The 288,358-nt window shown below is 38.3% G+C and overlaps 3 protein-coding genes and 1 pseudogene across 5 annotated transcripts; all 4 read left to right on the top strand.

Moving 5' to 3' along the window:
• The first annotated feature begins 6,174 nt into the window (after positions 1–6,174).
• On the top strand, positions 6,175–7,457 carry LOC130854871 (protein SPT2 homolog). Its single transcript, XM_057737747.1, has 3 exons — positions 6,175–6,303; positions 6,398–6,789; positions 6,851–7,457. The coding sequence occupies exons 1-3, from the start codon at positions 6,175–6,177 to the stop codon at positions 7,455–7,457; spliced, it is 1,128 nt and encodes a 375-aa protein (XP_057593730.1).
• Positions 7,458–42,479: 35,022 nt separating this feature from the next.
• On the top strand, positions 42,480–44,112 carry LOC130855637 (transcription elongation factor A N-terminal and central domain-containing protein 2-like). Its single transcript, XM_057739503.1, has one exon. The coding sequence runs from the start codon at positions 42,648–42,650 to the stop codon at positions 43,272–43,274; it is 627 nt and encodes a 208-aa protein (XP_057595486.1). The 5' UTR covers positions 42,480–42,647; the 3' UTR covers positions 43,275–44,112.
• Positions 44,113–111,637: 67,525 nt separating this feature from the next.
• HS3ST5 (heparan sulfate-glucosamine 3-sulfotransferase 5) lies at positions 111,638–275,164 on the top strand. 3 transcript variants are annotated; one of them, XM_057739481.1, is made up of 4 exons: positions 111,638–111,832; positions 172,275–172,387; positions 269,782–269,920; positions 273,443–275,164. In XM_057739481.1, exons 3-4 carry the CDS (start codon positions 269,814–269,816, stop codon positions 274,371–274,373), a joined length of 1,038 nt encoding a protein of 345 aa, XP_057595464.1. In that variant the 5' UTR covers positions 111,638–111,832; positions 172,275–172,387; positions 269,782–269,813; the 3' UTR covers positions 274,374–275,164. The 3 variants fall into 3 exon arrangements, with proteins under 3 accessions (XP_057595464.1, XP_057595462.1, XP_057595463.1); XM_057739479.1 differs by lacking the exon at positions 111,638–111,832 and adding an exon at positions 113,624–113,667; XM_057739480.1 differs by lacking the exons at positions 111,638–111,832; positions 172,275–172,387 and adding an exon at positions 210,741–210,795.
• LOC130855616 (dnaJ homolog subfamily C member 28-like) lies at positions 150,011–151,165 on the top strand (annotated as a pseudogene).
• Positions 275,165–288,358: the final 13,194 nt, after the last annotated feature.

Genomic DNA, 288,358 nt, shown 5'->3' with positions numbered 1-288,358 from the left:
TCTTATAATCTGAGAATCCCTGGATCAGGTCTTTCTTATATATCAGTTCTTCCAGGAAGATTTACTAACTAGCCCATCCAAGACTAACTCTTCCTTTTCTGGAATCCTATAACCCTTAATATCTATACCAGTCATGCTGAACCTATGCTGTGCTGCTTTGTCATTATTTAAGTAGGTATCTTATCTCTGTAACTAGCTTCTAAGCTTCTAGAAGGCAGGATATAAGTCACCATGACATAGTAATTTAATGAATAAATGAATATTTGCTAGTGACAAATTAATTGTACTTGATTTATAAACTCCACTTTCTATAAAGTAAAGTTTAAATATTTAAAAACATTTAATATTTTAAAAGTTTGCAATATTTTAAAATCGCCTCCTAGAGAGCTATAACAAATCCTTATCCTCAGGTCACAACTTCAGAGATTCCTCTTTAATGAATTTGGAGTGCAGCTATCTGGTCATTGTGATTTTTTAAATTCCTAAATGGTTCTATATTGCAGGTGACGTTGTAAATCATCATTGTGATATGCAAAGTGTGGGCCAAGGACCAGTGGCAGTGGTTTACCTGGGAGTTTCTAAATGTGCATTTTAACATGATTCCCTGGTGATTCATATGTACATTAAAATAGGAGAAGCACTTAGTCTAGGGCAGTGATGGCCAGTGGAAGTATAATGCAAGCTACATGTGTAATTTAAAATCTTCTAGTAGCTCTATTTAAGAAGCTTTTAAAAAGGTAAAAAAATTTAATAACATAATTTATGTAACCCAATGTATCCAAAAGGTTATCATTTCAACAGTTAATACAAAATTATTAAAAAATGTTTAACAAGTTTTTTTTTTCACTGAGACTTTGAAAGCCAGTATGTATTTTATACTCACAGATGAGTCACGTTTCCAGAGCGTTGTGGCCACTTGTGGTTAGCGGCCACCATATTGAACAGAGTGCCGAGACCAGCTGGGCGACTCGAGGTGAGTGACGGGTGCCGCAAGCTTGAAGAAGACACAGACACAGACTGAAGAGAAAAGTGGGACCGGGGGGCTCAAGACCTCTCTGATCAAGAGCCCTGCTGACTCATCCCAGGTTGCTTTTATTGAGTTCCTCCGCTAACATTCTCAGGTTACACCCATAAACAATCAAAGGCCTCACATGACTGAGGCAATTATCTTTGTTTGCTTCCTGGGTCCGAGTGGAGCAGGTGTGGATTTGAGCTGGGCCTGGAGAGCAAAACAGCCCTGGGGGCAGGAGACCTCTCTCAGATATTGGGGGTCTGTGCCCCACCCCTGCTGGCCCCTCTGCGACTGTGCCTGTCTTAGGTTGTTCCTCCCTTGAGGAATCTTACCCGTCTCTGGCTAACCAGTCATCCTCCAGGGCTAAACAGGGTGATATAAGGAAGGCTCTATGCACCACCCCTGTTGGCCCCTCTGCGGCTGTGCCTGTCTTAGGTTGTTCCTCCTCTGAGGAATCTTACCCGTCTTTGGCTAACCAGCCATCCTTCAGGACCAAACAGGGTGATATTAGTCTCCATGCCCCGCACCCTCAGTTCCTCCACTGCTCAAGCAGGACATTCTGAATCCCATCGCTCAGCCCACATACTTCAACATTTTCAAGGTTTCAGAAAGGCTCCTGAATGTCTTCCCACAACAGAGAAGATCTGGAGCTAATTAACCTTTCCCTCTTGAACATCAGCTACAGCTTTCCTTACAAAATCTTTTTGCTGTAGTCAAAGGACCTTTTCATCAGCCAATCAACCCTCCATTCACTTTTCAGTCTTTACCTTGTTACCTCCACTGCTCCTTGCAGACTTGAAAGCCCTCCTTCTATGCTCTCATGGTCTAGGTTCCATTTTTTTTCTTTAAACCCAGTTCGGGGCTACAGCTCTTTGGCAAAACCTTCTTAAAATGGTCTGAGATTACAGTGGTTAGTTCCTGCTCTAGATTTTATAGGGTAAGAGTTTATATTCCTACCTATTAAGGAAGATGGTAAAAGATGATTTTACAAAGCTAAACACAGAAGGCAATTAGAATTGTAAAACATGCTGCCTTTCTTAATAAAAATAAAAGGTAGACCTCAGAAGACTGATACTGAAAACAACTTTTCTGGTAAGGAGGAACAGCTTTTCTAGGACTGCTAAATCAATCCACATAATTCCTCTTCTCCTACAGACTTTCACGGCTACTCTTGCCTACTGTCCCCCACCCCATAATACTGGAAATAAATGATGCTCTACATTAAGCATGAAGTCAAGTGGAAGCAACGACTCTTCTCTTGATGGCTCCAAAACCTGAGACGAAAATGGAGTATTCAAAAAGACTTTATTATTAGCTTCAAGGTAATAAAAGCAAAAACATCAGAATTCAGTGAATTTTGACAGTCTCACTTGTAAGATTTAGCCTGTGTTCTATATGAGCAAGAATATCCCATTCACATAGGGCAAGGGTGGGGAATCAGGTGAGATCTTGCCAGTTCCTCCCTTCCTTGCACCTCTTCTCTCTCCACATAGTGACATTATAGTTGGCCTACAGATCTAGCACTTTCTAGACGTCTTACTCCTCTTGGTCTAGAGTTGCACTGTCCAATGTGGCCACCATTAGCCACATGTGCCTACTGAACACTTGAGATGTGGGTAGTCCAAATTGAGATGGGCTATCAGTGTACTATATACACCAGATTTCAAGACTCAGTATGTGTATGAGTTTTGCATTGCTGCTGTAAAAAATTACAATAAATGTAATGACTTAAAACATCCATTTACTATCACACAGTCCTGTAGTCCAGAAGTCCTGGTACAGCTGGCTCAGGCGAGCCCTCCACTTAGTCTTATAAGGACAAAACCAGTGTGTCATTAGCACTGCATTCTTCTCTGGGGTCTCTGCAGATGAATCTGCTTCCAAGATCACTCAGGTTGTTGGCTGAATTCAGCTTCTTGTGGTCAGAGGGCAGGGGTCTCGTTTCCTTCCTGGCTCTCAGTCAGGAGCTCGCTGAGCTCCTAAAGGCCACCTGCATTCCATGTCCCACTGGCTCTTCCATCTTTGAGCATGTTAAATCCTTCTCATGCTTTGAATCTCTCTGTCTTCCCTTTGTGTCACATCTCTTCTCATCCCCCGAGCAAATGTTCTGCTTTTAAGAACTCATGTGATTAGGTTGGGCCCACTCAAGAAAATCCAGGATACTCTTCCCATTTTCAGGTCTGTAAATTTAATTACTGTACATCTGCAAAGTCCATCTTGTCATGTAATGTAACATATTTACAGGTTCCAAGAATTAGGGTATGGGAGCCATTCTGCCCATCACAGTGTGAAAAATAATAATGGAAACTATTTCACTAATAATTATATATTGATCATATGTCAAAGCTATAATATCTTAGATATATGTTAAACAAAATATATTATTAAATTTTACCTGTTTTGTTTTACTTTTTAAGTGAGCTATAGAATATTTTACATTGTACGTGTGGCTCACATTTGTGCCTTGCATGATGCTTCTACCAGCCAGCACTGGTCTGGACCTAGAGAGGGGTTAATCCTCTAGATCATCCTCATTGTTTATGATATCAGATCTGTGGACCCACCTCTTCCATAAGAATTAGTTTCCTTATAATCAGGTGTAGCCTTACACTTTTAAGCTTCTGACTGCTAAACATTTCCTAGCACAATAGAAAACCAGAACTTTCATATGGGGACACTCAAATATAGTGATGGAGCATGGAGATGTGGGCTCGTGTGCTCATTTCTGCAAAAGGGAAGGACTCCTGTTGAACCAGACCTGTACCTGATTACTCTAGTGATTACTGAACTCAGCCTATAAGAGCAGAGGCTTCTTTTATTAATCTTTTGGTTTCCAGTGGTTGGCACAAAAAGAGTTCCTTTCAATAAATGTTAACCAACTGAATCTAAGTGTCAGTGATTGGCTCATTTGAAAAGCAAAAGATATAGTTGGCAAACAAGTCAAATACCCTCTAATAATGACAAGCATTTCTATACTTCACTGAGAGGACCGCCTCTATTTGAAACCATAAGCTGAACAATATTTAAAGGTTGCATCTTTATGAGACAAGAGAGTGTGATGATGCTCAGAAAAAAATATATTCTTTACCAAATGAATACTAATTAACCAAATGTTTTCATTACTGTGCACTTTATTTGGCTTTGGTGACTAAACCAAACCCATGAAATCTGTGACCATTTTCCAAATTGCATTTTAAAAAGATTTTTTGGCAGTGCCTCATCATCCAGTATTTAGTTTTATTTGTTTAATTTTGCACAATACTAAAATGTTTCTACTAAAAATGTTAGACCCCCACCCACCCACCTCTGCACTGTACCTAGCAACAAAGCCACATTATTTGAGGAGCTGAATAACAGCACACAGAGAAAGTGTATATACCCTGATCTAATCCTCCAACCAGAGACTAGGTAGAAACCCTTTCCAGAACTTTACTTCACAGTTTCTGGGGTTGTACCTGCTCCCAGCCCCAGGTGTGATCTTGCATAAGGTAGGCAAAATCACTGTCACTCTTAGTCCATCAGCTACAGAGCTGAGGATTCTCTGAGGCGAAGTTAGGGTTCCTCTCCTGCCAGACATAAACCTGAAGCAAGACAGAATTATGAGGAACCAGATTTACCTTACCCCATCCTCCTCTTCAGTAATCCTCCTGGCACTAAAGAAAGAATAAAAAGATAATATAAATAAACATCTTAAATAGAGTTGACTAATTGAAAAGACCGATAGATGGAGCGATGCATTCTTCAAAACTTATTGTCATGCTTTTGCAGACTTCATTGCTTATCAGCATTTTTCTCCTCAAGAAAAACAGAACAGCAACATTTGTCCAGAAAAAAGCAAATTGTGTTTCTTCCTTTCTTATTACTTTTATTGTTTGAGGTTTCTTTTAGACTATACGGTGGCATTGTGATTTCGAGATGGGGAAAAAACAATCCCTTGTCTTTCAAACATAAGAATGTGATTGTATGCTATTGTTGCCAACAATGAGCTAAAGAGGTTAATGGATCACAGATCTGGCAAACAGCCATCTTTCCTCCTGCTCCATATATTAAACAATATACATTCTGTTGTTGCTGCTGAGCTTATGATTTTGTCTGAGTAGTTGGTAAATAAGTTTACTTACATTTGTTATCTCTTTCTAGAACTCAACAGCTTTGTCCTTCAGGCTGTATCCTGAAATTGAAAAAATGCACTTTGAGATCTGAGCTCACCACCTTTGGAAGTGATGGTGAGAGTGGGTGTGGGGAAAGGGGTGGGGGTGACAGTTGCACGATAATCTAGAAATATTGTGCCTTGTGAATTGCATACAATCTTTCATTTTCAGATTGCCTAAATTAACAAAGTGAAATTACCATAATAAAAAAGAATGGATACTGGAGGAGGCACCACAATTCTTTCTAGTGGTTGTTGCCGCTGATCATTCCAACACCTCTAATGAAATGGACCAGTTCTCTCCAGGACCCCAGGTTGACTCGCCTCTGCATTCTATGACTCATTTGAAAACAGACCAGCCCTCGTAAGCAATAACGCTGTGATTCCTGGTTTAAAGGACTTTTCGGTGTACTGCATTTGTACTAGTAAGAGACCAAATACCTCGAGAGAGAGAGAAAAAAAAAGTTTCTTAAGGAAACTCCAGACGGGAAAACTTTATCAGTGAGAAGGATATTAGTTTTATGGGAAATTTTGGTTGGGTGGGGCAAGAGGATGAGGGAGAGGGCTGGAGTTAGGAAAGAAGAATCAACACATCAGTCTCAGATTAGGTGGCATCTTTTCAATCAGGCAGAGAGCGCAGTAAATAGCACGCAGAGTCCGCTGCCCCACTTCTTTGCTGGGAGCAAGTGGTAGGAGGGACGTTGACTGAACTGGGAAGGCTAGTGTGCCCTCTCGGGTTTGGAATTTAGAACCGGGAAAAAGGCAGAGCCCTGATCTCCACTTCCCAGCTAGGCGGTGATCGCCCCCTGTGACTCCCGAGGCACACAGCAGCCTGAGAACCGCCGCCGCTGCAGCCGCCCGACCCCTCACAGCCTCCAGCTCTTCCGTTGGGCATGCTAGGGCCACACTTGAGCTCCCTGGACACCTGTGTGCCCCAAGCTCCAGGTCTAGGCCCTTCTAATCCTGGAGAGACCGGTCTCAGCTTCTCAGAGATTGGGTCCCTACGACTTCTATGTCCCCGGGTTCTGCTACCCGTGTCACTTCCGCGGGTTCCCTAAGCTGCGACTTCAGTCGGCCAGGGAGCCCCGAGCGTCCACCCAGCCTCCCCACCGCGCTCTTGGCCCTCGACTCCTGTGCCTGGGTGGGACGCGCGGTGGCTTAGCCGCAGGACCTCGGCCTCCGGGTAAATCCTCTCTTCCCCTTTCTCTGCCTAAGGCCCTGCCCTCCCCTTGCAGCAAGCAGCTCCCGTGTGTGCTCCCCGCTCTCGACTGGAGACACCTGCGCTTCCTTCCCCACCCTTCACCGCCCTTTTCGCTGCGGTTTCTCCCCTGCCTTTGGGAGCTCCGGAGCGGCAGCTGGAGGAGGAGCAGGGGAGGAGGGAGAGGACGAGGAGGAGTAGGGGCGGGGTGGGTGGGGAGAGACAGGGAGGGTGTGGACTGGCAGCCGCTCTGCAGCTGGTCGCCGGGGACCCGATCCCTCCCTCGCGCCCGAGTGATGGAGAGGAAGAGATTCGCTTAGACACACACACGCGCACACAGCTGGGCACGTCTCCGGGAGGCAGCCGCCGGGGGCCGGGCGGCGGCCGTGACAGCACCAGCAGCGGGGAGCCGGGCGCCCACACAGCTTGGCCCCGGCGGCTCCAAGACCCCGGAAGGGAAGATCCCAGCCGCACTGACTTGCTCTTTTAGGCAGATCGGGAGGAAGCTGACTGCCCAAGGACCTGTCGCCGAGGACAGGAGGCTCTCCACGCGGCGCTCAGAGTCCGGGGCCGCGCCGGTGCCCGCGTGGGGCGAGGAGGATGCTCACCTCCTCCCGCAGAGCTGCTGCGGGCCCCGGCACTGCGCGGACTCCGGCTCCCGCGGCCGGCCCTGTCGTGCCCGCGCCGCGGGAGCGCGCCCTGCCGTACCTGGCTCCAGCCTCCCGGGGAAGTGCAGGAAACGCGCCCTAAACTCCACTACTTCTCGCCCGCCTCCTCCCCTTCCCGGCTCCCCGCCCCGGACCTGGCCGCCGCCGCCGCCGCCCGCGCGTAGGGCCCGCCCGCCTCTGACTCTCACGCGCGCAAGCACAGCCCGGCTCGCCCGCTCCCATTCAAGCCGACGCGCTCTCCGCAGAGCCGAAGCCCGGGCGTCCGAAACTACTGGACCCACTGCGGCCGGGACTGCAGGAGACGCCCTGTGGGCCGGCGCCACCCGCCGCGGGCCCCCGCGCCCCGGGCTCCCGCCCGCGCCGCCGCCGCCGCCGGGGACGTTGGTGAGCAGGGCGCGCTGCCCGCCTCGCACCGGGGAGGGGCTCTAGCACAGGGGGCCGAAGCTTCGCGGCTTTGGGGGGAAATGACAAGAGGGGAGGTCGCCGAGAGGGACAGCCGTGTGATGCCGGCAGAGCGCTCTGTGGGGCGCGGTTCTCTTGGGCGCTGCGTGGGGGAGACTTTTGAGACGTTCTCTGGGGCTCGAGGTTAAACTAGTGCGAGGTGGGAAACGTCGGGGACGGTCCTCGGGGTAAATTGAGAGTCATCGGGGTCAGTCAGCCTGTCAGGCTCTCTCTCTCGCCCCGAGCTGGGCGCTGCGCTCCGGGCTGTCTCTGCGGGAGGGTGCAAACACGCGTTCACTGCGCGCAGCAGAGTTTGGGGGCCCGCACTCGGCCACTTCCCGGGGCGGTTGTGGGGCTGTGGCTTGGAGCGCGAGCCGGCTTTGGGCGAGTGGGGGCAGCGAGGCCCGAGGAGAGGGCTGGCAAAGGCTGCGTGACCTCGCGGGTGGGGTGCGTTCTCCGCCCCGCCGGCCCCCACCCCTCGAAGTACCAGTCCCCGCCCCGGGGCAGCCCGGGTTCACGCGGTTCACGCAGCCTTTCCCTCCCACCCCCGGCACGCGGACACACACACACACACTCACACACTCACTCACTCACTCACTCACTCAGGAGATAGATGCCGTGGAGTGGGTGGTCATACCGTTGTTGCTGAGAGGTGCGCGAGGTCGCTGTGGCTGCTGACCGGAGCGCAGGGACTTCTGCTTCTGGGACTTGGGCGACCGCCCTGGCTCAGGGAAGCCGGGAAGGAGCGCCCAGCCCGCTGTGGATGCCTCTCCCCAGCGGTTCCAGGTGCACAGCGAGCAAACCTCTGTCGCAACTCCGGAATCACCTCACCTTGGTGGGCTCCGCTCTCTGACTTACCTTTTTGAGTGCTTCAGGGCGCCCACCCAAGGGAGCAGCGGCTCGGATCCCGGTCTCCCCAGCACTCACCCGGTGGGTCGGACTCTCTCTTTCCCTCTCCCTCCCTTCCGCTTTTCTCTCCCCCACCCCGCTCCCCCGCCACCCCATACCAGCTTCTTCATGGAAAACATTGATCCCTTAAGGGGAGGTTTAATATTTGCAAAGTGCTTTATATCATATTACTTCGTGGCTACATTTAATTGCACTGTAACTCTTCTCTGATTTATGTAAACTTGGATAAATAGCATGCAGGGTGGGATTGGGGTGGGCGCGAGAGTGGGTGGGCGTTCTTTCTCTAACGGCGCTCCTTTCTAAACTGATTTGCTAGAAGTAATTTAAAGCTGGTGCTTCTGAAAGCTTTTTTGCTCAGCAGTTTTGACATATTTCAAGGCTTTAGACAAAAGTTTCCACAGTGCAATTTATTTCAAGTATATTCAGCTTCCATTCCAAGAAAAAGTTGAAGATAATAAAAGGGGTTACATACAAAATTGGATATCAAAACTATTTTTAATGTTTTTATTGGTATCAATTATGTTGTAGCAGATTTTTTTTTAAGTTGCCTTAGTGGTTCCTCTTAGCGAAGCTCTTAAAAGGAGAAATGAAAGCCATACTGCTTACCTTCCTCTCTCTGTTTACAAATGGACCTTGCTTAAAGTGACTGAATGAGCGGCAGGGTAGCCTTCTTTAGGGATATGATATCATTCATTATTGAATTGATGGAGACACAGGATGACAGTATAAGAAACATAATGATGGGAAGGAAACTTGCTTAAATTTAACTGCCTCCAGTGCATGGAGATTTAACAGTGAACAAGAAAACTGCTCTGGCCCCTTCCAGATTACTCTGGGCTATTTAAAAATATTCTTTGCTGGATTAATAAAATATACAGAAACATCATCAATAATATAAAGTAATATTTTCAAATAGATGTCTAAAGTAGATTATATGGGAAATTATGAGCAAACTCTTTAGAGTTTTGCAGAAGTACTGGGATCATGGTTTCTAGGTTAAGCCAGCCCTCATGCTTAAATTTTAATGTTGGAAGTTACTCCCTTTGATTTCTTTGTGAGAACGTGCTGTCCACAGTATGTTGACTATGCTTGCATCACTGTACCATTTTGCAGGCACACACAGATGTTTTTGAATGAATAACCTTCCTACTCACTGAATTTTCACTCATTCAGAAAGTATTTACTGTGCACAGGAGTACACACAATATGCAAAACTGAGCTGAGTGTTATTTTAAATAACAAAGGAGGGTTTTCAGTGGAAGCTGGGTGCTTACTCCTACACTGTGTAATGTAAAAAGAACTGCAAAACAGTGACTTACTTAAGGAAGCAGCATTTGCCCAAAGTAGGTGGTCAATCATGAGTTGTTGACTCAAAAATCATACAAGATGTTCACTACCCAACTTTGCTTTCACCATAAATCCCACCATTATTCTTAACACACCGTGTCATTTAGCTATGACTCAACTTCAGAGAATTGATGTTGACTTTAATCTCCTTAGTCTTTGTCTGAATACTTTGGAGAAAGAGAACTATCTGTGCACTGCTGTGGCTTTCTGTGTGTGATATCTATGGAGCACTGCCAGATCTGCATATGTCATTAGTATTCATTTATAAGTAAATGCAAATGTTCCTGTTGCGTTGAGAAAGCAAACTCGAATTCACAGACTGCAACAAATATTATGCTCCTTTTCTCATCTTTTTATTTTTATAGTCTCAGAAACAGTAACATCTATTACAAGTGCAGTTATATATAAAAGAGCAGGTTAACAAAAAAGATTATTTAGGATTCTTTAGGAAAAGGGAAATGTCTTATGGAAATTTTAGATGAGAAGAATTTTCTTTGACTCTCTTGGTAGATCTGGGGGGGTGGTCTTTTACTTTAGGGATGTTCATTCATGAATGAAGTAACTCTCAAGGTAGTGTCCTAGTAAAAGGAGATAGCAATCCCTTAGTAAAGGGGACACTTGCTAAAAATGATGCTAAAAACTGGGAATAGAGTGTAAGCAGTAACACTATTGTGCCATTGAAATTATGTGAATACTTGTATATTTTATTTATGCATGATTCTTAAAATTTCTATTTAATACTTTATTCAGATATTTTGTATTCTGAGATTATTGCAATTAAGCGAGAAGTTATTGATTGGTAATGGAATTATAGTTTGTTTTGTTTTTTTAAAAAGGTGAATAGTTTGTAAAGAGAGAACAAGTCAACTTAAGGAAATGATTGTCAAATCTCAGATTTGTCTTCATTCAAGTTCTGTCCTTTTTTTGGTGGGGAGGGGGACCTCAAAACCAAAGTGACTAGTTAAACTTTCACTATGACCTAAATTGTTACTATTTAGAAAAATCCTACATTGTAATTTTTCTGTGAATTTAATACAAATTCTTTAAAACCGGCAAAATCATACCTTTTTTCCCACTGACATCCAGCTTAATTGTTGACAAATTTTGCTTACTCTAGAATCGATATTTGTTTCTAAGGGTCATAATATTATCCTAACCTTTACAGCAGGAATTCAATTAAAGCAAGATATTAAGAACTACACTTGAAAATCACTGATCTAACTGAAAACCATTTCAGAGCAGCTAAAACTTATCAAAAGTAGAAGTAAAAGATTATATCTGGAGATCCGCATAATGTATAGGCAGGGTAAATGAACCTCTCTAAACCTCATATGCAAGTTCCATTATCACGTCTTAATTAATATTTGGTACAATGGATTATTTTCCCTCTTCTTGAAAAGTTTTACGAAAGAAAGCTCTTTCAGTATTAAGAGATGGTTGCAGAGTTGGTTTGACTTTAGGCCATTTTACTTAGATTTTGTGTGGGAGGCAGGTAAGTTACATATACATACATATGTTCTTGTGTATAAATATATACATATGTGCACATGTATATATAGAGTACATCTTTATATTTATATACTTATTTATGTTTAGGTATATATCTACATTTTGTCTAATAACTTTGAACAATAGGAAGAGAGTCCCCTTTGTGGCATATGTGGTTTGTGAAGTCAGCATTATCTGGACAATAGTACTTATTCAATGCTCAACTAATTTCATGTTAAAAAATTGGGGGTGTACTAAACATTTTTGAACAGTTTATTTAAAAAGCACTTACCATAACCTTTAGTATGTGCCTGACACTGTCCGAAGAACTCTGCTAATATTAACTCACTTAATTCTGGTAGCCACCCTGCTCTCCCCAGAGGGAAAATAAGCAGGTAAAGTGGATGATTCTATTATTATCCCCATTAAGAGATGAAGAAAGTGAGGCTGAGGCAGTCCACTGCGCTGTGCCGCTACTCTTGAACGGATGTGTTTTTTTAAATTTACTTAAGTGGGGAACCAAATACGGACCAAGTTAAGTTGTAAAGCAAATACATTATAGCAACTGAGATTTATGACAGTTTTCAATTAGAGTCAATTCTTAAGGAACTCATAAGGAAGGAGATTGGCATGAAGCACAGAAATAACCTGAACTAGAGCAATGCTGGAGCAGTGCTATAGCTTAATGCAGTTTTTAATGGACTCAACCATTTTCTCAGGTTCAGTTACTTTTAAAAATTAGGTAACTTAAGAACCAATATTTAAGTAGTTTTACTAGCTCAGAGGTTCTGATACGGAATGTTTTATGCTTCCCATAATATCCTTATTATGTAGACTTCCTGCGTAGAGGCAGATGTCATGTGTTCCTGTTATGGTACTTGCCAAAAGGAATCAGAGTTTAATGCGAAGGTGTGAAATGAGACTTATTTTGCTCTGACCCATGTGACATACAGTAGGCATCCAATAAATGTTTAGTGCATGAACAGATGAAGGGTATTCTAGAAGTTGATTGTCCAGAATCTTTATGTGTCATTATAATTGCATATTTTTAAGATTGTGATTTAATTTTGTGCAGACTTTTTCCTTTGTCATGATGACCTCAGGATGTGACCAACTATGAAACCCTGTGGAATAATCTTTATAAGATCGAGTGGCCTGAGATGAAGATGATGCGGAAGGAAAGTAAAATAATAAATTGATTAAAGTGTTTAAATTTAGAATTTGACAGAAGGAAAACTGCTTGTAATTATACCTTTTATTTTAAAAATGCATTTAAGACATAATTAACATTAAGTAACAGAATCTTTACACTGCTAATGGGGTAGCACAATTCTTCTATCACAATATTAACAACCTTACTATCTGACTATAGTTTGGGGAACTCTTTAGGAACATCGTAAAATGTCACTGTAATGCTCTTTGCCATAGCCAAGTCAATTAAAAAAAATCACAATTCTGAATGTGCCTCAACATAAATAAGGTATTTATTATAGTATAAGTACTGGAGTCAGGCAGAGCTGGCTGAATTAGAATCCCTGCTTCACAGCTTGTTAGCTATGGGATCTTGGACGATTTGCTTAACTTTTCTGATTTTTAGTAATCTTCTCTGTTGTATGGTTATGGAAATAGCAGTGCTAGATTTCCCTATATCTAGATTTGATAGTGTATTAAAACGCCTAGCATAGAGTGTCATTCATAGTGAAGATTCCGGAAGTGGTATCGCTAGTATCATCATGGTCTTTAACATCACCGTAGCATCACCAGCAAGAGTTAAACATAATAGGCGAATTATTCGCTCTATATCTATCTACTTACCAATCTGTCTATATGTGTGTGTATCTTGAATTGGTTGTTCTCCATGACAAAGCATAAGTTCTGTGGATTCTCTTACTGTTGAGAGAAGGGTATGAAGGGAAGAAATATGTGTTTCAGACTTAAGCGTGATTAAAATGTTATTGGATGTAAAGGCCTGCATCAAGCACAGATGTTGACAAGAGACTTTTGGGACAGCTACTTCACAGTTTTTTTCTGGCAAGGCCCAGCTATGTATGTTCACTCAATTCTTTGGAAGATATATCCTCTTATACAGATACAATTAATGGGGAAGAACGAAAGGTTTGCTGAAAGCTTTGAACACCATATGAGTTGAAGTATTAGGATGCATGGAAACTTCTTTCACTTTAATGCTTTTATACAGTATAGAGTTCATGGTTTAAAGTAAAAAGCTATTTCCTAACTCTGATGATTAAATCTGAGTAACTTGATTTAAAAATTTAATTTTATTCTTAGACTTTTTTTTTTCTGTAACTCATTTAATTCTGGTAGCCACCAGGCTATCCTCACTTTACAGACTTATAAAGCTTAGAAACTTATGTTCCTCTATTTTATTTTGTCCTAATAGATATACCTATTTACCTCTTTATCTTTGTAAAAATAATAAATGATAATAGCTAACATTTAATTAACATTTACTTTGTACCAAGCATTGTACAGGTCTTAATACATTTCTTTCCCACAATACATTCAATGGGATATGTGCCATGAGTATTTCCATTTCACAGATGAGGAAACTGAGGCCCAGAAATGCCCTCTAGCTATAGGGGCAGAGCCATGATCCAAACCCATGCCATCCGGCCCAGAGCCCACACTTACCCACACCAACAGACTTCTGAGTAGCAATTAGCCGGCAAGCACCATCGCTGTAACTCTGGGCCTTGAAACCCATGCCTTCCTATTTCCTTGTGTCTTTCCTGCAAAAAAAAAGAGGGGTTTATCTTCAATAAAGGTTAATTTCCTGGCTTTGTCATATCACACTATTTTCCTATGTATGTACAACGGCCACAAGAGCAAAGAACCATTAGGAAATGGTTGGATCTGTTTTTCGATAGGTTTATATGGGTTGCCAAGATCCTGCTAAATAGTTGCATACATGCTCTGTGTGCAGTGGTAGGGAACTACCAGTCCATGCTAGTGTAATTTCTTCATCTGGTGAGCCAGCTGCCTGTGACGTGAACTTTCTAACTGCCTTACTTTTTCTGAGCTGAATGAAATAGTATAGGACCAAAGGGCACTAGGAAGGGGATCTTCATCCCAGGGACACAGTGTGTGGATAAACAGAAAGGATCACCACAGGGAGCTCCAGGGTTCCTGCAGGTCTGAAGGGTTCCTTCCTAAGAATAGCTGGAAAAGGCCCAAGGACTGTCCCATGGGCCACCTGACTGAGTGCCTCTCAAGGGCAGGGATTGTGCTGGATTGTGTCCTTGTCACCTTTTTCTCCATGGTACTTGGCACATGGTGTAATGGGGGTAGATTCAGAGAATCTTCCTTCAGGCATCTCAGAACTGGAAAGCAGAGAGCTAAGGGATCCAGGCAGGAAGGATACAAGGAGGGAGGTGGAGGCAGAAAACAGGGCATATAAGGGGGATGTGACGGGCTGACTGGCCAGCAGATAGATTGATAACCAGTGGGAGTACTTATTTTCATTTTATTTTTATTCAGATATGGTTATATTCTTCTGTTCCCAAATATAGCCTTGATGTGCAGTGCCCACTTAACCCTGAGGACTGACTCTTTAAAATGAAGAACATTATTGCCAACTGTCCCGATAGCAGTATCTGGCACACCATATAATTTTAATAAATATTAGCTATAATTATCATTGCTTGATTTTCTGCAGACAGAATTATTTTTTCTAAATCAAGTATTTATCTTATCCTTATACACTGTTTACTCTGAAATGGATGACTAGACAGTCAAAGGTTACTTGGCGGGATTTAGTTTTGGAGTTTCCGAATTCTACAAATACTAGCATCCTTTAAATAAGGGACAGCCAACTCTGTACTTACCAACAATAAGATCAAGAGTTTAATAAGTTTTATACACCATTACTTTCTTAATGTTACCTCTTCTCAAATACTTTGTTAGTTTACTCTTCTGTACTGGCAGCATCATCTGTCCAGATAGCCAAGAAAAGTGAGAAACCAGGAAAAATATTTAAAGGATCATAGTAGGAACACAGGTAATTTGGGGTCATTTTGTACTTTTCCTTCTCTTACTCTAGTTTGTCACCAAGACATGAGAGTCTTGCCTTTTGAACATCTACCTACCTACCAGCCCCAATGCTACTGCTTTAGTTCAGGCCATCACAATTCTCACCTGAATTACTGGCTTCCTTATTAGCTTCAAGTCTCCATCCTTTTCAATGCTTCTGAAATTTTTTCTGAATGCAGACCTGATCATGTAATTCTCCTGCTTAATAACCTGTAGCATCCTTTGCCTTCAGGGTAAAGTTCAAGCTAGCTCAACCTTCAAAACCCTTACTATTTCAATGGCCCAGCCTGGGACTCATCTCCTGTCACTCAACATGAAGTCCCTTTAATTGGGTGAGTCCAAGCAAAGAATAGAAAGTGTTCTTGCACACTTCCAAGCCATTGTACATGCCGGCCCCTCTGCAAGAGGATTCTCTGCTTGTCTATCTTCTTGTCTTCCTCACCACTTCTCTTTGTTTTCTTACTCCTCTCCTTCTTTGCATCCTACTCACCCCCACACAAACCAGGATAGGTTAGCTTTTTGATCCTCTGTTATACATAGTACAGATCATAGTTTATTGAATTATTGGCTTATTTGTTCATGACCCCCCAACATACATATACACATACTCATCCCAACCCCCACCAGTGCCTGGGTCTGCACCTTCATCCCTCATCCTACGCAGGGCTGGGATAGACATTCTGGTAGCTGTATGTATTACAGTCTTTGTGTCAGGACTCCTCTGGTACTTAAAGTAGGCTTGAGAAGAAGGACATTTTTTTGTTGTTCCAGAAGAGAGCCAAGTGCGTCTTAAAACTCAAGTTGGCAAAAGTGTTGCCCTGTAGATACTCATATGAGGAAACAAAGTCTATGTTCTCCCCACCCCGTTCATCACCAGACCGCAGGTGGGAAGTATATCTCTGTCCCTGCTGTCTAAACACTTGCCACCGAGTATCGCTTGCCAGCTTCAACCAGCTAGTGTGAGCAGCGAGAAACAATATCATGACAATAGCTCAAAATCATCACTCCTACATTCGGCTGCTATTCACTGAGCACCTACTACAATCCAGGAATACCATTTAGCTGATTCAAAAGACTGAGTTTGGCACATGACAAGCAGTGAAATAGCAGTCGTAGAAACCCATAAAAGTCAGAAACTTTCAGAGGTCCCACCACTATCCATGTTTGTCTTCATGGTTTTTTTCCTTTGCATACTTTTTAAGGAGCTCAGTGGCTATTCAGTGTATTCGCTCTTTGAGGTGCTGATCACTTGGAATTTTTAACATTTCAGTTTTTTAGAACTATCTGGAATAACTCACATTTTCTCAGTAAAGGAAGTTAACATTTATGCCATGCAAAGGACCTTACATCTCTTACCCAAGGGGAGAGTACTGGGAAAAAGAATACAAGTTAGTATCTTTTGCCTACTATATTTCAAAAATACATATAAGTTGTTCTTACTTTTTTTCATTATTTTTCCACCTGGAAAATTTGTTTGTTTCTTTGTGTGTTTGTTTCTCACCTGGGATGAATAACCAAATTATTAATTCTATTTAAATAATGTGCTGTATTCAGAAGAGTAGCTGCCAAATTTGTTGGGACCTATAAGAAGATAATTAATTATCCAGCTACACGAGGACTGTGGAGTGTTGGATATAAAACAGATGGTGAGAGAAGAAGGATGAGACAGTCAGGATGCTGTGAGGGGTGTGATAAGTCTTTCAGGCTGTGTGGGGTAAAACCACTTGTGTGCCAAGCCTCCCTCACACTCCCTGCTGCGCATATTTTTCCCCATTGATCCTTCCACCACTCCATCACTTCACTCCTTGAGACTCCAGCTTCCCTGCCCCACTGCCACGACATTCATTTTCAATATCAGGGGAAGTAAGGGAAGGTGAGGGCAAAAGGTCTGCTCCCCTTAGACCCTAGACACAATACCAGCACCTGTGGCAGCCCCAGCACGTATCCCATGGAGCGAATCAGGCTGCCATTACCCTTGTCCTGACTTTGCTTTTAGTCCCGCAGATCTAGAGCTTTACAGTTTGAGGTTCATTTCAGAATCAGTTAAGATAAATTAATATTACAAGCAAACACCATGCATTTTTTCCATTTGCAGATTTCAAAGACCTAACCTGAAGTCTAAACATTTCCTCAGAGAAAACCTGGTTGAATATCAGTGAAAAGTGCTTACAAGAAACAGTTCCTACCCATACCTCCCCCTGCCCACCTTTCACAGTGATCCACCTCTGTGTCTAATTCAGTTTGTGCATATGTGCAGGTACATTTATACTAAGCTCAATATTTGATGGTAGAGATTAGAGTGACTTCACTGTTCATGCTTTGCTTGTAGATTACCATCATGATGCATTTTTTAAGTCTGTGAAAGTCATAGTACTTTTTGGTGTGACAAAGGTGGTGACATTCAGATATTTTTAAAATGTAACTGATGTAATTGCAGACTTTGTCACTCATGCACCAGAGAAATACAGAATAACCTAGTTAAGATGTCTTCACAATAAAGTTACTCTTTCATCATAAAAGAGTGAGTTTCTGATCTGAGGAAGTAAGCAGTCACCTTGCCTATCCCACCCTCTCAATATCAGGCCCATCTTTTATCATTTAAAATAGAGCTCCCTAAAATAGATTACACTGACAAGTAGTAATTACTGACAGCTGCATTTAATTAGCAAAGCAATTCCTGCTCATGACAATAAAGTATTATTACGTTTCGCATTAGCACTGGCAGGAAAAGAGGTGACTTTGCTAACAGAACTAGAAGACCTGTTTTCTTTATTTAAAAACACACACACAGAGTTTGGCTGGAATTGAGCTTATGCTACGTGGGAGTGTCTATGGTTACAAAAAGAAAGAAAAATAGTAACTCTAAAAGTGTTTTGTTTTTTTTTTTTAAACAGCAGATTGTACAAGGAATGAGAACTAGTCCAGTGCCAAACACTGGCCCCCAGGCTGGAGCTGTGTGTCATTTTTTTTTGTCTGAGTCTGTGTGTGTGTTTGGGAGTGGGGGCAAGTGGTGGAATTGTTTGGGTGCTGAAGACAGAAACACAATTAACCATGTAAATTAGTCATGTCTAATTGTATTGACGCTCTTGCTCTTCCTCCTCCCTCCCACCATCCCTTTTCTCCATCCCTGCCTCCCGTCCGCCTTCCTTCCATTCCTCCCTCCTCCCTCCCGCTCTTCTTCCCTTCCTTCCTTCCTTCCCTCCTTCCTTTCTTCCTTCCTTCTTTTTTTCGTAGGTTACCCTATGCACAACTCTGACTTGTAGAGTACTTGAAAAGTATATGCAGTCAAACTTAGGGTTTTATATACATTCTAAATTTTAGAGTTAATTGCAATTTCCATCCATTCCTTCTTATAATATAGGCTTGTCCTATCTCCCACTACCCCTGTTATTTTACCCCTCCCCTGCGCTATCTTGCTCTCCTCTGGTAGTTCTTGCTAAGCATGAATATGCAATGGTGGGATTCCAAGCATCACAATAGATGGTCAATACTTTGAGCAACATGTACCACCTTCCTAACATGATCAATCCGCAGTGCATAGAGGGCTGCCACTAACTTTAAGAAGGGCTGTGAAGAACGCTCAAACTAGCAGTCCCTGACTTACATGACATTTGCTATTTTCATCACTTAAGTGTATCACTAGAGATACATAAACAGATCCGTTTATTGTGGCATTATCAGCAGAATGATAGGCTAACAACCTAATATATTTTCTCACACTCATGGAACACAATTCAAAAATATTTACTGGAGGTCTAAAATCTGAAGCAAAAAAATATGATGTTGCACGTCTGGAAGTTGTTTTCACTGAGAAAGCCTAATGTGTTTTCACGATGCTGCTTTAACTTATCTGGACGGCATTTATTCTTTGAATTGTAAAAATAGACTTAGTATAATATACTGCCATCTTGTAACTTGCCACTTATAAATGCTGTATTCATAAAAATCAACTTATGTATCCATGGCAATAAGAGGCAAGATGAATAGGAGTAAAGGAATCCTAAATTGATCCTCCAAAAAATTTCCATCATCAAACTGTTCAGCAGACTTTCTAAACTTCTTTTGTTTTTGTTTTGTTTTTCTTCTCTCCCACTCACCCTCTAGTGGACATAAGCTAAAGAACAAGGGGGCTTCTCAGAACAGCATGAGCAAGGCAAACAGTGGAGATACCACAAAGGATGTGGCCAAGCCGCTAGTTATCCACAAGTACAATATGACCACCAGCCCCAGGCTAGGCAGTGTACCATCTTCATTCTGAAATACTCATCATTTTAACAATGGTATTTAGAAGAAAAAAAAAATTTCAGGAGCTTCTCTATTTCGGGGAGATTTTACAAAAAGTAAATTCTAAGAAACAGCATTTGTATGGATACTAAATATAAATATCTAAGTGATTATTCAGTTAAGACCATTTAAGAGTTATTTTGAATATTAAAGTACAAAGCTTCACTAAAATCCTAAATTTAAAGCCCTACTGAGTCTTATAATATATTGGCATTTAAGTCCTATTAAGAATAGAAGTTTATTTTTATTTTATGCTTTAGAAACCAACCAAGAATAGAAGATTCTGAACTGAAGACAGTTTATAGGATTCAAGGACATTGACTAAAAAGAAGTATTGTGATCATTGAAATTGGGTGTGTTTGACAACTCAGTGTTTCAACTATAAAACTTTCCAAAATTAGATCTATAAAATTGGAAACTCTGCCACGCAACTGCTCTAATTACTGTGCTAGTTCATAAATTAGTACTGAGGAATAAAGGCTCAAATATTCTCTTTTAAGAATGTCTTGACTCTTAATATTGTCATTACTCAGAATTCTGTTTTCCGTCATTAAGCAAATACTTATTGAAGGCCTACTGTGTGCTATAGAAATGAATAAAACGCGGTCCTCTGGCTTCAAAGAGTCAGGTGAAAAAGTAAATTATTACATTACAATTAAATAAGGATTCATTTATTTTCACATCTCCCCTCCCACCAACTAGAATGTAAAATCCACCGAAAGCAAGAATATTTGTTTACCAATACACCCTAAGTATGCTAAAATATTGCCTGGCACGTAGTAAGTACTCAATAAATACTTGTCGAATGAAATCATAGTTATATGAGGTATTAAAGAAGAAGAGTAGAGGAACAGGTAAGAGGCTGGGAGGGAAAGGAGTAAGAAAATATCAATACTTCCAGGAGGAGGTAAACCTTGACCTCAGTCTAGAAGCTCTAAATGGAAAATACTTTGAGCAAAGCTTACAGGGGGCACGTATACCTGCATAAAACTCAGTTTGTTTTTTTCTTTTTCTTTTTGTTTTGTTTTGTTTTCTTCTTGTCTTGAAACATGCCTTAACGTTGAGTCAAAGAAATACTGCTTTGACATCCAAAAATAGTAAATAAGAAATTTGAATCTTGGGATGCAGCAAAACTCCTTGAAACACCTCTATCCATCTCTACGTGTGTTTCACGTTCACAACAGCTATATCTGGAATCTGCTTCCTTCTCTACAGACTCTTAATGAAACTATCCCCCAATTCAACCCACCTTAACAAAGCAACAACACTTTCATCATGTTTCTATCCCACCATATTTTTGAACCAGTTACCTAATTTTTATCAACATTTGTCTATACTACACATTTTTAAACTGGAGCAGCATTTGCCATAAAGCCTAGGCTACTTTGTGGATTAAGTAGATTCTTATTTTAACCCTTGATCAATTATGCCTAGATAACTAACCCATCAAGCTGACCTGTAGAAACCGCTTGGGTCTCTGCCCCGAGCCAAATCTCCTACTACAGAGGAAACATAAATCATCTGTGAATGCTAAACCGAGCAGTCTTTTTATTCAGAAAGTGGGAGATTAGGCTGATGCATTCAAGGTTCATTTCCCACTATAAGGCAATCCAAAGAGTTTTTTTAAATCTCTGTTTAAATGTTTCTTTCTCCAGATTATTTGCCTGGTACCCAGTGTAGACATCTTCTGCATGTATAACTATCATTTCCTAGTTGGACAGTATTTCACTGACTAGCCATACAACTAAAGTTGTCCCAGGCTATAATGTCCTTTAGGTTGGATGAGACGTTATCGGCAATTGGAATCACTAGAAACCATAAGAGTGGTGATCCCACAGACTGGTATAAGTGAAAGGCAGCTATAACGGGGGTTTGCTCAAGTCTAATTCCCATTCCTGGTCCATCTGAATGCACTTGACTATATTGGCTGAAAATCTTATTTCAGAATATCACTGTATGAAGAGACTACTGATAGACTGCGTGCATCCTGACTGGAGAAGGCAAAGGACATAAAAGCAAATCAGTAACTGACAAGTGACATCTGAAGTGCACAAAGATGTAGTTTACCATGAAATACCCTGTTTTTTTTTTTTTTAAGGGAATTTATTTTAATGGCAAATATTTGCAAAAACTCAGGAGAATAAATCCTAGCCTATATAACAATTAAATAATTTGGGGGGAAGGATGTTCATGTTTTAAAACTCGGAGTCAGAGCCATCAAACTAATGTTGCATCAGAATGTTTTAGGTCCAAGGATTTTGTTCCATTGTACGGTGATTGAATGTCAAAAGCCATGTATAAATGATGAATAAAAGTGATGAGCTGAAAGCATAAACCTGCCCATGTCAGAAACTCCTTGTCCCTCCAGGACCAAGTTAGAAATGAGAGTTTTCAGAAAAGATATTCAAGGGAACACAGGTATAACTGTCTTCACATAATCCAGAATCTTAGAAACTTTCTGATTTTTTGGGTGCTCGTGAGACATGGCAGCCCTGTTGTCTAAAAGGGAATGAGAATGGGTAAGCATTTTGAAGCACTCACATTTTATGTGCCATAATGGCTATAGCAATGCACAGTAGCTCTTCTGTTAGATTACGTTTATCTCATACAAAATCCTTCCTTTGTTCTCCTCCCCTTGAATCTCAAACTCTCTGGAGCTAAGACCAGACATGAAGTCAGTACCCCCTGCCCCCGCCCGACCCAGTGCTCCTGCTGGAGTCTCCTCAGGATGTCTTTGTTAACCCTCACTTCCTGACTGAAGTGTCCCTTGAAAACAGCCTTCTAGATTTCTTTGGCCCTAAAGTTAAAAGTTAAGTTGTGTTTTTCTTTTGAAAATATCCTCTGTCCCAAAATTAAGATCCAAAGTCTGAAACCAGTACTCTTTAACTCACCCCAGGCTACCATAGCTTTAGACCTTGGATAACTTTGTATACTTTAGCTTTCCATCCATTGAGAAGGAAAGTGTAAACTAAATATATAGAAATAATGATTTGCATTGACTGAGTAGCCATTGAATACCACATACTATATTAGACCCTTAACATACGCTGTTATTTTCTTCTTTTTTTCCAGCTTTATTGAGGTATAATTGACAGATAAAATCACAAGATAGTTTCAGTGCACAGAGTGATGTTTTGATGTACGTATACATTGTAAAAGGATTCCCCTGTCCAAGTTAACTAACACATCTATCATCTTACATATTTACTTAAAAAAAATTTTTTTTTACAATAGGTCCTTGTTGGTTATCTGTTTTATACTAGGCAGTATGTACATGTCAACCCAATGAGGTAGGTTCTGTAGTCAACTTTTATAGATGACGAGTTGAAGCTTAAGTTAAATCACTCAAAGCTGAAAAGTCCAGAAGAGGTAGTGATGGGAACTGAATTCCTATCTTTTTGATTCCATAAATTCATGACTCCTGCCACAAGTCATATTACCCATGGTAGGTTTTTCTGAGCATAAAATTTAAGTATTACTGTCCTGTTGATACTCACCAACAAATTAGTGATTTTACCTGTATCCCCCTGCACACACTTAAAAGTCATCCAAACATGAGTGCTTAACGCCTTAGTAATTTTACATATCATTAAATTTGTGCCCGGTAATTTACATATGTTATCTTTCTCTAATCCCAGTGACAATCCTGCTTTATTATTATTTTTCCCTTGTGCCTTCTAGGCAAAAGAACTTCCACTCATTCTGTTATATGACTTTTTATCAAGTTTGTTAGGAATGGGCTAGATTGTGCTGTGGTAACAAAAGACCCATCTCAATGGTTTCACACCTCAAAGGCTCATTTCTCCCTCCTACCACATGTCCATTGCAAGTTGGAGGGCTCTGCCCCAAGGTGACCCAGTCCGTCAGGGCAGCATCTTTGGGGAATTGTGCTGATCTTGTGGCATAGGGAAGAGACATCACTGTGGAAGACATGCTAGCTGTAAAAGCTTCCCTCTGGAAGTGATGTAAGTCACTTGTACTTATTTTATTAATCAAACCAGTTCCTGTGGCCAAGTCTGACAAAAACGAGGCTAGAAAATATAGTTCTCTCCTAGGGAGGAGCAGCAAGTCTTTGGGAAGTTTAATACTGTCTGTGACATTACCTATGAATGCTCACCATGTCTCAGACATATGGTATGTCTAGTTTTTTTAGTGGGTAAGTCAGAGAAACCTTCAGAGAGGTTGGGAGGTATGGACAGAAAGAAAGGAGCTACGCTGAAGGAATTTTCTCAAGGGCTACCTTAGCAGCTTCTACAGAAATGACCTCCAGAATTCATGTCCTTTCACAAGTAGGTGTCTTCACATGTATTACCTTTGCTAAAATGGATGTTAGTCATTATTGAAAGGGAATTTATACACTGCACTGTTGCCTTTTTGAATTTAGAGTCTATATTTAGAACTTGGAATCACTTTCTCTGATGTCAGTTCTGCAGCTGATTTTTTTAATGTGTTATGTGAGCAAATGTAGATTGTAACTATAAACACAGTGCAAGGAAAAAGCAGGCCCATCTGTCTCTTTCAAACTTGATTAGGGAAGGTTGTGCGGATAATATTTTTAGTATGGTCTTAAAATTAAGGTTAAGTTGCTTTGAAGCCAGTTGACGACCATAGATTTATTCATTTTCAGGGTTAAGATAAAACAAATTGAAAATATATACACATTCCCAAAGACACATTATGTTGCTCCTTTAAAACTACATTTATTTTTCAGTTGCATGGGAAATAACATTTGCAGGCATAGAAAGCGTTCCTCCTCTGATTTGGTGATAGAAATTTTGAAAAGGCTAACAATTCTATTACTTGTAGTTAATACTACTAACACGAATTGAACATGCTTTCAGGGAAAAGTCTGTATACTACCAAGCACTGTATAAATGAAAAAAATCATATTATACTAATCTAAATGGCATAGGGAAAAGTAAATTCCATAGTGACTATAAGAAAAAAGTGGCTTTTATGTTTGTTCTAAGTCTGATTTTAATAATTAATATGAAAGTCACCACATTACTAAATTATTAAGTAACCAAAAAATACCAGACAAGCCTTATTTTTCTCCACTTCCTATTACCATGAGAAACAGACAAATGCCAAACAATCAAATAAATAGACTGTGGGTTCAGAGAAACTCTGGAAAAAGCCATTAGGGGCTCTGATGAAGGAAAATTTTAAAGCAAGAGAGAACAAGAAATTCCAGGTGGAGGTAGATTTATGAAAGAACAAATAATTTTCAATATAGAGTGAGCAGTAAACCCAAAGATTAGAATGTTTCAGTTATTGTGCTGCGCACTTTACATTTTTAATCTCCACAATGTTCCTGGTTGGGAGTGGTGGGTTCCACATTGGGTGGGGAGAAGAAGAGGCTTACAGCAAGTAGTTGGCTAACTTGCCCATAGTTTCAGTTAGAACATCATTGAAACCAAAATTAATTAAATGCATTCATCTATTTATTTTTTCAACAAATATTTACTGAGTGTTTTCTAGGCACCATTCTAAGTGCTGAGAATACTGCAATGAACAAGAGAGAGAAACCCTCCTGTTCTGTGGGTCTGGTCTTTCTACAATATTCATGGTTTCTGATTTTGTTTTTGGAATGTTACGGGTTTTTTTTTTTTTCAGATAAAATATTATATGCCCTCCCCCAATACATAAAGCAGATAAAAGTAAAGCTGCTCTATTTAAGGTGAGGATAAGGATCTGGGAGCTTTACCCAATCAACACTTCTCTTGCCTCCTTCCTCATTTCACATATTCCTGCTGAGAGAGTCCCTACACCCTGAGATTGCTACCAAAACAGTGGAAATATCAGTGTGGGAAATGCAAATGGGTCCAGATGGTGAGGAAGTATGACTACTAGATTGAAAGAGTAATCTTATGATATAATTGAGTTAGTATTGCAGTGAGGTTATCAGAGAGTGGTGAGCAGGAGAAACTTGAGGGGAATAACAGAAGGCAAGAAGACTTCATAGGAGGCTGTTTCAGTAGTCTACCTGAACTAGTGACTGAGGTAGTGACTGAATCTCAGGTAGCCTGACATGTCAGTCTACCTGAACTAGTAGATTCAGAAGGATTCAGAAGACATAATGAGTCAGAATTACATCTGATGTCATGCATTAGAGAGACATTGTAGATCTGAGGGCAGAATATGGGTTTTGGAATCAGAGAATCCAGGTGCACAGCCTGGCCTCAGTACTTACTTTATAACTTTGGTCAAATTCCTATTTGACCTGAGCCTCAATCTCCTTATGTGAAAAATGGGCATAATAAAACCTAATTGTGAGCATTAAAGATAGTGCATGCAAAATCCCAAGAACAATGCAATCTCCTATAAAGTACAATGCCATTACCAGCAATTTTTACTAGATTTTCTAGGGACTGTCTTATGTGTACTCAAGAACAAGTTCTATTACTTACTATTATTATTATTATCATCATCACTACCACTTCTTCCTCTCTAGTAAAAGATTGGATGCAATAAAGAACTGATTAAATTTGATGTGGCATCTGTTAGTATGAAGAGTGGTGAAAGAGATGGATTCTAAACCTGATTGGGATAATGGTGGAGCCATTGACAAAAACTAAGAATCAGGGACTTATAGATATGCTTATGCACATATACAAAGGAATTGAAGTATATTTATTGCAATATTGTTCATAGTAGCAGAAGAGTGGGACAAACTTAAATGTCCATCAACAAGAACTGACGAAATAAATTGAGATGTGCCTGCACAATGGAATACTAGTCAGCAAAAAGAAATATAACAAAATAAAAATATGAGATGATTTTTAACATAATTTTTAAATATAAAAGCAAGATGTACACTCTCCAGAAAAATAACAGTAAGCTTTCCCACATGATATTTATATTCAGGGTACCAGAAAAGAAAAAAATAGAATTAAAAAATGAGAACATGATTTTTTTTTTAATTCTTTTGAAGTGGCCTTCAAAAACATCAACATGGTCATAACTATGGATAGACTTTGAAATAGCAGTGACAGCTGGTGACCAGAGGCTATACTACATATGAATCAAAGAGAAAACTTGAAGGTACAGATCGTTCTCTTAAGCTATATTTGTCTGTGGAATCACTCTCAGCAGTAACATATTTGAACCCAAAGGAGAAAAATTGATCTAAATCATGTGTTGCATAATGGTGCATGCAAATTAAATAGTCCAAAAGAAATATATTAAGTTTAAGAAAATTACACAGATTGAGTTCTCAGTTTCTCTGTGAGCTTAGAGTATATAACATCTTCAGAGACATACAAGTATCACATTTAAAAGAAGCCACATAAACATATGATTAGATGCATATTTAAAGTATATACTATGGATGGTTTTTGGTTTAGGGTTTTTTTTGCAAACAATTATAGCAAAGCAAAACAAAGCCTGTGAAGTTGATAGGAAATACCTAAATCTTGTTTCTCCTTGGACTGATAGGAGGTGATAAAAGTGATGTTCTAGCCATTCTTGGAAAAAGATTATGGAGTTATAAGAGCTAATAGGTATTGAGCACTTGCTGGGTCTAAACATGAGGCTGAGTGATTTACATAATAATTTCCCCATAACAACTTGATGAGGTAAGTGCTTCTATTTCCCCCAAGTGGTTCATTTACTTGCCCAAGGTCCCACAAGTAATAAAAGGTCAAGTGGGCATTTGAACCCAGGGCTGCTGACGCCAGAGTTCGTGTTTGTAATAAAGATGCTGAATGCTGTAAGCTTAGGGTGTAACCTACAGGAGGGAGATGGAATAGGATTCAGTTAGCTATACAGAGCTACAGGGAAAGCAACTTGAGGATGGATTTAGATATAGAAACAGGACCTAATGAAGGGCAGAGCCTTGGTGAGCAGAATCTATGACCTATATTTTACTGTTATAATTTTGCCCAGGATAGTTCTTTATTATCAGACAGTTATTTTTTTAAAAATCTGCTTAAAGAGTCTGAGAGATCCCTGGGAATAGATGAGAGAGGGAGGAAAAAGTAAAAATTTGACCAATCCAGTGATGAGTAGATAGATAAATTATAAAAATAATCCACATAGATTTTGAAATCAATGAGTAAGAGATTGAAGTTGAGTTAAAGCATTGCTAAGAGTTTTTGGAAAAAAATATATACTCTGCTTTTGGCTAGTATAGACCTTGTAGTTTTCCTAATTGGTCACCTTATATTATGAGCCAACCATGAAGTGGACAGCATGCAGTTCACTCCCCAGGGTGGGGGATGAGGTGTTAAATGGTGGAAATTAATGAGCCTTGGCAGGTCAGGGTAGGGGAGCTTGGGTGGCATCTGCTTGCACGGCAGTGGGCTTAACTCTTGCCAGTTATATGTGTAAGAGCTGATAGTTCAGACTTTCCAGTGGAGGAAACTCGCTTTATCTAATAAAGTATTCTCATTTGAGTATGTGCGTTAACAGTGATGTTAATGAGGACATCCGATTTTTGGTGTGTGTGTGTTTTAATATGTTTTGATGATGTGGAACTCAGATCACTAGCCACTCTGTCTAAAGTCAGCCGCATTTCCCCATGACGTCTCCCCACGTTCCAGCCCACCCACAGCCGCTATCATTACTCTGAGGTTCCTTCATAGCCCTTAGGACAATTCATGAATATTTTACCTGTGTTAGTATCACCTCTCAATTAAAACAAGCTCTCTGAGAACAGGCACCGTGTCACTTTTGTTCCCAGCTAGATATTGTAGTTGCCCAGTCTACCACTATAGGTACTCAATGAATATCTGTTAAATGAACAGATGGATGCATGAAATGTCTTTCCTATTAAACCTGGAATAATCAAAAACATTATCATATACAATTCAAATATCATATCGATAGATATTGCCCAAAACCTAAAGAAAGAATATTTTTCTTATTGAGATTGTAAGACTGTTACAGAATTCCTTTGCATTTCTGTTAGCACCTTCATTCTTAAGAGAGCTCAGTAACTGAGACTACGTGCCTCTGTGTACTCCAGGTGTGTTGAAGGTTGCTCTTGTGAGTAATTCAGGAAGAAAAATTGACTTGGGGAAGAAAGGGGTACTTCTACATGAGAATGTGACAGATCCTAAGGGCGTTTTTCCCCAAAGACTGACCTCTAGAGTTTACAAAAATGAAAATAAAATTATTTACTTTCTCATGATGCCTTAGCTTTTACAGAGATATTGGACATAAGTTCCCCATTTGACATTTTTACTTTTTAAAGAAACCGAGAATCAGGGAAATTACTTGCACAGTCACCTCACTAATAACTGGAAAATCTAAGATGTTAAGTCAGATCTCTGAATTAAACTTCAGTGAGTTTCCTATTAAAACACCTAAAATAATTTGCTTTTATGAGGAGAATCTCATTTTACTTCCCAAACTAGCTAACATAGTGTAACTGCAACAGCTCCATCGCCCTAGAACTTAAAAAAACAAAAACAAAATAACCCAGCAACGCACGGTTCACAGTATCATTTCTTTCTTATAAGCGAATCTAAGCATATATGATCATCTAAAACATTTTTATCTTACCTAAAATATAGAAAAAATTTTCTTACCTTTAAAATCTTAGAAATAAAAACTAGTGCTGATAATTCAATGAACTTGCTCATCTAGGAAACTATTTTTTCTAACAGCCTTAACTACAGAACACTTAAGCAATATTTATGGAAAATATCTGTTAGTCCAATAATATAAATATTTGGCATGTATAATGTGGATTACTCTTCCACTGAGATCACCTGCTTGTATTAGTTTTTGTTTTTTGTTTTTTTTCTTTTTGAATCAGATTGTCACTTGAATACTTTTGGATGTATCTGGAATCATCTCCCTCCTCTGTTCTCCATTTCTTGTCCCCTTGGAATTAAAAAAATCATCAATTTGATTTCAGTGCTCGTCTGATATGTGACAGAATAAACAATACTGGATGTGTTCCAGGCCCACATTGCATTTAATGCCATCCCTCCTCCAACAGATGGCCAATGTGTGTTCATTTTATGAGTGTCCTTAGAATGGGGCTGCTTCCTGCAGCATTGGTTTATTGCAACTGGTAGCGATATGGTTGGAAGAGTTACTTCCAAAAGCAGACGACATTATGGTATAATTTATACAAACAATTTTATATACACAGGCAAACTACTAAAATACAAAAAATAATTTCTATTGCCTTGAAAAAAGGTGATGTTATGAAAGATTCTTGTTCACGGATGGTCTAATTCACTTTATATAACAATAAATTCAATAATTGTTGATAAAAAAGTCACATGCCTGCTTCCATTTCTCTTAATGGCACTGCAGGGTTAGATTGCAGCATGAATGAAAAGATGATATGTTTTCAAAGCCTTGGCAGCCTGCGGTGACCTTCAGGAGAAATGAAATGCTCTGCTGGCTGGAGAAACAATTGAGCTGAAATCAGTGAGGCGCAGAAAACTCAGAGATAGACTTCCCAAATTAAAAGCTGTTAGCAACAGCTCAGACAAGAAGAGGTAGAAAAGAATATTATTCTGCAAAGTGATTTTATGCAAGGATTTATAAATCAAGGAGAAAGCAAAGTTTAGTTAAGAGAAATTTTTTTTTTATCTCCTAAAGAGTTTAGTGTCCACACATTATCTAGACCACGGACATATCTAAGTCTATAACCTGTTGAAAAGCATGCAGAAAAATAAAAGTCAGACCTTTTCATAAAACAGGGCATGAAAGAATTAGTTGTGGTCATAATATTTTACAATCAAATTGTTTTCTGTGTACCTCTAAGTCACAAAACAGTCAGTGGATCACATATTTGTAGAAGCCTTTTGACATATTATTATGAAATAGTAATACTGAATATGTTTACTAAATCTGTTGATAGTTAAGCTCTATGGTTATTTGCAATTTTTTCTATTTTATGAAAATAATTGAATGGAACAAGGTTTCTGGTAGCTTGTTAGGAGACTAAAACGACCCTCTAAATATATGTCTAGGATACAGATCAGATAAAATATAAGGCTTAAAATATACCTTTTTCAAATTTGTAGGCAATAAAGGGAGTTGTAGCAGACGATGACTAGAGATGTGCCAGCGGCAATCCCACTAAAATGCTTATACATGATGGTAGAATAGGTAGGAAATCTAACCATGCCTGCATATTCTATACATAAGAATTTGTATGCACAAATAAAAATTCTTTGTAGCCACAAATGCTCTATTGTTCATATGTTGCCCAAGTCACATAGTATAGTTATTAATTTTACATTAATATTTGTAGTTTTAATTACATTAGAACCAGAAATAGTGGGGAAAGGTAGAGGTATAACATAGCATAAAATTAATACTATCTTAATTTTAATCTTACTTGAAAAAAATTACATTTCTAGAAAGTCTTACAATGCCCAGAAGCTTCATTGTTGAACTCATATGCATTTCTCTTCACAGTTAATGACCTACATAATACCTATGCCAGGTCTTCAATCGAAAACTTTTGAGTGCTCAGCATATATTTTAAAAAATGAATTTGTAAGCATTCATGTTCCCCTACTGTTTATCTGTGAAGAAACCACATGTATATTAAAAATGGAAAGGATACTCGTAGAATTATTTTAGTGCTTCTTAATCACTTTTGATCATATTCACTTGAAAATTTTGCTGAAAATTTGGCCCTTTCTCTAGGGGAAAAAAAAAGAGCATGCATACAAAAATTTATATTAAATTTCAGAGGATTTGCCAACTCTCTCTATGAATTTCCAGGGACTCTTTGGACCCATAAAAGCAAATAGAAAGCTCACTTTATTTTTCCAGGAAATTACTCAAAATACTAAATGTTATTCTCATTAAATTTAAAGGCACATGTATGGACTTAAACTTGTAAAGTTGCTCTGTATCTTATTGTGATAAGGGTAGCTTGCTGAAATTGACCTGTCTAATGTCTCAACTCAGGAATCAGTTCTGTCTACCTCTGAAGGCAGTCGTTCTCAAACTGTGTTCTCTGGACAAGCAACACTGGCATCACCTGAGAACTTGTTAGAAATGCACACTCCTGAAGGGGAAACTGAGATGAAGCGAGAGAGTAACACAGACATATATATACTACCAACTGTAAAATAGTCAGTGGGAAGTTGTTGTATAACAAAGGGAGTCCAACTCGAGGATGGAAGATGCCTTTGAGGACTGGGGCGGGGAGGGTGGGGGGGGCGTCAAGGAAGGGAGGGAAGATGGGGATATGTGTATAAAAACGGATGATTGAACCTGGTGTACCCCCCCAAAAAATAAATAAATAAATAAATAAAAATTAAAAAAAAAATAAAAAAAAAAAAAAAAGAAATGCACACTCCTGAGGCATCACCAGTGACATGCTGAATCAGAAACTTGGCGTAAAATCCAACAAAGTATTTAAAGAAGCTTCCAGGTGATGGGACTTCCCTGGTGACACAGTGGTTAAGAACTTGCCTGTCAATGCAGGGGACATGGGTTCAATCCCTTGTCCAGGAAGATCCCACATGCCACGGAGCAACTAAGCCCCTGCGCCACAACTCCTGAGCCTGCGCTCTAGAGCCTACGAGCCACAACTACTGAGCCTACATGCCACAACTACTGAAGCTCCCATGCCTAGAGCCAGTGCTCCGAAACAAGAGAAGCCACTGCAATGAGAAGCCTGCACACTGCAAGGAAGAGTTACGCCGGCTCTCCACAACTAGAGAAAGGCCACGTGCAGCAATGAAGACCCAATGCAACAAAAAATAAATTAATTAAATAAATAAATAAACCATTAAAAAAAAGAAATATATATACCATAAATTTCACCTTTAAAAAAAAAAGTTTCCAGGTGATTTTAATGCAAGGTAAAGATTGTGAACCATTAGTCTAAGAAATTTTCTTATTTCTAATCCCCATAGCCAGTGTCTATTTTAAATTCCTTGATTGCCGGGATCAACTCGGCGACTCGAGGTGAGTGACGGGTGCCGCAAGCTTGAAGAAGACACAGACACAGACTGAAGAGAAAGATGGGACCGGGGGACTCAAGACCTCTAGGATCAAGAGCCTCGCTGATTGATCCCACGTTGCTTTTATTGAGTTCTTGGCATAGCCTAAGGGTCTGACACTCCCAGGTTAATCCCATAAACAATCAAAGGCCTCACATGACTGGGGGCAATGATCTTTGTTTGCCTCCTGGGTCCTGATTTGAGCAGGGTGTGGATTTGAGCTGGGCGTGGCATGGGTTTGAGCTGGGCGTGGAGAGCAAAGCAGCCCTGGGGGCAGGAGACCTCTCTCAGAAGGATTAAGGGTCTGTGCCCCACCCGTGTTGGCCCCTCTGCGACTGTGCCTGTCTTAGGTTGTTCCTCCCTTGAGGAATCTTACCCGTCTCTGGCTAACCAGTCATCCTCCAGGGCCAAACACGGTGATATAAGGAAGGCTCTATGCACCACCCCTGTTGGCCCCTCTGCGGCTGTGCCTGTCTTAGGTTGTTCCTCCTCTGAGGAATCTTACCCGTCTTTGGCTAACCAGCCATCCCTCAGGACCAAACAGGGTGATATTAGTCTCCACGCCCCGCACCCTCAGCTCCTCCACTGCTCAAGCAGGACATTCTGAATCCCATCGATCGGCCCACATACTTCAACATTTTCAATGTTTCAAAAAGGTTCCAGAATGTCTTCCCACACTTGATTGGTACTTAATTTACATACGATAAGATGCATTCCTTTTTAAGCACACATGTAGTGAGATCTGACAAATCTGTGTACCCATTTAACCACCACCACAATGACGGTATTGGACATTTTTTCCATCTCCCTAGGAAGTTCCCCCATATACCTTTGCAGGTAATCTCTGTCACTTTCTACCTAGTAAACTATTGATTTGATTTTTATCACTATTGATTAGTGTTACCTGTTCTAAAAATCCAAATACGTGAAATCTGTTTGCTCTACATAATTAAAAAAAAATCATCCATGTTGCTGTGAGTATCATTAGTTCATTTCTATTTATTGCTGAGTAATATTCCATTGTATGGATATACAACAGTTGTTTATCCATTCATCTGTTGTTGGGCATTTGGGTTGTTTCCAGTTTAGGATTATTATGAATGAAGATGTTGTGAACATTCTTCTACAAGTCTTTTTGTGGACATGTTTTTATATTTCATGGGTAAATAAATACCTAGGACTGGAATGGCCAGATCCCACGGTGAGTGTTATGTTTAACCTTTTAAGACTGCCAAATGGTTTTCCAGCATGGTTGCAGTCCCATCAGAAACATGTAGGAGTTTCAAGTGGTTCCATCATATCCTTAACAAGAGCTAGTATTGCTAGCTTTTTGTGTATTTTTTATTTAATGTTTGCCCTGCTAATGACTATAAGGTGTTCTCACTGTGATTTTTAAATTTAATCTCCTTAATGATTAATGTTGAACATCTTTTCCTGTGTGTATTGGCTGTGAATATCTCTTCTTTGATGAAGTGGATTCTTTTGACCATTTTTAAGTGGGTTGATTTTCTTATTACTAAGCTTTAAGAATTTTTTTTTCTATTTCTAGATACAGGTATTTGTCTTTACATGTATTAGAAATATATTCTTTCGATTTGTGGCTTGCCCTTTTATTTTCTTAATGATATCTTTCGAAGACCAAAAGTTCTAATTTTGATGAAGTCTAATTTATCAATTTTATATTCTTAATTTTGTACTTATTTTGTCTAGTCTAAGAAATACTTATCTGCCTCAAGGGTCTTTTGTGTTTTATTGTAGAAGTTTCATAATTTTAGCTTTTATGTTTAGAAATATTTTATATTTTAAATTTAGATGTAAATTCTAAATATGTTTTGTGTATGGTGTGAGGTAAAGATCAAGGTTCATTTTTTTTTTCTATTTGGCTCTCCAGTTGTTTCAGCACATTTGTTGAAACTTGAGACAAGCATCTGTTTTAACTAATAGTTTACATTAGTGTTTTTTTTAAAAGTTTGAGACGCTTCTCCATTATTTTTAGATTTTGGCAGAGGTTCCATTAGATAATATTAGTTTGCAAACATATTAACAAGAAATCCAAATATGCTTAAGCATTTAGAATTAGTCTGAATATGAGTTTGGCCCGAATTCAGCTAGAGGGAGGAAAAGACAAGAATGCTCTATGTAGTATCCTATCTCATTGGAAAAGTAAATACAAAAGTAATAGATTATATATTAATGGAGGACATTACTCAGGTTGCAAAACTAAAATACTATAAACTTTCAAAGCAGAATGCTGAATTGAAAGTACAATGACTCAAATAATGAAATACCTAGTAAATCATTTATTGACTTCATTATGGCCATAGGAAAATATTTTGTTCAAGGTTTTCAGTGGTAGCAATTTTAAAAATAGCTTTGTTTAATATTTTAATAGAAACATGTTTATTCCTTAAAAATGAGAAGTTGTAGAAAATCATAAAGAGTAATTTAAATAAATCATAAGTCTTCCACTCAGAAGTAACCACTCTTAACATATTGGTGTATGTTCTTCCAAATACATAATCACAAAGATCAAATGGAAACATAGTCAAGATATCACTGTTTTCCTTAAAACATTGTAGGTCTCTTTATGTCTTAGTAAATAAATATTAGAATTGTATAAGATTTTATTATTTGAAAGTTATACATCTTAGTTAACCACTTCCCTTGAAATAAACATATAAGTGTTTTTGTTGTTTTGTTTTTGATTTTTGTTATTATACAGTGCTGTGATTAACAGCCTGGTATATATAATTTTGCATTCTTGTCTGATTGTTTTAAATGGCAGTGTTTGCTTCAATGAATAGAATTGGGAGTTCTGTTTCTTTGTTTACTTAATGTGTTTATTCTTGAGCCTGAGCATGTATTTTGATGACTTTGGCTTTATCAGAATAATTCAACCTATTGGAACCTTTACTATCTGGAAGTGAACCAGAAAGTTGCCAAACTATAATTATTTTTCCAGGGCATTTTGAGGCCTTAAGTGAGTTTATATATGTGGAAATATATGAAAAACTTATCAAACTTTCCTATCATTGAAAATGGTGAGGAATATAATCATATCATTAAATAAACATATATTTGACAAATATTTATCGTGTACAAGGCCCTACTTAGATGGAAGTGGGCTGGGGAAAAAAAATACATTTCCTAGGTGTCTAGGAGGAGAAAAAACCTCTTTGGTGATTAAATGAAATGGTCTCTTCTATGAAAGGAATTTTAAAAATTGCTGCCTTTTATAATACAACTGAATTTGAAAGTTTAAAATGCCATTTTAGGTGGAGTTCCTCACTCTAGAGTAGTTAAGTAACTTATAGATGAGCTTAATTATTTGATTTCTTATCTCTCAGAAAAAAAACTCTAGGCTCCCCCAAAATTTTTTTATACAACTGCCTCTCTCTGTTCATTGGTATATAGTAAACGCAGATTTCTCATTCATTTATTGAGTAACAATTATATAGTAGATGTTGTACTGAGTACCTCAGAGGAGCTTGCCATCTGTTTGGGAATTTAAAAATGGAGTTATATGTAATGAGCTGGATAGACCTAGAGTCTGTCATACAGAGTGAAGTAAGCCAGAAAGAGAAAAACAAATACTGTATGCTAACTGATATATACGGAATCTTAAAAAAAAAAAAAATGGTATTGATGAACCCAGTGACAGGGCAAGAATAAGGATGCAGATGCAGAAAGATATTTTACATATAAGAATGTTAGTCTGCATTGAAATCTAAGTCTTCTGTAAAGATCATGACTGTAAATTTTTTTCCCCACCATGGATTCACTGCTTTCTTGTCTAATGTAACATATGAGAGGGAACAAATTCGTTGCCATCTTCCATTCACTCATAGGTCTTATTCTCTGCACATTGCCCTTAAGACCTTGATGAAAGGCATGTTCAAGTATAAATAAATAGAGACATTTTTCTTTAGATATATTTTATATTTATGAAATAAAAATTGTAAAAGAGCTCTGGCAGGTAATATTTAGTGCAAACTTAATTTTCTGCTCAAAATGTGAAACAATCTTGGCCCAAAAGTAAATGTATTGTAGTACTATCTTTTTCAGTGTTTTAGTCCTCCTATAAAAAATTAAAATGTTTAACACAAAAGGCTAGTTTAATATTTTCAACCTGAGGTTACTGTTTAATTTATTACACTGGGTGATATTTTAGAAGAGTTGCATAGGTGTGTTTTATTAACAATTCATCCAAATAGTAAGAAGTTTTCACTTACTACTGCTTAAATCTGTGTCTTGGACAACTCTATTTGTACTTTAAGTATATTACAAGTTTCACTTATTTGAAGCATACCACCCTTTTCAGAACTTGATGTCCTCTGGTACTTGTGCATGCTCTGTAAAAGGGTTTATTTAGTGAGATCAAAGAAACCACTTTCAGTGGCATCCCCTAGGTTACTTGTACAAAGCCAGCTTCCTTGGACTTACCTTTTCTAAATCTGAATCTCTAAAGGTGGAACTCTGCATTCCATAGTGTTAACCATATCCTGGGTGAGTGTGACATTTTAAAGACCAGTGCTTTGTGGGACTGGTTCTTATTTTTGCTTCCTGCTTGCCTGTTAATATGATTCCTAGTCTGAAAGGAAGATCACCGCTTTCTTGTTTCACACCTGCTTGACCCTGAGAACAGCTGGTTATCAAGGACAGCTGTGTCCCAGCTCCCAGGGAGCAGGAGCATCTCTATGTACAATTCAGGGTTTTGTTGGTATGCAGGGGACTGTCAGGAGAATCACTTCACCAGCCTTTTTGTTCACTCACTTCTTCCCTGGGTCTTGCCTCCTCCTGGGACCATGTGCTGGGGCAGTTTGGAGCCTCTGAGACGTTGCACAGAGCTGCAGTTCTAGTCAACAGTGAAAGAGCTATAACTTCCTATACTTATATTTAAATGTTCAGTGAGCCATCTAGTTTGTGTGAAACTGGACTGTTTCCTGCTGTGCAAGTCAAACAAGGATAAGAATATTAAGTTGAAGAGACTCTTGCTCCAAAGAGAATTTTTTTTTTAAATTCAGTGTACTCTTGATATGCTTATTAGTATATAAAATTTCAACTTAAAATTTTAATAGGCATTTATATGATAATTTTTTCTACATTATTCTTGAAATAAAGAATATTCTGTTAATTACTTATTTCCTCTCTGTGAGCTATGTCAGTGTATAAAAAGTTTCTTACCAAATTAACATGTTGTTTTCTGCTTTCTAAAGCACATTTCTAAGCAGTCTTTATATGACTCAACTCATTACATTTTTGACTACATCTGTCTTAATATTGCACATTGACTAATAACTGTAAATTAGTAACATTATATGTACTGACATACTTAAAACCCCCAATCATTTTAATCAAAACTAATTTGAAACTGGTCAATAAGAATATTTTTGAAAATAAATATGAATTCACCTCACATTGATATTAATTAAAATAGTAGTATTCCAAATTTTCTTGGATATGTTGCTATCAATATTTTATTATCTATTAAAAGGAAGCAAATTACATCTCACTAGTAAATGCCAGTTCATCTGCTTTTTAAATTTAAATGCAAATTCTTTCCACCCCTTAACTTACAAAGTAGAAATTGCATATGTTATATATTGCTTTACACAGACTTCAATACCAAAATTATTTTTTATCACTATTCTCCAAAAACTTATTTTAGACCAACATCAGTGAATCCTATTTTTATCCTAGTTCCTATATTAAATTTTAATATAATAAAATTCTTAGACATTTATAAAAAGAGTTTCATCACAGTTCATAGCAATCTCTATGTAATTTCAACAGAGTACTATGTGAAAAAAAGTAAGGGTACTTGTGATATACATATTTCACATGCAGCATCCTATGATGGTCTCACAAGAGAGAGAAATGATTTTTATATTATTCAACCACTGGTAGAATGAGTAATGACTCAGAGGATGTCCTAGCAGACCTACCCTAGGTAATCTCATGGATCATAGTATAACAAGGCTTTCAGAAGCAAAGTTTGAAATTTCCTCTCAGGGCCCACAAAGTCAGGAAACTGTAGTTTACCAGCATGAGACTTTGGATCTTTTGTATCAACAATAAACGAAGCCTAATCCATATCTTCTCTACTCATGACTTGGGAGTCCTTGCTTGACAGGAATGTAATGAGATGTTCATGCTGTTCTTACTACTACAGTTATGTGTGTTTTTCCATGAGTCTCCTCTGGTTGCTGCTACCACATATACTATTGTGCTCAGAACAGAGTTTCAAGAGGAATGGGAAATATTGAAATGAAGAATGACCAAAGAAGTGATCTTACGTCCTAATGTGTGTTCTTTAAATTTAGAATTTTTCTTTTCTGGGTGATCAAGATATCTATTAAACTCATTGGATTCCTGGGTTATAAAACATTTAATGCCATTTCACTTAATTCAGGTACACAAAGAGCATTTTTCAAATATCCTTGTTTTTATAGCAACTATATCTGTAACTAAAGGAACACTACATGTGTCTCCTTTTTTTCCTTACCTGTGAAATAAGAATGTTTTTAGTTTATTATCATGTTGATGGATAACAATTTGCAGCTAGAATATAAAAACACAACGTTCTGTTGAAAAATTATTATAAACAATCTCAGGCACTTAAGCACCAACATCTTTCAGTAATCTTGTAATACAAAATTGGCTCTGAGATGTATTCTAGGTTGAAATTATATCTTATTTATAATCTCATGATAAAACTCCTTGCTTTTTAATAATCTATGTACTATTCATGAAAGATTTTTAATGGTCACTAAATAAAACAAAATAAAAATGATAAAATAAAATTTAGACAAAGAGGAGAATTTGTTGAACATTTTTAATAGTCATAGTTGTTTAAAAAATGTATTCAGGCTAAGAATTTCAGAATTTAAAGTACTTTCATGAAGGCAGACTGCAATGGGAATTGCACAGGAACTGTGTGGCCTTGAGTGAGTCACTGGACTTTCTAAGCTTGAATGTTTATTTCTATTATTTTAAGAAGCCAATCAGCTGGTCTCTCCCTTCCAACATTATAGTCCAGCATATCATATAAACTCTGGTTCTATGATGTGATCTGTGGACTCCTGGGATCCTCAAATCACTGTCAGGGAGTCTGTGAAGTCAAAACTATTTTCATAATAATATGAAGGTGTTTTTTGTCCTTTTCTCTGTGTTGACATTTGTATGGATGGTGCAACAGTCAGTGGTGAGAAAAACTTCTAAACTTTAGCACAAATCAAGGCAGCACCACCAAACTGATTACATTCTCCACTGCCACACACTTGCATTTAGAGAAAAAGAGGGGAAAGGAGGAAGATGCAGCTTTCCTTAAGAATGTCCTTGATAAAGCAGTAAAAATTAATTATATTAAATCTCAACCATTGAATGTGATCTTTTAAATTGACTACATGATAAACTGGGAAGTATGTATCAAGCACTTCTGAATATCAAAGTACAAAAGCTGTCTTGAGAAAAACCCTAAGTGGATTGTTTGAGTTGCCAGCTAAACTAGCCACATTTTTCCATGGAACATCACGTTTTCTTGAAAGAGTGGTGAACAAACTGCAGTTATTCATTCCTGGGTATTTCACAGGCATTTTCTCAAAAATGAGCAAGGTAGGTTGTCACTTCAAGTAGAACAACTGACAATATTTGTTGGCAATGACAAAATTCAGGCTTTCAAAATAAAAGTAATGGAAGACATGTATATGCCCCTATTACTATGACAGTTTTGCAACAGGTAAAGACTTTTCTGATGAGATGGGTGCTAATTTTTTTGATAATGAAATGTTTCAACATTTGCAAGATTTGTAGGGTTCAGTGTAATATTTTCCAAATGTTCACTGATATAGTTTTAGATTACACAGTGCAGCAAAACTTTAAGAAACTAATACTTGTGAAGTGTTGGTTTAGTATTAAAGGAAAATAACCACAATTAACTGCAAATGCTTTTAAATTATTCTTTCCTTTTCTGAGTACACATCTATGTGAAGCCTGATAGATATCTTACAACCAAAACAACATATTGCAACAGATTTAATGCAGAGGCATTTATGAGATCCAGCACTTTTAAGCCATGCATTAAAGATATTTGTAAAAATGTAAAACAATATATCTCTTCTTATGATTTTTTTGAAATAAAGTTATTTTCTGTATAAAAATGTGTTAGCATATAATAGATTTATTATTGGTATTTTAAAAACAAATTAACAATTTTTAATCTCAGTTTTGATCCCTAATATGGTAAATAGTGATAGATATAACCTACATGAACAGAAGGATCTGAGACTAAAAAGATTGAGAATTGTTAATAGAAACTATGAGGCTGGTGTGGGGGAAGCTATTCAAATCTAAAATAAAGCTAAAATAGTACTTTTTAGCCACTAGAGGGAGCTTTTATTTTATATAAATGTATAGTGTAGAGGCATTAAGGATTTATATGAAAAATAAATGCAAAAATTCTAGACTCACAGCACTTAATATATAAAACACAAAGCTTTGTGAGAACCCCCCAGCTTTCTATGCTTCCTTTTTGTGGTAGCCCTTTAAGTGAAACGGAAGGATTTTTTTTTTCTATAGCCATAAGTTTGTGTGCCTAGTATGCTTAAGAAAATTATGTTTCTATTAAAGTAGACATTTAAGAAAACATCATGAAGTCTTACTTTATGACACCATATGATAAGAAGTCATTAATTCTTTTGTTCTCTTTCCAATTGCTTCCTTATAAATAACAGGAGTCGATGTAATTCCTTCTCACTGACCTTTGTGTAATTGCTAGTTGAGTGTAGGTCAGTCAGAAATGCTTCTGACATCTTGTATTTCTCCCAGAGACATTTGTATCAGTTACAGGGAAATGACCGTGCATATGGAATCAATGACTGAGTTCTGAATGATTTATTTCTTCTCTAAGGTTCATGTGGAATCACACTGCTACTGCAGCCAGTCATTCCTGTGGTTTTATGAACTCTCCCTCAATGATATCCATTTTTTAACAATAAAATTTATTATCTTTGTCTTCCTGAAGGCTTGGTATGGAGAACCACAATTAATTCTTAAGAGATGGGTGCAGGATCAATAGTTAAAACTGCTAGATGACTTTTGTAGGTATTTTAGAAATAATTGAATACATTATTATTTATATTTTATAAATAATCTTAAGCAATCACTGTTATGGTAAAACTATGGCTAAGTACTTCCAAATTTATAGCTGCTATGTTGTTACAAATTCCTTAGGATGTTTATTCCTTGGTAGAGTATGATGTGCCCTGATAAGAACAAAGGTGAGGAAGTCCCCTGCAAGAGAAATTGTTTTCTCTAAGTACTTTCTTCTCCCTGCAGAACTTCTTGTGCTCTCTCAAACCAGAGCACAAGAATATGGTTTTTAACATATTGAAGTAAAATAGAAAGAAAAGAAAGAAAAACTTTTAAAATCAGATGAAACCATGATTCCTCTGCCCGTCAAAATATACAAGCACAATATGCTAAATTTTGCATATGATTTTGAAGGTTTTCAGAAGTCCATAAGAATTCCAGTTAAGAATTCTTGTTTAAATCAATAGAAAACCAGTAAAGATAGAACGTGGTAGGTTTGTTTGTTTGTTTGGGGTGGGGGAAGGTAAGAATCTGGGATAAGTATGTATTAATCATCTTATTTATGTTGGAGTCACTAAAAATATCTTTGGGTATCCTGAAATCCTTTTAGTAAAGGCTTCATAATCCATTTCTGTTAAAAATTTTCTAAAAGCTACAGCTGAAAGCTTTGGTAGAACTGAGGCCAGAATTGGTGAAACCTGGTAATTCCTCAATGCAGAAAGTCCATTCAGCCTACCAGTTTTTTAAAACAAATTTAAGAAAGTGATGCATTTAAAAAAGCCTTATTGAGTCAGTCTTAGTCTGAACAAATTAAACTTTCCTGAGTGATTTAGAGCACTCAATCTCCAGGAGTCAAACTTGTCTCAAGAATGCATCAGTGGGAGTTATGCGGGCGGGCGGGCGGGCGGAGCCTCGTTGGGGAAACTGCAGCGCTTGAAGGAAGCGTTGGTTTAGTTCTGACCCCCAAAGTCCAGGCTTGGGTCCTCAGAGGGTGCGTTCTGGAAAGGCCCAGCTGCTGGCAGGGCTGCTTTTCCTGAACACGGTGTAACCACGTGAAGGTAGTTGGAGTCCCCTAGCAATGGATAAATTCGTCATTCGAACACCCAGAATCCAGAATAGTCCTCAGAAGAAAGCTCCCGGAGGAAAGATTTACAAGCAAGCCACGATTGAATCTCTGAAGAGAGTTGTGGTTATAGAAGACATAAAAAGATGGAAAACTATGTTGGAGCTTCCTGATCAAACCAAAGAGAATCTAGTTGAAGCTTTACGAGAATTAAAGAAGAAAATACCCTCCAAAGAAGTGTTAAAATCAACAAGGATAGGTCACACTGTGAACAAGATGCGTCAACACTCAGATTCAGAAGTGGCTTGTCTTGCCAGAGAAGTTTACACCGAGTGGAGAAATTTCATTGAAAAACATGTGGATAGACCTTCTATAGAAGTCCGAAGTGATCCTAAATCTGAGACATTTAGGAAAAACGCCCAGAAATTACTCTCGGAAGCCTTGGAATTGGAGATGGATCACCTACTGGTTGAAAATATCGAACGGGAAACGTTTCATCTCTGCTCCCGCCTCATTAATGGGCCATACCGGCGGACGGTGAGAGCCCTGGTCTTCACATTAAAGCATCGAGCTGAAATCCGGGCTCAGGTGAAGAACGGCACGCTGCCAGTCAGCACGTTTGTACAGACCCACAAAAAGTGACTTGAGGATGGTTCCAACCCTGGGCTGGGTAGAAAGGAAAATGGGCCTCTCTCTGGCATTCAAAGATTCTTTTGAGTTTGGGCGATGGCTGATGCTGGCTGTGCTGAATTTTTTTCCCATGGTGCTGTTCCTTCAGACAGAGGATGCAGAGAGCCCTGGGAGACAGGCCTGCAGGAGGCGCTTCATTAGCTGGAATGCACTGGTGCTGCCTGACAGGTCGTGCTCTCACTGTCCCTAGGAAGCGCAGGACGGTTGCCATCACCCAGCGCAGTGAAAGGGTGACAGATTTCACTTGTGAATATGCCAAGGACACCTCTAAACTTCCCCTGTGTCAGGCAGATGAAGTTACTACTTTATTTCGCCACCCTGCAGGTAACTGAAACTCAATTACTGCGGCTGCTCACTCGGTTCCATCCCCCTGAGTTTAGATCGCTCCAGTGCCTCTCAGAACTCCCGTCTGTTCTCTTTGCTCTACCCCAGGGGTGAGCCTGCCGGAGCCCGGCAACTACCCCTTCTTTCCAGAACTCACTTATCTGAACGTTTCAGCTCTCCCTGGAAGACCTTCTGCATTGGTCTCCGGAGCCCCCATGCTGAGGCTTCTAATGAGGAACTGGCCTGAAGCCTCCTCACACCTTGGGGTTTATTTGAATACGTTGGTTCTCTCGGTTTAGGGCTCTGTAGAAGATAGATACATAATGAAATTGCTCCTGAAATGAATTACTGTAGGAGAAAAATTGTATACATATGTATTTTAAAATGAAATACCTGTATATAGATTTGCTTGAGCAATTATGTAAATGATATTTGCTTTTTTAAAAAAGTAATGATAAAGTGGGGCTTTTTTCTCCTAAAAAAAAAAAAAAAAAAGAATGCATCAGTAACGGCTACACAAGTTTAAGTTATAAAAAATAAGCTAAGAGCATTTTAATTATAGACAAGCCTAAATAGTAACATTAAAGTTGTTAATCTATGTTTGGTTTGTAACATTTTCACTCTTAATTGAGAAGGGATTGTACTAATATATTTAAACTGCAAATAATGAAGACATAAGATGATTACACTAAGAGAAAAAGGACTGAAGAACTAAAAATGCCCTCTAAGGATCCTGTAGGAAAAGAAAAGATGAGAGAGAAGGGCGGAAAATTACTTTTGTTCAGTAATTCCTGGTAGGTGTTAATAGTTGAAGCTTACCAGAAAACGGGATTTTTTTTCTTTCAAGATGAGTTCTGTGCCCCAAATCTCTGCCCCCTAGAATTTTTATAAGGAATTTTCATTATTCTGCATTGCTTTTCAGATGCCTTAATGTCTTTTAGCCACACATCTATATATCCGAATTATTGTCATTGGTTTCACTTAAGTAGTAAGTGATTGATAGTTTAATTTTGCTTATGTGCTTGGATATAGCTATAGTGAAGAAATAAAACTTGGTAAATTCTATCATTAATAAACTTAAGTATGACTTTCCCATAGTATTTCACATGTGCTATGTTCCAGTGATCAAGAAATAATAATTTTCTATGACTTTGAGCAAATCTAGATTATTCTTACCTTGATTTTCCTTTTTGACAGTTATAGTGATTGAAATGAGTGACTTTTCTGGCTCTATCATGACCTAATTGAGCCTAAACTATATATATATTTAGGGGCATCAGGGTCATCACACATAAATTAGATGCATACCTCCTGATTGATACCTAAAGTATAGTGCGTAGGCTGCCACTATAGCAAGAATAAATGCCGAGAACACCTTTCTGAGTAACTTCAAATATTTGCACATCTTGGAGAGAAGAGGAGCAGACAGTATGATTTGCAGCTTGAGCAAATGTAGTGAGTCATCAATGATGTACAAAGCCAACAAAGATCTAATGAATACATGCTGTAGTTTTAACACTGGAAATCAACGTTCGATATCCAAAAGACTATTTTTTTTCCTTAAAAAACTTCTTCTAAGCCCTTGGTTGCCCTTCCATTCTTCTAAACTTGGCAGGCATATTTAGGTGGTGATAATGGCACGTAGCAGGGTTGTGTCATGGTCCTGGGAGACCAATCCTGTTATAAAGAGAAACTTGTGAAGCAGCTAAAGGTTCAGCCATATGTCCAGTCCCTCCAGGGGAGGAATGATAAGAGCTAAAGAGAGTGTCAGTGTCCCTGAAATTGAGTTCAGGTCAAGGAACCAGGCTCCAGGTGGAGAAATTAGGAAACCAAAGATTTACCATATTGGGAAAGAGTGTGGGGTGGGGAGCCTGGTGCAATAGGGAGAAAATTATGGCTTATTTTGGAATATAGATGCCTTAAACGTGCACCAGCACCTAAGATACCAAGGTTGCATCTAGACCTTACTTGCTACTGGGAATGGGGGTTCTCATATTATATTAATATAGACCATTGACTCAGGCGAGCTAAGAATACAAGTATTTGACAGTGGCTCCATGACTAAAAACAAAAGGACATCTTTTCCTTCAACTTCCCAAGGCATGCTACTGTGTCCTGCGCATGACCTTCAGAAATAAGTTAACTTTTTATGGAACAATAACAAAGATGTCAGGATGGTTTAAATTTATGTATACCAGGCTAAAAATGAATTTACTAACATAGAGATTTTTTTGCAGAATCAATTTTTGAAGAAACATTTTTTAAAAACAACTTTACTGATATATAATTCCCACATCATAAAATTCACCTAAAGTGTACAGTTCAGTGATTTTTTTGTATATTCACAGAGCTCTGCAATCATTACCACAGTCTAATAGAACACTTTCATTGCTTTCCCCATAAAATTCTGTACCCATTAGAGTCACTCTCCATCCTCCCTCTCCCCAACCCACAGCCCTAGGCAACTACTAATCTAGTTCCTGTCTCTATAGATTTGTGTATTCCGGACATTTCATACAAATGGAAGCATATAATATGTGGTCTTCTGTGATTACCATCTTTAACTCTACATAATGTTTCAAGGTTCATCCATGCTGTAGCATGATTCAGTGTTTCACTTTTCACTGCTAAATAATATTTCATTGTATGACTTTAACACATTTTATTTATCCATTCATCAGAAAAGGGTTCATCCCTTTTCTGGATATTATGAATAATGTTGCTGTGAACTTCCATGTATGTACGTACGTACATATGTTTTCATTTCTTTGGGGTATATACCTAGGAGTAGAATTGTTAGGGCACATGGTAACACTATGCTTAATATATTAAGGAACTGCCAAATTGTTTTCAAAAGCAGCTGTGCCATTTACAATTCCACCAGCAATGTAGGGGGGTACTAATTTCTCTATACACTTATTAGCACTTGTTATATATGTCTTTTGGTTTTAGCCATCTTAATGGCAGCAAAATCATATCTCATAGTTTTGAGTTGCATTTTTCTAATTACTACTGAATTTGAATTGATTGAGCATCTTTTCATATGTGATAATTGGCTATGTGTATGTCTTCTTTGGAGAAATGTCTATTCAAATCCTTAGGCCATTTTTAAATTGAATTGTTTTTAAAATTGTACTTTATATATTTAAAGCACTCTATATTCTTGATGCAAGTTCATTTTCAGATATGTGATTTGCGTGTATTTTTCTCCCATTATGTGTTATCCTTTTACTTTCTTGATGATACTTTTTGAAGCACAATAGTTTTCAATTTTAATTAGGTCCAATTTATGCATTTTTTTCCTTCGGTCACTTATGCTTTCAGTGTGATATGTAAGAAACTACTGCCTAAAGTTGCTGATTACTTTTGTATGTCATTTTACATCTTAACCCTTAGTCTTTTAGACTTATAGTATTTTTCCTTTTGCTGCATGGTTAGGCTATTTTTACCAGCAGTTAAGGACCATTTTTCTGGTGTCAGGCCATGGAAGACCTAATATTTCTGAATGTTATTCAGAAAGCGCCTTTTTTAAATACCAGTTACCTCCTAGTGGTCACTAGCATTGAACTTGGGAAGGAGCAGATAAGAGCATAAAACTTCCATTTTCTTCTTTACCTCATTGAGAGATTTCAGTTAGGTAGAATATATTTGTCATTATTCTTGATAGATTTTAGCTAGTGCCTAAAACCTTGAATACCCACAGAGAGCATCAGTCCTAGAAAATTCAGTCTTATCATCTCCAGATCAAGTTGTTGGTTACTGTTATTTACTAGAGAACAAGAGTGTGTGCTCTTGGGTCACACTCCTAGGTTAAATCCTGATTCTGTCACCTATTAGCTGTGTGAGTTTTGGCAAGTTACGTCATGGTTTGTTTTGTGTTTGAATTCTCATCTAGAAAGTGGGAATAACAATACCATACACCTTGTAAAATTGTGAGGACTAAATGAGGTGTTATAGGTAAACTCCTTAGAATGATGTCTGACACGTAATAAGTGCCTATAAGTGTTAGATGGCAACGATGTTATTATAAAATTGGTGTGTCTGTGGAAAATTGACCAAAAAAAATTCTGATGAATCTTCTTTATTACTGTTTATATTTCAGGCAAAGGGAAACATGACCTAAAAATATGAACAGCACTAGATATGCATATCTGAAACAGAAAGCATCACAATCATTCATGTATTTTCTGGGGCTTTTTAAAGATATTTTTTTCTCTTACAAGAGTAAGTTATATCTTCTAATGGTGAGGAAATTGCTTCCATCAATCTTTGTTGACTAATTTGTTTGAATTCCAAGCCTTAAAATAACTCATTAGTTAATCAAAGTTTTCTCAAAATATTACTTTTTAATATTAAAAATACACTAATATTTTATACCTGGCAATCAAAGGTTTCTTAACTACTTTCAGTTGCTGCAAATATACTAATACTTCATATACGACAATCACCGCAGGGGAAGGAGGACAAGAGATACCACCATCACGGAGAGGAAAGCCTTTTTAAAACAATTGTATTAACTTCTTTTGTAGCAAAGATAATTCATAGAAAATTAATGTTGAGGTTCATAAAAGCATGTTCCAGTTATTTTTCCCAAAATAATGTGTCAGGTCCAATTGTATTTATTATCTCTGTTACTCATTCTGGCAGTTTCAGGTACACTGTCACTATTTCATGAGACTACCATACTATTTTCCAGTAGAAGTCCTGGGATAGATGCTTGTCTCCCCGTCACTCCTTGCAGGAAGGCACTAGCCAGGCTTGTTCTGTGTTCACAGCATCTAACACAGTGCTTTGTCTATAGGAAGTAGTCTGTAGATTCCTACAGAATCATACAGTTTTAAAGCTATAAGAGAAAGGCTTTCGCTAGATATGGATACATTCATAGAGTTTTAATATAATGCCTAAAAAAGAATGTGCTAACTCTACATTGAAAGAACTAGTATAAGTCTTGAAATTTCTACACTTTTCCCTGTAGGCCCTGCTTCCCTTTCTTCCTCTGCAGTTTCTTCTGATTCCTTCTCCTGACACTCATGTTGCTAACGTGAGCTGCCTGAGGACACCCCTGGGTTGGGTGCTGCCCCAGTGTGTCCCCACAATACCTTGAACGTCCTCATCACAGCCCAGGCTCTCTCAGTTTTGTAGTCCTCTCAGCTTGTTTTGTCTGTCTCTCCCTCTAAATCGGAGCCCTAGTGGGATAGAAACCATTTTTGTCCTGTGTTGATTATTGCATTCTTTATGCATGTCCAGCATGTAGTGGTACCTGTTGCAGAGTAGTTCCTTATATATTTGCTGATGATTGACGTTGTACCTAGCTCTGCCACTAGCTAGTTGTGTGGTCTTGGGGAAGTCGGTAGACTTTCTAGGCCTCTGTCCCTCTGTCTGTGAGATGATGTGGTTGGATTTCATCAGGGTTTGAAATTATTTATTTATTTATTTATTTATTATTTTTTTGGGGGTACACCAAGTTCAATCATCTGTTTTTATACACATATCCCCGTATTCCCTCCCTTCCTTGTCTCCCCCACCCTCGAGTCCCCCCCACCCTCCCCGCCCCAATCCTCTAAGGCATCTTCCATCCTTGAGTTGGACTCCCTTTGTTATACAACAACTTCCCAGGGTTTGAAATTAGATGTTTCACTTGATGATTCTGACCCCAAAAAGTGTTTTTATTTTTGCTTTTCTCTGTTTTTTTGTTTGTTTCAGAGAGGCATGCCCTCCTGCCAAGCAACAGACCCATCACCACATTTCAAAGTTGACCCTTGTGTTCATGCTATCTGAGGCTCCTGAGGCAATTGACGTTGCCACCCCGTCCTAGGAATGATTTATATGATCCCTTTCAGTTCTAAAATTTTAATGCTAAAAATTTCATACTGCAACCTGCATTTACTTGTAACAGGGAACATTATTTACATTGGCTTGTCTTCTTGAGTATCTTTCTTTTTGGCTCTTTCCACCTGGTAATGCTTATGGATTCCAAAGCTTACAAATTCTTGCTGTTGGCTCTGCCCTTTACTTCAACAGAGGTGTTTATATGTATTTGTATTTTCTCTATAGATGCTTTTATGAGCAACCTGCAAGGGGATTCTCATTGTGATAAAGATACAATGTTATAATAAGAAAAAAATCTTTAGTAATATATATGTGAATTTTAAAAGTTCCCTATTATTCATTTGACATGAATTTATTTATGTTTCTTTTTATGGATTATACTCATATCTCTGTGTTGTTTAGAGATGTATGAATACATTTTGATTCTGAACTTAACAGCAATAGGGGTAAGTATGTGTACATCTAAACATATAGGCATATTAACAACTTTAGTTAGTTATTACCCAGGTTTTCTTTTTTTCTTTAGGACAAAACCAAATATAAAAACTTTGTATAATTCTCAGTGAGTCTGTTGCAGGATGCCTGACTTCCTCCATGAGGTGTCATTCTATAAATGTTACTACTTAGTAGAATGAAATATATTTGACATGGACCCATATTTACTAACAGTTGAGTGGAACGTAACAGGCTGCTGCTGAGTAAAAATGTTAATGTAGCAGAGTAGTTTATGAACAGTGAGATGAACTACTTTTAGTTTTGCTTTCCAAAAAATATAAGAAATCTAAATTTTGTGAGTACATTTTGTAGACTGAACAGAGCGGCAGCCATTACACTGAGAAGTATGTGACCGTTTGGCTCACTGTTGCTGCCGATTTTCGAACATTCTGCGTGGTTATTTACTTACAGCATAGATTTACAATAGAAGCGACTTTCAAGTCTAATAGAAACCCGTGGGACATGCACTTGGGACTGTTCAAATAATTGAACTCCCTTCCACTTAGGACGATCTTATTCATCACATGGTGCAGGCCTGAAGATTGTGCAAGCTGTGAAGAAGCCGCTTGGATACGGTCTGGCAGTCCCTGAGCAATCCTTTCATTTTCGTCACAGTAGACCTAGTTTACAGAGCACTAAGAGGCACTGTCCTTAAGGATACTAAGGAAGCAATTGCTCATACATGAGTTCTGAGTCATTCCTTCCCTTCTGCGTGTTTCCCATGCCCCGCCCCTGCTATTCTCAGCGTGGTTACCTCAGGTATTCGGATACATGTGGTCACAGGCTAAAGGTGACCTTACTCGGTAACAGTCTGATGTCTGAAGCAGCAGTAGCTTCCTGTATATGGCCTTGAATATGTGTTTCTACTTTGGGAGATGTTCTACCTACCTGATATGTCTGCAAATGCAGCAACATTAAACATTATAGTAGTCAATACAGTTATTCTCCACATGTGGCCAAATTCCTCTTATCTTAAATCAGGCACTCAATCTCTTACTGGAGTAGGGAACTTATGAAGTTTTTGAGGATTTATTCTGAGCCTGACATTGTGCTTGCCATAGATGCACACTCACTTAAGAATTCATTTATTATTCCTTTTAGATAAAATTTTATTGAATAATAAAACCTTATTATCAGATTTAAATAAGGGTCATTAGAAAAGGTGGTTATGGTTCATATCCATTTTTGCATTCCTCTTCTGTTAATACATTTTACCTAGTCCCTTATGAAGTGTGTGTGTGTGTGTGTGTGTGTGTGAAAAGAAGAAAGAGGGAATGAGAGAATGAAGTGTGGGTGGGGACACACTCTCTCAGAATAAAATCTTATTCTTGGGTGTAATTTAGTTTTGATGCCAGGCGGTTGGGTTTGGAAAAAAGAGACTCCAGTGCCTTATTAAGTAGTATGTAAATAATTATCTGTTAAATAATTATCTGTGTCCACCGTTAGAATGTAAATAATTATCTGTGAGATTAAGCTTCTCTAACCAGTAAAGGAACTGTAATCCTCAAATACACAGACATGCTCACCTTCAGGTATTAGTTAAGTTGAGAGAAATAGAAAGATAAATAGAAGAATCAATTGATCTTTGTAAAGATTTCCAAAAGCCTTTTTTACATATTTCAGCCAATATTACTGAAACATAATCAGTGACTTAATATTGTATAATACTAAAATTATTTCAGAGTGATGAAGAATGTGTATCTCTTTAAATAGATTACATGTGATGAAAAGTTTATAACTTCAGACTTAGAGGATTAGTTTTAGGAGTTCAAAGGAACACATCTGAAACCACATAATCAAACATTTTACTGACAGCCAGAATGCCTGCTATTCAGCCTGGTTAAACATGTAGGGAGGCTCTGCCTGAAGATAAGAAGTTTGTAATCTGGTGAATATAAGCATTGCATTGTTGGCCAGCTCTAATTATGCAATTTTTTTCTATGTAGCATTCCGTGTATCAGTTCTCTTCCCCCTAATGCTATCTCCTGGACACAGGCAAAATTTTTCACATCTTTAAATTCCAAACTTCCTGCAGCTGCCTCTACTTCAATTGTTTCTCCATGTCATGCTGTTGAGCTCCTGTAAAAGTGTGGTCCCCTTTCTGGATGAAGATCGCCATCCAGCTCTTTTCCATACCTTAAAATCTGTCTATGATTTTATGTCAAGCCTCTTGAAAGAGATGTCTGCCATTATGGTTCTTGCTTCCCCACTTTTAATTTACTCCAGGAAGTGCCACAGACTAGTTTCTCCTTTGGCCTGAAATCTGCCTCCATGAGGTTATTGATGATCTCCTGGGCACCAAATCCTGAATATAATAGTCCTTCTGCAGCATCTATTGATTCCTTTAGGCTCTTTCCTCTTTTAAGGTCCTAAAACTTCTTTCTCCTTCTTCCTGGTTCTGACTGCTTCACCTCAAGCTCCTTCATGAGTTCACCTTTTAAAGGCTGGAGTTGTTTTCCAAGGTAATATCTTCATCTTTTTATCTATTACACACGCTTACTGAGTGGTTTTATATGTTGTTATGTGTTGTGGTCCATATTCTGATGATTCACAAAAATATATCACCGATCCAGATCTCTTTCCTAACTTTTGCAATTCAATTGCACCATGAACTGCTTTCACTTAGGACCTCCTCATCTCCTGCCTGTTTCACTACACCTGTCTCCTGATTGGTCTTTATGTCCAATGCATGTCTTCACTGTGGTGAGGGTGAGCTTTCTGGAACAAGAATCAATCATTATCCTTGGTAAAAGACTTTAGAGTCCTCTTTGTCCAGCAAATACTTTTCAAACTCCTTAGTTTAATGTATGAGGCTCTTCACAACTTGGGACTTCTCCAACCTCACCTAAAACCATTTTTCATCTTAAACTCTCAGCCATAGCCCTAGAGAGCTCACTTCTGTCTCCTAAGCACTTGGAGCTCTCTCTCATCTCTGAACCTTAAGCAGCTTCTTCTGCCTGAAACCCTCTTCCCTCCCTCTCTACCCTCTCTTCACTGGACTACTTCCGATACAGCTCAGAGATTCCACTCCACCTACCCTATGACTCTTTCTTCCCCAGAAGTCATTGAAGTGCCTCTCCAGGGTGCTCTTGGAGTCCCAGTATAGCTGTTTATCTTAGCACTTAGCACACTGAGATTGTTCACGTACCTGTCTCTCTCCCCATCAGACCATGAGCAACTGGAAGGAGAACTATGTTTTCTCACGTGTGTAACCCCAATACTTTACAAAAATGACTGTTGCACCTCAGTTAGGGCCATATTCATCCAGTCACTCGGTGAACATTTTGTGAATCTACTAAGCTCTGTGATCAATGAGAATATAGTGATAAGCAAGATGAGCTGGCCTTCATGATACTTATAAACAACTAAACAGCTGCTTTATTCCTTTTAAAGGTTGTTTATTCACCCTAGTCCAATATACCAGCATCATTTTAAATCTCGATCTTGCTATAAACCATATTAGCTAGCCTTCCTCAGTATGTCCTGTACAGATTTGTTCTTTGGAACATACCTTGGGTACTAGGTGTGTATTTGGTGCTAACATTTACCTCTTTTCATTCTCAAAGTAATTTTATAATGTCAGTACTGTTATTCTCTTTTTACGTGTGAGGAAACAGAAGCTTGCAGAATTTAAATCCTGAGTTTATAAGTGTCAAAGCAGTTTCAAACCCAGAGCCCAAGGACTTTACAGTAAGCCAATCAAGAGGCTCATAGTGTCTCCACCGAAGGCACTCATAACAAATGGTGAATAAGAAAGAGCTGAACTTTGAGCCTCCAGGGCTAACATTACAGATCTCATTCCTGGTGACACCAGACATTTATCAGATATTTCTACCCATCTCTCTAGTAGGCAGCCCACCTTGCTTCATCCTGTCCTCAAGGACGTTACAAAAGGCAACTAAATGCGTTAGAGAAATCTGTATCCACCTTATCTACATACTGCCTTATCTGCAAATGCAGCGCCCCCATCAGATGGGGAAATGGGCCCAACACCAGGCGTCATAAATATCTGTCTGATGAATGATTGACTTGACTTTCCTCCCTGTTCTTTCCATTCTATCCAATAACTTGCAGCTGCATAAATGCGTAGTGCAATTACCCTTTAAGTCCTTAGATGTGCTACCTCAGTGGCAGTATGACAAGCTCTCTTCAGAGATGGGATGGCTCCCTCCCACGAAATGTACACAGTTGTGTATCTGTTGTGTATCTGCAAGCCTGCTGCTTGCTTCAAAGAAGAGATCTCTGAAGTCGTGCATTTCCCAACCATTATACTGAAGTGCTGAGTGGCAGGGCAAGTGGGACTGCACCCAGCTGTGTTGAGACTTTTTTCATCTCCAGAAAGAAGGGGCATCAGTCAGCCTTGCCTTGGACAGTAGGCAGAAGAGCAGAGCCTGTTTGACAGAGGACAGAAAGAGTTCCACCTAAAAAGAGACTGAATGCAGCTGACTCCTCAGAACTGGGCACTGTTAGGTTCCAATTTCTTTAAAAAAAATTTTCCCCCAGTTTTTCATTTGTTGCTTGATAGTGTAATGAGGAGGAGCAGTGGGAAGACTTTCTTAAATAATAATTTATTTACAACATATTCTTGCCAGTTTTTCTCCATGAGGGTTAACGGCGTCTCATTTAAAAAAAACGAAAATAAAAAATGAGTCACAATACTCTTGTAAAAAAAACTTTTTTTTTTTTAGCTTTTTAGGTAGATGTGACAGTACTAATACAACTGGCACCTAGTAATTGTTAAGTTGTAATTTTAGAAATCAGAGTGCATTCCCAATGAGCCTATGTTTCAAAAGAAAAATTTAGCATCAACTCTGATATACCATCTGGTATTCAAATCACTTTGAAAAAAAATGTGCATAGTATTGTGAATTCTCCTAGGACAAGGCCGGTGAGCAACAGGAGACTGAACAACCTTGAAGAAAATAAAATCCCTTTTGGCATTACCTCTTTCTGTGTGATCTCCTCTGTCAGGAGTCCAGTTTTAGTTTGATCTTGATCAGAGGGGCATAATTTATAGAAGACATTTCAGAATGGGAGTTCTAGTTAGCATTTTTACCATGCTATCGTTAAAGAGGCTCTAGATTCTCCCTTTAAATCTAATTGACTACTGATTGTTCTGAAACTGCAAGAAAGAACAATGGATTGGATCCTTTGTCTTCTTCTGCCTGTGCGATTGAGAGCAATAGCCATTACATTTAGAACAAGGCACTCTTTTAAAAGCTGATTCATACTTGTGTTAGTTGGTCTTTCAGAAGTCTACTTTGGCATGTTAATCAGATTCTAAAAATGTAATTACAGTTGAAATTAAAAAGAAACTTGTATGTATTTTAATCCCTCTATATTTATTTGATTGTTTCAAACAGTCCACAAGTATGAAACTTAGAGAAAAAAATGCCATCTGTAATTGTACTGCATTTCAGTGACTATTGAGGACAGAGAATTCTTATGTAATAAGTTGATATAGACTTTTTGACTCTTCACAGCTTATATAATGGTTATTATAAAAAAATTATTACTTTTGTTTTTCATTTGAGGTACAGAACTCACTACTATGTTACCGGTGGGCCATTCTGTGCTTAATTAAGAACTGTGGTCGAGAAACTTACTTGAATGCAAAATGTTTAACTCTGATTTCAAAGTTCATGTATGTAGTTTGAAAAATTGAAAGTATATCCTGTTACTCTTTCTGATTTCAGTTCTGTTCATCACTTAGGTGATGATACAAAGTATGAAACTTGTATTGGGTTGGCCAAAAAGTTCCTTTCATTTTTTTCTGTAAGATGTATTTCTCTCAGGGTCTTCCTGAGAAGGAGATAACATTACAAGTATTAATGTCCTCAGCTGACAAACTGAAACACAGGTTAGGATTGACTCAAGGTTTTATCATCTGCAGAGTTATGAGGAAACTAACCTCCTGGAGTGGTTTCTTTGCCTCCTACCTAAGGTGGGAACAAGATACCAAGCAAGGGAGAATGTTTGGTGAATTAACTCCATCAGTGCTGGCTTACTGGCCGGGGCGACATAAAAATAATGAGGAAGATAATGGATGGGGTGTCTTTCCATTTTATGTCTTTAATTTTAAAATAAATATCTAGAGTTTCTGTTCTTGTAGAACATATGATATCTTCCTGTTTCTTAGACTTATTGGCTGTACATTTTGCTGATTTGGAAGCAGTTGCAGCATTGCTTTTCCTACCCAAATTTATAAATAGTACTGGTCAGTATCCAATATGTGTTATTTTTTAAGTTGGTGACTGAATTGTCTTTAGGGAGTATATTTTTAGTGTAAAAACTAAAATGTTGTATTATGATAGTTCCTATGAAATAGATTTTAAAATACGTGTATTCCAGACTGAAATATATAAGATAACACTAAACAGAGAAACTCAGTCAGTGGTTAAATATATTCATTCATCCATTTAAATATTCTACCAACCAGCATTTGTTGAGGACCTACTGTGTGTCAGGCACTGTTCCAATAAGGATGTATTGAACGTCTTCTCTGTTCCAGGAACAGTGCCAGGCATTTGGAATTCAAAATTCATAAAGTATAGTCTGTCTTCTTAGAAAACTAAGGATCAGTACTATTATGGGAAGTAGAGGTGATCGATTAGTAGCTGACTAGGTCAAGGAATAGCCCCAAGGTTATGAGGCAATGGTCGCCATCACTATTAGACTGAATTACTTTATTCAAATTTTTGGGCACAGACTACATCTAACATCCAAAACAACATTGTTTTGGAAGATGGCTACAAGAGACACAGGTGAGAGATTCTGGATGAGTTGGGATAGAAATGGTACAAATGCCTTCTCCTCATGACATCTGTAGCAATCTGTCCAGCCAAAGATGACTATTTAGTTGAACTCATAAAGCTCTTGGGTCTTGTGTCATATATCTATGTATCTATATGTCTTTATGTCTGTTTGTCTCTGTATGGCAGCTCAGGGGTCTAAGAGCAAATGTTCCAAGGGTTAGGAGATGAAAGGTACCAGTTTCTTAAGTCCTCTTTCATTAGAGAAAGGAACAATTCCAGAGAAGAATTTTTTTTTAAAGATCTCTTTAAAATGTCCCTGTCTGCCTGGCTACGATGCCAATATACTTAGTGATATTTTTAGCCACATTAAATTCCAAATGTAATATAGTATCAGTGGTTGATAGAACTTTCAGTATATATAAAACAAAATAAAATGTATGATTGCATTAATTTTCTGATTTGCACTGTGTAGAAACACACACAATGAATTTTGCCACTCAATAATTGTCATTTGGTTACCTCCCCTAAAGAGTATATTTTACAATATGTTGTTAATGGAGGAAAGGATTACTTTATCGAATGCTAGTTACCTGTTGCTTTCACTGGTGCTGTACATTACCTAGCAATATTTTCTTATAATTGTAATGGGTTAATTATGTGTACTTTATATATTATGTGTTTATAGAAATAGCTATAATAATTCCTGACTTTCTTAAGCTATCAGGAATAACTCTCATTTCTTCACATTTATAGTGCATATGTGAATGTATATGTGTGTGTTAAAATAACATCTTCACACATTACTAGTTTCAGTAGGATAAAATTTCAAGGACTATTCCCTCTAAAGCTTTTAGGGAGAAGAAGATGAGAAACTGGGCAAAGGGGAAATTTTCATCTTACTGCAGTGTATCACACAATTAGGTACTTTATGGGGGATTTTATGTCTTCTACTAAAGTAGCCAGCATTGGACATTTTCAGAAATAGGATATTGGACTAATCAGATCATTGGTCAGTTCTGCTATGGTAATTTCTGTTTGCCTAAAGAGGGTGATGTTTATTTGATCCGAATACATGTCAGAAAATAGTGTTCTTTGTTTAGATTTCTTGAATCATACCCTGCTAGAAACAGCCATACTACAAGATTTCTTACTTGTTAAAATGCTTCTTTTTCAGGTGTTGTGGTAGGGGATCACTTAACGATGTGAAAAGAGATTCATAGTATGTTACATGGATAAAAACATTATAGAACAGTATATAAATTACAATCCCTTTTTATGTTATACACACAGAGGAGAGCCTTGCATAGTAGGGTTGTGGTAATGGTCACAGTTTCTGGCACAGTTCAGAGGGCCCAATTTCAAATCCCAGCTTCTTACCTTATTAAATATGTGACCTTTGACCCAGAGCAAGTTACTAAACAGCTCTGTGCCTTAACTTCCTCATTTGCAAAAAGGGAGATATGGGTTTGTACATTAAAGATTATATATATTATGTATTCTAAATTATTTATATATAATTGAGAACAGAGAGGTACAGAATAAACACTCAGTGTTGTTAAAATTATATTGTTATTATTAATGCATAATATTAATAGTGCTTATCTTGGATAATTGAGCTTAAAAGTAATTTTTATTTCTTCTTTATAATTGTTTGTATTTTCTAAATTGTCTAAAATTCCCATGAATAAAGGTTAAATTGTTTTTTAAATGAGAGAAAAAAATGCCAATACTCTCATTTATGTTAGAAATCTTTAAGCACAACTCCAGCCATCTTTTAGTCTTCTTAACATTAACTACTATCACTTTAGTTTTTATTTCATTCTTCTTAATGGGTTAAAATTGAAATGTTACTAAGATCTTAACAGTTCCACAGAAGCAAGGTTAGCAGACAAAATGTAAGTAGCTTTTCTTCTCAAAACATTATTTATAATAATAAATGTTAAGACAGACTTTTTATCATTCATTACAACTTTTTAAGTTTCTTGAGTTACTTCTTTTTTCCTAATTGAAAGTGAATCACAAGAAAATGTGAAAAGCAAAATTGCATGCTTGAGGGAAAAAGAGTTTAGTAAGCCACTGCTTGTTAATTCAAGGTCAGTTCATAAAAGGGAAGAATGAAAATTGACAATTATATATCTAATTGGGAAGAAAAAGATTTCCCACATAAATATCCCTATTTTCTTCTCTTTTTACTTTATTAAACAAATTAATCAATATAATATGATATACTTGGCTAACAACCATTCAGATCTTTACTAGACAATCTATCTTACTTTGTAAAACTAACATATGTATGAAATTGGTGTGCAAATAGAATGTTCTAGCACTTTAGAGAATGAGTCATATAATAACGTATATAGATTAACTTGAGCTGCAGACCAATTTGTATTTTAGTCTTACGGATATTTTCTCTTTCTCTTTTCTCCCCCTCATGTAATTTTATCAAATTTAGTATCTTTTTCTCTCACATCTACTGTTCTACTCTGATCTGAATATATAATACTATGTGTGTGTGTGTATACAGGTATACATACACTCCCATATATACATATGCATATATGTGAGTGTTTATGTGCATGTATTGTGAAAAGACAAATTGAGGATTTACTTTTTACCTCTACAAAATACGTTTATTCTGGCTGTAAACTCTTAGTTTTTAGTAATTTTACTTCCCACAAATTATTATGGAAAATGTTCTAAAGATTTGTAACACGGATAGTGAGGAAGTTTTAGCTCTCCCTCCCCCCCCCCCACCCCCCACTGGCTCTTGTAGTCACAGACTCAGGCTTTTAGGAGCTGGGAGATGCAGTGCCCCCAGGGTTGCGGTTAGGAGACCCACTGTAGTAACCATCACAGATTTTTCTGGGGCGAAGTTATGACTAAGACTAGATCTCCTTGCTCAGGCTAGCTTCCCAATTCACAGCACAATTCTTTGGAAATGAATGACTTTGCACCTGGTTTCTCAGTGTAAAAAAGGACATGCTTGGGGCTTCCTAGGTGGTGTAGTGGTTAAGAATCTGCCTGCCAATGCAAGGGACACGGGTTCGATCCCTGCTCCAGGAAGATCCCACATGCTGCGGAGCAACTAAGCCCGTGCGCCACAACTATTGAGCCTGCGCTTTAGAGCCCGTGAGCCACAACTATTGAGCCTCTGTGCTGCAACTACTGAAGCCCACGTGCCTAGAGCCCGTGCTCCGCAACAAGAGAAGCCATGGCAATGAGGAGCCCGCGCACCACAATGAAGAGTAGCCCCCGCAACTAAAGAAAGCCCGCACACAGCAAAAAAGACCCAAAACAGCCAATAAAATATGTAAATTAATTAATTAATTATTTTTAAAAAAAGGACACACTTAAAGAATAAAATGACTTGTGACAACTCTGCAGTTAGCACCAAAAATACTGCCTTGTAAAATAGTGGTTCCACATAGTACAAAGGCTTCAGGTCTGTGCATTGTGAATGGGTTTGTCAATGAAGAATACATTGTTAATGTGAAAAATGGAGCCAATATAGATTTGGTATTTAACTTTAAAATTCTTTAATGACTTTTAAGTTCTTCCTAGACATTGGGTCAAGTGTTCTCCAGTCCATTCTCTGCATCTGCGTCCTTGTTCTTGTCTTGTCACTGAGTTCATCAGTACCATTTTTAGAGTCCGTATATGTGAGTTAGCATACAATATTTGTCTTTCTCTTTCTGACTTACTTCACTCTGTATGACAGACTCTAGGTCTATCCACCTCATGACATATAGCTCCATCTCATCCCTTTTTATAGCTGAGTAATATTCCATTGTATATATATGCCACATCTTCTGTATCCATTCATTTGTTGATGGGCATTTAGGTTGCTTCCATGTCCTGGCTATTGTAAATAGTGCTGCAATAAACATTATGGTACATGTTTCTTTTGGGATTATGGTTTTCTTTGGGTATATGCCCAGGAGTGGGATGACTGGATCATATGGTAGTTCTATTTGTAGTTTTTTAAGGAACCTGCAAATTGTTTTCCATAGTGGCTGTACCAACTTACAGTCCCACCAACAGTGCAGGAGAGTTCCCTTTTCTCCACACCCTCTCCAACATTTGTTGTTTCCAGATTTTGTGATGATGGCCATTCTGATCGGTGTGAGGTGATACCTCATTGTGACTTTGACTTGCATTTCTCTGATGATTAGTGATTTTGAGCATTTTTTCATGTGTTTGTTGGCCATCTGTATGTCTTCTTTAGAGAAATGTCTATTGAGGTCTTCCGCCCATTTGTGGATTGGGTTCTTTGCTTTTTTGGTATGAAGCTTCATGAGCTGCTTGTATATTTTGGAGGTTAATCCTTTGTCCGTTGTTTCATAGGCAACTATTTTTTCCCATTCTGAGGGTTGCCTTCTAGTCTTGTTTATGGTTTCTTTGGCTGTGCAAAAGCTTTTAAGTTTCATGAGGTCCCATTTGTTTATTCTTGATTTTATTTCCATGATTCTAGGAGGTGGGTCAAAAAGGATCTTCTTTGATGGATGTCATAGAGGGTCAAGTGTTGTATTTTCTAAATGGTGCTGTATGAGCACAGAGCCATTTTGTTACCACCTTTAAAGTCATTTGGTTATCACCTTTGTTTTGTTTTGTTTTTCTTGATGTTGGATGTTTAAGACCAGGTTCCTGGTCAATAACAAGGCAAATATATAATTACCATCAAATAATTAGATCTGTACAGAAATAGAAATAACCTCCAACTGATGGGCTTCATTGAGCCCTTCATCAGCTTCTCCAATCCCAGAGATACATGCAGTGTTATGCTGAGTAATTTCTTTCTATCTGTATTTTTTTGCATAAATACTCCACCTGCTACTGAAAATGATTTGAGGTTCTTCTTGGAGATACGTTATTTTTTCATACCCTGAAACAGCTTCTGAGAGCATTTCTCAGTTGAGGCAATAACTTTCACAAATTCTCTGGTTTACTAACTAGAGGACTCAGACAGCTCTTTAGGAGTTTCCAGGGAATACATTGTTCTTCCCTACCCTTTTCCTTCCTCCTAAAACAACAAACTCAATGTGTAGGAAAGGAAGAAAATAGCACTGTCTGCTACTGAGCTTTTTTTTGTAATCAGACATAGAAGAAAGACTTCCAAAACATTTTAATTTAAATGAATGAATTGGAATATAAACCAAAGATGATGCTTCTTTTATGACATGAAAAAATAATAATAGCAAAGGCATCTTAATTTATATGTTACTTTATAATTTTGAAAAAAACTTTCCTGAATATAACTCTGATTTTTTGCAGGTTCTAGTAGTGTTTGTATTGTTACTCCAGCTTTATAGATGAGAAAACTAAGCCTCTGAGAGGCCTTACAGGTGATGAAAGGCAAACCAAGTCTAGAAATCATGGTAACCCTTAATCCAAGGATACCACATGTTATCTTGATGCTTGCTGACTTTGGTTCTAAGAAGTGACAATGACAACTCAAAACCAGACTAACAATTAGAATAAAGGAAAATTAGAGTTGGTATTTTAAGCAAAGCCTAAAAAACCAATCAAAGACTGAAATCTAGAATTTGGTATTAAAATAGGGTTTATCTGTATCAATTCTGTGTAGCTTCAACAGGAAAGATTAAGAATTTTCCTGTTGATTCCATTTTAGGAGTAAAACCAAATTAACAGTTTGAATTTGGGAGAAATAAATATAAAGGTCCTGAAATTCTTGGTATCAAAGTATATAAACTGTATTACTTTTTGTAAAAAAAAATTTTAGGATATGAAGCTTTATACTTGAGAAACTTTTAGTTGAGAGATTATTTTTCTTGTGACTGCACATGAATAGTCTGAGCTTAGCTGTGCCAAATTCCATGGGTCTCTCGGTGCTCAGTGTTCCTTGGTTCTTGCCTTCAATATTAGTAGCAAAGGGGATGAGAAGGGATAGAAAAAGGAGGGAGGGAGAGGGAGAGAGAAAGGGAAAGAAAGAAATCAAATCTGTGAACAGAGAACAGTTCCAAGTGCACCTCAGTGGGCCAAACAGAGCATTCAATACAGTGTATTAACATGGGCTTGAATAATTCAAACTTTCCAACCACAGGAAGAGGCTTTCCAGTGGGAGGAAAAGTCCCCATAATTAAAGCTTCCCTGGCACATGGAGGCAGCTGTATCCTCCGACAGACTGAGAAAATTGGACATGGCCTAATAGCCTAAGAGAGCAGGGATGCTGGGGTGCAGCATTGTTAGAGAAGTGTTAGGTTTATTTTGGTGTTCTCCAATTATAAAGTCAATTCTCTGGATACCAGCTTCTTTTACATATTAATGGCCTAACCCTTGGCATATGGCAAGAATACAGGATTCAATTCAGACTGCTTGAAAAATGGAATAGTGTGTTCAGAGATGCCAGTGGTGGCATATTACATTTTTGAAAGGTAGCTTTCAAAATAAACAAGAAGGTGGGATTTTTTTTTACATCAATATGCCACTCATTTTAGAAAAAACAATTTCCTCGCTTCATATCTCCACATAAGGTGCTTAAGGGGAGTTTAAAATATTATATATATTTAATATATATGTGTATATATATATAGGTATTCATACAGTTTCTGAATATATTAAATCTTAATAATAAAGATTATTTCTGTATGTACATTCCTTTCCATAAAGCAAATTTAAACTACTACCTCAATTCGCTCCTTTAAAGTGTTCAAAAATCTTACTTGATTTTAGTCAATCCAAATGCCAAGTCTCATCAGCACCTTGTTGTTTTTTGTAGACAGTGCTTATTTTTCCCTTCTGGTGCACTTCCTTTTGTAAATTCCTGCCATCTCCCCATGTCTTCAGCAAGGAGGCTAATTGTCATGCTTGTTTTCTGGGGGTTGGATGCAGCAAAGGGCTTATCTGAAATAAACAATTCAGTGTATTCCTGGAGGCTTTGCCAGACTGAGAAAAGCTAAAACATATTGTGGTGTTCCCTCGGGGACTTCACACCACGCCTAGGCTGAAGAAGGTGGGAAAAAGAGGGTGGCAGTAGTATCTTCTACTTCCTTTACTAACAGCAGAGTTAAAAGCCTACCTCTCTCTTCACATGTGATTCCCCTCCCACCCCCCACCCCAACATCCCGCACATCAGTGCAGAGGTGAGCTGTGTTCCAGGTGGCCACAGGGGATGTAAGGAATCTGAGGACTGCTGTTCCAGGGAGAAAAGAAGTTTATTTTTATCAGTCTCTTTAAAAGCTGGCAAAAAGCATCTGTGGCCTTTCAAAGGAATTCTGTTACTTTGAGGACAAGCTTTTAAAACTTTCATGATAAAGCTGCATTATACAGAACTATCATTCCAAGAATTAGATCTAACATTGTAGGACTACATTGGCATACTTTGTAAAGTATAACACACTTTAAATCATGTATTTTAATTAAGGGATCGTGTTACTCTCATTACTACCCATATAAGTTGTACTGATGACTAAAGATGGGGTAAGACAAAATAAGTGAAACACTGAGATATGTTGGAAGGGACCATTGAGACAAAGGTGCAGTCTGTTTTTTGGAGAAATGATCAGATGTATCCTGGAGTACATTTCTTATTCTGCATTCCCAGATTAAATGATGTCTGAACTCTCATTTTCATGCTAAAATTTGTTCCTAATAAGAACTTTGCCAAACTTATTAGGCTATTGCCTTGAAGACATAGAAATGAGTGGCCTCAATGTGTAACCACAAACCCATTGACCTGAAGCTCTCACATTTACAAATTGCATTGTTAACTGATGATGATTAGACATTTTATGATTTTATTACTTATCGGTTTTTAGGATTCCTAAAGACTCTCTCTACAACTGCAGGCGCCCTACTTTGGTTTTAATGCTGAATTGTGAATAAGCAGGTCAGATTATCTTCAAAGACATACAAATGGAAATTGAATCCCTGAAGGCTCATCCAAAAGGGAAGAGATGGAGTGTAATATTTGCTGCCTTCAAAAATATCATACTTTTGAACTTTTGAAAATCATCTTAATGAAATAAACTTTAGATACACCATTTGCCATGTGAAAGACAGAAAATGTTGTCAGAAATCATTTAATTCAGTATTCAGAGGATTTAGCAATAATCAACTATGTGATTAGAGCAAGTCTGATTTTGAGTCCAGTTTTACTAACTGGATTTAGATAACTGGCTCTGAACCCCCTTCCCAGTAATATGTCATGGGTCCTCTTCCTGCTGCCTGATGGAAGGGAGCCTGCCTCCGAAATCTCAGCCTATGGCCAGAACTCTCATTTTATCTGTTGAAAGGCTCTTAATGTGACTCAGAGTCTCCTTTCAGACTCAGCTCACCATGCTCCTTTTAAATCTTTTTTTAACTCCATTGGCTATCAAATGTTGACCTATGTCATTGCCTGTGTCCTAGAACATAGCATCCTATCGTCCTCAGGAACAAGTAAAAAAATCCCCAACCTGGCCTAAAAAGACCCTTCCTAGTTGGCATCTGCTTGGGTTACCTCAACTTCCCACTTCCCTCCATGCTCCAGTCACCCTGAACGACTTTCCCCTTCCCACATTCTTCATATTTTCTTTCCCTCTGCGTGGAATACTTTTCCAACATCTTCCTCTTCCTCTCTCTGTCTGTCTCTCTGACTCTGTACTCTCTCTCTCTCTTTCTCTCTCTCTCTCCCCCTCACCCACTCATCCACTCACATAAACACAAACATCCCTATCCTGGAAAACCCCACTCCTCAGGGTTCACATAGATGTTGTTTCTCTGAGAAGCCCTTTGGCTGGTTTGGCTGCCTTTCTATATTCTTCCCTGGTTCCAGGACCATATACTTCTGCTTTGGTCCTGTTTACCATTCTGAATTATAATTGCATTCCCTTTCCTGTTCTGTGTGGGAACGTTTTCCTCGCTGCTCCCTTAAGCTATCTGAGGTTGGGGACCAGGGCTTATTCACCGTGGTGTTCCTATCACTTGCCCTGGTGTCTGCTACATAGTGATTTCTCAGTAAATATTTGTTGAATGGACGAGCAAACTGGAGTCAGTTTGTCCAAACTCTCTCCCATCTTCTGAAAAGTAGCCCTCCTCCTTCTGCCAGACTACTGCCCCCTGCAGAAGACAGTCCCTCTTTCTGATTCTTCTACCCTGCCCCATCCCTTCAAGGTAAATCCTGCCCTGACCATAATGAGGAAAGCATTTCAATACTTTCTCAAAAAGCAGTGAAATGTGGACAGTCTTCAGGAGCTATTAGAAATGTGGAAGCTGCCAGAATGGAGAACACCCTTTATGGGTGTTTTCATCATTTAAATCTCACTGCAATTGCAACAAAAATCTGGGACAGCTTTGTTATACTCCATCACTGCATAATCTACATTTAGAAACTTGTATAACACACAAAGCACAGATTCCACCTATTTTCCCCTAAATAGAAAGAACAAGTTATAAAGCTGAAACTATACTTCCGTTGCAGAAGCCCATAGTGCAATTTGCTGCCTCTCATGCCTCTTGTACTGTGTTAAGAACAAACATAATTTACATGGCATTTCTTGAAGCATACTTTCACATTTCACTATCATTGCATATACATTCTTGCTTTCATTCAGTGCTGATAAAACCAAAACACACACACCCAGATATCGACATAAGGTGTTGATTTTTCTTGGGAAGAAACATGAACTTGGAATAATCCTAAAGTTTTAACATCCTTAAGTAGTTCCAGATTTCTTTATCTAATTCTTAACTTAAAAAAAAAAAAAAAAGATTATTTCTTGTCATTAGAGTTTGTCTGGTATTGATTAGCAATCCTCGAGTGCACTGCCTACTTCTCAAAATAGAAATGGAATCGATGCAGAAAAGGAGAATCAGAATGAAAGTAGGTTATTTTTGTTGTTGTGCTTGATTCTTTACTAAGCTTTGGGGTTTTTCCTGAGTGGTGAATTACTGATAAACTGATCTTGTTAGCTGCACTCAGTCATTTGCTGTGGAGAACACATTTCCATCTGATTTTCAAAAGGAATCATTTGAGATCTGCATGTGTGCATGAAATTTTATGCAAAGAAAAAACTGTGTTTCCCTAGCCTTGGTCTTTTTTCATGTAAATTCACTTAAAGGTTCTTATCACTCCCTGTCCATTTCATCTCTGCCTCTACCTCAAGCATGTGCTTTCTTCTCTACCCTCGCAGCTACCGGCCTTCAGCCTTCTAGTGGAAATTGGTGTTCAAGGAATCTGAATACAGCTGATGAACAATTAAAACCTTGGAGATTTGTTATAAGAATTTACGTTCTCACACTTTACTGGATTTTTAAGGAATACTGAAATATCACTGTTTTTTCAATGAATATAAAAAAGGCCTCACATTCCTTCCAAACTGCTAAATTCACCTCAGTTTTCATTTTATTGCATTTTATTTTACTGTTTATTGGGGAGAAATTTTTCTGTTCATTTGGACTCAAACCTTGTAAGGTTATTAAATCTGCAAGCAAAATTATACAGAAAATGCAACCCTCAAGGCAGAGAAATCAGTAATAATGACAAGAAAAAGAAAAGACTTTAAATTGCCTACACACAAATTCAAGAGGTAAAAGAATTGAACAGCGAGGATTTCTATTGATTTTGACATATTTTTTTATTACAGCATGGTGTTCATTTATCGAGCTATATAAATCTCATAAGAGTAATTGAGGAGCATGTGTAAACCTGCTCTCTTGTCCCTTTTGGGTCTCTTCCCTCATGACTTAACCCAAATGTCAGGAAACAGCTGTCAGTCATGGGTAGCTGTGTTTAATCATCTATTGTTTCTCATACTAACCAAACCCACAGAAGCCCATCCCAGGTGGCCTTCACCAAAAGTAAGAGGTGAGAGCCATGAGCCTCCCTCATCAGGGATAATTAGGGTGACCTTTTCATGTTTGGGAAATTTTTAAATACATTTTAAAATATCAGAGTAAAAAAAATTGGCCATCGCTTTTCCTTTATAATTAAAACTGTAACCAAGACAAGGCAAACTTTAATGAGAGCATTTCTGCTGAGGAAAGGATACAGGAATACACCTCTGGAACTAAAGCTTTTAAAACATCCTTGAATAATATCTGCATATGGCATTTCCTGAAGTCATTGAAATTTCCACATGTGTTCTCAAGCATGGAGCAGTTTAGAATGAATTCCCTTATCAGGAACTGTTCCCTGCTTTCCTTTGCCTGGGAAACCTTTTGTGCAACAAACATCATAACCCAAGAATGTATCTGTTTATTCAGCAGATGGAAGTGATAAATTTGCAACACCAAAAAGGAGAGGGAGAAAAAGCTAAGATTTGCATTTATACAAACAGGGTTTTATTATTGTTGAAATTATTACTGTTTGTATAACTGCTCTTGTAAGCAGTCGCATATTTCCTATTGTGAAGAAGCAAAAGGAACATAGTTCATTTTCTCCTTTTTTCTAGCACTGCTTATTACTTATCCACCATTGGCAGTTAATACCCTGTTGATACTGTGACCAAGGAGAGCCACCCCGGGATGGAATTAAAGAGAATTAAAGCAAGGATTAAAAAAAAAAAAAGCTTTAATAATGTATCAGCCTTATTGGGGGTGAAAGTGATTCTGCAAATATTTGAAACTTCAAGTTAAAAAACTATGACTCTTCTGGATTTCTTTATATCTTTCTGCTTGGTCTTAAAAGAAAACACAACACCAAAAACATTCTGATTACAGATTTTCCTTTGATGTAAAGAAAAGCCAATCTGGAAAAGCTAAAATAGGTCTCATTGATGTTCCTTCTTTGCCAAATGCACCCTTCCCTTCGTAGGGTACCTCCTTTAACTGGAGATTTGTCCTCATGCAGCCAAAGGATCATAATGTCTTCCAACAGTGTCTACAAAAGCCCCACACTGAACATCATTCCATTTCATCATGTCCTTATATAAACAGAGGGATACAGGAAAGAGCAAGCACTTCATCAAAGGTGAGCTAAGTGGATCAAGTAGAAAAGAGGGAACATATGCACGTGCTTGGAAAATAGGCCTTTTTGTGCCCATTAGACTCTAATCTTAACTGTAGAAATTGTCCTGTGTTATGAAATTTGGGCGATGGAGAGGAAACTTGAAAATGCAGTGCTGAGGTCATTTAATGTATTTCACCTGAAAATTTTCACCCGAAAATTTTCACCCGTCTGAGATTTGTTTTGTTTTTTTGTTTTTGCTTTTTTCCTCTCTACTCTCATTGCTTTCAGAGAGTTAGCTGTGGCAGATCATGGGCTTATTTACCCAAATGGAATTTGTACTAGAGTACAAATTCTAGTACAAAAAAGAGTGCTTTTTGCCTTTTAATGGCTGGTTAGCAGAGTACTCTAATCTTGCATAAAAGCCTGAGTTAACCACTGATTGAGGTGGCACTGGACCCTTACTCTCTCACCATCCCAGTATTTAAATGTGAGTTAATTTATCCAAATAATAAACACATACAGAACATTCTGTGTGCATGGCAGATGAAGTGTTATCAGCACACTGAGAGCAAGGCATTAATTAATCCTTAGCATGACTTACCTAGCACTGTACAGGAGGCTAGCCAAGGAAACGAGGACCAAAGAGGTCCACAGTTCTCACCCAGCTCTGTCAGTTTTCAGGTGTGTAGTCTTGAGAAAGTCACTTAATTTCTCTAATCTTTGGCTCTGTAAAAGGGCTAAAATAGATATAATAGAAGTCCAGTTTCCTGAACTTACCTTCTATATTTGCTATGTTTTCTTTCTTTGTGGCAATCAGCCTCCCAACCCAGTGAATTTTCACTAGCCAGTAAACAGTTTTAGGGAAATACTTTTTTGGATGGGTATGGAAATATATCAAAAACCCCAGGGCAAGAGGCATGAAAACAGGAACAATAACCAACCTGAGTCTCTATCAACACTGAAAACTGCTGCCTAAGCCAAACCAAGAGGACTTTTCTCTGTCCCGGAAGTCAGCAAACTGTATAGCTTTAGGGCCAAAGACCTGTAACCAGTTTTTGCACAACCTGGGACCATTTACACTTTTAAATGGTTGAAAAAAATACAAAAAAGGATATATTGACACGTAGAAACTGTACAAAATTCAAATTTCAGCCACACTTGTTCCTCTGTGGATTGTCTGTGGCTGCTTTCGTGCTACAATCCTAGAGTTGAGTAATTGCTACAAAAACTGTATGGCCACAAAAAAATATATATTTACTATCTGGCCTTTTATAGAAAAAGTTTGCTGGCACCTATTACCCTACTTTATAAAAACCCTGATCCTACTCAGCCAAAAGCCACCTGACTGTCATGTGCTCCCTGATGTACATCCCCTGACTACGGTCTTACCATGTGAGTCAGTTAAATCATTCTCTTCTCACAGTTACTGTACATGTATTATAAGCATCATGTATCTGCAAGAGGGTGTTAAAGTTTGGTAACATTTTATAAAGTACATGGGAGAATGCTTCATATAGAGAGACGTTGGCTGCTGCTATTGTTATTTATTTATATGCCTATTGATTTAGCAAATATGTATTATGCTCTCATTGTGTGTAGTTGTGTAGTCAGGGAACCATTAGGTGGTAAGGATGCAAAGATAACTCTGACACATTCCCAAACTTCAGGGAGTTTATACTCTAAAACATACCTATTGAATAACAATAAATGCAAAGTAGACTAGAGTCATAAAGAATTGCAGATGAAGTATGATGAAACTTAGAAGCCAAGAGCAGAAGAAAGGTGAAATCAGGGAAGGTTTCTGCAGAAGAAAATATCTGAGCCGATCTCATCCTTTACTTTGCCACAACTAATTCTGAGGTCGTAGTCTAACCCTTCTCATTACCAACAACTGCATTCCCTTCATAATCCTATTTTCAAGTATTGTATTCCCAACTACTACTTGTTTTTCCATCTTGCTTCCTTCATTACTCCAGTTTGAGCGATGCCCAGAGACCTACATTCCATTGATTCCACCATCTTCTCACTGCCTTCAGCCTATCACAGCTTTAATTCCCTCCTACCAGCTTAATTATGTGGCTCTTCATCAAAGTTACTCCGTAGCTTATCCCCTCACTATCAGTAACTAAATTCAACTCCATGTAGGCAGCGTCCCTTGCAGCCTAACATTTTTAGAGAAAAATAACACAATCATGCTGATGCTCTCACTTTCAGTGCATGATCATTAACTGCAAAGGGTCATTGGTGCTGCCCAGCAGCTGTGTTATATTTCCCTTGTCCATCCATCACCCTCTCTTCTTGAATGTCCACACATCCTCCTTATTGTCTCTCAACTTATCTCCTTCTTTCCTATCATTTAAAAAATAGCGATCAGAAGAGAACTTCCAAAGTGTCCACCAACAGAACCGCCTGGCCCCAGCCTCTGTGCCCACGTTATTTGAGTGAACTACCCATGCTCCTACCTGAGGCTGCCTTTTGGTCACTAGATCCCCTTCTCTTGTACTTACTCATGAACACTGCTCCACCAGTTTTCTCCTCTTCATCCTGTATCATCAAAATTGTCCTTCTCTACAAGATCATTCCCACAGTGTGCAAACTTGTTTTTTCTCCCATCTTTAATTTGGCGTTTTCTTTGCCCTACCTTCCCCTCCAGCTACACCCCAATTTTTATGCTCCGCTTTAGAGTAGAATTTCTCTAAACAGTCATCAGTACTCTGGCTCTGGTTCCTCTTGTCCCCTGTCTTGAGCCGTCTCCCATCATTGCTCTCCAAAACTGCTCTTGTGGGTCACTAATAACTTCACATTGCACATACAGTGATTAATTCTTATTCCTCATCCAACTTGATGTTTTTGACACAGTTACCTACTCCATTTTTCTTTGAAACACTTTTTATTTGCACTTGGCTTTCAGAGGACTATACTGTCCTAAATTTCTACATTCCTCACTGGCTATTCTTTCTCAGGATCTTGCTTATTCCTCCTCATGTCCTTAATCACTTAATTTGGAGTTCCACAAGGCTCAGACATCAGTCCTCTTCTCTTTTCTATTCCTACTCCTTAGATGATTGAACGCATTCTTATGGCTTTAAATACCATCAATTACCTTAAAAATTCCTACCCAGACCTCACCCTGGAGCTTCAGACTCAGATACAGCAGGTTACATCACTTAGATTCTAATAAATGTTTCAAATTTAAAGATCCAAAACCAATCCTGATTTTCCTGTTAATTTGTTTCCAACATATTTTACCATCTCAGTAGAGGGCAATGCCATCCTTCCCATTGCTCAGGACAGAGCTTCTTTCTCTCATACTTCACATCTAATCCATGAGGATTACCTGTTGACTCACCTTGAAAATACGTCTGCCTCCCACCTTCTCCACCATTATCACACTTGTTCTTGACACAATATTCTCTCCCTTGCATTATTTCAATATTTTCTATCTCCTTTTCTCTGTCTCTGTTTCGTTAGAATTAATTCCCAACACAGCAGCCAGAATGATCCCTCTAAAACTTGACTTTGATCTCGTCACTCTTCTCTACTCAGAATTCCCCACTGGCTGGCCATTTTTCCTACAAGGTGGCTGCCCTCCTCTTCCCCCACTCCTAGTATGTCTCTGAATATATCCTCTACTACTTTTAGTTCACTCCAGTCACACACTGGCCACCGAGCATGTCCTATAACACACCAGACATGTTTATATTTTCAAGGCTTTTGTACTTGCTGTTCCCTGTATCTGGACTGTTCTTCCCACTGATGTCTACATGCCTTACTTCTTCACATCATTCAGCTCATTGCTCTGATATCACCTCAGTAATTACACTGCCCTTGTGCATGCTCCCAGAAAGGACGGAGTTTGCAGAGGGAGTCCCAGAGGACCCTGTGGATATTTGGCTGAGGGCTGGGCTCAGGGTGAGACCCCACCTGAGCTTTAGCTTAGCACTGAGGGACTGCTCTGGAGTTGAGAATGGAACAGCAATGTTGAAAGACTTTCAGTTTCCATTCTAGCCATGTTAACACCTTCTCCTTCTCTCTCTCTCTTAACATCTTGTTTTCCTCAACATCTGATGCAAGATTAGAAAGGCCAAACCTTAGGAAATAAAGACCACACCTGCTCTTCAAAGCTTAAAAGCAGATGTGACAAGGTTCAGAGGGGAGATTTTTCAGAGTTAAGTCTTGCCCAGTTAGAAGGGATTGAGAAATATCTCGAGCTTTCCATAGATCTGCCCTAAAGTCATAAACCAAGCCTACACAATGTCAAAGTGATCAGTCAATAATTTAACTGCCTACTAGAATAAAATTAACACACCTCAGAGGGAGAAAACAGACTCCAGAACTCCAGAACTTGTACAATATATCATGTACCACATTCAGTGTTCAACCAAAATTACTATATGTGTAAAGAAACGGGAAAATATGGCCCCTAGTAAAGAAGAAAGGATTCAATAGCGCTAACTCCTAGATGACCCAGATGTAGGATTTAGCAAAGACTTTAAAGAACCTGTACTTTGTTCAAATAATTAAAGAAAAATATATTCAGAGAAGCTTAGCATTGGCTCACCAGTATTATCCATTATCCATCTAACACTCTGCCATCTTTTGCTTTTTTAATATGTTGAGGACATCTTTATAGGCTACCAGGAAAGACGGGAGATTTGAGAGAAAGAACTTAATGGAGCAAGGTCTTCCTGTAGGCAGGTGGGGATCAGGAGGAGAGTTCAAAGTGTAGAATTTATTTTAGGAAGTTGAGAGAATTCTTCCTCTGGGGTGGGAGAGAAGAATAAAATAAAGGAAGGTTTATTTTAAGATAAATGTTCAGTTTAAGTCAGAAAGGAGACTAATTGGGACCCCATGTTGAATGGATACAGTCATCCCTGTTATATCAGGGGCAAGATTATGTGCAGAGAGTGATGGGACAAAATTTAGTGAAACTTAAAAAAATTTAGAATATATTGTAGGGGAAGAGGTAATAAATCTACAATGCGTTAACTAAATTTTTGATTTAATTTGAAGTGATTGTTTTTTTAAATGTAAAGTGAATATGTGCTAAAGTTAAGCTTCTCCAAGACCTGGACTAATTATGTTTATAATTTAGGTTATCTGTTCATCCAGGATTAGATTATATCAAGAGCTATCAAGTTCAGGAAGCAGGCGTGGTGAGATGGGCCCCATGGTCAACCAATAATCAGACCACAATGCCAGAATTAAGTAGGATAAATACGTAAGGACAGCTGGGAGCCAGAGTTTAATTACCGTAAAGAAGAACTTTCTAATAATCAGATCTGTTGAAGTAGACTTTCTCAAAGCATTAGTTAATAAAATATTCAAACAAAGGATAAACATCATGTCTTTGTGATACTTTAGAGGAAATTTCTATCATGAATTGTACTGAGTGATGACCTCTAAGTTTCCCTTCTGATTCTATGATTGTAGAATCAAAATCTAATAATAAATTGTTATGGTAAGGCTACCTGGAACGTTTTTCTTTAAATACAGGACCTCAACCAAAATATACTGATTTAATTTTTTCAATCCCTACTCTCTTTGTGACCATTGTTAATTATTACAAGCCATTGTTAGTAATCTAGTTTAAATGTTGTGTGTATGGTTTCTTGACTTCATATCTAGGGATAAAATAGTATGATAGAATCCTAGACTTAAAATTGTAGAGTTGGAGTAAGCCTTAAAAATAACACAGACTTAAACATTTTGCAGGAAGAAAAACTAAGGTCCAGAGAGGCCAAGTGAGTTGCCCAAGCTCACTGTGCATAGAACTTCCTTAGACTGCCTTCCAGAGCTGTCTACTATACAGTGGCCTCTCGCCTGTTCAAGTTAATTTAAATGAATATTTCTGCAGCGTTTTTATTTCAGATATCTAATTTATTTCAGTACCATTGGAGTATGTTTGCTGACCAGGAGCATGCATCAAATTGAACCAATGTGAAATTTCATAATGCAGTCTAAAAACACAATTTATTTTAGCAGTTTCTTCTTAACACAAAAAAGATTTTAAAACAGACTTTTGAAAAACAAAGTTTCTTCTTGCATTACTGAGAAGGAAATCAATAGAATCATAATGCTTTCAAGTAATGGTGTAGATAGAATGTTTTCATTTGCAACAGGCTAATTACATTAGTGATTTTATCATTATAACTTGGCTTTTATTAGCAAAATTGGCACAGTCTGCTGCATTAAGCTGCATTTGAGAAGTGCATCTTCTTTTTTCTGGTTTACTCATTTGGAATACAAGAATCCTTAGCCTCATGTCAACTTTTCCTGACAGTCGTCTGCAGACCACACTGGTGCCAGACGGCTGTGGTGCCACCACGCGAATTTGATTAGGCTCAAAAACTAAATAGTCTGTAGTCATGCTAGATCAATGCTAGAACTGGAAGGGGCAATTTGAGCATGAGCCCCATGTTTTCTCCTTCCTTTGATTGACCATGGAGGCACAGATGATGGCCAAAAGTGACTGATTGCTGGGTAAATATTAAGTCCATTATCAAGCCCGTGAAAGGTTATATGACAATCTGTGAGTCATTCTAGCCCTCTGGGTCTTGGTTTTATCATCTGTAAACTGAGGGCATTGGACTCTATGATCTCCAAGGATCTCCCAACCTAAAATTTTATAAATGAACCTGCAATAGCCCCTGGGGTGTACTGATAGCCAGAAATTATATGGGCAGCCGCCAAACAGCACACATAGCTAAATGGACTCTCGTATATTTCATTATTATTTAATCTTCTTTCTAAGGTTTCCAGCCTTGCTCCAATCTCTGGAGAAAATTGAGTATGTTGGGAATAAGCTCAGCATGCCATATGGTGGGACTGAAGGAGAATATGGCTGTTAGTTTCTAAATACACTGAGTGCAGTGGTTCTTCAAATTTTATGGCTTAACCCTTTGGGAATTTGATGAAAAGTATAAACTGTCCCCTCCCAGAAATCACACAACCACTCAAATTTTGCTTTAATTTCAGAATGCTCATGTACCTCTCTAGAGCCATCTCTGTCCCCTTTGAAATGTCTTTGTTTTGCTGGGTGGTGTAGGTATATGGTAGGTTTTTCATTGCACTATCATGATGGGATAGAAAGAGCATGAGCTTTGGAATTAGACCTTAGAGCTTTCTTGCCTAGAGCTCTGAGATACTAGGGAAGGTGGTTGATCACTCTGAGTCTGTTTTCACCCATCAAACCAGAAGCTAAGTCTTTCCTCACAGGATTTGGGTTATGTGAGATAATAATAACATTGCCCAACACCATGCTTGGTACATCAACAAATCTATTTCCTGCTTCCTTTCAAAAATGTGACTGGTTTATATTTTAGATGAAAGTTTTGGAAGAGCAACTAATGAAATTTTAGAATCATAAGGTGTTAAGTGTTGAAAGGTGCCGATGTAATAGCCCGTAAAATTCTTAACTCTTAGACCATAAGTTCTGCAACTTGAGATATTGGAGAACTGGAGTGAGGCCTGCGGGGCATCTTCAGAGTCCCACCACCTCCTCTTTGGCATATTCAGTGACCTCCTGTGGTCAGGTCTGTCTCTGGTGTGGGGCTTCATCCAGACCACACACTGCCTTGAGCACCAGCTTGGTCTGTCTTACTCATTAAAATCCATCTATCCGATAGTTCCCACCCTTAATGCCTTACTCCTTAACTTATTTGAGTTAAAGTGTTAACAGTGGATAATAAAATATTCCTTACCACACCTCCAACTTTTTAACTGCTGCCTTCAGTACCCGTTGCCCAAAGAAATAACTAATTGCATAAAATGGCTCAGTTCCTCATTTCTGAATTGTTGCTTGACAAGCAAGTACCTGTGGGCGTCCCACAGGTAGCTGGGAAATGGAAAATGAGAATTGGTCAGAATTCATACTGTTTCAGACATGTCTCTTCCTGTAGTTGGGTTAGAATGAAAAGTTTTAAAGAAACAGTTTTAACTGCTGTTTATAAAAATATTAGGGAAGTGCACAGGGAATGTGTGCTGTTTCCATCTTTCCTATTTATTTTCTATTCCTCTAAGTCATGAGAACCAGTAGCAGTGGCGGAGAGAAACTGGGGCAGATCTAATTAAGCTTCCCTCTTATCCTTTTATCCGTTAGTACTTCTTACTCCAAGAATAAGAATACATTCTATGTGAGTTCCTCCCTTAGAGAGTTGAGTGAGCCCACACAGCTGGATTGTGGAGGAGTGGAAACCTGCACATGCGATGGTATTGAAAGCCACCCGAGGACTTGGAGTCTGGTGTGAGTGTCTGCACCACAGACAACACACAAGGTCAAACAACCAGGAGAGAGAGTTTCCCTGGACCAATCATAGTGACTATGATTGAGGAAAGTGGACTGATTGATTGTCTGGCAGAAAGCTCAGGACCTTCAAGGGGTATACAAACTTAATATTCTATATCTGTACCCAGGGACAGATGATAAAGTTTATAAATTGATATTTTTTTTCTCTATTCCTTAAATGTGTTCATAGAGACTTATATCATGAGAACTAGAGGAAGGGAGGTCAGTAACACAAATTTTTCCAGGAAAGATGTCCAAGAAAGCCACATTTTTTGAAAACAGTGACCTGGAACTTGTGAAAGAGTACACTGATGTGGATATTGTACAAAAAAGAAATTGCGTGTTCTATCTGGCTTCTGTTCCTCATGGCCCTGTCTCTCAGGCCCTTGGGAATTTTAAGATCCAATGGTGACTTGGCCTAATTGTCTGTTTGGCTGGTCCAGCTTGTTCCCTGGATCTAGCAAGTCATTATTTGATCAAACACATGCCTTATAAAAAATAAATAAATAAGTAAATAGCTCAGTTCCAGAAGCTAGAAGTACATCTGCTACCCTGATTCTATGAAGAGGGACTCTTCCTTGTCTTCTCTGAATCTGAATCTGTGCTCTGTCCTCTAGGATCTGGTGTCTGTCTCACCATCTCTCACCTCAAGGTCCAGAGCCACACCCACAAGCCAAGGCGAATGGACACTTTTTCTCAATATCCTGCATAATAGTTGGATTTTTAATTGCAAAAATAACTTCACCATACTGACTCATTTTTATAACTTCCATTTTTATAATTATTAAATTACCTACCAATAAATCTTTAGTTACTTAATTTTTTTTTCATGCTTCTTGATAGACCAATTCATTCTGTCACATTTGTCATGTCTGAGATTTTGTGTCAAGACACACATGACTGTGCTTTGAGCCTAGGCTGGCATTTTTGTTTAGAGACAAGACAAGGAAAATGCAGTAAAAAGTGGGAACCACTACGCTCTGCAAACATGAGAATAACAGGTACCAAAAAGTGCATCTAATAGGCTACTAGACATGCTTTTTACAATTGAAATGGAATTTTTCCCTTGTATATTTGTACTTTGAACCAATATTTGAGTACTGTGTATGGACAAGAAGCTTAGCTAGGCCACTTCAGTAATTTCAAATACAGATGTTTTTTGTATCCTATTGATACTTTTGATCAACAAAAATTGGAGCAAACATTTTCTTTGAAAAAAAGCTGGTGCTTGTCACATATCAAAAGGTCCTTGGTGACATGTCTGTGATGCAGAAAAATACTGACATGAATACTGGCAAATTATTGTTCTCAAACCTGCGTGATAAGTATTAATGTTGTTTTCTATTCCTCATAATTTGATGCACTTCTGAGAATTTTTAGGAAAGAAACCCATACATTGCTTTTAAAAATGAAAAATGACAATCATTGTTTTTCTTGCTTCTCTCATGAAGAGACTTGACATATATAGTTAATTAATGCTTCTCCATTTAACTTAAAAGTGAGAAGAGAGATATTTGACTCCATTTATTTTCAAAAACCAATTTTTAAATTATCGTAAGTTCAAATTCTTATGAAATGCTCCCAGTTTTTAAACCTTATCTCTGAATTCAAGCATTTTTCCTTTAGGCAAATTTAGGGCATCAACAAGCATAAGAGAAGGGATATTTCAGCCAAGTAAACTCACTGATACCCCGAAATTAAACTACATACTTTCTCTACAGATAGTGCTAATGCCACCCACTTGTCAAAGGCTTTCTGCCTTTGAGACTAACAATCTAAGCAATAAGGCAGAGCTCAAAGACCCAGTAAAATTTGTCTCACCTGTAACACATCGTCAAGGTAAATACCAGAAAGTTTCCAGTGTACTTTAGAAACTACCAGTAAGAATACTCATTTTAATTTTGTTATTAATGGCAGGATACCAATAAGTAGTCTTTCTCCTCATTGGGCCCAACATGATATCAACATTGTCAGTCCTATTATGGTTTCCTACCGAGCTCTCTTTTTGAGTTCTCCATGACAATATCAAACCTTCACTCACCTCTACCCATCACATCTCAAACATGTTTTTCAATCCTATCTAAGTGGATAACCCTGCTTCTTTCTTCAAAAAGAAAATCAAATCCCCTTTACTTTCAACCCTTTCCCCTGTAATGATTCCCACGAGTTAGCAATGAAACACAGCAAAGGCTTGCATGTGAGTGGGGATGGAGAAGAAATAGGATATGACCAGAGTTTCTGGATATGACAGCTTGTAGCTGACAAGATCATTAACTGAGAGAACAGAAGACAGAAAGCAAATCTTAAAGTGTGAGTGATGAGTTCACATTGGGTTTCTTGAGTTTTAGGTACCTGTGAGATATTTGGGTGAAAGTGTGTCTCAAGCAGTTGGATCTAAAGTCTGTTTCCTGTGATTGGAGCTAGGTTGCAACATGGGTGCCACTAACATAGAAAGTATATTTTATCCAGAAGACTAAAAGAGATCACCTAGGGATGCATGTAGAATGAGAAGAAAAATGAACCAGAGATGGAATCCGGAAATGCACCAAGAATGGGTGGGCAAAGAAGAGATGCTCCCCGCAAAAGGTTAGTAGATGCACTCAGAAAGGACAGAAGAGAGGGGTGTCATAGAAGTCAAGGAGTAGAATGCATAAGTAGTCAATGGTGTTAACTGTATCTAATAAGAGGAGAATTGAAAACTGGTCATGAGATTTGGTTTCAAGGACATCAGTGACATTGGCCAGAGATATCCAGAAGAGTCAGTCCTTTGCTAGACTCAATTGACTCTTGATTTCTTAAAAATTATATCCTTGTGTTTTTCCATCATTTTCCTGCAATGCAGCTGCTATTCTACTGGATCATTTCCATCAAAGTGATATATCCATACTTGACCCAGACCTTCCTCCAGCAATTACCCAATCTTTCTGCTCCACTCTCACAGCCAAGCTACTTAAAAGAAGTGTTTATGTATGCTCCATCTGCCATTTGGAATCCATTTCACTCATTAACCCACTCCAGGTTGGCTTCTGCACCATTACCCCCCCTACTTTCTAGTAGAACTGCTTTGATAGTAAGATCACCAGTGATCACAGGCCTCTCAGCAGAATAACACATCATTCACCCCTTTCTCCATTTTCATAGATTCTCTTTTCTTGTGACACCATAGACTTTTGGCATTCTTTCTACCTTATGTAAACAGTTTTTGCTTTGTATCTTTTGGTGACTTATCTTCTACCAACTTCTCAGTGAGGCATTTTTCCTGGACTTTGTCCTAGACACATTTATCCTTGTTTTTTGAACTCTCCCCATAGGTGACCGCATTTGTTACTGGATTTGAAATGCCTCCTATAGGCTGAAACTCTCAGGTTTACAGCATCAGCCCAAGCTTTTCAGTGAATATCTGATATACACACACCTACTGAATGGAATGAACATGAAAAACTCAGTTCTGTAGTAAAAAAAAAAAGAAAAAAGGAAAGAAAAGAAAAAGAGAAAGAAAGCGAAAGAAAAGAAAGAAAGAAAGAAAGAAAGAAAGAAAGAAAGAAAGAAAGAAAGAAAAGAAATATCACAGTAGGAAACCGAGAGGACAGGAAAGATGAAAATGGGCAATAAGCACATGAAAATATATTCAACCTCACTAGTAATAAAAAGATTAAGTTAAAATAATTCCATTGGGCAATATGCAGATGAATTATATTTATTATAATGAGTAAGGTTGAAGAAATGGACATTTTCATATAACATTGGTGGGGAATAATATGGTGTGTTAGAAGTACAGTTTATAAATGCATATCAAAATTAAGATTATACATGCCTTATGATACATTACTACTTCCAGAAATGCATCCTGAAATAATCCTGTAATTGCATGATGTGCAGATAATGTTTTTGGAGGTTATAAAAGCAAAGGTCCAGAAACAATCTAAATGTCAATCAATAAAGAATTAGTTAAATAAATTATGTGTTATCTATATATGGGGTTATCATACATATAATAGTGTGGCTCTATTTTCATTTTTAGTACAAGAGCAATACTATATTAAGTAAAAAAGCAGTTTGTTTGTTTTTTTTTTTTTTTTTTTTTTTATTATTATTTTATTTTATTTTTTTGGGGGGTACACCAGGTTCAATCAACTGTAAAAAAGCAGTTTTTAAAATAATATTCATATTACGATCCTTTTAAAAAATATTTGTTTAGACATGCCTAGAAAATAGTTTGGAAAGAGACCCAATACAAAGTTGACAGTGAGTCTTTTGGGGCTATGTTATTATAAGAACACTTTATATTTTTCTTTATACTTTGTGTATTTTAGATTCTTTCACTATACCATGTTATTAGATTTTACCTCCTTAATTATAAAAATCTCTCTTAAAAATGAATATGGGTGTTACTTTTCTGTTCTTAATTACTGTTTTTTAAAAATTATACCTCGATACCTTTATAAAATTGCGAGGTACTTAAAATGTATATTGTGATGTTTTGATATACGCAGACTTTGTGACAGGATTCCCCCATCTATTTAATTAACATATCCATCACCTCACATAGTTATCTCTATGGCAGGTGGGGAGAGTGGGAACATTTAAGTTCTACTCTATTAGCAAATTTTAATTATAAAATACAGTGTTATCAACTGTAGTCACCATGTTTTATATTAGATCCTCAGACCTTATTCATCTTATAGAGGAAATTTTTACCCTTTTACAACCTCTCCTAATTTCCCCCACCCCCAAGCCCCTAACAACCAATTTTCTACTCTGCTTCTATAAGTTTGATGTTTTTTTAAAGATTCCACATATAAGTAATACCATGCAGTATTTGTCTTTCTCTGGCTTATTTCACTTAGTTAATTACTGTCGACACTTGATGGCAATGGGATGTGGGGTGAGTTTCTCTCCAAATCCACTTTCTCTTATGACCAGGTATGTTGGGCCCCACACTCCCTTTGTCCTTCCCTAGAGTGGTCAGGGTGCTGCCGACATTGTCGTCCATAAACACTTTTATGGACCACCTAAACACAACCTCATTTTCAGACTTTATCAGTGAGCTTTTTGCTTTTCTTTTTCAGTTAGAAACCAGCAGCAGAAACTTTAAACAGAATGAGATTCCATCTAAAACAAGGTTGGCAGAAAACTACCTGAAAATAACAAATTTCAAAGCTTTGAAGATTAGGAGATATGTTAGAAGTTCAAATAGCTTTTTTCTTATCTGGGGAATTGGATAATTCACTGTTTAACTAGCTAAGAAGAATTTTTTTTTTTTAACCAAATTTAATGAGGAAAGATAGTATATGAGTTCAAAGCATATTGAAAATCTTTTTTTCCAAGTCTTTTTATCTGTTTTTTGAATATTAAGATCGAGGTTATAATTGTCTGAATGAAAGTGGTTAATAAAGATCTTGAAGTTACTAAAAAGTATGTCTGACAGGCGCAGAGTCCTGAAAGAAAATTATAATTTATTAAATGCTTGCCTAGTAGCAAAAAAAATTTTCGTTTTGAATATTTTATAAAAATCTCAGTCACCTAGAGTCCAACAGAGGTAGCCCTTCCTCCACCCCTTGTTTCCAGACCTACACTGATGATAATTAAAAGAAAGCAAACTTATATAAGGAATTTACTGGAAACAATAGCAACTTAATACCATTATATGTTTATTTAGATCTCCTACATTGTCTATATTTTCAAAAATACTACTAATAATTTTTTGGTTTTATTCATAAGGATAGCAAAACTTCCAGTTGTCAAAGAAGGATTCATTTATATTTAGTATATTTCTAAGGGAGCAAGGTATTTTTGATAGCATTTCTTCAACAAAAACTTATTCAACAAGAAGAGATCCTGAATCACTATCAATTAACCTGAAAATATAACAGTTTATAGTCTCTCATGCAGTCCAAGTAATTGAGTTTCTACATTCCTTTGACTTTTATCTTTATTGTTAAGTAACATTGCTGTTTTGCTATTTCAGTCATTTTAAGGTAGATATATATATAATATTGTGAAAAAATTTTAATATATTTGCAATATTTTAAATTCTTTTCATTTCATTTTACAAGTGAGAGGAAGTATGTTGGTACAACTTAATCAAAAATACATGTTACAAAACATTTTTAAAAGACATGATAGCAGTTTTATTTAGATCCAAGAGACAGAATTACTGAGTCTTAGAAAAGAGTATTATAGTTTGATTCATAGATCGCACCTCGCAGAAAGATTCTTTAGGTGAGCTGTGGCCTAATTATTAATAGAAATAATCTGCAAAATAGGATAGTGCAAAATAGAGAAATTTTACTGCTTTGGCTTCTTATAGAGATCTGTAATGCATGATACCCACTTAATGGAATTCCATTGAAACAATACCCATTTTTCTGTTAATAGTAGAGAAATTGTGTAAAGAAGGGGCTGCTGAGAAGAGAGTGTCCAGTAAACAGCAAGTTCCATGAGGACAGAAACTTTCTCATTTTATCATCAGGCCTATACTGAGGTCCTCCGTGACTACATGTCAGATGAGTGAGTACGGAGGCAGAAACACTCTCCTGCAGGGTTTTGACAAAGATAGGCACATTGGGAAGGGTGCTGGGGAAGCTTGGTCCTGCTTGAGTGTTCCAAAAAGTAAGTGTTGGAAGACATACCTAATGTAAGCACATTAATAGATACTGAGCATTTGCATTTATGATTTAGCAATAGAATATACTGTAAATAGATCTGGAAAAAATGTCTTTTGTTAAGTAAGACATATGTATTTCCTCCATGCTGTGTTTGTAGTATGAAAATTACAAATTCTACTTCCTTCTACTTCCCTCTCCTCTCTTTCTTCCTCTGCAAGTTAGTGCAAAGGTCCACTTCAGTCCTGATCGTATTGGTGATCGTTGCCCCTCTCTTTAATACCGAGACCATTACTTACTTACAGAGAAAATAGAAGCATATACTCAACCACCTTCCCTGTCAGCCATTTAAAATTACCTTCCTGCCTGCCTGTCAACTAGAGATGCTCACTCGTCTGCCCATGGTTAATTCTTCAACTTGTATGATTGTACCTGGTCCCTCCACTTCCTAAGACAGCATCCCATCAGTTAGTCCCCTCTTCTTTACCCATAGTTGTTCTTTCTCAACAATCTCCTTTCCCCTACCCAACAACTGAGCTTTTCCAGCCTACAAAATAGCCTCCCTCAATCTTACTTTTGACTAACTACTGCCCTATCTCCCTCATTCCACTTACTGCCCAAATTCTTGCGTAAGAGTCCACACTGTTGCACATGTCTCTTCCCAGGCATTATTCAAAGCCCTGAACTCTGGCTTCTGCCCCCACCACTCAACTGAACTGCTCAGGTTGCTACTGTCACTACTGTAATGGTCATCATAACAGTGACTGTGCAGCTTCTTTTGCCCCCCTCAAATCCATCTCACTCTCTGCATCCAGAGTGAACAATGTAAAACACGAATGTGATTATGTCCCCAGGCCAACCCACCGGTTGGCACAGAGCATGGCTCAGAGTACGTTTTTACCATTCAGATTAAAATAATCTAGAGTCTTATCACTTAGATTACTTTAAACTCTGGAAAAGACAGTAATGGCTATAACTGCTGAAATACTGTGATCTTTTCTCTATAGCTGCCAAAAAACTCTACACATTCTATTTATAATATCCTGACTTTTCTCTTAAAACCCTGCTAGAACCTTTTAGTATCTGGTTATAGACAGAGTATCTTTAAACTTGCATCTTACTATTAAACGAACAACTTGAAAAAGTTTTAAGAAAAGGCCTTAAATTATAATTATCTTAAGCATATTTCTTAGAAATAAACACAATAGAAGAATTTTAATCATTTCATAGTTTTTACATATTAATTTTTATAATATTATCTCTGGGAAAGTATGTATTAAACATTAGTTCCTAAAGATCTAAAACATTCATAAATTTTTCATTACAGTTATGTTAATTGAAATTGTATATAGTCTGATAAATTTGAATAGATGATATTGTTTGTGGCCAAATAATACTAAATTTTGCAATTTCCTCTGTTTCTTTAATGATAAAAACATTGTGATATTAAAGTTCTTAGTATAAAAATACAACTCAACACATGTTAGGTATTTTGTTACATGAACTGTCATAGTTTACCTATATGAGGGGCTTTTGGACTGCTAATTAGGCTATGTTCTTAAATGTGTAATAAACAGCTCAACTTGTTGACAACTTCTTTTTGTATTTTTATCTTGACATATCACTAGCAAAAGTGAAGTCTAAGTAAGAAATTCCACTTTTAAAAAATGCAAACAATTTATTAGTAGAATTTTATTGCTATCAGTTGCTTTGTTAGGAATCTTAGCTTGCTTTGTGAGATGTTTGGAGAAGCACGTGCATTGCAGATTGATGCTCTAAATCATCCCTCAGACATATATCTATATCTGTATCTATATCTGTTCTGTATCTTATCTAGATCTATAGCTATGTGTTTAGGGATTCCAGCAAAAAATGTCTAAAAATCTTAGTAATATCCTTTCCAATAAATAAAGGTAATCATGCTGAGGTAGCACGTTGATTTTTTAACTTGAGTGTTTAGCAGTGTAACCACTAAAGTGCTTTCCAGGTAGAAGAACCACTTAGTTGTAAAAGTGGACCCATTTCACAGTGTGTGGTATGCACGTCTTCTCCCTTACTTAAAAGGAGCTGTCAGTCAACAGATTTTAATTGAATTTCTGCCATGGGCAAAACAATGATCTGTGAAGGCGCAAAACACCGAGAGACACAGTCCTGCCTTGTGTAGTTATGGTCTAGGAGGGGAAACGTGATGCATATTCATAAAAAGCCATTGCCGTGATGTCATGTGAGTATTAAAAGAATTATATAAACAGTTATTAAATTTAGTATATAGAAATAGAGATTGATGGAAAGGCAATGATATCATAAATTATAAACACAAAAGCTCCAAATTCCTCTGTGAAATTAACTTCTGTTTTTACTGGCTACAATAATGATTCCTAGTCATTGCTGATTACTAATTGGTTAATAACATGTAATAGTTCATCTCCAAAGAAAGGTTATTGAGGAGGATCTGAGAAAACCAAGGCTAATCTGAAGGTTCAAATCAATAATAACAATAACAATAATAATATTAATATCTAACATTAACCTAACTGGTGGCCAAACAGTGTGATGTGGCCTACATGGACTGTAAAATAAGAAAATACTTTTACTATCTCCAGATGAGAATCTAAGCCATTAAGGCTTTCCTTGTCCAAAGCTTTGCTATAAGTATTTGTTTCCCATATGATCTCCACTTCGGGACTCATGGCTTATTACCTTTATTTTCCCCATAATAATTTTAAATAAGCAGGATCTGGCAATTCAGTTGGAGTCAAAGAACCCTATCAAATGGAAGTCAGCCTTGGCAGAATAGATTAAAGCTAAGAACATCAGAACTGGGGACACCTGGCAGTTAGAGGAATATAGCAAGAAGTCAGGACAGCCAGTAGTTTTTAAATTGGGGGTGGGGGGTGGGTGGGGAATTGCCTCCCGGCATAAGCGGGCAAGGAGACTAAGCGAAAGGGGCTTCAGTTAGGAAAGGAGGCCCTGCCAAGGGGTGCTCTGTGCCCAGGTGTCCCCCCACTGCTAATGCCTGAGGACAAGACACTCAGCTTACCACCCTGCCCAGGGCCACAGCTGCAATGCCTTCCTCATCTTCCTTTCTTGCCTTGGATCTCCTCCATCCCCCAAGGTCTTACACAGCATTGGGCTGCCCTGCTAGTGTTTGTCACCACGCTGCGGATGGTGTGAGTTAGTACTTTAAATAGGAACCTGTTTTTTAAAATCTGAATTCAGATTTCTGTGAGAACTGGTTGGGACACAGAATCCCATCGGGGAATCCTGAGTCTTCAAGATCTGAAACAGGAGTAGAATCTTCATGTACTTTCCCCAGGGTCAAATCAACTCTCCAAAGGAGGACACATGTGGATGAAGAAAGTCACCCCAGGCACCATCTTTTATTTGTGAATAAGGAAAGGCGTTTGGGGGCCCCTGCATTTCGTGGCTCAGTTGTCAAATATATTGGAAGATGGGTTTAAGAACGTTTATATTTGGATTTGAAGTCCATAATAACATTAAAAAGAGACCCATATGTAAGACATACATGAATAAAGGGATTAAAGACAGTCACCGAGTATGGACAAAAGTTACCGAATATCCAGGACCTTGCTGACAAAAATACAGGATTGCCTCAACTGGGGTATTTCTATAAGTTTTGTGCTAATTTTAATAAATTGCAAAGTTTTGTTTAGCCTGTTACCTGATAGTAGTAGAGATGTTCAACCCAGACTGCCTGGGTTGAAATCCTGCCTTTGTTCCATCTCAGCTGTGACTTTGGGTAGGTTATTTCAGCTCTCTGAACCTTGGGGTCCTCATCTAGAAATAGGGGTGATAAGAATGGTCATAAGGGTATTATATGGATAAAATGAATTATTTGTTAAGAGCTTAGAACAGTACCTAGTATTTGTTAAGTATCTCAGAAATGTAGATGTTTTCAATTTTTTCCCTGTTTTCCTAGGTCAAAAATTTGAGATAGGCCTGAATTCCTCTCTCTCCTCAGCCCACTGCCTCCATTCAACAAACACTGCCAATTCTGCCTTCTGAGCAACACTTGACACCACCTACTTCTCTCTCCGGAAGGGCAGCTGCTCCACTCAACATCTTTCACTTGACTGCAGTAGCTTTCTTACTGGGCTGTTACCTAAACCTAGCACCCTTGTTGATACAGATCTCAATCACAAACTCAGGTGTGCAGTAAAGATTACACAATTTTCCAAAGCCCAATCAAATTCTATTCTGAAACCATATTGAACCTGCCAGGATGATAAGACATTTAAACACATTCATTTGGGTGTTTCAGGGTCTTCCGCAGCATCAGATCATCTTGCAGGGCAGAGACAAATGAGAATCTGGTCGTTGGTCCCCTTTGGTGGCCATGAGGTGTCCACCACCCCAGTGTGCGTTGTTCTACTTCATCCTTGCCATGCTTGGGTACAGAAATCTTTCCCAGGTTGCCTGTGGGCTCATCTATCTCCTTGTAGCAGATAATCATTCTCTTCTCTGAGTAGCCTTTCAAAGAGGACCTATTTTCCAAAGAGCAAGCTCAAACCCTCTTCTCTCTTTTTTCTCTTCTTTCTCTTTGTTCCTCTCCTTCTCTTCTCTCTCACCATTTTCCTCCCTGCCCAGAGGACTGCCCTTCTAGCTTTTTGTTTCTTTCCAAAACATTTTCCCTGACCTCCACATTCTCTTCTTATTAACCTACCTCACACAATCTCTAAATTGCCCTAGGCAATTTTGGATAAGAAAAGCCAGAGAGAACATTTCTATTTTTCACCTTGCTATATTTCTTCCCTGAGGCAATGAGCAGAGGGTCAGCAGTCTGCTTAAGTGAAGAAAGGGGAAAAGAATTACAGGGAAGTAAAATAGATTCCTATCTGAAGTATTGTCTCACCATACATTCAGTAGACAGAAGCCAAGCAGGCTGGGTAAGACCTAAAACACTAATTAAATCACATCATTCCCCTGTGTAAACATTTCCGGTGGCTTCTAATTGTGTTGAGCATCACATCGAAACTTCTGGACCTGGTGTGCAAGTTTAGACATGTTAGCACAAGCCCACAGCCTTCCCCACTCTCCTTCCCTGTCACTCCTTCCCTCCTGCCCAATGCTGGGCCATCTTAAACGTCTGTCCCTTGTGAGAAGAGAGAGGCTGGCCCCTCAGATTTAAACTACAGTGTTTGATAGCATGTACACACTTATGATCCCCTACCCTACCCAACCCCAAACAAAATAAAACAAAAACCTAGGAGGAAGCAGCTATTCTCTAGATCTTTGTTGATTGATTGATACAAAGCACATGTGGTTATTGAGCACTTGAAGTGTAACTAATCTGAATTGAAATGTTACAATTTCAGATTTATAAGATTTAGTACCAAAATATATAAAATATCTCATTAACAACTTTTTACATTGAATACCAATTGAAATGGTAATATTTTGGTTACATTGGGTTAAATAAAATAAATTATTAAAATTAATTTCACCTGTTTTTGTTGTTTTTTTTTAATTAATTAATTTTTGTATTGGCTGTGTTGGGCCTTTGTTGCCGTACACAGGCTTTCTCTAGTTGTGATGAGCAGCATCTACTCTTCATTGTGGTGCACGGGCTCCTCATTGTGGTGGCTTCTCTTGTTGTGGAGCACAGGCTCTAGGCATGTGGGCTTCAGTAGTTGCAGCCCATGGTCTCAATAGTTGTGGCTCACGGGCTCCAGAGCACAGGCTCAATAGTTGTGATGCACGGGCTTAGTTGCTCTGCAGCATGCGGTATCTTTCTGGGGCAGGGATTGAACCTGTGTCCCCTGCATTGGCAGGCAGATTCTTAACCACTGCACCACCTAGGAAGTCCTTTTGTTACTGTTTTTTAACGTTGCTACTGGAAAATTTTAAATTGCCTTTATGGCTTACTTGCACTATATTGTATTGCGTCTGCTCTAGATTGTGAGTGTGATGGAAAACAATCTAAAATATGAAAGGTTATAAAGAAAGGACAGAGATTCTGCACCTACCCATCCTATCCTCTGAAGCTCCAAAGTTGATGGTGTTTTGCCATAAGCTGCAGTCAGGATCAGCCTTAAGTTGGAGTGAGTTTATAGGTATTGAACAGATTACATTTTTTACAAAAGAAAGCATTCCTTTCCATTTCTCAACACATTCTGCTCACAAGCCCCTAGCATTCTGAAATTTTGATTAAGAATTATAGGTATCCCTGCAATTATCTTCAAATAATACAATTTTATCTTGCAAATCATCTAGAACTTACACTCATCCCCCTCCTCAGTGTTCAGGCTACTCTTAGGCAAATAGTGATAACCCTGCTTTGATTCCCATGAATTCTACATTCTCAGGCCTCCCGTGTACAGATTCTCTTCTGCTGGTCACTGTAATTTCACAATCAGGCAGTCAGCTGAGGGAGGAATGGGGCCACCTTAACCTGTGGCTAATGAAAACTGCTCAGTGGGCTAAACTTGTACAAAATTGAATCAGTTTATTAACTCTCAAACCTCTGCAGGTTGGCTGAGAAGTGGACACATAAGCAATAATCTGCACAAAGGCATAGAGAGACTCATAGTGTTAGAGCAGGAATGGGTTTTCAAGAACTATCTGAAAAACATTTCTTGTTTTACACATAAAGGAAGTAAGATCTGGAGGAGTTAAATGAATTGTCAGTTAGGGGCAGGATGGGAATTAAAACCCATGACTCATTCAGTCAACAAATATTTGCTGAGATACTCACTGCGTGCTAGAACTCTTCTAGATGTTGGGATGAGATAGATACCAGTTATGATACTTCCCTGTTACAACAGAAAGCCCAATTAGAAGTTGGTTTAAAGTGTAAAGGAAATTTATTGTCATGTAGCTGAGAAGCCTGGCTGGCTTCAGGCAACTCGTGACCCGTAGCTCAAATGCATTCTAGGCTGTTTCCAGTTCTCAGGGCCACTTCCTCAGTGCCGGCTCTGTTTTGCAATCCTCCTCTATTACTGTCACCATATAGTAACTCAGGAGCTCCTGGGGTTCTGTGCTTTCAGGTACAAATCCAGCACTTTGCTCTTAGGATAGGGAGAAAAAAAAAAGACCAACTTGGAATTGATTCTTACAGCTCTCATTACCTGAGTTGGATCATGTATTCAACCCTGAATCTATTAAGTCTATGGCCTGGAGATTGGATATGCTGACTGGCTTAAGCCAACTGGGGGCCACTCCCAGAGTCAAGAATGGTGTTAAACCTATCCAGAATACATGCTGAGAATTCCAAAGTACTGATAGGAAGGGGAAATGGAAGAATAAATGCTGGGAAGCAACAAAAATTGTAAACACTCAAGTGCCACGGTTGAGAGCTTTCCAATACCCCAGTTGGTTTTTATACTCTGCTCCCTGGAGTCCTAGGAGTTCCCTGGTGTGACTTGGAGTTTGAGGGGTTCTGCACTGCTGGAACTCCCAGCTCCTGACCTTCACTTCAAAAAGAGCTAGTCCTCTTTCTTCTGTTTTACATATCGGGCTTCTGTATAAGATTTCATTTGAAGAAAGTGCTTTGCTGCTGAAAGGCAATTTTAAAACCACTCTCCCACGGTAATGCTACCACAATGGCAAAATTACCTACGTTTTATACTTTTTAAACATATCCCTGATGCTATAGGGCTCCCTAGTGCTAATTGAATGGGATCAGAAAGGCATTTCTTGGAACACGTCTTATTGCTGAAGATTCCATTTCACAGCCTCTTTTCTCATGCTTCTGATATTCTGCTATTAGTAAGTCCTTTCATAGACATTCTTTCCATTCCCTGCTCCATTTACTCATTCAGAACACTTGAGAAAGATTTACACTTTTCTAATACTTCTAAATACTCAACTTTAAGGTCATGAGTAAGCAAGTGAAATTCTTAACAGATGAGTGAATCTGCCGATGAGATCCAATGATGTACACACTAAGCAATGGTAATATCATTGTCCTTTCAATAATCTACTTGCTTACCTGGACTGAGGTTATACCCTATACTTTGAAAATTAACACTTAAAGTAACAAAAAGTTAAATTTTAATCCAAGAGAAGACAAAATATCCCTTACTTCATACCAAAGTTGGCAATATCTTTATTATGGTCATATACTTGGTGAACTCTTTCTCTGCTAAATTTTTATCTCCTTCATATTCCAGTCAATGAAACGTAAAATTTGAAAATATAGCACATTTACAGTTAGCTCTGAAGGGATTCAAATCTTAACATTGTATTTATTTGTACTCAGTCTACTTCCATGCCATTTCATCATAATGAGGTATTTGGTCTATGAAAATTTCTTATCCTTAAAAAACATTTTCTGAGAAGCATTTAGGGAATTCAGAATATTTCCTAAAATTCAATCTGAAACAATGAGTAATATTTATGTCATACATTTTTGTGGAAGGTGGTATTATCTAAGTAATGTTTCCTCACTTAAAATTGAATAAGAATCATGAAAGTAGGTAAGTATTAGAAATCAGATTCATATTGATCTATTTTTACATTATCTTTGGTTTTTATTTGGTGCTGTGTTCTCCTTTGACTTCCCTGGAAATACATTCCAAGGGAAATTTGTATACATAGGATTTGGGGAAGTGTTTGGGAATAACAGCTATAAGGAATTGAGGGAAGCAGGACTCGACAGGGAGACGGTCACCTGTGAGCTGTTACAACAGAGACCCCAAGTTATCATGGGAGCTTCTAACCTAGATGGGTCCTTAGAGTCGTCCTCAATTGAGGCAAGACTCCCAGTCTTTGTATCCCACGTTGACCAATCACTGGATATAGACCACCTGTGGGGAGGAGGCACACGCTGGATAAGGCAGTTCCTTTCAGCCAAGGGCGATGCCGGGAGAGGGATACAGCGGTGAGCTGCCTGTAGTCAACACTCTTAGATGTTGGAGGAGTGGATACTTCAGTTCTGAAGGGGGAGCTTCCATCTCAAGACAGTGCCCCCACCCTTACCACCAGAAAGGAGCTTTGAGGTATGTACCTGAGGAGTGCCAAGGACTTCTGTTTCATATTTCATTTGCTACTCAAATTATTTCTTGTAACTTTAATGCATGATTGAATAAACTAAAAGACATTTGTTGATACAATGAAAGCACAAGTAATAGATAGTTGATAGAAGGAAAACATGTAAGAGGTTCCCCTGGGCCTAAAAAGTTATTGATTAGCATGTTTGTGCTGAAAGAATATTAATAAAAAGCTTAGACACAAGGTAATGAATCTCTAGAAGCTGACTTTTTTGATATGTGATACATTTCTTTTTTTTTTTTTTAATTTATTTGGTTGCCCTGAGTCTTAGTGGCAGCAGGCAGGCTCCTTAGTTGTGGCATAAGAACTCTTAATTGTGGCATGCATGTGGGATCTAGTTCCCTGAATAGGGATCGAACCCAGGGCCCCTGGATTGGGAGCACAGAGTCTTAACCATTACACCAACAGGGAAGTCCCTGTGATACCCTTTTTTAAGTGGGGAGAAAGGAGAGGAAATCACAAGAAAATTACTTCACATATTTCATTGATTAAATGGGCTAGTCTTGACCAGACTCTGAAAAGCTAGGTAGTATTCTTGTTATCAGCAGGGACCACCAAAAGTATCACAGATGTTCTTCTCACATAGCATACACACACACACACACACACACACACACACACACACACACACACATACAAAATCAGGGTAGACACGATTGAATACACAATACCTTCAGCCTGAAAATTCTGCATTGAGACTGAAACAACTGATACTGTATTATAGGCAGTCTTTGCTTTGCACAGTACTGAAACTAGTACATGCTGGAACCGTGGAAAGTGAGGGCTGTCTTATTAACTTTTAATTATTGCAATATTTATTTTTCTACAAATTGAGCTCTTTTTTGAAAATTATTAAATTGTCTGAACCATTTGCTTTATGAAAGAAGAGACCTTGTCTGGTTTTCTTGTTATTTTATCCCTACAGCCTAACTCAGTGCCTGGCCCACAGCAGACAGTCAGTAAATCTTTGATGATTGAATGAACCATCAACCATGAAGTAATGCACAACAATCTGGTGACCATACAGTCTTTTCTTAGACTGTCTAGTAAATATCTGAATTATTTTCTGGGTGAATCTTGAAAAGCTAACAGAACTTCCTGTAGCAAACTGCTAGTGCTTTCTTCGTACTTAGAGACACATAGTTTTTATAGCAATCTTCATAATATTATATTCTACTCAAACATTAGTTGCTCTTTCGTTTTCAGCTATTCACTATAGTTCCAAAAAGGATCACTGCCTGTGTGTATGAATATATAATTGGTGAATTCCATAGTGTATATTTCATATATTATTGTTTATTAACAAGTCTAGGTTTTTAAATTCATTTAGTATAATAATTTTCTTTTGAGTTCAAGCAAATAATAAAAAATTAAAATTTCTAATTCTACTCAATGTTATTTATGCTACCTAGACTGAATTATTCAGTATATGTAATAGAAAAAATGTAGCTATTAAATAAACGACAGAAATGCAAATATGGGATGTAGCAATTTTCAAGGGCACTAAGAAAATTGAAAGACTAGAAGACAAAATGCTTAACCCCAAGGAGTTTCTTAAATTTATTTTCAACTATCAAACTTTTAAATATGAGATAGCAACTTCTTTATAAAACATGTCCTGATATTTTGGAATCACCAGATTTGTGCATTACATACTATAGAAGGTCCCAGTGCTTTCTTCAAAATCACATTTCTGTCAATCACCCTTGTTTCTCTGATTAGACTCAGACCTCAAGTTTATTTTCTACTTTTCTTAAGTTTCTCTCTCATTCTTGGTTTATCTCTCTCATTTCTCATGAAGATACACAGTTTTCTTGTTTTTCTTACTAAGGAACAAATAGAAAGCAGCCTAATGTATCGGTGGCCATTGGGTTAACTCTCGTTGCCCAATTGGCTGGTACCAATTCAAACTGAAGCACTAGAAAATTACAGAGTGCTCTCCTCATGGTCTCTTGCATTGAAGTTAGTAAGCTTTAGAACTACTGTGTTGCAACAGGACTAACAAATGTAGAGTGTTACCCACAGAAGGAATTTGGAAAGATGAGAAACAATAACCCACAGTTGAGTGAATCACCAATTCCAGGATAAAGGCAAAGGAAACAAAAATAAGGAAAGATGGATAAAAATGACTTTATTTTAGTTAGGAATGCTGATTAAAAAGAAAAGAAAATTAGAAGAGATTTTTGTTCAAGCTACTCTTACTATTCTTATTCCCATTACCACAATAAATGAAACCAGGTTATGGTAGATTACAGCTTACTTTTTAATTCAAATTGTTGTTGGTTTGGAGAGGGTTTTGGGGGGGGATGGATCTGTATAAATAAAGTAACAGTCAAGCTAAAAAAGAAATCCTTTCTCTTTGGAGGTGTTCCTGGTACACAAATAGAACAGAACACAATCTGTGTCCTTTTCAGTAACTACAAATTAGTAAACAGTATCCAGCCTTACATTCAGAAGTTGTATAAAGTCCAAACAAACCAGCCAATATAAAACTTGTTTTGGATGGGGAGGTGGCTTTATTAAGACTATTAAGACAAGAAAAGGATGGGAGTTTTTCTCTTTTCCTTATTTCTCTTAATAGGAGCACTGCTATAAAAATGCTGCTTAAGCTGTCATTAAAGCTTTTTACTTGCCTTAGCTTAAGAGGCTAGCAAACCAACTGTATTATTGTCTATTAAAGCTGAGATTTGTAGAAGAGCAAATTGTAGTAGGTCTGCTTGGAACGCTGTTGTTGAAGTTCTATTGATTGTACTTTAAGGTTTGCAATATGTGTGTATAGTGCTTAATGGTTTGCAAACCCCATCTATATCTATTATCACTTTTCGTCCTCACAAAAACACTGTGACTTAAGCAGAGATGATATCTGACAAATTCAAAACTCATGTGACTCAGCCATGCCTGCACATTTTCAGTAATTCCCCCCTGGTAATTTAGCTCGTGAGATATTGCAGTATGACGTTTCCCTTTGCCAGTAATCATGGAAATAATTAAATGCCGGACAAGGCTTCTTCCTCAAAGTTATATTAAGACCTTTTATTAACAGAGGATATAATATAGCACATGTATCAAGCATTATGTCTGTAGACTGCTGTACACTGGTTATAGCCACTGAGAATTCTCAGGCTAGGTCAGTTTGTAAAAATCCTTATTTTGTTCACCTGCATAGGTGCTATGCCATCATTCCAGCCGCAGTTTCTAGGAGATCATGAGACTTGACTGAACTATCTTTCCTGGGCTCCTTCCATAAAACTCCTACCTTTATGTGAGTAAAAAGCACTTAGTATTTTCCAGAGTTGGCCCTCGTGTAACTAACCTGGTTTGGACATCACACAGCTGCAGTGCTCCTTTCCCAGCTGTGTGTGCGTAGTGATTGTTCTATTGGTCTATAGCTTCTACTAGTGTGGGCAGAGCCTAGAATTTTGAGAGTCTGCTCTTTGCGCCCGGTCTGCCTTGGAAACAAGGCCGCTCTCCCTAATTGCTATGTGTCAGAGCAATCTATCAGGAGCTTGCTTCCCAGCAGTCTACCGCTCTCCATGCTGCACCTTGAAATTGTGCTTGTGTCCTTGCAAGACTATATCTGTCCTCGCATCTTGTGGCTGTCCCCACATCCTCTCACCAAACCACATCTGCTCAGTTACCCTGCTGTCATCTATTCCTTGCACCTGTGGGGCTCCAGTGGCGGAAGCTATGCTGGTAGGCTGGCTGTGTACCGAGACGTTGTTGTTGATGATGATCCTGACTTGCCATTTCATGTTAAGCATTGTTCACATGTACATGGGAAGACTAGGTGGAGTTTTCTAATTCATCTCTGTCTCAAACCTGTGGGTTTGGTCCCATACTACTTCCCGTCCTCTCTAAACCCTCATTTTGTAAACTCAGAAGCCTGATGCTGTATTGGTGTTTTCCAGTCTCCAGAAAAGCATATTTAACTTCTTAATCTAATTTTATTCTTATGTTCATTCCTTGCAGCCTTGGGCAGGTTGCTGCTTACATAGCATCAGCTAGCAATTTTGTAATTTCAACACATAGGTTGCTAATGCCTTTTCTATACAGCTCTGTATAGCTCTTCTATGCTGAATAGTGTCTAAAACCTAGATGCCACCTTGTGATTCACTGCTTGTATTGCTAGTAAAAACTAAAATTCTATCAGGCCACAATCAATTCCCATGCAGTAGCACCATATGTTTCCAAATTTCACTACTGAAAATAATATATGACATTATTTTGATCATGGCTATACCTCTGCTGTCTTCTCTCAAAGTAACTTAGGATAGTGATGGAATGGACAGCTTTTCTGTCTTTTTAAAAAGGACACTATTCTCCTAATCTTACCCTTTTACTTTTTGACCCACAATTCCAGTTGTTTCTCATTCTTAACATTCTTATTCAGCATCACAAAAGCCCAAAGAACCCATGAGGCAGTAGGAGAACCCTCCCAGGAGCATCCTGAGGGTAGAGCAGGGAATGACTCTAGTGGACAAAGCCAGGACCATCTTCATCAAGCAGAAGGATAAGACAAAGCTGCGAGTACCAATATATTAGCAGTTTTTCTGCAACAACAACACAAAACCTACGGACCTTCATAAGAAGGACTTCTTTAACAACTCTAACACTTGCTTGGAAAAATAAGAATCATGCTGTGCTACACCATTCCTTTTATGTATTTATTTTTTAGAACTTTTATTGAGATACAGTTAACATACAGTAAACTGCATATATTTAGAGTATCCCAATCTCCCAAATTCATTCCCCCCCAACCCTCCCCGCTTTCCCCACTTGGTGTCCATATGTTTGTTCTCTACATCTGTGTCTCTATTTCTGCCTTGCAAACCAGTTGATTTGTACCATTTTTCTATAGTCCACATATATGTGTTAATATACGATATTTGTTTTTCTCTGTCTGACTCACTTCACTCTGTATGACAGTCTCTAGGTCCATCCATGTCTCTACAAATGTCCCAGTTTCATTGCTTTTTATAGCTGAGTAATATTCCATTGTATATATGTACCACATCTTCTTTATCCATTCATCTGTTGATGGACATTTAGGTTGCTTCCATGTCCTGGCTATTGTAAATAGTGCTGCAATGAACATTGGAGTGCATGTGTCTTTTTGAATGATGGTGTTCTCTGGGTATATGCCCAGCAGTGGGATTGCTGGGTCATATGGTAACTATATTTTTAGTTTTGCAAGGAACCTCCATACTGTTCTCCATAGTGGCTGTATCAATTTACATTCCCACTAACAGTGCAAGAGCATTCCCTTTTCTTCACACCCTCTCCAGCATTTACTGTTTGTCGATTTTCTGATGATGCCCATTCTAACCTGTGTGAGGTGATACCTCACTGTAGTTTTCATTTGCATTTCTCTAATAATTAGTGATGTTGAACAGCTTTTCATGTGCCTCTTGGCCATCTGTATGTCTTCTTTGGAGAAATGCTTATTTAGGTCTTCTGCCCATTTTCTGATTGGGTTGTTTGTATTTTTGATATTGAGCTGGATGAACTGTTTATATATTTCAGAGATTAATCCTTTGTTTGTTGACTTGTTTGCAAATATTTTCTCCCATTCTGAGGGTTGTCTTTTCGTCTTGCTTATAGTGTCCCTTGCTGTGCAGAAGCTTTGAAGTTTCATTAGGTCCCACTTATTTATTTTTGTTTTCATTTCCATTACTCTAGGGGGTGGATCCAAAAAGATCTTGCTGTGATTTACGTTGAAGTGTGTTCTTCCTATGTTTTCCTCTAGGAGTTTTATAGAGTCTGGCCTTACATTTAGGTCTTTAATGCATTTTCAGTTTATTTTTGTGTATGGTGTTAAGGAGTGTTCTAATTTCATTCTTTTACATGTAGCTGTCCAGTTTTCCCAGCACCACTTATTGAAGAAGCTGCCTTTTCTGCATTGTATATCCTTGCCTCCTTTGTCATAGATTAGTTGACCATAGTTTATCTCTGGGCTTTCTATCCTGTTCCATTGATCTATATTTCTGTTTTTGTGCCAGTACCATGCTGTCTTGATCACTGTAGCCTTGTAGTATAGTTTGAAGTCCAGAAGCCTGATTCCACTAACTCCATCTTTCCTTCTCAAGATTGCTTTGGCTATTCGGGGTCTTTTGTGTTTCCATACAAATTGTAAAATTTCTTGTTCTAGTTCTGTGAAAAATGCCATTGGTAATTTGATCGGGATTGCATTGAATCTGTAAATTGCTTTGGGTAGTATAGTCATTTTCACAATGTTGGTTCTTCCAATCCAAGAACATGGTATATCCCTCCATCTGTTTGTGTCGTCTTTGATTTCTTTCATTAGTGTCTTATAGTTTTCTGAGTACAGGTCTTTTACCTCCTTGGTCAGCTTTATTCCTAGGTATTTTATTCCTTTTGTTGCAATGGTGAATAGGATTGTTTTCTTAATTTCTCTTTCTGATCTTTCATTGTTAGTGTATAGAAATGCAAGAGATTTCTGTGTGTTAATTTTGTATCCTGCAACTTTACCAAATTCATTGATTAGCTCAAGTAGTTTTCTGGTGGCATCTTTAGGATTTTCTGTGTATAGTATCATGCCATCTGCAAACAGTGAAAGTTTTACTTCTTCTTTTCCAATTTGGATTCCTTTTATTTCTTTTTCTTCTCTGATTGCTGTGGCAAGGATTTCCAAAACTATGTTGAATAGTAATGGAGAGAGTGGACATCCTTGTCTTGTTCCTGATCTTAGAGGAAATGCTTTCGGTTTTTCACCATTGAGAATGATGTTTGCTATGGGTTTGTTGTATATGGCCTTTATTATGGTGAGGTAGTTTCCCTCTATGCCCACCTTCTGGAGAGTTTTTATCATAAATGGGTGTTGAATTTTATCAAAAGCTTTCTCTGCATCTATTGAGATGATCATGTGGTTTTTATCCTTTAATTTGTTAATATGGTGTATCACATTGATTGATTTGCGTATATTGAAGAATCCTTGCATTTCAGGGATAAACCCCACTTGATCATGGTGTATGATCCTTTTAATGTGTTGTTGGATTCTGTTGGCTAGTATTTTGTTCAGGATTTTTGCATCTAAATTCATTAGTGATATTGTACACCATTCCTTTTAAGTTTTAGCATCCCTGCTGATGCTTGCCTTAAAACTCCCCATGATAATCAATGAGTTATACTTCTAGGATGAATTTTTCCAGCTCCTGCTAGAATATCTGCCTTAGTTCTCATATATGTCATCATAGCAAAAATTATTTTATCTGAGAGGTTAGAGAGAGAGGTATTTTCAGGTGTGACTATAAGGTCCCCAATGTGAATTCTCACATTAAAAATGAAAGCTCAGTTCTGAAGACTCCACTTCTATATCAGTTAGTATCTCAAAATAGGCTGGATAACAAACAAGCACAAAGTCTCAGCAGCATGCAATAATAAGATGCATCTAGCTCATGACTTGTGGGTCACTTGAGACTGGCTGAATTAGGCTGCACTGGGTTGGATATGTGATGATCTCAGGTGTTTATTCATGTGACTGGGGATGAACTAGGGATCATGCTGGGCTCCACTGGGTAGCTTAGTTCTGTTCTGCATGTCTCCCATCCTCCTCCTGCCTGCCCAAGTTCTCATGACAATAGCAGAAGTGCTGGAGAGCAAACTCAAAAGTGCAAGTATTGTTCAGGCCTTTGGTCAAATCATGTTCTCTAATGTTTCATGGACCAAAAAATACTGTGAACAAACCCAAAGAAAAGGAGTAGGGAACGAGAATACCCCTTGTTATTAGGACATGGCAATGGGCATGGATGTTGGAAGAGGTAAAGAGCTGGGAACATTGATAAAGTCTACTACAGTTGTTGATCTATTGAGTATCATCCTATTAAAAGTTAGGTATGTTCCTTCTGGTAGTGTCAGCTCCAATGCAAGCACCTTTCACTCATTCATTCACTTGTTCACTTACAACATAATGTTGAATTCTTTAAATAAGTGCTGCTTAATAGAAATATGTTGTGAGTCATAAATGGTTTTTAAAATTTTCTGGTGGCTACTTTTTAAAAAGTAAAACTAAACAAATAGAACTAAGTGTAATAATGTATTTTATTTAAAGAAATGTATCCAAAATATTATCATTTTGGCATGTAATCAGTATTAAAGTTGTTGAGATATTTTATATTCTTATTTTTGGAGCACTAACTCTTCAAAATCCACCATGTATTTTTTTTCTTGCAGTGCATCTCAGTTTGAACTAGTCACATTTCAAGGGCTAAAAAGCCACTAGTGACTAGTAGCTACTGTATTAGACAGTGAAGTTACAAAGTATGTATTGAACTTGGTGCTAAGGATACAAGACACCTGCCCCGTGGATCTTACAATCTTGAGAAAAAGGAGCTTTAATTTAAATAGCATAGTCTTTATATATCTCTCTGAGAAGCTCATATTTTGATTTACATTTCTCAGATCTTGTCATGCCCCTGTGCACCAAATCCTTTTCTTATGGTAATAGTTCTCTATTACACATTCCCATACAACCTCTCTAGCCTAGTTTGGTTGGAGACATTTCAACATGCCTTTTCAAAATCTCTCAGAAAAGCTATCACTCTACTGCAAAGTCTGACAGCAAAGATGTGGGTTTTTCTTTTTCAAAATCAATATAATAAAGGGATATTGCCTAAGATCTTATTACCAGGTAGATAAATTTCCACATTATTATTTTACCTGATAAAAGCCTTTTCATGACAGAAAAGTTGAGTGGAAAAGTTGACTTTCTCAGTATTTATCTGCTGTTAAAAAAATTAACAAAAACAAAAACTATGGGTGGTTGTAGAGAGAATGCATATTAATAGTAGATAAAAGGGAGTATACTGCTTCAGAAGTAGTACAAGCAATAACAGAGGCAGAGAATGGAGAAAATGAGAGAGAGAGAGAAAAAAAAAAAAGGAAAACATTATGTTTATCTGTTTTTGACCTGATTAAGCTTGTTAGTGCCTAAAAGAAAATTTTGACTTCTCTGCACTAAACTGTCCAAGCAAGATTTATCAAAAATAGTAGTTTTTAGAAAGCAATTATTATCTATTGAAATTGCAGATAAAGGGTCTTGACAAGAATATGGAGATATTTGCTTTGTATTCTAAAAAATAAAAAACCTAATGTTTCTTTAAATATATAGGAATAGCTTAAAGAACTAAAAAGGTTTCTTTTAAGTGTTATGAATCACTCCGTGATTTCTTTTCTCTTTTTTAATCCTCTTCTGCTTATTGCGTGCCTTTTCAGTGGTGATTCATTGCGTTAACTGTGTAACCCATTGATATCAAAACCACTTTGGGCAAATGCCCTCATGCTTTCTTGTTCCTCTGGCAACGTGGCAGGTCCCAGTGCTGGCTCTTGTGCTCACGATCTCAGGGAACCTAGAGCACCTTTGACTTTCATAGCTGGTGTGATTGGTGCTCATCTCCAAAGAGCAAACTGTTTAAGTAGTTTGGTACAGAGAACAGCATACTGGATTTTAAGCTCCGAGATGCTGTTTTTACAAGATATTACTGAAAACTGCTGTTATGGCTCTGTGTTTTCATATAGGCACTTTAGAAAATGACTATAATTACATAGAGAAGAGAGTCCAGATTACATGGTGGGCTTTTTTACACATTAAATTACAAAAATATATTTGTGCATCTACTCCAGTTTTTCATGAAGGATTTAAATGAGAGCAGCAGCATTGGTCTTGTGTTTAGTGACAAAGGATGATTTCAGTCATTTCAAATAATATTTTTCAGCACCAGTGGACATCCACCAGATATCTCCTCTCTGCTCCCCCTCCTCCGACATACATACACACATTTGACATTCTTGCTTCTAACGTTGAAATATTTCGAGTCATTTCCTTTTATTAAGGTATTTTCAGACGGAGATTAAAAATAAATTGAAAAGAGTCAAGCAATAACTTGAGAACTGACTTAAAACAGTTTAAGCTAAGTCAATGAGTACGTTGTATACTTGCAAATTATCTAAGAATTCCTATATTCCCATGGCTTAAAACAAAGGAGGCACACCATAAATATTTATTGGGTGAACAAATGAATGAATTTTACCTAATTAAAGAAATTTTAATGACTATGGGTTTATCTTTTTCTGGAAATTAAGCCCCTTCAAACAGAAAGAAGGATCTAAGAACTGGGCAGCCTTTCACATATAACTATTAGCACTCTGTCCCTGCTGCCAGGTCTCAAAGACCAGAAGGAGTTCCAGCAACTGCAGAAAGAGAACCCCCAGGCCTAAATATAGGGGCAAAATAGGGCTACAGTTCTTAACTCCTAGTGTCAAACCATTGTAACAGTGGCCTCCCCAGCTGGAACCTGAAGCATGATGGGCCCTTCCCTCCTGCCTCCCTGGCGCCCACCCGCCTGCCGCTGCAGGGTCGCTCCGCAGCTCCTCTCCTAGGCGGACTGAGCCTAGCCCACCAGACGGGCCCCCGCACACGCCACCACTCACTGTGCAAGCGGGCAGGCGGGAGCTCCGCTTCCAGGAACACTAGTTCCCGGGCTGCGTCATCGGTCATGAGCTGACTGGTGAAGCCAGAGGTGGGCTAAGCCCACAGCACCCGCCGTCTTGGATGGCAATCCCAGTGGTAGGCACATTAACCGCCTCCACGTGGACACTGCAGTCTCCCTCACTTCACTTGCATGCCTAGGTCCACGGAGAGCTGGAGGACAACATAGCTGGAGCACCCCTGTACTTCTTCAGACCTGGCTGCTTTCTGGTGTCACACCTTCCTGTGCAGGGTGTAGTAGCAGGGAGGCAGGTGCGAGCTATAGCAGCCCCACTCAGCCATTGGTGGGTGCTACAGTAGGCCCCTCCCACTTCCTCTTATGTATAAAAGGAACCCGCATCTGGACTGAGGTTAGATGGTTTTTTGAGACACTAGTCTGTCATCTTCTCAGTCTGCTAACTTTCCGATTAAAATTGTTATTCCTTGTTCCAACAACTTGTCTCCCGATGTATTGGACTGTCATGCAGCAAGCAGAACAAGCTTGGGCTTCGTGACACCATGACTTCAGCCTCTTAGCTGTGGCCTGAACAGAGAAGTACAAGAGTGGAGATGGAGGTCTAAACTTAATATGTTCGTTACTTAAGCTATACCCCTCTCTCCGAAAGAAACCCCATTCAAGTTCTAAGATTAAGGTTAGAGATACTCTGAATCTTCCTTTAGCAGAGGAAAACCCATCAACTAGGAAAGACCATTTCCAGTCACCAGATAAACATAAGGTTCATATTTAGGACATGAGAGAATTTAATTCATTCAATAAATAATCATCAAGAAACTTCAATGAAATAGATTTGTCTCCTTTAATTAGACCAACTCTCAACATTTCTATAGTGTTCTCACTATCAGGATTATCTTTTTAAACCCAGCATATTGTAAAGTGCAGCCAAGGTTTTAAAACCCCTGGTTTATTCCAATTCTTTTCATAAGGAGAGGCAAAAACAAACAAACAAACAAACAAAAAAACAAAAAGACCCATCAGGAAGAAATGAAGTATTTCAGGCCTTCTAGAGCCTGGATTAGAAACCACATTATCTAGCCCGAGTCCAGAGCAGTTTCCATAACAATGTGGTACTAATATCTTTTGTTAGTTTTGACTCATTTGAACTTTCCCTTGGTAAAATTGTAATAGGGGCAGGGCAGGGGCACGGCTGTGAGCACGCGACCGGCCCCTCCCCCAAGCAAGCGACTGTTAGTGCACCTGTCAACCAGAGACCATTGCTGATCCTGCTCAGCCATTGGTCAGCATCACAGTGGGCCCCTCCCCCAAGTAAGCACCCGTCAGCAAGCAACTGTCAACTAGCGACCTCGGTGAGCCCCTCTCCTCTCCCCTCCCTCCCCTTCCGCTGTATTAAAAGGAGACGGAGTTCAGGCTGAGGGAAGATGGTTTTTTGAGATGCTAGTCTGCCATTCTGGCTTCTAGCTTGCCCCAACAACCAGTCTCCCAATTTATTGTGGTGAGCAGTGTGAGCTTGAGCTCAGAAAAAAAATTAGCAGAAGGAATCATACTTCTTAAATTTTTCTGTCAAAAAGACTTAAGGGAAAAACCCCACCACGCTAGGTTAACACATGAATTTCCTACATTTCTTAGTAGAGTTGGCCTCCTTGCCTTCTACCAAAAATAAGTTAGTCTTCATTGTGAAGAGTTTTTGAACCAAGTTTATAACTTTCATTTTATATAAGTCAAAAAGAGATCTTCAATCATTTTAGCATATGTAGACCCATTTTTAAAGTCATCATGTAAAGTTTGTGTAACTCACTTCCTGGGAAACATTCTGAGAAAACAGCACCGATAACATGGGCCCAGTTTGCAGTGTTGAAGATATAGATAGTTAAACATTTTCCTGTTCTTTTGACATCTATCTTTTCTGTGAGTGTATATCTGTTGAACCCATCGAAGTCTAAAATATTTCAATTCAGCATAACATTGCAGTGCCGATTGTTGTAGGGCGCGTATTTTATCTTGTGCTGAGATGGGAAAGCACATCTAAATGCATCATGCCTATGCTCAGAAGTCATGCAAATCTTCTGTCTTGTCAGAGCCAGAAGTAAATGAAAATGATAGTAGATAAAGGCTAGAAACATTTTCTTCTTTTGCACTGATGCAAAATTTTGTACGTAGTGATTATTGTCATGCATTAGGCATCCACTGTAAGCCAGACATTCTAGATGCACAGAAGAATATCGAAGGCATGGTTTCTACTCTCAACTCCTATCAATCAAAAGCAAGTAAACAAATAAACAAATATACAAATACAGTTTAAAGTCGATGAGTGTAAAGAGTAAACATTGAACTTTTTAAAACTCCTAAATATATTTTATGATTTATGAGTAGAGCTATATACATCCACACAGTTTTTTCAAACTGTTACAAGTCTCCACTAAAGACTTATTTACCTAATTAGACGAACTGAGTGTCTATGCCTACAAGTGGGTGTTACCTTATGCGAATCGTGTATGATTTGTAATAATCTCCATAGTGCAAAGAATAGAGAAATTCATGAATAGCAGGTGTTTTAATGATTGTTTTTAATGATTGTATTAAAAGGAGCAGGCCAGATGGTGGTCCATAATGAAGGCCATACTGCCTTGATGGAATTCACCGCTACTCAGAGTAGAAGTCTCCACATTACCAGCCTGGGAATTTGACTCAAGGAGGCAGTCTCACTCTGGTCAGACTCACAAGGAACTGACGTACCTGACTAGGTGGTCAGTTCATGAATGGGGAACCACTCCACTGCTATTTCCAGGATGTTGATGTCCTTTGTGTCTTAGGTTTTCTGACCTAGCAGTCCCTGGAAGAGCTGACCAGTAAATGTGGGTGGTTGTGAGGGACAGCCATTCAAACCAAAGGGAGGTGTGAGGAGTCTTCTGAAGGTGTGCCTTCTCCAGTTACCAGGATGACGTAAGATCTTGATCCACACTGGCAAGTTCTGATTCCTGGATTTTCTCTTCTTCATTCTCAAAGCTAGTAGAGGTCAATCTATGTTCCACAGATCACTAGGGTTCTGTGTAAGGATTATCTTGTGGGGGATGGATCCTCTTACAAAGAAAAAACAAAACTTTACTGCTCTCTCTAGTCACTCCCTTCCTGTTATGATACAATTTTAGCTCCTCCAGTCGCTTTCCAGTCCTGTCTCCTTGTAATGACATTATTTCCAGATCTCCTTAATGAACTATAGGGAGTTCCCAAACTCTCAGTCACTCTTATTGACATAATCACAGAAGCTCAATCATCTAGGAATGATATAGATGTCTTATGTGTAGCTTTTAGTTATTAATTCTCATCCTATGATATTATTTCTCTCGTTCCTTAGGAAGTTTTCAAAATTACAAGGGGAGAATTTTACTTTTTACTAGTAGGTGCTGTTATAGGGTACTCTAAGTCTTTGAGCCTGAGGTAGATAAATAAAACCTTTTACATTTCAATGCAATACTGAGAAAAACCTATATAAAGTATACATAAATAGGCAAGCTTGTATGATTTTTTTAGCACTCATAAACATCTTTACTCCATGTGTATTTTAAAACTACTACTTGCATTATAGAATGGCTATGACACCCGTTGGCAATCTCATACTCTTAAAGGAATCAATTTTTAAAGAAATACAAAAGGTTTGTGTTATGATTATAGAACATGTCAATTTTCATGCAAAAGGACTAACCCAATCTCGCCAATAGATACAGAAACTAACAAAACAGAAAAGTTTAGCCAGTGAAATATCATATACTTGAAAATCATTTTTTCCATTATACAGAAAAGAAGCATGTATAAAGAGGCAGAGTATAAGGTCTTTCCTTCATGCAGTTAAGCTTATTTTTTATTTATATAAAGAGAAGCAAAATAAACAGTACCACTTCAGCCTACTCCTTGGATTTTAAGTTACAGGAGAAAAGAAATAATGACTATATCCTGGTGGAATTTTGCTTGAAAAGCAGTTGAATATTAAACCACAAATCACTAGCTTCTTATAATATCTTTTAATATCTTGGGTAAAAATTTTAAAATAGCCTACTCTCTGATTTTTAAGACAACTATTTGTAGTCATTCTTAAAATGCATTTTGTGTAAGAGGGTTTTTCAACTTTTTTTCTTTTTTCCTTTTTTCCTTTTTTTTTTTAATTTTACAAACTCTCTAACACATTCAATACCCTGAGAAAACTAGAAGATATTTATAATTGAACAAGTCTATAGAAACCCAAAGGCAGTTTACCTCTTGTATAAATATGCCTTAGGCAAACTTCAACTACTTTTTAAGAAACAGCCTGCTCAAGAATTTTATTCAGGCACAAAATTTGCATCATCTACTCTTAGATTTCCTGGCCTCTCCTCTTCTGGTTCCCCCCAATTCTGTCTACCATTTTTCACCTTAGAAAGCATTATCTGGCCTCAACTAACACAGAAGCCTTTGAGAAACATGTACCGCTGTGTCCTCCTGTTTAATAACACAGCCCCACTGCTTCATCACCTTTAGACTCCAGTGCATGCTCCTATTTTAGGTTACCCTAGGAAATCTCTTATTTAAGGTAATATCAGTATATAGCATAGGCTGAAATTTCATCCAAGGCTAACTTGGATTCTCTGCAGTTCTTTTTGCCCCTTTCAGGTAAATATCCAATAACTAGGAATTAATATGTACTTCAGATAACTATTTTCCGAAATAACTAGTCTTGGCTCAAAAAGACTTTAGCTGTTAATTATTGAAAGTATTGAATTTTTGCTTGTATTTTTCAAAGGTAAAAGATTTCTAAAGAGAAAAATAAAATATTTGAAAACATGGCAGTGAAATAGCAAACATCATGTTTGAGTGTTTGTTCACATAACTCAGGGCTTATCTGAAGGCTCTCTGTGTCATGCAGAAAAACAGCTCTTTTATAATTAATCTGTGCAGATTCTGTAGAATTGGGATCCAGAAACAAGTTTCCAATTTTTTACTTCCATTTTTGACAGAATAATAATATATTTCCCTTTGTTCATTTTTAATCATATCCTCTTAAGAAGGAATCAAAGTAGGAGAAATATCAGTATCAATGCACTTGAATGCCTTCTGAACCCCTACTACTTACATAGCATTATGCTATAAAGTACAAAGAAATAGGACATTTCTTTGCCTTCAGTGTACTTATAAGTAATTCAAGAAATAAAATATGCAGGAGAAAATAATAGCACAAGGTTGTTCATGGTTCAAATGTTATTGCAAGGAATTCATTCACTCAACAAATATTTATCGAGTGCCTATTATGTGCTAAGCATTCTCTTGAATGCAGGGTATTTAAAAAATGAGGATAATTATAAACAGAAAAGGTCATTTTTCTCTAGGGAAATGAAGATAAAGAGGTAGGAATCGGGTGGTGAAAGTCCTTGTTCTTTATCCTAAGAACAATGAGAAGGCATTGAAGGCTTTTAAACGAGGGGTTGACCTGATCAGCTGTGTATTTTTAAAAAATCACTCTAAATACCATGAGGAGAATTTAGTGGAGAGAAACAAAATGTGAGATGAGAGACAGAAAAGCCATGCAGTATTCCAGGCAACAGACAAGGTCTTAGAGGTGGTGGTGGTGATGGTAGTGGAGGAGAAAAGGAAAGAGGAAGACAAAGGGGACAAAGTAGATAGATTTAAAAATTATTTAAGACGTAAAATCAAAAGGATTTGATAATCAGATACTAGGGCTAAGGGGGAAAAGAAGGATTAAATCTACTCTGATTCCTTTTTTAAAAGGTTGAAGATTTTTGGCTTATTTAATGATGGCTGATGATGCTATTTACAAAAATAGGGAACACTGGAGGAAAGGTGTATTCGAAAGGAAGGTTTTTATGAATCCAGTCATGGAAAAATTCAATTTGAGGAGCCTTCAAGACATTCGAGTTAAGATGTCAACTATTCAGTTAGAAATAAAAGTCTGGTGATAGAAGAAAATGTTAAGCTAAAGATAAGATTTGAGTCATCATCAAATGATAGCATCATATACTTTGATGAGCTCTCTTATCAATATATGTAATAGAAAATAAAGTGGTTGAGATTAGGGTTCTCTTACTATGAATTAGAAAACTTTGGAAACATTTCATGGGGAAGAGGGCTGGATTATGAAATGAGGTAGAATATAGATAAGAAGAGAGAGGTAGAAATGAATGAAATGGCATGAACACAATAAAAATATAAATAAATAGACTGTAAAGATTTTGGTTACAAGTAACAGATACCAACCCAAACTGGCTTAATCTGGAAGAAAAAAAAAAGGATCTATAAATTCACACATAACTAAAAAGTTCAGGGTATTCTACCTGCAAGCAAGGCTCTGTCCAGGGGTGAAACATCAAACTCAGAACTCAGATCCTTTTTTTCTATTTTTCAGCTGTTTCCTTGGTGTTGACTTAAGTCTGGCAAGTTCCCCTCTGATGATGCAAAGATGGTTGCTAGTAGTTCCAGATGCTTACATGTTCGTATGCTCATGTCCAGCAAGAAAAACAAAGGGTTTTTTTGTTTTTGTTTTTGTCTTTTGTTTTTCATTTTTTTACATAATAGGGCAATGAAAACCCCAGAATGGAGATCATTGACCTATTAAGGTTGTATGCTCACCCCTTACACTTTAGGTAGAGATTGAGATACACAGATTATTCTAAACTAGTTAGAGTGCACCTCTGGAGTGGAGGCAAATCCTCTCACTAAACTACCTAGAGTACTGGGGAAGAGGGATAGGAGATCTAGAAGAAGTTATAATATAAGGATTCTTAAATACTAAGTTAAAGACTGTGTTCTTAATCTAATAGACCAAAAGTAGTTCCTGTGTTTTGAACAAAAGGGGGATCCAATGAAATTATTTCAAAGAATTAAGTCTTGAGGCAACTATAGTACATATGGCAATGTTTAAGAAAAACAGAAAAAGAAATCTGTTAGCGTCTATAGCAATAGTTTAGGAAACAGAAAGTGAAAACCCAGACTGCAATTGAGTAAGAAATGTTGATGAAAGAAGACAGTAATGAAGTGAACAATATTTCAAATGAAGAATCCACAGGACTTAGCAAAATAATAAGAGTAAACTTTATGGTGGAACTTCAAACTCTTCCACTGAGATTTCGACTAATGTAATAGCTTTGGCACTGAGGCAGAAATGTAATCCTTTCTTTTACCATAATAGTCGACCCTTTTCTTCCAAACTTGGCTCTGAGCTAAGCTTTTCATTTCATTTTGTTCTAGTCAGTTACCACCACCTTGTGACCCATTACTCCCCACGTGCACAACTTTCCTAGGAGTCAAAAGAAGGCAAGTTCCAACCTCTGTCAGAATGAAAGCTGTCCTTGACTCCATAGAATGAAAACTTGCAGATTACTTTGCAATTTATAAAGATAACACTACAATCATAGCAGTGGCACTTACCATTTAACCAATGTTTTTCAAGCATTTTGTCAACCTACAATGTTTCTGTTAGCAGAAAATAGAAAACCCAATGGTTTAAACAAGTACAATTCCAAAGAAAGCAGTTAGTCGTGTTGGTTCAGCTGCTCATCGATAAAAGGGCCAATATCTTTGTGTTTCTCTGAACTTTTGTTGTGTTTTACATCATGGTGACAAGGTGACTGCTCTACCTCCAGGTATCGTGGCCTCATTCAAGGCAAGCAATTGTGGGGTGAAGAGAAGAGGAACAGAAATCTTTCTATTCATCAATAAAGCAAATCTTTGCTTGGATTTCTAACCCAGTGTACTTCTTATAGTTCATGGGCCAGAATGGGATCACATGACCACTCTTAGCAGTAAGGGAGACCAGGAGAGTGAACATTTGATTTTCTGTTCTCTATTTGTGAGTCATAGCAAGCAAAAAGAAAGTTGGAAATGGTTTTAGGTGGCCAAACAAGTGAGCTCTTCCATGAAGACCTGTCATTCTACAGTGTGCTCTGTGCTTACATATGTATTACACTCTTATTTTGTATTTGACTTTGTATTTATCTGTATGTGATGCTTCCTCTGCCCTTTGGGAGAATATTTGCATGGTTAATTACCAATTTTTAAAATGCAGGTTTTATTCTCTTTTTCCATTAGCCACTACTAATACCTGCTTAACTCATGCAGCAAAGAAGCTAGAATTTTGGTTTCCCTGAGTAAGCAACACATATTGACTACAAAGGATATTATTTTTATTTATGTCTAATTATCTTGGCAGGCGTTACCCATGTGAAAGAAAATATAGCAAAAGTACCAGATGATTCCATAGGGATTTAGCAAAAGTATCACATTTTATCTTTTATGAGGTGTGATAGAGTCTCACATAAGGATGTGTTTCCAAAAGACCTCATCAACCTTGACTTAGAAAGAAATTCAGCACCAAAATGTAGCACCTGCATATCAAAAATAAAATTAGTAATTATGCCACTTGATGCAATGTTTAGAAAAATAGTCAATTAAAGCAATATGAATTCAACCAGAATCCTCTGCAGGCACCAGCATCATGCAATTCTGACTTCACAATGACATGAAATTTTAAATGACAAGTGTGCTAAATCAGGGAGCAGCAAACCCAGGCCAAGTTTAAATTTAGTAACACTGCTAGTTTACTGAAAATAACCTTCTCCATAGCAGATTCTCTACGAATTTCAGGTGACCGACTACTTGTTTTTCTGTTCTGTTCAGAGGTAATCAGGTACCCAGAGGCTTCAGCATTGATGTCTTCCCTTCTCAATGGCATTCCTGGTGTCCACCTCAGGAGTCTCCTTGGCCAGCCTTGAAACACTTGGAAATTAAACAGAGAATCCACTGCATATATTCTTCTTGAAAATTTCCATCATATATGTCCAGCACTTTCTGAATAAGCATAAGGATTTGAAGGTAAGAGAACTTTGGAAGCAACTCACATTCTGTGTAACTTAATTACATCAAAAAGTGAATATTTAACATATTTTTAAAAATATACAAAAGTAAAACAGTTATTGGGTATAAGGAAAATAGCCAGCTATATGTAGTTCTAAAACAAACAAAAAAAAAAGGGAAATAAAATACAAAGTTTAAAAGTTATTATATGTCATGTAAATATAAATACAAGCAAGGCACAGTGGTTATCTTGATATCTGAAATCAGTTTCACACAAAAAAGCATGGCATACAGTAGTTCTCAAATTTTAATATGCATAAGAGTCAGATGAGGGGAGAGGGAGGTTCTTAAAATGCTGATTCCTGGGCATATTTCACAGAGAGATTCACCAGGTCTGGTATATGGTCTAGCAATCTGCATTTTTACAGCTACTCACCCCCAAATGATCCTGATGAAGGTGGGTCTTGGGCCTTTGAGAAACACAGAAATCGGCATTTAAAATAATGTACTTCTAATTCTCAAACTACATTTAAAGGGGTTACAATAAAAAAAAAAAGGTTTGTTTCCTTCAGTCACAAGAATAAATAAGGAAGGCACATTTTAAATTAGTGCTAAATTAGTGCTCCTTTTTTGACCCCCCCAAGCTGAATTATGCATCCTTTCTAATATTCATTTTTAAAGTTCAGTATGATGAAGCTAATTCCCAGATGTCCCCGTCTCTTTTTAGAGTGACAGTTGTGTCATTGCTCTCTAGCTGTTTCTCTCTTCCATATAATATTTTGATATATTCAGATGTTTATGGATCTAATTCTAAGAAATATGTAGAAGATGATAATACTGAATTACTACTTCAGTTGGCTAAGCATTTCTTTTTTCTTTTTTTTTTTTTTTGAGGGTTTTTTCTTTTTCTCTTCGTTTTGAAAACTCAGCCTTAGATTTCAAAAGAACAGATATGCTTAACATGCCTTTAGCTACTGTTTTGTTTCCTGTATTTCACTTAGCAACTTCATCTTTATTATTTGCAATTTTAAGTTTATAAAAGATTTGCTTTTTTATTTCAGTAAAAGAAGTGATTGGTATGAACATATTCAGACCTTAAATTGTGATGATTTTTTAAAGATTCAATATATTATTTTTATAGTGAAGAGTGAAGTTTTTAATCAAAATCCTTTGAATTTCAGGCTTATAGCTATTTTCTTTTCTGTTAGTCTTTATGTGAACTTATTCATATTGCATGAATTTCTTGTCCATAAAATACCAAAAGGCAAAAATAAACCCTTAATCAAAAAGAAGCATGCCCCTATAATGCAAGTTAGCTACATATTACCTATTAGTATTACACAAAGAAAATGAATATCGTTATATGCATAAAATAAAGCAGCATAAAAATTTTTAAAAGAATATATATATGTATAAATGAATCACTTTGCTGCACACCAGAAACTAACACAACACTGTAAATCAACTATACTTCAATACAAAATTAATAGTACAATAAAATAAAGCAACACTTAAAAGTAACCAAAATAAAAGATTTGCAGAATTGGATTAACTCTAACAATGAATTTTCATATACAATTTGTCAGAAATGTTCTCAATAATATGACTGCCATCTGATGATAAAATTCTAAAATTTGTAGTACACCAGATGTAAAAATCCTTAACTATGTACTACACAAGTTTATGGTTCAACAGAGTCTTCAAATAAGTTTTCATAAAGCTTTTAGTGCAGATCTTCTATAATACTTCAATTTCAAAAAAAACATGGAAACTACTCTTCCACTCTTTCTTTCTTTTTTCTTTTTTTTCTTTGCAGAGGAGCAGGTGGAGAAAGAATGGAATTGTGTCCTCAAGTGAGTCACGTTCATTATCATTGGCGTATTTATCTTAAATTATGGCTCCCTAAAGAAAACTAACTGTAGTTTTAGGGAACCTGAGTGAAACAACCTCCATACTTATGAAGAGAAATATACAGCAAAAGAATATATTACAGAAATTTTATAGAAGCATAAAGTTTTAGAGCAGAAATAGAGCACTGAGATCTTCTAATCTGGTCCCCTCATGTATCATAGGGGTGCAGAGCATTCTTTTCTCTTCCCAGCTTGCAAAAAGCTTAATACAAAGAGCAGTACACATCCATCTGGTCAGATGTGACTTATTAACAAGGAGAAACTAGCCAAGTTCTTTGCAATAATGATTTCTTGGGTGAGAAATGTAAGAGGAATTTTTCCTTCAAGATGAAGTTAGAGGAAATAAAGAAAATACCTGGGTACTTATAAATGTAATTCAATTTGAAACCATGAATTTTAGTTGTCGGTAGATAATCTACCATGTCATTAATCTAGAAATGAAAATAGCAAGTTTAGGTTTATTTCAGGCTGGGTTAGCTATATCTGGACATCTGATATTGAGAGGGGAAAAGAGCTGAAAGTAAGATAGAGCTTTAGAATAGTAGAGCCATCTGGGACCATTCAGTGTACGAGAAAGGAGATTTAAATATGTTAGAATCTCTGGGGAGTATCAGTGTTATTATGAAACAGTGTAAATGATATTTGTGAGATATCCAGAATAATTAAAATTTATTATTCTCAATTTAAGAAGTTGGAAAGTCATTTAAATTTGTGTAGCGAAAGTAAAATTATTAATGTGGCGAAATGCTCATAATATATTGTAAATGAAAACAAGTTACAAACCATGTTGTGAAGTGGTCCTGTTTTATTAAGAAAAGCTACAGATGCATAGGAAGAAAATTGAAATGATCTACATCATAATATTATTCATGGTTATGGTTACTTGGTGAAACTATGGCTGATTTTTATTGCTCCTCAGGATCCATAAAACTTTTTCTAAAGTATTTATTATTAAAGTAATTTTAACATATTTCTGTGGGCTGAGAAAATATTCAGTTATCTGGGAAGTTCACTTTCATAGAACTATAAGGTAGTCCTACTAATGGTTATTTAAGATAGCTTTAAAGCAAGGCTCTTGCATGTTGTAGTACTAAACTGATTTGAATATGAAAATAGTACTTCCAACATTTAGATGTAATTCTTCATTTGTGGAATATTGCAGTAGATAAATTTCTCAAGTTTCCCTCCTCATTAAACACTGAAAATTTTGAAATATGACATTAATTCCTTAGAATATTCTTTATTTCTTGTATCATGTAATTCCAATGTGCTTTCAAGAATTTTCTAACTATAATAGTTTGCTCCATTTGGAAGATGATTTTATATGTTTGGTTACGTTAGTGTTAATATGTCTTTGTTCTTTAAATCTCCAGTGTAACATATGGTTAGTCTTACCATTATTACTACCAGCTGTGGTTGGCCTATGATTTTTGTTCATTCTGTCTGAATCCAAAGTAATTAGCTCTTTAGTTTAATGACAATATTTGTTAATGGGTTTTTAGGGCCAAATTCTGTTGTTAGAGAGTGGGTGGTGTATTTGAAGATAGAATCTGGCCCTTATGTTTTAAGCATAAGCTGTGTAATTTGATTTCATAATGATGGTTTAGAGAGTTTACAGTAGGAAAATGAAATCTGCATTTATCTGAAGTTCGTCAGTTTCAAGAAACAGAAAATAAGAGCGACAATTTATGTACATGAACAACAAACCCGCTCTAAATTCTCTAATCCAGCTACCCCGTATGTTGTATCGTTTCATATGTAGTTGGAATAAGCAATGAAATGATAATTTTCAAGCAGACATTAGGTAATTTCTCTTATGTGACAGGGAATACATTGATTTCATTAAGTGAAGTGAAACATTTTTGATTGCTGTATTTTTTCCAGCTTTATTGAAATGTAATTAATTTATAACATTGTATAAACTTAAGGTGTACAATGTGATGATTTGATACATTTATATAACGCAATTACCATGATACCGTGATTACCACGAAAAGGTTAGTTAGAACATTCATCACCTCACATAATTAAGGGAAAAGGTCTTCAATGTTCTCACCACAAAAAAAAAAAAAAATTGATTTTTGAAGGACTCAGCGAAGTGGAAAGAACGTTTGCCTGGGGATCACTGGGGTTCAAAGTCAGACTCAGTTTCCTGGTAGTGGACTGACCTTGGAAAAATCTCTTTGCCTCTCCCTGGGCCTGTTTCTTCTTCCTAAAATGATGCCTTTGTACCAGATGATCCCAGTGGTCCCTCTAAAATAACTCTGACTTGCTTCAAAAAGTACTATGAGGAAAGCCCAAGAAGGACAAGGAAGATGCAATGACTTGAGCTAACTGAGTAAACAAATCATTAAGTTTACTAAAACTTTCCTTCAGTGACTTGTTACTTTTATCCTGGAGAAGAGTAATATTTGGAGAGTTCTATGTAGAAAAGACAGTAGGCTATTCCATTAGAAATTTATAAAAAGACCAATTTCAGCAAAACTTAAAAACAAGATGAAATCCACCTAGTGACAGTTGAGATACCCAACAAAATGGGATGCCTTGAGAGAGCGTGAATTCACCATCATTACAGGAAAAGAAAGTGGGTACCAAGGCTTTTATGACCTGCCAGACTGGCTTCAAAGTATAAAAGCTAGGGGCATATATTCTGAACACAGTGGAATTCAGGAAATGTTGCTATCATGAACCATTCCAGAGGCAACTATTAGAGGACAAACTCCATCAAACCAAGAGGTGACTGTAGACACTACTGCAAAAGGACTGCTTGTGAGCATTGGATGTATTTAATTCTAAAACTAAATCTAAAATAAATATGGAGATTAGGGTGACAGAATAGAGCATAAAAGTATAATATCCTGTAGAACTAAAGTCACTAAAAAGATTAGGAGGACACAACAGAAAAACATTGGTACATAAAAGTTATCTGATTACTTAATTCTCAATATCTATGAATCAGTAGATACCATTTAAACCTGACAAATCAAGTCATAAAAGTATAAGCTAGAAAAAAAGGACACTAAGAAAGGTCATGCTGATGCTCAACAACAGGTGGCAAAGAATGGGGAGAGGGGGGAAAATGCTACTTTTTTCTAACAGTCATAATATAGGGAAATAGTGAATATTCTAAAGATTTAGAAGATCAAGTTTATTATATGAGGTTACAAACTTTATATGTAGGTTATCATATGAATTTATAAAGTTATAAATTAGAAGAAAATGTGCAGTCTGTTAACTATCCTTCAGAAGTTACATACATATATTAAGCAAAGAAAACAAATCATATAATGAAAGTTTTTTGAAGACTTTAAAACCTTGAATAGAGAACAAAAATATTATGGCAAAATAGGTTTGTCATATCTTTCATATCAATAAATGTAAAGAAATACATGGATTTTTCTTAAGAAAATATTTTCCGCTTGGATCACAGTGCAGAACCAAATTCTATCTATACAGATACCAGTATACGACAAAAACAAGGTTATTCAAAAATTTGAAAGTGAAAAGATAGGCAGAGTAGAGTAAAGGGGATGGACAGGTGGTTAAAACAATAGTCTGGACAAGCAGTGAGAAAGAAATGGAAAGAGAAAGACATGGATGCAATACTTCTTTTGAAGGAAGAATTACCAGGACTTGAACTCTAACTGGTTAGAGGGGATAATGGAGAAAACAAGGACCTGGAGACTGGGCCTGCGAGTTGGTGGGATGGCTACAAAAAGTAGGTTTTTAATATAAGACTGCAGGGAGTGGATAGAAAGTGGAGGGTAGCAGAGTCACAAAACTGCAGTTGCTGACTGGTGTTTGGTATTGAGATGGGTCACGCTTTACCACGGAACACATAACTCTGCTAATCCCAGAAGGAATTTCCTTTCAGAGTTTTATGGTCAGTCATACCATTACGGCAGTCATGATTATCTTAGCACTTACTATTTTAAGATTTATAAAAATAGCATTTTCTTTTCACATTTTCAATTACTCTTTGAACGTTCAACTCAAATTTCCATTTCCCCTGATGTTTGGTACTCTTCTGATGGCATGTTTCTAATTGCTTGAAAACAGCTGTGGTTAATGGGATTTTTGCTTCAACAGAATGCTTAGGATGTCACAAATTTTCTCTGCCAGTATATTAGCTATATCAGTGGATTTCAAGCCTTTTTGACACAATCCAGAGCAAAAAAAAAAATTGCCTCACAACCCAGTACACACATTCATATCCAATTGTTTATCTAGTCCCCTAAAATAAAAGGGTAGTAAAAACAATAAAAAGTGTACTAAGCAAATAAAATCTAAAGAAATTAAGGGTTAGAATCTCAATATCAGAAAAAGTGGTATTTAGGGCCAAAGGCATTAACTAACACAAAAGAGAAACTTTATGGAATGCTGATATGTGTAATACATAATAAAGGCATAAATCATGAATAAATAATGGCTTATAAGGGCTATCATAGGAGTTTGTTCAACAAACAAACTTCTACAAACATCCCAAGAAATATCAATAGTCAATATTTTAGGTGCCGGACTAAAACGAAAGAATGTCACCTTCTGTATTATAAAGCAAAACATGTATACCAAAATTTATTTTCGAGAGAAAGTAGTTTGATAGCAAAGACAATTAAAACTACCTATTAACCAACCATTAAGTACTTGATTAATGATAATTTTTTTTCATTTTCAGCAAAAAGGGTTATAAGGTGCTTCTCTTTGCGAAAAGAAAGATAGCTTCCACTAAGACTGTAAATGTATGCATTACAGTTATTTGATTTGAAGAAAAGTGGGATGTTTGGATCCCCCCCCACCCCAACAGGTGTTCTTAACAGCAGGATATAATCTCAGAGTTTTTGCAGTCAAGAGGTTTATGCGGAGCAAAATTCTCGTTCAATTTAGGAATGCAGATTATAATAACTTTCCCATCCTGCTTGCAGCAGGTTTCCTGCCTTCGTTTTGCAGACTCCTAGGTTGAGTAAGAAACAACTAGGTAACTTCAGTTCCGGGTTAACACATCCTTTAATCATAGTCCCATTAACTCAAGTTAATTATACTGCAAAGCCGCTTAGCTTCACAAGTGAAATGGAATACAGTTGAATTGCTTTCCTAATGTAATACCTATTTATAATAAATGCAGAGTTGTTTTTGACGGCAAACTTTGTAGAGCATGAAAGATTATGAGGGGAAAAACCTTATTTTTTCTGACCTAAAATTGTAGAGAAATGCCATGTATGCCAGTATGTGACACTCCTATTAAAACAAAAGGAGAAAAAATATTCAAAAATAAAAATGTAATGCATTGGCCTTTATGATATATTACTTCAGCAAAAAAAAATTTATCATTTTATTTATTTTCTTAGATGGCACAGTTTTTCTAATTTACATACATTTTCTTCAGTTTAAATTCTTTCTCTCTTACTAGGCCTCAACTTCAACCATATGGTTCAAAATTTCCCTACTTTGTGTGAGAAAGTAAAGATTGCTCAAATACCATCCTTTTTCTGCTAGTATTAGAATAATTGTATCTGTAACAAATCCAATTAAATTATGTAAACCGCACATTACTATAATGTAGGTTACTAAGATATTGGTCTCATCCTTTGAATAAGAAAATTCTAGATGGCAGTTTCATCAAGTTGGCTAAACTCAGATAGATTTGAAGGGTGTCAGAGCCACTGTTTTAGAAACACAAGCTCTTCTAACTTCATGCTGATACTCAGGGAATCTACTTTGCTCTTTTGTTAATTGCTCTTCTTTAATAAGTAAGGTATATATGCACCATCCCATGACAACTACATTTTCATTGTGTCTGGTCAACACAGCCAAATTCAATGATTGATTTTTTTATAACAGAAGAAGTAAATGTCTAGCCAAGCACAATATGAACTTTATAAACTATTCTGGCTTGATGTGTTTTTTTATGTATAGTACTGTGATTTCAGTTGAGCATCAAGACCCATACCTGGATACATTTTATTCCACTGCAAACTCCATTTCTTCATTCATTCAACAAATTTTTGGTTAATAATTACTAAGTGCCAGGCCATCCTAGGACTTGAGATGCATCAGTGAGCAAAATATGCCTTTCTCTTAGAACATGAAGACCACAAAAAATAATCATAACAAGTAAGTGAATTATGTAGTGTCATAGACGATGATTAGGTATGAAAGAAAGAAAACGTTGACTAAAGGTAAAAGGAGGGAATGATATGACAGGAGTGGGATCAGCTCCAGTACTGTTTGTACCAGCTCTTCTGGCGGGTGCTCTTCTATGTTCATTCTGGTTGTCTTATAATCAGAATTTGGGATCGGACTTGAAGATGGAGTCATTATCAAATGACTGTTGCTCAAATTTTCTTTTTTTTATCAATAAGCTTCTATACGTTGACATTCATACTTGAGATACTCACCTTAGAGTTCCCCGAATTAAAGTAACCAACTGCATGTGTTTATTAACTTTTAGCTTTAGAGCTTGGTTTTATTATAGGTACTCTAATTAACGAGTGTTCTCCAAGAATGCTGTGGAATTTCCAAAAAGTGTAATTTACATAGTAACAGGGAATGAATTCAGCCAAGTGCAAATCTAGCCTCTACAGATCAGTGACAGTTAAAGTAAAACAATGAATGACTAATTCTTTCAGGCCAGGTCATCCTTCTCCTCTAGCCTGTTCGCTGTTTTCCTTGGTCTCAAAGGGAAAAAGGGACAATCACTTCTATTAGCATTGCAACTGGGTCAAACAAGGAAGAATAAAAAGTTAAATTTAATTTCTTTCTTTTCTTCTGATAATTTATAATTCATGGAGTAATTTTAAATTATAGTATCAGTATAACCATAATCTTTATCAGTAATGTTACCCAGTGCCTAATTAGTTCAAAAAGACTCAAACGTCAAGTTTAGGATATATTAACTTTTAGAATTAACTTGGATTTTGAACGTATCAAGTTTTGGACACTTTAGATAAGATTCTTCCTTGATTCCCAGAAAAATAAGGACTGAACCCCAAATTTGGGTATGTATTAAAAAAAACAACAACCCATTAGTCATTTCTAATTTAGTTCATTTTGTGATGCCATTTTAAGAATTATTTTCATGTTGATAACCATGTATAGCCCTAACTACGAACGCTAGAGAATCACAGCCTGCTTGTGCTGGAAGTGATCCCAGAAATTCTAGCCCAACTGACTTTATTTTACAGGTGTGAAATCTGTGTCCCAAAGAGGGTATGTAATTTGTGCAGATTAGATGGTGTGTGTAGGTCCAGGAAGCCCATTAATAGTAGAACTAGGACAGGAATCTGTTCTTTAAAAATCCCAATCCATATGTTTTTTGGTAAATCACTCTACCTGAAATTTCCCAAAGCTTATTATTAAAATAATGTTTCCTTCAAATTAAGGAGAGTTGACCATACCTTTGAATTTCACAGTCATCTGATTAGTGAGTATGACTAAGCTCCCAGAAATGGCCTGTTATTTGATGACCTCTTCAGCAGTACTAGAAGTAACTTTTTTTCAGAATAATCTTTTGAGATTTTTTTCTTTGAAAAATAAACTAAAAGATTTATGAGTCATGAAATTAATCAGTATATGTGGCACAAGTGTAATACAACTGTATTATTTTTCAATAAATTGTGGAAGGAGAATGTTATATATAGTAAAGTGCTGAGTTTAGAAAACAGCTTAAGTAACATCTGGACCCTGGGTTCCTCGGAGTCTTTAGGAAATGATACAGAGTCATGTGAGAACTCTCTGAACCCTCATAAGGGAAAATTATGTAACACACTGGAAAATAATGTCAGTAGATTTAATAGAGCAGAGAGGCAATATATTCAAAACACAAAGCAAAGTATAAAAAGCTGTCTGCTAAGCCTAGGGAATTTCATATGCAAAAAAGTTAAACAGTTAAAGTAGTATCAATTTTCTAAGACAATTTTTAGTTTAAGCATTATAATACGTCTTAAAATGCTGTACATTTGGTTCTTGTAAATGGATTCTAAATTTGCTTGAAATGAAGGATATCACCATGGCTTTATATAATGATAAAATTGGGGTTTTTTTATCACACAGAATAGAATTTTTACATGTATTTCCAGGCATATCATTTATTAAACCAACAAACCTTAAATTTTAAGTATATTAAAAAGTACATATAACATTACGTACAAGACTTTAAATGATTGATGAGGATGATTATGGAAAACAGCTGTAAATACCCAGGCTCCAGAAGACTTAATGAGTACTTTGTGAACTTAGCAAGGTTTTAATGGTTTTATCTGATCGTGAATGAAGTAAGAAAATGAATAATTCATCCAGTTTTTACTTCTGCTTTTGTACACTTGAAATTCCTATAAGACTACCAAGCTACAATTTGGATCTTCTATCTGCTTCAATGTCCATGACACAGTTCAATTAAAGTATTCTCTAATAAGTAAAATTAATTGAAAATTATAATTTAAAACTACATCTGGTTCTTATTAATGTGATGGCTAATGATTAGCATTTTAACGTTAGGCATTTTAGATTGTCTTTTATTTTCAACAGTAATAAAAAAAGATGTTTAAGAAAATACAAAGCTAATATACTTCAGATTACCAGTGGGGGAAAAAAACAGTGAAAATAACTGATTTATGCTTATTTTTGATTGATTGAATTCATTTTGTTTGAAGCCCTTAGTGATATCATTGGAAATTTTTCTCCCCTTCCTTTTCCTCTCCCCCATCCCATGAATATTTATGGTTTAGAAGGCAGCAAATTGCATATGCTTTTCCCAAAGGAACATTATTTTTCCATTTTTAATCACTTCATAGATGAATTGGTCTCTGATAGCCAAGGGAATTAGTGAGCCAGACTTCCCTTCTCCATAAACCTACAGGTCCAAGAGTGTCTTCATTTGTCTCTTGGGCTGAGAAAATTGAACATACCTTTGCCTTTCACTGTCTCTTCACACGTTATGTAAATTGGTAAGAGTAAAAGTAATGTGATTGGGAGTATAGTTTGACAGACAGTATCGTGTAATATAATACCCAAATTATTATAAGCTAGAAATAGTGCCTTGGGGCACCACATTTATTGTGAATAAGTATTTGCATTTACACATTTTTGTCTAGAGTTTAGACTTGTGTAATAAATCACACTGTGGAAAGTAGAATTGTTTTCAAAAGAGTAATAAAGAAATACCAAATGCAGTTTCTTCCCACAAAGAGCTTTTAATCTATTTGGACAAGTAAAGCACAGAGGCATAAGGAGTCAGATTACACAGTAGAAATTTCCGTATGAATTGACATGGCTGTTATAGATTATCTTCTATACTTCATATGTAAACAAGTTCAGTGCATACAGAAGCTTAAGCAAAAAAGAACAAAAACATTTTATTTGTGTGTTGACAGCAGAGTACATTTCCTAATAATTTGGACTTGACGTAAGAAAGTTAGGTGCTTGATTCTTAACCAGGATCAAATAATACAGCCACGTGTTAGACCTAATTAAGGCATCGCATTTCCCATTTCTTCAGAGTAGACTGTCTAAATCCCAGCTTGCTCCTAGCTCATCAGGAAATAGCATCTTTCCTTCAAAATTTCATATCTACTGAAAGGCTTAGGGGCCTTTCAACCAAGTTTTTGTTCTTTCCAAAAGAACCAAATTTTTCAACACTGAGGCGTTAAGTATTGTTTACTTTGTGAAGGAAAGTTTTTATAGCAATGTATGTTTGGCTAAATGTCAAGGATATTTGTCACTGAAACTAGAATTACTTAGTTGTTCAGGTAGCAACATGATTTTTTTCAATTTTATTTTGTAACTTGCAATTGAGAACCATCACTATGGCAAGCAAAATAATTTAAACACGGATCTTAACTTACGATGGGGTTATATCCCCATTAGCCCATTGTAAGTTGAAAATATTGTAAGTAGAAAATGCATTTAATACACCTAACCTACCAAACATCGTAGCTCAGCCTCACCTACCTTAAATGTGCTCAGAACGTTTACATTAGCCTACAGTTGGGAAAAATCATCTACCACACAGTCTACTTTATAATAAAGTGTTGAATGTCTCACGTAGTAGTACGGTGAGTACTATACTGAGAGTGAAAAGCAGAATGATTGTGTGGGTCAGGATGGTTGTTAGTGTATTGGTTGTTCACCCTCATGACTACGTTGCAGGGCCGGAGCTCACGGACACGGCCCCGTGTCGTGAGAGAGTATCCACCATATTGCTAGCCCCAGAAACGTTCAAAATGTGAAGTATGGTTTCTACTGAATGCATATGGCTTTTGCACCATCGTAAAGTCAAAACATCATAAGTCAGGGACCATCTGTATGTACGTAACAATGTTTATTAGAATCATACAGGAAGGTAACACATATTTAGGCTAATCCTAAACTTATCTTAATATGAAGAGAAAAGGAAGTCCCATTTTTCCCAGTTTAGTGGTAGAGCCATCCACGCCTGGATTTCCTGATAACATAACAGGGGTGGTATAGAATAACAATGCAGAAAGGTGAATTCTGGAGTCCTATCACCTAACTTCCCATCCCCCGTGCTGCTGCTTACTATCTGTGTGATCTTGCACACCTTCAACGCACTGTCTTCATTTCCTCATATGTAAAATGCAGATGATGACATCGCCAACATGTTAGGGCTATTGAAATTAAAGGAGATGAGTCACATAAAGTACTTTGTAAGGCTCAATAATTATAGCTGTTCACATTGCTATTATTCCACATGGCCTCTCTTGTTTTCTCAAAAATGAAATCTTGTCATGCATCACTTTGAACCCTGATTGTTCCTTCATTTTCATTGTTTCCATTAACTTGAAAATGAAGAAACTATAAATATATAACTGTATAAAAATTATATAACTATATATATGGCATGCACATATACATAAGTATATAGGAATTATGAAAATATTAAGTAAGAGTGTTTAACGGAATACTTTCGTTCTCGGGATAATGATTGCCTTTAAATCTGCAGCTTTGGAACAGGATTTAAATGGCAACCTAATGGCTTTGTCATCATAACCACATAAGAGGTCTGGCAAGATGTGTAAATTTGTGCATATGGGCATGGTTGGCAAAGCTTTGAGTTGAGATTGAACCTACCCAACAAGTTGGTTCATCAAAACGGTGTCTGGAAAGTTTGCAGTTTATTGCTTGGTGGTTGGCTTTGCAGCTAAACCCATTAGTGAATGAAGTAGGTGGCAGTCAGAAGAGTGTGGGGCAAGAGGTGCTGTCCCTCCAGACTGTTGAGCAGCTGGAGTGAGTCGTGCTTAACTGACACTTGACAGCTGTCTGTAAGCTTTTAATCATCAAAAGAGCTTCCTTGAAGTGTCAGCTGCCTTAACCACACTAGAACCAAAAGAGAAATCTGCCCAAAGTACCAAAGCTTCCCTCCCACCCTCCACCAATCCGAGAGCTTTCACCCACTTTGGGCCGCCATGAATTCTCTCTCCAGCTAAAACCATGAAATGTTCTGAGTCTAGAAAAGGACTCTTCAGGAGCACTGAACATTCATTTTGTTTTTAAGAAAGGAGAGGATGATTCTTTTCTCTGTTTCTGGACACTCCTAAAGGTTTTCTGAGTCAGACTAAAAAGTTCATCAGTAACCATTTTGGCTGAATAGACTAGGTTGCCTGTGCACATTAATTTATTTTCTAGTTCTCTTTTGTCAACTACCTGTAGGTAATGAGACAAAGGCTAAGAGATGAGAAGGTATAACTGTGTCTACTCTTGTGTAGACATGTTGATGAGTAGAACCTTCCTTCTAGCAAAGATAAAATGTATCATTGGTTTGCCTCCTGATAGTCATCAGTGAAGATTTGTTTACTTTTTGGAACCCACAGAGTATGAAAAAGAATTGGCAATTTGTGTTATAACCAAAGGCGCCTGCATTTGTAATGTGCTGGGTTCACTTGTGCATTGTGGCACTGGGCTCTGCCAGACGTTGTGAAGAGACTGCTGCAGGTTAACAAGTTGCATGGCTGCGTGCATGATTTGATTTACTCCATGGTCTAGCCAGTGCATTCAGCTTTATTTGTTAACCAAACAGAACATTATTTATTAATGAGTTCTTCATGCTTTATTAAACCTAATGTCAACACACCTCTGTGGAACCCTACTAGGCATGTTTTCTCTTTGTGGTAAGGCCTTCCAAAGAAAATGAAAAATTATGCAGCAGTGCCCCAGTTAAAACCCAACAGATATCAGTTCAATTTCTCTCAAACCTGTCAAATGGTATTTCTGAGTCTTTGTGAAAGTTGCAGTATGGAATTGAAATTAAAGAATGCCCTCTTTCAGATGTCAGTAATTCAAAACAAAGCAAAGCTTCTGTGGCCCCAGAAGATAGGTGGATTCTTCAGCAAGCAAACACTAACAAGTTCAGCAGGAGAGGAAAAACACAGAGTCTGCCTCTACAGCAGTCATGAGGAAGTGTAGCTTTATGTGGATATCATAGAAATTTGAGATTAGAAACAAAGTGAGATAACTAAGGACATCTGAGTCATAGGGAGAATGGGCACAATTCTGCAATATGCTGGAACCTAACAGGAGGTGCTGGTGGGAAAGAGAAAAAGAAGCTGCCGTGGCTAAGGAGACAACCAGTGGGTATGATAGCATATAAAAGGCATGGACCAGTCAGCTGAGCTTTCTCCTGGCTTCATGGAAGAGGAGTGGGATTTCAATAAGGCCAAAGATGTCATAGCAATGGGGAAATCCAGACAACTGGATATCAGGGGGTCGATGAGTGCTGGCACCGTGGTGTGCGTTACCAGACACACTGGTCGGTCAGTTGCAGGGAGAATCAGAAACGAAACCAGCCAGGGATCAGGGCCCCAGGCAAGAAAACTAGAGTTCTCTATCCTGAGTTTCTTAACAGGAAGAAACCAAGGTGTGAGAGAGGGAGGGAGTAATTATTTTAGCTCAGCGGTCTGTGCAAGGACCCATCCCTGCCACAGGACAGATGAAGTCTATTGTTAGCAAGATCTGACAAGTCATGCTTGCTTCTGGGACTGATGCTGTGTCTGCCCTTCCTGCTGCCACCAGGTTTCCATGTGCCATGATCAGCTCATGGGCTGGGAGCTTCCATAATTCCTACTCTGGGGGCTCAGATAATGGACTCAGATACAGTATCTGCAAAGAGCGTTTTCTGTCTGACAATTTCACACTCTTGCTCTCTGACTTTTGTAACAACTGAAAGTCACTATAGCACACAACTCGGTATTTAATTATGTAGATTTTGTTACTATCTTTCCTAATTGTTTCTGACATGTAGTTAAGTATTAATTATTGAGCTCCCGTCATGTGCTAGACACTATTGGGAATAAAAACGTGTCTTAGTGACAAATCCTTCAAGAAACTTGTAGCACAATGAGGAAACATACGTGTACATCTGTAATGATATTATTAGGTAAATTGTCAAGGTCATGAAAGATAAGGAAAGGCTGAGGCATTGTCACAGTTTAGAGGAGACAAATGATGCGTGACTACAATGCAATGTGGGATCCTGAATTCGATCCTGCACCAGAAAAAGTACACTACTGGAAAAACTGGTGAAATCCAAATAAACTCTCCAGTTTAGTTATAAGTATTATACCAGTGCTAATTCTTTCATTTTGAAAATTGTGCTATGGTTATGTGAGATATTTACATTTAGGAGACTGTGATTCAAGGGTATAATGGAAACTTTTCTCTGCAACTTTTCTATAAGCCTAAATTCATTTCAAATTATGAGTTTAAAAAGTGATAAATCCTATAGGGAAGGCACAACTGAATACATTTAGATGTTCAAAGTAGGAAAAAATTACATACTTCCAACTGATGAGATAAGGTGAAGCTTCATAAAGGGGCAACTGGTCATTCAAGCATAAAATAAGGGACTTTCCAGGATGAGAACATAAGGTGGGTAAAGACATGAAAACAGGAAAAGGAAGGACCCTTCTGGAAAAACAGTATAAATAAAATGAAGAGCATCATAGCCCATAAGGAAGGACTTGGGATTTAGTTTATAGGCAAAGAGAGAGGCAGGAATGTGTATGAAACATGGAAAAAGATTTGCAAGCAATTTGATTTGCTTGAGTTCACCATATATAGACTGAGGCTGAGTGGGAGACAAAGATGGATTGGAGGGTTGTAGAGATAAAATTGTGAAAGATTTTGAATGCCAAGCAAGGGGTTTGACCTGCAACAAGATAGCCCTGTACATGTTTGAGTTTATTTCCCAGGAGACTCTAAGTACTTTAAAACTGGAATTGTATCTTATATTGAGATATCTGGGAATAGGTGTACAGAGGGAATATCCAAATTTGGAATGTTACGAAGAAAAGAGAAGCTGCAGAAACAGCTTGAATCTGCAGGCCAGAAGATCAATACCTGAGAGAAAGGCTTAAAGTAAAGACACATTAGCTAGGATGAAGGCTACATTTACCTACTGCAGTAGGCAAGTTAAGGGTGTTAGAAAGACAAGGCTATATCTTTAGAGTTGACTGCTTTAAATGTTTGGATAGAAAGAAAATAGATTTCTTTGATGGAACTGCAAAAGTAAACACATCAGTTAATTAGACTATTAAAATGGTAAATAATATTGGAAGTTCTCTATGTGTGAAAGCATTTTTGATCCACTTAATGTACGTGTTAGCAGGAAATGGTAAACCTCCGCTGCCATTTTTGTTTTTCCTCCCAGAACTTGTAGAGTATGCGTGTTGGTGCCCTGCCTTTTGTGTTCAAGAGGAGGGGCGATGAGAGGGGTGGTCATTGCTCTGGAACAGTAAGTGGGAGGAGAGCAATCAAGCACCAGCATCACCGTGTACTCCTGAGTATCCTAGTGGTAGGACGTGCCCATAGCAAACGCATATCAGGAGTCTGGAATGCTGTATCCACCGTGACCGTGACTACAACTTTGCAGAAGGCCGAGCCTGCCCTCATTTGAAGACGCTCCATGTCTCCTGAAAGGAAGACTCTTTTTACCTCCCAATCTAACTCCTGCGAAGTCCTGGTAAGCAAACACCTGTACCTGTTAGCGCGCAGAGACTCCATTAGCACAAACCCTTTTGATCTGAGATCACCGAGAGGCAGTTACAGACCACACCCACAGCCATGCCTGAAACAATGCAATTTGGTTGCCAGTTCTCACCAAATCACTGCAGAGTATGACAATATGTCTTTCCATCATGTTTCCTTTAAGGCTGCAAAACACTGTGGGACACGTAATATGCACATGTCCCTTGGGGGTATTTTTTTTTTCCCATTCATTACGTTTTAGCCATTAGTGATCACCTTACATGATCTTTCAATAATTCCAAAGCCTCTGAGAATTCAGTCTATTTTGAATTCTATGTGATTCTTTTAGCTTAGTCTGTTATGCCAAGTCTTTACTGTACCTCTAGAGTGTCATAATTGGAGATAATTTTTTGATCTTCCTGTATAATCTGGGAATTAGTTAATGAAAACTGGTTTTTAACACATTTTTCTGACATATATAAAGTTAAACACTTGTCTTTGTAAATGAAGTCTTTATTTTAATGGAATGTGGCATAATTTTAGGAAATATATTCACTAAACTCAAAAAATCCTAAAGTTAATAGAGAGGAAAACGAGTATTTATATAAGCATCACATAAAACATGTGTATAATTTTACTATTCTAAAAGAGTTTCTAGAATGATTCCTAGGAACCAATGGCATGCTAGAAATCAAATTTGCAGACGGCAGGAAACTGAGGGATAACTCATAGCATGGAAGCTAGAACCAAGACTCAGAAAGATCTGTACTGGCTATAACACTGAAACAAATCTGGGGAAGTAAAATGATGTGGAAACAAATGTAAAGTCCCACCCTCCAGGGCTTCCTAGGTGGCGCAGTGGTTAAGAATCCGGCTGCCAATGCAGGGGACACAGGTTCGATCCCTGCTACAGGAAGATCCCACATGCCACGGAGCAACTAAGCCCGTGTGCCACAACTATTGAGCCTGCGCTCTAGAGCCTGTGAGTCACAGCTACTGAAGCCCACGTGCCTAGAGCCTGTGCTCCACAACAAGAGAAGCCAGGGCAATGAGGAGCCCGCGAACCACAACGAAGAGTAGCCCCCGCTCACTGCAGCAAAAGAAAGCCCGCGCACAGCAAAAGAGACCCAACACAGCCCATAAAATAAATAAATAAATTTTAAAAAATAAAAAAATAAAGTCCCATCCTCCAGTCCCCAAAAATAAAAATTCCATTGAGAGGAACTTGAAAGAATTACACGTGAAAGAGTCTAGGCACTCATTTAATTATGAGTTAGAGATGCAATGTAATTGCCTAAAAAGCTGAAATGACCTTAGATCTGATTTGTAATAAGAACATTTCCAGGGCAAAGAGGATGATGGCCTTTTTTACACTAGGTTGAGCACACCCACAGGCAGGCCTGAAACATCGCATTACATTTTCAGAGCTGCATTGTAACTGGAACAGAGACAAAGTGTGTTCAGAGTAGGGTCCCTAGAGCTATAACAGGGGAAGGAGGACCCTGGAGGAGAGGAGCATGTTTAGCCAGAGGAGATAAGGAATAGTGGGATAGAGTGGAAGACTGAAAACTGTCTTCCATATCTGAAGGTTGCCAAGGGGGTATGGAGTACAGGCATAGGACAGAATAAGAAGAAAGGGGTGCGTAAACCTTGCTCAATTTAAGTAGGAATTTTATTATAGCAATAACTGAGATGCCTGGCAGGTAGCAAGTGGCCCCTGAGTTGTCAAAAACCTATCAACGAGCGCTGAGGGAGCACTGTACCTAAATGTGGCTGGTCTCAGTAACCATGGTGTCTGGTGACTCTGAAAGGCCACAGTTCTTGATGCCTTCTAAACCTCGATCAGAATTGCACAGAAGTGGCCCAAACCTTAATGGAGCACAGCACATGTTCTTAGCAATACATCAGAGGGCTGTTTACCATTTGAAAATGTAATGAAATAGCAGTTTAACTTTTACAGTAAGCCATTTAATGCAGCCCCAAATAAGCCAGTTCCTGTCATATTAGTCAGTGTTCATATTGCTACTGCCCAAGCTGGAGAAGTGCTAATAGTTTTCTTGTCTATCATTTTCTCCAAAACCAGAGCAGCTGCCACAATGGAGAAAATAAGCTAAAATCCCTTAAGACGTGAATTGTGATCACGGATTTTTTTTTAATGATTTTTTTTTTGTTCCTGTTATTGAGGTCCAAGACTACAACAGCCTTTTGCTTTCAAATTATGCAATGAAAATGTGGAATATACCTAGAGGGGCACACAGATGAATGGAGCTACAAAATCACTTCTGCCCGTATGGAACTTTTATTTCCTAATTTCAGTTTGTAATTACTACTAGTAATGAATATTTTATCTAAGCGTTTTAGCAACTTTTCCATTTTATTCCATCTGGTTCATTCACAATACAATATTTATATATTTGTCATGGATGACATATCCATTTTTCCACCTTGGCCTTTGAAAGAAAATTCAGAGACTGTGAACGACCTGGGCATGATGTAAAGTGCTATTAGAATGATAAGGTTAGCCTCTTGTGGATTTTAAAGATACACTGAGAGTTCACTTTATGCTATTACTTGAGAATTGTCTCTCTACAATACCTTAAAAGGAGAAAAAACTTGAACCTTATGCCTCTGCTCACCACCACACACACTGTCATTCATATGCATTCGTATTTTCTCTCCATCCCTCCCCTCTCTCGCTTCGCCTCTTGCTTTCCCCTTTCCCCTCCTGACTTCCAATCAGTCACTCAGGATATTTGAAGTTATATTCATCAACTGATTGACGTAGGTGATTTCTATTTCTAACCAACCTAAATTCATACTCACATGCCAGTTCCTATTATTAAAAAATTCATTTCAAAATAAAAATTGGAACAGGAACAAGTAATTTTCATCTTCTGCTTAATGACTTTCTTTTTATTAAAATGAGTATCCCAAATTTGAATACCAAATTGTTTATTCTAGGACTACTTAGTGAGTTGGCAAAAAGAAAGACAATACTCCATGGAAAAGCTAAGAGAATACAGGAAGGGAAAATGCAGGAAGAGGAAGCTTAAAAAGGAGAAAATTGGGTCAGAGGGAAAAAATTATCTTGAAAATTATACTTAGGGAAGGTGTTTTTGAAAGAAGACTATAAAAGAGAAGATAGACAAGTTTTTTTTTTTTCTGTAATAAAAAGGGAACTAGAAATGCATATTTTTGAGGATTTAAAATGTATGATTAATAATTCTCAAAGCAAAAACAGTGCCAAAATTTAGCATCTGTTTAATAAAACTGCTTGATTGAACTGAATTGACTGTGGAGGATGTATGGTCTCACCAAAAATACAGAAAATAGGAAAAAATATTACACATTTTAATTTGGCAATAAGGAAGTGATTCTAAAAACCTGTACAGCCCACTGCCTCTCCTGTGCACAGTCCGGCACTGTCACCGGGCTCAGGCTGCCATTTACACTCCAGTAGTTGCTATGATCGCTGTGGGTTTTAACTCTATCCTCCCTACTTGCCTTTAGCTAGAGCCATTGCATTCATTGCCCAGGAATATTTATTGAGTTTACAGTGTAGCTTTGTAACCACCATATGTAAGAATTGAACATAGAGTCCAGGGCAATCTCTGATCTTTAGAAACTGAAAACATTAATAGTATCTTTTTGCATCATGATTTACAACTTACAAAGCACTTCACCTAAAATTGTATAAAATAGTTAAAGCAAGCATTATTGTTTCCATTCTCAAAACTGAGAAAGCTAAAGATCAGAGACGTTAGCATCTGGAGTCACAGAATAAGTAAAGGAGGCCAAGCTGTTTTTTTCCTGCAATGCAAAGCTAAGAAACATATCTGTTCTCGTCTCAGAGTGTGACTGGTCAAGATTCGGAGTCACTGAGGCAATGTGAGACGCTGGGTTCTTCCTGGTGGGAGGCAGACTGGCCCTTGCACCAATCCTTTCTTGAGTTTTTACAAGCAGTGTGATCCTCAGCACCACCCTCCCCTCAACCAGCACGCATCTGGCCTTGACCTTTTTGGTGATCACAAAGATTGAATGATGCTATTGGCATTTAGTGCTCAGAGGAGTGAGAGACAATAATTGTCTAGGAGAGTGGCAAGTGCCCGTGGTAAAGAAATTTCCAACCCCAAATACGAACAGTGTCCCTGCTGAAAAGCACTTTTGCCGTTAATTACTAATAGTGAGTTATTAATATTTTTTCAGGCTTGGCACTCATGACCTGAATGTGAATGATTGTCAGAATTTATCAAGAACCTGACCATTGGGCAGCACTCAGGAGCCTCCTGCAAATGTATACACAACACTGGAATTTCCCCAGTTTTTAGAAAGAACATGTTATCAGTGCTTCAGCAGGGTAGTTTTGAGTTGGTCACAGTTTGCAGTTGCTGCTATTCCTTATTATATGTTACTGTTAGTTTTATTCTTTATTTTTGATTTCACTTACTATGGGCTACTTAGTTAACCCTGAAGTGTTTCATTATTCCTACTTTTGTAAACAGTATTTTTGGCCTATGAGTTACAGTGACTATACTTTGAGACATGCTATATATTGTGGTTCAAAGATGGATTATTCATGCAACTTATTGCTAAAGTAGATATATGTACAAACTTCCCTTCAGAAACTACACAGTACAGTATAGTGTAGTATAGTACAGCATATCATATACAGTATAGAATATTATAATTATACTAAAGTATACAAACAGTATAGTAGAGTAATACTGTAAAATAGTACCATATGGTATAGTAATAGTATCATATAGTATGATACAGTATATTATTCTTATCACAAAGTTTTTTCCCCACTTGAAAGTGGAAACAAGTGACACAGATGAATGGCGGGGTGTTTTTTCTTGCCAAAAGGGATGCCTTCAAAAGTCAGTAAAAAAAAGTGGGAGCACTGACTTATAGTGCAACATAACCTGAGCAGATCTCAGGAGTTTGGACTGTGACGCAGAACGCTTGGCATAACGCAGGGGGAGTGAGCCATCTTCACTATTACTGTCCTTAGTGGGGGAGGAGGGGCGGCCCACCAGGCTGCTCTAACATAGCTCTTTGTCCTTCTGTATTTCTAATGAAGTGTTTGGAGACCCTGTGGCAGAGATAATATTATTTTTGTTTTAATATCAACCATTACCTTTTGTCTACAAGGACAAGTGTTTCATCCATAATATTTATCGTCTTGTCTCTGGTTTTGTTGTTGACTCACTCTATTTTTTCAACACTTTTTATTAAGAAAATATTAGGAGGGAAACAATAATGGTAAGTTGCAAAATTATAAAAGGGAAGCTTGTACAGCTGAATGTTAAGATACTCTGAGGGAGAAAGAAAGAAAGCCACCAGTGCAGGGTGAGATAAATATGTGACATTGGAAATATGCGGTGTGATCTACTTGGCTGGCCACTATGTAGGAGAATAAATTCTGTAATCTTGCCAAAACTTGAGGGAAATGTGAATTGAATAGCAATAAATAACCTTATTGGAAAGGGTTGAATGTGATATACTGTACCCTCCAGCCTTTATACAGGAAGATTTCCCATTGATTACAGTGCCAGACCCAAAGTGGGCTGAAGAGGATGTAATGCGTAATACACTTCACAGTGTCCCTTCTGCTCTTATGCTATACAGCCTTCTCAGACTTTATGAGTTGGAAGTTCAGGTTGAGCTATGTATACAACACCACCCTTTTTAGCCTCTTTCAGGATTAAATAAACTTTATAGCTAATGTTTTTTCCTATACATTTTCATTACTATTCTTTTGCTGTTCAGAAGTCAGACTTTGTTTATTAATATTGCATGTTTAATAACATTTTAATTACTCTTGACTAAAATTTTAAATGTACAAGTACTTTAGTACCTTATTTTATTTAACCCTCACAATACTGCTGTGTGATAAAAGAGGGTATTATTTTTCCTGTGTTTTACAATTGAGAACACTCAGACCTAGAGTGGTTATGTGACTTGCCCAGGCATGTATAATGAATAGGTAGCCAAGCTGGTTCTAGATATCAGGGTTTCCACATGCCAATATTTAGTTATAAGAATTTTGTCATAGGAATTATTATAGTTGATTATGATAGCTTCATTTCTACTGAAATGTCTCATTCCATCCTTTTTGAATGACTGGGCAATATTATAGACTGCTCAAATGCAATTTGCTTGCTCCATTTAGGCAGTCACTCCTTTATTAAAAACTTTTGAGTATCTGCTTTGTTCATCAGGAGGAAAAAAGCAAAACAAATGTAAGAAACAACCAGATAAATATATATGCTCACTACAATACGTTAACCATTTGTGATGTAATAAAAAATACATCTGGTCTTTGCACCCTCCACTCCCATTTTGGCACAAAGCTCTTAAAACCATTGCAATTTCCTGACTGATAGGAATGTCTCATTGTCTGCTAATGAGATGACTTATGAGGGAAGGAGGAGCCTAGAAAAAACAACCACATGATTAGAAGGCTAGAACTTTCAGCCCCATCCCTCAATGTCCAGGAAGGGAGAGGGGCTGGAGATAAGTCCAGTCACCAGTTAGCAGTGATTTAATCAATTCTGCCTTTGTATGAAACTTCAATTAAAAACTCTGAAACAATGAGGTTAAGAGAGCTTCTGGGTTGGTGCACACAGTGATGTGCTGGGAGGGCGGCACAACCAGAGAGGGCATGGAAGCTCTGTATCACCACAACCATACCTTGCCCTATGCATCTCTTACATTCAGCTGCTCCTAAGTTGCATCCTTTATAATAAACCAATACGTATGAGTATAGTGTTTTCCTGAGTTCTGTGAGTCGTTCTAGTGAATATTGAAGCTGGGGTGAGGGGATCCTTGAATTTATAACCAGGGACCACAGAAGTGTGAACAGCCTGGGGACCTGGAACTTGAGACTAGCATCTAAAGGGGACACACTCTTGTGAAACTGAGCCCTTAACCTGGGGGGGCCAGAGGGTGTCTGTGCTAACTCAGGGTAGTTACTGTCAAAATTGAATTGAATTATAGGACACCTAGTTGGTGTCAGAGAATTGGAGAATTGATTATTGCTTGCCAAAACCAAACACCAGCGCTCACCATGTCCTCTACAAAACGCCCCGTACGTGGCTCAAGGCATGTGGAGTGTATATGGCCTGTGCGGTACTCTCTAGGTCACTTTGCACTTCTGTGTCCACCAGTTATGTTGTGTACTTGTCAACAACTAGTAGTGTTCGCCCCCAGACTGTTTGTGGTAATTGTATTTTATATAGTTACACACTATAATTGAATATTTAGTAAACTTAGGACTATAAATGTGAAATTGAAGGGTAGTTTCTATGAAAATTTAGTCAAATTCTTTGAAAAGACTTGATAAATGTAAGTTGCAAAAAAAATTCTATAAAAGTGGGCTTGGATAAGACAATTCTAAAAGACTGAAGAAAAAATTTAAATCTAGAAAGATTAAAAATAAAATGTATCTATTCCTAGAATGCAAAATTACCCAAGAAATTACTTCAGAATATACTTTTAGAATCATAAAAAACTAATCGCGTAAATATGAATTATAGCACTTTAAACTTAAAAAATAAATCAGGAGGAGTCTCCACTCAAAATTCTTCACAATTGTCTTTAAGGTTTTACTTTAAAGAAATAAAACTGAAATTTGTAGATGATGAAATATGGGTGTGACTTAGCAAGGAAGAAAATAAGACACCAATCACCAGAACTACACTCAAAGAAAAGGCCTTGATTCTTCTTCAAAAAATAATTCATGTTTTAAGTTAAAATGAAATGCATAAAGTGTGTATTACTTGTCAAATTCCCTCCTTAGCCAAGTTTTCAATTAGTCAACCAACCACCAGTTCTGATTACAAAATGAGAGAATCGACCATACCTCAACTCTTCCTTCTGTTTTTTATTAAGACTTTGAAGTTATCACCTTTGAGCCTAAGAGTAATATCAAAATTTAGATTATTTGCAATACCACTTTGTCAGTAGGGATTTATGACCCCAGTTTTCATTTTCGTTTAGGGAGAGTTAATGAAGTTCCTAGTCAGTAGATTGCTCTTAGATTGACTTTGAAAGAAAAGCATAGCCCTCAAGTTTTCTTTCTTCCATTCCCTAAAATAATTTATGAAACAATACAGCTGTCTGAATCTGCCAAAGTCAGCTTCATTACCCTGCCTCCAAACCAGCTTCCCCTCACTGTGTTAGAGTGTTTAAAAATGTACTCTAGGCTTATGATTGCCTACGAGAGGATTTTGTGACCTTGATCATTAACCTATACATGAACCTGAGAACCAGCCTATTGGAATTTTTTCCCATACATCAGATCTTAATCTCACCTGCTACTGGTTTCAAACTCCATTTATTTAATTTGTTCAAATGTGCTTTGCCTACTTCCTGTGTACCAGAATCTCTCCAGGCACTTGGGATGCAAAATCCATACCTTCATGGTACTTATATTTTAGAGGGGGGAGAAGAGAGTCAGAAAATATCAATAAACATAAAAAATAGTAAATTACCTAGTATATTAGAGGGAAATACATACTATCGGGGAGGGGGAACAGCAGAGTAAGGGGGATCAGGAGTACCAAGGATTGGGGAGTGGGTTGCCATTTTAAGTAGTATGGTCAAAGTAGACTCAATGAGAAGGTGACATCTGGGTAAAGACTTGAAGTGAGGAATGTGACCATGTGGGAGAATATTCCAGGCAGAGGGAAGAGCCATCACAGAGACTCTAAGGTGAGAGGTACCTAGCAGGTTTGGATAGCAAGGAGAGAATGTGCCAGGATGAGGTAAGAGAGAGAACTGTTAAAAGGACCAGTCTGGCTGCCATGCTGAGAATGATTGGATGGGAAAGAACAATATATAAGCAGAGAGACTAGTGAAAAACTGTTGGGATAAAGAGGCAAGAGATGGTGATGTCTCATTCCTGGGTGATAGCAATAGAGGGAGTGAGGAGTGGCCAGTTCTAGACATATTTAGAAGGTAGAGTCAATAATATCTCTTTAGTATAGATGAGACAGAGGGGTCAAGAATGACTCCAAGATTGTTTTCTTGACAACTAGGAGAATAGAATTATCAGCTGAGATAGTGGAGATATTTCGAGGAGCAGCGTTGTGATGAAAGATCAAATTTAGTACTAGATATATTGAGTTGAGATGTTTATTAGACATTTAAATGGAAATGTCGCGTCAGCAATTGCCTTTATGAATCTAAACTCTAAGGAAAAGTCATCAGCATGTAGATTGCTCTGCTCTGAGAGGAGGTGGAGATCAGCCAGACTTCCTCAACTGGAGTTTCGTAAGAGAATTAAGCCCTCTTTCCTTAAAGATCTCTTGTATGTAATAAATTCGGTTCTCTCCTGGGTATCTAGAATGGTAGGGATTATGTAGCATCCTTTAAAAAGTTGAGAAATTGTCTCTTTGTGTTGTGTGGTTCAGGCAAGGAAGCCCAGATAAGAAAGATTGCTTGGATGCCTACAGAAAATTAAGTTCTCTGTCTCTTTTTCTTAATTCTATTCTTAAGGTAGTTGAAATCTTAAGATATTTGGAGTCATTTTTTAAACCGTAAGTGGAATGCTGTAAACCAGTGATTCCCAAAATGTGCACATTTTTCACTGGTGTTCATAAAAGGGAGAAGTCAGTGTAGGGGTGACGGCTCAGTTACGTATGGAGAAAAATAATTAAAACAAAACCTTCTACCAATCCGGATATCCTCTCCATAAAAGCAGTAGAAAAATAAAATACTTTTATTACTGAATAAGCATTAAATTTAAATGTGATGTGCATCACACATGGTCTAATAAGAGACTGCAAGGATGGAAAGAAATTGCACTCCCTTGTGTAGGCAAGCAGATACAGCCCATTACAGACACAATAACTAGTCAGCAAGTAAGAGGACTTGACAGCACCATTTGTCACATAGGATTTATCCTAACTTTACGTAGTAATTAGGGTGCCTATCTGTGTTAGCTTATTGGTTTCATCCAGAGGAAAAACATACCTCGTATCTTTATGACAAGAGGTAGCTTTGCAAATTGGAGCAAGGCCTCCACTGAAGTCAGGCCCCTGCCCTCCCACAGAAGACAGAGAGAGGGGTGCCGTCTTCCTTGATGTTTGCTTTTCAAAAAGATGGCTCCCAGGTCTCTGGGTCATAAAGCTGACAAAAGACCTATCTAGTTTTCAAATGGATTTTTATACATTTTAAAGACAAGAGAAAGTATTTAGAGTGATAACTTTTCTGAAGTAAATGCTTAGGTAAAAGGAGGCAGGGGTTGGGGGACAAGGGAATCTCTTCCCTAATTTTCAACAGGGAGGGTTAAGCCTCTTCTTTTTAATTTTTCTTTGACCATACAGTGGTGAGCTCTGGGTGTCAAATAAAGGCAAACATTTCTTTATTATAGGACTTGTGCACATTATAAAATTTCAAGGGAGAAACATGTTTTGCAGCATTTCTCAATGTGTTTGATCACAGAACTTTTTTTTAATGGAGTATCTCCTGTGACCAAAATGCCATGCTGTCCTAATACAGGTCTGAGCAATTCCAGAAACAGTTGGTACATTTATTTTATTCTGATACCTTCTCCTGTGCCTGCATCCTTTGTGCCAGTCACCAAAGCCTAAGTCACTTTTGCACTTGAATTTTTAGTTTGTTGATGGTTTCTCCTATTAATTTTGCTTCATGATATGCTATTTTTATGTTTCTGTGTATATGTTTGGCTAAAATATAAACATTATGTATTCCCATTTTATTACTTTGGTAATAATGGCATGAACATTTTATGATTTTAATATTTTTGCCCCTTTCACTATTCCCTCAGTTCTCTTTCTAGACAGTTACCTAACCTTGGAAGCACCTAGGTATCTATTTGAAATCATGTGATATTCTGAGTCTGTAAAATATTTACTGTTCTAAAATCATCCTTTCAAAGGCCAATTCACTGCTTAATGGCATTAAACATCTGGGTAGCTGCTCCTGGGAAATGCGGGTGTGGGTGTATGTGTCATAGACTGGTTGTTTGGCTGTCCTCAAGCATAGGTCATCATGAGAATTAGGTATACAACCCATAATTATCTTATTCATACATTTACTTTCTTTTAAACAAGAACTTTTACTGAGTAGCAGATATTTTCATCAGTCTCTAATTTCTACTAAATTTCTTTCTAAACCTAGATGATTTACAAAGCAAAGTCCACAATATGTATAGAATGCTCCCAAGTAAGCTGAATTATTTCTTTAATTTACTTAATTGCTCATTGAATTTTGTGCACTTACAGAGCCATCCCAAATTTCTTCACACAGCTTAACCAATCACCTACTATAGCAGCACTGCTAATGTGTAGGAAAGAAGGTGCTAATTGCCCCTTAAACGTACCCCCTACCTTTCTCCATTAGCCCTGATTGTTCCATGAATTAGAGTAGGTCACTTCTCATTTCAACCAAAAATGGTTGGGTTTTGGCTAGCTGGTTGTATTTCTGGGGCATCGTGCTGTCTCCATCCTGCAGCTAAAATTATCTTGTCATTTCAAGGTAACAACCACCAAAAAACAAACCTTTGCTCCTTTACTCCTTTGCCCTTCAAAGGAACTTTTTCTCCAATTAGTCCTCTCCCCATTTCTTGTTTGATCTTTCTTTTTCACTTACAAATTTGCCAGGAATTTAGTCTCTCCTTCATAATGATACCAACTCCCTTCTAAAAAAAAAATGTATCATTCAAAACACCATTAAGCCAATCAGTAACTTCAAAAAATACTCATATAGTAGCATGTTGTCATCACACACATTTTAGGATTAAAATCCATATCCAGTGACTGTTACTTTATAGACTAATACTCAACTCCCAAGAAATTTGGGGTGTCTCTTTGTAGAGCCCCAGTCTGGCTAAAAAGTGCTAGGAAAGATGCTAGTATTTGAGTTTTAGGCTGGAAAGAGATGAGATTTTCGAAAGGGTCACTCCCTACTTCTTAGGCTTTGTCATTGGAATTTGGGCAGTACATTTTCCATGTGCCATTTTAAAGTAAAGAATAAATACAAAAGAAAGAATAAGATAAGTTACTTAAAGGATATAATGTCTTATTCTCTCACAAAAGCCCCACTTAGGAAGCACTGACTGGGCCACATCTTTGTACTCCTTTGTGTACACCACCTCCACCTGAACTCAGAGGCAAACAGAGGAGTTCCTAAGAACAAATTGGCCTAGTCTAGGGAACTAGAAAAGATCTCCTAACTGTGGAATTTGTTCTGTCCTGCTGAATTTATGCTCTGGAGAAATAGGTCTACCTAACCTGCCTATGTCATTCAAACAGCCATTCCTTAGTGGCTCTCTGAACTTGATAATGGCTTAAACTCTCACATGGGAAGGCTTAGGATATGGAATCTGAATGTAAAGACTGTATGTCCTGCTAACTTTCCTTGTTTCTTTCAATGGTGTTCATTGAAGTGATTGTAATCACTTAATAGCATTCAGCTAGAAGGAGGCAGCTTTTAGAAAATGAATTTATTCGTCTTTCTTCCTTTCAAATGTCCAAATTTAGCCTATGGAAGGATAAAGATGTCTAGGTCAAAGTCAATTAAAATTAGGACTTCCTAGGTGGTGCAGTGGTAAAAAAAAATCTGCCTGCCAATGCAGGGGACACAGTTTCGAGCCTTGCCCTGGGAAGATCCCACATGCCACAGAGCAACTAAGCCCATGTGCCACAACTATTGAGCCCATGTGCCACAACTGTTGAAGCCCACGTTCCTGGGGCCTGTGCTCCACAACAAGAGAAGCCACTACAATGAGGAGCCTGCACACAACAATGAAGAGTAGCCCCCGCTTGCAGCAACTAGAGAAAGCCTGTGTGCAGCAACGAAGACCCAACGCAGACAATAAATAAATAAATAAATAAATTTTTTTTTTTAAAGTTTAAAAAAATTCAATTAAAATTAAAGGATTGATTTCTGAGTTATCCAAGTTTAAATGAGAAGTTGTTCCTCTCAATATCATTCATCTTCCCCCAAAAGATAAACTTTTTATGTCTTGAAAATAACATTTATCCTTCTAAAATATGTATGTAAGGTATCTAGTGACAGCATGGGTGTCTTGCACTTACTTTTTGTGCCTGTTCATTGACTGAATTTATAAGTTAGGAGATCAGAATGCCTAGACAAAAAAGCTATTCCCACAGCGGTCAGAATATTTGAGTTGGGAAGCTGCCTTCCAGGAATAGCCTTCTGATTTATAGAAGAGGCTACCTTGGGCCAAAGGACTCTATAAGCATGATCTAAAGTTACTATTAATGTGAAGACACATGTGGAGGACATTTCACCCTTAATAGTGATATTGATTACTTAAGAATTAGTTGTCTCTTTGGGGTAATAATAATGATAGTTAACATTTATTGAATGCTTACGTGCCAGGTACTATACTAAAGGCTTTACAATACTACTATTTTATTTAACGCTCAAAAACCCTACAGTTTAGGTGCTATTATTTTCCCTATTATGTAAATAAGGAAATTATAGCACAGAGAAGTTAATAAAGAACTTATCCAAGGCCAGTGCCAGGGATCAAATCTGGCAGAATGATGCCAGGGTCCACCTTCTTAACCCCCTTATGACACTACTTCATACGCATTTATACCATAGCCATCACAGTCCCTCAACATACCAAACTTTTTGTGTCCCACAGGGTGGTCCCTTTACCCACAATACCTTTTCTCATCAGGTCCATCTTATGACTTGCTACTTCATTTATGAGGACTTGCCTGGCTTTTCCAAAGACAGTTATAGTTTTCTTTGCTCTAAGCTCCGATCACTCACATATACCCACACCACACTCTCTATGTATATATATTTATATTCACATATATATTTCTCCTTTAGCCTTTACTATATTAAACTATCATCATTTTTTATGCTTGTCCCTCCACCAAATATGATGAAATCGGGAAGCAGGTAGCTTTGATCTTCAGTGTCCTTCATGTCAATGATTAAGGGGAGCTTACTGATTTAATATGTTCCATGAATGGGCAAACAGGGTACTAACCACTTAGTCCTCTTCCATAAAGACTGCTGTGATGTAAGCATGATAAAACTGAAAAGAAAAAAAAGAAAAGAAAATCACATCCATGCTGCTAGAAAGTTAAATTTTTTAAAAGAGGAGAAAAAAACAACTTAGACAATAATAGCCTTCTGTGAGAACTATGGAGAAAAATAATCATGTTATATGGCATAAAAGTTCATGATAGAGGTTCTTTAAGAGGGATTGTGGTAACATATATGTTTTATTGACATTGGAATGATTTATCTTTACTTTGTAACTCTATGGTAAAAGCTATGACCTGAGGACCAATATTCCCCAAATTATATAATTCTGAAGTCTGTAGTTGAATAATCTGTGACCCTCCCTCAGACTGTAGGCAGTTTCCTAAATTTTTAAAACTGAAATATCACCCTTGTTCCTGGGTGTTGCTTTTTTAATTGACACTTTAGAATTACAAGACAGTTGGCTCCAGGAGTTCAGTTTTGAATTTATCACTGTACAACTACTTCAAAAAATCCAGGATGAAAGAAGTGATATGGGAAGAAAAAAAAAGATAGGCCAAACAAAGTGGTATGCACCAGGTAGACAGGTTCTAGCCTTGTGTTCCTGTGACTTAACATTGTGATACTGGGCAAGACATTAACCTCTCTGTGAGATAATTCCCTCATCTGCAAAATGGGATAATGATAAGTGTGTCTCTTAAGGTAATTAGCAGGATCAGGTGAGTTCATCTAAGTAACGTGCCTAGAACTGTGTTGGCATCTAAGTACCATATGAGTACTTGCAATCATCGTCATCAAGTTATTTAGAAATCTATGTGCATACATTAGATCTCAACAAAACTGCCTTCGAAAACTGTTATAATACTGTATCCCCCACTTACTGAAGGTGATACAAAAATAACCCTGTGAAAAATATTTCTCCAAGTTAAAACCCTTGTCCAAAATAATATCCATTATGTTATTTAATATTCATTATGTTATTTCTTGCCTAAAGATTACATGACAAATTTAATTTTGAATTTAGTACTACAAACTTTTCTCTCTTGAAGAACAGACCTCTGTTTCTATAAGGTATTGAAAATTATAGACCACTTTTTGCCTCAAGGAAGAATTAGCCAACAGAGTTCAAGGTTACAACCTTTGGAAGGACTTGAAATTTAAGTGCTTGTGTTGTCAATATACATATGCTTTTATGATCAACCAAATGAAAACAGAGTTAAATTTTGTTCATGGCAGTTAAGGAGTCTAATCAGGAAGAATGTGTCAAGAATGGTCACTGGTGCCTAGAGTAGAGGTGGGCCAGGGGACCACAGTGATCAGAGCCAAGCTTTCCTCAGAAAATAGTTGCCTCCACAAACATCCCGGAGTAACCATGAAGCCCCAGCTTTCGACACTGCAAGGCGCTGAGTGTGTGGGTATTAGACGGTGCAGGGCTGTGTGCTGAGGGTTCTCCTCACTCAGCCTGGTGCTGCCACTCATATAAAGACAAAGTCTCTTCCATTTAGCCAGGATTCATTGTTTTACTTTCAAAACCTAGAGACTACTTGCCTCAAATTCTCATAGAATTTGATTTTCATGTCATTTTTCTCTGCCCATAACGCAACATTTATTTCAACGTAAATAAATACAGTTTGTAAGCTACCTGTTTAAGCACCTCTCTAATAAAACAAGGAGCCTATTTTCATGTGTATAGCATTCTATGTTAATAAGGCAGGAGTGCGTGACAATTTTAAGTACAGTTTTATTTTATAATAAGTATTACTTTGTGATTGAAAATAACTTTGCGAGACAGAGCAAAAGAGAGGACAACACAAGTACGTTGAATATACATTTTGAGGCATTGTCTTTAAGGGGAAAGAAATGTCAGGATATATGCAATGGGATTCTTTTGTGAGTCCATGGTTTTTCCCTTTGTCCTATATTTTCTATATTTAATGTTATTAGACCACCATTAAATCTGAACCAAGAGCATTTGTCAACAGTTGAAGGCATATTCTCTTTGGCCACAGCTGCAGCTTGAGGTTATTCAAGATGACCCCATACTCAAAGGGCAACAATAAAGTGACCTTCACTATCCAAGAATCTATTCAAACAGCTAATATACATGTTAAGTGGAAAACAGGACAGATGGCAATATCAGCCACAGAGAAGTTCTTTGTCATTGTTGGAGCCTGGAATCCAGTTCTAGTCTAGATAGTAGGTTAGCTTCAAAAAGATATATTTACAGCAGCTCGGTTCTAAGAGACCAAAGAGCTCCAAACATAGTTTTACAGTAAGATGACAAAGAATATTTAAGATCTTAGAATATTTGGAGACATCTGCATAAGACCAATCCAGAGAATTTGCTCAGTTGGAGGAGGCTTATTTATATGATGAGGATGAGAAGAATTATACATGGTGATGATTACTTCACTCAGTTAATAGATACTTGTTAGGGACCCCCTAAGTGCCAAGCACTGTGCCCTCTGATGAGGATGCCATGGTGAGCAGGGTAGTTATGCTGTACTAACTATCTTCTGAACCCCTAATGAAATGATTGAAAACAGATTCTTTTAAAGGCACCCACTTATAAGGACAAAAACATGGGATAAGAGACAATAGCAACAAATTGTTTAAGCTAGACAGCAGATGTAGACATGGAAACCAATGTAACAAACCCTAAAATGCTGAATCTTAAAACCAGCAGGGGGCAAAGTCTAGAGGCAATGCAGTTTCCACCAAAGGACTCCCAAAATGCTCAAGAAATGACCTCACCGTGTATGCCTAGATTTGGGGAGTAAACATGAGCTTAATAACAGGAAGATTGATCGAGAGCAGCTAGGCACCCTCCAGATCCCCTCACTCATCCATACAGCTGGGAGACTGATGTTTTATTCCATAATGAGGGCAAAACAGAGTTAGTGGACTTGAGAACATCAGGGAGAAGAAAGAACAGAGTATCACATTAAAAATAATGGATTTTAAGTGAGAGTTTACATACGGAATGTCGAGATTCACAGCCTTCTTCGTCACTGGACAATCAAGAGTTCTCCAGGAAGGGTGTTCAAAGAGTCTTTGGGGAATTTGATCAATCCAGAAATGAAAATCCAAAGGATATAGAGATCAGGGATTCCTTAGGGAAACAGCCTGGCCAGATTTTCCTGGAGTATAAAGAGTACAATTGACCCACTTCTTGCACGCTCACAAGCACCTTATCATAAATGTAAGTAGACAACAATAGGTCAACACATTTAAGGCAGGCATCTAATTTGACATACAGACCAAAAACAGAAAGTAATACTTTTTAGGAAACAGAATTTATATGAAGACATAAGACCAGATTTTGTCTCAGTGGAACCAGAAGAGTGTGCTATATAAAAGAGACATATTCAGAGAGCAAAAGAAAAATATGCCTGGAAATTAATATCATAACAGTAGAAATGAAAAACAAAATAGAAAGCTTGGAAGATAACATTATGACATTATCCCAGCAAATAGAGCAAAAAGACAGAGAGATGGAAAATAGATTTTTTTAATTAGTGTAAGTATCCTACTTCTGAATAATAATTCCCCAATATGAGAAAAACTGTTAATGGAGGTGAAAAATCATCAAAGAAATATTCTCAGAATTAAAGAATATGAGTTTCTCAATTGGGATACCATGAAGTGCCCAGCACAATGAATAAAAGTAAACTACATTCATTAGGAAATTTTACAACCCTTGGGACAAAGAAAAAACCTAATTCCAGAGCAAAAATGCAGAGTTCACAGATTGGAAAAAGCATCAGGATAGTATCAGACCTCTCAACAGCAATACTGGGTAGCTAGAAGATAATAAGCCCCTAAAGAATTCAGAATGAAAATTATTTCTAATCTAGAATCTATACCAACTGGCACTATTGACTATTTGTGAGGAGACACATACCTTACAATATCGTATTTTATATATACAAGATTCAGAATGCTCTAACTTACATGTACTCTTTCTCAAAAAGCCTTTGAAGGATGTACTTCATGAAAGAAGAAAGAAACCAAAAAAAGTAAAATATATAGGATGTATGGATTCAGAAAACATAGGATACAATCCAAGAGAAAGCGCTGGGAATTTCAAGATGACATCTGTGCAACAACTGGTTCAGAATGGAACCAGGTAGAAGGCTCCAAGAGACTTCTCCAAAAGAAGGAAATTGACAGAATACCTAGTGTATTTATACGCATTGAGAGATTTTTCCCAATTAGGAAAGGGCTAGGATTGAAATAACGATAAACTATTGAAAACACACTAAACAGGATAATTATTAACTCAATGGGAGTAAGAATTTGTGCAAAAAAGGATACAATCATAATATACTATGTGATTCAGCTGAGAATGGCACTACGTAATAATAATGTATTAATAATGGTCATAATAATCACTGTTGACCTAGCTGTGTTGGGACACTAGATGACAGAAAGTGTTTGTGTGATAAGAATAGTGGAGAAGTGAAAGAGAACTAAATAAAGCCTTCTCTTCCAAGAGGGAAATCAATATTCAATACCTAAAACCAAGAATTCAAGCAAAATTAATATAAGCATGATATTTACAAAAATGGTAAAAAAAAAAAAAAAAAAAAAAGCCAAGATATTCAGCTAGAAAAATTGAAAGTAGCTGTTTATGAAGAGCTGAAAATGGTGCTGGAGTGGGCAGAGAGCTACTGTTTTCCCTAATAAGCCCCAAGAGCACTCTCTTTAAGATATGTTCGTTTGTTTCCTTGAAAAAATAATGCCCCCCCCCAAAAAAAAATTAGTAAGTTCATCTTAGTTGTCTTGGAGTTTACACCCTAAGGAAGGAGACAGATATGATACGAGTACATAGGTATGTAGCTAAATGCTGCGACTGATTTCTCATTTAATCTTGTGTAAACCCAGATGAAAAGAGTGCTGGCTTAGTGTAGCAGGGGGATCGAGTAAATCTTCCGTGAGACAGTGACATGTTGGCACCTTGTGTGGTAGATGCCTGCCCTAAGTAGTTGGCAAACAACCATTATGGGTAATAAACTTCAGAGAAGAGTAAGGAACCATCAAATGTGGCTTCTGTTGGGCTGGGGTAATTAACTGCAGGAGGCCACCTGGAGCATTGTATTTCATAATGACAAGATGAGCCATGGTGACCATGTGAGGAATAACATTCACCTGGAATAACCTTTACCATCTAATCTGTTCATGAAGATTAATTCTATTGGCTTTAGTAATATGAGTAACCACCTGGAATTATAGACTGGGAGGACCTGTAAGGACTTCAGGGCTCATGCATTCTAGTCTTATCCTCTCCTTTTGTAGTCAGGAACACTCAGGAGGTTTAGTAGTTTGCCTAAAGTCTCACAGCTGTTGAATGCTAGAGCCAAAGCAAGAACTCAGACTTCCAAGTTCCTTGTCTAGAACTCTTCTCTACAATTATAGAGAAATATATAGCTTGGTCTTTTTGAGAAACTGAAATTAAACTAATTATCACAGTGTTACTGAACAACTAAAAACTTTATTTGTTCAATAATAAAAGAAAATATTGCAAAAAAGAATTACTTTTTCTACTTGAATTTTGCATTATTGTCTAAATTTAGTGCCTGATAGCTTAAGGATGATCAATCTCTTCTTTAAAAAATAAATAATTCCTATTTTAGATTCATAAGTAATTATGTAAAAATCTAATGGTGATAACTTGTTACAATATTTCTAAGAAATGCTTATAAATACTGCAATATGTATGACTTGCACACATTCTCATTTTAAGTAATGACTGCATTTACTGTGGACATATATTTTAATAGTTTTAATACTATATTAAAAAACTCACTATTGTATCTTAAAATGTAATTATGCTAATGAAGCATGTAAAGAAATATCTCCTTTCCAGAGGAACGTTGCAATTCAAGATGGCATGTGCATCTCTCTCTCTCTCTCTCTCTCTCTCTCTCTCACACACACACACACACACACACACACACACACACACACACATACACAAATTAGACTTCCCTGAGTTCCTTGAAGAAAGAATGTTCTTAAGTCAGGAGGTCTACTTTTGTCAAAACAAGATGCTCACACTGCTGAACTAGGACTTTTTGATATTTTAATCATGTCTACAATGGTCAAATCTACAACAGCATTTTGGGGTTTTGGTGCAGGTCGTGATGCCAGGTATTTGTACTTTTATACAAGATTCACTGCCACCCCCAATAGAAGCTTAATACAAGTTCAGAAAACCAGGCTATTGTTACTAAAGAGAGGCTGTCACAGGCTTCATTTTTTTCCCCTGTAGTAAGTAATCTTTGTAATTACTAGGTCAGAATATGATTTCTGATTCTGAAATCCAACTGGAAAGTTCCAAGAAATACTTATAATATCTCAAGGAATAACTAAGAGTTGTATTGACCCTCTGGTCATTGTCCACTCAGAACAGGGATTCTCAAAATTACATATAGGAAAAAGAGCGCAGCACGTAGATATGATGACCACTGGAAACTATATTAAGCCACATAATACTTACAAAATTTCCCTTGGGTAATCAAGAGGTATCTATGGTTTGGTAGACTTTGAACAACAATAATTTTTAAATGTATGTTTTGTGAAGTTCACCGTGTTCTTCAGGTCACACAGAAAGACGGTTAGCACTCAAGTATATGACCCCTGAATCCGTGTTTTCCTCTATAATGCTAACTCTGATCATGGTATGGCCAGGATGAAGGCTCCGGAAAGATCGAGGAATTCCCAAGAGATTACTGTTGGAAGATTGCATGAGCAGAATGACGAGTTCTTCAAATCCAATACACATTTCACCAAGATTTGAATATTTAATCTCTAAATTACTGAGGCCAAAACATTGCAAGAACCCAAAAGATGACAAAAGAATTATTTCTGTAAGAGTGACAGTGAATTGTGTAATTAAGTGCAGAAAAACAGAATATGTTTGGTTGTTACTGTCCCAGATTATTTAGTTCGGAAGGATACCTGCTGGATTGTCCGGGGCGGGGCGTAGCCTCCCGAAATGTCCTGCTTGTGCCCTCTTGGGAAGAGTTCATTTTAAAAGAGACTCTGGGGTTCCCTGGTAAGGTAGGACATGTGTTCCTATTAGGTATAATACTGCCTTCTGCACCACGAGGGTCCCCTCAGTGTAAAACGGCAGATGGTCCAACCCAACAGAGACGCCTGCCACCTGCCACCGCGGCGATGTCTGCGGAGTGAAGGGCAGATTGCGCACACATGCGCAGAGACGCAGCATGGGGGCGGGAGCCGCAGAGCCCCTAACCCGCGTCTGAGAGGATCATTGCTGGGAAGGACTCTGGGTACAATAATGAACACAATGTATGTGATGATGGCTCAAATCTTAAGATCTCATCCCATAAAAGCTTCTGTTATTGCTAATCGCATGAAAATGGGTCCATACCTTGGTGCCATTAGAACTAGAATGATGTCAACTCAGAAATCCAAAAAGAAGATGAGAGAATATTATAGGCTGCTGAATCTGGATGAAGGGTGCTCTGCAGATGATGTCAGGGAAGCTTTTCGTAAGCTTGCCAAGTAGTACCATCCAGAGGGTGGCTCTAGTAGTGCTGATTCTGCAACGTTTGTAAGGATCGTAGAAGCTTATAGAAAGGTGCTTTCCCACGTGATAGAACAAACAAACGCCAGACAGAGTAAAGTTGAAGAAACAGAAGAAGAAGAAGAAAAATTCAAATATAAAACACCCCAACACCAGCATTATTTCAGTTTTGAGGGTATTGGTTTTGGGACTCCAAGTCAACGAGAGAAGCAGTACAGGTAATTTAGAGCAGACCATGCAACTGAGCAAGTGATGGAATATCAAAAGCAGAAACTGCAAAGCCAGTATTTCACTGATAGTGTAACTGTTAAAGATATAAGACGCAGTAAGGAACAAAAGATAACTCAAGCAATAGAGCGTTTGGTGGAGGATCTTATTCAGGAATCAATGGCAAAAGGAGACTTTGACTATCTCAATGGGAAGGGAAAACCTCTAAAAACATTTTCTGGCTGTTCATATAGTGATCCCATGACTCACAACCTGAACAGAATATCGATAGATAATGGATACCAACCTGAGTGGATCCTAATGCCGAAGGAAATAAAGGATTCTATTGATCAACTTGGAGAGACAATTATAGTTTCGAGGAAAAAATTTGGGAATCCATTGACACCAACTGAACTTAAACAGTGGAACCAAGTTTGTGAGCAGTTTCAGGAAAACATCAAAAAACTAAACAAGCGAATTAATGATTTTAATTTAATTGTTCCCCTCCTGCCCAGGTAAAAAGTCCATTTTGATGCACAGAAAGAAATTGCCAGAGCCCAGGAAATATATGAGACCCTTATGAAAACAAATTCACGGATAAAAACCCAAATAACATTGATCAGGGAGGAGGAGAGAACACCTGGAGTCAAGACAGCTTTCTTTAACTGGATGAAAGTGTGGAAATTTATTAAAATATGACCATCTCGATGTTCATAGTACTGCCCCAAGTCATTTTCAGTAGTACTGATATCACACATAGAGGCTGAGATTTCTTTCTATACTGCAAGAGTCTGAGAACTGTGTGCCTCTGTAGCTTTCACGAAACAAATCATATCTCCATCAGTGATCTGTAAATGAGAGAGCTGTAAGAAACTAAGTCAGAGAAATATTCAACCAGCTTTGCTCTGAGGATGTGACAAGACAAGAGGAGAACTCACTTTTAAGGAAACAATTTAATACATTTCAGAGCATAAATGTTGGTCATCAGGTGAAAGGAGTCAGGACAGGGACTCAGGATGGGACTCCTAAAGGGTGTTCCAAAGTCTTAGTGTAGTTTTGAGCTCTAATAAGTTAAAAACAGTTGCTGTTTGCTATCTTCAAACACAGGTATTTCAACAACAACAACAACAACTAAAAATGTATTATGAAAAGTCACAAAACGAAAGAAGTATGAAATACCTCCAAATGATATATGTTTTTTGCAAGTTTGCTGCATTTATACACCTGAGGTTACTAAAGCACAAAACCGTTCTAAGACTTTTGGGACATTCCCTATATGGTTGGAAATGTTAAGATCAGAAGATTAGCCTAGTGGAGTTATGACACTCTTCTTTTCTTATAAAGCCCGTCTCTCTGGGTACTGAATAAAGAAACCACCAAAAAAAAAAAAAAAAAAAAGAATTCCTGCTAGGGACTGAATTGTGTTCCCCTATAATTCATATTTTGAGGCTCTAGTGCCCAGTGTGACTGTGTTTGGAGATAAGGCCTTTAGGAGTTAATAAGGTTAAATGAGGTCTTAAGGATAGGGTCTTAAACCAATAGGACTGGTGGCTTTATAAGAAGGGAAAGAGAGCGTGATCTCTCCCCAGGTGCAACATACCCAGGAAAGGCTATGTGAGCACAGAGTGAGAAGGCAGCCATCTGCAAGCCAGGAAGAGAGGTCTCACCAGAACATGACTGTGCTAGCACCATGATCTTGGACTCGTAGCATCCAGAACTGTGAGAAAATAAATTTCTGTTTTAAAGCCAACAGTCTGTGGCATTTTGTTAAGGCAGCCAAAGCTAAGACACCACCATACAGATGAACTGGAGACATTGGAGTGTTGAAGCGAAGTTTGCATCAAGCACAGTACAGATGCCAAGACCAGAGTTACAGCAGAGTTTAGACAAGACCAGGGATCAGAATAAAGACAAGACTGAGACTATGGATGGAGTGGAGTCAACAACTAAGCAAGATTGAGCCAAGATTTAACATAGAAAGGAAGAGTTTAGGCTTTGGGCTTAAACTAAGGTAATTTTTTCTCCACCTTCTACATGTTGCAAGAGTTTGAGTTATTTAACTACCTCATTTTAATTCTTGTATTTCACAACTAATCTTGAAATGAAAATAATAATGCTTTTATCACATAGCCATTGTGAGAATTAAACAGTTATTGTAAAAAACTAATAAACAGAAACCTCAATTAAATAGTGTTGGGCAACCAGAAGCGGGAGCCCTCATGTCCTGCAACAATAGCAGAGCCAACAGGAAGAAGGAAGACTCCTCTCTTTCCTGGCAAAGACTCAGCCAATGAAAAGCCATGGACTCTATTTCCGATAGCATGCCCAATTTCTTTGTTTTTCTCCTTTATAAAAGTTTTCCTTCCCTTGCTGAGTAGGGGAACTTGCACATGGTTCCTGATGGTTGCAGACCCTGAATTTCAATTTTCTGCTGATTCTGAATAAACCCATTTTGCTGCAGCCTGTTTCAGATCAGCTAGCGTTTGGCACAGTGTCTGACACATGCTAACATCTCAGTGAATTGGTAACTACATATAGTAGCCAAAGTCAGAGAACTTGGGGTCTGAGCTAGTTTACATTCTTTTGTTCATACCCCAAATATTTATTGCATACTTACTGCCAGGCCCGATTACAGGTGCTAGAGATAAAGCAGAGAGCAAAACAAAAACAAAACAGAACAAAATCTGCCTTCATGGAGCTTACATTCTAGAGAGAATTAAGGAGTCTAATGACAAAAACCTGGGGTTGGCAGGCTCCTGAGTCCCCAACCACATCTCACGTCCAAAAGGATTTTGTTCTGGACAACTCACCCAGTCCCTGGGAATGCCTAAATATATGTAAAAAATAAAATAAAATAAAATAAAATGTTTGTCATCAAATAGCTTGTCACATATATGGTAAATATTGCTCATTTCTTTTTCAAAAATGCGTGAAGGACTCTTGTTTGACGTGGCATTTTGTAAAAAGCTACTCATTACCCTTATCCTCTAAGAGCCTTTCTTCTCCTCACCTCTCCCCTCTAGAGAGACAGGCTTTATGTAAAGACAGCTTTCTTATCCTAAAGAGAATTACACCTTGATCTATCCGTTGTCCTGGAATGTTTAATTGGCTTTCCTGAATCCTGTCTCTGAAAAACTTCAGCCTGAAAAAAGGAAAACAGATCTTAAAACAAGTTGGGAAATTAAAGCTTCACAAAGAAATGAAAGCTTCACCTTTCTAAAAGGGGCCCCTTCCTGTTGCTAGTTCCCTTTCTTAGCATTTGTGGATGTCTGTATAGGACAACCAGGTAACCTCCCAGTGTTGGGGGTGGAGCGAGGTGTTCTCACTTTTCCAGTCACCATTCATCTTTCCCTCTTGATTCAGAAGGCAGCTAAAATGAGTGGACTCTTGCTGCATAAATAATTGCAGAGTAGATTTTGTTTGGTTTGGTGGCTGTTTACCATGTTATTTGTTGTGTTTGCCATTATTTTGTCACTCACAGGCAGGGCTGATCGGTAAATGGATTTGGTTATGATTCATAAACCATTTTTCACATCTGAACATCCATTCTCCTAGACACATTTCAGCAGTAACAGTGTAGCAAAATAGGTTGTTCTTTTGTTGCTTTGGAAATACACCTTATTTTCTTTTACTATTTTGAGGCAACTTGAGTTCATGTGTATACAATCCAAAATCGAAACAGCTAAGAGAAGCACTGATATCAGCTGCCTATTGTTGTGTGCTTTAATAAAAGAAAGGAAGAAGTAAGTGTTTTGGCAAAACTTCAATGAATATGCAGTTGTGGTAAATAAATAACCTCTAGAACAATGCTGAAAGCAAATTGGACTTATTCCAAAAACTTTTTTTCAAATTTAAACAAAGTTTAGAGTTTCTTTTTTTCTTCCCATGTAAATGCATGAATGCATCAGTTTTGCCCAGATACAGAAAACTATTCTTATTTCAGTAAATTTTCTTCTTTTGGTTTATCATATGGATCATGGAAAAGTATGATTTTACAGAGTTTGTTGCTTTTAAAGCACATTTATAAATTAAGAATGTCAAATAAATACAGCCTTTCAAACAGCAAATAAGCTTTTCCAAGAGAAATTCTTCTTTTATAACTAGAATACCTCTCATAGGACTAAGCCCTTTGTTAGTATGATAAATTCTAGAAACACATTTCAGAGTAAAGACCTCAGTGTTTGTTTTTATTCTTGGGAAACCAATAAAGTGCTGACAGAGTACTATAATGTGTCACGGTAGTTTAGAAATAAGGTACATTTAAGAGCGTTCTTGATTGCCTTTTGAGGGTTGGCTATTGCTGCCCTTAGCCACACTACCGTAGAATATGCTGCTTTACAAAACAGCAGCTGGGATGGTTCGATCCATTTGAGCCCCTCCTGAATATTATATACACTCTTTAAAAATGTCAAACTTTTAGGAATATTGGAGTGATTATAATACTGTCATTATGTTCTCATAGGTTTAAGTCTGAAATATACTGAACTTAAAAGAATGTAAGGATATGTTTTGCCATCTCTTTTTATATTCATTTACTTCCTATAAAATCACAATCTCATGCAAAAGGCTTATTTCAAATGTTATTATTTTAGGTAATAAATGTAAACATTATTTTGATACATACTCACTTCCTTGAATCTGAATGTTAAAATCTGTAATACTTCACATTCAAACTACAATAGAAGTGCACTCCGGTTCTGAGGACAGAGAGGGAAGTAGAGAAGGAAAATACAGCATAACTTTCAAGCCCTGGTGAAAGGCCTCTGTGGCTGTGAGGGAAATGCAGATGTGCACAGGTGATGAAACAAGAAATGGGAAGGGAGTTTGACACTAAATCACAGAGCAGAAGAGGCAGGATTCTCAGCTCTGGCTACACAATAGAATCCTGGTGGAGCACACCAGTTCTTGAGAGTGATGAGCATGTAAGTTAAGACCACAGAACAGAATTGGTATGTAGGACATAAAAATAGATGTATAACCCAGAGCCTTTCCCTGTGCTTTTTTAAAAAACCTATACATGGGCTTCCTAGGTGGCGCAGTGGTTGAGAATCTGCCTGTCAATGCAGGGGACATGGGTTCGATCCCTGCTCCAGGAAAATCCCATATGCCACGGAGCAACTAAGCCTGTGTGCCACAAAAAAAAAAAAAAAACACAAAAAACCTATACATGTTCAACAATTATACTTTTCTTTGTTTTGAGGGGTGGCATGGGGGTGGGGGTGTAGATGTTTTATCATTTTACCCTGGGTAGGCATCCACTAAATGCTTTGCTGCCCATCTGACTCCATTGCCAGCCACAGCCCTGTAGCATGTAGCTGAATGATGTCTATGCTTGTGAGTAGGCGGTAAGCATGTATATATAACACTCAGTGTGAATGCAAGACTCTTGTGAAAAGCAAGACTAGTTCCTTCAGAAATGTTCTCTTGGTTCTGATTAAAGATAAAAATAAAAACTGTAAGTTTCCACAAATGCTACAAGTGTCTTTTTCTTGCAACATATCCATTTTTATTTTCAATACCATTTGTTGGTCTTTCTTGAAAAAGTTCTTCATTCAAGGGCCACATGGCAACCATAGATCACTTATGTATAATTTGGTAGATGATAGACATTTGAAATTACTGTGGCAGTGTTTTCACATTGTTTCTACTGATCTGATAAAAAAAAAAAAAAACATCGTGCCAGAAAACAGTGTGAAGAACTTAAATTCCTCAGAATCAATTTGAAGCACCCTTTTGAAATGAGAATTGCTATAAAGAAACGTTTTAGAATGAGGTGTGGGGATGGAGTGAATGGTCTTTGAGATGAAAATACAGTTCAGGAAAACAAATGCATTTCTTTGGTTGGGACTATACACTGTGTTTTAACTTGTTCATCATTATTATTGTTTTTGAGATTATTTTCTGCCACCACCCACATGATGGCCCCCAGGAAACCCAGAAGAGAGCCAGTAGAAACAACTACATGTGTGTTTCTGTTGAACTATTTCAGTATATTTCTAAGAATGAGAGGTCACTAAAGAGATGAAGAATTACTGAAGGCCAAAGACTAAAAAATACACAGAAAGAATCTCTTATACGTGATGATGGCCCATTAGTGCCAGAATTAGTGTGTGAAACGAGTGGCCGCCGTGTTAAGTAATTTCTGTGCAAATAAACATTTTTATATTACTTTTGCTGTGGATGATAACATTCCATAAGCTCATCATATTTTTTTAAGCTCTTTATTGAAATATTATTGCTTTACATTCTTGTAACAGCTTTTGAGGTACACCAAAGGGAATCAGCTGTATTTATACATATATCCCCATATCCCTTCCCTCCCATGACTCCCTCCCGCTCTCCCTGTCCCGGACCTCTAAGTCATCACCCATCATCAAGTTGATCTCCCTTTGTTATACAGCAACTTCCCACTAGCTATCTATTTTACAGTTGGCAGTGTACATATGTCTATACTACCCTCTCACTTCGTCCCAGCTTCCCCTTTGCCCCCCGCCCCCCAATCCCATGTCCTCCAGGCCATTCTCTGCATCTGCATCCTTATTCTTGCCCTGTCACTGGGTTCATCAGTACCATTTTTTTTTTTTTTTTTTAGATTCCGTATATAGGAGTTAGCATACGGTATTTGTTTTTCTCTTTCTGGCTTACTTCACTCGGTATGACAGACTCTGTGTCTATCCACCTCATTACATATAGCTCCATCTCATTCCTTTTTATGGCTGAGTAGTATTCCATTGTATATATATGCCACATCTTCTTTATCCATTCATCTGTTAATGAGCATTTAGGTTGCTTCCATATCCTGGCTATTGTAAATAGTGCTGCAATGAATATTATGGTACGTGTTTCTTTTTTGGGTTATGGTTTTCTCTGGGTATATGCCCAGGAGTGGGATTACTGGATCATATGGTAGTTCTATTTGTAGTTTCCTAAGGAACCACTAAACTATTTTCCATAGTGGCTGTACCAACTTACATTCCCACCATCAGTGCAGGAGAGTTCCCTTTTCTCCACACTCTCTCCAACATTTATTGTTTCTAGATTTTTTGATGATGGCCATTCTGACCAGAGTAAGGTGATACCTCGTTGTGGCTTTGACTTGCATTTCTCTGATGATTAGTGATGTTGAGCATCTTTTCATGTGTTTACTGACCATCTGTATGTCTTCTTTGGAGAAATGTCTATTTAGGTCTTCCGCCCATTTGTGGATTGGGTTATTTGCTTTTTTGGTATTAAGGTGCCTGAGCTGCTTGTATATTTTGGAGATTAATCCTTTGTCCGTTGCTTCATTGGCAACTATTTTCTCCCATTCTGAGGGCTATCTTCTTGTCTTATTTATGATTTCTTTCACTGTGCAAAAGCTTTTAAGTTTCATAGATCCCATTTGTTTATTCTTGATTTTATTTCCATGATTCTAGGAGGTGGGTCAAAAAGGATCTTGCTTTGATGCATGTCATAGAGTGTTCTGCCTATGTTTTCCTCTAGGAGTTTTATAGTGTCTGGCCTTACATGTAGGTCTTTAATCCATTTGGAGTTTATTTTTGTGTATGGTGTTAGGAAGTGTTCTAATTTCATCCTTTTACATGTTGCTGTCCGATTTTCCCAGCACCACTTATTGAAGAGGCTGCCTTTTTTCCATTGTATATTCTTGCCTCCTTTGTCAAAGATAAGGTGCTCATATGGGTGTGGGTTTACCTCTGAGTTCTCTATTCTGTTCCATTGATTTTCCTTTCTGTTTTTGTGCCAGTACCATACTGTCTTGATCACTGTGGCCTTATAGTATAGTTTGAGTTCAGGGAGCCTAATTCCACCAACTCCATTTTTCCTTCTCAAGATTGCTTTGGCTATTCGGGGTCTTTTGAGTTTCCATACAAATCGTAAGATTTCTTGCTCTAGTTCTGTGAAAAATGCTGTTGGTAATTTGATAGGGATTGCGCTGAATCTGTACATTGCTTTGGGTAGGATAGTCATTTTCACAATATTGACTCTTCCAATCCAAGAACATGGTATGTCTCTCCATCTGTTTATATCGTCTTTGATTTCTTTCATCAGTGTCTTATACTTTTCTGCATACAGGTCTTTTGCCTCCTTAGGCAGGTTTATTCCTAGGTACTTTATTCTTTTTGTTGCAATGGTAAATGGGAGAGTTTCCTTAATTTCTCTTTCTGCTTTTTCATTGTTAGTGTGTAGGAATGCAAGAGATTTCTGCACATTAATTTTGTATCCTGCTACTCTACTAAATTCATCGATTAGTGCTAGCAGTTTTCTGGTAGCGTCTTTAGGGTTTTCTATGTATAATATGTCATCTGCAAAGAGTGACAATTTTACATCTTTTCCAATTTGGATTCCTTTTTCTTCATGTTCTTCTCTGATTGCTGTGACTAAAACTTCCAAAATTATGTTGAATAATAATGATGAGAGTGGACACCCTTGTCTTGTTCCTGTTCTTAGAGGGAATGCTTTCAGTTGTTCACCATTTACAATGATGTTGGCTTTTAGTTTGTCACATATGACTTTTATTACGTTGATGTAATTTCCTTCTATGCTCATTTTCTGGGGAGTTTTTATCATAAATGGATGTTGAATTTTGTCAAAAGCTTTTTCTGCATCTATTGAGATTACCGTATGGTTTTTTCCTTCAATTTGTTGATATGATGTATCACATTGATTGATTTGCATATATTGAAGAATACTTGCATCCCAGGGATAAACCCCACTTGATCATGGTGTATGATCTTTTTAATGTGCTGTTGGATTCTGTTAGCTAGTATTTTGTTGAGGATTTTTGCATCTATATTCATCAGTGATATTGGCCTGTAATGTTCTTTTTTTGTAACATCTTTGCCTGGTTTTGGTATCAGGGTGATGGTGGCCTTTAGAATGAGTTTGGGAGTGTTCCTCCTTCTGCTATATTTTGGAAGAGTTTGAGAAGGATAGGTGTTAGCTCTTCTCGAAATGTTTGACAGAATTCGCCTGTGAAGCCATCTGGCCCTGGGCTTTTGTTTGTTGGGAGATTTTTAATCACCGTCTCCATTTCCATACTTGTGATTTGTCTGTTCATATTTTCTATTGCTTCCTGGTTCAGTCTTGGAAGATTGTACTTTTCTAAGAATTTATCCATTTCTTCCAGGTTATCCAATTTATTGGCATATAGTTGCTTGTAGTAGTCTCTCATGGTCTTTTGTATTTCTGCAGTGTCCATTGTTACTTCTTTTTCATTTCTAATTCTTTTGATTTGCGTCTTCTCCCTTTTTTGCTGATGAGTCTGGCTAATGGTTTATCAATTTTGTATATCTTCTCAAAGAACCAGCTTTTAGTTTCATTGATCTTTGCTATTGTTTCCTTCATTTCTTTTTCATTTATTTCTGATCTGATCTTTATGATTTCTTTCCTTCTGCTCACTTTGGAGTTTTTTTGTTCTTCTTTCTCTAATTGTTTTAGGTGTAAGGTTAGGTTGTTTATTCGATATTTTTCTTGTTTCTTGAGGTAGGAGTGTACTGCTATAAACTTCCCTCTTAGAACTGCTTTTGCTGTGTCCCATAGGTTTTGGGTTGTTGTGTTTTCATTGTCATTAGCTTCTAGATATTTTTTGATTTCCTCTTTTATTTCTTTAATGATTTCTTGGTTGTTTAATAACATATTGTTTAGCCTCCATGGTTTGTATTTTTTACAGTTTTTTTCCTGTAATTGATATCTAGTCTCATGGCATCGTGGTCAGAGAAGATACTTGATACGATTTCAATTTTCTTGAATTTACTGAGGCTTGATTTGTGACCCAAGATGTGATCTATCCTGGAAAATGTTCCATGTGCACTTGAGAAGCAAGTGTATTCTGTAGATTTTGGATGGAATGTCCTATAAATATCAATGAAGTCAAGATGGTCTAATGGGTCATTTAAAGCTTGTGTGTCTTGAGATAGGATTAAGATGGCAGAGTAGGAGGACGTGCATTCACTCCCTCTTGCAAGAGCACCAGAATTACAACTAAATTCTGAACAATCATCAACAGAAGAACACTGGAACTCACCAAAAAAGACACCCCATTTCCAGAGACAACGGGGAAGTCACAATGAGACAGTAGGAGGGGTGCAATTGTGTTAAAATCAAATCACATAAATGCTGTATGGGTGACTCACAAACTGGAGAACAGTTATACTGCAGAAGTCCACCCAGTAAAGTGAGAGTTCTGAGCCCCATGTTAGGCTTCCCAACCTGGGAGTTCAGCAATGGGAGGAGGAATCCCCAGAGAATCAGCTTTTGAAAGCCAGCTAGATTTGATTGCAGGACCTCCACAGGACTGGTGGAAACAGAGACTCCACTCTTGGAGGGCACACAAAAAATTGGGCTCACCAGGACCCAGGGGAAAGGAGCAGTGACCCCATAGGAGACCGAACCAGACCTACCAGCTGGTGTTGGAGGGTTGCCTTCAGAGGTGGGGGGCAGCTGTGCCTCACTGAGGGGACAGGGACACTGGCAGTAGGGGTTCTGGGAAGTGCTCATTGGCGTGAACCCTCCCAGAGTCCACCATTAGCCCCATCAAAGAGCCTGTAAGCTCCCATGCTAAGTAGCCTCAGGCCAAACAACCAACAAGGAATGAACACAGCCCCACCCATTAGCAGACAAGCAGATAAATGTTTTACTGAGCTCTGCCCACCAAATCGGACTAAAGTCTTACTGAGCTCTGCCCACCCAGCCCTACCCACCATCAGTCCCTCCCATCAGGAAGCAGGCACAAACCTCCTAGATAGCTTCCTCCGCAAGAGGGCAGACAGCAGTATCAAGCAGTATCAGCAGTATTTTGTCTTGTGGAACTGAAAACCACAGCCACCGAAAGATAGAGAAGATGAAAAAGTAGAGGACTTTGTACCAGATGAAGGCACAGGATAAAACCCCAGAAAAACAACTCAATGAAGAGGAGATAGGTACCCTTCCAGAAAAATAATTCAGAATAATGATGGTGAAGATGATCCAGGACTTTGAAAAAAGACTGGATGCAAAGATCAAAAAGTTTACCAAAGACCTAGAAGAATTAAAGAGCAAACAAACAGAGATATGCAACACAATAACTGAAATGAAAAATACACTAGAAGGAAGCAATAGCAGATTAATTGAGGCAGAAGGGCAAATAAGTGACCTGGGAGACAGAATGGTGAAAATCACTGATGTGGAAAAAATAAAGAAAAAAGAATGAAAAGAACTGAAGACAGCCTAAGATACCTCTGGGACAATGTTAAACACGCCAACATTCACATTATAGGAGTCCCAGAAGGAGAAGAGAGAGAGAAAGGACCCAAGAAAATATTGGAAGATATTCTAGTTGAAAACTTCCCTAACATGGGAAAGGAAATAGGTACCCAAGTCCAGGAAGCGCAGAGAGTCCCAGGCAGGATAAACCCAAGGAGAAACATGCCAAGACATATAGTAGTCAAACTGACAAAAATTAAAGACACAGAAAGGTTATTAAACGCAACAAGGGAAAAACAACAAATATCATACAAGGGAACTCCCGTAAGGGTAACAGCTGATTTCTCAGCAGAAACTCTGCAAGCCAGAAGGGAGTGGCACGATATATTTCAAGTGATGAAAGGGAAGAACCTTCGACCAAGAATACTCTACCCAGCAAGGATCTCATTCAGATTTGACAGAGAAATCAAAAACTTTACAGACAAGCAACAGCTAAGAGAATTCAGCACCACCAAACCAGCCCTACAACAAATGCTAAAGGAACTTCTCTAAGCAGGAAACATATGAGAAGAAAAAGACCTACAAAAACAAAAAGAAAACAATTAAGAGAATGGTAATAGGAACATACATATCAATAATTACCTTGAATGTAAATGGACTAAATGCACCAACCAAAAGACACAGACTGGCTGAATGGATACAAAAACAAGACCCATATGTATGCTGTCTACAAGAGACCCACTTCAGACCTAGGGACACATACAGACTGAAAGTAAGGGGATGGAAAAAGATATTCCATGCAAATGAAAATCAAAAGAAAGCTGGAGTAGCAATAGTCATATCAGGTAAAATAGACTTTAAAATAAAAAATGTTTCAAGAGACAAGACAGGACATTATATAATGATCAAGGGATCCATCCAAGAAGAGGAGATAACAATTATAAATATATATGCACCCAATATAGGAGCAGCTCCATACATAAGGCAAATGCTAAGAACTATGAAAGAGGAACTGCAAGGCAGAAATAGAGACACAGATGTAGAGAACAAACACATGGACACCAAGTGGGGAAAGCAGGGAGGGTTGGGAGGTGATGAATTGGGAGACTGGGATACCAAATTGTACACTCTAAATATATGCTGTTTATTGTCTGTTAACTGTATCTCAATAAAAGTTCTTAAAAAAAAAAAAGCTTGTGTGTCCTTATTTATTTTCTGTTTGGATGATCTCTCCATTGATGTAAGTGGGGTGTTCAAGTCTCCTACTATTATTGTGTTACTGTTGATTTCCCCTTTTATGGCTGTTAGCATTTGCCTTATGTATTGAGGTGCTCCTATGTTGGGTGCATAGATATTTACAATTGTTATATCTTCTTCTTGGATTGATCCCTTGATCATTATGTCATGTCCTTCCTTGTCTCTTGTAATAGTCTTTAAAGTCTAATGTGTCTGATATGAGTATTGCTACTCCAGCTTTCTTTTGACTTCCATTTGCATGGAATATCTTTTTCCATCTCTTTACATTCAGTCTATATGTGTCCCTTAGTCTGAAGTGGGTTTTTTGTAGGAAGCATATAGAAGGGTCTTGTTTTTGTATCCACTCAGCCAGTCTGTGTCTTTTGGTTGGAACATTTAATCCACTTACATTTAAGGTGATTATTGACATGTGTGTTTCTATTACCATCTTCTTAACTGTTTTCAGTTTGTTTTTGTAGGTGTTTTCCATCTCTTGTGTTTCCTACTTAGAGAAGTTCCCTTAGCAATTGTTGTAAGGCTGGTTTGGTGGTGCTGAATTCTCTTAACTTTTGCTTGTCTGTAAAGCTTTTGATTTCTCTGTGGAATCTGAATGAGATTCTTGCTGGGTAGAGTATTCTTGGCTGAAGGTTTTTCTCTTTCAGGACTTTCAGTATATCCTGCCATTCCCTTCTGGCCTGCAGAGTTTCTGCAGAAAGATCAGCTGTTATCCTTATGGGTTTTCCCTTATATGTTATTTGTTGCTTTTCTCTTGCTGCTTTTAATGTTTTTTCTTTGTGTTTAATTTTCATTAGTTTGATTAATATGTGCCTCAGTGTATTTCTCCTTGGGTTTATTCTGTATGGGACTCTCTGCGCTTCTTGGACTTGATTGATTATTTCCTTTCCCATGTTGGGGAAGTTTTCCACTATAACCTCTTCAAATATTTTCTCAGACCCTTTCTTTTTTCCTTCTTCTTCTAGGATGCCTATGATTCAAATGTTTGTGTGCTTAATGTTGTCACCAAGGTCTCTGAGACTGTCTTCCATTCTTTTTATTCTTTTTTCTCTTTCCTGTTCTGTGGCAGTTATTTGCCACATTCTGTCTTCCAACTCACTTATTCGTTCTTCTTCCTCTGTTATTCTGCTGTTTATACCATCTAGAGTATTTTTAATTTCAGTTATTTTGTTTTCCATTACTGTTTGTTTGCTCTTTAATTCTTCTGAGTCCTTATTGTTTCTTGTATTTTCTCTATTTTGTTATTGAGATTTTGGATCATCTTTACTATCATTACTCTGAATTCTTTTTCAGGCAATTTTCCTATTTCCTCTTCATTTATTTGATCTTGTGGGGTTTTTTCCTGCTCCTTTGCCTGCATGGTGTTTCTTTGTTTTCTCATTTTGTCTAACTTATGGGATTTGCTGTCTCCTTTCCCTATGCTGCCTCATAGTAATTTCTCTTGTTTCTGCCCTCTGCTCCCTATGGTGGTGTTTGTCCAGTGTCTTGAGTAGGCTTCCTGGTGGGGGGGTCTGCTGTCTGCTTTCCGATGTGTCACTCTGTGTCTTTTCTCTCTGATGAGCAGGACCATGTCAGGTGGTATGTTTCAGGGTATCTGTGAGGTTAATATGGCTTTAGGTAGTCTGTGTGCTGATGGGTGGGTTTGTATTCAGGTCTTGTTTGTAGTTTGGTGTGAGGTGTCCAGCACTGGCAGTTGCAGACAAGTCTTAGGCTCTGATACAGGGCTCTGTGCAGGTTCTCTGCAGTTAATCTTCCCTGTGTCTGAGGACTCCCTAGTAGTCTAGCATCCTGGATTCAGCGCTTCCTCCCCAGAGCCTCCTACTTGACTTCTGATGGAGTAGTCCAGACTTCAGAGGTTGCTTGTCCCAGGTATGTCAGGATCTTTGCAGTCTTTTCTGGTGTCTGAGGTCATTTGTTGGTGTTCAGCTGGTTGTCTGTGGGAATTATTGCATCTTTTGGTGTATTCCTGATGCATCTGTGGAGAGGGATGCATTCCACGACCTTCTACTTCACTTCCATCTTTCTTCTCTCTCTCCTGTTTTTTCCATGAGTTCCATCAGCCACCCAGGGTGGGGAAGGGAGGCTGCAAAGGGTGGACAGACCTGGAGGAAGGGCTGTCATCAGAGGGCAGTATCCTGGGGCTTGCTGAGCTGCTGTGCCAGAGTGGAGCAGAGGGACATACGGGGCTCAAGAAGAAGGTTGCTGGCAGCTGTGACCCCGCCTGCAGTGATAGTGGGCCCGCCATCCCTCATTCTCTGCCTCCACCCTTGTCACTTCTGTGACCGCTGCCACCACAATGGCAGAGCCAGCTGCACATGACCCTCGATCATCTCATCATATTTTTAATCTCAATTTAAGGAAAGTTCTGCTACGGAAATTCTTTTTTTTTTACTGAGGTTTAGTTGTTTTACAATGTCGTATTAGTTTCTACTGTACAGCAAAGTGGAGTTCCCTGTGCTATACGGCAGGTTCTTATTAGTTATCTATTTTATACCTATTAGTGTATATATGTCAATCCCAATCTTCCAATTCATCCCCACCCCCACTTCCCCCGCTTGGTGCAATTTTTAGAAGAAGAGCTCCACTTATCTCTTTCCAAGTAGCTCCTTCGCTTCATTCTGTGTCCTTCCCCTCCTATCCACCCTCCCCAACCCAACCGCACCACCTTCTCCCTTAGCTAGAGGTGTTTGTGAAATACGGAAGCAGGTATGTCATGCTGTGGTTTTGAGCATTCTTAATAAATGCCTCCTGTATTTCAGAAGTGGTCTGAGGAGATCAGCTAAAACAATTCCACTTTGATTACTTATTTGCATTTCGGATGCAAATAACTCTGAACCAGTCCCCTGACTTTGTCATAATCATAATTTAGTTATCCACAGCTACTTCGTTAGGTTTAAGGTCTTTCAAGAGTATATTGATTATTATAGCTCTTGATTATTTAATAACAATATTCACAAGATGCCCCCTTCTCCCACTCTAGTTCCCTGACTCACTAATGGGTATTTGGTCTCACATTTTCTTTTTCTTTTTTCCAATTGTAGTGTCCCCCTGAAAGTTATCGGATTATACTAACAGAGTGATAGTAAAGCAAGACCTTTAGCTCTTTCAGATGTTATACATTAATCTCCATAAATCTTTCTCCCCCTTTTCAGTCTACCCTGGTTTTACTATTAGAAGTCTGTATCTTAAACTCAAATCCAAGAATGGCATTTCAGAACTTAACATCCTTCAAAGGCTATTATCCATTTTTTTCCACTTTCTTTATACAGAAAGGTGGTATGAGAAAGCTATTGAACTAAAATGTGAAACTTGTTCCAGATAAATCAAGCAATCAAATGGGACCAATAACATTAACACTGCCAACTCAAATAAGTTAATGTATTTGGTAAAAGTGGTTATATTTGATAGTTGTATTGTCACCAAAAGGAAAAAAAATCATTGGTTATATATGAACTTCTCACTCAAGTGATTCACTAATCTGCTTAACAGAGTATTTGAGAGCATCGAGAATATTCCAAGCACCTGTCTAAGAAGTAGAGGTTTAACATTAAATAAGATAGACGTAGTCTTAGCCTTCATGGAACTTAAGAGTCTGCAAATAAAGAGACAATGACATTACTATATGACAGGGACTTGGATTGGAGAGAACAGCGTTCCACAGTCTCTAGAGAAAGGTCACCTAGAGAGAGAACTGTTGGAGAGATTTTCCTGAGGGAAGTGACATCCAAGCTGAGATTGAAAAGAAGAGGAGAAATTAGCAAAGCTGATTGGGATACTGATCCAGGCAGAGGAGCAAGAACCTGACAGAATCATGGAATTGGAAGAAGGTCTGGATGAATGAATGAGCAAGGGCAGAATGAAGTGGAGACAGATGAAGCTGGAGAGCAGCCAGGACCCTGTCCTGCAGGGTCACAGTCAGAGGGACACAGGATGGGAAGCAGTTTGTTAACTGGAGGTACCTGTGGGTATCCAAGTGAGGTTACAATAGGCAGAGCCTGCATTGCCAAAAAAATGAAGGATGATTTGGTTTTGAAATTTATAGTTTAGTATGTAACTTGTAAGTATAGTGAAGAAGTAGTTAAATTTCTTGAGATTTCCTGGCTAGCTTTCTAGAAAATTCGTTGACTTATCTCCTGCTACTTATTTATATTTCACTGCATGCTATATCTGTAGCTCTGTTTCTCAACAAATTTCAGAATTCTATGTTTAAAACATATTATCTTGATGAGCTGAAGTTTTCCTATTCTAATTACTCACCTTTAATTTCTCTGCGCTTTTTTCAACCAGAAATTTATATAATTAAAAATGTTGTGTCCTACCATGAAGAAGTACAAAAGTAGAAAATATAACAGTCTATAGTATTACGCTGAGAGTTGACTCTGTGGAAGTTTAATTCCCCATGCTTGTCCAAAGTTGTTAAAACATTGCTTGCCTTTTTTGAATATAAAATGTGGGCAGACATGTACTAATATATCAAAAAATGACACTTTGTCAAAGAGGGCTTTCATGGGAAAATGTTCTGAATAAAATGTTTTCTTTTTAAAAGAACCCAACCTGTTTAACATTCCAGAGCAAACACAAAAGAACACAAAATGCCTGAACTTACTGCCAGTCACAACAGTCAGTTTCATTTACTCTTTAATACTTTTTTTTTATATTCTGAAAATTGTTCCTCCAAAAGAACTATCAGTTTTATTCCATGATAACCCTGGTTTGAAGTAAAATAAAAGTAGCTCTGACCCTCCTCAAAATGGATTCTTTTCAGACGTACTAGCACTTCTAATAGTATGAAGATGATATGGTTGGCTATGTCTACCGTTAGACTCAGTGTAATTATATGTGAAGTAACAAGTCCCTTATCTATTAAGAACACTTGCTGCGGCTAACTGCATTTCACTGTCTGGCAGATGAAATACTGAATTAAAATCTCAAACTAGTTTCTCAAGTTTTTTTCCCCAGTCATTTAAAAATCTTTTAGCCTAGAGGAAGATGGTAGCCAGAGAAGAATGGAAAACAGATGGTATTTAAAGGCCTGAGCAAGATGGACAAAGTAGATGTACCTTCCTGCTCTTCAGATTGTCCCTCTACATTGTGATTACTTTGAGACAGTTCCAGTCCTTTGGACCTTCTGAGGATGTTCAGAGTTAAGATAATGGTTGATAGTTGAAATGTTAAATGGTAAATCAATACATAATTGGCTTTGATCACAATCTCATATTGTCTTATCTAAACAGGAGGGATATTCATATATGTTACCTACATTCTTTGCAGAGATCGTGCCCAAGTCTAGCTCTCGAGTAATAATATCTATTGTTCATTGTTTAGGAAACCAGGGAAAAGAACTGAAAGACAGAAGCAGATGGCAGTTGAGGAAATTGAGATACAGTATAGCTTGAAGGCATCCTGGAATGCCACATAATAGTACTAGTGTGAAAAGAAGAAAAATATTCTACACAGCTACACTCTATGTGTAAGCTGAGTCAGATTTTATAGCCTGTTCTGAATTAAAATTCCTAAAGGGTTGGAGGGAGGGGAATGGAGAAGGGTGCAGATGGTTTGAGCTAATGTTAGAAAATGGTAAAAACAGATTCCCCCAGCTATAAGCATCCATTGGAGAGTAGAAGGCCCAGGTTTTAATAAAATATTAGGAAATTCTGCATATATTGGTGTGAGAAGATATTAATATTGGGAACAACAGATTTTAGTTACTAATAGCCAAGCCAAATGTGTTACCTTCACTTTTTAAGTTATGCATACACCATGTTGTTTGTTTAAGTAGAAATTAAAATCAAAATGTATTATCAGACTCACACAAAGGAAGTTTTGTTATACTGATTGTTACACACTTACGAGTCATCTGCTAAAAGCAGTGGTTCCTCCTAAATGTATTAAGTCCAAAATTAATTTATATTTATATCCCTTTAAAGTTTAAATAATCATATCCTGTCAATAGACTATTTTTGCCTAGGAGGTTAAATTGTATGTCACATGTATAAAGGAAACATCAATGGTATATCAATATTTGATTTTACTACGTTAGCCATGCCAGAGACCCCATTGTTGCACCTAACATAAACGGCTCACTATGGGTTCATGACTGAAACAAACAAAAGATACAAACCGATTGTGATTTATTTTAATATTAAAATCTTATAGCACTTTTTGAACTATTTTATAAATTAATCAATTTCAAAATGGATGAAGTAGTAACATTGAGATTTAGCTAATTATGTTTAAATTAAACATTTAAAATAACCATTTTAATTAAATGCAAGACTCTGGCAACTAATCATTAAAAGTGGAATTGGTAACTTGAGATTTATCACTCTGAAACCACTTGTGCCACATTTCTAATGAATTCTTTCCTCTACTTCAATGGAAAATAAAATGTATCTCCCCAAAGTGGCTGCTAATGAAAGATGACCCTTTCTTGGGTCACGGTTGTTAATTTGATATTGAATCAAAGCAAAAAAATACTTACATACAAAACCGTAGTTACTATTTGCCAAACCATTTTCAACGTGACTTATATTTTAGTTCTAGAAATGCCTAAGAAAATCCCTAATAATTGTAATAGCATTTATTACTGCAAAAGAAAACAGATATATTTTGTTTAAAATTTTTTATAGTTTTTATAGAGGAAACTCTGAGGAAGAACAAAATCTAAATAATTTTGCGTTTTGATTTTTTTAATTAAAACGATGTATTACAATTTCAATTGTGGTTGAATGTGAGGAATAACACTTTGTATAGCTTCATTTTATAAATATTTATACTTCAAACTTTATATTTGTAAGAATATACAAATGTGTTGGTATATTCAAATTTGTATATAAAAATGTGTATTTATTTAAATAAGTAATTGGCTAGTTCTTTTTCTTATGTTTCAGTCAGTCTTTATTTTTTATTAAATTATAGTTGATTTATAATATTAGTTTCAGGTGTACAACATAGTGGTTCAACATTTTTATAGATCATATTCCATTTAAAGTTATTATAAAATATTGGCTATATTCTCTGTGCTATACAATACATCCTTGTATCTTATTTATTTTATACATAGTACTTTGTATTCTTAATCTCCTACCCCTATCTTGCCCTTCTTCCCACTGGTAACCACTAGTTTGTTCTCTATATCTCTGAGTCTGTCTGTTCTGTTGCATTTACTCATTTGTTTTATTTTTTAGATTTCACATATAAGTGATATCATACAGTATTTATCTTTCTCTGTCTGACTTATTTCACTAAACATAATGCCCTCCAGGTCCATCCATGTTGTTATAAATGGCAAATTTTCATTCCTTTTTATTGTTGAGTAATATTCCACACTTTCTTTATCCAGTCATCTCTTGATGAGACACTTAGGTTGCTTTCATATCTTGGCTACTGTAAATAATGCTGCTATAAACATTAGGGTGTATATATCTTTTCAAATTAATGTTTTTGTTTTCTTCAGAAATATGTCCAGGAATACATTTTCCTTCTGGATCATATGGTAGTTCTATTTTTAGTTTTTTGAGGAACCTCCATACTGTCTTCCATAATGGCTACACCAGTTTACATTCTACCAACAGTTTACTAGTGTTCCCTTTTCTCCACATTGGCTAGTTCTTATACTGCAGTGTAATTATCCTTTAGCACGTTTACCCTGACACATTGTAAGTGCTTAAAAAATGTTTGTAAATTGAGTGAATAAATATATTGATACATTTTATAAAATGTCTTTTAAAAGATTCTCTTTTAAAACCATTTATTGCTATATCTTGCCTCTACCCTACTCAATTAGAATAGCCGATAAAGCTAAAGAGCATCTACTTACATCTTTGAAGGCAGTGTGTTTTTCTATCATCTGTTGCTTTTCTGTGTTATGGAAGTAGCACAAATGTTAAGAATCTGAAAGAGAGCAGGGCCTCTGCTGGCTGAGAGAGGGTGATTTAAAGACAAGGTAGCTTGTTTTGTTCCCTGTACTAAGTACCTGCAATTACTGATTGTCACATTTTCCTTCTGTTGTAAACACTGAACTAACCGAAGGTACTACCCTTAGGGGATGCATTCTACAGTGTACTGAATGTTGAGTGCCCTCTTGAGTTTAGCATGTTAATTATTCATAATTATAATGATTTCTGTTTATTTGAGAACTTTAGAAATAATTCTGGTTTATCAAAACAAGCTGAGAAACAGAGTAGTTGAGGCTTTGTTTTGTTTTATTTTATATTGAGGTCTCAGCAGGCATATGAACATGCCAAGAAGTTCTCACGAGCAATGGAGCCAGTTTTCTGGCTAATAAGTGGATAGCATTGATGTGTGCCATGTCCTGAAATAACTGGATGAACTTTGCCCATTCTCTGGTTTCTCTAGATCTATTTGGGCAATAGTGGGATTATGGGGGGAAGTGCTGACAGGGATTCAAATGGAAGAACTGGAAATAATGTATGAAAGTGTGTTAATCAGAGAAGAAATACAATAGATTTGGTAGCTGGCTATTAGCCAAATATATAAAATTTTAAAGTCTTTCCTCTTCTTGAAAGAGGTGTGTGTATGTGTGTGTGTGCTTTGCATTCTAAATATGTTTGCATCCAATGGACCCAAGTGAAAGATGGACATTCAGGCTATTTTGGACTAGAATAGTCTGTATATCTACTATTATCAAATATTAGTGATAATGATGTATTAGGACTGGGCTCCTACACTCTACTTAGATGTCATATGCATTCTTAATAATAGCCTGAAATGACAATGATATATTATTTTTTATAAAGGAGTTTGGCACTGCAAATCTGTTTCATTGAAAATGTTTTCATTTTCCCATCACTTTCTTTTTTCATCTTAACACTTTTTGTTTTAGAGCCAAACGTGTACTCTGCAGCTGGAGAATTACTCAGGTCTCCTAGAAATCTATATTCAACTTAGGAAGAAGCAGCAATTGCTTAATATATTCAAGCAGTAGCAAAGTAAGAATGATTGATGGCTAATCATCGTATGGTTGTAAAAAAGTCAGTCAAGATACACAATATATAGCATTTTTTAAGAGTACCTTTAACCACTCTCAACCTAAAATCCTCAGCAGCCAGATCAGAAACAAGAACATGACGTGAAAGTACATGTGGGTAGCCCCCAGTTTACAAGTCCGTCTCTGATCAAAGGGAATTAGTAATCACATACTCCAGGGTTAGGCTCAAATGTGAGCTCCGCTCTTCATCGACAAACTGTGAAATAAGAAGACTGGACGTCCTATTTAAAAAAACAAAAAGAAATGTTCTGAGCATACCTAATATGCTTCTTCCAACCCAAAATTTTAACCACAGCTACTAAGGAGCAGATAGTAAAAAAAAAAAGACTAGTTGGAAGATCACTTTGCTTCTGTCTCTACCCTCAGGTGCTAACAGAGCGGGGAACAAGCCAAAAGGACAGCAGTAGGTGCGCAGAGGCCATGGAATATCCACCCACCAGATAATCATCCCTGGAAGAACTGGAAGTGTCTGAATGTAGGTATGTGTACTCAAGACTTCTGTGTTCTCCTGCTTTCCGTCGTCTAGCTTTCCTATCCATGTCGCACACCTGCCGTCTCACCAGCCCTTGGAAAGCACTGCTTGGCAGGACTTGGATGTGCGCACATATGCACACAGCCCCTCAGCAGTGCAGGCTGGCTCTCCAGCAGGAGGGCTCCTCTCCTCTCTGGGCTTTTAAAACATTCTACATAATGACTTTAAACTGCCTCCTGATTCTGTAATCTCAGTGTTCCCATAGAGAAACCTTCTTTCCCAGCGGCACTGAGCCTTGTTACCTGAGCACAGGAGGTCTTTGTCTTTGCTGTCCCACTATGTGAAATAACTTTCCCAAATCCTCTCTGCTGGTTTTAATTTTGTTTTCCCTCCAAGACCTAAGTCAAATTTCACCTACATGACAACATCTTGCTGGTTCCCCATCCCAATTATTTCCTTCCTTTCAAGTGTCTGTAGGGCTTGTAGTCATACCTCGCCTCTGGCATTTGACAACCTGTATCACGTATTGTTGCTTCTCTCTTCATGCGTATCCTGTGTCCTCAGTGTAGCTGTTTATTTCTGGTGAGGCAGGATCTGTTGCATTTTTGTACCAGAGTCCAGAACCAGGGGAAACAGGCTTGTAAAGAGCTACTATGATGGAGCGAGGCAGCAAAGGGGAGTGGTCAAGAATAGACTCTAGAGCAAGACTGCCTGAGCTTGAGTTCCCGCCCAGTCAACTACTAGCTGCGTGACCTTGGCAAGGTTTTTTAAAAAAAACTTTCTACGGATTCATCTTCTCATCTCCAAAATAGGAATAATAGTAACACACCCACCTCCTTAAGTTGTAAAGTTTCAATGAGCTACTAAAGAAAAAGAGCTTAGACAGAGTCTAATACATATCAAACACTCAAAAATCATTACTTGTTATTGTATATACAATAATAGTTCATCTCGTTTAATTTCTCAATAATACTAGAAGATGGATGGCATAATTCCTGTTGTAAAATCTGGAACCCTGTGACCCTGAGCCATCAGTTTACTGCCTAAAATCGAGAGAAGAGGTGGAACGAGAATTCAAGTGTCTGATCCTAAACCCTGGACTGTTTCACCGCCCACCCCCCGACCCCCAGCCCATGCTGGCTCACACAGGTGCCTGGTGACTAGTTCATATTGATGATAATGAAATGTATTCTTCTCTACTCTTATAGTTGAAACCAAATTCAACTCAACAAGTATTTCCAGTCCCAGACACTGAAGGAGGAAGATGGAGAAAATATAAAATAGCTATTCCTACCCTAGGATGTTTTACAATATAGGTGATTCAAGTAATGAAATAAAGCAGAAACATGGAACACATTTTTTAACCTCTCATCTCTAGGTTCCTTATGAGATTGGCTCTTCCACGGTCCCTCCCTCACCCCATGTAATAATGTAGGTTGGATACAGTACCATTGTCTACAAAAGTAACACTTTGGGGGTTGGTGGAATGTGTTACTTAAGCATAAACTATAAAATGTATGAGATTTTAAATTGTTTTATTCTGTTCGAAATTATTTTGGAGAATTTACAAAGAGCTCTGTTAAACTTGGCAGACTAGCCCCTTATGGAATCTCTCTATTTTCTAGGAAATTATCAACAAGCCTTGTTCGTCTCACTGCCAAAATTCCTTGGCTCCTGCTACTTCATTTGTGCTATAGCACTTAGCTCTATGTTGGGATGTAGTAGATGATTGATAAATCCTTAGTTAAATTGAGTTTTGTCACCCTAATGATATTAAAATATGCTCTGCTTTCCTGGCCCACCACTAAATTATAGAGTAATTCAGAAGTTTTCTGTGGACTTAGAGGATCTACCTTACATGAAGCATCCCAAAAAGAGAGGATTGGAAGGACCAACGTGTTTGAACACTTACCTTATTCTAAGTTTTTTACTTTACATACAACATTTTATTTCATTCTCAGGATAACTCCATGAAATAGGTATTATTATACTCCCCTTTACCAACGAGGAAGCTAAAATTCAGGCAGTTTAACATATTGTAAAAATAAGAAAACTGGTGAGAAAGAATTTCCAAGCAAGTCTAATCAACCAAGTAAATGATGAAGTCATAGTGACAGTGAAGTGAGGGCTCAATTCAGAGTTATGAGGCAGAGACTATGTTTTGACGCTAACTACAAGTGACTCAGACACATCACAGAACCTCTTCATGCCTCAGTTTCCTCATCTCACATGACATCGTTAGGAGGATCAAAATATTTTATTTGTAAGATGGCTTTGAAATTATCAGTAACATTATAAACACATAGTCACAGGTCTAGTAAATATAAATATTGAAACAGTGGAGAAATCCCCAAATGGTTTGTAATTCCCAGTGGGTGATGGGAGGAAAGTGGAAGCATTGAAAGGAGGCAAAGACCAAACATGAAGAAACACCATGCCTGTGTAGGGACTCTGGGAGCATATCTAGAAAAGATGGCTCTAGTACCAATGCTGACCCAATACTGTTCAGTTACCAGTTACCAGGTGACAGTTCTCATGTCCTTAAATGTAGGTATAATGGCCATAATCACTAAACCAAGGACTAGACATAGAAGAAAAACATTGGAAATCAGGACTGTTGCATATGGAACCATATACCTTACATAAGGAATGGTTGTAAGGCAAGCTTCTCATTCGGAGGATTAAGAGTAAGTAATACTACCCTTAAATACATGATTCAAAAATATGTATCCAGCTCCCAGAGTACCTAAAACATCCTACAGGCCTCAGTGGGATCCAGCCTCCTGCTTCTTGAAAGCAATATCTTCAAAAGTTTTTCAGAGGAATTAATGGCACTCAAGATGTACCTGATGTCTGGTTTTTACCTTGTAGATATTGAAGAGAAGTAAATGTATTTGATGAGTTGTTAAGCATGTGCTTCAGTTATTATGATAGTAAAAACAGCTCAGTCTTATAAAACTGTAAGGTGCTTTCCATTTCTGAGCATTTAATTGCATTCCTACTGAGTTTAGACAATAAATCATTAATCTCAGCATATGGCCTAATGCATTTATTTAGATTTAAGAAAATTACCCACATTTTTTTCTATTCTTTTGTTTACATGAGAAGTTCCAGAATTCACCTACCAGATTTTTTTAAATTGTATTTTAACCTGAATGAGAACAGGAAACCTAGCTGATACTTAGAACAGTATTCAAGAAGTAAAAGAGAAATTAAGAAACCACTTTCATACGTGTCTTTTGTGAAAGCCTGCCTAGAGGAGGCTTACTGCTGATATGGAAAAGCTGTCATCAATTGTTCAGTTTCATCTGGCTAATTTCAGCTGTCAAGTATTCCTAAAACTAGACCTATGACAATAATACATTTAGCTTTTTTGAAATAGCCTCCTTAATATTTCCAGTTTAGCATTATTGTTAATTATTAAGCATCGTAATGGTAAAAGGGGTTGCAAAGATAATGATTTCAATAATACAGCAACAAAACGCTAACTTGGGAAATATTTTTAGGCTCTTGTCCTAAGTTATAAAAGTATTTTATAAACTAAAGAGTAGCATTGACATATACACACTACCTAATGTAAAATAGATAGCTAGTGGGAAGCTGCTGTGTAACACAGGGAGATCAACTCGATGAGGGGTGGTGACTTAGAGGGCTGGGGGAGGGAGGGTGGGAGGAAGTCATGGGAGGGAGGGGATATGGGGATATATGTATAAATACAGCTGATTCACTTGGTTGTACAGCAAAAACTGGCACAACAGTGTAAAGCAATTATATTCCAATAAAGAGCTTAAAATAAAGAATGATTTTTGTAATACAGAATATGTTTTTCTGAAAATTACTGGAATATAACAGAGGTATTTCTACCTCCATTACTTAAAAAATATTCATACCCATGAGTTCCTCAACACATAGTAGGATCCATCTCCGAGGAGATGCAAATGAATTATATTATCTGCCATTCACAGAAGGCCTGCTCTATGCTAGACACTTTAAAATAGATTACTCTCAGTCTTCAGGGTGTCCCTGCAAGGAGATTTTATTTTCCCCATATACCCTTATACAACTGGAGTTCAGAGAGGTTAATAAAGAGATTAGTAAGCTAGTAAATGGTAGCACCACAATTCAAGCCCAAATCTTTTAGACTCGTGTACTTATGCTCTTTAACTATTAGGGAAGCCAGTTGCCTCCATAATAGATAGGAGGTAATGAGTCAAAAAGAAAAATTCTGAAAACAAAACAATAATAATAGCTACCATTTATTAATGTGCTGGGCTGTGCCCTGGGCTAGGTGCCCTAGGGGCTTTAAATTTATCATCCTAATAACCAGCTCAAAAGAGTTCAATTATCTCAGGTTTTTCAAATTAAGTAGGTATTCTTTTGAAGATTTTTTATTGAAATATAGTTGATGTACAGTGTTATATTAATTTCGAGCTTACTATGTAGTGATTTGACATGTGCATATATTATGAAATGATCACCACAAGTCTAGTAACCATCTGTCCCTAAAGTTATCATAAGATTATTGACCATATTGCTTATGCTATATATTACATCCCCATAGCTTATTTATTTTATAACTGGAGGTTTGTACCTCTTAATCCCCTTCGTCTATTTCACCCACCTCCATCCCCTTCCACTCTGGCAACCCTGTTTCTTTTGTGTATCTAAAAGTCTGTTGTCATTTTGTTTTGTTGTGTTTGCTTATTTTGTTTTTTAGATTCCACATGTAAGTGAAATCTTATGGTGATTGTCTTTCTCTGTCTGACTCATTTTACTTAGCTTAATACTCTCTAGGTCCATCCATGTTATCACAAATGACAAGATTTCTTTTGTTTTTAATTGCTGAGTAATATTCCATTTTGTGTGTGTGTGTGTGTGTGTACAACATCTTCTTTATCCATTTGTCTGCTGATGGGCACATAAGTTGCTTCCATATTTGGCTATTGCAAATAATGCTGCCTTGAATATTGGTGCACATATATCTTTCCAAATCAGTGCTTTTGTTTTCTTCAGGTAAATATCCAGAAGTGAAATTGCTGCATTGTATGGCAGTTCTGTTTTTAATTTTTTAAGGTACCTCCTTACTATTTTCCATAGTGGCTGCACCAATTTACATTCCCACCAACAGTGCACAAATGTTCCCTTTTCTCCACATCCTCACCAACACTTATTATTTGTTGTCTTTTTGTTATCTACTTGCTGTCATTTCCCCATTGTTTATTCTTGCCTCCTTTGCCACAGATTGATTAACCATATAAGTACGGATTCATTTCTGGGCTGTCTATTCTGTTCCATTCATCTATGCATCTGTTTTTGTGCCAGTACCATACTATTTTGACTACTGTAGCTTTGTAGTATAGTTTGAAATTAGGGTGCATACCTCCAACTTTGTTCTTCTTTTTCAAGATCACTTTGACTATTTGGAGTCTTTCATGTTTCTATACAAAATTTAGGATTATTTGTTCTAGTTCTGTGAAAAATGCCTTCAGTACTTTGATAGGAATTGTAATCTATAGATTGCCTTGAGGAGTATGACCATTTTAACAATATTAATTCTTCTAGTCCCTAAACATGATATATCTTTCTATACTTTTGTGTCATCTTCAACTTCGATCATTGTCTTATAGTTTTCAGAACACAAGTCTTCTACCCCTTTGGTTAGATTTATTCCTAGATATTTTATGCTTTTTTGATGTAATTGTCAATGGGATTGTTTTCCTAATTTCTCTTTCTGATAGTTCATTTTTAATGTGTATAAATGCAACAGATTTATGTATATTAATTTTGTATCATGACACTTTACTGAATTCATTTATTAGTTCTAACAGTTTTGGTGGCATCTTTAGGATCTTCTATATATAGTATTATGTCATCTGCAAACAGTGACAGTTTTACTTCTTCATTTCCAACTTGGATTCCTTTTATTTCAAATGAATTGGATATTAATATTCCCATTTGCCTTGTGAGAAATTTAAGGTTCAAAGCATTGAGTTACTGACTCAAGATAGCACCCCTGGTAAATAGCAGAACCCAGGTGCCAATTCAGGCCTTGCCAAGTTCTAAAATTCATGATCTTTCTACAGACTATTATAAGTTAAAATATAATATGTCTGATTTGTGTTTTAGGTTGTGGACTGCTGCATCATTATATTTTTTCTCTGAATTTATTCTTAGAATGATTTTAGTTTTGTTTAGAAATTACTGAGCTTTCTGCTAGTAAGAAACTTTCAGAAAATTAGCACTAATTCACTGAGTATGCACTAGTCTGTGTTTCTTCTCACAGTGCTCATGTTTACAATAAAGTCTGAGTTAGCGTTAAATATCTCATGTGCCCAGCTTATATTTTATAATCTAGAATTTCACTAATAACTTAAGAATTGAAATGTATTAAATTCAGGGAAACTGCCTCATTTACATAAATTGCTGTGCTGGAATACTACAAGTTATAAACACAACTGGATAGCTTTCATCCTAATCTTACAAGAAGCCTAGAGCAGCATTGTGCATTCATCCATTAAACACATGTCTATTGATTGCCAACTACTTTTATAAGTTTGTGCTAGGGAGATTGGCAGATAATAAGAACTCAAACACCCTTGCCCTCAAAGACCTTTACAAATTAATTAGGGAGAAAAGACATGATAACTATTAAGCAACAAACACTGAAGTTAAGTAGTACTGCAACAGTGAAATAAATCATGGTAAACACCAAAAAATGAATACTTCAATCTCATGGCTGGAGGTGCTGACTGTGGGTTGAAGTAGGAAAAAAGCTTTTCCGAAGGAAGGCAGCTAGCTAGGAAGAGATGATGGATGGCACTGGTTGGGCAGGTGCTTGTGGTGGAGGTGGTCAGGCAGCAAATACATTTATATTTTGAAAGTTTGTGCAGGGGAAATGGAAAAGACAGGATTGGAAAAGGAGGTGAGGCCAGATAGCCAAAGGCTTCAATTCTAGCTGAAGACTCTGGCCTTTGGCCTCCAGGTGATGGGAAGTCATTGAAAAATTTTGAGCAGAGGAATGACATAATTAAAATAGTGCTTTAAAAAAGATTAATTTGGCAGGACTAGGGAGGATGGATTGGTGGAAAGAAAAAGAGCAAAGAAACTATTGTAATAATTCAGGTCTAAGGTGATGAGGTTCTGGACAGAGTGACAATGGGACTAGGAGGAAAGAAATAAATGCAAGAGGTAGTGCAAAGAAAGGCATAAAAGATGGTATTGTGGGAGAGAAAGGCATAAAGTAGACTAACTAAATTTTGTTTGGAAACTTTTATAGTTACAAAGTAGATAGAGTTCATTGGATGTTACGTACAATTTTCATGGTCTGAGATGTCATTGGATTCAAGGAAGATCTTGCTTTTACTCAATATAGCATTTCTTTTAGCAAAATCTACAGTGAAGTCCTGTTTTTTAAGAGATAGTAGATAATATTGTAAAAATGCCTGAGAATAATTCTAACTGTATATCATAGTAGTCATAACAGTAATAATAATAATAATAACAGCCACAGTTACAGAATGGTAGCAAAAGTAGATGAGTAAAGAAAATTTAACAAAACAATGATGTTTAATTTACCTCCAAAATTCCAATTTATTAGTTTAGCGGTTGTATTTTCTACCAAATTGACTTCTAAAACAGTGAATTGAATGTCTAGAGTACATTATTGTCACAAATTATTGATATGAGTCTCTAGTAATTTGGGGTTTATTTGCTGCCTTCCCCCAATGTTAATTCCATTGTCTTCAAGATGTCTTTGTATAATAATTATTTTACTTTATAGATGGAAAAATTGAGCCATAGAGAAAGTAAATTCAAGTGTTTTATCCAAGGTGGTGTGAGAACAGACGAATCTATCTTTCCTATGGATCCAGTGGACTGCCTAGATAAAATAAAACTAGAAAGACATCAATATTCTCTTCAGTTGTTTAGGGTTAATAAAAATACCCAGTGCCAGGCAAATGCAAGCTTCTTCCCTGGAACGAATCCACACACACACCATGCACACACACACTCTCTCTCTGTCTCCATTGCATTACTATGATATATATATATATCAGTTACTTCAAAAAGCAAGTGTCATTTTAATATTACTTAGATGCTGTTTTTAGTGCATCAAGTAAAACATATTGTGGCTTCTAATATTAATTCATTCCCCACTTAGCATTGTTAAGAATATTTATGATCTAGTATAGAGCAAAACATATTGTTATCCATTTTCCTCAGCTCTGATATAAAAGCATTCTTCAGTTGTTTTCTAGGGACGAATGTTGTCAAAGTTTGACAGTAATTTATGTTGCCAGTCCATTAAGTTGATTTTATGGCAGCCAACACAACTATTGTCCATTTATGAGAAACCCGAGGACCACTGTAGGTCTCAGCGAAGGCCGTTTGATACCTGCCCTCTCATACGGCTGACCTTGAGGGGAGCTGAGTTTGGTAATTTATGGCAAACACCATCTAGGAAGACCTATTTGCAAGATTCACTGTCATTTAGTGCTAAATGATCATTGCTGAGTCCAGAGACAATCTGAGCTCCTGACAGAGCAATCCCATAAAACATATTGCCTACCCACCCAGGTGTCCTTTCCAATTATCTGGAGTAGAAATTAATACTTTTAAAAGCTGCTAGTTTTTGAAAGGTTATTACAATTTATTCCAGTGGTTTCTTTTGCACATTATGATGAATTAGTTTATTACGCCATTATTTTCCATGTCAGCTTTTTAGAAGATTGAACCGTAATGTTGAAACATTAGTGTGAATGGCAAACATACTATTTTACAGCTGAGTAATATATTTCTTTGAGAAAAATGTGCTCAGTTTTTAATAACAGGTAATTTTATGTTTATGTTCCCTAATGCTGTGTCAGGTATTATTTATTTCTGTTTGGTAAGAAGTAGAGAACTTTCTTTTAAAGTGTTAATGGTAGTTTAGACAGATTTTAGAGTCAGAGTAAAAATATATTGCTTAAAAGTAGAAAATATAAATTGTAAGTGTTTTTCCCTGAAAGCTAATATTTTCTAAGGTTTTCTTGACACCAATTTAATATATGATTACTTCCAGGGAGAGTAATACTTCTATTTCAGTTTTTTCTCTAAATGGTAGTGGCCAGGGAGGTAGATTTTTTGTTTTTCTAAGGTTCTAACAAGTTTCAAGTTTTTCTTTAATAAAAAAAATTCTTTATCCTAAATGATTTGTTGCTTCATAAATCATTTAGTGATGTTCTATCATTTATAGGTACTTTGTAAATAATGTTAATTAGCACTTTAATAGAGATTTATTTTTCAGTCATTGTTCTCTATTATTGTCTACTAAAATTGTAAAGAAGTATAGGTAATTTCCTATTTACCAGGTATTAAAAAATACTCATTTTACCTCTTTGTGACAAAGATTGGTCAGATGTATTCTAAAGAGTGCTCAATGTACTATGTATTTATTCATATAGCAAATATTTTTTGGATCCCTGTCACGTGCCAGGCATTGTAAACTGTGTGGAGTTAAGACAGAGCCATAGCAACATTTTAGAAATGTATTCTTTTTATTTCTGTTACAATTATTTTTATCCCTACCATTTTTTAAAAAATACAACTCCACAAAATTCTGAATCTTGAGTAAACTGAGCATGTAAAGAAATTCAGTAACACTTTGGAAGCTTTACATTTGCTACCTCCAATCCCACAAATGCTGGCCAAAGGAAATAGTGTTTTTTGTTTTCTCATCAAACACATTTGTTTCTTTAGCACACGTTTTCAATATTGAAGTATTTATTTTTGTTGATATGACTGAAACAAATGTTAGTTTTAGCAAAATTAAGATTCACAACATTCCATAAATTTTTCCGATTGTGCCAAAGGATGTCTTGATAACATGTAGTCTGATAATGGGAGAACCAAAGTTTCTTTTCTCGGGAGGTGGCTTTTTATTGAAGTATGGCCTGCAACAGGGAAAATGCACACACAATAAGTATACAGCTCAATGCAGGGTCACAAAGTGAGCAGACGTGGAACCAGCACTGAAATCAAGAGCCAAAAATCACCAGCATTCCAGCAAACCTGCCTGCCTCCTTCCAGCTACCACCTCCCACCCTCGCCCCAACAACCATACTTCTGATTTGTGGCATCTTAGATTACATTAGGCTCTTTTTTGAACTTTATATAAATAAAATCATGATAAAAGTATGACAGCTTTTGCTCAGCGTAATGTTTTCAACATATTCATCCACTTGGTTGTATGTAGTTGTACTTTACTGTCATCACTACATGGTGTATTTCTTCTTTTAAATATACCATATTTTATTTACCTAGTCTACATTGATCACTAGATTGATTACAGTTTGGGATTATTGCAAAAAAAAATGCTTGTTTGAACATTAACATATATATTACTTGGTGAAAAACGAAAGCATTTCTGTTGGAAACATTCTAGGAGTAGAATAGCTGTATCTCAGGATACGTATAAGTTTAGCTTTCATAAATACTGCCAACCATTTTCCAGAGTTCTGGTAATCTCTAACACTTACCAGTTATTATCCTTTGGACCCCAAGCTTAAAAATAATTGGGGAGAATTGGAGCGAATAATTTCTAGGTTTCTTTCAGGCCAAGTATTCTGTAATTCACTACTTGTTTACAGTGGAGAACATTGTCATCGATTTCAACAAAAGGCAAGTAATGAGAGTCTGCTATTTGGTTTTCCATTATATTTCTCTATTTACATTTGCATCTGGATTTGACTGTTAAGAACCTGAGCATTCACATTTTATGCTAAATAATGAAATTACAGTAACTGATGCAGAAGAACTGGAAAGTTTTCTGGTTTGCCCAATCGTATTTTTTCATGTAACACAGAACATTTTTTGCCAGGCTGATGGTAATAACTAGCCAAATGCGAAACAGTCTCTCCCTTCAGGTGTTCCCGGTTATTTTCACTGGAGTAAATCAGGGATTGTAGGTGTACATCTCTTTTGGTATTGTGCGCAAAACAAATATTCAGTACATTTTTGATGATCTCATTTATCCATTTAGTTGAATGGGGATGCTTTTTAGGGGGAGTGCTTTGGGGGTTTCATAGAATCCTGATCCTGCCAACTGACTTTGGCCAAATTATTAATCTCCATTAGTCTTATTTTCTTCATGTGGAGAAATAATAGACATTGCCTCATGGGTCACATGTGAAGCACTTCACACAGTGCCTGCACGTGTTACCCAATAAATATAAGGTAGTGTTATTGTTGTCTTTTTAATTTTAAGATGGGTATTCTTCCAATGTCTGTCTAAAAATAGTATAGATTCCTTTGTTCATACTTTGTGGATAGACAGATATGCTATAAAGTCAGTTAGAACCTGACAGCTAGATTTTATTCTTCTTTTTATTAATTCTTCCACAAATATGTATTGAGTACCTACCACGTGTTATGCACTATGCAAGACAGGAACATTTCACCATAAACGGTCCAGGCACTGCCCTGGGCACACAGAGCTGATGTGGCTTGCAAGTCCTCACGCAGTGAATGTGCGGTGGGACTAGGCAGGAAGGGGAAGTCCAGACACTATGGATTGCACAGAAGGGGCCCTTCACCCCAGGAAGACTTCCTGGAGGAAGTGACAGCTCAACTAACAACTGATAGATGCATAATACTTAACCAGGTGAGAGAGGGGTAAGGAATGTACAAGAGCTAGATCATACCAGGCAGAGGAAATAGCATGAGCGCACTGGAATATTTTCAGAAAGACTGAAGCTTAGCAGGCTAGGTATGAGGAAAAGAAAATGAAATGCGTCCAGAAAGAAAAGAGGTAAAGCTAAAAAGACAAGGACAGGCCAATATTTTAAGGCTTTATAAACTGGACTTTGAACTTTGGACTTTATCCTGAGGGTAATGAGAAACCATTGTATGGTTTTAAATTTGAGTATCTTGAACAGATTTTTATATTAGAAGGACCATTGTTGGTACAGAGTGAGGAATGGATTGGGTGGGAACAAGACGGGAGGCAGGAAGACCAGATAGGAGGCTGGGACAGTAAAAAGGGTGGAGGTATCAGCAGTCTGGATTCAGGTCTCAGCCATAAAAACAGGGAGAAGAGGATGGATAGAAAGTATCTCACTTAGAAATCTAGGATGGCATTCATAGTCCTAGTACAGACAATGGGATGGACAGTCACAGTAGTCACTGAAGGAAAGAAAACAGAAGGAAAAGGAGGTGGAGGTGGAAGATGGATGTATTCCAGTCGGGCTTGTTGAATTTGAAGTGCCTGTGTTATCTAAGTGCAGAAGACCAGTAAGAGTTGAATAAACAGCTTTGAGTTCAGGAGAGAAATCTTAGATGAAGATGTAAATAACACGATGATTGCGGCAGCCATGGGCACCGGAGAGGTTGCTTAAGAGGAGTTTAGAGTGAGAAGACAAAGGCTTAGAGCAGAGCATTGAGGTAAAGCCATATTTAAGATACAGATGGAAGAAGAGATACCTCGAAGGACACTGAGAAGGAACAGCCACAGAGATGATAAGAAATTGTAGAGTGTGGTTTTCATGATGGCCAATGGGATAAAATGTTTTTAGAAGAAGAGACTGAATGGCCTGTGGTGGCAGATGCTGCCTAAGTGTGAGATAAGCTGGATATTGAGACATGTAAGCACCAGATTTGGCAACAAGAAGATCTGTGGAAATTTTGCTAAGAAGAGGCTGGCTTTGAGCAAGTCGAGATACAAATAATAAATGGAAACATAACTAAGATTTGATGAAATTTCAGGTAAATGTGATGACTAAATAGCATGTTACATAACTATATTAGTAAAGTGATTACTCTGAGAGCTGTTAAATACAATTTTGAAACTTAAATACAACAATTATAAAATACCTACCACTTTGATTATGTTTTCTTTTTCCATAATGGGTTTTCATCACCAGGTTAACATACACCTTTGAATCATAAAAATATTCTTTAGAAGCATATGGATTTTATGTCTTAATCCAATTGCTAGAAACTCACCTCTTGATGAAACTCAGCTGAAAATTCTGAAGAAACAGAAATGGGGTGAGGGAGAACATTCCCTTTAGAGAAATTCCTTTCGGATACTTTTTTGTTAATGTCGGAAAGAATAGGATGTGGAAGCAGAGCATAGAGAAATTCCAACTGGAAGAAAATTCCTGTCCTTGCATTTACATATATGCAGAGTCAAACTCGAGAGAAAATAAATTCCTTGGAGGAAAAGTCGTTGATTCATTATTGTGAGTTAAGGGGGCACATGTTATAAATCAAAAGCAGGAGAAGCAAGTTCTGTTTTCCCTGCCCTGTTCCACTGTTGAAAATTAATTTTCCTCAGGATTTTTTTCCTGGTGGCTGTTATTTACGGTATCGTCCACCCAGACCAGCTCTTTCATTTCCACTGGCAGCTCCTGTTGGGGCACCAGAGTAAAGTGTAACAAATTTGTTTAGGAGGGTGTAGGAACACTACGTGAAAGCACTGCTTCCAGTTCATCTATAAATGTAGAGTGTGTTTATCCTCACATTTCATACCAAGCCCAAGCCCAGCTTAATGCATGAGATTCATGTTTAAAAAAGATTTGAAAAGGATTGTGTTTGGCGAATTTTCTTTTTAAAAATATGTAAGGTCACTTAGGTGGATGATAGAATGGATCTTTTCATGGACAGGACTGTCCTCTCACAATGGCTTGGTGCTTAAGGGTGGAGCTAAGGAGCCAATGCTTTATAGAGCACTTGGTGTGGTCTGTGGCAGGGCCCTGCAGGGCACCCCTGTCCTTGTCCTCCACCTCTTGCCTGAGCGCCTCCCCTCTGGGAATGGAGCACTCTGTTCTCACTTTTATCTCTAGCAAAGCCGAGAGGTCAACGCTCTAATTATACTAATTTCACAGAAAGGGAAAGTCAGAACCTGAGAAATGAAGTAATTTGCCTAAGTGCACAACTGATAAGTAACAGGACCTGGATTCAAACCCAGATTTTTCCACAGTGACATAGGGAACTAAAGAGTGGTGTGCTTGTTTTGTTCACTTTTCCTTTTGGTTTTGTTTTTTGGCTTTTTGCTTTCTCTCCAAGTTTTGAATAGAGTCCATTTGCTTGATTAATATTGTTGTATACTGAATCTATTTCAGGCTTCACTTTACTACCCTATTCTTTTCTTCCCTTTATTCTTTTTTTTAATGTAAATTTATTTATTTAATTGGCTGCATTGGGTCTTCGTCATGGCACATAGGCTTTCTCTAGTTGCAGTGAGGAGGGGAGAGCTACTCTTCATTGTGTTGCAGGGGCGTCTCATTTTGGTGGCTTCTCTTGTTGCGGAGCATGGGTTCTAGGTGCATGGGCTTCAGTAGTTGCAGCACATGGGCTCAATAGTTGTGACTCACAGGCTCTAGAGCACAGGCTCAAAAGTTGTGGCGCACGGGCTTAGTTGCTCCATGGCATGTGGGATCTTCCTAGAGCAGGGATCGAACCTGTGTCCCCTGCATTGACAGGTGGATTCTTAACCACTGCACCACTTAGGAAGTCCCTATAGGTATTTATATCCTATTATTTATCTCTGCAGGCCACTTAAAAGTGGGGGAGAAGATGAAGGAGGTATTTTATTGTCATGAGAAAAAGTTAGTATCATAATCAAATAAGATATGTAATCAATAGAGTCAAACACATTCATGTTAAGCATGAGAGACATTATTCCACAAAATAATTAGCATAACTTTGTTTAACAAATACTTCTTGAGCACCTGCTACTCGTACATATAGGGCTGGCCTGCATGCTGTGTCAGAGGTGGAATACAAACCAGATGGCAGATGACCCGCACTCCTGGAGCCGAGACATTCGGGGCGGGAGTGGGGATGAAGGAAGAAAACAATAAACACGTATATAACCAGGACGGCAGGGAGAGAGGAGGCAAAGTCAAGTAGAAGGGGAGTGCCAAGGGGATGGAAAGACAGGGCTTGTGCTTTCACGTAAGGCAGTCAGGGAAGACTTTTCAGGTGAGTTCAAGTTTGACAGAAGCCACAGGGAACAAACACTGCCCACAGGCTGGTGCAGTGCATCTCAGGAAGACGAAGCCTGACCAGCAAACCTGGAGGCCAGAACTTGCCAAGTGTTTGTGTGTCCCTCTCTCTGCCTTCCCCGAGGCAAGGAGACCAGGTAGCCAGAATGAATAGTTTGGGGAATGGAGAATGGCTAGCAAGCTACTAAATCTGACAGGCCTGATAATGGGGTGGCTGGTCTGACCTCATAAGGCCCTATAAGTCACATAAGGACTTCCGTCAAATCTACTAAGCAAGTCACATTTACAATTAGTACTGCTTTAACATGTCCAATCCAAGTCTTAGCAGTTTGCTCCTCTTTCAGGTTTCCTTTTACTTATAATAGCTCCATTTGGATGATTTGTCCCAAAATCAAGGAGAGCAGGATCAGAAAATAAGCAATCTGACACTCCCCTCTCTTTCCCTGGGGCAGGCAGCAATACAAGATCACAGATATCTCTAGCCTCACTGCGAAAGGTCAGAGTTGGCCAAGAGATGAAGCTTTCCAGACATAGCCTTTGAGACGCAGATTTTTCCATCTCTGCTCCCCCACCCACTCACATTTATGAATAGCCTGACATCCAAGAACCAACTCTGCAGTAGCCACATTTGCTTCTACTTCTGCTTCTGCCCACTTGCTTGACCTAGGAGGTAAAACCCGCTGCTATCCTCTCTGCTCCTCACTGAACCCCCTCCTGACCCCGTGTGCACTCAGTCCCCTTGGGTTTCCCTCCCTGCTCACTGTTGCCCACTTGAAGGGACCTGAAGGCAAAATAATCTTGAACTTTCTGAGTCTTAGCTTTTTCATCTGCAAAATAGGCCTGATCTTGCCCAGCCTGCAGAATTGTTGTATGAGGTAGTAGCTATTAATGAAATGATTATGGCTGTTTCCAGGTGAGTCCTTGATCAGACGGGAGGAAAAGGAAGGCAAAAGGGGGGTCCCGGGAACTTGCAATAGAAGAAACGGAGATGACAATTACCTACAGTTTTGTACTAGCCTCACAGTCTTACCATACTGCCACTCTGAGTGGTGAAGAGTTGATTAGAGTGAGATAACACAGAATATGATAGTCCAGGACCAAAGCTTGATCTCTCCATCGATATGGTGTGATGGGAGTCTGCCCAGTTGAGAACATGAATATGAAGATGGGCATCAGGAAATTCCTGCCCTTAAGAGTGGCCAGAGTTTTTCAATGGGGTGGGAAGGAAGAGTATATCAATGAAGATATAGAAAGAGACAACATTTGGAAAATTAAGATATATAACAGAATTCCAATAGAATATGTAAACATTCCAACCTATTTTCACTTTTCACTTAATGGGGGATTGTTGAACATCGTTCTGTTGGCTCTACTGAAGCAGGGGAGACTCAGGGTGTCAGGGTCTGGCGCACCTCCACCAGCACAGGACATACGAGAGGATACACATCAGCTGTATGTACTCTGAGGAAGTCTGGACTAAAAGACAGAGGCCATTCTGAATGGCAGCAGTCATGTTACCACTAACACAGACATTGGGCAATAAAGGGATGTTCTGATGGAAAAGTTAAATAGAGCAACTGGAAATATTCAGGCAAATGTGTAGGGCCTCAACCATTGGCTGGGATCAGAGCCAGGACTTCAAGTCTTTATAGAGTCAAGAGGGACAAGAGGGGTTGAAGGAGACTAGGACTAACATGCGGTAAACTAAAGAGTGTGCAAATGATTAGCCAGAACTTCAGGCAGATTCAGTTAACAAAACTGAGATCCCCTACATCAAGACAAGACAGAAGCTTTGGAATCACAACCCAAAGCACAGGCAAAAGCACCTAGCAGCGAAAGTTAGGTGATGCTGACCTTGAGATCCTGCATCCCTCCCAGCTGAGGTGGGCGCTGATCTGACTGGTGCCTGCATTTGGGAGGTTAGGCTACAGGAAGAAAGTGTGCAGAAGTAGAGAACGGAACCAGTGCTAATCCCTCTCATCTGACAAGCTCTCAGCAAAATCCACGTTGGCCTCTGGATTTCTTTGGGCTGCAAGATGAAATTCTGATGAAAAGATGAGAAAAGTAAATCTGTAGAGTTGTTTGGGGGTTTGAAATTCTTTATAAAACTAGTTTTTGCTTAGCTCATATAGTTACAGAATTATTCTTAATTATCTAAGATTTCACCTCTAACTGGATTTTAGTGAAGAATTATGTCCTCAAAAACTTAAAATTCAGGAGTCAAAAGTAAAGACATTAAGAATGTAGGTGTGTTAACAATAGTTAATGAAGCCTAAGAGTGGTGTGTGCTGGCAAATGTTAAGTGCACTGAGAGAAACACAACTGTGCACTTGCAAAGATGGCTTCTTTTTCTTTAAAAATAGAAAAAGAAAGGTGTGCTAATATTGAGAATTTAAGACTAAAATATTCTTCTGATTGAATCAGGGAACATAGATGTGAACTTGTCAGTTTACAATTAACTCACATGGAATAGGATACAAGAGGAGAACAGAATGTTGAATTGGAAAAGAGCAACCTTATAAAAGCTGGCACAAGAGCTTATGTTTTCCTATTTTAATTTACAGTTTGCGAAGTGTTGATATAATTTTCTACATTTTATATAATTTGATTATAAGTGTCTTCTTTCAAAGGGGCTTCGAGTATATTGGAATTTATTGGGCAAATGCTTACTCAGAAGCGAATGGTTATTCGTCTGCTTATTGGCTTCCAGAGAGAGTGTGTGCTGGTTCATTTAGGCAACTGAAATCCTGTCCACCAGAAAGCTAATCAACAAGATGGCTAGTTACATTTGTGAGTATTTCTTTTAGAGGCATTTAGTTTCAATCCCACAGATGGTAGCTGCAGTCCATTAGTCTCTGAGCCAAGCTTTTCTGTGTCCTTTTGTACTTAGCAAGATTGCTATTGCAGCAACACAATTATTCCAAATTCAGTGAGACTCAGCAGGGCTAAAACAAAGCTATGTCATAACAATTTAATCCCAGCTCACCTTCCCCTTTACTGGATAAACAATCGAACACCTGCTGAATTCTGTTCCACATGATGAGAACATCTGAGCAACAAAGATCAAAGAACACTGACATTTGATCTTAAAGCCAATACAGTAGAACCCTATTACAGAAAAGATTTTTATTACCTGGTTTCAGATAGCTATTGTGTGGGTCAAATCATTCTGCCCAGAATAAACAAAACCCCCAAATCCTGACTCAATATGGTTAGTGTGTTAAGGCCTATACCTCATCCTCAACATTTTTAGGTGTTCAGTTCGATCAGAATTAGCTTTCATTTGAATGACTTGAAAAATGATCATTTAAAATTTAAAGGAGTAAGGGACTAGGTGCTTTATGGTTTTTTATTTGTAGTTTAAAAAAGCAGTAAAATATGTGAGATGAAAGGATATTAAGGATGTTTACCTTCCTAGCTACACTAGAATTCCCACTTTCAAGAATAAGCAAAATATTTTGAGTTTTGAAAATGTCCAAGACACAAGTTTTCCAGTGTAATTCACAGACGACACCTTGACTGTCCCTTCTGTGTTTTTCCCTCCATGTTTATGATGAATGAATAAATATGACCGCAAATGGCAGTGCTTCCTTTCAGGGTTTTAATTTTAACTACTGAGTTCATCTCCTACAGTCAGGTATTACCTCCTTCTCTGGGCCTTTTTTTAAAATATATATTGTACATTATAGAATGCAAGTCCTTCTCACCTTCTCCCACCATACCCAAATAGCTTATGAACCCCTAGATTCTTCATAAAATCTCTCCTGAATAAAAATGAAGTAGGGCTTTCTCCTCCACTCCTCCATATTAAGGTCTAATTGCAACAGCTTTCCACATTCTCTACTCTGTAAAGGGCACTTGTATAATTTCTTATAAATGAAGTAAGTACTTATTTTCATGTACTTAGTCAAAAAGGCAGGTGGGTCTCTATATGTTTGCTTATGAGATTGCCCATCTTAGAAAACTTTAAGAGGGCAAACACTGAACGACCATCATTTTGTACTCTGTGGAACTGGAGCCTGATGGAGCTTGGTGGTGTTTTATGTTTGTGGTTGTGTGGACAGAGGCTGTGTGACATCTAGATCTGTGTGCGTGAATAAAAGTACAGGTGATAACAATCTCCACAAGACATCCAAAGCACTTCAATGTATTGGAAGTGTTGTTAAATTAATTCCATTCAGGTGGCAATAATGAGCAAAAGACTAGTTTTCAACAAGAGTACTTGATGGCAGCCAAGAAAAACATAATTAGCCACTCCTCACTCCCTATTAAATACAAATACTCATATTTAAAAGTAACACTTGACCAAGAGTACCAGAGCGTCCTCTTGGCAGAAATAGTCATTTCTCATTTAGCTAACATGTTCATCTAACCAGCAAAGGGGAACTGTATCTTAAGAGTGTCTCTTCTTAATATTGGATGGTTCAGAATTACCAACACTTTTAACAGTGCTTTAATTCATTCAAGATTACCTTTGAGTAGCTGATAAAAATGAAAATTTTTATGTGTGTATTGCACTTCTTTACATGTACTTTCAGGGGGCATGATATGCCCAGATTCAAAACTCCTGCAGACTCTAAGAATTTATATAATGTCTAGAAAAATGACTTTGTGGTACCTAGAACTGAAATTCAAAATTTAAAATTACTCTGGAGATGATGTTTATACTTGTTCTTATATCAAATGTATCAAATTGTTCTAAAGTCATGATTTCATGCATTGGGATGAAGGAGGATATATTTGCTATGCCAAAGAGATCCCAAACAACACAAGCTTACATATGATAGAAGTTTATTTCTCACTGCCCTAACCATTTGGAGAGAGCAGTCTGGGTTGGTAGGGTGGCTCTGCTCCATTAGATTATTCCAAGGCCCAGATTCCTTCCATCTTGTTTTCCACCATCTTCATCTCCATGGTTGAAGCTGCTGGGGCTCCCACCCATGGAAGAGCAGAAATGAAGGGCAATCAGTTTTCTTTTAGGTAAATGATGTGGAAATAGTGCATGTCACTCGGCTCACATTCTGTTAGTGAGAATTCAGTCATGTGACCACATCTAGCAGCAAGGAAGGCTGGACGCGTAGTCTGAGGTGGTCCCCGTACAAGTGTGTGCCTCTGAATGGCCAGACACCCAGGTGCTTTCAAAGTCCCACACAGGCTTTGCTTCCAGCGCATACTCGTGTACCACCTTTCCTATCAGGAGCAGAGATGGCTCCTGTGTTCCAGTCACCTGTGAACAAACAGTCAAGTTGTCTGGCTCTACTCACCTCCCCTAATACATGGTGTGGGCATAGGAATAGGTCAACTACAGTGAAAGTGCTCCTTTAGAGAAGAAGTCAAGGGAAACACATAGCAGTCCCTGGTCCACACCAGGGCTAAAATCCTGATGCTCAGGAACTTCTGGGACTCCCTCCCCTACCTGGGGACTTGTCCCCTTGGGTGGGCCCTCTGGGAGGCTTTTCCTTGTCCAGTATTCTCCTTAGCCATATCCAAGGTGAGATAGAAAGAATACCTTCTTTAGGGCCTAATTTAGAGATTGAATGATCACAGGCTTTTATGGGCCAGACTTCTGCTTTTAGCAATATGAGTCTCTCAAAATTTAATCAGGTTAGGCTAGTCTCTGCCATAAGAAAGGAACAAAGCCAATTACTTTTTTGTTTTGTTTGTTTTGTTTTGTTGTGTTTTGTTTTGTTTTAAAACAGCAGTTACCCTTTAATGGCACTCACAAATTTTTCTCTCAAATATCCTCTTTTGCTGTCTTTGTGATCAGTCATCAGAATAAGGCTCTCTGCTATCAAAGACGGCTTCTTGTAGACCAATTGTTTAAAGAGAAGAGGCATATGTAGAAGCAGAAGCAAATGGATCAGGTTTTTTTTTGTCAACATCAATGGAAATGCTGAAGGCACTCTTATTTCCAAATCAGACTAATTTCACCTGTTAAAAATAATGAGGCTTTGGACTCATTTTGTTAGACTGTTTCCAGTAGGAATTCACTTCAATACAACCTGAGGAAGATATACCTGCCTTTCAGCTGTCCATTGGTTTAGAGGTAATGAGGCATAATGGTAACAACTCATTTAAAGTCACTTTCCCCAAATTCTTTACATTAAGTACAACACTATAGTCAGAAATGGTCAGCCCAGAGCAGAGAATCATGGCTTGGTGGCAGACCACCCTTTTCCTGCCATGTCAGAGCCTTCCCCGTGGCACAACCACACACACACCCCCTCTCACAAGCAAGTCCCCAGACAGCCGAGACTGAGCTCTCACTTCTGCATCTGCTCTATGTGTTTGATTGGGTGACCTTCACCCTGCCTACTTCACTTACCTGGTCCCATTCAACCTCTACTGTCTTGGCATCTGTCGTTTCCTATTCATGTAACCTATCCTGGCAACTCTCTCCAGTTTCCCCTTCTAATCAAGCACACTCTGGATCTCCGTGTGAGCATCCCTATCTTTCCCATCCTCTGATTTTGGAATCTGTGGCTTACACTCAACATTGTCATTTCATTTCAGCCTTGCCTTAAGCCAGGACCCAGATAGGCCAGACTTACTGCTGGGGCCATTGCAAATAACACTTGAGATGAAACTAGAAGCACACTAAGCCGTTTTTAGAAGAGATATTCCATAATAAAGGAAACTCTCTTTCTGAAAAGATGATGAAAATCCAAACAAAGTGTTGTGTTGTTTTGTTTCGGTGAGGCAGTCTTTGAGCCATGTGTGAGAAAGGACTGGCATGTGCTATCACGACCAACCTAGAAGTACGAAGCTAAACCCTGAATCAAGAACTTGAAGGAACATGAACAAAAAACCAGAACCTAATTTGTATGAAAAGTGTGAGGTAAGGGTCAAAGCCAAGAGTCTCAGGGAAGACAATGAGGAATACCAAAAAGTGAGGATCAAGTCAGAGACAAAAACCAATAGGGCATAGAGGAGCTGGGGTGGAGAAGAAGGGGGCAAGTGAGAGTAATTTCCACAAGCATCCGTTGAGCATGTTTGAGGGGCCCAGGCTCTATGAGCACAGGTGAGCCCTCACCTGGTAATGGCTTCCACTGTTCAGGTCCTAACTAACAGCAGAGCAGTGAGCCAGGGAGACACAAACATTTACAGAACAGCTCTTATATACCAGGCACTGTCACAGGAGTTATTCCAAGGTTGCTCATTTAATTCTAGCAATACCACTTTGAAGTAGGTGTCAATTCAGCATTTTACAGATAAGAAAACTGAAACATAGTTCAGATCACATAGCTAGTAAGTGTCAGAATTTAGTGCCCAGATCTACCTGATGCCAAAGGCTTTGCATTTTTCATCTAGCAGAGGTTAGAACATGTTTAAAATGATCTGTGAATTTTCTGGGCCTTCCACCGTCAGTTTCTATTTCTCTGCTTTTGTCCTATAGACATATTGGAGTGAAAGTTGTCTCTGGGCCAGGATTTCTCTCATCATTAAATGGTGATGTTTGGTTAGACTGTAGGAATCTTTGGAGAATTTAATTTTAAGTTCTTGAACCAGACCATTCTGCATTTTATCAAAGATAGTCCCAAGGCTGAAACAGATTTCTTTCTTTGTGATGTAAGCAAAAAGCCTTCGTCGGGCTTTGATTTCATTTGTGAGATTTCAATCTTTGAACAATGACCGGTGGTAAATCTAGTTAATAATGAAATCATTTTACTAAACGTATTGGTCTTAGGTCATCCAGTTATACCCTGCCAGTGTTTGGGAGCACAGCATGCTTGCCTTGGTATAGTCCAAATCAGAATGAAAGTCTTTCAGCCTAAGAATACAGAACAGCAGTTTTCCTGATACTCAAATCATCAGTCTTGTCAGGAGCAGTTACCCACCAATCAGTTCAGGCACAGAGGGTGCTGAGCACACTGCCACTGGGGACGCCTCCAGTGAGTGTGCATCGCCTGCCAAACTCTACTATTGAAATAGCAACACAACTACGTACCTCATCGCCCCTTACTCTGCTGTGGCCATGAGCAAAGTTCCTGAAGAAGGATGGGGCAATGATTATATACAGTGAACTGCCACCGAATACAACACAGGTAGTGTTAGCAATGATCATCACTCTTTTTCCAGCAGACATTTATGTACAGCTTATGATGTGCTGGGTATTGTTCTATTGTGGATATTAACTCATTTAACTTTTACAACAGTGGCGTGAAGTCGGCACTATTATCATGCCAACCTTAGAGACAAGGAAACTGAGGTGCAGACCAGTTAATCAACGTGCCCAAGGCCACATACCTAGTAAAAAAAAGCAGCTTCTAAACGTGTACTCCTTGTCTGAAGGATTAATGATAAAGGCAGATGTCACGAGTGACAGGTACTCTGGAATTAGTGAAGGGAGAAGAGAGATCTCAGTCCCCTCATAGGTATAACTTACACTAAGTCACTGCGCTGCTCCCTGTGGCCACCACCCGCCACTTATATTTTGCCTGCTCCAAAAACCTGAAAATTTTTCCCTGAGAATATATTTAGGTGAGGAATCTGCGATAATGAGATAGGAATTGGTGGGTGAGGTGGAAGAATAACTTTTACCTAACAACAGCCCAAAGGAAATGATACCGTTCTGTGGAGCACTTGTCCCTTCCCTCTCTTTATCCGCCATAAATAGATGGGCGTATAGCAAAGTCATGACATAGGACTATTCCTTGCATGGAGTTTATAAGACTGGATTAATTAAATGTTGTTATTTTAGCCCCTCTTCTGAGACTTTGAAATAGTTTTATTATACAGAACATTTTCCTGTAATGGCATTTACTAGTCTGTGATTTTACCTGCAAGGGCAAAAAGATGGTCATACTTACGTGTTGGTGATATAATTATTCATCTTGACAAACATGTTTCAAAAATTGCCACATTTAAATTCTGTTTGGCTCATGGGTTTGCATTATCCCCACCCACCTTGGCAGTTACTGCCCCCTCCTTCCTGCCTGCCTTCCCCATCTCCCATGACACACATGCCTGGCACGTGATGCATATTCAGAGTTTCCACACGGAATGGGTTTTTAATGAAAAAGGCAAAGAAAGGAGTTTGATGGCCTTTCTTTTCTGATATTGCTTCATTTCACTAATTCCTTTCATTGGTTTGCCAATCCCAAACTATAGATGCCCATTTGAACTAGGACTGTTTGGAATTTTTAAATGCTAATTGCAACTGTACAATGTCTATAAAGTGGCATGTTTCTCCCATCCTCTTCTGAGGATTCCATACAAAAGAGGGGAAGTTATCACCTTTGAAATAAGCAGGCACTGATGCTCCAAGTCAAAAAGCTTAAGAAATAAGAGTGATGGAGAAAGAAAGGCAGTACAAGAAGATTAAAGGTCAGGGCATCATTTTGGGAGAGAGAAAGAAGAGACAACATGGGAAACCAAGAAATATCATGTGTCATACAGACAACTGGCCATAGGAAATGAAGGAAAAAAGTGGGATAAAAAGTGAAGTGGGGAAGTATTCATTTTATTCAGATAATGTGAGGATCTATGAGCCAATTGAATACTTGAGTAGTCATTAGCATGGTAAACCTGTGTACAAAGCAACAGATGTGCTATCACCTAGATAGAACATGGAGATGGCAGAGTGTAAGGCGCTGAGAACACAGGCCATCCCTACCAACGGCTACCAGGCAGGAGCTAATAGGCAGGAAGGTCAGACTCACGTTCTCAGCTTCACCTTCCGAATAACCTCTGCTGCCTTGTCATATTCCAACTGAGTTTCATGCATTTGGCATTGTACATATAGTTAAAAGGAAAATTAAAACTGTCAGACTTGGGTGGCTGAGGCACATTTATAATTTATCACATTCCTTTATAGTTAAAAAGAACAACCAGGGAAACACAGCTTAGCTCTCACTCACAAACTCTCAGCACTGCATGAGTATGCTTGGGCCCTGTAGGACAGATACACTGCACACATTTAGCATATTTATTTCTCCCCTTATGGAACTTTTTCTTATCCCTGGTATGCTTAGCTTTAAATATATTCAGAGACTATAAATATTACATGGAATTTTGAAATCTGAAAAATAACTTCATCACTGATTTACTGATAGGCTGCAGAACAAGTTTAGTATCTATATTTCCATGATAAAAATGTTCAGTTAATACACTGGGCCATTTTTAGCCATCCTTGGCAGTGCTATGATTACATTTCAATCCTGGAGTGAAAAAAGAAGAAAAAGAAAGCAATTTAGAATGATCCCAGGTTTCTGTCCTTGGTTGCTGGTTAAATGGAGATTCACAGAGATTGGGGAGGCAGGAAAAGATGCGAGTTTCCAGTGGTAAAATTGATGAGTACATTTTAATGAGGTAGTGAAGCGAGATACCCAATTCCTTGTCCTTCTGATATTAGAATCAGGAATAGCATGTATTTTCAAAATCCTGTTTTGGTCCTCATATGAATAAAAATAATAGCTACCATTTATTACTTGATTTGCTCACCCTATTTTATTTAATCTTAAACAACTTTGTTTTCTCCATTTTACAGATGAGGAAATTGAAACAGAGATGTTAAATAACTTGCTCAAAAATCACATAACTAGTTAATGTAAAGACCTGCCTGTTTCCAAAACCCTCATCTGTTTCCCATTTGGAAAAGAGCAAACTTGCCATTTTTTGCTTAGGTCATACTTCTCCCTGGTGGCTTGATCACAGAGCAGCCCCCTTGAGGCTCCTCTGTCCAAGATGTTATTCCCTAAGCCCTTGGAGCAGATCTGAACGTGGTACTAGAGTCCTGTATTGGGCACCCAACCATGGTGAAAGTGGAGTAGGATCCAATGCCTTCTAAATCTTCATTTGTTTTACAAATGAATCTTAAAACATTATAACAAGCGAGGGTAGGCAGACCTTAGAGATTTTCTAATTCACCTCAAACATCTAATGTGTTTCAAATTCTAGCCAGTCACACACCACCTTCATTTCAGCCAGACCCACCCATCACTTTTACAATTATTTAATACATCATTTAAATAAACTCTTTTTTTATATCAAATGCATTTATTATAGAAGGAACTTTTACGTCACTATTTTAAATGGAAAACCAGTACACATTCTGTACATTGAAGTAAACCATAAAAAATACACACAAAACAATGTTGTTAAATTCTAGCCACATATGTCCAAAATTCTTTGAAATTGTTAGCTTGGTTTTTCTTGTGGTGCATATTTGGAATTGTTTGAGGATATTAAAGATATTGTAGCATCAAACTGAGACTTTTCTCCTTGAATAAATAGGAGGATTAAAAAAGGAATTAGAGGGAAAACTTCTTTCCCTAGGTTGTTCAACATTATTTAATGCCAAGTCCATGCATAACTTACAGTCATCTCTAGCACAACCGGTAGTCTGTATTCATCACTTGGAAAACTCTGGTCTTGTCTATTTCCCACATTTTACCAAAAAAAACTAAGATCCAGAAAGGTGAAATGATTTTCCATGTTCACATGTCTGATACCTGGCACTTAGTGGATGTTCAATGAATGCATAAACAAGCTATTTGGAAATATTTGGGCTTTAGAATTGAGTGCAGATTCTAATTCTGTTGCTACCACTTACTATCAGTGTGATCAAAACCCAGTTGGTCTCTTGACGCCCATCAGTGTTCTTGGTAATGTTGCGTATTTCCTCACAGGTTGAAAATGCCGCATAAATAGTAGTTAAAAGAGCTGGGTACAGATTCTGTAATAGGACCAAGTTCTACAAGCCAAAACCTAACATGGAGTTGGGAATCCAAGATGTATTAAATAAGCAATAGAGTATAAATCTTTAGATGGGTAGGAATCTTGTTGTATTTTTTCATTCTTAATTCAACAATTAAACCCAACTTCAGTTTATTGGGCACCTTTTCTATTTGCCCATCCAGAGCAGAATCAAAGATAAATGGGATTACTTACACTGAATTACCCAGAAGATGGAGTTGTCTGCAGAGGCCTCCTCTGCCTTCCTCACCCATTTTTTCCCTTTGTCTCCCATGCTATTGGGATGAGTTTTAAAATTCTGAGCTCATCATGGACTTTTCCGACCGTGTTTCCAACCCGCTTCAGTCTCCTCGCCCACACTGGCCTGAGAGTAGCTGAGATTAAGCAGCTAATGTTAATGCACCCCAGATGGCCTCATTGTTCAGCATCAAAGCTCAGAGGTAGTTGGAAACAAAGCAGCCTCGGTCATTGCAGTAAAGATAAAAGAAGTGCTTCTGAAAGAAGCGTGGGGAGAAGATCTGGGCAACAGGGTAAAGATGTTCCTTTGGGACCAAAGGACTGCTCCTGGCAGGGCGCCCTCCCCGCTGCCATCTCTGTGGTGTGCACAGCCTGGCTCTCCAGTGCAAGAGTGCGGCCTGCAGAAGTGTTGCCCTTAAACTCCTACTCTGGACGTTTACCGCAAGAGCCACGTAGATGGGTCAGGCCTAAAGGGCTATGAATGTTGGTATTTTCAGCCATTTGACCTCACAAGTTAGAGGCGGACATGCTAAGAAAAAAGCTCAAGGAACAGGTAAGGTGTTCCTAAATGGTTACTGGGTCATTCCAACCCAGTTTCTCCTAACTCTGGCTTCTGCTTTTAAGTTTTACCTGACCTCTTCCAATGTCAAGACCTCCTGCCCTCCCCAAAATTCCATCATTTTAAGCAGCAGTGACTCTAACGGCAATTACAGACAGGATCTTATTAACCCAAATACCTTGCTTCTAACTGTGCCAATGCATACAAGTTACCTTTCTTGGAGAATAAAGGAATTCTGAAAAGTGAATTTGTGAAGAGAATACTACAAGTTCAATTAAGTAGTTGAAACTTCTCACTTCATGAAGTTACTGACTGTCCTGTCCCTAATACCTAGAATCTACTGTTATGTTAGATGCTCAATAAGTACTTGTCAAATGAATGAATGAACATACATTTGGACATATTATGGACTCAGGTATCATATGTGGATGTTTATTCTGCTACTGCCACTTACTAGCAGGATGACTTTAAGCAAGGTACCCAGCTCTCTGAGCCCCTATTTTCTCATTTATAAAATGCTAGTGCTATTTTTAAGGTTAGAGATAAAGTATGTAGAGCATCTGGCATAGTACCTGGCCCGTAGGAGGAATTTAATAAATGGTAGCTAAGTGCATCTATGCTCTGTCCTTATTATTTGGGGGTATTAAGGAAGTCAAAAAATGCCTTTTCCCTCAAAGATCCAATTATCTTTTTAGTCAGTGCCACCAGTAGGATGTAATGTTGGATGCCAAAGGGGACATTAGCAGCAGGAAATGGAAAATGTGGGGGAGATGAAACAGAAATAAAAGAATCGAATATAAAAGGCAAAAAAAGGAAGCCAGGCAGAGAATCAGAGTCAGAGTGATGTGACAACAGTACCTGCCTCGTTAGCAGTTGGGACAGAGGGACTTATGGCTCTCACCTCTCCTTTCCTTAGAGCATCCTCTCAGACTATAGGAGAGACAAAAGTTGGGGATTTTGATGGTCACCTGGAAAAAGTCTTATTTCCTGCCACTGTTTTGAGTCTCACTCTTCTGTATGACCAACTTAATAATTAATTAATCAATTAATTGCTTACTGTAGCAATTTAGCAGATATTTGTGGAGCCATGCCAAGTCCAGAACCCAGTTGTTGGCACCCCAACAATGAGATACTAAACATTTTAAATCTAGAACTACCGCAGATCTTGTCTCTGTAACATCCACAGGTGTGTATTTCTTTTAGCACTAGCTAAAATAAGCGGCTTTCTCATATGCAATGATGATTTCCTAGTATCCAAGAGTTAAAACCAGCATACTATTAACTTTCGTACTTTGAAACTGTAAGTGGGATGTGTGAGAAAAAAGGGAGAAATGGGAATTGTTTTCGTTAAGGAAGAAAATATCTTTTCCAGATAGCCTGTTCAAGAAGAGATAATTCTCAGGTTTCTCCTTTGGATACTGCCGTTGTCCAAAAAAGTCATTGAAATAAGATTGCTATGATGCATTATGTTGTCATATCCACATACAGATTTAGAAGAAAAAATAGTTTAGTGATAGTTCCTCAGCAGAATACATTATGTTCTCTGAATGAATGAGATTAAGAAGGCAAAATATTGAAGAATGATGTTCTCTCCGAAAGGAATTCTTCATAAAAACACCAGCACTTTTGGCACTCCATAAATATCATTTTATAACTATTATAATTAAAAGAACCAAAGTGAAGACAGATGTTGAGCCCAATATGAAAAACGCCCCCATGCCTTCCTCCTTGAAGGTGTCCAGAATGATTGGAAGCACTTGGATTATGCAAATTAAATGAGGAATTGTCTACAGTGACCTCCTCTTGAACTAAACAAAGCTTCTAAATTGCCATAAATTCCTTGAATTGTATTCTCAAGTGAGTCAGTGCCAAAACCATAAAATAAGGGCAGCACATCACAGTAGCCACCAAACAAGCAAACTGGCTCCTTCAGGAGAAGCTGAAGGATTTCAAGGTAACGCCCAGTTCAGTTCATCATAACAATGCATGTGAGCTTCTGTGTAGGAGGTGCTATGAGAGATACGAGGAGGATACAGTTCAGTTCCTGTCCTTAGAGAGGTATAGCCTAATGAGCTAGACAGACAGCTCCTCTAACAGTCATAATGCAGGGCAGGATTCATTCATTCCTTCATTCATTCAACCAATATGCATCTAGTACCTTCTATGTATCAGTCTCTATTCTAGATGCTGGAAATAAAGCAAAGAACAGATATCTGCCTTCATGGTATAAAGAGTGATATAGAGAAAGACAAAGCAGAGAAGGGGATACAGCATTAGCTCCAGTGATAAGTAAGGGGTCCAGGGGAGTCTTCACAGAGAAGGTTGCATTGGAATAAAGACGTGAAGAAGGTAAAGGAGTAAATCATTGGAAGATCTGGGGAAGATCATTCTAGGCAGGGGGGAGCCGGGCAAAGGAAAGAGTCTGTGAGGAAGGTAGACGTGCGTAGCGCTCAGCACGAGCAAGGAGCAGTGGGAGAAGGTGGGAGCAGGTGGGGCTGCTGGCACCTGCGCGTCGGAGCCAGCCCAGGTTCTCTGGATTATTGGTGTTCGTTACCTCACTGACAGCACCCTGCCACTTCTTTCTGCCCTGAGCATCCTATCCACTGCTGTGTTTTTCCCTGCCTGGGAAGTGCTGTGGTTATCCTGTCCCTGACTCTGGGGCACAGTCCCTCCCTCCAACTCACTCCTCTCTTTTCTTACCTGGTTTAACATTTCTGACATCTAAAATAAAGTTTTTTCAAAATGAAATGAATGAACAGGTTTTCTCTCAGGTTAGCGTCTGAGTCACTGTCTAATCTCAAATCTGTAGTCCTGTGAATGATGGAAGGAACAGGAGAGATGTAGGGATGTTGGCAGCCCTGTGTAGGAGGAACACGGGAGAAGTTTCCACAGGGGCTCTGGAGAAAGAGCTCATGGCTCCCTCCTGGTCTTTACCTCTTGGACCGTTTGGGTCTTATCTCTCACGCCCCTTCCACCCCGTTTTCCCAGCATGGCCGTCACTTATACAGGAAACTGGTCTGCAACTGAGTTCACACATGGACGTGATCCCTTCTGCATGGGGCTTCTGACCTTTCTCATCCCGTGCAGCCCTTGTATCTTTGGTCCCTTTGCATCTGGATGGTTTACCTGGAGAGGAAGCACAGATGTCAGAGTAGTAGACAATGACTGTGATGTAGGTTTAAAGGGAACCTGAATGGGCATAAAAATTTGGGATACTGGAGGGAAAGCAAAATTGACAGAGAACAGGGAGAAAGGGAAACGTGTACAGGGCATATGTAAAGAGACATACCCCAAGCCCCGCGTAGAAGCAGTGGCTTCCCTGGCTGCCCATCAGAATCACCTGAGGAGATTTCAAAACCTAATGCTCAGTCCGCAGTTAAATGAGAACCTCTGGGGTGAAGCCCAGGCTGGTGTTTCCTTGCCGGCTTTCCTGTGCCGCCAGGGCCAAGGGCCACTGAGCTACAATCAGAGCCGCAGCAGAGGCCTCCTTCTCTGCAGATCCTGCCTTCTGTGCGGCTGCAGGACTCTGCCTGCCTGGGAAGGACTCCTTCCTGGGCCTCCCTCCCGCTTCGGGGCCTCCCAAACTGGGCTCCAGCCAGAGGCCCTGTACTGAGAGGGAAAGAGACAGCTAAGTGATACAGTGTTTGAATCAGACCCTTGGGTCAGACCTTGGATCCAAGCCAGCAGTGTACCCTTGGGCAAGATACTTAACCTCTCTCGGCCTTGGTTCCTTTACTGGTAAACAGATGATAGTAAGAACACCCACTTCCTGAGGCTGTGATGATTCCACGAAGTCTAAGTGTAAATTTCCTCACGTCGTGCCCGGCACGCAGTAGATGGCTGCTATTCGCCGTCCACAGTGCGTGTCGCCCCAGCATGTGCAAGTCTCTGCCCAGCCCCCCGCTTCAAGGTTTGACAGTTTCTTGAATCACTGCATCTTCAACCTGGAGTTGTTTTTAATTTCTCTCTTCTTCTCTCTTCTCTCTTCTCCATGGTGTCTCTCACATCCCCGTCTTGTTCCCTCTGCCTGGCCTGACTCTGTCTGTCCTTCCTTCAGCCTTCATGATTCCTTTGCATCCTTGAAACTCATCTCATGATCAATCCCCTGGAACGCTCCCTGAACATCCCCTCACCCCGTGCCAAGCAGAGTCACTTCCTCCGTGCCACTGAAACGCCCTGTACTCTCTCTAACTCTGCATTTATCACAGTGTGTTGTAGCTATCTATGGACATACTAGAACTGAGCTCCTCAAAGTACTTTATCTTGTATCTTTGGTGCTTAAATAGTGTCCAGTATACCACAAACACTCAATAAATGTTGACTGAACTAAATGCGCTAAAATGTCTTTTCTGATGGCCTCTTAAGATATCCACTCCCCTCTTCTAGCCTGAAATTTCTACCATTGAAATCATTTTCTTGGGTTAAATAAGAAAAACACCACCACATAGACAGAAACCTAGTTAAAATGTACCTGTGGTTATACACACACATACACACACACAGACACACACACACGGATACACAATAGTACAGAGGAGCAAGGACCAACCTCTGCAGACAGCCTCATCCCCTGCCTTTGCCTCAGTGCCCTCAGATGAACAGTGGAGTCGTGGGTTGAGGAAGCTCTCAGGTTCCCTCCACCTCTAGAGCCCCAAGGGTCTAGGCTCAGAGCGTGGGGAGGTTCAGAGACGCTGACTCTGAAGGAGAAAGATGGAGGAATGGACAGGGTAGTGGAGAGCAGACCCAGCACCACACCCTGATGGACAGAAGACAGATGGGAAATGATGCAATCTCTGTGGGAAGAATAATCCAGAAGCGGCAGGTCTAGATGCAGGGCCTAGAGGAACTACAGAAGGGGTAAGAAAAGGGGGTACCTAGGAAGAGGAGGAGGCCCACTAGGGAGCAAGCACAATGAAAGGGCTCGGAGGGGAGAGAGAAAATTGGAGGGTTGGTTGGAGATTCGGTTGACAAAGATGTAATGTGGATAAAGAGAACAGTGAAAATATCACATAAGGCACAGTCTCCCTAGCTGTGAAAATCTCCCAGAAGAAAGTAAAACATCAAATTCTCCAAAATCAGTGTGGCCTGAAAGGGAGCCTTGGCCTCAGGTGGTGAATGGGACAAAGGCCCAAAGGTCTAGCAGTTAGCCCATCTTTCAGTACTACCACACCCAGCCTTTGTTCACAGTAGGCACACATTTGGTGCAGGCCCTATTTAATATTTACTGTGCCTGAAACTATTTACAAGTCAGCCTTTTCTCCACGGACCTAGCCAAAAATCTTGTTTAAATCAGGCCAGGCCATCTCCATTGCTTCAGGCCATGGAAACTGCTCTGTTTCCTGTTGCTCTCATATTTTAGGTAGACAGCACGTAAAATGCTCTGTTTGTGACCACGAACACATTCTTGGAAAATGCCTGCCCTGCTGATATTTGGCTGAATTTTGAATAACTGTCTTTCTAACTACTCTGGCTAGCCGGCTGCTTAGAGAGCAAGAGGGTGATCTTTATTCATTTCCTGCGTTTATATGGCATAACAAGATACGGCAAATTTAACAGTAAACACAGTGTGTAAATTGGTATCAAAAATTGATATGTTGGGTGTATGAAAACAAAATCACATTTGGCAATAAATTTTAATTCATTGTAGGAGTAAGTGATAAAATGAAGAGTATTTTTGCGAAGTTTTACTGGGAATTCATAAAATCATGCAAATGTACTGGTTACAAATCGACTGTCCATACCATACTATGCACATCATGGTCATGGCATGGTCCTTATTTTCTCTTTTAACAATCACTAACAGACTGGTGTTTGAGAACCTTTACCCTGAAATATAAGCTATGAGAATATTGAGAAAAGTGAATCATTAGTATGCAAAAGGAAATTTAAAATGTAGGGTGCAAATAAGATAAAGAAGCAAAATACTTATAAAATAAAACATAGAAAAATTAAGATGAGCGGTAAAGCCCACTACATGGTAAGGGGAGAGGAATTTCCAGATGGAAGCCACACCACAGTCACACCCTTGGCATTGGTGAAAGGGCACACTGGAATATTGAATACCCACAGAATTAAGGCCAGAGCTGACGGTGAACACTGTAGGGAATTGTATTAGTCAGAAAGAGAAATATAGAAGGAAAAATGGCAAAAAGTAATTTTGCAGAAGTGAGATTCGTGGATTTTGCTTATATATGAAATTTCACTTAAACTGGATTTCACTCACACACATAATTCATAGATACATACATATGTATATATATGAAAAGAAACTAAATTGATACAGATTTTTGTAGCTATACAACAAATCTTAAAATAGAATATTCAAGTCTAAAATGTCAGCTTCCTGAAAAACTTTTTTTAAAAATCTTTAAATTTCAAATTATCCATCCCCACCTAGTTTCTAATCATTATATAAAAACTGTGGTCCCTAAGAACATTTTCCCTCCATACAACAAAGCCTTCTTCTTTTTTTTTTTTTTTTTCACAACATACTCTTTTAAAACACATCTTTTAAGAGCTGGTATTTTATGTATTTTTATACTTGAAAAATTATTGTCAAAGGAGGGAGAATACTTTACATTTTTTTACTTCCTAAATGTATAGGGAAAGTGGCTAACTTTTTTAAAATTTACTTTTGCAACATTTTAAGAACAAAACTTATATTTGTTTGTTTCCTATTTCAGGAATTCTCTCCTCAAATATGATCTACTTAAATTGCCATTACCTCCTTCTTCTTCTCTTTGATAATCTGTGTAGTAGATACTTTGCATTAGATTGCTCCTGAAATGTATGACAATTGGAACATTAAAGTGGTTTCCACCCCATTTCCAAAATTATGCATGAAACTTTGACGCATCTGTGAAGCCATGCATTCTATGGTGACACCAGCTCAATTTTTTCTGTGAAACATTTGTGTCCTGAGGTAGATTTTTCTATAGGTTAGCAATTACACAGGTAATTTTAGAAGCACATTTGGAAAATGTGGTCATAATGTAAAATAAGTTCTTCATTTATTGTGAAATGCTTTTAATAGTGACTAAAAGTTACTTTCCTCTCTCGCTGCATAAAAATAACACAGTGCTGTCCAGTAGAATGCTTTAGATGATGAAAATCGATAAATGTGATATGGGACTACTAGTCCCATTGAGGACTTGAAATGTCCTTAGTTCATCTGAGGAACTGAATTCTTAATTTTTAAGTGATCTTGATCATTTTATTTTACATAATTTTATTGACATATAGTTTATTTACAGTATTATATTAATTTCAGGTGTACAACATAGTAATTCAATATTTTTATAGATTATATTTTAAAGTTATTACAAAATAATGGCTATATCTTCCTGTGCTGTACAATATATCCTTGTTATTTATTTCATACATAGTAGTTTGTATCTCTCGTATGATCCACCAATATATATATGCGGGGTATATATCCAAAGAAAACTAAAACACTTATTTAAAAAGAAAAGATGCATGCACCCCAGTGTTTGTAACAGTACTATTTACAATAGCCAAGATATGGAAGCAATGTAAGTGTCCATCAAAGATGAATGGGTAAAGAAGATGTGGTACATATATACAATGGAATATTACTCAGCCATATAAAAGAATGAAATTCTGCTATTTGTGACAATGTGAGTGGACCTAGGGACTATTATGCTTAGTAAAGTAAGTCAGAGAAAGACAAATACTCTTTGTTATCAGTTATATATGGAATCTAAAAAATAAAACAAATGAATGTATATAACAAAACAGAAACAGACACAGATAGAGAACAAACTAGTGGTTAGCAGCGGGGAGAGGGAAGGAGGGAGGAGCAAGATACAGGTCGGGGGCTAAAAGATTGTGATTATTTTAAATTTAAATAGCCATATATGACTAGTCATATGTGACTAGTGACTACTGTATTGGATGGCACAGAACAAACAGGTGTGGGTTATTTCATTGCCTGTATACCTTGTTCCATTGAGACCAAACCTGTGTGCACCTCAACTTTCTCATTAGCAGAATGAGAGTGTTGACTATGAGATTTCTAAATGTTCTTTGCAGCTCAAACTTGTCTGACTCTCCTCTCTGTCTCAAAATATCACACTCTTTACACCCAGCTTTAATTCTACAGCAGCCTAAACACCAAATCTAATACTGTGAGCCTTTAGTAGCCTCAGTGAAAATAACCCTAGACACTTGTTTCATACAAAATCTTTGATAGTCAATCAATGTTATCACAACCACAGATCACAGAAAATACTTTTTTCCTGAAACTGCCTTCCTACGGTTGCAATTACATCAAAAGCCAGCATTGGCAAAAGATCCTCCTGTGAGGCTCACCTGTCTCTTCCTTGTCCCTCCCCTCCCCACCAGAGACCTCTTTTTCAGTGACACCACTGATCTCTACAATAGCAATTAGAACACTTCTCGTGTTAGGGGGGTCCCTCCCTCTGCTAGATGTTAAGACTCTTGTTGCGGGGGGCTTGTTGCCATTGTCTGCATCCCCAGCTCCTGGAGGGCTGCCTTGCCAATAATGAGACCGATATACCAACAATGACTGTTTACATTTACCGAGAGCTTGCTATAACCAGACGTTGTGCTAAGGGATTTATGTTCTCATTTGCTCTCACAAAATCTATGCGCTAAATACTATTACAATCTCACTTTAACAAATGTATGACGAACGGACAAAGAATCAAACCAGAAACTTGGCTTTTCTTTTTCCTGGAGTTGGCCTTGCTCATTAGAGACAAGAAGAAGTTCTCGGCAGCCTTTTCCACAATGACAAGGCCTTAGTCACGTTATGTTCTTCTTCACTGTAGAACATAACGTGACTAATATTTGTAGCAACCAAGGGCTTACAGATCAATGCTCGGGAGCTATGAAGAGCCCAGATCTGCTCACTGACATTCATTCACATTGGACTGGAGCTAATTGCTTACTCTATTTTCCTGTACTTTTTACTCTCAGCAGTTGTGTTAATCACTCCAGGGTGCTGCTAAAGTCTTGGTTTGGTACTCTCAGTTAAATTGTACCATAAAAATTCAAGTTGTGATCTACAGGTTTGTTTCTTGTGAATTTTTAATCTCCTAGCAATCTAGTATGTTGCCTATGGAGCAGTTTTTATTTTTTCATGAAAATCTGTATTCAGGGCATAGGCATAATTGCCTTCTCTTTAAGGTCCCCCTACTGGAGTGTAAGCTCCGCAAAGGCAGGGATCTGGTCTGACTTGTTCATCTCTACATGTATCTGCAGTCCTTTAAATAGTGCCTGACATATTCTAAGCATGTGATCACCATTTGCTGGGTAAGTGATGACCAAAATTCAGAGTACTCGTATGGTTGCACTATGTTCCTCTATCCCATGTTGGAGGGGAGAGGGGTTACAATTTTGCCCCCTTTTAAAAATATTTTACCATATATAAAAAATACCAAGCATGGAATAGAAGGCATGCACACAGAATCTGATGCGTTTAAGAATTCTTAAAATGTTATTTAGCTATATTAGGATGTTACTGAAGAATATTTCCAATGCTCAACCAGGGTGGGGGGGGCATGTATGAGAATCATCTAGAAGAGCTTTTCAAAACTACATAGGCTCAAATACAACAAACTGGTGGATATGACAAAAAAGAAGCAGACTTGCAGATATAGAGAACAAAGTATAGTGGTTACCAGTGGGGAGAGGGGAGGAGGGAGGGGCAAGATAGGAGGAGGGGCTTAAGAGGTACAAACTACTATGTATACAATAAGCTATGCGGATACATTGTACAACACAGGGAATATAGGCAATATTTTATAACTATAAATGGATATAACCTTTAAAAATTGTGAATCACTATTATGTATACCTGTTACATATAATATTGTACATCAACTATACTTCAATAAACAAACAAACAAAACACTATGTAGGCTCAGGTATTACCCCTAGAGATTTTGTTTGATTCAGTGAGTCCAGGGTGGCGTCTAAGAATCTGTTTTCTCACAGAGAATCCTAGGTAATCTTTTGTCTTTTTAAATCACATTTATGGGTGTATTGGTCAGAGTTCTCTAGAGAAACAGAGCCAATAGGAGGTAGGTGTATCTAGAGAGAGAAATTTATTTTAAGGAATTGGCTCACACCATTGTGGGGGTTTGCAAGTGTTACGTCTGCAGAGCAGGCTGGAAATTCCAGCAAGAATAGATGTTGCCGTAGTGAGTCAAAAGGCAGTCTGGAGGCAGAATTCCTTCCTCTTCTAGGAACTTCATTCTTTTGTCTTCAAGCCTTCAGCTGATTGCATGAGGCCCACCCACATTACTGGGTAATTTGCTTTACTCAGAGTCTACTGATTTGAATGTTAATCACATCTAAAATAATAGCTTCACAACATCATCTGGACTGGTGTTTGAACAAATAACCATGTACCATAGCCAAGTTGACACATAAAATTAACCACAATGAAGTACAACTTACATACAATAAAATAAAATGAGCCTACATTAAGTATACAGGTAGATGAGTTTTAAAAATGCATATTTTCAGTATCTACTACCTCACTGAGGATAAAGCACATTTCCTCCACCCCAGAAAGCTGTCTCCTTTGCCTTTACAACCATTGGTCTGTTTTTATCGCTATGGATCAGGTTTCTCTATTCTAGAATTTTCCATAAATTGAGTCATATCATATGCACAATCTGTGCCTGGCTTCTTTTTGTTTTATACCATGGTAAAATACACATGACATAAAATTTCCCATTTTCACTACTTTTAAGTGTACAGTTCTGTGGCATTAAATACATTCACACTGTTGTGCAACCATCACCACCATCCATCTCCTGAACTTTCTCATCTTTCCCAACTAAAACTCTGTACCCATTAAATGCTACCTCCTCATTCTCCCCTCTCCCAGGTTCCTGGAGGCCACCATTCTACTTTCTGTCTCTATAAATTCAAGTACCTCATGTAAGTGGAATCCTATGTTTGTCATTGTGTGACTGGCTTATTTGACTTAGCATAATGTCCTCTAGGTTCTGCCGTGTTGTAGCATGTGTCAGACTATCCTTCCCTTTTACGACTGAGTGGTATTTTATTGTATGTATATATCACAGTTTGTTATCCGTTCATCTGCCTGTGTACACTTGTGTGCCTGGCTTTTTTCACTTAGCATAATGCTTTGAGAATCAGAATTTAGTTGCTTATAACTGTAGTTGTTTCCCCAAGTAATTTTGATGGTTCTCAAACTCTGCTAACCAAACAAATGCTAGAATCAACTTTCCTTCTTTCCTTCCTTTCTACATTCCTTTCTTCCTTCCTTCCCTCCTCCCTTCCTTCCTTCCTTCTTTCCTTTCTTTCTCTGGTTTATCATTAGCCAGTCAGATTATTATGTGTCTCTCAGTGGTAAGACATTTCTGTCACTCTTAGGGCATGTTCCTTGCCAAGGACAAGGAATGGACTGTGGCGATAATTTACAGTTGTGTAACATTGACCATTGACAGCACTTATGTTCATGGCTTGTGTCGTGTAGTCCTCTTAATAACCCTGTGATTTATTATTATCCCTACCTTACCAAAGAGAAAGCCTGAACCATGAAGAATTAAGTAGTGATGTGCCCAAGGTCACACAGGTGGCAAGTGACAGAACTGTCATTTGAACTCAATTCTTCTGACTCGGGTTCAGTGCTCACAGCCGCCTGTTTATTTGAAGGGCACAAGGAAGGCTCCCATGACAAAAATTAACTTACCCACCAGCCTACCAGGGTGCCTGAAATTCCTGAAGTAAATTGACATCTTTGATTCCTGAGAGTTCTTCAGTTCTCCAGAAATCCCTTTTTTTTTTCAAGCTCTTTATTGGGGTATAATTGCTTTACACTGTTGTGCCAGTTTCTGCTGTACACCAAAGTGAATCAGCTGTATTTATACATACATCCCCATATCCCCTCCTTCCTACGACTCCCTCCCACCCTCCCTATCCCTTCCCTCTAAGGCATCACCCATCATCGAGTTGATCTCCCTGTGTTACGCAGCAGCTCCCCACTAGCTGTCTATTGTACATTTGGTAGTGTGTATATATGTCAGTGCTACTCTCTCACTTCGTCCCAGTTTCCTCTTCGCCCCCCCACCCCATGTCCTCAAGTCCGTTCTCTATATCTGCCTCTTTATTCTTGCCCTGTCACTTGGTACATCAGTACCATTTTTTTAGTAGAAATCCCTTTTAAAATGAAATGCCCAAGGGATGAGTTGCATTTCAATGTTCACCCAATAGAAATCAGTTCATAATAATAAAAACTGCCATTTACTTAACCTGTACCCCATCCCTGACTCTGTGCTAGTCTTCTGTATTCAGCAGATACCTCACTGAATTCTCACAATAATCCTGGGAGGTGGATATTGTCATCCTCATATGACAGATGAATAAATGGGGCCCAGAATGCTTAAGTGACTTGCCCAAATTTACACAGCAAGTAACTGGAGAAAACTTTTTTTAATCCCAAATCTGCCTAGCTGTACAGAAGTGCTTTTAATCACTATAGTATACTGCCCCTTACAGGACCTTCTTCTAATAAGACACTGAACGGGGTGGGGGGATGAGAAATAGGAACCCACCCAATGCAAGTGGCTGGAAAAAGGAGTGAAATTGAACTTTTTTTTTTTTAATTTTTTGGGGGGTACCCCAAGTTCAATCATCTGTTTTTATACACACATCCCCGTATTCCCTCCCTCCCTCGACTCCCCCCCACCCTCCCCGTCCCAGTCCTCTAAGGCATCATCCATCCTCGAGTTTTTACATAAGTTTACCTGGGACTGACCTGAATTGCTACTTATGAATAATTTGCTATGAAAAACTTATGAAGGCTCCCTTTTTTATTTTCTTCGTACTCTTTTTTTTTTAAAGTCTCCCTCTACACTAAATTCTTTGCTTGTGCAGAATGTGTGTTTGGCAGTTTTTCCTTGGTGTATCCAGGGAGTGTTTTTGAAATGTTGTTTATTACTGAGTGCCCTAAGGAACTGATGATATTAATCGTGGTGAAGAAAGAACAAGAATATAAGATTCAAGCTGTTCTTTGATTAAAGCTTCTTAGATAGAATTTTACCTCAGAGCTTTGTTGTTTTAATGGCCTCCTATAGGTATTTTTCTGAGAGGTCTCTGAGGACTTTGCTTGCTAGTTCCTTGTAGCAGTGCCTGTCAGCTTCCATGCTGCATGTTTTTACTTCAAAAGAAAGCTGGGAAAAAAAAAAAGAAAGCTGGGTAATTTGCCTATTTCTGCATTTTAGAGCGAGTCAAACAATGCCAAGTAGGCTATCATGTGTTGACAAGGAGTCAGCAGGAAAGGCCCGTCAGGTAATCATCACGGTGATATATTTGAGGCTGTGCAGTCGTTTCAGCCTTGCGTCCACTAAGCACTCTCTCTGCGCGGTGGGAATCGATTCATCAGGAGGAGTTCAATTTAGGGTCCCGCTTATGCCATTTATTGTGTTAGTGCGTTAAAAAGGAACATGTGGTATAAGGCTCCGTTATTGGGATAAAATTCTACCTAATTATCAATTTCTTGAGAATCGCCTTTGAGGTAGATGACGCCAGAAAGAGAGCACCTTTTGATCCTGCTAAATATTTAACCACTTTCATGAAATGATAGAAAACTGGTTTTCTAGAATTCAATGATGCTCTTTTGCTGAAGCAAAATCGTTTTGTATGTTTAAAACTATTTTTGATATATTACCCTAAATTTTACAGCTAATTTTCTCAGAATACTGAAATATTTTTAAATGACCTTTAGAATTCACCTTTAAAATTGTATGCATTAGGGCTTCCTAGGTGGCGCAGTGGTTAAGAATCTGCCTGCCAATGCAGGGGACACAGGTTCGATCTCTGCTCCAGGAAGATCCCACATGCCACAGAGCAACTAAGCCCGTGTGCCAAAAAACAAACAAACAAAAAATAAACTAAAATTGTATGCGTTAGGAAGGGAATTTCTATTAAAGACATAAAGTTTCCAAATTATATGTAATGTTCTCAGTTGAGGGGGACCTGTTAGATTGCTCTTGATATGTGATGCTAGAAAAGCTAAAATACTAATTCTTTCTGAATATATTTCAACTTCAGCAGTGTTTTGTATTTTTAAAAGGAAAATAAAATCATTTAACTTATTGACCTTATTACATTTTACATATTTCGGTAGAATATCACATCTTCCAGAGAAAAATCAATTACATTTTGTTTACTTTCCCCAGACTGAGTTTAGTGCGAATCTAAGATACATAAACTTATATGCTAGCTGCAAGAAATTTCTAGCAAAAGAGGCTACCCCAGCAAATTGCTTATTGCCACACAGCTAGAATCACCCCATAGACCACACTTTGAAATATTACACCTTACTTGCTTGTTTTATAGGACATTTTCCTTACTACCATCAAGCAATTTGCTGGAGAAAAATATGCCAAATGACCCAAAACAATGTAAATCTGAAAATCAATAGTTGACTGTTAGTAATATGGTCCCTTTATCTTCTGAAAGAGGAAACGCATTTCAATTCCATTGTCTCATATGTACCAAGAAAGAAGGATACTAAAGTTAAATCCTTTGTGTTTTTCTTTCCCCACTATCAGGGTTTATTTTTCATCAGTTAGTACCACTAGATTTAAAAAAGGGAAGGGGGAGCTGATTTTGAATAGATCTGGTTACCAAACAACTGAGCCACAGTAGTGGAAAAATATATGCTGGAACATTTTCAAAACTTATTTAGCTAAATCTAAATATCAGTCGGAGATATGAAAAAAACCCACACCTTCTTTCAGTCTCGTATGTGTGTGGGCACAGGGAGAGGCTATGGTTAGTGACGCGCTTGTAGAATAAGAACTATAGACTGAGATAAATGGAAGAAATTGATGACTCAATGCCAGAGCTTTTGGCCTGGCCCAACCTGCATCCTTGGTGTCCCCTGCACTCCTGGGTTTCTTCTTCCCTCTGTTTGGAGGCAGTTCTCAGCTGTGCTGGGTCTCTGGAGCTGGGACTGTCAGGGATGGTCAGCCCTTAGAGCACTGTCAAGAAGGACAGAGTCTAAAGTATTAGGTCCTAAGTGACAAAGTCAATCACAGAAAGAGCTAGACGAAAAAGCAGGGACAGCAATTGGAAAACTCAAAGCTAGGAAGTTCAGAGAGCCTTCCAGAGGCAACTTGAAGCCAGGGGAGGAAGCTTTTTCTGGCAGGTTCCCTCTTGGTGAATGAGAGATCCTAAGGGCACAGCCAGCTTTGACCTCCACCTTAAAGAGTGGACATGGTGGTGACCACAGTAAAGATAAGAAGGGAGGTAGCTGCTATCCTTACATAATGCTTGAGAAAAGAAATCTGGAGAGAAGTAACAAATTCTCCCTGGTGCATCCTAGCAAGTTCACTGGGTTCTAAAATCTTGGGGGGAGAGAAAACATTTTGGGGGCATCAAATATCAACAAATGCAAAGAGCTGTTAAACTTCCATAAGAACATTTTATATTTGGCAGTAAATGTGTTCCTTACAAATTACACGTGAGCAAGGATCCATAACCAAAGAAAGGCCCTTTCTTTGGAGAAAACCAGGGCTGGACTTCTGAGCTGAGTGTGAAGAGGGTCGAAGCTATGCATTAGCATGCAAATGGTATAATGTATCTGTATGCTTGTGGTAAAATGTTAACTGTGATCAAAAATTGATTTAGCTGCAGAGGAGAACTTGTGCTAGTTAGAAACAAAAAATAGACCTTGACAGAAATAGAGACATAGATGTAGAGAACAAACATATGGACACCAAGTGGGGAAAGCAGGGAGGGTTGGGGAGGAAATGAATTGGGAGATTGGGATACCAGATTGTACACTCTAAATATATGCAGTTTATTGTAAAAAATAAAATAAAAATAAAAATAAATAGACCTTGAATGTCAGGCTAAAATTTTGAATCTGATAATTGGACAGCTATTAATTAATTTTTATTTTCCTTTTCTTGACACTTTTTGAAAAATTTTTCTCTTGGGTATAGACCTGTCTGTTCACTTTTTTTAGAGAAACTTTTAATTGCTTTTGGTTATTCAAACTCTGCCACGAAGGAACCTCAAGCCATTTAACCTTGGCTCAGTTTTCTCATCTCTACCATGAAAGTCTTGGGCTAGAATATTTCTGAGATCTCTTTCAATTTGCAATTGTGAGTCTGGGCAGTATTAAAAAATAAAGAAATGCTATACATATCCACTTGACACTGAAATAGGAAAAAGTTGTTTTCACTTGCTTAATGACTCAATTTCTAAAATTAGATATCTGCACGTTGAGAGTTCAGTGAATCAAATGTTACAATCTTGTGTAAATGATGATAATATTATGACCCATGAGTCATCCCTGTTTCTTTGCTTCTGTGCTCCATTCTTTACTGTTCAACATGCACTCCTCCAAAAGTGAAAAGTGTGTAGTTGGTGCAGGCCCAGCTGATTTTATGTATGGTAATATATTTGTAAGACATGTTAATAGAAGTGTAGTGTAAATATTCTAGGTAATTTTTTTTATTCCAAGCTTATGTTAACAAGGATTATCATCAGTTTAAAAAGGAAAACCACAGCAATAAAGCATATAGAACTAAAAATATTAGAAATATCTAATTCCACAGTCATTTCATACTAAACATAATCTACCATCCTATTGAAAATGAACTTCAGAGAGTTTTCCAACTGGATGCTATAAAAACATGCTTTCTCTCTCGCTCTCTCTCCTCAGAATTTTTGTGAGCCATAGACCCACTTTATAAAGGTGGAAATTTTGTTATTCACAGCTATATCCCCAGGCCCAGACAACCTTCCAAAAAGTAGAGGCTCACTAAAACGTGTGATGGATGACCGAATGTTTATGTGAAATGGTGAAATGTTTAAGCACAACCCCAAGGGCCAGCCTTGGAGAATGGCATGGATCCCGCTAAGGTGACTCCTGAGGGCTAGAGACAATCAAGGCATGACTCTAAGGGCTGGTCAGACATTCTGGAAACTGTCAGTAAAAGCAAGGCTAGCTAAGCAGAGTGGCCGAGGAGCCCTGCTGGACCTTTCTTTCAGCATTGGACAAACTGGGCTCATCCGCAGGGACAGGGGCTGCTGTCTGGACTGCGCCGGGGGAGAACTCGAGTCTCATGAAGAAGGGAAGCCAGGATGCAGAGAGCAGCAAGCCCTGGCATCTAGCCCCCAGGCTGGGCCCGGGAAGGAACCCCAGTGGGTAGAAGGTACGATAAACTGTCAGAGCTAAGACCTAATGCTAGCTAACTTCCTAGTCACCACCGTCAAAATGTTATTTTTTAACATTTGCTAAAAATAAACAAATGTACAGATAAATAATAACAACTTTTAAAAAATAAACTTTCGGTTTCTTTCCAAAGACCGTGGCAAATAGCTTTAAGAAATGATACTAAATATTGGAGATAACCTAAATATTCAAATACAGTGCTAGGTTTAAAAAACCAAAGTGGGTTAACCATGCACTAACACTATACAGCGATGTAAAATTATTTGTAAATATTCTTTAACATTTTGGCATATTATTAAGTGAAAAAATAAGGTAATAAATAACTAGGATTGCATTTTTATAGAAAGAAAATTTAGTTTATTTACAAAAAAAATGATTTAGAAAGATACAAGCCAAGATGTTACCAATTGTTTCATAATTGGATTACATTTTTTTTTCTTACCTGGAACTCTTAATTTTTCTGTAGTGAACATGTATTACTTTTTAAATAAATATAAGGCAACAAAAATGTAAAAGAATTAAAAGTAAATTGTTCGTTGATGCACAGGTTACAGAAAGGCATTTGAGTGGGATGTCTCATGTCTTTATAAGTCCCTAGAAATGGGCTGCCGCTCTGTGGTATGTCTGTGTTCGCTGGGGTGAGCGTTACCACAGAAACCTCCAGCACCAAGCTTTCCATTTCTGTTGTAGCTAAAAACCTTAGAACACCGTTATGTGATACATACACTGTGGGTCAGAGCAGTAATACAAAAATAATAAGAGTAGTTTTGCTTCAAGAAATCCAACTTAATTTAAAGTGACTGAATTCCAATCTATAAGCCTGAGGTACCTTAGAGAAGTTTGAACGCTTTTTGTTTCCTTTCAAATCTACATTAATATTTGGCTCAAAACTCGTAGGGAAGCAATTCAGCACCAAAGGTACAGTTTTTCTTCCAGAATGCTAAAATCAGTTTAGCTGTTTGGCTTATAGTAAAATGGTGAGCTGTAATCTCAGATGCCAAATTTTCCTCCAATTATAGGTATACATTACTGGGACTTCTGAAAAAAAAAAATGTGAGAAACTTCCCTGTTTAATTCTTGGAATTCAAGCCCTGAAGAAAAAGAACTAAATGCTCCTAAAAGAAGAAAGTTTCTACCCTCAGCTATAAATGTATAAAACCAGCTTGATCATTGCTTATCTTTTTAGGGAAGATTTTGTTATTTTATCTAAGAGTATCCCTTTTCCTGTGTTAAATATGATTTCTAGACTCTTTCCTGAAAAGCAACTTAATATTTTGCATGTGACTTACTAGAAAGATTCTTAAAATATGGATTATAAATCATTAATGTCCTATCAGTTTCTAAAATCATCTTCCAGTCAAACTAAAAAAACAAAAAAAAAAAAAGGAAAGAAAGAAAAAAGACTAAAATGTAATCACATAAAAAGCTAGTTTTTACCCTGTGGAATGAATCCATTGTGTTTTTAAAGCACCGGCACACACACACACACACACACACACACACACACACACACACACACACACACACACACACACGAACTTCCCTGGTGGCACAGTGGTTAAGAATCTGCCTGCCAATGCATGGGACATGGGTTCGAGCCCTGGTCCAGGAAGATACCACATGCCGCAGAGCAACAAAGCCAGAGTCGGTGCACCACAACTACTGAGCCTGTGCTCTAGAGTCTGCGAGACACAACTATTGAGCCCACGTGCCACAACTACTGAAGTCCGTGTGCCTAGAGCCCATGCTCCGCAACTAAAGAAGCCAGTGCAGTGAGAAGCCACCGCAGGAGTAGTCCCTGCTGGTGTAACTAGAGAAAGCCCGTGCGCAGCAACAAAGACTCAACACAGCCAATAAAGGAAGAAATAAATAAATTTAAAAATAAATAAAGCACGCGTGATCACTCATGCACATATACACTAAAATTAACATTTCAAAAATGTAAAAAAAGGTATCACACAATTTTAGAGTTAGATATGAGAGACATAAAGATGTGTTTGAAAGCATGCGGATATTGAAATCACAGAAAGTCGATTTCAAGTCCCATTTTAGTCAATCTTTGTTTATTATATAAACGTATGGCCAAATTACTATATCTCCCTGAGCTTCAGTGTCTTTATTTGAAAGGACAATAACTCCTATGCAGCAGCCTTGTAAAAATTTGGGAAACAATTACGTAAAGTCCCTGTCGTAATCACTAGCAAATACTAAGTATGTGATAAATGTTGGCTGGAGACTTGTTTATCATCTGTTTGTTTCACTATAGCATAAGCTCCTTCAGGGCAGGAACTATATTCTCTTCAGACCCCCAATATTTTAGCACAGTTCCTCTCTCCTAGTAGTTGCTCAATAAACATTTGTTGAATAAATTAATGGAGTAATATAATATCCTGCAAAGACTAAGAGTTCCTACTCAGGATTAATTCTGACTTTATTGGAATGTAATAGATTAGATTATGCCAGATTTCCAATTCCTCTTAAATTTTATGATTTTCTTATCATAATTATCTTTTCTCTAAATCTTTTGTATTCACTTCTCTAGAAGCTGGAGTGTATTTCTATGTCCAGTGTTTCCTATTTTCGTTGCTGTTTGTTTTCCCATGTTTTCTGTTAGTCCTTAACCTTAAGCAATTCTTCCTTATTGGGCCAATTTAATTCTAATTTACATTTCTTCTCACTGCCTCCTCGGCTTTTGAAAAACCAGAATGTTGCTTTTGAAAGGTCATTTTATTTTCTGGATAAATCAAGAATTTGTCAGATTCTGCCATTTTTCATTGAAGTATAGTTGCTTTACAGTGTTGTGTTAGTTTCAGGTGTACAACATAATGATTCAGTTTTTTTGCAGATTGTATTCCATTATAGGTTATTACAAGATATTGTGTATAATATCCTGTATTGTACAGTAAATCCTTGCTACATATCTATTTTATGTGTAGTAGTTTATCCACTAATCCCATACCCCTAATTTGTCCTTTCTCCACCCCACCCCCCGTCCCTCTCTCTTTTAGTAACCATAAGTTTGTCTTCTATGTCTGTGAGTCTGCTTCTATTTTGTATAGATTCACTTGCATTATTTTTTAGACTCTACATATGAGTTATACCATATAGTATTTGTTTTTCTCTGTCTGACTGTATTTCACTAAGCATAATATGCTCTAGGTCCATCCACATTGCTGCAAATGGCAAGATTTCATTATTTTTTATGGCAGAGTAATATTCCATTGTATATGTATACACTACATCATCTTAATCCAATCATCTGTTGATGGGCACTTGAATTGCTTCGTCCATGCCTTGGCTATTGTAAATAGTGCTCTAACGAACACTGGGATGCATGAACCTTTTTGAATTAATGTTTTTGTTTTACCAGGTATATTCCCAGGAGTGAAATTGCTAGATCATATGGTAGTTCTATTTTTAGTTTTTTAAGGATCTTCCACAGCATTTTCCACAGTGGCTGCACCAATTTACATTCCCATCAACAGTGCAGGAGGATTCCTTTTTCTCCACATTCTTACCAACATGTGTTATTTGTAGACTTTTTGATGATAGCCATTCTGACAGGTGTAAGGTGATATATACCTCATTGTGGTTTTGATTTGCATTTCTCTAGTAATTAGCAATGTTGAGCATCTTTTCTTGTGCCTGATAGCCATCTGTATGTCTTCTTTGAAAAAAATGTCTATTCAAGTCTTCTATTTTTTGATTGGGTTGTTTGTTTTTATGCTATTGAGTTGTATGAGCTGTTTGTATATTCTGGGTATTAACCCCTTCTTGGTCATATCATTTGCAAATATTTTCTCCACTGTGTAGCTTGTCTTTTTGTTTTGTGATGGCTTCCTTTGCTGTGCAAAAGCTTTTAACTTTAATTAGGTCCCATTTGTTTATTTTTCCTTTTATTTCTTTTCAAAAACTGATCCAAGAAAATATTGCTATGATTTATGTCAAAGAGTGTTTTGCCTATGTTCTCTTCTAGTTTGGTAGTTTTGTGTCTTACACTTAGGTCTTTAAACCATTTTGAGTTTTTTATTGTATATGGTCTGAGGGAATGTGCTGAATTCGCTGTTTTACATGTAGCTGTCAAGCTTTCCCAGCAGCACTTGCTGAAGAGTCTTTTCTCCATTATATATGCTTGCCTCCTTTGTCATAGATTAATTGACCATAGGTGTGTGAGTTTATTTCTGAGCTCCCTACAGAACAAATTTTTGACACACGTGAAATGGATAAAGCCTCCTGGTGGTGGTCTGACCGCCATGCCAGTTTTACCATCTGTGTTAGGAAGGCATTTGGCTGATACATTCAGATAAGGTCATTTCTCTACTCCTCCACTTGTCTTCCCTCAGAGACTGTGCCTTCTACTCTTCCCTTTAGGTGTGTGGACATCCATTCAATGTGTACCTTTTCCCATGCCTTGCTAATCTCTTATTCCCTTTAGTGTATCTGTTCCTTTAGAACAAGGAGAATTATATCAGTTAGAATAGTATATATTATGCTTTGGTTACAAACAACCCACAAATCTAAGTGGTTTAAAATAAATTTTTTTTCGCTCAAGCTACATACTGACCATGGGTTGGTGCTCCTCTGTTCCCTTTGGCCTCAGTTTAGTACCAGGCAAACAGACAACGTACTACCTGGAACATAGTCAAACCACAGCCACAATGGCAGAAAGAGAAAGATCTGTGACACCTCTCACACTAGCTCTTAAAGCTTTCACTTCGAAGCAACATGTGTCATTTCTGCTCATATTTCAATGACCAGGGTAAGCTGTGTATCATGTCTGTCTTAAAAGGGAATGGGGTAGCACCCTCCTATAACCTGTCTAGAAGAAGAACTAGAAATAACTGGTAACGACATTAATGCCTAAGACATATATGTTTCTACCATTTCATTCTGGTCATGCATCCTGTTGGGAGTTCATATCTACTTCCATATTTTAAAATTTCAAGCTTGCTTACTTTAATAACCATACACTTTTGAGTAGAAAAACAGGAACCAGTAGTCAAGATAATAGTAAATACTGGTAATAACCCCATACAATTGCTTTATTATTTATATACAGATTGTTTTTAATACAGTTAACTCCCATCTTTAAGAAATAAACTGTTTGAGAATCACTAATCTACTAGAAAGAACATCAAACTCTTAAGACAAAACACAGATTTACCGTCCTATTTCTTCTTTATATGTCCTGCCCAACTATAGATCAACTTCTTTCTCTATGTTGTTTTTTCCACTGAAAATTATGCCTACCTCTTTTGACATATGGGACTAGCTAAGTTAGCAAGAAGTGTATACTTGCCCCCTTAGACCCTCAACAGTACCTAAAGGTCATCTGCCTTGAAGACCAGTAAGTTTGGTCATAATATAGAAAACCCACAACTAGAGGAATAAAGAGTTCTCCTTGTCACAGAGAGAAGGCCCTGTGAATGTTAATGTCATCATTAATTCCCTGTATGACCTGAGGCAAATCACTTAATTGCTAGCTGTCTTCCTTTTCTGGTCCAAGGATAATATTAACATACTCCTCTAGGTCGTTGCGAGGCATAATATATAGAATTGATTACAAAGGCATTTTCAGAATATGAGACACTGTAGAGACATTTGATGTGCTCTGAATTTCCATTGTTGCCTACAATTCCCCTAGAAGTGCCTGTCTGGCCAGAGAGAGAAATGTCTGAGGTCAAGGGTAGTTCTATAAGGGCAGAGATGTCACTTCCTGAATTCCCGAGTAGACAAAGTCAGGAATCTGTGTTGTGGATTATATCTGGGCTGCTGGATGCACTGATCTTCCTCCTTCTTCACACATTTTTCTGGTTTTTATCCTAACCGCTTAGCAGAAGAGATAAAATCCAAATTAGTTCTTTTTTGCTGAGTGTATTATCTCCAAAAAAAGTTAGATTGGAGAGCTGGTTATAAATAATACTATGCTTTGGGTTTAGAGTAATGATATGTTTATTTGGCATTTCAATTGTTTACAAAGTGCTTTCACAGCACATATACTCTTATTTGAGCCTTATCTTATCACTCCATGAGATGGGCATCATCCTAAGTCACAGAAGAGGAGAGTGGAGCCCAAAACATTCAGTCTGTTGCCCAAAGTCGCTGCATTAAGAAATAATACACTCAAACCCAGATTTTCTGATTCTGCATGGAGTAATCTTTTATTCCGTTGTTCCGGGCTGTCTATGTGTTTTTGGCAGAGATAAGTGACACCCAGCTATAAACTATGATCAGGTGGAATCAAGATAGGGTAGGAAAGGGGGGAATTGATTGAACAAGCGGGAAGGAACTTATCATTTAAAGCCAATTACGAGATTCTTTTGCTTACAAAGTAAAAGGAACTAACCGTTCCTTCAAGATTAATCTCAGTATTCTGATGAATTAAAATTAATTCACTTAATTAATCAGTTTTTCTCCACCAGAGCATTCAGCCAGAATGGAGAGAGGGAGCTATTTTTAATTGCCAGTAAAAATGATGACTTGATTTCTTAGAATGGTATTAGCCAATGACTCAATTCTATCTTCCCCCCCAAAAAAATAATAGAAATAAGGAGAGTTGATTCTCATTCATTCATTATGCATTCATTTACTACTATTTGCCAAGAAGTTTTAATCTAACAGGTAGAGGAAGGGGGAGAAAATAAGAAAACAGATTAGAGAGAAAATAAGAAAACACAGGATGGTACCAAACCCCGAAGGAAAGATCGAGAAAACTCCTTGGAAGAGGCAGCCATTAAGGTGAATTAAGCCATTACTTAATCTCATGACCAGAGAGTTAGTTGGGTCAGTAGTGGCGGAAATGGAGTTCTGGATATGAGAGCAGAAGTTTAAGTAGCTCTGCATGGTGAGAGGATGAGGGAGGAGGCGAGTAGAGTGAGATGGGCTGGAGAGGTAAACGCGTGTTCAGCCTTGAAAGACGTGGTATGGCCTGCTAAGAAATGTCAGCTTTATTCTTAATGCTGTTGGAGCCACTGATAAGTCTGACCAAATTAGATAGGTCTGTGGGACAGATGGACTTGGGGGCCTGATAGGTCTGTCAGCTGACTTGGAAACATCCAAAGAGGTTGTTAGTGAAATCCAAACGAGAAAAGACCAAGTAAAAAGAGGTTATGGCCTTTGCTGCATATCATTTAGCACATACTGGGCAGATCGGAAACTAGCACCCAGGTGTCCTAATTCCTAGGATGCCATTATTTCCCCATCCCACAGTGCCTTCCTGTCTCTTTGGTGTTTTCTTTCTTTAGAGAATTCTATTCCCTTTGGTATGTGTGCTAGGATGCTAGAATAGTTTTTAAGGTAATCTCATTCTCTACTAGAACTAAATATTTATCATGGTGATGTTAACGTTCAGACACTTCTCACCAGCAGGTCCATCCATGTGATCTTATTTGGTTTTCTTCTGAGAATACTAAAGCTATTTTTACTTCTATGGGTAAAAATAAAGATGCCCTAAATTTCTGTAGCGAAGTACTTCAAACTTTAAGCTTTGATTTCTCTTTATATTTTAGTTTGAAGAATAAAGTAAAGCCGTTGTTTTATTCTTTAGCATTAAAAGATAACTGCTCATTGATAATGGGAATTGTAGGGCTGGTTCAACTGCAGTGGTAAGTTCACAGCATAAAAGATCATATATCAACATGACCTCACTAACCTTCTCTGTACTAAATGACAAACTGCTAGAAATAGCCTTTGGATCAGGTCACGGACACACTAAAATACTTACCCTTCAACACAGAACTCTATTGAACCCTATCTATCATTTACCACCTTCAATCACAGAAGCCTGCTTCAATGCTAAACAGAATTTCAAACAAAGTATAAAAGGAGAGATAACTTCCTTCGAATAGTTCAACTTCGGATTTGATTGAGCATCTCTCTGAACTTTTGAAACAATGTGGAGAAAGATCACAACTAGTTCCACCATGCTTTTTACATTTGTAGAAGTGTTGTTCTATAAGGGAAATATTAGACTTTTAGAGACAGTGGGTTCATCCTGGTGTCTATACCTCACTTCTCCCTCCCATAAGAGGTTGACATCGTATCATGGCTATCATGATGTTATTACTCTTTTCTTAACAGCAGAACCAGACTCAGCTAATGGGGGATTGGTTAAGCTTTTTAAGAGAATAGTGTGATTCAACTGAGGGGTTCTAAGACTGCCAGCTTCATGTTATACATGCTTCCTGCATACACTTCATCCCCATCTTCAGATAAATGCCATTATTCCTTGTTTTGAATGTCTATAAGTGACTTTTACAGTCTACTTAGAAAATCAGGATCTTAAATTATTACCTTCAGGGAAACAAATACACTCTTCAACTACCTTCATTCTAACATTCATGTGTTATTTTCATATAGTTTTCATGTGTGGGAGAAATATTTGCGAAGGCGTAGAATCGTAGAATAGGTTGTTGAACTTCATAGTTTGTCAATGGGTAATTACTGAGATTTCCCATTACTCTTAGCATTTATGCATTTGGCTTTGGGACAGGCACTGTGGCTAACTGGAGGAATAAATGGAACCATATAGACACTGTCCTCACATTTATTTTGTTTGTTTTTTTTTTTTTTGGCACACGGGCTTAGTTGCTCCGTGGCATGTGGGATCTTCCTGGAGCAGGGATCGAACCTGTGTCCCCTGCATTGGCAGGTGGATTCTTAACCACTGCGCCACCTAGGAAGCCCTGTCCTCACATTTATAAAGCTTACAGGATAATAGCGAAGATGATTTGCTGAATGAATGAGTGAATGATCTTTGTTTTCACATAATCTTTTAACACGAAAAGAGTGTATTTTCCTATGGCAAAGTCTAAGTTACAGCAAAACAACTGGTCAACAGAATTTTAAAAAAAAATTATCTGTTGTATTTTTAACTTTAGCTTTCTCCCAAAAGTTTTTGCCATCTCCTTAATATTAACCACTTCATTTGTATATTATGCCATGATTGATTCAGTCAAGAAAAACAAAAAATCAAAGCATGAATATTGTACCAATCAGAAAAACATATGTATAACAACAAAATAGACTTATTACCTTCACACAATCAGATTTTTTAAAATCAATTTTTTAAGTGGGAAAACGTGTGCCTTTATGTAATGCCAAATGGTATATTGAAGGTTTACAACATTCCTCTTTGTACAGCCCATGCTGTAGAGGATCACTTTATCATGGAGTTTCATTGGATCTTCAACAGTTAAGCCTTTGAATGGTCTCACTGGATCTTCAATAGCTAAGCCTCTGTTGAAAAGCTTTTACGAGTTTATGCCATTACCATCAAAGAAACTTCAGTAACACTCTATTCTGTAAATCAGAAAGGGAAATGATTATTTCCCTGCTCATGGCTAACATAACTGCATGATGGATAAGGTAGAACATGGACTATATTGTTAGGCATGGAGAAAAGGAATGCCCCAGTAAGATAAGTAATATTCCAGACTCCCTTGAAAATCCATCAATGAGTCAAACTATTCGTAGAGAACCTGTTACATACTTAGTGCTATAGTAATTTAAAGAACTGTAAATTGTTTCCACCATCAAGATTATTCCATTCTAATCTGGGAAAGCAAACCAATGCATGAGCAAAAAATGCAGAGACAGCCCAAAGTCCATCACTGCGATGGCAGAACAAAAATTAAAATACAGGTGCCCACAGGTATAAGTTGTTCATTTGAGATACTTGTTTCTGTCATCAGTCCTATCACAGAATCAGTGTAGAAACAAGACAAAGATGGGTGCTGCAGCTACCCAGCCTGTTTTCTAATGATGTCAACTTTGGCCAGAACTGTCACAAGTTACAGGAATACTATTTTCATACTGCTTCCAAGGACAAGTAAATGATCACGTGAAAAAGACTTTGACGTGCCCAAATCTTCTTTCAACCAAGTTAACTCTGGAGTTGAATTTAGCTTGTAAGAGTTAGTCATAAAATTCATTGAAAGAACATATGCCTTGCATGTATTCTGATGGAGCCACACAGACAATAAATAAATAAAGGAATAAAGGAATGAATGAATGAATGAGAGTTTGATTACTGATACATGCTATGAAGAAAGTTTTTCTTACCAGCAATGTAGCATACAACCTCAGGTTTGTTAGGAAAGGGTCATGAAGCTTTATTAAAAGAGGCAACATTTGAATTGAGACATCAATGAGGAGAAAAAGACAGCTACCCAATGAAGTAGGGGAAGATCAATTCAAGCAGAAGAAAATGCAAAGGCCCTGAGGTAGGAACAAGCTTGTTTAATTTGTGGGACAGAAGAAAAAATAAAGGAGAAAGAAGGTCAGCATGACTAAAGTAAACAAAGGGAGGAGTTGTAGAAGATGAGATGGAAAAGTAGACAGGTGTCCAATTATGTAAATTTGTGTAGCCCGTAGTAGAGTCTGGAATTTTTACTTTTGAAGTGGAGAGACTTTTGAAGATGGTAAGTGAGGAAGAGCTAAATCTAATCTTCACTTTAGAAAAAAATCCCTTAGTCTATAGAATAATGGAAAGTGAAGACAGAAAGGTTATTGCCTCCATCCAGGTGAGAGGGAAAGAGGAACTGGACTGAGCCTTAACTGTAGAAATGAGAGAAGTCATTGGACTCAGGACATACAGAAATTTCTTGTGCATTTGGATGTGGCGTACGAGGGGAAAAGGGGAATTAAGACTTCTTCATGTTTTGTCTAAGCTACTGAGTTAGTGCTACTGCCATTAGGGAGGCCCTTGAAAAGTTAAGAGGGAAGGGATCCAGGGCTCAGTGGAAGGGACTGGCTTTCGATTGACTCATGGACAGTTCATCCACTACATGTGGAAGGCAGGATTCATATGTAGCAATGGAAGCAAATTAGGGAAGGGGTGGGAAGATGCTGTACTTCCCACTTGTAATCATTTTTTTCTGTGAAGAAACAAGCACGAGCTGAGAGCAAATTGAGGCAAGGTAGTGTTGGAGATTTGAGGAAAGAAAAGGTATGAAATAATCACCTTGGAGAGGGAGAAAGCGAGTTTATAAAAAATGTGCTAAGATTGATTGGAAAGGTCAAGAGGTCAATTTTGATATGTAGTCATATTTGAAGGGAGGCCAATCAACAAGGCTGTGTAATTGTTTCAACGATCGGCTCTGTGGGTGCTGGCAGAGAGTGAGTAGATCATTGGGTTTAACCTTGGGTGTTAGTTTCCTATTGCCCGTGTAACATACCACACACTTAGGGGTTTTAAACAACACAAAGTTGTTATCTTACTTTGCTGGAAGTCCAAACATGGGTCAAAAATGGGTCTCAGGCTAAATCTGAGATGTCAGCAGGGCTGCTTTCCTTCTGGAGACTGTAGGGGAGAATCTATTTCTTTGCGCTTTCCAGCTTCTAGAGTGCATTTCTGGCCTCAGTGCTCCCTTCCATCTTTAAAGCCAGCATCTGGCTGGTCAGGTTCTCATGCTGCCACCCTCTGCTTCTCCCTCTCTGCCTCCCGTGTGGTGACCCTGGACCAACCTGGAGAATGCAGCATAAGCCCCCATCTCAAGGTCCTCTATTAGCAACATTAATTCCATCTGCAACTTTGGTTCTCCTTTGCCATACACCCTAACATAGTCACACTTTCAGGAATTCAGCTGTGGACATCTTTGGGGAGCCGTTATTCTACCTAACACTGTATCAGTCTGCTCTGGCTGCCATAATAAAGAACCATAGACTGGGTGGCTTAAACAACAGAAATCTACTTTCTCACAGTTCTGAAAGCTGGAAGTCTGAGATCGGGGTGCCAGCATGGCCAGTTTCTGGTGAGAACACTCTTCCTGGCTTACGGATAGCTGCCTTCTCACTGTGTTTTCATCTGGCACATCGATAGAGAAAGAGAGAGATGGAGAGCAACAGAGAGGAGAGGCAGGGAGGGAGCTCTGATGTCTCTTCTTATAAAAAAGACCAATTCTGTGGGATCAGGGCCCCACCCTTATGATCTCATTTAACCTTAATTACCTCCTTACAGGCCCTATCTCCAAATATAGTTACATTGGGGTTAAAGCCTCAATGTATGAATTTGTGTGAGGGGACACAGTTCAGTGCATAACATACATCGTGGTTGGAGTTTTGTCAGGCGAAGTATAATGAAGAAAAGGAATGAGGGTGAGAAACTTAAGAGTGTTTTCAAGGAATGGTTATAAAGCTGAACTGTAGAATCCAAGCTATAAGTACAGAGTGAGGGTGTGAGAAGGATGGTTAGAAGGAGGCAAACTTGTAATATCCAGAATGATGGATCTCAGTGAGCTCAGGAAGTTTCTGGAGTGGGAGGACTGGAATCAGTAAGCTAGAAGAAGAGGAGGTGATGGTCAGAGGGCTGAAGATTTTAAATTGGAATTTCAGAGGCTTGGGGTTATTGGAAATGGCAAGGTTTATGAATTTTGAAAACTGAAGGACCCAAAGAAACTAACAAGTCATTTTCCTCCAAAATAAGTTAGTATTGGCCCCAAGGAGATAGTAAGTTTCCTGGGTGCTTTTTTTTTTTTTTTTTTTTTTTTTTTTTCAAAGAATGAGTGCAGTCTATCCATTTTGAAAAGTGTCACATTCTGTTCCTGGTACCTGGACCTATCTGGAGGAAGCCCCTCCTCCTGTCTCAGTTGGCTGGGAGTGGGCAGAGCAGTGCATGGACAAGGATTTCTATCACCTAGGGAAACAAAACCCAGAAGACAGATGCTCTGTGTGAAGAGGATATCCGTTCTATTCAGGGACTAGTAAATGACTCAGGAAATTATGTGTAACTGCTTCCACTAAAGTGTGGCAGCATTATTTGGGATGCCTTCTGTGGTACCTAGGGAACATTTTGTATCTAATTTGCTAAGAATGTTTCTATTTTGAACTTAAAACTGTTTCATGCTTTATTTTGCAGTAGGAATATGGGTCATCTCATTGCAGTGTTCATTGAAAGATTTCTCTTCTAGTGTGCTATGCCCAGAAAGCATTGAATTAGTTCTGCTCTATCAAAACCAGTACAATTGTCTGAGGAATGCATAGTTTCCATGTCGCATGATTAAAATATCATTACTTTCTTCCAGGTCCATGCTTGTACTTTTTTTCTAAAGCATTATAAAATGACAGCTTACTGAAAACAAGAGCCCAGGTCTACATGTTCCCTATAATTTGGGGATGAATATGAGTTGGATGAGAAATCTACTGAATAAAATTGGAGAATAAATGGAATTGTATGTGATGTGTTCTGAGGTCAAATAATTAATTAAATGTAATTCTTGCAGTGATATTATTAGAAAATAAGGATTTACCTTGTGCCTTTGGAGAGAATTTAGAAACAAATGTTTGGCTGTTTTATCTAGTTAGAAACTAGTTCATCATACATCTTTTAAATATATTACTAAAATAATAGACGCCACTACACTATGGAATATGCAAATACAAGTTTCAGTTTTTAAAAATTCATGTGATTATTTCCACAACAGTTCTAATACCCTCACGTGTCTCATTCTGCCTCATGCCCTTTTTTCATTCTCTCATATCCATCCTTCCCCCTTTCTTGCAACTTTTTAATTTTCTGAACATCCTGTGAAGCCCAGCTTTTCCACAGAGATTTCTCTGACCCTGAGACCCCACCACAGTGCTCATCTCTGACCTCCTTTTGGCCTGGGGTTAGTACCACTGTTCTCAAGCCAAATGGTCTCTGTTGACTAGTCTTAACATTTTACAATTTAATGTCTATAAGGACAAATTAAATCACATTCCTACAGAATCAGCCTGGCCCTAGGCACAGAGTCAGGCTCAAAAGCATGTTTTATTTACGTTTTATTCATTTATTTATCAATGAGTAACTGATGCATGCCTCAACTCTCCACCCCATCTCAGCCACCAGTTTGAGATTCACTTAGTGATCGCAGTGGTGATAGGGCAGGGAAATAAAACAGTGCATAGACTCTAGGCCACAATTGTATACTTCATAAACAATTTTAATTACTTTTAGACAGATTAAAGTAGACTAACAGAAAAACAACACGACTCTCCAGTGAGCACTTCTCTAGCGAGAGGCCATCATCTAGAGGGGTAAATGTTCTATATGTATACGGCTACACATGTAAGTGGCGTCTCTATAGCACACCGTTTCCGAATCCCTGCCCTCAAGCATCTGTCAATAATTCTGGCTTGAGGAAAGACATCACAGGTTGAGAGAGATTTTTGCTTATGCTTTCTATATTTCCTACTAAAATGTAAGCTCCATTAGGGCTTATAATTCTATGTCTGTATTGTTCATTATTGTAGCCTTAAAAACGAGCACAATACCTGCATACAGTAGTCACTAAACACAGTTAAATTAATGCCAGATTGCTCTTTAACATACAGGAGATCAGGGGTGAGGGGAAGGGCAGCCACTCTAAGACTACGAAGGTAGCATATGCTGCTGTAACCCAGTGTATTATCAAAATCTTTGAATCAGCAGCAGCCGTGGATGACATCCTCAGGGACAGGGGAGCTATGGGGTCCAGGGATAGCCAGTCAAACCAGGAATCAAGACCTGGCTGAAAAGGAAGGGAAGGAGAGCTGTGCTACAGTGGGACAGTCGATGCCCATTCAAACCAAGTCTCAGTTAGGGCTAGCCCTGAATTTTTGCAAGGGAGGTTTATTTAATCCCGGGTCCCACTAGACAGGCAGGTGGAGGTGAGCTTCCTCAGTCAAAATTGGCTCCTGAACTGCAGTCACAGCGAATCTATAGGTAGAGCTTCTAGGGGATTTCACTCTGAGTAAAGCAAGGAGCCCTTACTGTTCGGCACTTTTGTCTCTCGGTGTGAAAAAATGATATATGCAAACATACACCTTCCACTTTAAACTTCTAATAGATGCAAGGGTCATTTCTCTTAGGAGAGAAGTAGAGGAATGCTGTATACATTTCTAGCAACTTTAATGAAGCATAATTGACATATAATAAACTGTACATAATTTAAGTGTACAATTTGATGTTTCAATATATGTCTATACCTGTGAAGCTGTCACCACAATCGAGATAGTGAACATATCCAGCACCCAGCAAAAAAATGTCCTCATGCTTCTTTGTAATCCCTTTGTGCCGGTTACTGATTTATTGCCTCTCAGCTGCAAATGCACCCTTTTTGCCTGCTCGGTGAAAATGGACCTGTGTCAGTAGAGGATGCTGGAGTGGTATCACAGGAGGAAAGGGGCTCGCTTCTGGGTTCTGCTGCACGCACTGGGCAGGCGTCTACAGCATGTGCGGGGCCAGGCTCCTGCGGTGCCTAGCAGCCAGCATTCCCTGTTGGCCAGAAGCTTCCCACAGCACTTCCTCAGGCACTTTCATAGCTGAGTGCCTTCAGTGAGACATTTCCAGAGAACAGCTCCCCCAGTACCCTAGAGGATGGATCTCAGTCAAGTTACACCGTGCTGCACCACAGCCAGTTCCTTCGTTATCCAGTGAGCCAAAGCTGCACCCTCTCCAACAAGGTCTGTGTCTCAGCCACGGGAGGAGGGGAGGTGGCAGTGGGGCTTTGATGAAGATGCTCTATCTCAGCATTCAGGGCGATCGCTCCTTCTATATCGCTATTCCTATAGAATCCTCATTACCTCTTACTAGCCAATCCCTGGTTACTCCAATCTCCTGGTACAGTTAATACTTCTGTGTATTAAACTCTGTCTGCTTGAATTACTGTGTTCTTTTCCTCTCCTGATTAGACCCAGACTGACTATCAATCTATCTCTCTATCTATAACTTTCTATGTAGCTATATATCTGTTACCCTCCTAACCATCCCAGTTTGCTGCTCCTCCCTCCCACAGGAAAACACTGATCTGCTTTCTGTCACTGTAGATTAGAATTTATTTTCTAGAATTTTATATAGGAATCCAAAGACTTTCTCCTATGTTTTCTTCTATAAACTTTATAATTTTAGGTTTTACATTAGGTCTATAATCCATTTTAAGTTAATATTTGTATATGGTGCAAGATATTGATCCAAATTCTTTTTCAAATACAGATACCCAGTTGTTCCAGCACTTCTTATTAAAAGGATTATTTCTCCACTAAATTGCTTTGTACCTTTGTCAAAAAGCAGTTGTCCATATATATGTGGCTTTATTTCTGGACTCTCTTTTGTTCCATTGATCTATTTGCTCAACCTTATACCAATGCCACATTGAATTAATATAGCTCTATAATAAGCCTTTAAATCAGGTAATATTAACCCTCCCACTTGGATCTTATTTTTCCAATTAGTTTTGGTTATTGTAAGCATTGTGAATTTCCATATGAATTTTAGAATCCCCTTGGAAATTTATACCCCAAAAAAAGCATACTGGGATTTTGATTGGGATTACATTGAGTTTATAAATCAACTTAAGGAGAATTGGTAGCTTCACAATATTGGATTTTGCAACCCATGAACAAGGTATACCTCTCCATTTGTTATTGAGCCTTCTTTAATTTCTCTCAGCAGTGTTTTATAATTTTTGGTGTACAGGTTGCATATCTTTTGTCAAGTTTATTTTCTAAATATTCCATGTTTATGCTATTGTAATGGCATTGAATTTTATATTGATCATTGCTAATATATGGAAATATAATGGAGTTTTATAAATTGAACTTGTGTTCTGCAACCTAAGTTCACTTATTCTAGTAGCATTTTTATAAATTCCATCAATCTTCCTCCATAAATAATCATGTCATCTGACAGTTTTACCTCTACCTTTTCAGTCTGTCTCTTCTTTTCTTGCCTTATTGGAATGGCTAGAACTTCCTATACAATGATGAATAGAAATGGTGAGAACAGATATCCTTGTCTTATTCTTGATTTGGGGGGGGGAGCATTAAATCTTTCATCATTAAGTATGATATTAGCTGAAGGTTTTTTCGTAGATAAACTTTATCAAGTTGAGAAAATTCCCTTCAATTCCTTATATGCTGAGACTTTTCATCAGGAACAGATGTTGGAGTTTGTCAGATGCTTTTATAGGATCTATTGAGGTGATCATATGGTTTTTCTTTTTTAGTCTATTACTATGTAGTTATATTTATTTGATTTTCAAATGTTAAACCAATCTTTCATTCTTAGGATAAACCTTACTTGGTCATGATGCACTTTTTTAATGTTTCTTCTATTTTTCTTCTCAAAAAGGTAAGAATTGAAACTCATGGGAAGGGAAAAAAAAAGCCATGAAAATATGGTGTTTCCTTCTTAATTCCTTACTCAGTTTTAGTCAGTAACTTGAGCATTGGGGAAGATTATAACCTATGTTTGCTTCTCATTACTTCTTAATATAATTCTAACACAAGTCTTTTTGTGCAATTTCTGAGATGTGTTTAATGGAATTATTTTTAATATACCATCTGCTAGTCTTTTAATTTTAGCACCAGTAACAGAGACTAAGATTTGGTAAAATACATAACAACCTTATAGAATTTATATCTTACTTGGTAACTTTTCTCCAACAGAGATAATGTTCAAGTCTTTTTTCCTCGTTAATTATTTTCTAGGAATAGATGATTGTATACTTTCTCAGAACCTTGTCTTCATTTCCAACTTTTACATTGTACCTGACATTTCATAATTACCATGAACAACTGAATTTATGTATAAGTTTCAGTTGTATTCTGGTATAAGCTTCAGCTCGAACTAGCAAGGAATTTTTGTCAAAAGGGAAGTTTCAATTCCGTCCTAAATATTCTCCCATATTATTTGGACACCACTTCTGGGCAGCCATTTTACCTATAGCTGTCACAAATCAGGACATCATTTTTATGTACTGCATAAAAGAGGTAGTTCTAGATGCTATGTTAAAAAGTATGGATATATATATCTATTATATGTAGTTTTGCTCTGCACTGTTATTTATAGAAAAATACACATAGAGCATATAATGAGTGGGGAAGTGTGAGTGTCTTTTATGTAAGTTTTTTTGTTGTTTATTCAGTTGAAGGAACATTTAAGAAATGCCAACTCAACACAGGGTTCTTAATAGTATTTCTTAATTTGTTATCCCTCTCCTAAATGACGGTATTTTATCATTTCATTCGATGGGTCTATTTTAACAGAGAGATGGCTACTCTTAGATTAGCCATATGATGGATGATAATGTAATTTGTTTCATTCAAGTAGGGAGAGTTCTTGCATTTCTGGGAATCCCATTATCATTAAAACTTTGCCTATTTTCTTCTTTTCATGGAATTACCTCCTTAGCTTAATTACAAGTGTAGTGTTTTCCCACAAGCAATATAATATCTACTTACCCTAAACACCCCAAAGTCAAGAAAACTTAGTGTTAAGTAAAATTGATTCATTCAGTTCAGATCGAAAGCAACATTACAGCTTACTGGTTAATCAATGTAAGTTTTGCTAATGCCACAAGGAGTCAAGTCCATTTGTAAAAGAATACGTGTGCAACCTATTTCATGAAATTGTGTTTTCTACACAATGTTAACTTGACCTCGATAAGACAGTTTTGTGAGACAAAAAAGAATATTTCATCAAAATATTCTAATTGTTTTACATGAGATGTGTCCAGGTAAGGAAGGAGATGTGTGCAGTATTGTGTAGAAACATTTGTTGATGTAGAAAACTGCCTGAGCTGTTGTGTTAAAAGCTGATCAGCTGGTGACAGCAAATGTTTAGATTTCATCCTAAGGAAAATCAGGACAGTAGTGATCAAAAGAACAAGTCCACACTCTTCAACAAATTTAATTTTTGAAAATTGTTTCTAAGCTGTCAGCAGTATTTCTCCACAAGGGGACTATGTTATTGTGGTTCCATTTCCTGATCAAATGAATTTAAATTAAAAATATAATCATATTATATCGCAATAGCAGAGACACAACAAATATAAATTTTGATAAGATCAAATAGGAAAATGATGCCACCCTTTGTATAAAACAGAACAAATGGACTAATTACAAATCCCTCTAGGAAGTTGAAAGTCATACCTCCCAATACCAAACATACCACTCTACTATGTGGTAACTAACCTAAAGTAGGGTACTGGTTAAACAAGCTTTAGTTAAAATTTTACTAAAATTTCTTTGGCTTAAAATCTAGGAGGGTATTTGAGGGATTGTGTGACTTTTTCAACTCTCCTAAAGCTACCCATAGACATTTATGAGCAGCTGCCATCTTTTTCCTAACGTTTTTTCCCTCTACCAAGCCAAGGTTTTTCATTCGTAATTATTTTGTTGACCTCAAAATCAAAATCATTATCTTCAACATAACGAGCCACTGTGGACAGCTCTGAGAATGGTTTACACTTCATTGGGAGGCCAAAAAAAAAATCACCAGGTCATTAGCACAAACTTTTTTTTTCTTTTTCTATAGAGCTTTGAAAGTGCTCTTAGAAATTGCAAAGAGGTATCCCAGAGCACAAGTACTTGCTCCAAAATCTGTCAAAGTTTTAAGTGAATGGATAAAGGGTGGCAAAAACTGAGGTTTTAGTTAAGCCTGACTTGAGGAGGATGACATTCAAAGCCACAAAAAGGAGTCTTGTGACATACCCTTAGTCCTTCGATAACTTAAACCTAAAGAATTCTTCTTTTCCTTTGCATTTGGTCCCACATACTAGTTCTTCAAAACTTTCTAAGGAGAGGTTAAAAAAAAAAAAAAAAAAAAGCCAGGTCAGCCTTTGGGGAAGATATATTAACTTTTCAAGACCAGCACCTACATATTTCATGCCTAACAGATAGCTGAAGAAAATCTAGTGAAGTGCTAGAATAAAATCAGCCCTGCCCATGTGGTGCCGGGAGCAGCTGTAGAATAGAGATGAAGTTAAGTGCAGGATTCTGCAGGGTCCACAGGAGTCTAGGAAACGAGGATCAGTCCTGGAAAACCCCAAAACTGAATAGATTTAGAGAAAATACAAAGAGTAAGATGGCTGTTGGGGATCTGGACTTGGGGTACCAAGCACCACTGATTTAAACACATACTGATGCTCAGAAAAGGAGATGTTGAGTGTGGTTTTGTCTCTCTGGTGACACAACTTTAACCTATAATTAGTCAGCAGAGGTGAAAAGTCTGCTGGGAAATCTGAATGCACATAGTCCCCTAGCTGTTAGTATTTTTTCCTACACCACACAGTCTAGGTATCAGAGGAACTGAGTTCAGTTCCAAGCTCTGACACTTGCTTGTCACAGGATTTTTATAACTTATAAAAATCTCTATGGTTTAAACATTTTTAAAGTGAAAGTCAAATGCTTCTCCCTTTTGGATCCCAGGATCGTTTTAAATACCAAAAGGGATACAATATGTAGGAGTGCTTTGGAAATTAGAGCACTAGATAAGATGTTAAGAATATAGTCAATCAAGAAATAATGAATTGCTGACTGTTTTCCAAAGTCAGCTGGACCCTACAGAGCTGTGGTTCTCAGCGGTCAACCATTTGCAGTTAGTTTCCATGAGTTTTCCCATATCCTCCTACCACCTATACTATTATTTACTTAATACTTTTTCCATAAATTAACTCACTTTTTTTTTCTTTTGTGCCTACTAAGTCTAATCCTAAAAGTAATATTCATAAAATCAGAAGTTGAGGTGCTTCTTATATAATTGCAATACATATTAAAATAAATTCATACTAATTAAAATTCTTTAACGTTCTCTATATCATGCTTCAGTAAACATTGCTAAAGAAGAGTGCCTTAAAAATCAGGCAAGTAGTTGAGACTGAACGGAGTCAGAAATGGAAGCCATCAAAAGTTTCGGCAATTATTTTCTCCTTTTCCAGATACACTCTTCTCCTAAAACGTGCAGTACTGCTTTTTAACTTTAGCTGTGTTGGAATTTTATTTTGAAATGCCTTTACAATAACTAGAGTCACCTGGAAGTGTGGAGTCCTAAGAAAAATTTGTCTTGGGGGTTTTAAAAAACCTGTCTTGGTCTAGCAGCTTCTGTTCACCCCGGGGAAGGACACATGCTGCGGTTCAGAAGGGGGCGCTCTTCTGAAATGCCTGTTTGTGAAGCCAGATTTTAAATTTCTTACACAGCCTTAGCTGTAGCTCAACATGTTGGCACTGTGATGTAATTTTAATGATAGAGTTTGAAATAAAGCTATATTGTATGACTTTTTGGCACAAGCATTCAACCCAATAATCTGAGCATTCTAAAGGGGGAAGCAAAGACCATGTAAATCCCTTCAGACCAGAGTGCTCACTTTTGCTTCCTGGGGTATAATTACTGCCATCAAGGTTTATTACCACTTTTCAAGTTACCTTCGCCACAAGATTCTTCCTAGGCACCTAAGGCAGAGGGAACCCATCATGGTCATGTCCAAAATGTCTGCAACACCAGTCCTCATGCTCTGAAGGTTGGGGATTGGGAGACAAACAACAACAGGAGCCGCCAGATCCACAGAGTTGCTCCCATTTCAGCACTGAATGTGGAGGTTCCAGACTCAGCTAACGTTCCAGAATGCCAAAGTCCTAAGGTAAAATGGGCTGCGTGCAACTATTCCTAAGCCAGGAGTTCAATTAACATATACCAGAATGGTTGGCAGTTGAGGAAATGCTACAGTAAATACATAGTCTTCTTTACTGATGGTATTTCTGGAAGCTTTGATATACCCATAGGCACTGAAAATCAACAAGGTGGAGACTCCATATGCATCAGTCCTCAAACTGATCTTACCACATAATCCTTTTTTTAGGGAGTATCTGAGGAAACTAGTGTCTGTGGGAGCACTGCTCTAAAAAGATAACGTTGCTATTTGTGGATAACATAAATGTAATGCAATATAATATAGGAGGTTACCTTTTCATGTATTTTAAAAATATGTTATTTTGTGCTTTGGAATTGCCCTAAATAAATATGTTGTAAACTTTTGTAAGTCTCTACTTATTCAGCTCAGGAGCCTCTTTGTGGCTTCTGCATAATGTAAGGATTTGATTCATTATTTAGAAATCTGAGTAGCTGCAGTAAATGAAGTAGATATTACACTTAATTGAGCCTATAAATACTGCACAGGTTACCAACCTCACATGGCATCAGACCTTACTGAATTTTCATGCCAGCTTAAAAAACAAAACAAAAACAAAAACAAACAAACAAAACAAAGAAAGAAAGAAAAAGAATTTACTTTCAAAAGTTATAGAAAACACTTTGCCAATTTCTAGTGACCTTGGATGTGACTTAGTTTATATAAAGGCACAGGTTAATTGTTTTCAATCCAAATGCTATGACTCTTAAAAAGGAATGAAATTGAACTATATGTAATGAGGTGGGTAGACCTAGAGACTGTCATACAGAGCGAAGTAAGCCAGAAAGAGAAAAACAAATACCATATGCTAACTCATATATATGGAATCTGAAGAAATGGTACTGATGAACCCAATGACAGGGCAAGAGTGGAGATGCAGATGTAGAGAATGGACTTGAGGACACGGGACTGGTGGCAGGGGGCGGGGGCGGGGGGTGAAGGGGAAGCTGGAATGAAGTGAGAGAGTAGCATAGACATAGATACACTACCAAATGTAAAATAAGTAGCTAGTGGGAAGTTGCTGTATTACAAAGGGAGATGAACTTGATGATGGGTGATGCCTTAGAGGGCCAGGACAGGGAGGGTGGGAGGGAGTTGCAGGAAGGAAGGGATATGGGGATATATGTATAAATACAGCTGATTGACTTTGGTGTACCTCAAAAGCTGGTACAAGAGTGTAAAGCAATTATATTCCAATAAAGAGCTTAAAAAATTTTTTAAAAAACAAAAACAAATTCTATGACTCTTAACTGCACTTCAATTTTAAACCTATCTTATTCTCCATCTTGTCTGGGAGACCTTACCTACAAAGTGATAAGGCCTGTGATGACTCTCTGGCATGATGTCAACTTTAGAAGCATATACTGTACATGTTTGGGAACTAAATATTTCTTCTTCCCATTGACTCCTGACCCCCTTAGAACAACTGTCGCCTTCTTCAAATGCTTTCACTAAGTAAAAAGTCAATTGGCTGTAAGTGGTGATAAAGAAATGTCATGTGATTAATGCTACAGTTTAGGCTGTTGTGATTAGTCACAGGGAAAACAGTTAAACTTCCTCCCCAAGAAACACGGTACGTTAACAGCAAACGGCCTGCCTGAAGCCTGATAGGAAGAAATAGTTGGGCAGTGTTAAAAGCTGCCTATTGATTTGTGCCCCGACTGAAAGCCATGCGTTGATGTAAATGAAAATGTGTCAAGAGTTGATATCGATTTTTTTTTAAATCAGACCATCTCTGGGGAAATACTGCTAGCCATACTACTGCTCTTGTCTATGAGTGAAATAAGGTTCCTTTCCACAAGACTACACATGTCCAGACATCAGATTTTCCTCTTTAACTGAGGTGTGGTAGGACGCTAGTCCATCATCTGTAATCTCTGCTGGAGAAAATGGCCCAGAGCCCCTATATCCAGGAATAAAATGAAAAAGAGAATATTAAGTTTAAAAGAGATTTGAATGTGGGAAAGGATGTGGCACCATTGCCACCTACCTACCACCTGGCCTGTTGTATATGGGTCATAACACACACATAGAGCTAAGCTGGAAATTTCCAGCCCATGTGTGCCAAGATAAATCGCTTGAGAAGGATGTTTATTTTTAGAAAACCCTATACAAAGATAACCATACGTAAGATAGAAGATGCACTATATTAGGAGATAAACCACAAAGCTGGGACCTTTCTTCTCCTTCAGCCTGTAGGAAACTAACCACATTTTCCTCTCTTAGAAGTAATTTTCTGAGCTGTGCTTTACTCATAGGCCACAGTGCTTGTAAATATTGATGAACAATTTAAGAAAAGGACAAGAGTCATAATAATCATGCAGCTTTGGGTCAAATCGATGGAGGTTTCAGCTGCCTAGGTAAGACTGCACTTCACGATTCACCTGGGGTAAGGGATGGACTTTAATATTGGGCAGTTAGAATGGAAAATTAGTATGGAAAAGGAGAGAGGTCATCACCTGCCAATATATGTGGATTATTCGGAATCAACTGTTGGGATTAGAGAAATCCCTAATAAACTGATAAGGGAAAGGGTCATTCCCTCCACGGCAGCTCAGAGAGCTAAATCCACTTAGCCTGATTCATTGGCCTTAGGCACAGACAGTGACAGAAACTCCACATTGCAAATTGATTAGCTTTTTGTTGATTACTCCATGACCTTTGAGATATTCCAGATTTTATGATCTATGCACTTTGCCTTAGAGATTAAATAAAACACAATGATCTGAAATAGACCTTAAGGGAATGGGAATTATTATGATGAGATAATTCTATACTGAATGCCCTGCATTAAAATTTAGGGATGTGTAGCAAAAACTTTCAGAAGACAGTTAATTACTTTGCTAGTAACAAATGAGGTAACAAATGATCTCAGTAGATGGGGCTTTGCAGTTTAGGGCCACTGTCTTAAAACAGTTATAATTCATCTGTAGCTCTTAAAACAGGTATAGCTTGCTGGAGCTGTAGTTTGACTAACAAACTAAGCGTATGACTGATCCTCCAGTTTCCCTGAGGAGGTTACAAGAGCAGCCCTTCCTGCAGCCTGGAAAACCAGTGCAGACCCAGAGATATTTGCCCACAGTGTTTCTAGACCAGCTCTCGACTGTTCTGCCTCCTGTCACTCCTAGTATTGTTGTCTTATATTGTTTTTTACCTTTGGCTATATCTTGATTGTGTCTCCAACAGGATAGTAAGTTTAGTAAAGTGAGAGATCATGCACTATAGTTCATTGTGTTATCAGCAATGCATAAGTTCATAACTACTTATGGAAAAAGATCTACAAATATACATATGTACATATATATATGCAGATGCATATGTATATTTATATTTGCATATATATATTTAAATATTAGATGAGCTAGCCATCCCTATGACATTAAATTACTTAGGCACTTTTCACCCTGAAATCAAAAAATTATATACCAATGGATTTATACAGTTATTCATTCTAGGATAAGCTCAAATCAACTCAGAAAATATTATTCAGAATGAAAAATGCTTTTCTTTTCTTCTCGTGGTTTATTCAGCTGCTTAATATACACATTCATTAGGTAATTCCTAGAGGCCTTTCTCTCATGCTCAGGCCTATAAATATCATTTTCAAATATATATACTTAAGACAATGAGATAAAATGATTGGAGAGTAGCCATAAAGTTTGGAAACATGGATAATATTAATTTATCATCTATATGTAATATAATAACAATAAATCATTATATGTTTGCCTGTGTTTCCAGATTTCACTAATTCTGGTCACCCAGAATTTTCAAATATGTTGTCCAAAGGCATGCATTTAACGAATTAATTGAACTTCTGATTTTGACTTCAGTTACCAAACTGTAGGTTTTTGTGTGGTTGTTTTTTAAGTTTCAAGGAAAAAAATTTAGCACAAGAATTGTCACCACCCAAAACTTTCAGGTGAAGGTTATAATAACTTATCTACTACCTTGAATGTTTTAGTATGTTCTTTACTTGTTTAATAAAAGTCTGAGTCAGAAAGTGTGTTAATATTTAATTCCCGCCCTTTTCTTTCACAGCCTATCTTGCTTTTTCAAGACTAGTGAAAGGGCAGACAGGTTAATGTTGTACATGTTATGTATTTGTCTTTGTTTGTGGGAAAGAAATAGAAAAAAATGCACATATAAACCTAAAAATAAGAATGAATTATTTGCCAGCCCACAAAATTTTGTCACTGCTTTTTTTGTTGTTGTTGTTGTTCATTGAGGGTAGAGTTAGTTAAAAATCTTATTTAAAATTTTAGTGGGAAATTAGAAGTCTGAAATGGGAAACAGAAAAGAATCAGAATGTATACTATACTCTGATAGAAAAAGGGAGGAAAACTAGGGAAAATTTTCTCCCCTTTCTCATCCCCCACACCCATCACCCCCTAAAATACTTCTGATTGCTTCAATTCAAAGGATACATATTTTCCAGGGTACAAAATACACATCAAATATAGTTCTATGTGGAATTTTCAGATATTCATGCCACAACATTTGACAAGAATAGAAACAAATAAGAAATAACGTAATGCAGTGCTCATAATTTGAACGTTACCTGAAAGTCTGTGGAAACAAAGATAAATCACAATATGCTGTATAAAGGATGCTAAATATCCAATTTTTCCTTTCCTAGTGATAATGCTTTGTGTAATAAACATACTTTAATGTTATTGGAGAAAATTTTTTAAATGAATTTGGCATTTTATATGCCTGAGAACAATAAATCAAATATATCCTTATAATGAAAGATACCTTTTCTCTTAAGTATGTCTACACAGGACCAAGGCTGTCATAGATTTCTTTAACTGGTAATATATTAGTATTCACAACTTAAAACTTTTATTCTGCATATTCTGTTGCATAGAAATAAATAATCTAATATCAAATTCCATATATATCCACAAGCCTATATCTACAGGGGGATATTTATTTCATATCAGTAAGTAATGATCTATTGATATGATAGAATAATTCAGGTGATAAAAAACTTTAATAGTTTCACTTTGTATTACCCAGGAAGAAAAGTAATCAGGAAACTAGATGAAGTTCTTTTTTCCCTTTTTATTACACCAAAGAAATTGAGTTCAGGGAAGCACATTATGCCTTTCTCTATCAGGTGCATATTTACATTTGCATTTCTAAATTATTTACCATAAATACATTTCTAACTCTAGCAAACCTTAAAATAATAAAGTTCCATTTTCAGGCTTTCTACAAACATGCAAATATTAATGTAACTACGGAATATACTTTAAATTACAGAGCATTTTTATCCATTTTTCTATTACCCCTGCTGTGCTATCCAGGTCTCCCAACAATTTTGGAATATTAGGGAGCCCCCTAGTGGCACCTGTATTTCCAATAAATTTCCAAACTAAAGAATAAAGTTCGCTCCTTTTTTTTTTTTTTTTTAAACTAATTTCTTGGACAAGTTTTGGTACTAAAACATATTTTGCTGACTTTTCCCCCAGTTTTTAAACACAGATATACTCCGTTTCATGTCCCACAAATGTTGAGTATCTTTCCGGAATCAAAAATATGTTTATAATAATTCTCATCTCCAGTTACTCAAATGCCCAATTGCTAAAATCTCTTTTCATTCTTTCTCATCTTGTGACCTTCCCAGTCATCTCAGAAACCATTTGGAGATTGACCAAAAAGAAAGATTTTCATGGGAAACAAAACTTCTATATTAAAGTGTAAAAACACACATCTACCCAAATAGATGTTAGTTTTAATATTATTGTAGTACAGAAGCATACCTTTATTATACTTCTACCTAGCCAAAGGAAGATGTATGCAATGATACCTAGACTGCACTATCATTGGGACAGCCATATAACACTTTAGAACTTTCTGACCTTACTTTTAATTACGGTGAAGATTTGATGATAGGCTGAAGTGGGATGTCCCCTTGGGCCAACTGAGTAATTTGTAGTAGTTCTGTTACTTTTCCAACCAGATCCCCACAAAGCCTCTTTTCTGGCCTGGAATGATCCTTCTTAATAGGTGAGCGAAGGCTTCCTATGGGTTACAACACTTCCAGAGAATCTTGAAGGATGAGGGGAAGTCAGTCTAAGAAATGATGGGGGAGAGCATTCCTCACAGTGAGAACAACTTCAACAGGAATGTAGAGATGAAAATAGCATGACTTTGCCTTGGAAACCATATTATAAACAGTCAATATCACTGAAACACGGAGTGAGAGGTGGAAGCATAGGAGACACATCCAGAGATGTAGCAGGGCCAACCAAACTATGAAAGGCTTTGGGGGTTATGCCAAGGGGCTTGAATTTATGCTGAACACCAGTGGAAAATGTTGTGAGATAGTCAGATTTGTGTTTTAGGGAGAGAGTCTGGGAACAAAGTAGAGGATAAATTTGAGGGGGAAATAAGATCCAAGTCAGAGTGAAGATTTGGTCCAGGCAGGAAAGGATGCAAGCTGGTAGAGCAGGTTGTAAAAGTGCCTCCACAGTAGTGAGGTCATTCCTGGGCCACTGATGCCCTGGGTGACAGTTGAACTAACTGAGGTCTGAACAAAGGCCCTGGCACACCCTGCCTCAGCTCAGCACGCCATCAATTTTGTCTTTTTGGTTATTTACCCCTGGTCCTTGGCCAAACTACTGCCTCCCTCCCTCTCTCGGAAAGTGAGCTCACATGAGCATCTCATAGCCTTTAGCTCTGAAGAAAGACATGGGTTGTGTAGTCTGAATTTCACTACTTTGGAGGGCATAAAGTATGGAGGAAAAGAACTGGGTAGGAGGTAGGATCACGGAACGTGCAGAATGATTAGATTCTAGGTGTTGTGCGTAAGGGTTGAGGAGAAGCTCAGAATGACTCCTAGGTCTCCGGTATGGTGATCAGGAAGACAGAAGCACTAATCACTGATTTGTAGAGCCAGTAAGAAAGAAGAGGCAGAGTGAACTGTGTTAGCTTTCTAGGCTATGTAACAAACTCCTGCAAACTTCAGCAGCTTCAAACAACACACATTTATTATCTCATCATTCCGTTCAGTCAGGAGTCTGGGCACAGCTTAGCTGGCTTCTTCCCCTCGGGGTCCTGTAAGGCTGTAACCAAGGTGTCAGCCAGAGCTTGGTTCCCATCTGGAGGCTCAGCTAGGGAAGGATGTGTTTCCTTGCTTGTGCAGCTTTGATTGCATTCAGTTTCTCACAACAGAGTCCAGAGCAGCTTCCTTCTTCGAAGCCAGCAACAGAGATCTAAAGCCAGCCCGCCAGCAAGACAGAGTCTTATGTAATGTAACAAAACCACAGGAGTGATACCCCATCACCTCTGTCATATTCTAAGGGGTTAGAAGCAAGTCATAGGTCCTACCCATGCTCGAGGAGAGGGGCTTATCCACAGGCATGAACATCAGGGGCCAGGGATCACGGGTGATACCCTAACTGTCCATCACATGAGCCTTTTAATAAGGTTTAAAAATGTGAAATTTCTGGGTATCTTTACTTCCAACTGTCAATTCAGGGAAATTTCATTATATACTGTAACTTGGACCATTATTACACTTAGGATTATTAGAATATTTATCCTGAAAATATCTACCATGGGGGGGGTATAAATCAATTCTTTCTGATCTTCAATATCCATTCAAGAAAGGTTACATTATACATTTTTAATAAAAATTTGTTCTTCAGAGTCTCATATGCCTCTGAGAAATCTCAGTTCATCGTTTTAAAATTATAAAAGAGCAACATCTAAGAATACTTCATACTTAATGACAGTATAAAAACATTGGATTGTTGCTGGTTGCTTCCAAGTCCTAATGACCTTTTCTTCAAAATACCTGCTCTACTTACCCCTCTTCCTCCATTTACACAACCTGTACTCTAGGGCAAGCTGTCAGTGCCTCATGTCTGGATAAATCAGCATCAGCCCCCTGCCTGGTGTTCTTACCCTAATATTTCCTCCCCACTCTGTCAGTCGTATTCAGGATTGAATTTTTCTTCTATATAAACAGCTTTTAACAAGGAGTTTATTTTTTCAATCATTTGTGCTGCTATTCCATTTCCTATGCTACCATCTATACACACCCACGTATGGCTTTTTAAAAGATCTATCATCTCATATATATTCCATTCAATCTCACTTCCATCTTTAGTACAAACCATCTTTTCCATCTCCAATAATTCCCTCCTGGTTCCTACACAAGACAAATGTGTGTCTGTTTCCTTATCTCTGCTCATATTCTACTTAGGTTGTCCACACCTGTCAACATCATGCACAATGAATAGTCACAATGAATAGATGTTGGAGGATGGAGAACCCAGGTAAAGAATGAGGGGAAAGCCAGATTCTATGTATACAACAGAAAAGGAGAAAGACCAAACAAATATATAACAGGACTCAGAAGGTAGCAGAGAAGGCAGAGCCAGAAGGTTGGGAGAAGGTCAGTATAATGAGCTCTGATGTCATCACATCCCAGAAGTCAAAACCAATCCCTAGGGCCAAGCTAGATTGCTTAGCCTGGACAAAGGCAAATATCAAGGGTTGAGATAAGCAGAGATGGGCAGGCAGAAAGCATCCAAGGAAACAAAATCCCAGAGGGCAAGAGAGGTCATGTGGGAGCATCTTCTCAGGCGTTATAGGGATCAAAGAGGGCACGCAGATGCATGTTCATCTGCTTGATGGGAGAACACCTTGGTAAGAGAGACAGCACTCTGCCTGGTGCCCTGGTTCTCCCATGATGCAGTGTACTTTTTTTCCAGGCAGCTAGGGGCATGTCTCCACATGGAGACCCGTGGTCTTTAAAGCCAGTCAGTCTTGAGTTCAAATTCCTCTTCCACCATTTGTTCGCTGTGTGACTTTAGACCACTTATGGACCTTCCTCAAGCCTCAGTTCACTTATCTGTAAAATGTGGATAGTCATATCAATCTCATGGTGTTTTAAGGATTAAATATAATTACATGTATATTAAATGCCTGACATCTAACACATATACACGTATTTATTGATTTTTACCATTATTTTTATTTTGCCCTCTGCCAAAACCAAAATGGCTACCCAGTCATCCCTGGGAGCTACATTAGTTTGTGTAAGCACTTGTAATCCATAAAGGCTGCCTCATTCTTTGTTGTGCTGTGGGTTTGCAAAGTTTCAGGTTATGGAAGCTAATTTCCCCATTGATATTATGAACTCATTGGGGAAGGTCTTCCCACTGCTGAGCTCATCATAAACTCAGCTGGTACTTGCTATTACAATGCACTTCAGGGCCCTACTTCAGTCGTTCCTTCAACAAGTATTTCTTGAGCACCCACTAGGTGTGCTGCATGGGGATGCAAAAACAATAACAGCTTGGCTTCCTGGAGCAAGGTGTGGATGATACCACCCAAGTAAAATTATGTGAATCTTAAAACTGGAAGGACCTAAGAGATTATCTAGGCACCTCTTTATTTTTATAAAGGTATGATTGAGGATCGAAGAGATGACTCTGGCTTTTAATTTCTTCATCACTGATCCTTTTTTTTTTTTTTTTTTCCTACTAAATCATGTCATTTTTAAAGCAAGGAGAAAAGTCTAGGGCATTTTTAACTGAGCAAGAGTTTGGAACTGAATGGCTTTACCATCTGCCATGTCACTGTGAAACCGAGCCCACTCCTCTCAGAGAAGGCTGCCAGCAAATGTGCATGGCATAACCACCTGCAAGTCTTTACCAGAAAACTGACAAGAGTTCTCCCTGGTGGCTGTGCTCTGGTCTCACTGCTTCTTTCCTGGCATGAAAAAAAATTCTGTCATAGAAACAGAGGTAATTCAGGCAGAATTACTTTCTTTGTCAGGGAAGGCCAAGATAGTGGTTTCCTCAGATGGTCATTCCAGACCATTGCTTCGTACATTTGAAAAGACACATCTAAGCATTTAATAGAAAAATGTATTTGAATGAATAATATGCAACTAGCATCTGAAGACTCAGTGGCTTTAATCAAACAGTTTGCTTAACACCCTTCAATACTTGATCCACAAACTTATCTCAAGATTAGAAGGCCAAAGTGAAGATTAACATCTCTAGTTCAGGGGGTCTAATGAGACATGATTTATTAATACTACAAGAAAATCTTATTTAGACACCGGAGTACTGCTTGTTTCATTGTTAAAAACTACCAAGTCTCCAAAGAATTGAAAAATAAAGACTAAAATAGAAAGTAGTGTTATAATTAGGCTCCCTGCAATGAAAGTAATACTCTCCTACACACACACACACACACACACACACACACACACACACACACGGAAAGTATGTCACTTATTTCTCCTAAATAACTCAGTATTAGCATTTACAAGGAAAGTTTGATATAAACATTCTTAAAATAGCTAGACATGTGGATACTGAAGAAATAGGAGATTATGATTCAACAAAATTCCGCTAAGAAGGCAGTTTTGTTGTGAGTTTTAGCTGTAGCAGTGTTAGTTCCGTCCTAGTAAATTAACAAAATGACTTCATTATGATTTTCTTCTTGTTCATTTAATAGGTTCTTTCTATTCAGAAACACTACTTTTTAACACAAGGATTTCATAATGCAAGTCCATATATTTTTGAACTACTTCATTTTATTTCATTGGCACTTTTTTCAGTCTACCCATTACACCCAAAAGGGAAGCGGGAGTGAGAGCAGGAGCAGGGCAGCAACATAAGGGGAGAGTAGACATTCACTCAAGCTCCCTAAAGCTAGGAGGGTAGAACATAGCACACCCACAATCATATGCATCACCAGCAGGCTTTCCAGTAATATTTGATGTTCTAAATTTTGTTTTCATTAGTAGGTTCAAGATAAGAGCAGAAAGGAGGAAAAGGGGGGAGGGAGAGGACTTTGGGGACATTCATTTACCACTGCAGAATAAGTCTCCTTGCTAAAATAGAGGTTGGAAAAATATTGTCAGCATTTTACATACAATTAGTTATAAAGTATACTAATAAACCAGATTGTCAGACTGTGTCAGTCACATCTAAATAACAAGCAAATTGCCTTACACAGATGGAAAATGTGTGAGATGCATAGATCTCCTGTGTAAACAACCTCAACTAAGATTTATTAATTTTGTTCTACTTATCCATCCTATTTAAAATCATAGCCTGCGTTCTTTTCATCTTCTTAAACACATTAAGCCTAAACCTCATTTCAAAATCTCCAATCTTTCATAAGTCTCCTAATCTTTAGCAGGGGCTGGGGGGATTCCACCTGTACAGAGTTCCCAAGAAAATGTCAGTTGCTGTCTCCTCATCACTGGAGTTTCAGAAATGGAGCAAGAGCACCCCCGCTCCCATGTGAAGTTTTGGGAAGCCATTTAGCAATGGTTCTAGTGGTTGTTATATTGGATAAAACTATTTTAAAAAGAAAGGCTATTTTCTTTCCACACATACTAAACCCCCAAAATTGTATTTTGAAGAGAATATTCTGAAGAGTAAGAAATTAGCTGGTGAGGCTAAGATCATGAGGTTGACTGATGGCTTCCCTCTGTTCACTGGCCACAGATAATTCCTCTTCCTCGTACGATGAACATGTGCTCTTACACACAAGTGATAATGGGAGATAATGGGGGAAGCACGTATAGCATTTGGAGATAATATAGAAGACACATCCAGCTCCCACACTTCTTAGCTGTATGATGTTTGACCGGTTTTGGCTCCCTTTCCTGAGAATCACAGTTCAAAGTGGAGGTGCTCATAATACCTAAAAACTTTGCTTTGAGGATTTTTTGATATAATATGTTGGGAGAAGTGCTCTGTAAAATATCAAGCAACAGATGTATATACAAAAGGGACCAGAATAAGAAAGAATGGGGGAATCAATGAAATATATCGCTGTTATTTTGAAAATTACTGAAAGGGCATACTCTCTTCTGTCCAGATAAAGGACAGCAAGATAAATAAACACTAACCAATTTGGAGGGGGTCACCTGAACAGGAGGCAAGAGTGTAATTTACTCTTGTATGTCCATATATGCCTAGATGCCATTGCCAGAAAAACTGTTGAATGAATCACTTAACGGTTGGCTAATAAGAACATTTTAAACATAGCTCCCCATTGCATCCCAACTTTCTTTCCCCTTTCTACATGGCAGAGTGAAAATCTTACTACTCTGCAAATCAGGAGGTATGTCGTCTAGTTTCAGTTCCCTAGGTATGCTTTGCATTGTTCATTCATTCATTCACTCATTGGGCAATGTTTATTGACCCTGTAAGCATCAGGTTCTGCACTGAGCACAGGAGATCCAGGAGTATACTTCGCACATGGCTTACATCTGTCAGGGATCACTCAGCTTCTCCACCCAGGGCTCCTGCATCTGTAAGGAGGGGGAAATGGGCGTAATGCCTTCTCCAGTCTCTTCCAGTTCTACTGTCTTTTTTTCTCTCTGCAGATTTTCATTCTTTATTCTCCTCCAAAGACTCAGAAAATCTTCATGCTGATCTTTATTCATTAAGTTATAAAATAATATTTATGAATATGTATATATACATACATTTAAGTGTCTATAATATATACACATATGCATGTATATAACCTATCACTTATTTCCTAAATAGCATTCCTCCATTCATTTATGCATCACACCTTAGAGTCTTTGAGGGATGTCAGTATGCTATTTGTGGAGGCATGTGCAGATATATTAAACAGTCCCTCTCCTCTAAGTACTTATAATGTAATAGAGGAGACAAAGATATTCACAAATAATTACATGTCAGAATCCTTTCTTTAGAAAAAAAAAATGCTTTCAGTTAATGGGATCAGAGAGGGTTTCTTATAGGTAGTGGAGCTAACATGAGCCTGGAAGAAGGGATAGGATTTTGAGAAGCAAAATGGAAGGAGAAAAGATCATACAAGAAATAGTATGGGCAGAGGAAAAGACTAAGAACAGGATTCCTGAAAAAGTACTGACCATGACAGACGCTTCATGCATGAGACATGAGAGTTGAGCCTGTAAAAGTAGATTGAGGTCAAGCGTGAATCACGATGTGAAATACAGGTGCTGGGATTTTATGCCCTTGGCTAGCGTTGTCTATAGAGTATAATGCAAGCCATACACTTAATTTTAAGACTTAAGTGGCCTCATTAAAAAAGGTAAAAAGAAACAAGTGAATTAATTTTAGTGATATATTTCCTTTTACCCAGTATAAGCAATATATTTCATTTCAACATATAACCAATATGATCAACATAAAACATTTTAATGAAATAGTTTACATTCTTTTTTTCATATTATATCTTTCAAATCTGTGGGTATTTAACACTTAAAGCAATGCTGTGCTAATGGCTAGTGACCAGTAACTACCATATTGGACAGAGCAGCTCTAGGCTATGGACAGGCACTGCTGGGTTTTGAGGTAGAGGGTGGTTCAGTAAAAGCAATTTTTAGACAGCTGAATGAGGTTTCAGTATGTAGACATGTATCAGATTGTAAGAATATTATGGACACAAGACAGGTAGATAAGTCTGTGGAAATAATCTGGCTTTGAAATAATTGGGGATGGACTGTGGTGGTTGATTCATGTATTATAAAAGTTTGGGAGAAATGCCAAGTCTGCACAATCCAATTGAAGGAGAAAGTACTGAGCAATCTGCCAGTTCATATAGTTAAAGGAAAAGGAGAACTATTTGTTGCATCACCTGATTACCTTGCTTATCTCGCTAGATTGGAACCTCAATTCCACCAACATCTACTAATGAACTGTGCCAGGCTCTGGGGGCGGGAGGGGGGAGTTATAAACGTATATGTGTGAACAGTTATTCTTAATGTAACTTAACAACATCGTGGGGGACTTCCTTGGTGGTGCAGTGGTTAAGAATCTGCCTACCAATGCAGGGGACACAGCTTCAAGCCCTGGGCCGGGAAGATCCCACATGCCGCGGAGCAACTAAGTCCATACACCACAACTACTGAGCCCGTTTTCTAGAGCCCGTGAGCCACAACTACTGAAGCCCATGCACCTAGAGCCTGTGCTCCACAACAAGAGAAGCCACTGCACTGAGAAGCCTGCACACCACAACAAAGAGCAGCCCCCGCTCACCACAACTAGAGAAAGCCCGTGCACAGCAATGAAGACCCAATTCAGCCAATAAATAAATAAATTTAAAAAAAAAATCATGGGACAAGCAAGCATTTACACAACACAGAGCAAAACTTAATTTTGAATGCTTTGGAAACACAGAAGAGGGAATATACAATTCTGCCTGGAAGAATCTAGGAAAGTTTCTTGAGGGAAGTGATCTCAGAGCTGAATATTAAAGAGTAAGTACAATTTCTACAAGTGGACATAAAAAAAGGACATCATGAATAGAAGGAAGGGCATGAAGGAAATTAGCAAAGTATCTGATTTATTTTGGAAGCTAAATATTTGCCAGATTTAGGGTCTGTATGGACATGTCATAAAAAAGGAAGCTTGTAAAGGTGATTAAGGAGAAATCAAGGTAAGGGAAGGTCAGCACCTAGTTGGACAGGGTTCCACTTTGCTGCAGAGACCTGGACCATCATCAGGGAGAGAAGCCGACTTCCAGAGGTGAGCGTTGGGGAACAAGGCTTCAGCTTGAGAAAAAGACACAGAGGGGTCGCCTTCTGAGAGAGTGATATGAAGACAGTAGCTTGTACATTATAACTCAGAGTACTGACAGTGTCAGATATAATGATCTGCCTTTTCACTGAGACGTATCCGACATTTCACTAAATTGACCTTTTCTTGCCAATAGCAAACTCAATTGCATTATCCTCTCTGTTCAAAATTTGAGCATAAGAGCTGACATTGTCAGGGGTACAATGTATCTCTTAAAGGCAAGCCTTCTCTGTTTGGCACTCAGTATTCTATAAGAAGAAAGCTTCAGAGAAAAATCACTACTGCTTTTTTGTTTTCTTTAAGCTACAGATGATGTGGAAATATGCCTGTATTAGTTTTCTAATGCTACATAACAAGTGACTTCAAACATTGCAACTTAACACCCGTTTATTAGCTCACAGTTCTGCAGGTCAGAAGTCCAAGTGGCTCAACTGGATTCTCTCCAGAGAATCTCACAAGGTTGAAATCAAGCTGTCAGCCTGACTTGGCTCTTATCTAGAGAGTCTGTGGAAGAATCTACTTCCAAGTAGATTTGTGGTTGACAAAATCTAGTTCCTTATGGTTGTAGGAATGAAGTCCCTATGTTCTTTCTGGCTGCTGGCCAGAGGTCACTCTAAGGTCCCAGAAGTTGCTCTCCAAGTCCTTGTACCTTAAACTCTCAACAGCACATCAAATCCTTCTCTTGCTTGGAACCTCTCTAACCATCCCTTCCGCTGGAGAAAACTCCCTGCTTTTAAAGAGCTCATCTAGTGGATATATGTATATATATAACTGATTCACTTTGCTGTACACCTGAAACTGGCACAACATTGTAAATCAACTATACTCCAATAAAAATTTTTTAAAAAAGAAGAAAAAAAGCCTGAAAAAAATTAAAATAAATAAAGAGCTTTCTGATTAGATTAGGCCTGCCTGGGTGGTCTCCTTATCTTAAGGTCAACTGATTAGCAACCTTAATTACAATCTGCAAAATCATTTTGCTCTATAACATAACATGATCATAAGAGGAACACCAGGGGCAAAGTCATGGGGGAAATGAAGAATTCTTCCCCACCTACTGTGCCTTTACTATCATATCAGAATACATTTCAATGGAACCATTTCATTTTTCTTTGTAAATTGAAAGAAGCTGTTGCCACTTTACAAGATGAAACAAAGAAACAAAATTTCTTTGAATGTCTATAAAAGGACAAATCAGTTTGTCTAGGGGAGTAACTGCTTAAATAGGTGGGCAAGAAATTTATGAGTCTAAAGGAAAGGAATAAAATAAGAGACCTTCATTTCTGGCAAGGTGGTCAAATAAGTACACTGTATCACACTTACTATTGAAATAACTAAAATGTATGGTGAAGTAACTAAACTATGTGTCTATCTCTATGAGACTGATTAATCAATCAATTGATTGAGTAAATTGATTACCAAACTCCCAAGTAAATATTACTCTGAGAATTTCTGCCAAACCCTAGAATTCCTTAGCTTCCACTTTGATGGTTATGTGGGCTTAGCTTTGAGATAAAGCATGGGAACTGGTCAGTGTAAGGAATCTAATAAGAGCCACTCATAAAAATAGTATTTTAGAAGACTGTACTGTTATTGTAAGAATGAATTAGAAATAAACCCTAATATTCCACAAGGAAATCAGTTTGGCAGAGTGAGAGGACAAAATTCCCTGAGGATTCATAACCACAAATTGATCATCCCTTGAGTTTGGCATTGTAATTCATGTTACAGATGTGGTCCAGAAAACCTCAAGCATTATCCCAGAGAACCATGCCCTCAGGCAACTGGCAGAAGCAAAAGTAACTCCTTTGAAAGACTCAACTTAAACCCAGCCTTCCTGGGCTACAGTTCTTTAGAAAATGAACAACCCAGAGTGAAGAATCATGGAACAAACAAGGAAATAAGACACTATGAGTGGGACTTCCCTAGCGGTCCAGTGGTTAAGACTCCACACTCCCCAGATTCAATCCCTGGTCGGGGAAATAGATCTCATACGCATGCGACAACTAAGAGTTCGCATGCCACAGCTAAGAGCCTACATGCCGCAACTAAAAGATCTCGCATGTCAAAATTAAGGACCCTGCATGCCACAACAAAGACCTGGCGCAGCCAAATAAAGAAATAAATATTAAAAAAAAAAAAAAAAAAGACACTCTGAGTAAAACAAAAAACCTCAACAGCCTCAGATAATGGCATTTTTTGATGATATGCAGATAAACCTAAACAGCAACGTTTTGTAAAACAGTAATAACAAAAATAATGTCTGACTTAGGAGGAGTTGGAGAATCACACTAAAATGAATATCCTGACCCAAAATGTATATAGTAGCTGGGAGAAAGTGATTGGAGTTAATGTCCTAAGTTCATAATTGGCATAATGATTGTCATCCACAGGAATTATTCAATTAACTGGTTTATGTCCTCTTTTTCTACCCTTAATGAATGTATTGTCATCCTTCTCATCTTATCGGGATATTTTTCTGGGAAGAACTAATGATCCAGCCAGAGAGAGACAGAAAGGATATTAACACTTGCTAATTCCAAGTTACTTTATACCTCTTTCTTTCCTTCCAAGCCCTATACTTTGACAAAAATCACTTTAGCTCTCTTTCAAAACCTATAGCATTTGATTAGGATTACATATGCACTGATGAATGAGTATCTAGTCCTGGTACTAAAATTAATGCCAATCTTCACAGAAAGAGGATGCATTTTCCCACAAACACTGACAGTCAATACAGCTAGATTCTGTTTTGAACTCTGCCAATCATTAGCTAAGTAGACCTAGGACTGTACCTGGACCAGACATTGGCTTCCTTATTTAGAGAATAGAGGATAAAACAGTTAATTATCTCCATCATATCTTTGCTGTGACAATCCAATAAAATAATATTTAAACTAGAGCTTTAAAAACTGCAAAGTGCTACACAAATAGATAGTAGCTTTATGAAAACTGTGTTTTTATGATGATTAAGTAGATAATAGGAAATCTTTCTCTAAAGTTTTTAAGAGGCTTAAATTTTATGTTAAACATTAAATTTTCTGAGTCCAACTTTGAGATTTGAACATGGTGCATTCATATTTCTGTATAATCAGTCTGATAATGGTGTAATTCTTCACTTTAATGTTAAAATCAGCGTCATCGTCAGACATTATGAAAGAAATATATAGCTTAGTGTTATAGAGATCAAAAAGGAGGAAAAAGTCACTGCAGAGAGAGGATTATGAAAACTACAATCAAATAAAAGTTAATGATAAAAATACCACCATACTTTTAATCTATTTGTGACATTGAGGTATTTTTTAAATACATCATTTCTTTGATTCTCCCCAAAAACAAAAACAAAGTTTGTAAGATAGGAAACTAGATTTAAAAATTGACTTTCTGTCTGGTAGTTAATACTATATTTGATTTTAAAATAAGTACACTCAACTATTACTGAGTATGACAAGTAGAACTGATATTACTATAAAATTGACTAGCTATACAAGGCAGAGGCAAGAGCTTATCCAGTTTACTTGACCTCTTTAACAGCATGAGCCTAAATTACTGGAATGATCTGTTTGGATCATGTATCTTAACTTAATTACCTGTATAATTGTTACTTCTCCAACTCACACTTGTCTACGTAAACACAAGATTAGAGAAGGAGAGATTCTGCTTCTAAACTTACCTGTGGGACAAGTTTCTAAACTCCAGCAACTATTTATTGAAATGAAAAGAAACTTCAGGAGCTAAAAAACACACCCTTCTTCTATAAACATTAGTTACATACACCAATGAGATACTGAGATTAGGACTAATTGGGATTTCATGCCAAAATAAAATTCAGTTCCTGTCTCTTTCCTTAAGACATCATTCTACCAAATGAGACCCCTGAAACAGAAACAGAATTAACTGGCTCCTTTTAAGTTTAGTAATTACAAATGCAAAATGAGTATCCTCCAGCACACAGAGAACCAGAGGGCTCCTCAAGCTCACGCAATAATGGTAGCTGTGATAAATCATGTATGCAAGGAACCAGAAGCTGAGGAGGGAAGAAATGGAGAACCCATTTGAAAATTTGGAATTTGCTTAAAGCTGCCCCTGCAATAACTCCCAGGAGGGCAAACCCTCAGCACAGAACAGTAATAAACTCCACAGTTCTGTATAATTTATCAACTTTTTTCTTTTAATTTCTAACATTGACCCTTCATGGTTAACTGAAGAAACTAAGAACTAAATAGCTTCCTTAGCCATTTGATGGAGCAATTATGAGCATCCTGACTGATACATTTTCTGCTTAATCTGCTAACAAATGGTGTCCATTTTCCTCTAAATCTACACCCGTATCTCCACATTCGACTTGACACATGCAGGACACCACTTCCCATGCCCTTCTTCTTGTACCTCTCCTCATTTGTTTCTTTCTCATTACAGCTCTCTTATGTGATCATTATAATAGAAGAAAAGAGAATTCCTTATGATAATTTTCCTCAGCTGCCCTTGGTTAATTTTTTCAAAATGTGATTTCTATGGGCTCCCTGACAGCCGGGCAAATTGAAAGCTAATCAGTAGAATCTTTCTTAAGTGTTGGTATCTTTTCAAAGAAATTTCGTGTCTTTGAAAGAGAGAATTGCTTTTCACAGCAATAGGCAGTAGAATGCGATGCAGCTATCTTGAAAGAGTTCAAGACTTTAAAACTGGGGGATAGTAAGAACTTAAAAATTGAGATTTACCTCAGGCACTAATTCCCCCCCGCCACACACACTGCAATTGTCTTTACTTCCTTACACATTAATCTCTCATTGTAAGAACACTCATTCAGTGCTTATCTGATGGACTTCCTTAGTGTAAGAGAAATTTAGACCCAGAAGGGATTGTTAAACTCATCCCTACCAAGCCCTTTGTTTCTTGGGAGGAAAAATCAGAAGACCAGGGAGGGTAAGTGATTTACTCAAAGTCACAGAGCAGGTGAGTAACATCGTTTGAGCTTCCTGTTTTGTTTTACTTTAAAGGGAGCAGCGAGGCAGGAGACAGTTTTCTGCCGTATAATAGCAGATTCTGCAGTCCTTGGGTCTCTGCGTGATAGGGATGATGATACTGCCCTCTTTGCCTCCCGGGATGATCCCCCACAAATCTACTGTAGTGGATTCCCTCTGCTGCAGGGGGTGTGTGTGTGTGACCACATTACCCTTGTGTGGCACATGCTCTTCTACGGATATTGCACTGTAAGGCTTCGTGGATAGCAACTATGTTTCTGAAGGCAGATACCATTCCCAGGGTTGGTACCCAAGGAAGACATGGGCCTCAGGGAAGACCACAGAACTGAGAGGGAGAAATAAAGGGGAGTGGAATCCCAAGGCTGTAAGAAGATGCAAAGGACTGTGTTCCTACATGATGGGGTTAAGACAACGTCTCTCTTAAAGCCAAGCATCTGGAAAAAAGGAGGCACCACTGTGAAGACCCACAGCCTACACACAAGTAATCCATTCTCTGCAGGCTGGAGGGTCTGGCAGCAAGACTGTACACATAATTTGTTGGACCCACTGCAAAATGAAATTGGGCTTCTTGATCAGAAATTATTAAGAATTTCAAGACAGTGACAGCAGTGCATTCGACCAAGCATTGGACTCTTCTGAGCACAGAGTCCCATGCAGATACACAGGTCCCATGCCCAAGAGCTAGCCCTGTCTGCAGCAAGTTGGGGCAAACTTGGCAAGTTCTGATCTAAACATCCCCAACAAAGACTTCACTTGCAGGGAGTTTTGAAGAAAAGAGTCTTGTTAAAGGGAGACTCGTGCCTTTTGGAGAGTGGTCTGACTGTGGCTACTTGGGTAGGAGGCAAGCACCCTCCACCGGGGAAGTGGACCTTAGGGCCAGCAGACCCTGCCCTTGTGAGGAGTCTTCCTTTGCTGCCAATCCAAGAGGATCTGGGCTCTGTTTAAGGGAAGATGCGGTTCCCTTACACTTTTACAGGAGTTGACCTTGAATGCTGGGAGCTGACGAGAGCAATGAAGCAGGATCTGTGTCCCTTGTTCCCCACATCCTTCCCAGCGTCTGCAGTGCCTGGCAATGGCAGACACTCAGTAAGCATTTGTTGATGAATGGTAACACAGGCAGTTATCTTGAGGTCAGAATTTGGTGGAGCCCTTCTGGCCCTGAAAGGAAGATCTGAGATTCAGAAAAAAAGAGATGTCTCTGGTAATAAAAAGAGGAACGCTCTGAAGCACGTTAATAATACTGCAATTTAAGAAAATGTTAGCCCGCCCAAGAAGGAGACTTTTAGAATCAATTTGCATACAAACTAAATATAAATTATTTTACAGATTTATTAACTACGCAAAAGATTTTTCTAAGACATGTAGCTGGACTTTTGCTGTCAATGCTAGGAATAACAGCACTACATTCTTTCTCTTTAAGTTCTGTTATTTGAAGAACATAGTGGCGAGATGCAGAGAGAAACTGGAAGGAGGCACAGCAAGCTGAGGGGAAAGACCTAGAAAAGTGAAAATAGAAAGAAAAGGATTACAGGGGCCTTGGAAATGAATATAGGCCTCTTTAGAAAAGCAGGAGGATGGAGGGGGAGGCTAAAAAGGGAAGAGGAGGTGACAGACAGGTACACTGTCCTTTTCCCTGACAGCACTTGACAGCAGACTACAGACTCAGTGGGTACTCAGGAAAAATGTGATTAACAAATACATAAAAGAAAAAATGAATGCGACATAATTAGTGTGCTGGAAAATACTTAACAACCTGCTCTTGGGGAGAGGGGATGGTTTGTGTTTGTCAATATCAGTTGCATAGGGGCTTCCCTGGTGGCGCAGTGGTTAAGAATCCGCCTACCAATGCAGGGGACATGGGTTTGATCCCTGGTCCAGGAAGATCCCACATGCCGTGGAGCAACTGAACCCCTGCACCACAACTACTGAGCCCACGCACTTACAGCCTGTACTCCACAACAAGAGAAGCCACCACAATGAGAAGCCTACACACTAAAATGAAGAGTAGCCCCTGCTCTCCATAACTACAGAAAGCCCACACGCAGCAACGAAGACCCAACTCAGCCAATAAATTTAAAAAAAAATTTTTAATATATATATATCAGTTGTATAAATCCTCCCTCCGTCGCCAATTTTAAACTACCCACGTGAGTTCACTAAGGGTGGAATTAGGAAGAGAGGCACAGTCGTATCTCCACCATACAACACGATAGACCTTACTTCCAGAGCGTAGATAATAGTAAAATGCAGTACAATAATTAGGAAATAATGAGTTTTTAGTATTAATTGCCTTTGTTTTTAAATTTCTTTAGCTGTGAATTTCTGTCATGTTGTTCTTAATCATGGCTTTAACAACTGGCCTGCAAAGTACGAGCCAGCTCCAGCCCTCTGATGGATGGGTGTCATCAGATGCTGCCACTATTCATGTATAGAAAGAGCTTTTTCCATTTTTCTTTCTTTAAAAGAATTGAGAAAAGAAAAGTAAAATAGGAGACAGGACAAGAAATCTCCTGTTTTCTCCTTAGCCAGTTTTCCTAAAGTTTGGTGGGGTTTTTTTTTTGTTTTTTTAATAACTAACTCATCAGAATTTACAAGTTGAGTGTTTAAGAAAGAGTGATATATCTGTTTCTACCAATAAACTCTATAACAATGTTATAGCGTTAAATGAACTTAGTTGGGGGCAGAGTTGTACCGTGTAAAAAGCCCGAAGCTAGCGGTTTAGCAACTCCAGGTTTAATTGCTTGAGGCTTTGAGCAGGTTGCTTCACTTCCCTACACCTCAGGAATGCTTACCAGCCCACTTACATCGCAGGACTTTGTGGAATTCGGGGGGGGGTCTTCTAACATGCTGAAATGTTGATAATCTGCCACTTATTCTCAGATGGTTTGGTAAAAATGGTATGCGTTTATATAAAGATAAAGCAAATGTGTCAAAATTTAACAATTGGTAAATCTAGACGAAGGATATGTAAGTATTCAAAGTTTTCAACATAAAATGATAGGGGATATGAGGTTATATATTAATGGGGTTATTATACACATATAGCAGTCTGTAAACCTGCAGAGTACTATACAAAGATAAAGTACCGTTACCTACTTAAAGAGATGTGGTATCCAGATACCATAGCTATTAGGATAAAGTTCATTCCATCTAGCCGATGCAATTATTCAGCAATTATTTACTGAGTATCTGAGACCCTAAGTGCTGGTGATTCTATAGTCACCCCCAATGAACAAGGCGCAGTCCATAACCTCATGGAACTTACATTCTAGTTAGAGGGACACACAGTACACAGGCAATTACGATTGGTTTCAATAGAATTAAATAAAGGATGCTGTGCTGACCATGGAAGGAACATGTAAGCCAGCCATATGTGTTCAAGAAAGACCTTCCCAGCAAGCCTAAAATCTAAAAGATAGGCATTAATCCAAGGCCTGGAGAGAAGTCAGCATTAGTAGATGCAGCTAATGCTTACTGAGTATTACCATGTGTCAAACACTGTTCTAATTACTTTACATGCTCTCTTCCTACTCACAGAAGTTCTCTAGGGCGGGCTATTAGCATCCAACTGGGACACCATCTCTTGGTGCCCCAGACCCGATGGATGAGGCACAGGGCTGTTTTCAGTCTCTGGAAACCTTATGTATCAATAGAAAGACCCTGACGCAAAACTGACCATGAGCTACTCAAAAGAACTACAAGTTGTTCTGTGTACTGAAGTTTGTACATGTACGCACTGGGGCAGGGGTGGTGGTGGTGAGGAATTGAGGTGGAAAGAGGTAAAAGGCCTTTTAAAACCCTGCGGATAATAGGGTCCCATTAAAGAGTATTAAGCCTGAAGGCAACATGATCAAATTTCTGTTTGGAAAGACCACTCTGTCATCAGTGTGGAGAACAAATTTGAGGCAAAAACAAAACTAATAGTGGGGAGGCCAGTTAGGAGCCCATTATATCTGAGAGGAAGAGAGTGTGGCCTGAACCAAGGTGGTCACGAATGACAGTGCAGACAAATAGGTGGATTCTAATAGTACCTTGGAGGTGGAATTTTACTGGTGGAGTGGAGCCAAGGATGATGGATTCTAAGGTTTCCGGCTTGGGCAACCCCATTAGCAGATGGGGAACCATTCACTGAGATACCGAGGAGAAGAGCTGGGGGGGCAGTGATGAGACGGGGTGACAATGAGAAAGCAATAAACGTATTTAACCAAGCTCTTAACAGAGATCAGGACATAAGAATCTGCATCAAGTGGCAGTCAAAACCAATGTCATTTTCATCATCTACTATAAAATCTTTCAAAAGGAGTGTCAGTTCTTGAATTATGGGGAAAACAGGTGTGGTTCCCATGATTCTGGTTGGTTTTAACCATAAACAGTGTAGTGAGGATGAAAAATACTTTATAAAAACATTGCCTTTCATTTTTACTTTCATTATCATTATTATTGTTACTTATTAATATTTTCCCTTCATTTTATTAGGTTCAAACCACCCAAATAGCCCTTTTTATTTACCCCTCCAGGAAAACGTCTTCCTCTTTCACTCTTTGTTTCCACCTCCTCATCTTCTACTTCACGGTTCAAAGGAAGGAAATTTAAGGGGAGTTCAAAGTGCTTTTGTCTGCTCTCATCAGTCAATAAACAAGTATTTATTAAGAGTTTCCCAGTAGTGATCATTCAAAATGTATAGAAATATCAAGTCACTATGCTGTGCATTAGGAACAACACAGTGTTGTAAGTTAAGTACACTTCAAAGAACAAACACAAACTCATAGAAAAAAACATCAGAGTGTGGCACCAGAAGCAGGGGTGGGGTGTAGTGGGCGGGAATTGTATGAAGGTAGTAAAAAAGGTACAAACTTCTAGTTACAAATAAGCACTAAGGGTGTGATGTACAACATGATAAACATAATTAACACTGCTGTACATTATATATGAAAATTGTTAAAAGAGTTCTTATCACAAGGGGAAAATTTTTTCTTTTTCTTTTCTTTTGTATCTATGTGAGATAATAGATGTTAGCTACACTTACTGTGATAATCATTTCATGATGTATGTAAGTGAAATCATCATGCTGTACACCTTAAACTTATACAGTGCTCTATGGCAATTACATCTCAACAAAACTGGAAGAAGATTTTAATTTAAAAAAAAAATAAAGCTTCTCAGGCTTCTCAGGCGAGCATCCAGAGCTTGGGGAGTGAGATTGCAATCAAGGGGCCATGTTCTTTGGGGTCACATAATTCTAAATTTAAATCCTCCGGCATTTACCAGCCACATGCCCTTGAGTAAATAATCTCTTCATCTCTCTGCTCTTCAGTTTCCATCAGAAAAAATAAAATGGGTGATACTTCACAGGTCCGTTGTAGTACATGAGATAATAAACGTGAAAGAAAGTTAAGGAGAGCCTAGGGCTCAATAAATGTGGTTCCTGTCCACCCCGTTAGGCTGTTGCCCAGGATAAATGACTTAATACTCAAAAGACAGCTATGATTTCCTTGGAATAATTCTGCTGTATAAGTTCAGTCGTTTTTAATGAACTTTGCTGCTGTTGTTTCTGTTATCGTTTTTACTGGTACCAGGGGCTTGCAGTAACCATGTCTACAAGCCTTTGAACAGCACTTGAACATATCTTTTTTATTATTATTTTTGAATTCCCTTATTTCTTTGTGTCAGCTTGGGAACCATTTCTTTCTTTGCTTAGTGCTGCTTTGATGAAGCAGCCAGATGTCTCTACAATTTGTCGTTTCTGGCCACGTACTCTGTTATTTAGATACTCGGCTTTGTTCAGCTAAGATACCGTGTCTATTAAAGCTTTCATAGTCTGGAGAAACTATAATTGTGCTGTTCTTGGCACACAAAAAGAAAGACACTTGGAGATTAAAGGAGGTAAAGGAGGGCTTAAATGTCACTGCTGGTCTTTAACTTATTTTTTAATAAAAAGAAATAAATTTTTAAAAAACTTTAATTTTTTATAAATTACCAGTATGACTGCTCTGATGAAAGATGATTAAACTATCCATTGAAGCTGGCAGAGCTAAAGGGAAGGGATTTGGGGGTTGGAGAAGTAGTTACCTTCTCCCCAATTTAATGGCATTGTCTGCAAGGGTTAGATGGTATGGCTTCTCTTTGGCTTGTACTCCCAGACCAAGACCTGCAACTCCCAGCTTTTAAGACTCCGTCACGGCAGTTGCTTGAGCACTTCATGGTGTCATAGAAAACCAAAGAGGCATCTTGAATGTAAATTTACCGAGTACCTTTGGTTTTCCTTGAGCAAAGTTTATTCCGAGGCTGCTCTAATACTATCTCTTGGTCTGAATGATTACACTGCACATGGTCTGAGTGATTACAAAGCAGAATGAGATTTCACTTCCTGCATCCTAGAAAGCCTCATTAGGAACTGCCACCTTGGCCCCGCCCACTTCTCAAAAATTCCAAGAGATTTTGACTTCACAAGTTAAGTGTTAACTTTTTGTTTGTTTGTAATTGTGGCGTCTTGCTTTGAACAGAAAGTATAATGTTAGTTAGCATTTTAATGTTTAACAGGAATTTCCATTAAAGGTTATTTATATAAAAATGGACTTAGACTTTTTACAATCCAATTACACTATTAATGAGAACTGTATTTATTTTATTATTTTCTTTTTAAAATACACTGCAAGAATAAAATGATCACCCTTCTGAAGCTACTAAATCTGCTTCATTTTTGCAAAGTGCCCAAATGTTTGTAAAGGTCTGTCCCACTTACTCAAGGCTCCTGTAATAACACCCCTGTGAGACAGACATTATTATCTTCATTTCACAGGTGAGGATACCAAAATTCAGAAACTTTCGGTTACAAAACTAAACAGAAATGTGATTCAAGGTCTTTGACTCCCAATCCAATGGCCTTTGAACTTCACCCTGTACAGCTCTTTCATATTAGTTGAGATTTCAAATAAATATAAAAATTTTCATTTTCCTCAGTGTCATGGTAGGCATAAAGATGCTTTGGAGGGTGTAATGGACCTGCCATAAGTGGAGGAGGCGGTATAAAGAGCTAGGCCAGCCCTGCAAACAAAAGGCTGGAGAAATGAGGACTCCCAAAGGAAGAAAACCCCAGCGGGAGTATTTAAGGCATCTCAAACATAAAGAAGCTGCACTGGCAGCAGCAACTTATCCTGCAGAGGGAAACCTTCATGGTGATAACTGGGCCCATCACAAAGGAAAATCTATGGGCAGAGCATTGGTGCCTTCCAGACTGAACAGCCTTCAGTGGCAGTAGAAAAAGCAATGAGCCATATTCAGTCAGGTTGAATAATCTAAAGTTCACCAGATGATACGTGCATTGCAGTAGAGAACTTGATGGCTTTGCCATGATGTGCTCCTAAACCGCGGGCTACTTCCCCAGCAGCCTTCACATCCTCAGTCGCTTTTCCCGTCTTTTTCCTGCCTGCTACCCTCAAGCAGAGTTCAGCTATGAGGTGGCACTTCACTCACCCCATACAGGTAAGTGTCTCCCAAGTTTTATCCCTAAACCCAGCTATGACCCTTGGTCCCATAATTATCTACACAAAGGACCTGACCCTTTACTACCCACCAATGGGAAGAGTGTTGGGATATTTCCCCCCCAATTCCACCTGCACCAGGAACACCCTCCCCAGGAAGACATCAGTGGGATCTGATGTCTGGGAGTCTTGAAGGAAGAGATGCAGGAAAAGACATTCCAGGCCAGTGAGGAAACTGACAAGGGCATAGAGCTGAGAGCACAGGGGTATGGGGAGCGGTAAAGAGGCCGACCTGACAGGCAGAGGCTGGTATTGGTGAGTAATAAGAGGGAGGAAGCCGACTGCTGAAGCTGGGACCTCAGGAGGAAGGGCCTGGGCTGGCAAGGAGGAGTGTGGACTTGATCTGATGAACAACTGAAAACAGATGAGGGACAAAATACCCTGTGTTAGGAAGATTAACCAGACCCTCTGCACCATAGCAAAGGAACGTGGAGACACTGCCAAATGTTAAGAAACAAGGAAGGCACTAAGTGCCTGGACAGGACACGGAAAGGAGAAATTTAGGAGGGTTTACCGGCCGTGGTGGCCGGAGAGAGAAAAGACAATAGAAAATGATTTGGAGTTTTGTGTGGCATTCCCTCCACTGTAAAAATACAGACACAAGATTAATACAGACCTGTTGCGTTGGAATCTCTGCGGGCAGGGGCCGCTGCGCGCTTTCTAAAGGCTCTGCAAGCCCACCGTGGAGAACCACCAGCCTGTGGAGCAGAGCAGACAGACTCCAGGTGGACCGCCTCTCAGTTAGCTTTCTCGTACTTCGCAGTCCGTCGGCAGGCCTGGCCCGTTGCCAGGAGGAGTGGTGGAACACTCAGAAGGCAGCGGCTAACATCAACCCAACACTTCTGAACTCCGGAATCCTAACTGTGGTTCCGGCTCCGAGAACAAAAATTCAGGAGAGGAGGGAGTGGACCGTGAACTAGGGCATCAGCTGGAGAGGCCTTCCTGGAGAAACTGGGACATGGCCCAGACTTTAAAGAATGGCTGAGCTGTAGCTGCAGACAGACAGGTGGATCAGGGAGCTGGCGAAAGCAGACTAAGAATCGTGCGGTACAGCTTTGAACGGGGAACGTGGGTGCTACGTGTAGGCAGCAGAGGAGGCCAAGTGACCCCCAGCCTCCCTCCAAGTTGCTCCCCTGTATGAGGCTGGAGACCCTCACTGAGGCCATGGGCATCACACTTTACCTTTGCCTTTCCCATCTCTCGCCTTTGCAGCTGGCCCTCTTCAACCACGTCATAGCTTTTACTCTTGCCTACTGTGTGTGAGCACAGATTAAACTCATTTACACTAAAATAGAAGGATACACAATCTCTTATGTTAGTCTGGCATATTGATAAGGCTTTGTATAGTGATGTTACTTGTAGAACCCTTACTTTATTCTCATGATAGCCCTACGGAGTGGGGAAGTTAGAGATTGTCCCCATTTTACAGAGAAGAAAAAAAAAAGGTTCTGAGACTCTAAGCAGCCACCTCAAGATCACTAATGGGAGAATCTGAATAGGGGACTTGAACACAGGTTTCTCTCTGCCACATCTTGTTCCACATCTCGCTGCAGTATTTGCATTTCAACAGGGTCGGAGCCCTGTGGTGAAGGCAGGTGGTTCTGAGGACTTCAGACATCAACCCAGAGATAGGAGACTGATTCTTCCAGTGAAGCCCTGAGTCGTGCTGCATAAGTTACTGCCTTTGCCTCCACACTACCTGCCAGTTGTGTGAACATAGGCACGTTGGAGAAAATTATCTGAGCTTTGCTTTACGTGTTTGTGAAATGGAAATAACTGTATCCGCCTCATAGGGCTTTTCTGACAATTTCCTGAGATACCACCTGGACAATGTCCTTGTCACACACGAGGTCTCACCAAACCTTATTTTCTCTCCCCATTTTTTTCCCCATTTTATCTACACGCAGAGCAGACCATGCTAAGCCAGAATCCTAGGCTCATCCAGTCCCTGCAAAGACCCTTCTTAATACCTTCTCTTCACTTTTGCTCTTAGCCCTTTCTCTTCCCCCTGCACCCCCCATGTCCAAAGTAGCCTTCCTTCACTTCTCAAACCAGCCAAGCATTTCCCTCTGCTGTACTTTTGTGCATGCTCGTTCCTCTGGCTGAAACCCACCTGCCCTCCTCCTGCCCTCCTTGGTCCTTGTGCTCCAGGTATAAGCCCAAGTGTCACTTCTTCAGGAAGGACTGAAGTAGCTTCCTCCTGTTATTCGTTCTCACTGCGTCCTGTACTTTTCCTCTGTGATTACAATTTGTAGGTACGTGTGAATCCGACATTTACTGGTTTCGTTTCTGTTTCTCCACTAGACTGTAGCCTCCCATGTTGGCCACTATCTCCAGGGCACCCAGTACAGAATCCAGCACATAAATTACATTCCATAAATATTTGTGGACTGTGTGTTGGATGAGTGCTGCTCTTCTCTCTCCCTTTTGGGATGCCCTCCCACAGCCTCCTCAGCAAGTCACGCACTACATACCACAAAAAAGCATTCCCGTCAGAGCCTCACACCTGACCATTTCCTTCATTTTCTTTCCCCAACATGTATTTATACATTATCATGAATGAGGTGGTGTTCTCTGGTCTTTTCACAATTCCCTAATCACATTATTAATCTTCCAAGGGCGAAAACTCTTTCAGGATGTTTTTTGGAATCCCCCATAAATCTGGTAGAATAGCTGGAAATGCTATCAGTGCTCCATATTTCTTGATGAATGAAAGAATCAACCCATCAATCCTAGTATAATCCTTTCGCACAGAGAAAATCTTCACTTAGCAAGTACGGAGAGACTATTGCAGCCAAACAATTTCTAACCACGACCCATTGGTGTTGTCCCTCTTCTGGGGTTTTGAGTTCCAATGAGAAGCAAACAATCTTATCTTGCAAAGAGGATTGGATTTATTTTTAATAAGAAAGGCTGAATTGGGAGCTTGCATTTTCTCCCCAAATTTAATAGTAGCACTAGGAAAGCCTTACACTCCTCAGCTGGCCTTATTTCAGGTATAAGAGTACAAAGCTTCCAGTAAGCTTCTGTCTTGATGTTAGAGCAAGACCTGTAACACCAACCCTGTTTCAGTTCATTGAGAGCCAGGAGGGGTCACATAGCAGGAGCATCTAGTCTGAGCATGTTTTCAGAATGAGTCAGTCCAGTCCAGGCCTGGACAGGGGAGGGGAAGGGAAACATCAGGGTTCTGAGAGCCGCTGTCCCCAAACATTTGAGATCCTGATAGTTACCGCTGGTATCCTCAGTAAGTAAAGACATAGCTTTTGATCTAACCCCCTTCCTCCATTCACAACTGGAACGAAACAAAACAAAAAACATGTCAGTGGGCTTCCCTGGTGGCACAGTGGTTAAGAATCCGCCTGCCAATGCAGAGGACACGGGCTCGAGCCCTGGTCTGGGAAGATTCCACAGGCCGCAGAGCAACTAAGCCCCTATGCCACAACCACTGAGCCTGCACTCTAGAGCCCGTGAGCCACAACTGTTTGAGCCCACGTGCCACAACTACTGAAGCCCGTGCACCTAGAGCCCGTGCTCCACAACAAGAGAAGCCACCGCAATAAGAAGCCTGCGCACCACGACGAAGAGCATCCTCTACTCACCGCAGCTAGAGAAAGCCCATGTGCAGCAATGAAGACCCAACACAGCCAATAAATAAATAAATAAACAAATACATTGATAAAAACAAACAAACAAAACAAAAACATGTCAGTAAAACATGTCATTGTTATGCCCCAAATGATAGCTTACTGAAGGGGGATTTCAACTGCTACGTTCAGCCCACTATACTGAAGCAGAGCCTTCAGTTTCCTGGTTGCCCTGCTGCTGAACCTCAGGTTGCTCAGTTGCTCATTTTGTCAGTATTCTTTGAATGATTAACAACAACAAGTATATAAATTGCATACATATTTAAAATCATTTCCGCATTTTACTTTACTTTGACAATTGTCCAGCAAGTTCTGTCTAGTTAGTGTCTTCCCCCAGCTTAGTATTTGATCTTATAACACAGAGCAGGAAAAGGTAGGTAAGCTTTGCCAAATACCTGTTATACCATGAACGTTGTCAAGGCTGATATGGCACCTGTTGCTTGTGTGACATCACTTAATCACCTGTATTCCCACCCCTGCTTGGCTTTGTGACAATCAGCAGAGCCGGTAAGAGATGACTGCTGATGAGTCCCCTTGTCTTCCCATCTCCCAGGCTGCAGAAGTCCTGAAGGTTGATGGAGGGCCATGCTATTCAAACAGCAGGCGTGGCTGAGACAGAAGCTCCTGGTGCTGGGAAGCCTTGCTGTTGGGAGTCTCCTGTATCTAGTCGCCAGAGTTGGGAGCTTGGATAGGTAGGTGATTAAATACATACTTATGCCTGTGTGACTTTAAATGTCGCTTGATTTAAACTTCCTTAGGACATAATTTTAAATCTACCCATTTGTTTTCCTCTCTCAAAATTCTCAAGAAACATATTTTTCTGCAGTATTGATTTTGATTTATTGAGCCTTTAAAAGAAAGAGATCCAAGTTACTCAAACCAAGGTATTCGTCAAGATCCATTTGTATTCGGTGTGTGTTGACATTTGTTTTCAGAGAAGGGATAAAGCCACGTACAGTAAAAATGTCATTTACTAGAGCTCTGTGTGCATCTGGTTGTTCACCTCTAGCCATAGCAAAATAGTGATGATGTGTTTATGTATCTACATTTTGAAATTTAAGGGTGGGTAATTAATGTGCTACCAAGAGAGTTAAAATTATGTATGATCCTGTAAAGGAGCTCATCAGGTTTGGAATCCACTGCCCTGGAAAGATGGCTGCAGGCTTGGACAGTTTTAACTACGTTAATTAGCTCTGGTTTCCAGGAGCTGAACATACCAGACAAGGAGGTTGTCGCTCAGAGTAGTTGCCCAGAAAGCAATGGAAAATTCACAGAGAGGAAATCTACAGAGCTAGGGTTTGGCACTAAATAAGCCAATAGTTGAGAGGTACTAGACCTGCAGAAGTCCAGCAATGTCAGCTGGCTTCACATTGAACGCCTCTGGACTCTTCCCACATTGGGTATGATTGGAAAGGGCAGAGAAGTTAATTTCTGAAATTCGAAGCTTCCTTCTTTGCCCTTTAAAATCAATTCTTGCACTTGAAAGACTGAAGTCTGTTCCCCATGAATTCAATTTCCATTTTCTATGAAAGTGCAGCCACACATTAAAATAAAAACATCTTCCTTACAGTTTTTCTTTTCTAATCTATAGATGTTATCACACAGATATTTGACAAATAATATAACAGTGGTCTTTATTTTCCTTCAGCCAGTATTAATTTTGACTGATAAAATGAACCCCTTTGATGCTTTTCAATTCAAAATTCCTAAGTAAACTTCCTACTCACTAGCTGCTAACTATGGGAAATGGTATAACCCAGAGCTTGTCACTGACTCCGAGTAGTTCCCTAAAATAGTGCTTGTTATTAGTGAAAAGCCTCGAGTGGTACCACTGTCCTATGTCCATAACAGAACTTTTATATCAAGTTCTTCCCAATACCTTTAGTTTGCTTCTAATCATTTGCTTTACTGAGCAATTGATCTAACAATCATTAACACATTAGTTATCTTAGTTGATAACTCTTTTCATTTTTAACCTGGTCTCTAGTCTCTAACGGGGTAGCTTTTATAAGGAATTGAATTGCTTGGTGGGCTTTCTCAAAACCTCTCACTTGAGAGTTTGAGCACGTTGTCTGAAATAGACATATGCTGATACAGACCTGTCTTTTAGAAACTGAAGACCCTGTTCTCTGGGTGGGAGGCTGAGCTCAGTTACTTCTACTGTCCCTTCCAATCCTAAAATGTCACGTTTTTTAGTCTGGGGTCCTTGCCTACTCTTCAGGAAGTGGAAATAATGTGATATTTTCTCTTTTCTTGAGTTGGGGAGTTAAAAAAGCAACTTTTCTGCAGGGAATGAGCTCCCATGGTAGAAGGTATATAAAGGAAAGAAGGAAAATTGCATTTTCTAGAAGTAGGGAAATTCCTTTCCAGCTCAAACAGGGCAGACACTGTTTCAGCCTCTCTTAGCCTGGGTTCTGTGAGAGAATCAAGTCCTACAGGAAAGGATTTGATTGACTGTTCCCTCAGTTCTCCCAAGGACAGCATCATTCAAAATGCCTGGGAGAGAAGTCCATCATTCCATTCAATGGATGCTTTAAGAAATTAGGGCTTAATTCTCAACTGGAGCCCAAGAAGAGCTAAAAGATGAATTTGTGACATCACAATGTCACAATTAAAAACATACTTTGACTTATGTATGTGTCGCTACTTTTATATGTTCCATGTAAAGCTCTAGCATATTAATCCTATTAAAAAATTTATAAAAACAAAATCCATGTTTATCTAAGGTATTAAACCTTTTTTTAATACTATGCCATATTTTCACGTTTTACACATTGAGCATAAGTTGTTTTTAAAATCATAACAAACCCACAAAAAAAGTAAAATCTGTTCATATTTTTCATTCGCATCATGATAAATAGCTGTTTAAACAGAGCACAGGCCACACCCCTTCCTCTCAGTTCTGCAGAATGCCTTGGCATGACCCTGAGCTTTCCCCCTTCTCCCTTTAATTGTAAACCTTACAGAAAATAAGAAAGGTATCGTGGGGTCTCTTGGGAACAGCAAGAGACAGGCTCGTTGCCACAGAGAGGGGGACATAGACTCCAAATTATTAGGGCAACTAGAAGCTTCACTTGGAGCAATTGATTTGACAGCCATTTTGACTAACATTATAAACTTTAACAAGAAAGGGAAAATGCCTTCTCAGGTAAATTTAGGAAAGTTATAATGAATTTCAGTTCAATTTCAGACTGTACCCAAAAGGAAGTTCAATTTACTAACCATATAAACGGGCCACACCAAATGAAATCGTGACTCCAGCCTAGTAGCGTTGTGACTGTTACCACAACTTTCCCTCTGAAAAAAAAGCAGTGGTGCTTGTTCATTGCTTAGGGCAACGTTGAAGTGGAAATCCTCCTTTCTGGCTCCATCCATTGCCTTTCTTCCTTCACGAGCTCGAGTCCCTGATTTAAATGGGCTTGGCAATGAGGACCTGAGGTTTCTGGTGCTGCCACGGTCTTGTTGATTTCTGGTCCCAGGTGTGATAGGTGATATACAGCACTTGCTGATGGCATTGGGTTTGCACCTACATTCAGCAAAGTAAAAACATAAGCCTGACCTTTTTAGATAGAAAGAAAGAGAGGCAGAAGAAATATGTACTCTCCTAGCTGTCCACAAGGCCAAAAGCAGAAATTCTCATAGAATGGAAAGCTCAGCGTGTGCCAAGATTGGAATTTTGTAGGTTGATGACACAAATAGCCAAGGGCAGAAACTGGGACCTCTTTTCAGATTATATCTCAAAGATTTTTCAGAGTCGTATGAGTGCAGCTGAGCTGCAAGAAAATAGTACCACACAAAACCCACAAGACGTGGCCTCCTAGTTGCCCTTTAGCCTCCCAGCTGAAGAGGCTAATCTTCTGTCTTTCATATTTTCTAAATGATGTTAACTAGTGAGCTGTTAAAAGGCTATTAGTATGGTTGGTGTCACTTGTCTGTCCTGTACTGTGAACATCAGTACACGCTGTAGTCAATTAAGTGCTTGGTGAATAAAAATTTTGAGAAGCACTAATAAAAATATCCCATCAATTATGTGTGCTCCATTTAATACAGAGTTGCTTAAAGTAAAATTTCCCAAACATATGTTCATTATGGATTGCAGAAGGCGGGGAACAGTGGTTTTATTTATGCCTTTAAAATCTTACTCTGACTGGGAACCAGAGAAATGAGAAATTACTTGCAATGAGCTCCTTAGAGCGTCTCTCTGTTACTTACAGGCTGCAACCCATTTGCCCCATCGAAGGCCGATTCGGAGCCCGTGGTCAGGCTGAGTTCCCCCTGCGCGCCCTGCAGTTTAAGCGCGGCCTGCTGCACGAGTTCCGGAAGGGCAACGCTTCCAAGGAGCAGGTGCACCTTCATGACCTGGTCCAGCAGCTCCCCAAGGCCATTATCATCGGGGTGAGGAAAGGAGGCACCAGGGCCCTGCTTGAGATGCTGAACCTCCATCCAGCAGTGGTCAAAGCCTCTCAAGAAATCCACTTTTTTGACAATGATGAGAATTATGCCAAGGGTATTGAGTGGTATAGGAAAAAGATGCCTTTTTCCTACCCTCAGCAAATCACAATTGAAAAGAGCCCAGCATATTTTATCACGGAGGAGGTTCCGGAAAGGATTTACAGAATGAACTCATCCATCAAGTTGTTGATCATTGTCAGGGAGCCAACCACAAGAGCTATTTCTGATTACACTCAGGTGCTAGAGGGGAAGGAGAGGAAGAATAAAACATATTACAAGTTTGAGAAGCTGGCCATAGACCCTAATACCTGCGAAGTGAACACGAAATACAAGGCAGTAAGAACCAGCATCTACACCAAACATCTGGAAAGGTGGTTGAAGTACTTTCCAATTGAGCAATTTCACATCGTCGATGGAGATCGACTCATCACGGAACCCCTGCCAGAACTTCAGCTCGTGGAGAAGTTCCTAAATCTTCCCCCGAGAATAAGTCAATACAATTTGTATTTCAATGCTACCAGAGGGTTTTACTGCTTGCGATTTAACATTATCTTTAATAAGTGCCTGGCGGGCAGCAAGGGGCGTATTCATCCGGAGGTGGACCCCTCTGTCATTACCAAATTGCGCAAATTCTTTCACCCTTTCAATCAAAAATTTTACCAGATCACTGGGAGGACATTGAACTGGCCCTAAAATAATGTCACACAACACTGTGTGTTGTGCCTGGAGACACACATGTCTCTTCTAGATTAAAATATGCACTTTTCCTAGACACAACTGTCCAAGTCATTTTTCCATGTATACTTGTACATACGCAGTGTGTTACCAAATATAAGATCAGCTCTTTTCCTACTGAAAATTTACAAAGAAACAGTGTGCTGTCTACATAGTTGCATCTTTTACATTATTTACAAAAAGAGGTGGTGGTACTGGGGGAGAGTGACTTCAGCTATTCTCAAAGAGTCAGTCTTCCTTTGAGTCAGAATTTGTCGCCTGCCATTTTCATAGATTTAAGCCAAAAGATTAACTTGTGAAAATGTACCAATGGCTGTGAAGTTTCAGGAAGTAGAGGATTGAGTTATGCATTCTTTTCTAAGGGAAAGCTGACTCTTTAATTCAGATGCTGAATTGATGCCATGAAAACAGAAAATACTATTTTCTTATTATTTAAAAGAATGTCTTATCTCATAAAATTGACATCGTTCCAAAGTTCCTGTGGTGATTTTGCACTATTGTTTTCTCGTATGGACCATGGTGTCACTTGTAGCATGTCAATCACACATGGGAAAGTCGAGTCCTTTTACTTCCATGTTCTGTGTCAACAAAGAGAAATGTCATGTACATAATGTATATAGTTGTAAATACTGGTTTCACACTAAGTAATTCTATTTTGTAAACTGAATATGGCTATTTAATTTATTGTGAAAATTAAATTTATTGTGGTATTTAAAAAATGGAATGGATTAAAATTACTCTATGTGCAATTTTTTTTTTACTCATTTTGTTTTATGTGCCCTGTGCTGGCTCCCAAAGTCAAAGCTGTTTATGTGCACATGAGAGCACTTGGAAAGATGCACTTGGAAAGATGATTTCTGTACTCTTGTGAAAATGTAGTTATGAAGTGAGGTTGAGTATATTTTTTAAAATATCTCAGTCATCTGGAAATCTGGTATAACAGCCACGTCAAAGAGCACTAGTGCTTCTCTGCTACAACCTTGTAACAATTAACTTACCTGCAGTTGTTCCTGGTGCCAGGAGACAGACAAGAAGTACTTTAATATAATCAAGGCATAGAAGAATCACAATTTTATTTGAACCTCTAATCAGTGTCAGACCAATAGAGAAATTAAATAAAATAAGATTAGAAAACTTGTGTAGCCTCTGTACTGAAAGCTGCCAATGCTTCAAAAATGGATAGATACTCTCAGAACTCCCTCTTTGAGATGAAACTACATCAGCCTGCTCAGACATGATCAAATTACATAGTGTTGCTATTACTAACATAAACATATGGCTCAGATTTCCATCCAGAGAAATTAATGCTAAATTGGGCGCTTGCTAACACCAGATAGCCTGTATTATGCTTAAATATAATTCGAAAAACCTTGGAAAGAGGTATCAGTTGATAAAAAAGATGGATTTTTCACAATCATGGTTGCTTATCCAGTAGAGGATGTTTCAAGGAGTTTTGTTCACATTGAGAGTGCCTAGCAAATAGCAATGGATTCCCTTTTGATTGTACTAAGCGTTGATTTTCTTCATGAGTTGTTCATCCTGTCCAGTGATTTGATGGTGAACTTTTCTAAATAAATAGCCCTTTGCCCTTCAGTGTCGGTATATATTGCTTCTCAAGCGACAGCCTTGGTAATCATCTCTGCTGTTTCAATTAGCACTGATGCTGTTTTCTCAGCACAGAACAGACATGACACGAGCACCCGCTGACAGGCCAGCTTCTCACTAACTGTGCAGTGACTCTGGAGTGAGAGTCTTGGGTCTAAATGTCAATCACTCTCCTTTAAGCCATGAATGAAATCAAATATAAGGAACCTAGCATCAGATTTCCCTATGCCTCAACTCTCAGCTAACCATCAGAGTAAACTGTTTGAATACTACATAGTAGTATTCAAGGACATAATCACACATTATCATTAATTTTATTGTAACTCTTTCTAGAGCACTCTACAGCTAATACAGTTTTATACCAGTAACTGTCAAAGTACGCTCCATTGGAACACTGATGTTTCAAAAACTAAGTCTAGGTATTCCACCAGTAAAACTGAAAAATGACAATCTTTTCCTAGATGCATAGAAAAATTTTTAAAAGTAATGAATAGAAATTTTTCAGTGATAATCTTTTACATTTCAAATTTGTCTTCAACTTTGCTGCTCTACCAACAGTGTATATCAAAGTTGATTCTAAGATTCTATTTGACTTGTGCTGACTTTTATAATTTGTTATTTGTAGCTCAGTAAGCAAGTATTTCTTCCTCACATATGGGAAAAAAATGCTGTAGTTTCCAGTTGTTGAATAAGTTTGAGAATTGTTTTAAACCTTGAAGCCTCCTTACAGAGACATAAAACAGGAGGCCTGGCCTAGGAAAATGTTTTTAGAGGCAGGTTTCACATCACTGACAAAACAGAACAAAACAAAATAAAAAACAAACAAAAAGTCACAGCCACTGCTGATTGATCTAGGTAGAAATAAAAATCCTACGACTTAACAGTACACTTCCACTAGAGGTTTCAAACCTCCTTGTTTAGAAAATGTTTCCTGCTGTCATCAAACAGGCACCTGACCTCTAGAGAAATCCACAGCTCATTACAACAGATCCACTAGGGTTCTCTTTAGTAAGTTATTCCTTTTACATCATGAAAACTTTGCATTTCTTCCGGAGGCTTGTTGGCACCATATGGTTTTGTGAAACAGTTCAAGCTGCAAAGAGAAAAAAAAACTGTTTAAGCAGTGGTGAAGTTACTGCTGGATTTTAAAGCTGAAACTACATGATTTTGGAAGCCAAGGAATTCCAATTATAATTGTACAAACAGGAACAAGAGTCACAAGGGAGTGAGAGAGACTAGGGAACAGAGAGAAAAAGAGACATACAAACCCAGAGACAGACATCAAATTCCAAGTCCATCATGTAGTCACCTGAAATCACCTCCCAAAACCCTCGATTGATGAACGTACTAATTTTTCCTACTAATTGCACTGTAGTATAGGAAAAATCTAAGACATCAGGGTCCTTAGCTAATGTGTGCTAACGCAAAGACACGTAAACCCATCGTAATCACATCTGATCTTAGATTTGGTACCTTTTATGTTGATGGACTAGCAATTGCCAGAACAGTTTCCACTAAAGATGATGGAGCCTTGTGAGAGCACTGCTTGGGGTGCTGCCCCTGGAACAAGGGCCCTGCTGGAGGACAAGCTCCAGGACCAGAGAACTCCTGGGATGCTGCTAAGGGAAGGTAAGAACCAAGGATAAGTGCAGCCCCAAATCCAGCCCTGCCAATAAGCTTGTGCTTTGTCCAGTTAGCAGTCTGCTAGATTGGATTACCTTCATAAGCCTAATTTGAGAATTTTCCAGGGATGGAGAATTTCAAATGATCATAAATAGTGTCTTCCTGCTGAAGTCTTTTGCACTCTTTTCGCACACTCAGCAGCCATTTTCCACTTAGGAGAACAGACTACAGTCTAAGCTGAAAAAAAAACTTTGCTGAAAAGATTCCCTCTAAAAATGACTACATACAGCAAAATCTTAGCAATTCAGGCTAACAAGGTGAAAATATAGAGTATTTTAAAGCAAATTCATTGCAATTATTCCCAAGTAGACAAAGTGCCAAACTATACTAACAATAGATTGATAAATAGATATCTAATTGCACCTGCTTTTCAAAATAAAAGCCTCTTAATTGGCAATTTTTTTTTCTAAATGGGTGTTACTTCAAGTATTTTCAAAACAGTCTGTCCTCTTAAGTAGGTTACTCAGGCCCCCTAGCATCTGTTTATCAATTTTTATAGCAAACCTTTCTTTTACAGCTAGTGCAAGGATGAAATTTGGGCCAAAATATGATCATTTGGTAAGGTCCTAATAAATGATGCCTTATGACACATCTTACAAAAACAATTTCTTTATGTTTTATGCTTTTAAAGATTTCTTTCCAATTACAGTTTATCATAGCTTAGAGGAATAAGAGTGCTATTTCATAATGATTAGAAGTGGACTGGGGCAATGAAAAGGCAGAACTGAACTGAGAGCAATATGCATTTCCCGTAGAAAGCACCTGATTGGTATTCCAAGAACAAATGTCTGTTATTTAAGGGCAGCTCAGCCGAAAAGCAATAACCTTTCAATCATATCAAGGAGGCAGCAGCATGCTTGATACCTTACCAGGCTAGTTCTATCACTTCTGAATTTGTAAACCATATCAGTCTACTAGGTTTGAGTGAGCTGTTGGTGAAAGGGTTTATTGTTTCTAAACATACATGTCATCCCACTTTAAAATCAGTCCACCAAGAAGGTGAGTCACTCCCAGAAGATCGGTAACGTCGTTTCAAAGAGCTGGCTCATCTTCCACATTTCTAAATGCCCACAGCTTTGCTTTGTATTACCTTTTTTTAAATGGCACCAGAGAACGAAGGCCAACTGCAAAACTGCCTATTTCTTTGGTAAGGCCACACTGATGGCATCCTCCATCTCTGGCTCATTTTTTTCTAGGAATGAGGTAAAGGTATCCTTTCAAAGACAGTTCTCTGGGTATGTTGACCATGGAAGAGTCATACTCTCTCCCTGCCACCGAGCTTCTGGTTATAGGTCCACCCACCTGAGACTTATATCAGAAGATACAGGAAAGAGAAGAAAACTGAACACAACGTTCTCCCGCAAGTAAGGTACCGTAACGTTTTCAAAAGTGTTTAGGAAATATATTTGTTTCATTGAAAACAAAAGAAATATAAGCTAAATGTAAGTGAAATGGGCAAGTCAATTCACCTCTTTGGGCTTGAGTTTTCTATTAAATAAAATTGGAGCATCAGATTAGGAGATGTTTAAGCTCTTTCAAGATATCATACCATCAGGTAAAAATGATTATTGGAGCATGCTTGTGACAGTGAATGTCACAGAGTTGGGGGCATGAAGATGGAGAGAAAGGAGGGGTTAGACTCAATGTACTTAGCTGTTTCTGTGCCTGTGCGTAGGATCTCTCCCAAAAATTTCATGTCTGTGGTTTGTCTTTAAGGAATATTCTTTGTTATTCTTCCCTTACAACTAAATCATCTTTCGAGTCAACCTTATTCCTGGCTTTGGCTTCCATTTTACCTATCACTTCCTGCATTAATTAACTTTTGTTGCATAACAGACCACCTCCAAAACATTCTAATTAGCTCAGGATTCTGTTGCTTAGCTGGATAGTCCTTCTGGTCTGGTCCAGCTTGGCTCCACACTGCTGGCCTTCCTCATGCACTTGTGGTTTCTGGTAGGTCAGCTGGTGACTGGATGATGTAAGGTGACATCTCTTAAATGTCAGCAGCATGTGCTGCTGATGGATTGGTGCTACTTGCCAATATTGGCTATTGGCTCAAAGACAAAGGTGCCTGGGTCACATGTGTCTCATCACTTAGTAGACTCACTTGGGCATCTTCATGGTAGTCAGAGGGCTGTAAAGAATAGCAAGAGAGGGCAAATCTCTTTGTGCAAGCATTTTTCAAACATTTATTTCAATCCTGTTAGTTATTTCTCATTGAACAAAGCATGTCACGTGGCCAAGCCCAGCGTCATTGTGGGAGGCGACGGCACAGAAGTGTGGCTATAGGAAAGGAAATTATTGTGGCCATTTCTGCAAATATGGACCACACTTCTCAACCGTGATTCTATCATGATGAAAATTATAACAATTATAGTAATAATTCACTAAACAACTTTATCTTCCTCCACTCCTAAAGAAACATAATGATAACAAGAAGGATGGTAGGCAGAATAATGCCCTCCTTCCAAAGATATATACATCCTAATCTCAGGAACCTGTGAATATGTTACCTTACATGCCAAAAGGGGCTTTGTAGATGTGACGCAGTGAAGGACTTCGAGATGGGGAGATTTTTCTGGATTATTTGGGTGGGCCCAGTGTAACCACAGGGTCCTTAAAGGTAGGAGAGAGAGAAAAAGAGAGAGAAGAGGACAGAGAGATGTTGATAATGGAAAAATGGGTTTAGACTTTGGGGACCTTCAGAGAGATGTAGCATTGCTGACTTTGAAGATGGAGGGAAGCGGCCGCAAGCCAATGAATATAGGCAGCTCTAAGAAGCTGGAAAAGGCAAGGAAATAGTTTTACCTGGATCCTCTGGAAGGAAACATATCCCTGCCAACACCTTAATTTTAGCCCAGTAAAACTTGTGTTGGACTTTTAAATGTACCGAGATGTGAAAGCATACGTTTTTGTTGTTTTAAGCCACTAAGTGTGTGGTAAATTGTTACAGTAGCCGTAGAAAATGAGTGCAGGAAATCAAGGGAAACAGATTGCTCACCAAATGCTGGTGTATTTAATCAGCTTATGCTCCTCTAGCATCACAGGGTGAGGGGGAAAGAGCTATCGGTCACAAAGGGCGTTTCCAAACAAAGCAAGCAGAAGTCCTGATGCGTGGGACCTGAAGGCTAGCACCCCTGCAAGCTCCTGCAGGTGAATACAGGCGGAGTGACCCTCAAAGAGACAATTCCCCGGTCACAGAAACTCAGAGCAAGTCTCATTTCTTCTGGGACACCTCCACTGAAGCCCAACGGGTAAGAAACAGTTTAATGGTAAATTGCAGATAAGTTTACGGCAAGGTCTGGATTATGTGACATATAAAAGTATCTTTTACATTTTGGTTTTCACACGGAAAAAAGAAAACATTTTCAGTCTTCTTACAAGTCCATGAAATCTAGCCTCAATCGAGAGTGTCTGAAGTCTCCAAAGATCAGATCCAGGAGCCTTATTTTAGATTGGTTCCAGGATCTCCTCCAAACGGCCTCGAAAATTGTTCTGTAGGGAAAACAAAGACCTGAGATTCTTTTTCCTGACCTTAATGAAATTCAGAGGCATTTATTGATCACCTAATATGTTCCTAGCTTCTGAAAGATTTATCAAACAATTACTAAAGGTCACTAGGAAAGCCAGAGTTAGAGGTGTGACTAGAATACAGCCCTCCAGAATTCCAGCCACTTGTCAAGGAAAGTCTCTAAGTGGTTCTATTTATTATTTATGTCTACCTACTTCCTAAAAGGATTTGAGGTGGTAATTTTCTAATTAAAATTTGTTTCTAATCTCTTTCTAATCTTGTTTTATTGGCTGCATTTCAACCCTCTTGTACTTAATCAACCTTGAATAGTAATGTGTATTGAGTGTGTATAAAAATATGAATTAGCATTAAAATTAAAATGTACACACATTTAGTACACATGTAATACCTATGGACAAGTCTGTATTTGTAAGCCTGTTGAAAGAAACGAATAATTGTTCATTACGGGACTAATCAAAACCATCCTTTTGTTAGTGATTATCTGTCAAATTTGCACAGCTGCTTTTTAAAAATTACGTTCCAAAGGTGCCACAGTCCAGCCAAATACAGTGAACACAGTGAATACACATAAGGAAAAGAAAAATTCAATAAACTAATATTTCAGAAGCACATTAACCGATCTGGAAACAAATATTTTGATAAAAGGACACAAGTTGCCTAATTAAACTGTCACTGCTACAGTATAAGTTTCAGTGGTAAAAAATATATATCTATTTGTCTTGTTAATTCAAGGATTTTGAAGATGCTTACATGGGAAATATTATACATGCCACCATTGTGTACCTGTGCACGTAGACATGCGCATATATGCGTGCACGCCTGTGTGTGATTCTTGACGATTCTCTGTGTCTCATCCTCATGTGATTATCACATTACTTTTCAGCTTGATCATCACAAATCTTCCACCTTGGAATTGTGTCAGCTTTCTCTGAAAGCACAATAATAATTAATTAATATTAATAATGAAAATATATAATAACATTATAATTGATAACAAAAGAGTGATTCATTCATTCAATCCACAAAGGTTAATTTATTACCTATCACTAGATTCTGAATTATTTTTCATTATTTTTAAATTTAAAGATAAATTTAAGAACAATGTGTTTACTTGGTATTATTATCTGCATCTATTGTGTCTGAGGCACTAATTTTAAATTGCGTGATATTAGTAAGTACACACACCCAAGCCTAAAACTCTGAGAGCATGGAATCAGTCATTCTCTCTGGGAAACAACACTGAAAATAAAAGGTTTTCGAGGTAGGGACCAGAATCATCACGACAGAATATCCCCAGTGCTCGGCTTTACCCCTGCAGCCAACTCATGGGAAAGACTGCAGAGGGACCAGACACCCACTGAGCGTTATCTGTGTTTACACCCACAGAATCACCGGCTGACTGCAGTCATACAAACCCTTCATTTGGATAGAGTTTGTGGAAATTGGTCACATTGGTCACTACAGGATTGTCCCCAAAAAAGTTACTTCCGTCTTTCCAATTTTTCCTTCAAACAATATCTTTGAAATATTTGGAGGAAGAACTTAACAACTCTTTATGTGAAATGACTTCTTTCTCCACGTCTTTGATGGCTTATGTCCCACAAGGGCCCCAGCCCCTGCCACGTGCTCTCAGAGCATTCAGGAGCCCTCGGCAGCTCCCTAGCGCGGCTCACACACAGCCCGCCAGCACCGCAGGGCACTGAGTCAGGTGTGGCTGTCTGGCAGTACCACAGCCAACCCTGCTGGGCACTGCGGCTCTCCAGCTGGCATTGCCACTGCCTCCACATCCAAAGACCTATGGCCATGTAAGTATGGGGGTGGGGGGAGGGGGAGGTGGGGGGGGGGATCCTGTCTCTCCTTCTGTTGTACTCCCTTTTTAAAAGTACTGAAGTCATCCCATGTAGATATCAAAAAAAGCAGCCCTTTCCACTTTGTGTTCAGAATCCACCCTCTCCATAAGGCCAGGCTAGAGTGGAGGACAAATCTGAGTAACAGACACCATGGTAAACTCAGAATCTTGTGATAGGTGTTCAGTAAACCTTTGTGGATTGACTGGATGAATGACCCTTTCGTTATCATGATGGAGACTTTACTGCTGAATTAAGCTTGTCTGTCTGTCTCTTTCTTTCCTTAGAATGAGATCTCTGCCAGGAGATTCTAAGGTCTTTTATGCAAAAAGATCTCTGGTGGCCAACTCACCATACAGCCAGACATGTTCCCCAGCAGTGGACATAATGCAGGCTTTTGCTGGGCTCCTGAACGCCCATTATACTTTTAACGCGTTGTAAGATATAGGTGCTAAGAACCAAGGGCTAGTTTCAGAATCTATGCTACAAAGGCCTTTTCATGCCAGGAACGAGGATGACAGTTTAAATCACTTCTCTCCTTTATGTCTCATAATATACAACAGTGAGGCAGCAGATGTCAACTTCTATTTATATGAGTCCTGGCCCCGCAATAATATGGATCCCTAAATTTTCTCTGCTAAACTGTTAAATTTTATATTTAATTTAACATGAATTAAAATTGTGAATTTCCAAAACAATGACCAAAACAATAAACTAATTGCCACTTTCATCACAGTAAACCATACTCTGAATATCATTGTTTAGGGTTTTCTGGTATTAAAGGTGAACAGCTTAGGTCACTAGTGGTATAGAAGTAAAGCTCATTGTTGTCGTTTTAAATTACAGTTGACTTCTATCTCTTTTGCATGTCAACACATCTTAGCCTGAGAATGTGCAGACACAATATAGTGGACCCAAAGAAAAGTAGACCGTTTATAGGCCACAAGGACGCTGGAAAAAAAACAGGAATCTGGGTATACGCAATAACTCTCCAGTCATAGAGTAGGAGAAACACCCACTTTTATTTGCTTTGACACATTCAGGGAATCATTATTAGCTATTAATTAAGGAACGATTAAAGCTAATTATTTGATTAAGGTTCTGTGTGTCCAAATGAAATAACCAGACCAGGGATGATCCACTTATTTCTACTCTAATACTGGAAGTGCCTGCAAATTGAAAGTGTCATTCTATGAGTCTAGTTGATTATTGTGTCTCAGTTGATTGGTTACATCATATAGACACAGGCAAATCTTTTAGGAACATACTTTGATGCATGAATGATTTTGGAAAATTCAGCAAGTTGAAGAGGCAGCAGCTGTGAATATGGGAAAAGCTTGACCTGAATATCCACCTGTCAGTAGAGTTACACGTGTCAGGGCAGGATGAGTAATACAGTTAATGTCTACCCAGTGGGCTGCTTATTTCAGTATCTCGTAGGTAATTCTGGCAGAGACTCAAAAGAAATGTTTATGTGAATTTCTACCCCTCGTATTGCAGATAAGAAGTCCAGATGGGGAGCCATTATTCTCTATGCTAAAATGTGGGTGTTGACCTTATTGTCTTAGTAAATGCAGCATCATTAAGAGAATGGTGTCTTTGGGACTTCCCTGGCATTCTGGTGGTTGAGACACTGTGCTTCCAATGCAGGGTGTGCGGTTCGATCCCTGGTTGGGGAACTAAGATCCCGCATGCCACAAGGCCAAGAAACTTAAAAAGAGAGAGAGAGAGTGAGAGAGAGAATGGTGTCTTTGTTTCAATATTCCTTTTGAAAAATGTAACTTTCTTCTCATCGTAAGCAACTTTAGGACAAGTATTGCCATCAAAGTCTCCCTATCTCTTGCAGGCCCCAGACTCACACTTTACACCATAGTAAATGATTTAAAAAAATTAATGAAAAAAAGTAACTATTTATTTACATAATATCAAGAATCTTGAAAATTCACTATTTGCTGAAAAAAATAGCTTCTGATGCACAATACCACTCAGAGGCCACCAAATACGGATGATCGTAGATCCTTGCATTTAGTGTAGGGCCCATCACGGGAGGTGCAAGGAGGGCCACTGGCTCCAAGTCTCACACTGGTGAAGAGGTCACAGTTAGACTGGTGATATTACCTCCAAATGAGATTACACTGCTGTTCCTGAAAAACTCTGACATATCTTATTTTTTGACATATTTTGTTAATACACCCAAAACCTCAGAAAATGGTGGTGGGCACCTTGACCTATGAGAGGCAACAATCTCAGATATCTGGACCCAAACTCACGCACAGCAGGATCAGCAGGATGGAGGGGGTGTCACTTTCGCATTTTTGCTTTGCTTGTCCTTATTTTGCTTGAGAAACAGTAGCATGGGATCCACAGGTCTGCGGGAGAATGCACTTTTGAGGAGGGCGAGCGCTAGCAGGGAGGAAGAGTACAGGAATGCTAACTCATATTCCCGTGGAAAGGCTCAGCTTTCAATATTCCTTTTGAAAAATGTAGCTTCTCTAATAAGTTGGTCACACTCCAAGAGGAATTAAGCTTGAAAGATAACAGAACTTCAAAAGCCAAATCGAAAAGACCAGACCCGAGGCTGTGAAGGGCATTCAGAAGAGAGAAGGGTTTTAACTCAGCTTTCAAAGCATGTTCTCCCTCCTCTTTGAAAGTTTCTGACACTTTCAGAGTTGCTGAAGCTTTTCCCACCTGAGACATCTTTCATCAGAAAACCATGAAATAACAGAAAAATCTCTCTCCAGGTAGAATGGGAGGAAAATGCGAAAGTAAGTTGAAGTAAGTTGCCGCTCGTTCTGCGTATCCTTGAGCCTAACACGTCATCTCCAAGAAAGTTGTGTGGGTCTTACTTATTTCACTGCAAAGTAGCAAGATGCACATTCTACCATGAGTGGAACTGAGGCCCCAGACCCATGGCCCCCAACAGGAAGCAGAGGCAGATTGCCAGAAATGTGTCTCCATGACCCATTTGCCAGGGATGGCCAAAAACCAGAAGGGGAAAAATAGGCAGTAGGAATAGAAGGTGTAAATATACGTCTCAGCACTCATACATTCCTGCCTTTCTCAGGCCACTTCCTTTACCTAGAATCCTCTGTTCTACCTTTACCTGCGTAACCTCTGCTGACCCTTCATGGATCAACTGAGAATCATTCCAAGTACTACTGTGTGCCAGGCCCAGTGCTAGGCACAAGGAACATGACAGTGCACGATGCAAGATGCCTACCCTCAAGGAGCTGTGTGCCAGGCTCACAAGTGGGCATGATGAACAATGTACGAGGAAAGCAATTATCCTAAGCTCATTGCTTGACACAAAGGATAAACCAGGGCACAACACAAGATGCATGCCCCCAAGGAGCACTTAGACCCAATGCTGGGCACATGGAAAACAGCAGCACATAAGACACCTACCCCAAGGAGCTGAGAGCAGATTGAGTACTCAGCACAAGGAGCTTGACAGTGCATGATGGAAGGTGCCTGCCCACAGAGGTTGAGTGCCAGGTTCAGTACTGGACCCAAGAAGCACAACAGTGCAGAGTGAAGTGCATTTGCCCAGAGTGAACAAGAGTCCAGGCTCAGTGCTGGACACCAGGAGCACAGGAGTGCACAACCCAGGACTCCTACTCGTTGCAGATGTGCGCCAGGCCCCATATGGGCAAAATGGACATGGTGATGCACTATGCGATGTGTAACCACGCAACTGCCTTCCTTGAACCCCTTGGCCTGGTGATTGTTTTCACACCCCCATTTGTACCCTGACAAGCATCACTTTTGAGTGAAATATTTACAGTGTTTATTTCCCCCATGGACAATAGGCATATTGAGGGCATCAGTTAGACTTTGTTTGTGTTCTGCAGCACTAAGCACAGTGACCTCTAAAAACCCAAACCACCACCAGCAGTGATAACATAGACATATATGGCACTGAACCAAATGACTAAAGTTCTGTCCAAAACAACCCCAATGAAATTACAGGGAAACATTTTGCCTGCTATATTCTAGTTAGTATTTTTGCATCAGTGTTCATGAGTGATACTGGTCTTCAGTACTTTTTCTTTGTACTGTGTTTATCTGGCTTATTGTATCTGTGTCAAACTTGTTTCACAAAAGGAGTGAGGAAGTTTTCTTTCCCTTTCCATGTTCTAGAACAGGTGTCAGCACATTTTTTTCTATAATGGGTTGATAGTAAATGATAGTAAATTTTTAGGCAAGGTGGTCCATATGGGCTCTATGTTGCAACTACGGTCATCCTTCAGTATCTTCTGGGGATTGGTTACAGGATCCCCATGGAGACCAAAATCCGAGGATGCTCAAGTCCCTTATATAAAATGGCATAGAACAGTTGTACCCCAGCCTGTATCTGTGGATTCTGCATCCATGGATACAGAGGGCTGTGTGTACTCAGTTTTGCTGGAAAGCAGCTATAAACAATAAGGAAACAAGTGGGAGTGACTGTGTTCCAGTCAAACTTTATATATAAAAACAGGTGGTGGAGGGCCAGATTTGATCTGTGGACCTTGGTTTGCAGACATTTGATCTGGAATAATGTATAGAGCAGGTGGACCATGTGGTCTTTGACAGTTTGGGAGAAACATCCCTGTGTCTGATCTTAGTAGAAAAGACTCTCATGTTTCCCACTAAATAAGATCACAAGATGTTATGGGTTCATCTTGCATTTTCCCTGCCCCAGTTCTGGAATGACCCACTTCTCCAAGGAGCCAGTACCATACTGTTTTAGTTATAGAGGCTTTATAGTATGTTTAATGTCTGGTAGAGCTAGTTTCCCTTTGTAGTTTTACTTTTTTCATGTTTTATGACTGAATCTTCCCAGGCTTAGCCAACCACAGAAAAACAGAGACTAGGAGGATACATGACCAAGAGGCAGACTTGCTCACATGGACAGGGTCTGAGAGGAGGAATTCCAGCCCAGCAGGCCAAATGTAGGAGCTAGTAGCTTGAATGTCGCAATATTGTGTCCATGGGTCACGTGTCCTTGGTCTTGTGAGATGAGAGTTAACACCAATGATATAAGGAAAGGTCGGACAGCAGTGAATCCAGGTGTGAAGGCCATCCTGAGATTCACTCATGCTGGGTAACAGCAAGTAGCAAGGATCTGCTCCAGGCAGGTTTGCTGTCCCTACAGAGGAAGGTTGTCTGGCATGGACAAGGCAAAGGCCTAACTATGGAAGCTCAAGGTCCCAAGACAGGGACCCCAGCAGATGAAGCAAGTGAGATGCCCTTGGCAGAGATGCCAGGAATCCTAGGAGTAAACTGAGGCCCCA

The sequence above is a fragment of the Hippopotamus amphibius genome, chromosome 6 (assembly GCF_030028045.1).
Source record: "Hippopotamus amphibius kiboko isolate mHipAmp2 chromosome 6, mHipAmp2.hap2, whole genome shotgun sequence".
In the NCBI taxonomy this organism is placed as follows: domain Eukaryota; kingdom Metazoa; phylum Chordata; class Mammalia; order Artiodactyla; family Hippopotamidae; genus Hippopotamus; species Hippopotamus amphibius.
This window is presented reverse-complemented; position numbering and strand designations above follow the sequence as displayed.

Bases quoted from the DNA above. Each gene is read 5' to 3' on its own strand.
- HS3ST5 (XM_057739481.1), top strand. From the start codon at position 269,814: ATGCTATTCAAACAGCAGGCGTGGCTGAGACAGAAGCTCCTGGTGCTG. The intron at 269,921-273,442 runs GTAGGTGATTAA...TGTTACTTACAG, and splicing joins AGAGTTGGGAGCTTGGATAG to GCTGCAACCCATTTGCCCCA.
- LOC130855637 (XM_057739503.1), top strand. From the start codon at position 42,648: ATGGATAAATTCGTCATTCGAACACCCAGAATCCAGAATAGTCCTCAG.
- LOC130854871 (XM_057737747.1), top strand. From the start codon at position 6,175: ATGTCCCCGGGTTCTGCTACCCGTGTCACTTCCGCGGGTTCCCTAAGC. The intron at 6,304-6,397 runs GTGGGACGCGCG...CTCCCCTTGCAG, and splicing joins CCCTCGACTCCTGTGCCTGG to CAAGCAGCTCCCGTGTGTGC. The intron at 6,790-6,850 runs GCCCCGGCGGCT...TTGCTCTTTTAG, and splicing joins CCGGGCGCCCACACAGCTTG to GCAGATCGGGAGGAAGCTGA.